Here is a 288,358-nt window from a genome sequence, read left to right as displayed (position 1 = left end):
GGGAACATGTTCTTCTGTGCATATGACAATAAAATTTCTTTGAATCCTTGAATCCTTTGAAGTCTGGAAGGGATAGACTCCCGTTCAGCTTAGATTTAGTTAAATGTTTTTTGGTGATTCTCTGGGTCTTGTAATTCCACAGGAAAGGTTGGATAATCGAGTCAGTTTTCTTAAAAAAGGATTTTGTTCGAAATATGGTAATATTTTGAAATATATAAAATATTTGTGGTAGAAAAATCAGTTTGATAGTATTTATCCTCCCTAGTAATGATATTGGAAGAGTTTTCCAAAACTGAATTTTGCTTCTAAGTTTATCCAGTAGTGATGTAAAGTTGGACTGTATGAGAGAGGAGAATTATTTTGTAACTTCAATGCCTAGATAAGTGAATTTGTCAAGTGGATACTTTAAAGGGGTATCTTGCTAGAGGTGTTTGGGAGATGGAGTGGACTGGCATTAATGTGCTTTTGGTCCAATTTATATGATAACCTGAAAATTTTCCAAACATTTCGATTTTTTCAAGAATAGATGGTATTGAACAATGGGGTTTAGTATATAATAAAATATTATCTGCATATAATGAAATTTTATTCATTGTAGTCTTAGTTTGATAAGTGTGTATTTGGGGATCTAAGCGGATACTTTGCAGAAGTGGTTCGATAGTGAAAGCAAAAATTAGTGCCAACAAAGGGCAGCCTTGGTGCATTCCTCTAAACAAATGAAAGGATGTAGACAGGCTTTGATTTGTGTGAATTTGTGCTTTAGGATTTGTATACAAGAGCCTTACCCAATTTATGAACCTATCGCCCAAGTTAAATTGCTTAAGTACTTCAAACAGATATTCACACTCTATCTGATCAAACACCTTTTCCGCACCGAGAGTCAAAATAGCTAGATCATTATGCCTTTTGCTGTGGGTATATAAAATATTAAACAGTTGCCGTAGATAAGATGTTGAGCTTCTGTTTGTTATAAAGCCAGTTCGGTTGCAGTTGATTGATATATTCATTAAAGGGTTTAATCTGTTTGCTAGGATTTTTGCATATATTTTATAATCTATATTTAATAGGGAAATTGGATGGTATAAGCCCACATTTAATTCATCTTGAACCTGCCATAATTTTGGCAAAACAGTCCCACTGACCTTGGCTGTGGTCTACTGGTGAATTACCTGAACCTGTTATAAATATGCGACGTAACATCATCCCCAGAGTGATTCATGCTGTCATTGTGTTTTATATACTGTAGGAATAACGGCGATGATCGAGCTGCCCAAGAACTGCATAGCAGCTGCTATGGATAAAGTCATAGGTAACAAAAGAAATAATAATAATAAAAAAAAACAATATTTAATATTTAATATAAAGCTACAAATATAATAGCATTTGTTCTTGTTTGCAGTTATTTACAGATTGTCTGTGTCTGGTTCTGAGATGTCATTAGCTGAGATCCGCTGCCTATCCGATCACCAGGATCACATTCGAGCTCTCATCAACGTCAACAGTCAGTCTGCATTTATGAACACCACAACATCCCTAAAAATTAAAGGCGTGATCCCTTTTGATTATGTATTTATTTATTTATATTAGCCATTTAAGACATATAAGGGTTTGCTGTGCTGTTAGCATCAAAGAGCCCAAGTAATGTGGTAGAGGTTCAGTTGTAGACTGAAAGTACCAAGAAAAAAGAAAAAAAAAACATGAACTTGAAGTAACGGACACAGCTGGTAAAACTGGACCTGTTGCTTTAGGCGACTACAGATCATGTTGGGAAGAACTCAAATAAGATTTGGACAGATTTCACATGAATGTTTAGCTGGATATCTGCTGGACTCGGACACAGGTCTACTGTAACATTAGTTACATGTAGAGTAGTGTTCAGAATAATAGTAGTGCTATGTGACTAAAAAGATTAATCCAGGTTTTGAGTATATTCTTATTGTTACATGGGAAACAAGGTACCAGTAGATTCAGTAGATTCTCACAAATCCAACATGACCAAGCATTCATGATATGCACACTCTTAAGGCTATGAAATTGGGCTATTAGTAAAAAAAAGTAGAAAAGGGGTGTTCACAATAATAGTACATCTGCTGTTGACGCTACAAACTCAAAACTATTATGTTCAAACTGCTTTTTTAGCAATCCTGTGAATCACTAAACTAGTATTTAGTTGTATAACCACAGTTTTTCATGATTTCTTCACATCTGCGATATATAGGCCCAACACCATAGTAGGAGAAACATGCCCATATCATGATGCTTGCACCACCATGCTTCACTGTCTTCACTGTGAACTGTGGCTTGAATTCAGAGTTTGGGGGTCGTCTCACAAACTGTCTGCGGCCCTTGAACCCAAAAAGAACAATTTTACTCTCATCAGTCCACAAAATATTCCTCCATTTCTCTTTAGGCCAGTTGATGTGTTCTTTGGCAAATTGTAACCTCTTCTGCACGTCTTTTATTTAACAGAGGGACTTTGCGGGGGATTCTTGCAAATAAATTAGCTTCACACAGGCGTCTTCTAACTGTCACAGCACTTACAGGTAACTCCAGACTGTCTTTGATCATCCTGGAGCTGATCAATGGGTGAGCCTTTCCATTCTGGTTATTATTCTATCCATTTTGACAGTTGTTTTCTGTTTTGTTTTTTTTTCCCCACACGTCTCTTTTTTTTGTCCATTTTAAAGCATTGGGGATCATTGTAGATGAACAGCCTATAATTTTTTGCACCCGTGTATAAGTTTTCCCCTCTCCAGTCAACTTTTTAATCAAACTACGCTGTTCTTCTGAACAATGTCTTGAACGTCCCATTTTCTCAGGCTTTCAAAGAGAAAAGCATGTTCAACAGGTGCTGGCTTCATCCTTAAATAGGGGACACCTGATTCACACCTGTTTGTTCCACAAAATTGACAAACTCACTGACTGAATGCCACACTACTATTATTGTGAACACCCCCTTTTCTACTTTTTTTTACTAATAGCCCAATTTCATAGCCTTAAGAGTGTGCATATCATGAATGCTTGGTCTTGTTGGATTTGTGAGAATCTACTGAATCTACTGGTACCTTGTTTCCCATGTAACAATAAGAAATATACTCAAAATCTGGATTAATCTTTTTAGTCACATAGCACTACTATTATTCTGAACACTACTGTACTTGGTTTGCCAAAATGAGTCAGTGGGGAGACTGACATTTTATCACCACTTTATGAAACTCTATAAAATTACTTTTCGGAGATGTAAGTCATGAATGCAAAGTTTGCAGTTCCCATAAAATGCAGCATGAGCTTTGCTCCTTTGTGCCTTTGCACATGTGAGATCTCTTGGAGCAACGTCACGATCCAGAAATATTTTACCAGCAATAAAACAAATGAAGGTACATTTAATAACTAGATTTCAAAACGAAGTCAATTTTGTGAAAAATTGAAAGGGAGTGTAACTGCACGACCTTTTGTTGAGTTGTGTCCTTGTTGTTGCTGTATTTTCTTCAGATTTAATGTTTGCTAGCGGTTCCCATGGGGGGAGTTGATCCTCTGGGACGCGATTAGTTGGAACATATTGGTCTACGAGCACATCCTGTGGGAAGAGTCGCAGACCTGCACTCCGGCTGAGATACGGATGGGCGCACCCAAACCCAGTGAAATGTCCATTCAGCACCTGTCCACCAATGGAAAGGTACAGACACCGTAGGACCAGGGAGATGGGTGTAGCTTTTTCTGACTCCTAACTAATGACTGTGATTCATGAGCTGCTTCGTGTGCTTTGTTTTGTAGTTCATCTTGGCTGCTGTGGGCAGTGGCCTTTATCTGTACAGTGTTCAGACTAAGTCCGTGTTGGCCTATAAGAAGATTGCCCACGACTCGAACATCTTACACAGCGTGCTGCTCTCTGATAGGTAATATATTTTTCTTTACACTATAGTATGGTGCTCTTGTAGTATAGTATTGTTCAACCTCTGCTCCACTCAAGACAAAAACAGTTTTAACTGGTGTAGTTTAAATTTAGAACGCAAACACCATGACGGGCTGAATGGCTACATAACAAAATTGTAACTGGTGAGCTTAAAACGCTCATAGCAAACCTGGGCTAGTAGCAATACCTATTAGCCACATACCCAAATGCTAAAAAAAATACAGTGTGGCTAAAATAATTTGGCTGCTTCTAGCCACATTAGCTAAGAACATTTTTCAAGTTCATACTTGAATTTCAGTGCTGCCAACTGTCCCCATATTTACCCCGTGTCCCGCGTCCCGTGTGTGTGTGTGTGTGTGTGTGTGTGCGGGACGCCCATTAGTGCTGCATTTATGTGGGTCTGGGCATGTCCCTAGACCCCCTTGTTATTCTTCGAGCCCTTGGCACTCGCAGCCACACGTGGATGTCCCACATTGGTAAATTCAAATGTTGGCAGGTATGGAATTTCACACTGGGTGCAGTTATTGGGGTAATGGTCGACGGTATAGGTCAATCAAAACTAGGACAAACAGACTCAGGAACAGCTTTCTCCCCAGAGCAAACACTGCACTGAATAACAAACCACATTAATCTGCACTTTTCAAAGTTCTTGTGCAATATCTGTACCCATGTGCAATAGTTTCCTGTGCAGTATCATTCCACAGTTGTACATAATTTCTCGTTTTACATTTTATATTTTGTCCGCAATTTATTTTAGTTGTACATATATTTAAATAATGTTTTGTTAAATTTATTATCTTTTATTTGGCTAATAATTACTCGCACCTCAGAAAACGCACCTTTTGGAGTTGCACTCAAATCTCGTTGCAATGTAATTTACAACGACAATAAAGGCGATTCTGATTCTGATAACTAAACACACTGTTTAGTCACATTAGCTAATAATTAAAATGTCATAGTGCTAATCCAAGTAAACCACTTCTTGTCACATCTGAAGAGGCAAAACTGTCATTAGAAGTCCCAGCTCCATACAGAGGTAACATTTGAGGCTTTCCCTTCATCTGCAATTGACTTGTAATGTCTCAGTGCTGCACTGGAAGCTAAGGTAAGCAGCTAACTACATAACCGCTTATTAAAAAAAACTTTCTTTACATTAAGTGTACTATGTGCTGCTTAGCCTGAATACATAGGTCACTACATGGAACGATTTGATACTGCACTCAAAAAATTTAAACATTAGCGTTAATTAAATAGATTTTTGGAATAAGTTCCACAAGAGCAAAAAAAATGAAGTTAATCGAATTTAATCAACTTGTATTATCCCCTCATTCACTTTTTTGAGTGTGAGTTGCGACAACTGGATCATTCTAAAAGTTACCTGAAGGAAAATTTCATGTTCAGTCACTAAAATATTAAAGCTACAGTGTGTAGGATTCAGGGGTGTTTTTACCAGAAAATGGAATATAGCATTTATACCATCTGTTAGAGAATACATACTTGCAAACAACAACTAATGTTTTCATGAGCTTCGAACAAGTGTTTCATATCAGCGTGCGAGTGGACACCCCATGGAGGCTGCCATGTTGATACAGTAGCCCAAAAAGGGCATACTTACAAGGCCTTTTGCTTTGTAACTTTTTTTAAACAGGCTGTTCTTTGGACTTCTCATTGATATTTTTTAATAACAGACCCCAAGTGCAAATGTAACTTTTGAAATCAGTTCTCGTTTTTATTTGTTCTTGTTACACACAAAAATACTTACGAAATATACAAGCTCACATTCAGTCACATGTTTGTCCATCTGCCCGCTTCATGTTTCTGTCTCCAGCTCATCTTGGACAATCAAGCGTTGCTCCCAGGAAAATTAGGTTATGTAATGCCTCCAGTATTACCTGGATTTACCTGAGAGTCTTCACTCGGTTGGAGATTTGTGGGAACCATCTCATGGAACCCTCCCGGAGGCATCTTAATCAGATACATGAACCACCTAGTGCCACTCTGTTCCACAAGAAGGGCTTGTGGTTCTGCTCTGTGTTCCTTCTGGATGTCAGAACATTTTATTCTTTCTCTAATGTACCTTTTTGTATTTGCACTGTGAACAGACTGTGTTCTCTTCCAGTAGTGTCTTCTGGCCTTCATTGTATGTCAATGCGTTCAATAGTGTTTGTCATTGCTATGTAACATAGTAACTATATGAAAAGGAGTATTGGTAATCAGTCGATGCTGTTCCATCTCTGACCAAATCATAACAAAACAAGCACATCCTGTATGTTTACTTCTTATTGAACCTATAGTCTTTATTAACAACCTGTGTTATTGTCTGTATTTGTTTTGCATAGAAATGCAGGTGACTCAGGCAGGAGGAGAATGACGAGCTGCCACCATGACACAAAGACGATCAGATTAATTTGTCCTGTTCTTACTTATCTTACATTTCTGTGCCATGTTTAATCATCATCAGAATCAGAATCAGAATTCTTTATTTGTCATTGTTCCTCAGGGGCTCAACGAAATTCAAAAACAGCTCTAAAAAGAAAAAGCAGTGCAAAAAAAAAAAAGAAAATCATGGGATTTGTTTCAGATTTGTTCTTGAGAGTTTCAGATCAGTTTTCTATTGGTATGAATTTCTGTTCTTCCCAATTTTGCTTTGTTTTACAGACTGTCAAATGATTGTACAGACTGTTTGCACATATGGTTGAGAGTGATTAAAATTAATTCTCAATTGAGGGCTTTGCTTTCTAACGCAGAAGCTTTACAACTGTCAACCTGTCAAACTTAAACTCCATTTTTTCCTTACTCGGAAAGAAGACTCCAAAGTACTTAAACTCCTTCACGTGATGTCACAGGCACCCAAAATCATTTTGGCCCCAACATGTTCACTACGATTGTCTTTGCTTTTGTTCTTCCCAAGTGAATCATTGTGGTATTATCACAACTCTCGGCAGAAAGTAGGCCTCGTTTTCAGAGTTCTATGGTACTCTGGCTACACTGTCGGTTGCTTTAGCTCTTACGGATCTGTGGAGTTAATGCTTTGACCTACTTTATGTGTGATTGAGAGCATACTGTGATAGGATGACAGGTGGGACAGGTAACTTATTCGCAGGGGACACACATTTTGAGTCAGATACGGGACGTCACGAGTAAAACAGGATGATTGGCAACCCTTGATGTAACGTTACCTCTGTACAATAATATTTTTGACCTGAGCTGCACTTTTATCTCCTCTCATGGTCCTTCTGTCTCTGGTTGATTCTGTTTTCTATTTCTGAGCTTCACAGTCTGTTTGTCTCAGCACTTTCTGTCTTATGTCTGCAGAAAAGCCCCGTGTTGTGCATTGGAGAGGAACAGCCCAAAAACTGGTTCACTGAGCTGCAGGTGCTGAAAGGACATTTTGACATTGTTCGATTTCTGGTGCAGATTGATGACTTCAGGTAACCCCCCCCCCCCACCTTTCTCCTCTTCTCCACTCTTGGCTGGCCTCTGTCCCTCTGTGATTGACAGGAGATCCTCTCGTACAACAAACTTACAGAGCATGACAAGAGCCCAATCATCACCACTGTGTGTGTGTGTGTGTGTGCACATTTCAGTATCAGCAAAGCTTTTTTTGATGATGTCCACTGTCTAATACATGCCCACATATGAACTGTTTGCATGCTCTCCTCTTTGCTTTGTGGAAGTGTGCTGCACACTGGCATGGTAGAGAGAGTCTACATAAGTGGCCAGATAGGAGTGTGGTGTGTGTGTTGTGTGTGTGTGTGTGTGTGTCAGGAGAAGGTGGTGTCTTCACGCATGGTCTCCTCCAGTAATAATCCCCTCCTATGGGTCTTGTCCTCTTCGTATACAGGTCTACTTTCGGGGGCAAAGGCCAAAATTCTCTCCAGATTGCTTTTGATGTTTGGAAATGTATCCGAAGCCGTTCCTTTTTCAACTCTTTTTTATCATCTTTTCATCCTGTTGTTTAGTTTTGGGGCAGGTTGTGTGGATGGCTGAGGGTCAGAGGGCAGGTGAACGTGTTAAATCCCAAAACAATTTATTATCTCCACCAACGAAGTTGGAAGAGGTTATGTTTTCAGCCCTGTTTGTTATTTATTTGTCTGTATGTTTGGAGCCCACAACTTAACATATATGTTATGATTTTTTTTTTTTTACTGAACATTCATACCCTGATAGGCAAGAAGTGATTCAATTTTCAAGGTCAAAGATCAAAGTCAGGAAAAATCTTGTAAAATTGGAAAAATCCATATCTTTAACATTGAACGATTTTTCACAAATTCATAACTGTCAAAAAAGATCAGATTTCTTTCATATTTGAGAGCGTTGTGTAGGATGGTATCCTTTATCCTTTACTGACTGACAAAGTTTGATCTGGATTTTCAGATGAGAGATTTTCTCTCATTCACTCATCTTCAACTACTTATCCGGGATCGGGTTGGGGGGGCAACAGCTCCAGCAGGTGACCCCAGACTTCTCTTTCCCGTGCCACATTGACCACCTCTGACTGGGGGATCCCGAGGCATTCCCAGGCCAGTGTGGAGATATAATCTCTTCACCTTAGGCTTAAAACTTTCCTTTTTGCTAAAGCTTATAGTTAGGGCTGGATCAGGTGACCCTGAACCATCCCTTAGTTATGCTGCTATAGACGTAGACTGCGGGGGTTCCCATGATGCACTGTTTCTTTCTTTTTGCTCTGTATGCACCACTCTGCATTTAATCATTAGTGATCGATCTCTGCTCCCCTCCACAGCATGTCTTTTTCCTGGTTCTCTCCCTCAGCCCCAACCAGTCCCAGCAGAAGACTGCCCCTCCCTGAGCCTGGTTCTGCTGGAGGTTTCTTCCTGTTAAAAGGGAGTTTTTCCTTCCCACTGTAGCCAAGTGCTTGCTCACAGGGGGTCGTTTTGACCGTTGGGGTTTTACATAATTATTGTATGGCCTTGCCTTACAATATAAAGCGCCTTGGGGCAACTGTTTGTTGTGATTTGGCGCTATATAAAAAAATTGATTGATTGATTGATTGATTGACCTAGTCCCTGGGGGCATCCTTACCAGATGCCCGAACCACCTCAGCTGGCTCCTTTTACGTGAAGGAGCAGTGGCTCTACTCCGAGCTCCCCACAGACGACTGAGCTTCTCACCCTATCTCTAAGGGAGACACCAGTCACCAGTGGCAGTCCTAGAGTGATTTACTCCCCGGGCGAAACCCCCTGCGTGCGCCTCCCCGCGCACACTAACATGGCCACCACCTCCGCCCCACCACCCATGAAAACACTAACTTCGTCCAGAACACCCACAATCCCACAAATTAACTCAAACAGCTATTTTCAAGACAAATTTCCGGTTTTAATGACTACTGCAATAACAAACACAAAGACATTGGCACAGTCTAATGTGTCATCATCCATGGACTTATCTGCAATGATCATCTCAAAAGTTTGCAGGAGGCATCATAATTGTTTGCCACAGTGCTCACTATCCGTGATGTGAAATTCCATCGAGTAGGAGCATTTCTGGGCAACCTTGAGCAGCCTGCAGACTCAAGAAAAGACATCCTCTTTGTGGATTTTGAGAAAAACGTGGCAAACCCAGAGAGTGATGCAAAAAATATTCTGCACGTCAATAAGCATTTAGACCCGCTGAGACGAACCGAGATTCTAGCTGTGTGCATAACATGCAACAAACATTGACGCTGGGGGAACTGTTGCCTATTATACTTGGCCTGCAAACCATTGAGAGCTGAAGCCATACAAGCAGCCAACGGCTTCTTCATAAGGAAGACGATCAAAAATGGCGTCCTGCCAAAGATCCGGTCACCAACAATTCAACTGTCTGCCATTATGTGCAGCTTGCTACTGGCGCGAGGGGCTCGTTGGAAGTGGTCCGCCTGTGAGGGCTGTGTGACGTTGAAGGAGCTCAGGCAGCAACCCGCATGCTCGGCTAGGGACAGAAACTGCGATAGAAGTCAGAAAATAGTGATAGAAGTCAGTCTCCAAACACAAGCACCTACAAAAAAAAAACAAAAAACACCAGAAATAGAAGCTTGATTTGTTGCTAGTCGTTTTTAACAAAGAAAATGCCGCTAAGAGCATTAGGAAAGTCTCCGGTTCAACTCAGAACAGAATGAAAATTAAAAAATGCTCCCACGGATGTTTACACCAAAAGATCGCTGATTCGCTCATTTTGCTGTCAATCAAAAAGGGATTCAGCCTCAGACAGATCATCCAATCATCATGCAGAAGCTGAGCGTCCGGGCCAGCCGAGGCCCGCCCACTGCCCCATAGACCCCCAGACCGCTGAGCGTTCCGATGGGCGGGACAAAGCCCAGCATTTATCCAATGACTCGTCTCGTTTCGCTGCAGTCTTTGTGTCACTATTGAACTCTGTGGGCGCTCAGCGTCCACACAGTTTAAAGCACTGTGAAGCTGTGGGTTTGAGTGAGAGGAAAGCCGCGTCATTACCAGTGATAAGAAGCTGATTCTGAACAAAAGTTGAGCGCGTTGTAACCACGAACCCCCCCACCCCCCCCCCCAGTTTTTTTTTTTTTTTTTTTTTTTTTGGACAGGGTTTTTTTTTTTTTTTTTTTTTTTTTTTTTTTTTTTGCCCGCACGGTCCGTGCCCCCCCCCCCCCGCGATGCCGCCCTGGGCGGCTGCCCGGTCGGCCCGCTTCCAGGACCGCCCCTGCCAGTCACCCTCCTGAGGAAGCCCATTTCGGCCACTTGTATCTGCGATCTAGTTCTTTCGGTCATGACCCAACCCTCATGACCATAGGTGAGAGTAGAGATGAAGATTGACTAGTAGATCGAAAGCTTTGCCTTTTGGCTCAGCAGCCTTTTTGTCACAACAGTATGGTAGAGTGAAAGCACACCCGCCCCTACTGCGCAGATTCTCCGGCCAATCTCATACTCCATCGTCCCCTCACTCGTGAACAAGACCCCGAAGTCCTTGAACTCCTTCACTTGGGACAAGACCTCATTCCCTACCCGGAGTAGGCAATTCATTGGTTTCCTCATTTTGATTCACGAGTTTTGTTGTTAAGTATATGTGTGTGTGTGTGTGCTGAATAAATTCATTCAGTTCATTCATTCATTCATTCCTGCTGAGAACCATGACCTAAGATTTAGAGGTGCTGATCCTCATCCCAGCCGCTTCACACTCGGCTGCGAAGTGATCCAGTGAGTGTTAGAGGTCACAGGCAGATGAAGCCAACAGGACCACATTATCTGCAAAAAGCAGCGAGGAGACTCTGAGCCCACCAAACTGAAGACCCTCCTCCCCCTGACTACGCCTCGATATCCTGTCCATGAATATCACAAACAGGATTGGTGACAAGGTGCAGCCCTGGCGGAGGCCAGTCCCCCTTTTGATCTGTATTTTGTAGTATTTATAATATTTTAGCTTATGAAAAGACACTTCTAACACGACTTTGACCTTGAAAATTTTTCCAAGGTAAAAATTTGTGTAATTGGAATGTAGTGTTGGCAGAGGTTTGTGCTCTACAAGCACGGTGCTCTTGTTTATTTATTTATTTATCATTCTTATTCTTATTATTATTTAGGTTGAGCTGGCCCTACAAGAAATGAATCCTAATATTGCATGTTTCAGTACTCATGCTGACTTACCAGTGATAAGATCTGTAATAGAGGAACAATCCTCGTGTTCTATTACACTTTCACAGGACCAAGACAGGCTTGAAAATGGTTTTGGGTTATTTGAACGATACTGAACAAATCTGGCTTGGTTTCCCAGTTCAACGGAAGAATTAAGTCCTGTTTCAGCCCTGAGGTCTGTTATTGTTGGTGCTTATGTCTGGATTCCGTAGTGTGAAGTGGATAAGTCTGTGACTCCCCCTGGACAGGACCCCGGGCCAATGCAGGCTATTTCCCCAGCCAAGGGAAGCCATGTTAGAGCTGGGAGAACTGAGATAATGCAGATGAATTGTCTTATCCAAGGACACAGACAGGTAGTGTGAACGGGAAAATAGCCCAGGTTTAACACAGAAGCTTTACAACAGTCTGAGGCAACACCACCTGTCAATCTCACACTTACTCAGAAACAAGACCCCAAAGTACTTGAACTCCTTCACTTGATGTCACAGGCCCCCAAAATTGTTTTGTCTACATATTCACTGGGGGTCAAAGTTCCAATCCCGTTGAAAAGTACTCATCATACACAACCCAAAAATATATCCTTTGCCACATCTCCGTTCTTCTGGTAAGTCACTTTGTCCAGAAATACAGAAAGTTCACCTTTTTCCTTTTTTTTTTTTTTGTTGTCAAAGCCCCATTTCCACTGCGGAGTCCTGCAGTAGAATTGGGCTGCTTGAAACCTCAAAATGTGCTCCAAAATGGGTTTTTTTAACTGCCATTTGACCTTATATTGAACCCTACCAAAAGTTCCTGCTTCTTTGAAGAGTGAAACCCAAGCAGGATTTGTTAGTGTCCTTCAGGAAACCCAAAGCCACTTTCATACGTTGGACCCTGTGAAAGTCTCCCAGAACTTTCAGGTTTTTCCTCTGTTACTGGTGAAAAACAAATCTGTACTTTTTAATTTTTTTTTTTTTTCTCACATAAGTCTACATGAAAGTTCTAGCTCATATCTGTCCTGGTGTGTTTCCAGGTGTGCCTCAGCGGGGGACGACGGTCTTGTTTTGGTTTGGAATGTTGAGGTGAATGTGGTATCAGCTGTAAAATGAACACGTCGTCAGAAAACATTTCCTGTGCATTGTGCAGTGATGAACAAGAAGACAATTGCTGGTTTCTTTTTTTTTCTAGACTGGTGAGAAGTTGCAGGAGCTGAGGGGCCATTCCCAACAAATAACAGCCATAACGACCTTCACCTGTGATAATGGACACACGTCGCTGCTCACTGCGTCGTCAGACCGAAGTCTCAGTGTATCCTCACACAGCGCCAAGGAAAAGCCACACGCTCTATTGGAGGCAGACAAACAAACACAGAAAAACTGCTGTTTGGCATTTAATTATACTTTCATCAACGGTATTTAAGCACCGCCAAATACAGGTGAATCCTGCTAACTAGTTGGGGTCCACAAAACCAGTCCGCGAGTTATCTGAAACCATGAGTTAATGAGGTTGACGAAAAACACTTAAACTCAGCTTACCTTGTCGTATTACATTAGTTTCGACCATTTCAGATGATTGTGGATGATTTGAAGTTTGTCAGGCACGTGTATAAATTCCAGTCTGATCTGAACCGGCAGGAAGGCTCTAAAGAGAAAGGTCACATCCAAAAACTTTGAATCATCCACAAATGTCCGCCCTGATGAAGTCCTCATTGCTGACGCGCAGTCGTCGCAGGAGGAAGAAAAAGATTCTGAACCCACTCCAGATGAAGAAATCGTTGTCCAGAATCATCTGCATTGACGATTCTTCCCAAAAACGGCCAAAACAAAATTGACTATTATAGAGTAGTCTAAATTTACGGGGTCCACAAATCAACCGTGAGTAAAACTGAAAAGCGACTTAATGAGGTTTACCTGTAATTATGGTGCATTCCACTGGCAGAACGCAGAATAATTGTTCACCTATCTGCTTAAGTACTGTGAATGGACCAAAAATTAAATTTCTCAAATCTGAGATTTTTTTTTTATTTTTATTGGCAATACATGAACAAGCTCAGTTATGTGGCAGAGTTCATGCATAAAGAAGCAGAAGGAGCATACCTACATTTGGCTGATTTAATTTAATTTTTCACTTAAGGCCATTAGCGCACAAAATCCTCATCTACATACTGCTGTCTATTTTGCGTTACCACCTATTATAAACTGCGCAATTAGTCTTACAAAGTCACCTGCAAAACTGTCTACACCCCAGCGTGCCAGTGTTTGTTTAGTGCACACGATTCGGCACTCGTTATCTGGGATGTTAGTAAAACAGGCCCACTGTGTTTGTACCTCGTGCTTGAGTTTCCTTAATCATATTTTTCAGCTGTGGGATCCTGATACCGGGAACAGGGTTCAGACCATTTCAGACCTTCAATCTTCTGTAAAGGTAATTTATTATACCTAATCAAACCTCCTGTGCTCAGAGGTATCAGTGCTGGAGCTGCTGCACACTTAAAGTGTCCCTGCCATGCCATGACGTTTTTACATATTCTTGAAGAATAAAAAAGCGTTTTCCACATGTTGTCTTTGTTTTTTACCATGAAATTACACTGAACAAGGATTTAGACGTTTCGTTACCAATCTGAGAATTTGAATTTTTCAGGTGTTCACATGAGCACCTGCAAAAAAAAAACAAAAAACAGAACATTGACATTTTTGTGTTTTCCAAATATATACATATGCATGTAAACTGAACAGCATTTTTTGTTCATACTTCTGTACATTCAAAGTAGATTAGATGTGATACAATTTATGATTACAGATGTTCTTCTATATGTGTATTTTAGACAGGAAAGTCTCCATTTAGCATAAACATTTTTCTGCAATATTATGCCTGATAAAATTTGACAACAGACATAGAAGTAAAATTTTCTTTTATTTAGAAATCTTTTTCCCCCCATCCCATGTGGGTCTGCAGCTTTTCAGATAAAGATTTGCAATCATTTGCTTTGAGTAAAAAGTGAAGAATTAGCAATCACAAGAAACGGACTTATAAATGATTAAAGTGACAAAGTGACAAAGTTTTTTTTATTCGGCACACAAAATATTCAGATAGAAAAAAATGAACAATTCCACAAACAAACACAGACAAAACTAGTGAGTCCGAAAGGGTGTGGGCTGAAGCAAAGCTTATTAGCGCCCACCCCTGCTAGTACAAGTCCAACAATTCTAATCAGTCATATTTACATAAATACAAATTCACTACTACATGTCGACACACAGACATACACATCAATGTTGTGTGGGCCGCTGAAGAGGAGGTACTGCTGGCCCACCACCACCAGAGGGCACCCTGCCTGGAGTGCGGGCTCCAGGCACCAGAGGGCGCTGCCACCTCACAGGAGCAGCCGGGGTGACAGCTGTCACCTACGACAGCTGTTACCAATCATCTGATCCGCAGCGGTATATCAGCAAGACGTCATCTCCACTTCTTTGCCGAGATATCGCTCTACCGAGGAGGTAACGTATCCAGCCAATCGTGTTGTCTTTTGACCATAAATACTTTTTTGCCTTCACGCAGATAGTGAGTAGAACAGCAGGAGACTGTATTGTGTTGTGTGGGCCGCTGAAGAGGAGGTACTGCTGGCCCACCACCACCAGAGGGCACCCTGCCTGGAGTGCGGGCTCCAGGCACCAGAGGGTGCTGCCGCCTCACAGGAGCAGCCGGGGTGACAGCTGTCACTTATCACCTACGACAGCTGTCACCACTCATCTGATCTTCAGTGGTATATCAGCAGGACGACATCTCCACCTCTTTGCCGAGATATCGCTCTACCAAGGAGGTAACGATCTCAGCTGACTGTGTTGACTTCCTGATAGTAATATCTGTTGCTTGTGTGTGTTGGACAGCAGATATTGTGTTTCTTTTTCGGACGAGAGGTGGAGGTGGTTTTCCCACCATACGTGTTGCTGGTGCACACGCACCCCTATCTGTTTTGTTCCTCGCCAGCAGTACCAGATCCGACAAGCGGAGGCAGTGGCCACCTGGGTGTTCGGGACTTGGCGGCTCCAGTATTCCCGGGGTTCGGTGGCGGAGGAAATCGTGTGGTTCCGGTTCTGCTTTGGACGGACGTCTCTTATCTTCGAGCCTGCCCACGTGACACATTTTTTGTAAATTGACTACTTGTCTACAATTGTAATTCGCTGTATTGGTTGTGCTTCTTCACAACAGTAAAGTGTTGTTATTTGACTTCCTCCATTGTCCGTTCATTTGCGCCCCCTGTTGTGGGTCCGTGTTCCTACACTTTCACAACAGTATTGGACCCTTTGGATAAGTACTCACATTCCTGCACTAACAGTGCTTTCCTGACGAGAGGTGGAGGTGGTTTTTCCACCATACGTGTTGCTGGGTGCAGGCACACCCACATCTGACTGTTTCTGTTCCTCACCAGCAGTACCAGATCCGACAAGCAGAGGCAGTGGCCACCTGGGAGTTCGGGACTTGGCGGCTCCAGTATTCCCGGGGTTCGGTGGCGGAGGAAATCGTGTGGTTCCGGTTCTGCTTTGGACAGACGTCTCCTATCTTCGAGCCTGCCCACATGACACCTTTGTGATTCGACTTTATTGTCTATTATTGTAATCGGTTGTGTTTGTTGTGCTTATTTCACAACAGTAAAAGTGCTATTTGACTTCCTCCATTGTCCTTTCATTTGCGCCCCCTGTTGTGGGTCCGTGTTCCTACACTTTCACAACACATCAATATACTATTCGCTTATAATTATATTTATATAGTACCAGATCACAAGAAAGTCGAATCAAGGCACTTTACGCCAGTAAGGACTAACCTTACCAACCCCCAGAGCAAGCACTAGGCAACTGTGGTGAGGAAAAACTCCCTATAAGGAAGAAACCTCAAGCAGACCAGGCTCTTGGGGGTGACCCTCTGCTTGGGCTGTGCCATATATACCTATATACATACGTATATACTTTACAAACATAAATATATACATATATATATATATATATACATACATATACACAGTCACTTGTATACATATACACCTACCCATATCTATATATCTACATACGCATATACATACCCACACATTCAAATATACAATAAGTCCCACTATAAATCAAATTATATTTGCTTCTTTATGATACTTAGACATGATGTTCTTTTTGAGTAGTTTCTTAAATCTTACTAAGGTACCACTCATTCTAACCTCTGTTGAACATTTGTTCCATTTCCTCACCCCAACCACAGACACAAAAACCATTTACATTTGTTCTTACTGGTGGTTTCATAAAAATTGCACAACCTCTTAAACTATATCTGGATTCCCTCAATCGGAACAGACTCTGGACATGTCTCGGTAAGGCTTGGTTTTTCGCTCGAAACAAAGTTTGAATTGTAATGTAATCGACCAAATCTATGAATTTTAATAAATTTAAAGACACAGAATGAGTTGGTTCACGATAATGTTTATTGCAGATGATTCGTATGGCTCGTTTTTGCAAAAGAAATATTGGATTGGTATTTGATTTGTGTTTCCCCATGACTCAACACAGTATGTCATATATGGTACCATCAGAGAATGATATAAAGTAAGTAACCCTTCTTGCGGCAGTAGGTCTTTGGCTTTATACAAAATGGCTATAGTTTTTGACAATTTTGATTTCACATAATTTATATGTGGTTTCCAGCTAAGTTTATTATCAATTATAACACCTAAAAATTTATTCTCTGTTACTAACTCAATTTCCTTATTGTTTATAGTTACATTTTTACATTTGGGTGCCTGTTTATTTCCAAATATAATACATTTAGTTTTTCCAAGGTTGAGTGACAACTTATTAGCGTCAAACCAAACCTTAAATTTTTCCAGTTCTTTCTCCACTATGTCCAGAAGCTGTTCAAGATTTTCACCGCTACAGAACACAGTTATATCATCCGCAAAAAGGACACATCTCAGTGAACTCAACACCCAACTTATATCATTTATATAGATTATAAACAACAAATGACCCAGCACTGAGCCCTGTGGCACCCCTGAGTTCAGAATTTGTATTATTGAATTGAACATACTGAAATCTGCCTTGTAAATAACTAGCTATCCATTCGTATGCCAGACCTCTGATTCCATATTTCTGCAGTTTAGTTAATAGTATTCTATGGTTAATTATGTCAAACGCTTTCTGTAAATAAAAAAAAAAAACACCTGTTGTGTATTGTTTATTGTCAATTGCAGTTGCTATACTTTCCACAAAGTCCATCAAAGCATGTGATGTAGTTCGAGACCTTCTGAATCCATATTGTTCTTCACAAATGATGTTATGCTTCAGTAAATAATCATTTAATCTTTTAGCAAATATTTTTTCCAAAATTTTGGAAAATTGTGGCAGGAGTGATATAGGTCTATAATTAGAAAATGTGTGTTTGTCACCAGTTTTAAACAGAGGAATTACTTTGGCTGTTTTCATTTGAGAAGGAAATTTACCAGTACTTAGTGACATATTGCAAATATAATTGAACGGTTTTACTATACAATCAATAACTTTTTTAATAAAGCCATATCCAAATTATTAAAATCAGTCGATTTCTTACTTTTTGAACCATGAACCAGATCAAGTATTTCCCTTTCATGAGTACCACCAATGAACATTGAAACAGATTTGTTAAATGTGAATTATTTACCCAGAAGTTATTAGTTGATTTAGTTGATTAGTCAATTTTACTGGCAAGATTTTTACCCACATTAACGAAGTATTAATTAAAGTGTTCAGCAATAGACTCGTCGTTATCAATCGTGATGTAGTTGTTACTCTGAAAAAATGAAGGATAATCTCTAGTTACTCTATTCTTTTTTACTATTTCATTTAATATGTTCCATGTGTTTTTGATGTTATTTCTATTTTTGACAAGTAACTCATTATAATATCTTTTTATACTGAGTCTCATGATATTGATGAACTTACTCTTATATGTTTTATACTTACTTTCAGCTTCCTTAGTTCGTAGTTTTATGAATTGTTTATATAGTACGTTTTTCTTTTTACATGCCCTCTGAAGCCCCTTAGTTATCCATGGTTTGTTGCTATATTGATTTCTATATATTTTGTCAACAAATGGACAGTGTTTATTATACAAACTGGAAAAAATGGAAATGAAAGCATCATATGACCTGTCAACATCATCAACAAAAACATCCGACCATTTCTGACTTGATAAATCCTCCCTTAAATTATCAGTTGTTTCAGGTGTTACTTTTTACTCATGAATTTGATATTGCTTCGATACATACAACAACCCTCCAATGCAAAGACTGAGAAAACTGGCAAGTGATCACTGATATCACTGACCAGTAGTCCCCCACTAAGATTACCGGATATAACGTTAGTTAAAATATTGTCAATGAGAGTTGTTGTATCCATAGTTATTCTGCTAGGATGAATGATGGTTGGAAACAGTCCTAAACAGTACAAGGTGTTTATAAATGAGGTAATTTGTGGATGATTGTGAGGGTTTAAAAAATCTATATGAAATCTCCACAGACAAATAAATGCTTATTTCTGTTGATTTTGTTGTACATTCCTAAGATAATGTCTTCAAAGGTGTCAATATTTGTCCCAGGAGCTCTGTAAATACAACTAACAACTATGTTTTTGGAGTTTATAGATGTAATTTCTATGGTAACACATTCCATGATGTTGTCCACTGTAAATGACGTGTTGTTAATGAGTTTACAGTTATAATCTGACCTTACATACAATGCATCGCCTCTGCCCCTTCTCGTCTGCCTATTAACCAGGAACAATTCATAACCATCAAGATATACCAGATCTTTATTATCCTCATTTAACCATGTTTCTGAAATTGCAATAACTGAAAAACATTTTTTGGATGTTTTCAAACAATCATTAATAGTGGACAGATTACGAGAAAGACTTTTGCTGTTGAAATGTATAATTGAAAAATCTTCATCATTGATTTTATAATTTTTGAATTGTTCTTCTGTAAAATATTTGCACTGTCTCACAATATTCTCACTGAAAAAGGTATCAGGATCATTTTCAGATTCGAAGGGGTGGTTAGCAGAGTTATTATAATTAAATGTATCTAGACAGAGCTCCTGGGCAGAAATAAATGGATCATTATCCTTAGTCATTATGTCATTCCGTTTGGTGAGATGTTCATTGATGAATACGTTTGTCCCTTTCAGTTTTCTTCCTTGTTTTAACAGTGCTGTTTTGTGTTTTCTGTTGATGAATCTCATGATGACGGTTCGTTTATCACCATCATTTCTCCGGGGCAGAGGGTGGCACGCTTCAATGTTATTTAAATCCATTTCTATACTTTAGATAGGAGGAAATCAACAACCTGTTTTTCCACAGAGCTGACCTCCTGTTCACTGTGCTCCCCTCCACTCTCATCTGTTACCGCCTGTGTGTAGGACCATGGTTTGATGTGAAGACCTGTGATGATGACGTCGTTGATTCTGGTGTACTGCTCCAATTCAGCCACTCTATTTTCCAGCTGCACCAGACGCCGGTCTTTCTCGGCGTTCTGGAGTCGTAATGCCTTCACTTCCTCCACCAGATCCATGATTGATTTCTGTTGCTGCTTCACAACAGAAATCTCCTCTGATAGAAAGTCCAGAGATTTTTTAATATCGTCACCTTCCTCCGCTGTCAGAACCTTCTTAGGCCCCATGGTCGGCTTGTGGGCTGCTTGACGATCGCCGATGTTAACAGCCTGCATTGTTTGTCACCGGGATGGATCTGCACTGTGCTGGTGCCGCGCGGCCTCGGTGTTTCCGCGCTGATGGATCCGCGGTGGCTGCACGAGGCCTCGGGGAAGCGGCACTCGTGATGCGCGGCTTTAATGATGCAGCGCGCGGCCTCAGTGAATTCACCACGTTGGGCGGGCCTCGGACGTTGTTGCTGTCCAGTCGCGGGGCTAAGTTGCCGGTTGAGGTGGTATTCCCACTGTCCGGGTTGGCAAACACTGGCGTGGCAGATGGCAACTACAAACACCACCTCTGAAAACTCAGGTACAAACTTTTTGCAGCTCGCTCTGACGACACGCAGCTCTGACTGGATATGACACGAATATGTACATATAAATATATACAAAATGTACAGAAACTTTATTTTCAATGATTTTAGAACAAACTCCTGAATTTAAGCACGCTGTGCTGCTGAAATAATTTTTTCATACACAAACACACCGTGCCAGGAATAAATAATCATTTATAAGAAAAGGTGGTGAGTGAACAAAGCGTCAAGCAACCCAGTCCAGTCGAAGATTCAAGCTTCTCTACTATGGAAACCACCTGGACAGCTGAGAGCCTACACAGAAACATTCTGTGTTTTGTAAGCAGCTTATATCCGACAGCGCTGTTGTTGTCATTCCCTGACAGCTGCGCTTCACATCCTCTTTCTGTCACGTTCGGCTGGAACATACATGTTTTGGAGCCGTCATTATTTTCACCATCAATCCCTTCATCAGAAACTTCCTCATCTTCTTCAAAAACAATCGATATGTCACTTAAATCTTCACTATAATCGCTCAATATGCCTTCACTGTCCGTGTCTGCTGTATTGGTAAACAGAGCCGTGCTGCGACACATTTACTTGAATGACGTCACATCCGTCGCAGCGAAAAAGTAGGTCAACTCGGAGGCGGTAAATTCAAATTCTCAGATGGGTAACGAAACGTCTAAATCCCTGTTCAGTGAAATTTTATGGTAAAAAACAAAGACAACATGTGGAAAAAGCTTTTTTTTATTCTTCAAGAATATGTAAAAACTTCATGGCGTGGCATGGACACTTTAAACTTTAAAAATTCACCAGATCACCAGGGATCTTTAAGACATAATTTCCAGTTTAAAATATATTTTAATAAAAAAAAGACTTTAAAGATTTAATATGAGATTATTTGTCATTCAGGGCAGCACGGTAGATTAGTGGTTAGCACTGTTGCCTCACAGCAAGAAGGCTGTGGGTTCGCTTCCCACCTGTGTGGAGTTTGCATGTTCTCCCTGTGTTTGTGGGGGTTCCTTCCGGGTGCTCCGGCTTTCTCCCACATCCAAAAACATGCAGGTTAGATGGATTGGAAACTTTCAATTGTCCGTATGTGTGTGTGTGCGGGTGTAGATGTGTTTGTTTGTCTACATGTGGCCTTGTGATAGACTGCCGTCCTGTCCAGGATGTACACTGCCTCATGTCCTGTGACTGTTGGGATGTTGGGATAGGCTCCAGCCCCCTGCGACCCTTGATGTGAGTGGGTATAGTTGAATGGATTGATTATTGTTATTCATTCATATTGTCAAACACGGAATCACCCAGGGATTAACATTCTCTGTCGCTATGGTTGACTTTCATCAATTGTACTCTACGCTGTAAAAAATTTGACCAATGGTTACTTAAAAAAATTGTGGCAACAAAGTGACACATCATTTAGTAGATTTTAAGTTCTACGTTTATGATTAAAAAGTATTGAATACATTAACGGAACTTAAAAAAATAATAAGCACATGTTAATAAAAGCAACAGTTGAAATGTGTTGGATTTAGTAATAACACGCCAAATGATGAGTTATACACGTATCACCAAAAAATATTTAAAGTAAATCCTACTCAATTTCACAAGAAAAGCATCCAACACAGGATTTATGCCAGACGCCCTTCCAGACGCAACTCCACATTACATGGAGAAATGTGGCAGGGGTGGGGTTTGAACTGGGAACCTTCTGCACTGAACCCAAGCACACTAATCACTTGGCCACCACCCCTGCCCAGCTCATATTCTGCTACATTGATGCTTAATTCAATGCATTTACACGACCCAATATCCTGACCAAACTTACGTAAAATCCAGTTTACTTACAGTTGAGGCCAAAAGTTTAAATACCCCGGCAGAATATTTGTTTCTTTTGGCCATTTTTCAGAGAATATGAATGACAACATAAGAACATTTTCTTACTCATGGTTAGTGGTTGTGTGAAGTCATTTATTGTCAGACAACTGTGTTTACTCTTTTTAAATCATAATGACAACAGAAATTACCCAAATGACCCGGATCAAAAGTTTACATACCCTTGTTCTTAAAACCATGTGTTGTCCCCTTTAACATCAGTGACAGCTTGGAGTTTTTTGTGGTAGTTGTGGATGAGGCTCTCTGATGGTAAAGCCGCCACTGAATATGTGTTGGACTTTATTTATAAGAATTACAAAGAAATACAAACAGTGTGGCACTCTATGGGACATCTGCATGGAGGAGACATTTATCAAAAACTGAGTAACTGTGCGAGAAGTAGAAGAGTGAGGAAAGCCACCAAGACACCCAGACAACCAAGAAGAAGTTACAGGCTTCTCTGCCTGTGATTGGAGAAATTGTGCACAGTGTATGTTTTGCATTTTGTATCACCAGTTATACAGCTTCATGATGAAATGGTACAGAGGAGGGTTTTCTTTCACCAAAAATCAAATATAGGCTTACATGTCAGATGTACCTTCTGGCAAATTGTAGCTGACATTTCAGGTCTTCTTTTTAATAAAATCCTCCTCTGTACCACTTCATCATGAGCATGCATACCTGGGGATACAAAATGCAAAACATACACTATGCACAATTTCTCCAATCACAGGCAGAGAAGCCTGTAACTTCTTCTTGGTTGTCTGGATGTCTTGGTGGCTTTCCTCACTCATCTCCGTCTTGCACAGTCACTCAGTTTTTGAGAACTGTCTCCTCCATGCAGATGTCCCATAGAGGGGAAAAAAAAACAAAAAACAAATATTCTGCCAGGGTATGTAAACCTTTGGCCTCAACTGTAAGTTTGATCAGGATGTTGTATGGCAACAAAGTGACTTTTCAATATTATTGAATAGATTTGAAGTCCTGTGATACAAATTAAAACTTAAAATCAAACAATTGTTTTAGTTAAAGTTAAATAAGAACAACAGTGTAAATGTGTTGAATTAATAGTAATAGATACAAAGCCCTAAAAAACAGCTGCCATCACAGCAGTAGCAGCTCCGCTTCAACTCTTTAACGAGAAGCAAAGTACCTTTTTTTAAATTCCAGTTATTGATGCACAGTCTCTGTGACGTGTGATACTTGCGTTCGTATGGGTATTTGTTTTGATAGCCTGTCTATAATTATTAGACCGATGATTAGCCTGCGTTCGCCGTTATCTGCTCGGCTGTGTTGCTGTTGCTGCTGGCAGTGGTGTGTCCTGGGTTGATGATGTGCTGTTCCGCGACAGTTGTCATGTGTGTCCTTTATGGTGTGTCTGTGGTTCATTGTTTATATGAATAGAAACTGTCCTTTTGCAAAAAGTACCAGTTTTAGTCAATAGATTTTTAAAGACAATTGAGCTCCTGTTCCCTTAAAACTCTGTTGGTCTTTAGTGTTCAAATAAATTGTAGAACAAAGCCTCTCTACAGTATGATAGGTGTAAAGACAACAGCAACACTGGTTTTCCGTGGGGGTTGGGGGGGGGTCCGCAGAAAGAGAGCACTCACAACACACCTTTTTCTCAGCTGTTTCCACCTACTTTTACACTGAAACCAATAGGAAACAAATGCATCGCAGTTTAAATGCTGTTATAAAAAGGTAGATGATGAACAGCTTACGACCTGGTCTGGGGGGGGGACAGAAGATTTTTCCCCCTTTAATCCCTGGTAACTGTATCTGTCCTGTTCAGATTTGTAAGATTAATTAAAGTTGCTCTGCCTGTTGTAATTTAGTGTTTAAATGGTTATTGGCTCTTTTTGATCATAGATTAAAGTTAATTGGAGCATTTGTGAGATAATTACGCAATGCTAATGTGTATTGCTGCTATATTATGTGTATGTGTGTGTGTGTGTGAGACAAAGGAGTGTTATTGATGTGTTTTTGTTCATGTGCTGATACAGTTGTGTGTGTCTCTCTCAGGGCTTGCTGGTCTTAGATCGACTATCTGTGTGGCTTTCTGGTGGAGAAGATCTGTGTGTGTGGAACAAAGATTTTCAGCTGCAGTGCCACAAACAGAACCACAGTGACACCGGTAAGGACAGACAGAGGAAGGACAGACAGGAAACTGTTGCTTTTTGATGACTGCTTCATTTTCAGCGAGTCCTTTTTTGAAACAAAACTCTTGAGGAAGTGAATCCATGAGTGACCGTGCTGGGAACTATCATCTGCTTTGTGTATTTTTATTTTCCACTCTGTTTCAGCCTTAAGAGATAGTTCCGGTTAGTTTTTTCATTGCAGTTGTGCCACACAGTAAATCCTACAAAAATGTAACAATATCACTGGCAGTACATGTTGTAAATCATTATAAAATGCAAGAATACATTAATAACTGCACAACGCCGTTTTAAGGTTCAGGAAAATGCAGGTTTGAGTTAATTTAGAGATATATTACACATATTCTGTTGATACTGTGTTTCCTTTACAACATTTTTTTGTTTGTTTTTGCTGCCAGTCTTTTAATATGACTAAAGTTGTAAAAACATCAGCTTGTCCTTCGGTACACGTGACAAACTTCAGGTTTAATAGAAGCCAAAAACCAAAAGCACTATTTAAGAAAGTATTCATGCATCTTTGATCCTTTCTCAGTTGTCTATAAATAAAATGCTCATCATGTATTATGTTACTTGTGTAATATTGTGTGAAAGGTTTCAAATCTGCCTGAAGTTATTTGGAATGCAGGGTAATTTTTAAAATTTATTTATTAAATATTTCTTTACAGGGAAACGCTGTTGCGTGATATGATTTAGATGTTAGATTCACAGATTATATTTTAAATGACTAAAATGGACATGCACCATTAATTCTATAAAGCTGTAAGGAAAGAAGCTCAGATTCCCCCAAATTAAACAATAAGCAAAATTAAAATATGGTGCATTTATTAAATACTACACTAGGTGTTTTGTGTAAAAGGTACAGGTTGGTGGGGCACATAGGTTTAATACACATTATACAGATCAGTCAGTAGTTGTGCTTGTATGATTTTTTTTTTAATCAATGAAAACATTCTGATAGCTGAATGTGAACGTATTGTTTTTGTGAGCACAAACAAACGTATCATATACCTGTATTTATATGTCCAAATCAGTTCAGTCAGAAGGTGAGCACCAGGTGCTTTAAGGGTCGTACCTCACTGGGCTGTGTCTGTCGGGGAGTAGTTGGAGACTTGTATGGGTGACAAAACACACAAATCAGTGACAGATTCTCAGTTGGTATCTCACTGAATTGGCACTAAAGACAATTTAGCGCATGTCCCTTGAATGTGGACCGAATATCACACACTTGTGGCCTAAATGTCCACATAAATATCGCATGAGTGCATCTTGAATGCCACGCGGCACTATCGCGAATGTCGAGAGTGGCTTTCGAAGGTGCAAGGATCTGACTGATTTGTTTGCTAGCGTGTTGTCCGTGGGGATCCACGGGCTCTAGATTGGTTAGTGTTTATAAAATAGGTATCTGACATTTTTCAAGGGTGGTAATAAATTATTCAAAGTTTCTTTAATGATTTGGAGTGGCATGTGAGTCCAGAATGTAATTATCAACGTCCATTGCTCACTGTTGGCATGTAATATCTGTAATTTCTCCAGAAATATTAGTTCTTTCAACGTTCTGTTTTGGCAGCGTTCATCCTTGACCCAAAATACTTAAACATATCAAATGGCAAATGTCAGCTTTCCCCAGTTTATCTGTGATCGAAGCCATACACATGCACATGCGCACACACACACACACACACACACACACACACACACACACACACACACACACACACACACACACACACACACACACACACACACACACAGGCCACTTGGCTTTTAATATATAGATTGATGCAGTTACACATGGGATTTGTGTCGACCTTGACCTCTGTAACCTTGGACTGTGACTGCCTCCCCCCCCCCCCCACACACACACACACACGTGCACACTATAGCTGGCAATGTGTGAAAACATGACCACCCTGACTTCAGTGGTTTTAGGAATTCAAATTATTAATGCTGCATTTATACGTAGCTTGTGAACGTTTGAATAGATGTTTTTAGATCATAGTATATGTTCCTGACTGCAGCAGCTGTTTATTTGAACCTGCCATAGTTTTAGTCATAACATTTTTATTCAGCACTTTATACACTTTTTAAATCAGAATATGGCTCAATATTTTTTTCAAGTAAGCATAATAATAATAATAATAATAATAATAATAATAAGTAAGAAAAACACAGAACAAAAGAAAAAAATTAACAAACTGCAAAAATATAAATGACGCAGAGGTTAAAAAAAAATAAAATAAATAAATATATATATATATATATATATATACGTATATATATATATTCCACAAATAAATTAGGTATTCATATAGACACCGATTGTAAGAAATCTATAAAGGGTTGCCATATATTCTGAAACAGTGATAGATTGTCCTTCAACAGATACCTTATTTATTCCAGATGTAAGGTGTTGGACATCTCTCGTAGCCACATTTTAGGTTTGGGTACTGCAGGTCCTTTCCATGATGTCAGAAGTAACTTTTTTGTGGTGATGAGAGAATAGAAAATGAGCTTCTGCTGTGCTGGAGTAAGTTTTCTGGATATCTGAGATGTGCCCAGAATGATTAATAAAGGTTCTGGTGACTGTAGTATTAAAAATTCTTGACAGTATATTGAACACATCTGACCAGTAGGTGGCAACATTGGTGCAGGAAAAAAGGCATGAAAGAGCGTTGCATCAAAGGTCTGACATTTATCACAAGTTGGTGAGGCATTTGGAAAAATATTATAAATCTTTACTTTAGAATAATGAAGTCTATGTATTAGTTTGAATTGAATTAGACAGTGTCTGGTGTTGTTGTAACAGCAGTGTATGTATTCAAGTGATTCTTCCCAAATATCATCAGGAATTTGGATACCCATAACCTTCTCCCAACTGTCTTTATATTTATTAGAAGAGGGGGAGGCAATCATTAGTAGTTTGTTGTATATATTAGAGATAAATTTATCTTTATGTGGGGGTGTGTTTAAACATTCATCAATCATAGTTTGTGGTTCTGTTTCAAACCTTGACGTATATTTTTTGTACATAGTCCCTAACTTTCAAGTATCTAAAAAAATTATTACTGTGTAGTTTAAACTTTGTATTTGTGCAAAAGTAGCAAATTTACTCTCAATATACAGGTCGTGAATGCAGTGTATTCCTAGTCTGCTCCAATCACAAAATGTTAAATCAAGATTAGAAGGGGGCAAAAGATGGACTTTTCACGATTGGTAAAGAGAGGGGTATTGTTTTGTAAGTGAAGTGTGATTTAATTTGCTTCCAAATGTGGATTAAGTTATATATTATTGGATTTTGCCTATATTCTGATTTGTCAGGAGAAGTTGGTCAAAGTAGAAGGGCGGCAGGTGAATATGGATCACAGTCTTCCAGTTCTATAGCTAGCCAGGTGTGGTTGGTGTTAGGAATAATAGTAAACAAAATTTTAACTTTTAAAGGCACATGCCCAGTAATACATTATGGGTCGGTGTTGGTTTGCTCAGCCCTGCTGTTGACCAAGGCAGGGATGTACATCTGGAGCTGGTCCTCGGGTGCCTAATGGCGACTTCTGCTCCTACTGGCAATTAGGATGGGTTAAATGCAGTAGACACATTTCATTGTGCAGGGAACATGTTCTTCTGTGCATATGACAATAAAATTTCTTTGAATCCTTGAATCCTTTGAAGTCTGGAAGGGATAGACTCCCGTTCAGCTTAGATTTAGTTAAATGTTTTTTGGTGATTCTCTGGGTCTTGTAATTCCACAGGAAAGGTTGGATAATCGAGTCAGTTTTCTTAAAAAAGGATTTTGTTCGAAATATGGTAATATTTTGAAATATATAAAATATTTGTGGTAGAAAAATCAGTTTGATAGTATTTATCCTCCCTAGTAATGATATTGGAAGAGTTTTCCAAAACTGAATTTTGCTTCTAAGTTTATCCAGTAGTGATGTAAAGTTGGACTGTATGAGAGAGGAGAATTATTTTGTAACTTCAATGCCTAGATAAGTGAATTTGTCAAGTGGATACTTTAAAGGGGTATCTTGCTAGAGGTGTTTGGGAGATGGAGTGGACTGGCATTAATGTGCTTTTGGTCCAATTTATATGATAACCTGAAAATTTTCCAAACATTTCGATTTTTTCAAGAATAGATGGTATTGAACAATGGGGTTTAGTCATATATAATAAAATATTATCTGCATATAATGAAATTTTATTCATTGTAGTCTTAGTTTGATAAGTGTGTATTTGGGGATCTAAGCGGATACTTTGCAGAAGTGGTTCGATAGTGAAAGCAAAAATTAGTGCCAACAAAGGGCAGCCTTGGTGCATTCCTCTAAACAAATGAAAGGATGTAGACAGGCTTTGATTTGTGTGAATTTGTGCTTTAGGATTTGTATACAAGAGCCTTACCCAATTTATGAACCTATCGCCCAAGTTAAATTGCTTAAGTACTTCAAACAGATATTCACACTCTATCTGATCAAACACCTTTTCCGCACCGAGAGTCAAAATAGCTAGATCATTATGCCTTTTGCTGTGGGTATATAAAATATTAAACAGTTGCCGTAGATAAGATGTTGAGCTTCTGTTTGTTATAAAGCCAGTTCGGTTGCAGTTGATTGATATATTCATTAAAGGGTTTAATCTGTTTGCTAGGATTTTTGCATATATTTTATAATCTATATTTAATAGGGAAATTGGATGGTATAAGCCCACATTTAATTCATCTTGAACCTGCCATAATTTTGGCAAAACAGTCCCACTGACCTTGGCTGTGGTCTACTGGTGAATTACCTGAACCTGTTATAAATATGCGACGTAACATCATCCCCAGAGTGATTCATGCTGTCATTGTGTTTTATAATACTGTAGGAATAACGGCGATGATCGAGCTGCCCAAGAACTGCATAGCAGCTGCTATGGATAAAGTCATAGGTAACAAAAGAAATAATAATAATAATGAAAAAAAAACAATATTTAATATTTAATATAAAGCTACAAATATAATAGCATTTGTTCTTGTTTGCAGTTATTTACAGATTGTCTGTGTCTGGTTCTGAGATGTCATTAGCTGAGATCCGCTGCCTATCCGATCACCAGGATCACATTCGAGCTCTCATCAACGTCAACAGTCAGTCTGCATTTATGAACACCACAACATCCCTAAAAATTAAAGGCGTGATCCCTTTTGATTATGTATTTATTTATTTATTTATTAGCCATTTAAGACATATAAGGGTTTGCTGTGCTGTTAGCATCAAAGAGCCCAAGTAATGTGGTAGAGGTTCAGTTGTAGACTGAAAGTACCAAGAAAAAAGAAAAAAAAAACATGAACTTGAAGTAACGGACACAGCTGGTAAAACTGGACCTGTTGCTTTAGGCGACTACAGATCATGTTGGGAAGAACTCAAATAAGATTTGGACAGATTTCACATGAATGTTTAGCTGGATATCTGCTGGACTCGGACACAGGTCTACTGTAACATTAGTTACATGTAGAGTAGTGTTCAGAATAATAGTAGTGCTATGTGACTAAAAAGATTAATCCAGGTTTTGAGTATATTTCTTATTGTTACATGGGAAACAAGGTACCAGTAGATTCAGTAGATTCTCACAAATCCAACATGACCAAGCATTCATGATATGCACACTCTTAAGGCTATGAAATTGGGCTATTAGTAAAAAAAAGTAGAAAAGGGGTGTTCACAATAATAGTAACATCTGCTGTTGACGCTACAAACTCAAAACTATTATGTTCAAACTGCTTTTTTAGCAATCCTGTGAATCACTAAACTAGTATTTAGTTGTATAACCACAGTTTTTCATGATTTCTTCACATCTGCGATATATAGGCCCAACACCATAGTAGGAGAAACATGCCCATATCATGATGCTTGCACCACCATGCTTCACTGTCTTCACTGTGAACTGTGGCTTGAATTCAGAGTTTGGGGGTCGTCTCACAAACTGTCTGCGGCCCTTGAACCCAAAAAGAACAATTTTACTCTCATCAGTCCACAAAATATTCCTCCATTTCTCTTTAGGCCAGTTGATGTGTTCTTTGGCAAATTGTAACCTCTTCTGCACGTCTTTTATTTAACAGAGGGACTTTGCGGGGGATTCTTGCAAATAAATTAGCTTCACACAGGCGTCTTCTAACTGTCACAGCACTTACAGGTAACTCCAGACTGTCTTTGATCATCCTGGAGCTGATCAATGGGTGAGCCTTTTCCATTCTGGTTATTCTTCTATCCATTTTGATGGTTGTTTTCTGTTTTCTTCCACGTGTCTCTGGTTTTTTTTGTCCATTTTAAAGCATTGGAGATCATTGTAGATGAACAGCCTATAATTTTTTGCACCTGCATATAGGTTTCCCCCTCTCCAATCAACTTTTTAACCAAACTACGCTGTTCTTCTGAACAATGTCTTGAACGTCCCATTTTTCTCAGGCTTTCAAAGAGAAAAGCATGTTCAACAGGTGCTGGCTTCATCCTTAAATAGGGGACACCTGATTCACACCTGTTTGTTCCACAAAATTGACAAACTCACTGACTGAATGCCACACTACTATTATTGTGAACACCCCCTTTTCTACTTTTTTTTTACTAATAGCCCAATTTCATAGCCTTAAGAGTGTGCATATCATGAATGCTTGGTCTTGTTGGATTTGTGAGAATCTACTGAATCTACTGGTACCTTGTTTCCCATGTAACAATAAGAAATATACTCAAAATCTGGATTAATCTTTTTAGTCACATAGCACTACTATTATTCTGAACACTACTGTACTTGGTTTGCCAAAATGAGTCAGTGGGGAGACTGACATTTTATCACCACTTTATGAAACTCTATAAAATTACTTTTCGGAGATGTAAGTCATGAATGCAAAGTTTGCAGTTCCCATAAAATGCAGCATGAGCTTTGCTCCTTTGTGCCTTTGCACATGTGAGATCTCTTGGAGCAACGTCACGATCCAGAAATATTTTACCAGCAATAAAACAAATGAAGGTACATTATAATAACTAGATTTCAAAACGAAGTCAATTTTGTGAAAAATTGAAAGGGAGTGTAACTGCACGACCTTTTGTTTGAGTTGTGTCCTTGTTGTTGCTGTATTTTCTTCAGATTTAATGTTTGCTAGCGGTTCCCATGTGGGGGAGTTGATCCTCTGGGACGCGATTAGTTGGAACATATTGGTCTACGAGCACATCCTGTGGGAAGAGTCGCAGACCTGCACTCCGGCTGAGATACGGATGGGCGCACCCAAACCCAGTGAAATGTCCATTCAGCACCTGTCCACCAATGGAAAGGTACAGACACCGTAGGACCAGGGAGATGGGTGTAGCTTTTTCTGACTCCTAACTAATGACTGTGATTCATGAGCTGCTTCGTGTGCTTTGTTTTGTAGTTCATCTTGGCTGCTGTGGGCAGTGGCCTTTATCTGTACAGTGTTCAGACTAAGTCCGTGTTGGCCTATAAGAAGATTGCCCACGACTCGAACATCTTACACAGCGTGCTGCTCTCTGATAGGTAATATATTTTTCTTTACACTATAGTATGGTGCTCTTGTAGTATAGTATTGTTCAACCTCTGCTCCACTCAAGACAAAAACAGTTTTAACTGGTGTAGTTTAAATTTAGAACGCAAACACCATGACGGGCTGAATGGCTACATAACAAAATTGTAACTGGTGAGCTTAAAACGCTCATAGCAAACCTGGGCTAGTAGCAATACCTATTAGCCACATACCCAAATGCTAAAAAAAATACAGTGTGGCTAAAATAATTTGGCTGCTTCTAGCCACATTAGCTAAGAACATTTTTCAAGTTCATACTTGAATTTCAGTGCTGCCAACTGTCCCCATATTTACCCCGTGTCCCGCGTCCCGTGTGTGTGTGTGTGTGTGTGTGTGCGGGACGCCCATTAGTGCTGCATTTATGTGGGTCTGGGCATGTCCCTAGACCCCCTTGTTATTCTTCGAGCCCTTGGCACTCGCAGCCACACGTGGATGTCCCACATTGGTAAATTCAAATGTTGGCAGGTATGGAATTTCACACTGGGTGCAGTTATTGGGGTAATGGTCGACGGTATAGGTCAATCAAAACTAGGACAAACAGACTCAGGAACAGCTTTCTCCCCAGAGCAAACACTGCACTGAATAACAAACCACATTAATCTGCACTTTTCAAAGTTCTTGTGCAATATCTGTACCCATGTGCAATAGTTTCCTGTGCAGTATCATTCCACAGTTGTACATAATTTCTCGTTTTACATTTTATATTTTGTCCGCAATTTATTTTTAGTTGTACATATATTTAAATAATGTATTTTGTTAAATTTATTATCTTTTATTTGGCTAATAATTACTCGCACCTCAGAAAACGCACCTTTTGGAGTTGCACTCAAATCTCGTTGCAATGTAATTTACAACGACAATAAAGGCGATTCTGATTCTGATAACTAAACACACTGTTTAGTCACATTAGCTAATAATTAAAATGTCATAGTGCTAATCCAAGTAAACCACTTCTTGTCACATCTGAAGAGGCAAAACTGTCATTAGAAGTCCCAGCTCCATACAGAGGTAACATTTGAGGCTTTCCCTTCATCTGCAATTGACTTGTAATGTCTCAGTGCTGCACTGGAAGCTAAGGTAAGCAGCTAACTACATAACCGCTTATTAAAAAAAACTTTCTTTACATTAAGTGTACTATGTGCTGCTTAGCCTGAATACATAGGTCACTACATGGAACGATTTGATACTGCACTCAAAAAATTTAAACATTAGCGTTAATTAAATAGATTTTTGGAATAAGTTCCACAAGAGCAAAAAAAAATGAAGTTAATCGAATTTAATCAACTTGTATTATCCCCTCATTCACTTTTTTGAGTGTGAGTTGCGACAACTGGATCATTCTAAAAGTTACCTGAAGGAAAATTTCATGTTCAGTCACTAAAATATTAAAGCTACAGTGTGTAGGATTCAGGGGTGTTTATTACCAGAAAATGGAATATAGCATTTATACCATCTGTTAGAGAATACATACTTGCAACAACAAACTAATGTTTTTCATGAGCTTCGAACAAGTGTTTCATATCAGCGTGCGAGTGGACACCCCCATGGAGGCTGCCATGTTGATACAGTAGCCCAAAAAGGGCATACTTACAAGGCCTTTTGCATTTTGTAACTTAGCTGCAAGACCGAGGAAAACAAGAAGAGGGACCAGGGGTTGGTCCCTGATACACGGTCTGCTGGCTGCTAGTGCAGGCTAACAAGTTTTAAGAACCCACATTTTTATGGAATGGAGGATCAGACGTATTGTTTATCACAACAGAAGGCAAGAGAGCACGAATCCCCATCACCAAACAAGCAAAAACATGAAGGCAAATCATGTACTAGTTTGAGGTGGCAGAAATGCAATCTGAATGAATGAGTGAATTAATTAATTTAATAATGTATTCGGCACACACAGAGTCAAAATTGCAAAGAAAACTCATAAAGAAAACAATTTGACTACATACCCATGTTCCCCATAAGGGTGTAAGCAGAAGCAAAAGCTTAGAAATGCCCACCCCTTTAACCAAAAATTAAAAATAAAAATGTATACATATGTATATAAAAATATGCATATACCCATGATAACAAATACAAACTATAAATTAATCTCTGAACTAAAATCCAGCTAAAACTAAAACCACTAGATGACACTAAATCCTACACACTGTAACTTTAAGGTAAACTGGACACTAGATTTTTAGGTTAAGACAAAAAGCTGTTTTATTTTTTATATTTAACAGAATATCTTTAATGTTTCTACTAAGAAAGTTATTTTTGCCTCAGTGTCGTTATTGGCAGGTTTACATGAAAACTGTTATTTTATGGACCTTGGAGGAAGTGTTTTTGGTGTAAGATGTTTTGGTGAGGATGAGGATGTAGATCCAGGATGTGATGATGATGATGATAATGATTGTTTCTCATGGTGAGATAGTGTTTTGACGTTCCTTTTATCACTGCTTTATGATGTTGTAGTTATGGTGTTGTAGTGAGTCTGCGAGTCTCCCGTAGTATCAAGCGTCTTGTGCTTCCTGTTGATGGGTGTCTCTGTTTCAGCGAGCTGATGTCCTGTTCTGAAGACGGCAGTGTGAGGATGTGGGAGATACAAGATCTGCCTTTACCCGCTGAACCGACTTCTGCAGGTGACAAACACCAACATACAGCTGGTGAACCCAAACACTACAGCGGTCACAGTCTGTTTGACTCACCTCTTCCAGCAGAGGGCGCTGTGTAAACAGTGATGCAGTTGTTGTGCGGCAAATCCTTTAACAGCAGCTGAAAGCATCTAAGTTGTTTTTGTTTTAAGCAGTGTGATACTTTGTGATGAAGTTGTGCTTTTTCAATGGACAAAATACTTCTCTGCCTAGGTGAGATTTGTTGGGGGGATTTTCCTCTCTCTGGTTTTGATGTCCCTCCCTGTGGTTATTCACAGGTTATCCCCACGTCTGCTCAGGAAAAAATAAAAAATAAACTAGAACACTGCGCTCGTACAGCACAAACCTCCACCAACTGTAGTTTCCAATTCCACAAAATTTTAACCTTAGAAAAACTTTTCAAGGTCAAAGTCTTGCATGTATGTTCATTGTATCATTTACATTTTCTGTAATCCAGCATTTTTTTTCTTTCTTTCTAACAATCCATGTGACCAGGTTTCTTTGGGATGTGGTCTTTTGGGCGCTCAAACAGACAGGCTGGTCCACCATCAAAGAAGCTCGTGGACGTGCCAAACATCAGGATGCTCGAGCTGACGGGAGATCTGATTGGACATTCGGGGGCGGTGCAGGTAAAACACCATGAGAAGGAGATCATTTGCTCCTCAGGAAAGTTTTTGTGCGAGCGCTCTAATTGTCCCTTTACTTCTGCGCTGTGTCAGATGTTTGTGAGCTACGGGGAGAAGGGTTTGGTGACGTGCTCAACAGACCACCTGCTGATCCTGTGGAAGAACGGAGAAAGACAGTCGCACCTCCGCAGCCTGGCGCTTTTCCACAAACTGGAGAAGAATGGCGGACTCTGACGTCTGATCCCGGCCTTGCGGCCCCACGTAAAGGTGCAGACTGACCGAGTTTGATTGTTGCCATTTTATTCAAAGAGCAGTATTTATTTAAAATCTTAGCACATGATAAATGGCTTGTCTCAGACACGGGTTGGTTTTGTTGTGGCATTCCAGCAAGGTCATTGCTTTTGTGCTGCTGCTGTGATCACGTTTAGGAGGCTGTCATGGCGCAGCATGCGTGTACTCAGCACTGCCTCTGTGCTCCTTGCTGCACCTCTCCACACTCGATGTATAAGCCTCTTTAAGAGCCATCTTTGGAGCGATTTAACCACATTTCCGGGAGGCAGTGATTGTTTTTCTTTTTTTTCTTTGCATCTGTGCAAACCAAAGCAGAAAAACCTCTTAGTGAGTTCTGAGGTGAACAGTGGAGTCACGACTACATTCTGCACACATGCTCTTTATTACAGTAGTGTTCAGAATAATAGTAGTGCTATGTGACTAAAAAGATTAATCCAGGTTTTGAGTATATTTCTTATTGTTACATGGGAAACAAGGTACCAGTAGGTTCAGTAGATTCTCACAAATCCAACAAGACCAAGCATTCATGATATGCACACTCTTAAGGCTATGAAATTGGGCTATTAGTAAAAAAAAAGGAATTAAAGGGGGTGTTCGCAATAATAGCATTATGTCATTCAGTCAGTGAGTTTGTCAGTTTTGTGGAACAAACAGGTGTGAATCAGGTGTCCCCTATGTAAGGATGAAGCCAGCACCTGTTGAACATGCTTTTCTCTTTGAAAGCCTGAGGAAAATGGGACGTTCAAGACATTGTTCAGAAGAACAGCGTAATTTGATTAAAAAGTTGATTGGAGAGGGGAAACCTATATGCAGGTGCAAAAAATTATAGGCTGTTCATCTACAATGATCTCCAATGCTTTAAAATGGCCAAAAAAACCAGACGTGTGGAAGAAAACGGAAAACAACCATCAAAATGGATAGAAGAATAACCAGAATGACAAAAGCTCACCCATTGATCAGCTCCAGGATGATCAAAGACAGTCTGGAGTTACCTGTAAGTGCTGTGACAGTTAGAAGACACCTGTGTGAAGCTAATTTATTTGCAAGAATCCCCCGCAAAGTCCCTCTGTTAAATAAAAGACATGTGCAGAAGAGGTTACAATTTGCCAAAGAACACATCAACTGGCCTAAAGAGAAATGGTGGGATATTTTGTGGACTGATGAGAGTAAAATTGTTCTTTTTGGGTCCAAGGGCCGCAGACAGTTTGTGAGACGACCCCAAACTCTGAATTCATGATATGCAGGGATGAGATTTTTCCGCGGATTTCTGCGGATTTGACAGTCCTGGGGGTTGATTTTGTGAAACTCCAAATCGGTTGAGAAAATTTTAGGGGGGGTGTAAGAATGCAAAAAAAAAAAAAAAAAATAATGCCAGGAGTACCTTTAGGGGCTTTCACAGTGGCGTATTCATAGAGCTGGTCATTGCAGTGTTGTGTTTCATTTAAATACGGCAGAAATACGCGCGTACTCAGCCTTTAACAGTGTTCGTTCATGCTTGCAGCTGCGTGTGTTGGCGTTTTAATGTGTGCACACAGTCGCGTGTGCCATGCTGCACCAGTTTCAGTGCTATTTTCTGCCTCTGTGGAAGTGCACTCTGTTCTCTACTGCATGGTGTGGTGCGTCTCAAAAACAGTGTCATTTACCATTATTATTATTATTATTATTATTATTATTATTATTTATTTTATTTTTTTTATGCAGCGAATGCGCCTTTATTTTAGAGTCACAGCTCTTCAGCTTTGATCAGACTGATCGATCAGGGCGTTTGATGAGCGCACCGACATGCAGCGAGTGTGCGTTTATTTTAAAGAGTCGCAGCTCTGATTAGACACAGAGAGAGAGAGAGAGAAGGGGGGAGAGCGTGCGTGCGCGAGAGCGGGTTTGTTTTATTTTATTTTAAGGAGTCTGATAGAGGAGAGAGCGGGTTTATTTTATTTTGTTTTAAGGAGTCTGATAGAGGAGAGAGCGGGTTTATTTTATTTTGTTTTAAGGAGTCTGATAGAGGAGAGAGCGGGTTTATTTAATTTTATTTTAAGGAGTCTGATAGAGGAGAGAGCGGGTTTATTTTATTTTGTTTTAAGGAGTCTGATAGAGGAGAGAGTGGGTTTATTTTATTTTGTTTTAAGGAGTCTGATAGAGGAGAGAGCGGGTTTATTTTATTTTATTTTAAGGAGTCTGATAGAGGAGAGAGTGGGTTTATTTTATGTTATTTTAAGGAGTCTGATAGAGGAGAGAGTGGGTTTATTTTATGTTATTTTAAGGAGTCTGATAGAGGAGAGAGCGGGTTTATTTTATTTTATTTTAAGGAGTCTGATAGAGGAGAGAGTGGGTTTATTTTATGTTATTTTAAGGAGTCTGATAGAGGAGAGAGTGGGTTTATTTTATGTTATTTTAAGGAGTCTGATAGAGGAGAGAGTGGGTTTATTTTATGTTATTTTAAGGAGTCTGATAGAGGAGAGAGCGGGTTTATTTTATTTTATTTTAAGGAGTCTGATAGAGGAGAGAGCGGGTTTATTTTATGTTATTTTAAGGAGTCTGATAGAGGAGAGAGCGGGTTTATTTTATTTTTGTTTTAAGGAGTCTGATAGAGGAGAGAGTGGGTTTATTTTATTTTGTTTTAAGGAGTCTGATAGAGGAGAGAGCGGGTTTATTTTATTTTATTTTAAGGAGTCTGATAGAGGAGAGAGTGGGTTTATTTTATGTTATTTTAAGGAGTCTGATAGAGGAGAGAGTGGGTTTATTTTATGTTATTTTAAGGAGTCTGATAGAGGAGAGAGCGGGTTTATTTTATTTTTGTTTTAAGGAGTCTGATAGAGGAGAGAGTGGGTTTATTTTATTTGTTTTAAGGAGTCTGATAGAGGAGAGAGCGGGTTTATTTTATTTTATTTTAAGGAGTCTGATAGAGGAGAGAGTGGGTTTATTTTATGTTATTTTAAGGAGTCTGATAGAGGAGAGAGCGGGTTTATTTTATTTTTGTTTTAAGGAGTCTGATAGAGGAGAGAGTGGGTTTATTTTATTTTGTTTTAAGGAGTCTGATAGAGGAGAGAGCGGGTTTATTTTATTTTATTTTAAGGAGTCTGATAGAGGAGAGAGTGGGGTTATTTATGTTATTTTAAGGAGTCTGATAGAGGAGAGAGTGGGTTTATTTTATGTTATTTTAAGGAGTCTGATAGAGGAGAGAGCGGGTTTATTTTATATTATTTTAAGGAGTCTGATAGAGGAGAGAGCGGGTTTATTTTATGTTATTTTAAGGAGTCTGATAGAGGAGAGAGCGGGTTTATTTTATGTTATTTTAAGGAGTCTGATAGAGGAGAGAGCGGGTTTATTTTATGTTATTTTAAGGAGTCTGATAGAGGAGAGAGCGGGTTTATTTTATTTTGTTTTAAGGACTCTGATAGAGGAGAGAGTGGGTTTATTTTATTTTATTTTAAGGAGTCTGATAGAAGAGAGAGCGGGTTTATTTTATTTTATATTAAGGACTCTGATAGAGGAGAGAGCGGGTTTATTTTAAGGAGACTCAGACTCCTCAAAATAAAAAATCTCTGACAGAGAGAGAGAGAGCGAGCGCGCAAGAAAGAGCGCTTTTATGAAACGATGCGACACAGTGAAACAGTCCTCATATATAATTAGTCCAGTATGATGAAGTGAAGCAATGATCTTGTGATACAGTGTTATAGGTGGAGATCACATCGACTAAATATAAACCTTATATGGTCTGACAGTTCAATGGACATAGAACATTGGATTATACATGTACATGTATTTGAGGATATACATGTACATGTATGTTTGTTGACAAGTGTGCCATGCTGAAAGTGGAGAATGCTGAAAATCAAGTAAGTCTAGCTATGAAAAAATATTTTGGTCACAAAAATACACATGTACAGTAGATGGTCTTAGTAAGGGTTTACAGTTTGAATTATAGATATGAACACCTGGCATTTATAGTAGTTTTTAATATCATTTTAGTGCAATTTACATGTTTTAAAACAGCAAAAATGCTTTGGCTCCACCCTGGACCCCCCGGTTATACAACTAAATACTAGTTTAGTGATTCACAGGATTGATAAAAAAGCAGTTTGAACATAATAGTTTTGAGTTTGTAGCATCAACACCCCCTTTTCTACTTTTTTTACTAATAGCCCAATTTCATAGCCTTAAGAGTGTGCATATCATGAATGCTTTGTCTTGTTGGATTTGCGAGAATCTACTGAATCTACTGGTACCGTGTTTCCCATGTAACAATAAGAAATATACTCAAAACCTGGATTCATCTTTTTAGTCACATAGCACTACTATTATTCTGAACACTACTGTACATCTTCTTAATTGAATGCAGTCACATTTAAATATTGTTTAGCACATGGTGGGGGTGGGGGGGCTAAACCTGGGCTTGTCTAAGTTTTCACATATGATGATTTTCTCTTTTGTATTTGGAATTATTGGTTTTGGACTGTTTTAAATGTTTTCAACATGTTTCCAACTGCTGTAAACCAGATGTCATATTTAGAACAGATTCTAAACTTGTTTACACCTGTGAAAAACTAGTTTAAACAGTTTTAATCTGGATAAATGAGAGATGGCGTTTATTATTTGGTTTTAAAAAGCTCTAAACCACTGGAATAAATGTCTGTTTGTCAAAAGTGAAATGATGATTTGTGGATTTTGGAAACGAACTGTGAATCTTTGAACAATTTATTGATTATATAGTTGATCAAAAACAATTGCTAATAGTTTATAATGTGTAATTGAAACTGTCCCGATTGAACATTGCATCATGCAGTGACTTTTCTAAACTCTTATTTTCATATTTACATTAACTTACTTTGGTGTGTTTTGGCAAATTTGTACATAAAGTTGTTGCCACCTTTGTGACAACTTCATATTTAAAGGAGCAATTTTAAAAACATTTAAATTTCTCTTTTAAAACCTCATGTAGCTACTTAAAGGTTTTATTATAATGATAAAAAGATTTGAAAAAAAATGTGTATCATGTTTGTCAGCTGATTTAAAAAAATAGTTAACAGATGTGACTGATGGAAATGTTCAGCAGCTGCTAAAAATACAAATAATTGTTTTAATAGGTTTAATAGGTAAAATATAGCCATCAGGTATTGTAAAAGTTTTGTGTCTGTCTGCCTGTTCTCAGCATAACTCCAGTCCTTTTACTCCCAAGATCTTCAGTTTCACAGGGAACATTCTTGGGGCACAGACCTTGGACAAGTTCAAAGATGGCTATTGACCTGTTTTAAGAGGTTAAAAAGTCACATTCTGTTCCCTATTTTTATGCCGTGACTCATGCAAATCAGAGTAGACTTACTTACAGGTCGTCGTTGTCCATGAATAAGTGTTGCCACCATGTCAAACAAAAACTTTGAATTATGCTTGTTTTTATTGATCAAATCAGAATAAATGGCCCACTTTGTAGCCAGGAGTGCATGCTTATAATCTAAGATAGCATCACACCACGCAAGGCGGAACACCTCTAATTTGGAACTATGGAAATCACAATGTATGATTTTTTAAATAATTTATTTGTATGTTACTGCTGCAAATAAGTATTTGAACACCTACCAACCAGCAAGAATTCTGTCTCACACAGACCTGTTAATGTTTCTTTAAGAAGCCCTCTTATTCTGCACTCTTTATCTGTATTAATTTCACCTGTTTGAACTTGTTACCTGTATAAAAGACACCTGTTCACACACTCAATCAATCACACTCCAACCTGTCCACCATAGCCAAGACCAAAGAGCTGTCTAAGGACACCAGGGACAAAACTGTAGACCTGCACAAGGCTGGGATGGACTACAGGACAACAGGCAAGCAGCTTGGTAGAAGACAACAACTGTTATGATTATTTATTAGAAAGAGGAAGAAACACAAGATGACTGTCAGTTTCCCTGGGTCTGGGATTCCATGCAAGATCTCACTTTGTGGGGTAAGGATGATTCTGAGAAAGCTCAGAACTACACAGGAGGACCTGGTCAATGACCTGAAGAGAGCTGGGACCACAGTCACAAAGATTACATTAGTAACACATGATGCTGTCATGGTTTAAAATCCTGCAGGGCAGCAAGGTTCCCCTGCTCAAGCCAGCACATGTCCAGGCCCGTTTGAAGTTCACCAGTGACCATCTGGATGATCCAGAGGAGGCATGGGAGAAGGTCATGTGGTCAGATGAGACCAGAATAGAGCTTTTTGGTATCAACTCCACTTACTATGTTTAGAGGATGAGAACAACCCCAAGAAAACCATCCCAACCGTGAAGCATGGGGGTGGAAACATCATACTCTGGGGGTGCTCTTCTACAAAGGGGACAGGACAACTGCACCGTATTGAAGGGAGGATGGATGGGGTCATGTATTGCGAGATTTTGGCAAACAACCTCCTTCCCTCAGTAAGAGCACTGAAGATGGGTCATGGCTGGGTCTTCCAGCATGACAATGACCCCAAACACACAGCCAGGGCAACTAAGGAGGGGCTCCATAAGAAGCATTTCAAGGTCCTGAAGTGGCCTGGCCAGTCTCCAGACCTGAACTCAATAGAAAATCTTTGGAGGGAGCTGAAACTCCAAACCTGAAAGATCTAGAGAAGATCTGTATGGAGGAGTGGACCAAAATCCCTGCTGCAGTGTGTGAAAACCTGGTGAAAAACTACAGGAAACGTTTGACCTCTGTAATTTGCAAACAAAGGCTACTGTACCAAATATTAACATTGATTTTCACAGGTGTTCAAATACTTATCTACAGCAGTAACATACAAATAAATTATTAAAAAATCATACATTGTGATTTCCGGATTTTTTTTTTTTTTTAGATTATGTCTCTCACAGTGGACATGCACCTAAGATGAAAATTTCAGACCCCTCCATGATTTCTAAGTGGGAGAACTTGCAAAATCGCAGGGTGTTCAAATACTTATTTTCCTCACTGTATATTAAAAAAACACTTAAAAATAAAAACGTAAAATCCAAAGGAGGTGTAAAAGTTTTGGAGTAGCTATAAGTAGCATGTTAAAGCTGTGCACAGACATCAGTGTTCGAGCAAAAAGGGATGAAATCTATATTTTAGGCCATGATGAAGGCCTGTTGCTGTGTAACAGGTTAGACAGAGGAATTACATGGCATCCAGAAAGTATTCACAGCACTTCACTTTTTCCACATTTTTTTATATTACAGTCTTATTCCAAAATGGATGAAATTAAATTTATCCACAAAATTCTACACACAATACCCCATAATGACAATGTGATTTTTGCAGATTTATTAAAAATAAAAAATTAAGAAATCTCACGTACATAAGTATTCACAGCCTTTGCCTTGAAGCTCAAAATTGAGCTCAGGTGCATCCTGATCATCTTGATCAGGATGCACAGCTGTTTCTACAGGATGCACAGCTGTTTCTACAGCTTTTTTGGAGTCCACCTGGGGTAAGTTCAGTTGATTGGACATGATTTGTAAAGACACACACCTGTCTAGATATAAGGTCCCACAGTTGACAGTCAGAGCACAAACCAAGCATGAAGTCAAAGGAATTGTCTGTAGACCTCTGAGACAGGATTGTCTGCAGGCAAAGATCTGCTGCTTTGAAGGTCCCAGAGAACATAGTGGCCTCCATCATCCATAAATGGAAGAAGTTCAGATCCACCAGGACTCTTCCTAGAGCTGGACACACATCTAAACTGAGCGATCAGGGGAGAAGGGCCTTTGTCAGAGAGGTGACCAAGAACCCCATGGTCACTCTGTCAGAGCTCCAGCATTCCTCTGTGGAGAGAGGAGAACCTTCCAGAAGGACAACCATCTCTGCAGCAATCCAGCAGTTAGGCCTGTATGGTAGCATGGCCAGACGGAAGCCACTCCTTAGTAAAAGGCACATGGCAGCCCACCTGGAGTTTGACAAAAGGCACCTGAAGGACTCTCAGACCAGGAGAAACAAAATTCTCTGTTCTGATGAGACAAAGATTGAACTCTTTGGCATCATGTTTGGAGGAAACCAGGCACCATCCCTACAGTGAAGCATGATGGTGGCAGCATCATGCTGTGGGGATGTTTTTCAGCAGCACCAATGGGGAAACTAGTCAGGATTGAGGGAAAGATGAATGCAGCAATGTACAGAGACATCCTGGATGAAAACCTGCTCCAGAGCGCTCTGACCTCAGACTGGGGCGACAGTTCATCTTTCAGCAGGACAATGACCCTAAACACACAGCCAAGATATCAAAGGAGTGTCTTCAGAACAACTCTGTGAATGTCCTTGAGTGGCCCAGCCAGAGCCCAGATCTGAATCCGATTGAACATCTCTGGAGAGATCTGAAAATGTCTGTGCACCAACGCTCCCCATCCAACCTGATGGAGCTTGAGAGGCGCTGCAGAGAGGAATGGACCAAACTGTCCAAAGATAGGTGCACCAAGCTTGTGGCATCATATTCAAGAAGACTTGAAGCTATAATTGCTGTCAAAGGTGCATCAGCAACGTGTTGAGCAAAGAGTGTGAATACTATGTATACTGAGTACTATAACATACATGTGATTTCTTAGCTTTTTTTATTTTTAATAAATTTGCAAAAAAAAAAAAAAGAAACCTTATGGGGTGTTGTGACTGGAATTTTGAGGGGAAAATGAATTTCATTCATTTTGGAATAAGGCTGTAACATAACAAAATGTGAAAAAAAGTGATGCGCTGTGAATACTTTCTGGATGCACCATACGTTCCAGCAACTGAAAAGCAAAGTGCAAAGGCATTGGCTGTCATTTGGTGTATTTAAAAAAAAAAGGTCCTATTCCATTCGTTACTGTTCACAGAAAAGGCGTGTCGTTTGATGGGTAAATCTGATATATTTAATTTGTCTTCGTGAATAGAAATCTTCATTATCAACTAGCAAAAATATGTTCTCATGAACATTAAGAGCAGACATGAAACAATCAGAGTTGGAGCCCCAGTTCAAGTTACTGTAAAAGTTACTGCAAATGCAACATATAAAATATGAAAACAAAAAACAATAAATAAGCAAATGATACACAATGTAAATTAATACAATGGCTGAGTTCAGCTTTTACAAGAAATTCAGGTACATTAGTAAGTTTACAGTGCGCTGCAGCAGACCGACGCAGTGACCACGTTAAGGCGTCCATTAAGACCTTGATGATGAACTAACTGTTAGTGGTGGAAGAAGTCACAGCAAACCTGACATCAGGATGCAACCCTGTTTTCTTTAACCTCTCAAGGCCCGAGCTTTGATTTGACATTTTTAAAAATTTTCCAGCTATTTGGGATGAGTGGGACCTGCTACATGTTAAAGCGAAGCATCGTCTTCAAACAGAAAGTAGTTTATGAAAAATACAAATAAGTGTTCACAAGATCTCAGGAGGATAAAACGACAACAAAAATGCTAAAACGTGACAGAACTGTTGACACGACTCATTAAATCAGAACTGTAGCACAGACAAAGCAACATCAGACTGTGGCACAAAATACAGTCACAAAATGTGACGGCACACTTCGTGATCCTGAAAGCGTCCTGTGATATCACGTCAGTGAGCACGATTAGAATATTTTGACCAGAAACGAAGAGAACAGCTCGAGAATCCAGCCGCCGGTCCCGCTAACAGAGGATAAAGAACACGACGACATCGTTGTTTGCTACAACAGGCATATCAAGGAGTCCGAAGAATACCTCCAGAATACTGTCGAATTGGGAGCCCTTTCCAAAACCATATTTTGTGTGAAGATGTTCATTAGAGAAGAAGGGGAGGAACCATTTGAACCCCCAGCCAAAAAAAAGGAATAAGGCACCTGTCAAAAACCATCTGTGCCTTTGGTTCATACTGAAATTTTACACATTATTAAAGTGGCTCAGTTATTGTATGAATGTCTGAAGCTTTAATTGCCCCTCGCCTTTCTGATTTCTGAGGCAATTCTCCAGATTTACAAACAGATTTAAACATGTTACAGTCAAGTCCAATAATGGTTCATGCTTATATATTAAATTTGATACAATAAAGTGCTCTGAAAGACAAGATTCAAGAAAGAAACAGCGTCATTTCAAAAAGGAAACATAAACCTGTGTAGTATCTGTGTTTAAATTGCTGACTTTTATCATTTAGGGCCCAGTTTTCCACCTAGTGCAGCGTAGTGCATCGCGCAAGTATCATTGTTAGTTTCCAACCAGTGCAGTTGCATTACTGACACGCATTAGTGCACCAGTAGGTGTGTTTGTCTGAAAATGAAGTGTGTTCAGCTGCAGTGGTGCGTTGCTACTGTGATGAAGCAGAAAATTCTATAGAAATCCTGGTATCAAATCGAGCGCTATTCATAGTGCAATATTTGGATGGACAGGTTCACAACACATGGTGCCCACAGTGAAACTGAATCTAAACCAGTCGTCAAACAAAATAAAAGTAAACGCTAATAGTGAAACACCTCACTGCTTCACTTCAGGGTGAAACAAGCTTCATATTCATATGTGTTAAACTGGAAACAACAAAGTGCTTTGAACACCATCAATTCAACAACAATTCGTTGCAACAAACACAAGTCTTGCAAAGTGATAAAATGTTTGACAGAACAGAGAAAATAAGTTCAACCCACAGGACATGTCAGAATTTGATTTGATAATAAATTAATAATCATAATGATCATAATAATAAACAGCACACCCCAAGTCACTGGCGCATTGCAAAGAGTCATCCCACAACATAAGTACTGTACACACAACAGAAAAAGAGATTTCTGCAGCTGGCGTAAGAGTAAAATCATCAATAAAGTAAATAAATACACAGTAAACAGTCCATCAGTTAAAGTTCTCAGAGCAGAAACCTCTTTTTGTGTTTTGGAGTTTTGCTACATGTTTGTGTTTGAGGGTGCATTGTGTAAATTTGCAGCAGGTACATTATTAAATAAACAAGATCTGAGATTTCTGACGTCCACCAATCCGGATCTGGATCACCTCCAAAATGTAATGGAGTCTTCCATGTCCTAATATCTATCTGTGGTGAAAATTTTGTCAAAATGCGTGCAGTAGTTTTGATGTAATCCTTAAAATCTGACAGAGTGAAGCGTACAAATTGATATCCTGAACCAGAATCCACATACGGATCACCTCCAAAATTCACAATTCAGTGGAGTCTTCCATGCCCTAATATCTATCTGCAGTGCATATTTGGTGCAAATCTGTTAAATAGTTTTGACGCTATCCTGCTAATAGACAGACAAATAAATAAACAAAACACTGATGATTTAATCGTGTACTCGAAGGATGTAATTAAATACTGTAGCTGCATACGATGACATTTTTTTAATGCAGCTACCTGTTGTTGAATTTAAGCAGGTGTGTTTTCTACATTTGCTCGTGTTGTGGCCTTCGTTGGCCGCAATCTAAAGGTGTCAGCAGGTGACAATATGATTGGCTCATGTAATGCTTCACCCAGAACACTCAAATGACGAATTCAGCGGCAGCCTCTTTGCAACCAGATTACACGCCGTGTAAAGCGCGAAGTGGAGTTGTACACTCCCTAAATGCACCTACGCTATGCGCCTTAGACTGTAGATCAGCAGGATAGGGAACCCTATGGGTTGGAAACTAGCAGTGACAGTTCCTTCCCCACCTGCAAGTGCAATACCTTCATTTAGCCACCAGAGGACTAACACGTCACATAAATCTGCTACTCCTGTGGATTTTTTTTTTCTTAAACCAAAATAATTTAAAAACCATGTGAAAATCCCCCCCAGACAGAACTGAGCGGCTGCAGACTTTGTGCACCGAGCTTCAGTAAAACTGCTCTAACACAAACCATGTGAGCGTGGCAAGCTGATTAGTGTTAGCCGTACACACACACACACACACACACACACACACACACACACACACACACACACACACACACACACACACACACACACACACACACACACACACACACACACGCTGGCCCTGCAGCTGAAGCACAGCTCCTCAGGTCCAACTCAGATGTTTCTTCACATTTTAAGAGTTCAACACTTCATGTTCTCTCCTCTCATGTAAAAGCTCTGGATTGTCTGATCACCTGTAAAAACTAAACGTGCATCTATTAAACTGGTTGATTTAATCTGGGTTTACTGGCTGTTTGAGGTATTTCACCTGCTGTTTTGTAGTTTTATTCTAACCAAGTACTTGTCACAAACACAGCTTTTGTTTAGGACACTCAGAAGAGGCAGTTACTCCTCCAAAATATGATCATTTTCCAGCAACATTTGTCGATTTGAGCCAGTTAGAACATCTGATTGCCAAAAATATGCTGTACTCCCCAAAAGTATAGTCATCACAACTCAGAACTTCAAAAGCAACTAGAGCACCACGCTCATAGAGCGCAAACCTCCACCAACACCAGTTTGCAATTCCACAGTTTTTTTTTAACCTTGGAAAAACTTTTCAAGGTCAAAGTCGTGTTAGAAGTGACTTTTTATAAGATAAATGTGATCAAATGTCAGGAGGACGTGTTTAGTTCATGCACTTGAATTGAGGTTTTCTGTGGTGTTGTCAGGTTTTTTGTTTTTCAACTTTTCAGTTTCTGAATTCTTTTTGAGACAGTTTTCACAGAACATTGGTTTTCTCTGCTGTGCACAATTTGTCGTTGCTTTTTGGCACTTGGTTTCAGACTGATAACTGCAAGACAAACAGGCATAAAATTGGAGCCTCCATCCAATTTTGGTGGTGTAGGTAAATCCATAACAGAAAAATGAGAGTGATTGAGGCACTTTTGATTGAGATATAATGCAAAATGTACACCAAATGGGCTTTTCAGTATTAAATTCAAATGTCCACAAAATCCACAATCTGTATCAGATCCAGATCAAACTTTGTCAGGTGATAGTGAGTGTCAGTCTGTACCTCACTTTCAAAGGTACAAATTGCTAGGACCAATCGATCGATCTCTGCCCCCCTTCACGGCATGTCTTTTTCCTGGTTTTTTCCCTCAGCCCCAACCAGTCCCAGCAGAAGACTGCCCCTCCTTGAGCCTGGTTCTGCTGGAGGTTTCTTCCTGTTAAAAGGGAGTTTTTCCTTCCCACTGTTGCCAAGTGCTTGCTCATAGGGGGTCGTTTTGACCGTTGGGGTTTTTCATAATTATTGTATGGCCTTGCCTTACAATATGGAGCGCCTTGGGGCAACTGTTTGTTGTGATTTGGCGCTATATAAGAAAAAAGTTGATTGATTGATTGAAATATGAGAGTGATTGGGGCACGTTTGATTAAGATATAATGTAAAATATACATTAAATGGGGATTTCAGTGTTAAATTTAAATGACCACAAAATCTGTAATCTGGATCAGATTCAGATCAAACGTTTTCAGTTGATAAAGGATACCATTCTACACAAGGCTTCCAAATATGAAAGACATTTGATCATTTTTGGCAGAGTTATGACTTTCTGAATTTTTGTTCAATGTTAAAGGATAGGGATTTTTTTTTTTCCAAGATTTTGACCTTTGACCTTGAAAATTGAGTCAGTTCTTGCCTATCAGGATATGAATCTTCTGTAAACATTTCATAATGGTATACGAAAATTATGGGCTCCAGGTGTTGTAAACAAACAAACAATGGGTGAAAACATAACATAAACATAAGCTCCGCCCCAACTTCATTTGCAGAGGTAATTATTATTATTATTATTATTTATTGATGTGATTATATGTGATATTCAGTTATTTAGAACTCCCAGCAGGATTGAATAAATTAATGAATGACATTACTATCAATCAATCAATTTTATTTATATAGCGCCAAATCACAACAAACAGTTGCCCCAAGGCGCTTTATATTGTAAGGCAAAGCCATACAATAATTACGTAAAAACCCCAACGGTCAAAACGACCCCCTGTGAGCAAGCACTTGGCGACAGTGGGAAGGAAAACTCCCTTTTAACAGGAAGAAACCTCCAGCAGAACCAGGCTCAGGGAGGGGCAGTCTTCTGCTGGGACTGGTTGGGGCTGAGGGAGAGAACCAGGAAAAAGGACATGCTGTGGAGGGGAGCAGAGATCAATCACTAATGATTAAATGCAGAGTGGTGCATACAGAGCAAAAAGAGAAAGAAACACTCAGTGCATCATGGGAACCCCCCAGCAGTCTAAGTCTATAGCAGCATAACTAAGGCATGGTTCAGGGTCACCTGATCCAGCCCTAACTATAAGCTTTAGCAAAAAGGAAAGTTTAAGCCTAATCTTAAAAGTAGAGAGGGTGTCTGTCTCCCTGATCTGAATTGGGAGCTGGTTCCACAGGAGAGGAGCCTGAAGCTGAAGGCTCTGCCTCCATTCTACTCTTACAACCCTAGGAACTACAAGTAAGCCTGCAGTCTGAGAGCGAAGCGCTCTATTGGGGTGATATGGTACTATGAGGTCCCTAAGATAAGATGGGACCTGATTATTCAAAACCTTATAAGTAAGAAGAGAATTTTAAATTCTATTCTAGAATTAACAGGAAGCCAATGAAGAGAGGCCAATATGGGTGAGATATGCTCTCTCCTTCTAGTCCCCGTTAGTACTCTAGCTGCAGCATTTTGAATTAACTGAAGGCTTTTTTCAGGGACGTTTAGGACAACCTGATAATAATGAATTACAATAGTCCAGCCTAGAGGAAATAAATGCATGAATTAGTTTTTCAGCATCACTCTGAGACAAGACCTTTCTAATTTTAGAGATATTGCGTAAATGCAAAAAAGCAGTCCTACATATTTGTTAATATGCGCTTTTGAAGGACATATCCTGATCAAAATGACTCCAAGATTTCTCACAGTATTACTAGAGGTCAGGGTAATGCCATCCAGAGTAAGGATCTGGTTAGACACCATGTTTCTAAGATTTGTGGGGCCAAGTACAATAACTTCAGTTTATCTGAGTTTAAAGCAGGAAATTAGAGGTCATCCATGTCTTTATGTCTGAAAAACATTCCTGCAGTTTAACTAATTGGTGTGTGTCCTCTGGCTTCATGGATAGATAAAACTGGGGTATCATCTGCATAACAATGAAAATTTAAGCAATGCTGTCTAATAATACTGCCTAAGGGAAGCATGTATAAAGTGAATAAATTGGTCCTAGCACAGAACCTTGTGGAACTCCATAATAACCTTAGTCTGTGAAGAGGATTCCCCATTACATGAACAAATTGTAATCTATTAGATAAATATGATTCAAACCACCGCAGCGCAGTGCCTTTAATACCTATGGCATGCTCTAATCTCTGTAATAAATTTATGGTCAACAGTATCAAAAGCAGCACTGAGGTCTAACAGAACAAGCACAGAGATGAGTCCACTGTCTGAGGCCATAAGAAGATCATTTTGTAACCTTCACTAATGCTGTTTCTGTACTATGATGAATTCTAAAACCTGACTGAAACTCTTCAAATAGACCATTCCTCTGCAGATGATCAGTTAGCTATTTTACAACTACCCTTTCAAGAATTTTTGAGAGAAAAGGAAGGTTGGAGATTGGCCTATAATTAGCTAAGATAGCTGGGTCAAGTGATGGCTTTTTAAGTAATGGTTTAATTACTGCCACCTTAAAAGCCTGTGGTACATAGCCAACTAATAAAGACAGATAATCTATTAAGATCGAAGCATTTAATAATGGTAGGGCTTCCTTGAGCAGCCTGGTAGGAATGGGGTCTAATAGACATGTGATGGTTGGATGAAGTAACTAATGAAATAACTCAGACAGAACAATCGGAGGAGAAAGAGTCTAACCAAATACCGGCATCACTGAAAGCAGCCAAAGATAACGATACGTCTTTGGGATGGTTATGAGTAATTTTTTCTCTAATAGTTAAAATTTTATTAGCAAAGAAAGTCATGAAGTCATTACTAGTTAAAGTTAAAGGAATGCCGGCTCAATAGAGCTCTGACTCTTTGTCAGCCTGGATACAGTGCTGAAAGAAACCTGGGGTTGTTCTTATTTCTTCGATTAGTGATGAGTAGTAAGATGTCCTAGCTTTACGGAGGGCTTTTTTTTTATAGAGCAACAGACTCTTTTTCCAGGCTAAGTGAAGATCTTCTAAATTAGTGAGACGCCATTTCCTCTCCAACTTACGGGTTATCTGCTTTAAGCTGCGAATTTGTGAGTTATACCACAGAGTCAGACACTTCTGATTTAAAGCTGTCTTTTTCAGAGGAGCTACAGCATCCAAGGTTGTCTTCAATGAGGATGTAAAACTATTGACGAGATACTCTATCTCACTCACAGACTTTAGGTAGCTACTCTGCACTGTGTTGGTATATGGCATTAGAGAACATAAAGAAGGAATCATATCCTTAACCTAGTTACAGCGCTTTCTGAAAGACTCTAGTGTAATGAAACTTATTCCCACTGCTGGGTAGTCCATCAGAGTAAATGTAATGTTATTAAGAAATGATCAGGACAGAAGGGAGTTTTCAGGGACTACTGTTAAGTCCATACCATAAGTCAGAACAAGATCTAAGATATGATTAAAATGGTGGGTGGACTCATTTACATTTTGAGCAAAGCCAATTGAGTCTAATAATAGATTAAATGCAGTGTTGTGGCTGTCATTCTCAGCATCTGTGTGGATGTTAAAATCGCCCACTATAATTATCTTATCTGAGCTAAGCACTAAGTCACAGAGAAACTCACAGTAACGACCAGGTGGACGATAGATAATAACAAATAAAACTGGTTTTTGGGACTTCCAATTTGGATGGACAAGACTAAGAGTCAAGCTTTCAAATGAATTAAAGCTCTGTCTGGGTTTTTGATTAATTAATAAGCTGGAATGGAAGATTGCTGCTAATCCTCCGCCTCGGCCCGTGCTATGAGCATTCTGGCAGTTAGTGTGACTCGGGGGTGTTGACTCATTTAAACTAACATATTCATCCTACTGTAACCAGGATTTTCTGTAAGGCAGAATAAATCGATATGTTGATCAATTATTATATCATTTACTAACAGGGACTTAGAAGAGAGAGACCTTTAGTCTGTGGTGCAGTTGAAGGTGCTATATTATTTTTTCTTTTTGAATTTTTATGCTTAAATAGATTTTTGCTGGTTATTGGTGGTCTGGGAGCAGGCACCGTCTCTACGGGGATGGGGTAATGAGGGGATGGCAGGGGGAGAGAAGCTGCAGAGAGGTGTGTAAGACTACAACTCTGCTTCCTGGTCCCAACCCTGGATAGTCATGGTTTGGAGGATTTAAGAAAATTGGCCAGATTTCTAGAAATGAGAGCTGCTCCATCCAAAGTGGGGATGGATGCCGTCTCTCCTAACAAAACCAGGTTTTCCCCAGAAGCTTTGCCAATTATCTATGAAGCCCACCTCATTTTTTGGACACCAGTCAGGCAGCCAGCAATTCAAGGAGAACATGCGGCTAAACATGTCACTCCCGGTCCGATTGGGGAGGGGCCCAGAGAAAACTACAGAGTCCGACATTGTTTTTGCAAAGTTACACACCGACTCAATGTTGATTTTAGTGACCTCCGATTGGCGTAACCAGGTGTCATTACTGCCGACGTGAATTACAATCTTACCAAATTTACGCTTAGCCTTAGCCAGCAGTTTCAAATTTCCTTCAATGTCGCCTGCTCTGGCCCCCGGAAGACAATTGACTATGGTTGCTGGTGTCGCTAACTTCACATTTCTCAAACAGAGTCGCCAATAACCAGCGTTTGATCCTCGGCGGGTTGTGTCGCCGAAGTGGGGAAAAACGGTTAGAATGTGAACGGGTTGGCGGTTGTACACGGGGCTTGTTTAGAACTACTCTCCTCCTCAAAGTCACCCAGTCGGCCTGCTTTCCCGGCTGCTCGGGATCTGCAGAGGGAAACTAACGGCGGCTAAGCTACCTTGGTCCGCCACCGACTACAGGGGCCTGGGCTAGCTGTAGAATTTTCCACGGTTGTGGAGCGAGTCTCCAATTCGCCCAGCCTGGCCTCCAAAGCTACGAATAAGCTTACACTTATTACAAGTACCATTACTGCTAAAGGAGGCCGAGGAATAACTAAACATTTCACACCCAGAGCAGAAAAGTGCAGGAGAGACAGGAGAAGCCGCCATGCTAAACCGGCTAAGAGCTAGTAGCTTGCGCTAAGCTAGCGGATTCCTAAAGACACACAAAGTGAATAATGTGTAAATAATTTAGAGGTGATTCAGCAGAGGGAGTGCTTTAGTTAAGGCACGTGAAGATTACACTGTGAAACAAATCGTTATCTAGATAACTAGATCAATCTAACTGCGCAGATTAAACAGCTAACAGATACAGAAAAACACCGCTATGCTCTGGAACAGGAAGTGATACAATACCGCAGTGAGAGCCAACCACCAGTAGAGGCAAGCAAGAGTCAAATAACCTCAGGGCAAATACTATCAGGACAGTACTTGTGGTGGTCACCATAGCTGACTCTTATTGGTCCAAAGGATTTGCTACAGTTTGTGTGGAGTGAGCCATGACAATAGTCTGTTTTGTGGGGAAACAAAACAAAATTGAGACATGTCAGTATTGACCAATGCTGGCATAAAACTGGCACATTTTTGGAATTTTTGAAATTGCAGTTTATCATGTTTTGGAAATAAACTTTTCATGTTTCTCCAGATCTGTCTGAAAGTGGAGTATACCTTCCAGAGCAGGGCCAAGATTTTCACCAAAGTTAGTCAAATTATTTTAATTCATGAAAGAGCTTTTACCATGTTAACATTTTTTTAAATGTTCTGCCAGTTATCTGGATCGTCCTCTAATTTAAGCTAATACTTCTTCGATATGCTCAGTCTTTGACTAAATTTCATGAAATTAGTTCTTGTACTTTTTATTGAGTTATTTATTTTTTGTTCTTCAGCCACACACAGCCTCCACCTCACCGGCCCTTTCCAGATCCAGTCCATAATGGATCTGCTTTATGTTCCAGGTCAGACCAAAGCTTTCGGTCCACATTTCAAAAACAAACACAGAGACACGGTGTGAAAACATGTGTCAAGCTTCGCCGGTTGACCATCTAAAATATTTGACGGTGTGAAGCAGCTACAGTCTTTTCATTCACGTTAGGTTTTCAGTGAATTAAATTATTATAATTTTTTTTTTTATTTGGTCAGACAAAAATGGCACAAACAAGCAACAATCTCCAAATTCAAATGGTTGATTCACTAAAGTGCAGGCTTCGGGTGCACCGCCCTGTACGGTTTCGATTCCGGTGAGCCGGGTCCTCCACAGGTCACACGTTTGCTGTTTGGAATCCGTACAACGGACGTCTCCGTTGGTAGAGCGCCACCTCTGGCTGAAACCACACAGGAAGAAGGAGCGTTGTGATTCTAAGCGTCCGTCTCCAGAGCCGCTCTCGCAGTCCGACTGACAGCTTCAAGCTGTCCACATGTCCGAACAGAGCGGCGTCAAACGACAGCCGGAGAGATGGACTGTGTCGCCGCCGCAGCGCCACATTCGCTGTCCCACCTACTGAGAGCGACGGACGAGAACGGTCAAGTGGGAATCGGTCAGGAAGGAGGAGGAGGACGCAGGCTCTTACACTTCATCTCATCCAAACTCTTCCAGTATTTGTAATTATCCGACAGATGTTCCACGAGTCCCGGCAGGCTGGCAAAGGCTGGAGGGGGAAAGAAACACACACACACAGTGAGCTTTTGGGGTGACGGTCAAAGGTCGTCTAGGAATAGACACAAACACTGGCAGTGGGATGTGACCACACACACGCACACACACAGTGGAGTTTACAGTGTGGCGTGTGCTCTAAACAGGCCTCCTCATGTTTACGTCCCCGTTTTCGGTTTGTTGATTACCCACGCTGCATCTCTGCCTGAACCTCTCAGTGACACCACAGTGACCTGACAGTGACCTTGGCGAATTAAAAGCTTTTCCGTGTGTGTTTATTTGTACCTTGTCCTCCACCGCCCGTCTCTCCCCCGTCCCGCTCCTTTTTTCCAAACTTTTCCTCCCCAGGCGCTCAAGCCATTTTGCTTTTCGTCCCCGCTGGCATTTGGAATTTTTCCGTGACATCAGAGCCGTGTTGAGTGTAAACGAGTTTCCTCTGGGGGAGTGAAACTAAATAGGAGACTCAGTGGGAATGAAGCGGTATAAGCGTGATTATCCATTCCCATTTATCTTGGCTCCTCCTCTCCACCCGTTTCCTGTCATTTCTGATTTTGTCCTTTGCCAAGAAAAATGAAGGAAAAAGTGAAAAAGAAGTCAGCAGGAGTGAAAGGCAACAGAGCAAAATTAGTTTCTAGCTCAGTGGGCAAAGGTTAAACTTTAGGATGCTGAGGAACGGCAGATCAATCAGTTAATTGATCATCATTAGTGATCTTTTTTTAGATGTTAATCATGGTGCATTTTGTGTCAGATTGAATCAGATCAGGTGAATTCTGACAAAGTGTGACATTCTGGAATGTGTCTCCATGTTGCTGAAAACAGTCACCTTCCACCAAATTTGTATTGAACTGAATATAATAATAACCTTAATTAATGGCCCCTTCACACATAGTGCGAAGTTTGGACGGCGTTTGGACGAAACGGTGAAACAGTTTGAAATTAGCACATGAAACATCAAGCCGACGGGCAGGCGTGCACTAACCCGGTGCAAGAGCATGCGCCGGTGTCCGTCAAGCAGGAACAGTGCCAGGTGCACCACATGGTGCCACTTATGTGGAAGTAATAAAAACCAGCCGGTATCTGTGGGACCACATCACACCGCTTATGTGGAATAATAAAAAAAAAAACAAAAAAAAAACCACACCACCTATCCTCTGGTGATGACCCATGGTCAGTGACATACAGTCATGAAATGACATTAATAAGAAGACATTGCGCCACAGCACAGACACTGCATCATGTGGAACAGAGCTCACATGGATGACGTGACGGTCAGATCACCTGCTGTGTGTTCTGATCTGACGACCCGTTTCAACCTGGCGGGCTTTCAATCAATCAATCAATCAGTTTTTTTTTATATAGCGCCAAATCACAACAAACAGTTGCCCCAAGGCGCTTTATATTGTAAGGCAAGGCCATACAATAATTATGTAAAACCCCAACGGTCAAAACAACCCCCTGTGAGCAAGCACTTGGCTACAGTGGGAAGGAAAAACTCCCTTTTAACAGGAAGAAACCTCCAGCAGAACCAGGCTCAGGGAGGGGCAGTCTTCTGCTGGGACTGGTTGGGACTGAGGGAGAGAACCAGGAAAAAGACATGCTGTGGAGGGGAGCAGAGATCGATCACTAATGATTAAATGCAGAGTGGTGCATACAGAGCAAAAAGAGAAAGAAACAGTGCATCGTGGGAACCCCCCAGCAGTCTACGTCTATAGCAGCATAACTAAGGGATGGTTCAGGGTCACCTGATCCAGCCCTAACTATAAGCTTTAGCAAAAAGGAAAGTTTTAAGCCTAATCTTAAAAGTAGAGAGGGTGTCTGTCTCCCTGATCCGAATTGGGAGCTGGTTCCACAGGAGAGGAGCCTGAAAGCTGAAGGCTCTGCCTCCCATTCTACTCTTACAAACCCTAGGAACTACAAGTAAGCCTGCAGTCTGAGAGCGAAGCGCTCTATTGGGGTGATATGGTACTATGAGGTCCCTAAGATAAGATGGGACCTGATTATTCAAAACCTTATAAGTAAGAAGAAGAATTTTAAATTCTATTCTAGAATTAACAGGAAGCCAATGAAGAGAGGCCAATATGGGTGAGATATGCTCTCTCCTTCTAGTCCCCGTTAGTACTCTAGCTGCAGCATTTTGAATTAACTGAAGGCTTTTCAGGGAACGTTTAGGACAACCTGATAATAATGAATTACAATAGTCCAGCCTAGAGGAAATAAATGCATGAATTAGTTTTTCAGCATCACTCTGAGACAAGACCTTTCTAATTTTAGAGATATTGCGTAAATGCAAAAAAGCAGTCCTACATATTTGTTTAATATGCGCTTTGAAGGACATATCCTGATCAAAAATGACTCCAAGATTTCTCACAGTATTACTAGAGGTCAGGGTAATGCCATCCAGAGTAAGGATCTGGTTAGACACCATGTTTCTAAGATTTGTGGGGCCAAGTACAATAACTTCAGTTTTATCTGAGTTTAAAAGCAGGAAATTAGAGGTCATCCATGTCTTTATGTCTGAAAAACATTCCTGCAGTTTAACTAATTGGTGTGTGTCCTCTGGCTTCATGGATAGATAAAACTGGGTATCATCTGCATAACAATGAAAATTTAAGCAATGCTGTCTAATAATACTGCCTAAGGGAAGCATGTATAAAGTGAATAAAATTGGTTCTAGCACAGAACCTTGTGGAACTCCATAATTAACCTTAGTCTGTGAAGAGGATTCCCCATTTACATGAACAAATTGTAATCTATTAGATAAATATGATTCAAACCACCGCAGCGCAGTGCCTTTAATACCTATGGCATGCTCTAATCTCTGTAATAAAATTTTATGGTCAACAGTATCAAAAGCAGCACTGAGGTCTAACAGAACAAGCACAGAGATGAGTCCACTGTCTGAGGCCATAAGAAGATCATTTGTAACCTTCACTAATGCTGTTTCTGTACTATGATGAATTCTAAAACCTGACTGAAACTCTTCAAATAGACCATTCCTCTGCAGATGATCAGTTAGCTATTTTACAACTACCCTTTCAAGAATTTTTGAGAGAAAAGGAAGGTTGGAGATTGGCCTATAATTAGCTAAGATAGCTGGGTCAAGTGATGGCTTTTTAAGTAATGGTTTAATTACTGCCACCTTAAAAGCCTGTGGTACATAGCCAACTAATAAAGACAGATTAATCATATTTAAGATCGAAGCATTTAATAATGGTAGGGCTTCCTTGAGCAGCCTGGTAGGAATGGGGTCTAATAGACATGTTGATGGTTTGGATGAAGTAACTAATGAAAATAACTCAGACAGAACAATCGGAGAGAAAGAGTCTAACCAAATACCGGCATCACTGAAAGCAGCCAAAGATAACGATACGTCTTTGGGATGGTTATGAGTAATTTTTTCTCTAATAGTTAAAATTTTATTAGCAAAGAAAGTCATGAAGTCATTACTAGTTAAAGTTAAAGGAATGCTCGGCTCAATAGAGCTCTGACTCTTTGTCAGCCTGGCTACAGTGCTGAAAAGAAACCTGGGGTTGTTCTTATTTTCTTCGATTAGTGATGAGTAGTAAGATGTCCTAGCTTTACGGAGGGCTTTTTTTTATAGAGCAACAGACTCTTTTTCCAGGCTAAGTGAAGATCTTCTAAATTAGTGAGACGCCATTTCCTCTCCAACTTACGGGTTATCTGCTTTAAGCTGCGAATTTGTGAGTTATACCACAGAGTCAGACACTTCTGATTTAAAGCTGTCTTTTTCAGAGGAGCTACAGCATCCAAGGTTGTCTTCAATGAGGATGTAAAACTATTGACGAGATACTCTATCTCACTCACAGACTTTAGGTAGCTACTCTGCACTGTGTTGGTATATGGCATTAGAGAACATAAAGAAGGAATCATATCCTTAAACCTAGTTACAGCGCTTTCTGAAAGACTTCTAGTGTAATGAAACTTATTCCCCACTGCTGGGTAGTCCATCAGAGTAAATGTAAATGTTATTAAGAAATGATCAGACAGAAGGGAGTTTTCAGGGAATACTGTTAAGTCCATACCATAAGTCAGAACAAGATCTAAGATATGATTAAAATGGTGGGTGGACTCATTTACATTTTGAGCAAAGCCAATTGAGTCTAATAATAGATTAAATGCAGTGTTGTGGCTGTCATTCTCAGCATCTGTGTGGATGTTAAAATCGCCCACTATAATTATCTTATCTGAGCTAAGCACTAAGTCACAGAGAAACTCACAGTAACGACCAGGTGGACGATAGATAATAACAAATAAAACTGGTTTTTGGGACTTCCAATTTGGATGGACAAGACTAAGAGTCAAGCTTTCAAATGAATTAAAGCTCTGTCTGGGTTTTTGATTAATTAATAAGCTGGAATGGAAGATTGCTGCTAATCCTCCGCCTCGGCCCGTGCTACGAGCATTCTGACAGTTAGTGTGACTCGGGGGTGTTGACTCATTTAAACTAACATATTCATCCTGCTGTAACCAGGTTTCTGTAAGGCAGAATAAATCAATATGTTGATCAATTATTATATCATTTACCAACAGGGACTTAGAAGAGAGAGACCTAATGTTTAATAGACCACATTTAACTGTTTTAGTCTGTGGTGCAGTTGAAGGTGCCATATTATTTTTTCTTTTTGAATTTTTATGCTTAAATAGATTTTTGCTGGTTATTGGTGGTCTGGGAGCAGATACCGTCTCTACGGGGATGGGGTAATGAGGGGATGGCAGGGGGAGAGAAGCTGCAGAGAGGTGTGTAAGACTACAACTCTGCTTCCTGGTCCCAACCCTGGATAGTCACGGTTTGGAGGATTTAAGAAAATTGGCCAGATTTCTAGAAATGAGAGCTGCTCCATCCAAAGTGGGATGGATGCCGTCTCTCCTAACAAGGCCAGGTTTTCCCCTTAAGCTTTGCCAATTATCTATGAAGCCCACCTCATTTTTTGGACACCACTCAGACAGCCAGCAATTCAAGGAGAACATGCGGCTAAACATGTCACTCCCGGTCCGATTGGGGAGGGGCCCAGAGAAAACTACAGAGTCCGACATTGTTTTTGCAAAGTTACACACCGATTCAATGTTAATTTTAGTGACCTCCGATTGGCGTAACCGGGTGTCATTACTGCCGACGTGAATTACAATCTTACCAAATTTACGCTTAGCCTTAGCCAGCAGTTTCAAATTTCCTTCAATGTCGCCTGCTCTGGCCCCCGGAAGACAATTGACTATGGTTGCTGGTGTCGCTAACTTCACATTTCTCAAAACAGAGTCGCCAATAACCAGAGTTTGATCCTCGGCGGGTGTGTCGTCGAGTGGGGAAAAATAGTTAGAAATGTGAACAGGTTGGCGGTGTACACGGGGCTTCTGTTTAGGGCTACGTTTCCTCCTCACAGTCACCCAGTCGGCCTGCTTTCCCGGCTGCTCGGGATCTGCCAGAGGGGAACTAACTGCGGCTAAGCTACGTTGGTCCGCACCGACTACAGGGGCCTGGCTAGCTGTAGAATTTTCCACGGTGCGGAGCCGAGTCTCCAATTCGCCCAGCCTGGCCTCCAAAGCTATGAATAAGCTACACTTATTACAAGTACCGTTACTGCTAAAGGAGGCCGAGGAATAACTAAACATTTCACACCCAGAGCAGAAAAGTGCGGGAGAGACAGGAGAAGCCGCCATGCTAAATCGGCTAAGAGCTAGTAGCTGCGCTAAGCTAGCGGATTCCTAAAAACACGCAAAGTGAATAATGTGTAAATAATTTAGAGGTGATTCAGCAGAAGGAGTGCTTTAGTTAAGGCACGTGAAGATTACACTGGGAAACAAATCGTTATCTAGATAACTAGATCAATCTAACTGCGCAGATTAAACAGCTAACAGATACAGAAAAACACCGCTGTGCTCCGGAACAGGAAGTGATACAATACCGCAGTGAGAGCCAACCACCAGTAGAGGCAAGTCTCAGTGTCCACTCTGTGCGCATGCTCACTTGCTGCAGCTTGTCGCCACCACAGCGATATGTTTTTAATTTATGTCCATGTAAACACAACAATCAGAGACACGCGCCTCACAGTGGACAGTTGTTTGTCCATAACTGTCCAAACACAGTAGGTGTTGTGTAGCTGGAATGTCCAGAATGACAGATCACCACAGCTGCTTCTGTTGGAAGCCACGCCTCCCGTGAGTGGAGCGCACACACCCACGTGTCAGTGTCACACTCGTGGGGAACTTAGACAAATTTCACAGCAGTACGACAGTGATTGTCTGCAGTCTGTTGTCGTGCTAACAGTGCGACTGGCCACACATTTTCTAAGTGCCAAGCGAGCGGTGTTAGATGTTCATGCGTGTCACCTGGAATTTGGCCAACACCTGCCACGAGAGGGTGCGATGGGTTCGCATAGTGCACACTCTGTCTTTCAGGCACTTGTGTGCACAAATAGTTGTAGCAACAGTTGTACGAGGCATTGGCGACAGGGATCACATTACACGGTTTGTACACAATTCCTGCGTCATGCGCACTAAGTGTGCACTTCGTCCAAACTTCACACTATGTGTGAAGGGGCCCTTAAGCAGGTAGAAATTCCATTGAGACCGAAACCTCTTTTACAAAGGTGACTTGGCTAAGAAAGGCAGCAGCACACGTCATAGTGGACAGGTTAACATCAACATGAGAACGTTGGTGATAAATAAAATGTAGTCATCTTGGTCATAACATTGCACATGATATAAAGTCTCAGGCAGATTTAGATTTCAATCAATCAATCAATCAATCAATCAGTTTTATTTATATAGCGCCAAATCACAACAAACAGTTGCCCCAAGGCGCTTTATATTGTAAGGCAAGGCCATACAATAATTACGTAAAAACCCCAACGGTCAAAACGACCCCCTGTGAGCAAGCACTTGGCAACAGTGGGAAGGAAAAGCTCCCTTTAACAGGAAGAAACCTCCAGCAGAACCAGGCTCAGGGAGGGGCAGTCTTCTGCTGGGACTGGTTGGGGCTGAGGGAGAGAACCAGGAAAAAGACATGCTATGGAAGGGAGCAGAGATCAATCACTAATGATTAAATGCAGAGTGGTGCATACAGAGCAAAAAGAGAAAGAAACAGTGCATCGTGGGAACCCCCCAGCAGTCTACGTCTATAGCAGCATAACTAATGGATGGTTCAATGAAACAATGGCTGAATTGTGCTTCAGCCAATGAATCAACACTATGGTTTGCTTTTGGCTCCTCCCATTTTCATTCTGGGTTGCCACTGAGGACCTGCACAGGTTTGAAGCCGGATGTCCTTCCTGACACAACTCCAGATGTACATGGAGGATGCGACACAGGTGTCCCTGAACCTGCTGTGAAAACAAGTTGTCAAAACCTGTTCAGTGAGACCCAAAAGTAACGGCAGTGACCCAAGTAGGAGAATGTCCTCCATGAAGCCCGTTAGTGCCGGTGATTATCTCCAGCTTCTGCATTCAGATTCTATGCTTTCCCCCCTGGATAGGATTGCTAGTCTCATATACCCAAATATGCTAGTCTCATATACCCTGTCCACAGACTATACCCGGGTTCAATCTGGGCAGGAGTTAATTTGGTCTGCTACACCGGGACCCATTTAAACCTGCACAAACTGAGACAATGCGGATAAAGAGTTTTGTCCAGGACAGGATACGGACAGGTAGTGTGAGCAGGAAGCAAACCCAGGTCTGTATATTGGTTGCATAACATCTATCCCACTGATACATTTTGGAACTGTGGTGGCCAAGTGGTTAGTGTGCGTGTTTTCAGAGCAGAAGGTTCCCAATTCAAGACCGCCCCTGTCAATTCTACACATAATGTGGATTTGCGTCAGAAAGGGCGTCCGGTGTAAAACTTGTGCTAAATCAACATACTGGTCCATATATCAGATCTGTTGTGACGTCCCTGAGGGACAAAGGGAGAGAACCTGAAAGAACTTACTTAAACATCACAATGGAAATTAAAACCAATCAAGACGTACTCAGTGTTTACGGTTAAAAAGATTAATTTAAGAATTCAGAAATGACTGGCATTTGTGTAGAAAGTGTTTCCAATTTCAAAGACCTTAAGTCTTTGAAATTGTTCTATAGCTTCATGATAAAGTGGCATAGAGGAGGATTTAATTTTTTAAAGAGAAGACTTGAAAGTTCAGCTACACTTTGCCAGAAGTCACATCAGAGATGCAAGCCTAGATTTGATTTGTTTTGTTGGAAGAAAATTCTTCTCTGCTTTACTCCACTATGAAGCTAAGAGTAGTGATGTAAAATTCAAAACTTGCACTATGTGTAATTTATCCAGTCATAGCCACAGAAGCCTATAACTTGCTCTGGGTTGTCTGGGTGTGTTGGTGGCTTTCCTCACTCGTCTCCTTCTTTGCACAGTCCCTTATGCCCTGTCACACATGGTAAGAATGTGCAGGAACCAGGCAAACACAGCAAAAATGGCCATAATCCGGACGCAGTCGGGAGGGAAGGAGGCGTGTAGACTGTGGGCGTCCAGATTACCTCCACACCTGCACGATCGCATCCAAAGTGTATTTAGACAACAGTCAGATGACACAGAATGCTGGCAGATGGACATAAAAGGTGCTGCAGGCTGCCTGATGTCCAAACGTCTGGATGGCAAACACGGGACCAGAGTGGGGCGGAGCGCTGTTTCTTCCTTTGCACAGTCCCTGCCGATACTGAACATCGGACTACAACCAATGTATGGACCGAACTCACGCCATATGTGTCCAAGCTGATGTCGGTGCTGTCACTCACTTAACTCTCATGCAGTCACATCTTCGCTCGTCCTCTCCTTCCCAGAGCTCACTGACCTCACGTGTGTGTCCGTACGTAGAACAGGCGCTGAAATGATGAAATGATCGCTCAGTGTCTGTGTGTGTGTTCATAAGGTCCAAATGAGCCTCTACTCGTGCGCGTGTGTGTAGTGTCCAGTGGCTGACCGCTGTCAGCCACTGGACACCTTTTGCTGTTATATTTTGCTGTGTACTAAACTTTGTTGCGTGTGCGCCACAGTCAATCAATCAATCAATCAATCAATTTTTTTTTTATATAGCGCCAAATCACAACAAACAGTTGCCCCAAGGCGCTTTATATTGTAAGGCAAGGCCATACAATAATGATGTAAAACCCCAACGGTCAAAACGACCCCCTGTGAGCAAGCACTTGGCTACAGTGGGAAGGAAAAAACTCCCTTTTAACAGGAAGAAACCTCCAGCAGAACCAGGCTCAGGGAGGGGCAGTCTTCTGCTGGGACTGGTTGGGGCTGAGGGAGAGAACCAGGAAAAAGACATGCTGTGGAGGGGAGCAGAGATCGATCACTAATGATTAAATGCAGAGTGGTGCATACAGAGCAAAAGAGAAAGAAACAGTGCATCATGGGAACCCCCCAGCAGTCTACGTCTATAGCAGCATAACTAAGGGATGGTTCAGGGTCACCTGATCCAGCCCTAACTATAAGCTTTAGCAAAAAGGAAAGTTTTAAGCCTAATCTTAAAAGTAGAGAGGGTGTCTGTCTCCCTGATCTGAATTGGGAGCTGGTTCCACAGGAGAGGAGCCTGAAAGCTGAAGGCTCTGCCTCCCATTCTACTCTTACAAACCCTAGGAACTACAAGTAAGCCTGCAGTCTGAGAGCGAAGCGCTCTATTGGGGTGATATGGTACTACGAGGTCCCTAAGATAAGATGGGACCTGATTATTCAAAACCTTATAAGTAAGAAGAAGAATTTTAAATTCTATTCTAGAATTAACAGGAAGCCAATGAAGAGAGGCCAATATGGGTGAGATATGCTCTCTCCTTCTAGTCCCCGTCAGCACTCTAGCTGCAGTCAGCCACTGGACACCTTTTGCTGCTGAACTGTGCTGGCAGTGGATCAAGCTTCCCCACGCATGCCCATTCCAATAAACTTCCAGTCTGTTTCAGCTCCATTGTGGTTGAGTGAAAAGGCAAAATTTTAAAAACTGTCACCATCCAAATACAACCCCAATTCCACTGAAGTTGGGATGTTGTGCAAAATGTAAATAAAAACAGAATCCAATGATTTTCAAATCCTCTTCAACCTATATTCAACTGAATACACCACAAAGACAAGATATTTAATGTTCAAACTGATAAACTTTATTGTTTTTGTGCAAATATTTGCTCATTTTGAAAATGGATGCCTGCAAAAGGTTTCTAAAAGCTGGGACAGTGGTATGTTTCCCACTGTGTTACATCACCTTTCCTTCTAACAACACTCAATAAGCGTTTGGGAACTGAGGACACTAATTGTTGAAGCTTTGTAGGTGGAAATTCTTTCCCATTCTTGCTTGATGTACGACTTCAGTTGTTCAAACAGTTTCGGGGTCTCCGTTGTCGTATTTTGTGCTTCATAATGCGCCACACATTTTCAATGGGCGACAGGTCTGGACTGCAGGCAGGCCAGTCTAGTACCCGCACTCTTTTACTACAAAGCCACGCTGTTGTAAACACATGCAGAATGTGTCTTGGCATTGTCTTTCTGAAATCAGCAGGGACGTCCCTGAAAAAGACATTGCTTGGATGCAGCATGTGTTGCTCCAAAACCTGGATGTACCTTCAGCATTGATGGTGTATCACAGATGTGTAAGTTGTCCATGCCATGGGCACTAACACACCCCATACCATCACAGATGCTGGCTTTTGAACTTTGCACTGGCAACAATCTGGATGGTCTTTTTCCTCTTTTTCCAGAGGCTTTTGGGGGATGCGCCTTTTATACCCAATCATGAGTGTCCTCAAGTTCCCAAACGCTTATTGAGTGTTGTTAGAAGGAAAGGTGATGTAACACAGTGGGAAACATACCACTGTCCCAGCTTTTTTGAAACCTGTTGCAGGCATCCATTTCAAAATGAGCAAATATTTGCACAAAAACAATAAAGTTTATCAGTTTGAACATTAAATATCTTGTCTTTGTGGCGTATTCAATTGAATATAGGTTGAAGAGGATTTGCAAATCACTGTATTCTCTTTATAATTTACATTCTACACAACGTCCCAACTTCATAGGAATTGGGGTTGTACATGCCAGTTTTTCTTTTTAGTGAAAGTGACTTGATAATCTGTGTGTGGGCTGATTGGCCGTCATCCTCAGTTCAAATTTACTGCTTCAGTCCTTAGAAGGACATATTGCTGGATGGTTTGTCTTTTGTTTGGACGCTTTAGGTCATCGGGGGACTTTTCACAATAGAGAAGGGTCAATCACAAGGTTTGAAGGCCAGTAGTCAAACATTTATGTCCACAGCAGAGACACATGAGACCGTGTGCATTTGGTTCTGTGTCCATGAGTTTAAACAGGCTCATATTATGCAAACATTTTTTTTTAAGTCTACCTCTACATCTGAATATGTTCAGATTTTCATGTAGACACTATTCCTATTTACAAAAAACAGCTGAAACCAAATTTTAGTTCTGAATCAACTTGTTCCGTGATGTATGTCACAGACGACCATGTCCGGTCTCCTACTTGTACCGTGAGACACACCTACTGAGTCCACACACCCTGCGGGAGGAGGACAGACCCCTTCGGACAGGGGGCGTGTCCACCAGGAGCTGGTTTCCATATAAAGTAACAGGAAACAGCCACAGGTCATTTCCTAATGACCTCTTTTTTTTCTTCCAAATTGAGGACACATTCCATCACCTCAGAGTCTTTGGGGTACATCTGGCTAAAAACTTTACTGTCTGTCAGACATCAGGGGCCTCATTTATAAATGATGTGCATGTACCAAAAGGATGTGCAGGCCTTTTTTCACACGCAAAGGAAGAAGTATTTCCATACAAGAAAATGATCAAACCTAGAATCCAGTGTGCCTTCTGGCAAACAGTAGCTTCTTTTTCAGAAAATCAGTCTCTGTTAAGCTCCACACTGGAGCTGTGTTGTTAGTGATGGAACAGTCAAAAGGTCCACTTTGTACAATTTCACTGGCTATACCTCCCTTCTTGGTTGTCGCGGTTGTCTTGGTGGCTTCCCTCACCAGTCTCTTTGCAGAGTCTCTCAGTTTTGAGAAGTGCCTCCTCCAGACAGATTTACCACACAGTACATACTCTATGTACGTCATAATAATTGATGCAAATGACGTTCAAGACATATTAGTGATTTGGAATGTTCATGGTATCCATCCCCTGAACATGACAAAAGAAAACTGAACAAAAATGTGATGATTTATTAATATAATCCTATATTTAATCTGTTCTATGCTTATGGGATCTGAAAAGGAAGGACTATGGCTGTGTTGCAATTCAGCGCCTGCACAATTCTAAGGCACCTAATCGGCGGCCACTAATAAGGGGCGCAACCAGGCCATACCATTATGAAGACTCCTTGGAATGCCGCTGATGTGTGCAGCCTTCTTTCCCTTGAAAATGAAGGACACAACAGGTGTATCCCACAGCCCAAGCAATCCCAGCTGACAGTCCTGTGGGAAGACGGATGTGAGGAAAGCTTTCAAGTATCAAGACCTTGCCAAGCAGTGTAGGGACAAAGGATGGCAGGCCTGGCTGTTCCCAGTTGAGGTCGGTTGTAGGGGTTTTCCGGCTCAGTCTGCGTGGCAAACCCTCACAGTTTTTGGGATAGCAGGAAAGGAAAGGAAGAGAGCTGTTCCTAGTTTGGGGGAGGCGGAGCAGAAAGAGCATCATGTTGGCTTTGGAATAGGAGGGAGGAGATGAGCTGGGGGCCCGAGAAGATGAGCAGTGATTGGTCACCACTGCCGGACCCGCCAGCTGAGGGCCGCTGTGGTTCAGGGTTGAAACCGCCCAGTGAAAGTCGGATGCCACCTGATGACATCTTCTCCTGGCTACAGTCATACAGGTGGGACTGGAATAAGTAGCATCAACGCAAAAGAGTTCGACAGCCATGATTTTTTTTTTCTTTTTCTTTTAATCCACAAGACAAAACTGTCTTGTATTATTGTAAATAAGTAATGTTCATATGTAAAGTACTGGAAAATTATTACTCAGAGATTATGCCAACTACACTCGCTGGTCACGTGCAGGTGTCAAGGTTGGCAGGTGACATGTTAGGGGCGGGACAAACTAACATAACATGATGGCATTATTTGAGAAGTCGTCATGGATGTATGAACACACGGGAACAAAAAAAAGATCTAAACCTCAAGTTTCATGCAGGGAAATGTGAGGACTAAATGGACATGAAGCAGCACGCAGCAGCAGAATACAGAAAAGAAGATTGATGCGCTCACCGTCCAGGCATCAAACATATCAGTGATGAAGTAGTCTATGAATAGAGAGCTGAGATTTGGGCACGCTGCAGGTGTTCCTGTCGAACACGGCATCACCACCGGCAGGCCCTGTCTCTTCTCCTCATCGGTCTGCAGCACAGCAACACAGAGACACGCAATAAACCAGCAGTGGTGGAAGAAAAATCATAGGCAAAACAAACAAAAAAAGTGTTCCGTTTAAAAAAAAAAAAAAAAAAAGCCTTCCTGTGCTTAAAGCTTAAAGCTGACGTGTGCCAAAAAAACACTCAAGAAAGTAAAAGCAGTTATTTTGCTGAAATGTACAGCAGTTTGGTCAATGTCGGTGAGTGATGTTTGGTTTTTTTTGCTCCCATATCCTCTGTAGCACCTTTACAAAGTGGTCGGTAACTATTTGTAAATAATGACTTAATAACGTGTGTCTAATTTTAAAAATGGACACGCGATTTAGTGTTGGAGCTGGGTGTTGTGTGTGTGTGGGGGGGGGGGGTGGGGCTAGGGGCACCACCAGGGATTTTGGGCCCCATGAAAGAAATCTTACTGGGCCACCCCGAATATTATTTTGTCCAGTATTATAATTGTATTAAGGGCCTCTCTGCGCCCCTGTCAATCATTGGCCCCTAGAATCCTTCTCCTTATTCTCCCCTTTTCGGCACCCCTGGGTGGGGGTGCCTTAACCCCCTAATTAAGGCTCCCTCCACAACAGCAACAACAAAAAAGAAAGTAAAATCAACACTTTTGGGAGGGATGTCGCACAAAAATTCATAGCTCCTTCTTACAATACCAAGAATACATACCCAGAAGAGTCTTGTAATATGATTTCAGACACGGACTGTAGATTTCTTAACCTTAGCTGGAACCCTCGTCTGCCTGCTTCACTCCCATCTTTGCTACGACTCGTTTAAATCTATTGTCCAGTTTGTGGTGCAAACCAGGTAAGTAACTATTTAGCTTGATTAATAAACTTTGTTTTTTTATAGATAAAATGATCTATAGGTCCAAACTCCTCCTGCAGTGTTTGCCACTTTAAAGTCAAAGGCAACATCAAAGTGAAATTTATTGTCAATCAGACCATGTAACAGTAATTAATTACACAGAAGATCAAAATTGCATTTCCCCAAACTCCAATGCGCAAGTATAAATTTAAGTTATAAAACATAGTAGTGCATAAACATCAACAAAAAACACAAGATAAACAGACAGCGGGCACACACTACCTTTTGCAGAATATTCATGTGCCACAAGAGTAGTCAATTATGAGGTGTGTGACTGAGGTGCAATAATAAAAGGTTGCAAAATGCAGAATAGCAGCATGGACATACATAACGTAAACATATATGTTCTTGCACCTATTCAAAGAGCATTGTACAGACATGCATGTTTTTGTGCATATACAGGGCAGCAGTGATGCCGGTAACCGCGTTAGGTAGTAAGTAATCAGATAAAGTTCTTTCTCCAAGTCACTGTGCATTACTATTATTTTTGCATTGTGGGTCGATAGCAGCATTAAACTTGGTCTGTAGGCAGGAGGTTGGGGTTCGAGTGAATTGCCCACTTTAAGCGAGCTGTGAGCTTTTCATCCAAGGTTTTCTGCAACAGCTACGACTCGTCCTCAACTCTTAAAGCACAGTGACACCAGCACACCAGCACTGAGCTTTACAAAGACATTTTTATGCTTTTTTTCTCCTTTATTTAGAATTCTGAGCTGAGCCGCTCCGTATCTGCTCCCTAAAAACAGCTGATCCTCCGCGACACGTCAACAACTAACACTATTTTCCACTCAAATGCACCTAAACTCTCTTTCTGAGGACCACATGATGTGAAAACACAATAAAACTTTTTACCTGTAAATCTGGTCATGTTTTCTGCATAAATAAATGTTATCCATTCTTTGTGCTCAAACACCAAAGCAGGGGCGAATACAGATGGAATGGGGGCGTGGGGCAGGGATGCCCCCCCCCCACAACACCCCTAGGTTAAAGGTCCAGTTTTGAAGCCTTTTTTTACTACAACTACTAATACTACTTATAATAATAATAATTTTGACAAAGTAAAATGTTTAGAGAGAATTTAAATGTTAGATAAATGTTAGAAAGAATTTAATAGTTACATTTATAAACAATGTAGGTTAGAAATTGCAAGTTTTACTGTTACAGTGCTGTCAACAGTTAAATATGAGGTCAGAAAGAGGTCTTTATTTACTTTTTATAAAACAAGTATTTATTTTCATTGAAGTCAAGAAAGGGTGACTATAAAGTGAGTTTTGGCAAAACAGGTATCATTGTCATGTTGAGGTGGCAGAGGGTTGTTGTCAACACCCGGGTAAAGTAACTAAAAAAGTAACCAGTAATCTAACTTAGTTACTTTTACAATTGAGTAATCAGTAAAGTAACTAAGTTACTTTTTCAAAGAGTAATCAGTAATTGATTCCTTTTTCAAAGTAACTGTGGCAACACTGCAGGGCAGTGCACAGACACTGAGTTTAACAGTCGGTTGGTCTCTGTGGATGTAGGGGGTTTCATGTTTATGGGATTTTTCGCCAGTGAGTTAAGTAGTCTGATGTTCTGTGAGGGAAAAGCTGTTCCTAAGTCTGGTATCGACAGTATCAATCTGGCAAAATGAGTTCAGTGTTGCTTTTTAACCACACCTGTGCAAAGTACTCCTCAGAGATCCGTCCCGCCCACTCAATGCAGAGCTCCAGTGGCCTGCAGGGGTTCGACACATCTGCACACTTGATCAGCATCCTCTTGATCAGTAGCCGGTTCTCTGGAGAGTTTCTGAAATTTGCCTGACCTTCACAGTCAGTGTTCATGGTCTGAATGAGGTGGGGTGGGGGGGGGGGACAAACAAAACATCAGTACCTCTGTATGTCATCAGTCTTATGTCATATGAACATTATATGCAGTGCTTCGCTGGGAGATGTTTTTATTTAAAATTGAACTGGAGAGGTGCTCTGTAGAGTGCATTCCTCCACCAAGGTGTGTTTGCCCCTTGAACTATCTTATCCCCAACCAACATTCCCTGTGGATAACAAGGGGGTTACATTTTCACCTGTTGTTGGTGTGTTTGTTTATTTATCAAAACAAACTGACCAGCTTTTATGAAACTTGGTGGATGTCCAGTGGCATAGACTATGAAGTATTCGTTAGATTTTGGGCGGTGGAAATCCTTCCAGGGGAAGAGCTGGGAGGTTACCATTTGTCAGAACTGCATGATAGGGTGCTTTCTGCACATTGTACGTTTGTCATTGACCTCAATGAAGAACAATGTACTGGGTGAAATTTTGCACTGGATGATTTCATTATAGAAAGAGGAAGGTTGTTTGGTAGAGAGTGGATTAGTTGTAGCTTTTGTCAGAATTTTGCCTGTCTATCCAGCCATCCATCCATTTTCTTAACCGACTTACTCCAGTTAAGGGTCATGAGAGGAGCCTATTCCAGTGGTCAATGGGCCAGAGGTGGGGTACACCACAGACAGGACGCAACTGTATGGCAGCATGCATATAGCGTAGCACACATATAAACAAACTCGAGTCACCTCACACCTATGACCAATTTAGAGTCACCATTTCACATAACCTGCATGTCTTTGGAGGGAGCCCACACAAACACAGGGAAAACATGTAAACCCCACACAGATAGCATCAGGTCCAAAGCAAACCTGGGACTTTCTCACTGTGAGGCAACAGTGCTAATTACTTAGCCACTGTGCTGCCAAAGTTTTAGCCTTTTTCAAGAGAAATACAATGCATCTGGAAAATATTCACAGTGCTACATTTTTTCCACACTTTGTTATGTTACACCCCATAAAAACATTAAAAAGTCTTTTTTTTTTTTTTTTTTTTTGCAAATTTATTAAAATAAAAAACTAAGAAATCATATGTACATAAGTATTCACAGCCTCTGCTCAGTACTTTGTTGATGCACCTTTGGCAGCAATTCCAGCCTCAAGTCTTCTTGAATATGATGTCACAAGCTTGGTCCACCTATCTTTGGACAGTTTGGTCCATTCCTCTTTGCAGCACCTCTCAAGCTCCATCAGGTTGGATGTGGAGCGTTGGTGCACAGACATTTTCAGATCTCTCCAGAGATGTTCAGTCAGATTCAGGTCTGGGCTCTGGCTGGACCACTCAAGGACATTCACAGAGTTGTCCTGAAGTCACTCCTTTGATATCTTTGCTGTGTGTTTAGGGTCATTGTCCTGCTGAAAGATGAACCGTCGCCCCAGTCTGAGGTCAAGAGCGCTCTGGAGCAGGTTTTCATCCAGGATGTATCTGTACATTGCTGCATTCATCTGTCACTCAATCCTGACTAGTCTCCCAGTTCCTGCTGCTGAAAAACATCCCCACAGCATGATGCTGCCACCACCATGCTTCACTGTAGGGATGGTGCCTGGTTTCCTCCAAACATGACGCCAAAGAGTTAGTCTTTGTCTCATCAGACCAGAGAATTTTGTTTCTCCTGGTCTGAGAGTCCTTCAGGTGCCTTTTGGCAAACTCCATGCGGGCTGCCATGTGCCTTTTACTAAGGAGTGGCTTCTGTCTTCTGGAAGGTTCTCCTCTCTCCACAGAGGAATGCTAGACAGAGTGACCATCGGGTTCTTGGCCACCTCCCTGACCTACCACAGTAACATCATCGTCAAGTTTGCGGACGACACCTCAGTGGTGGGTCTCATCTCCAGAGAGGATGAGTCTGCCTACAGGAACGAGATGCGGCAGCTAATAGGGTGGTGCAGGGAGAATAACCTGCTCCTCAACAGCTCAAAAACCCAAGAAGCCTGATAATAGACTCAAGAAGAAAAAAAAATGACATTACACCATTGATTATCAGCGGGGACTGTGTGAGGTGGCAGACTTTCGCTTCCTGGGAGTCCACATCCAGGAGAATGTGTCCTTGGAGCGTGAACACCCTCTGAGTTGCTGAAAAAGGCCCCAGCAGAGACTGCACTTCCTGAGGGTGCTCAGAAAAAACAACATCACACAGAAACTGCTGGTGTCATTTTACCAGTGCTCCACAGAGAGCATTCTGACATGTTGTTTATGTGTGTGGTGCACCAGCTGCACAGTGGCTCAGAGGAAAGCGCTCCGAGGGTCAAACAACCACGGCCCAGAAGATCATCAGCTGCCCTCTCCTCACTCTAGAAGATCTGCCACCGTTCCGCTGCCTCAAAAAAAAAAAAAAATAGCCAAGAATATTATAAAGGATATCTCACACCCTGGACACTCCCTGTTTGATATATATATATATATATATATATATATATAATATATATATATATTAATATATACTATATATATATATTATATATATATATATATATATATACAGTGAGCAAAAGCAACAGTGAACACCACAGGGTGTGCAATACTTAACACCCTGTGGTTTTGCAAGTTCTCCCACTTAGAAATCATGGAGGGTCTGAAATTTTCATCTTAGGTGCATGTCCACTGTGAGAGACATAATGTAAAAAAACAAATCTGGAAATCACAATGTATGATTTTTTAATAATTTATTTGTATGTTACTGCTGCAGATAAGTATTTGATCACCTACCAACCAGCAAGAATTCTGTCTCACACAGACCTGTTAATTTTTCTTTAAGAAGCCCTCTTATTCTGCACTCTTTACCTGTATTAATTGCACCTGTTGAACTTGTTACCTGTATAAAAGACACCTGTTCACACACTCAATCAATCACACTCCAACCGTCCACCAAGACCAAAGAGCTGTCTAAGGACACCAGGGACAAACTGTAGACCCTGCACAAGGCTGGGAGGACTACAGGACAACAGGCAAGCAGCTTGTAGAAGACAACAACTGTTATGATTATTTATTAGAAAGTGGAAGAACACAAGATGACTGTCAATCTCCCTCGGTCTGGGATTCCATGCAAGATCTCACTTTGTGGGGTAAGGATGATTCTGAGAAAGCTCAGAACTACACAGGAGGACCTGGTCAATGACCTGAAGAGAGCTGGGACCACAGTCACAAAGATTACATTAGTAACACATGATGCTGTCATGGTTTAAAATCCTGCAGGGCAGCAAGGTCCTCCTGCTCAAGCCAGCACATGTCCAGGCCCGTTTGAAGTTCACCAGTGACTATCTGTATGATCCAGAGGAGGCATGGGAGAAGGTCATGTGGTCAGATGAGACCAGAATAGAGCTTTTTGGAATCAACTCCACTTATCATGTTTAGAGGATGAGAACAACTCCAAGAAAACCATCCCAACCGTGAAGCATGGGGGTGGAAACATCATACTCTGGGGGTGCTCTTCTACAAAGAGGACAGGACGACTGCACCGTATTGAAGGGAGGATGGATGGGGTCATGTATTGCGAGATTTTGGCAAACAACCTCCTTCCCTCAGTAAGAGCATTGAAGATGGGTCATGGCTGCGCCTTCCAGCATGACAATGACCCCAAACACACAGACAGGGCAACTAAGGAGGGGCTCCGTAAGACAATTTGGGACATGCCTATCTCGGCTTTCAGTGCTTACCAGTCGAGTGAGTATAAGAGAAATTGTGGAGAGCTGGACATGTCCCAACTTGTCGTCTGGCACTCCGAAACAGAGGTATTCCTTTGTCTCGCTCCATCAGCGACTTGGTCGTGACACGCAAAGCCTCCACGCAGCTTTCCATGACAAAATCTCTTGTTAAAAGTGAAATCTGCCGGAAAATGGCTGATGTCCAGCTCTTGTGATAACCAGAGAAATTGCACACGACGGTCCCGGCTCCACACAGCCATCCGTTTAGAAATGATGTGGTGGTTTCTGCCTCGTCATCGCAGCTCGGAGTGCGGCGTGCCAAGCGCCATTGTGGGCTGTCCTTAAAGCTGTAGTAACACTCCTTATTCTCTGTGAAGCCCGTAAAATTTTCACCGAAAGCCAGATAACTTTTTTGAATGGTTTCCAGCTGCCTGTCTCTAACAGTTTCTGAAAAAAGTCTGATGGAAAAAAGCCCAAATCATTCCGCCATTTCATGACAATGAAAATCCGATGAGGGAGCTGGACCACTCCTCCCCCAAGGCGTGCTCACAGGCGAATGACGCAACCGACAGGCGTGGAAAAACTCACGCATGTGCACGAAGGTTCAAGCTTGGCTGATGTAAAAACATATGAATCAATCCATATAGTTTTTGAAAAAAATAAAAGGACCGTTACTTTATGGACAGACCTCGTACGTATGAGTTACGTGCGTTTTTTTAAATTTTTAACAAATTTGCAAAAATAAAAAAATCTTTTCATGTTGTCATTATGGGGCACTGTGAGGAGAATTTTGAGGAAAAAATGAATTTCATCCATTTTGAAATAAGGCTATAATCAAATGTAGAAAAAGTGAAGCGCTGTGAATACTTTCTGGGTGCAGGGTCGTCTCAGTGACCTAACATATGATTTTGCACTCAGTGACTCCATGATATAATTAATATGCACACCAGGTCACTGTTGTGGTACTACGCCTTTGCAATAGGTTTGCTGAGTTTGGGCTCAGGGGCGTTGGAGATATAGTGGCAAATGCAGATTGTATTGCCTGCCTATTGCAAATTGGCAAAGGTGTGCACTGCTCCAAGTGCACCTCTAACATGGTGATAAAGTGACGATAATTAGTGTGGTTGAAAGTAAGTAAATCCTCTGTAGGCACTGAGCCCCACTGGTGCTGTTGTATATCTCTGGATTCTGTACCATGAAGCAGATGAAAGTTTCCTCTAGACAGGACGCCAATCCAACACAGGTTACTTCTCCAGCCATTATGGTAACTATTTACAGATAGGTGGATTCGGACAGTGCAGATGCATGAGTAGGAATCAATCCCAGTTCTACATATTGGTGTCCTATCTCCTTATCCACTCATCCATCTGCTACCTGTTAACAAAAGTGGAGGAAAAATATCCTGGATCCAAATCTGCACCAAAATGAATCGGTCTCTTTTCTTGAGCCATATTCCCCTCCTGTACTAAGTGTGATAAAGACTGGTCCATACATTTTTGAGTAATCTTGGTGAGAAATCAACCGGCTGCCACAGGCGTAACCACGGCGTCCTTAGTTCAGTACTAAGCGGACACACTTACAATTGAGCTGCTGTCTTCTATGGCCCCCGTTGGCTTGTTGATGCTGTTGACAAACTTGCTGACGTGCTCAAAGTGCCTGGTCATTTCTGTGGCCAGAACCATGTCGATGATGGCCTGCCGCAGAGTTCGGAACTGATTCCTGTCAACAGTGATGTACAGAAAAGGATTCTAATGATGCTGCTAACCAACCACAAGACAGCATCAATCAATACCTAAATGGAAACAACGGGGACAGTTTCTACAGTAGAAAGGACAGCACGTTCAGTTCATGCGGTTCACAGGAAAACCGATCTGTGTGCACGACTACAGTAAATACTATTCATGATAAGGGAGAATTTGGTAGAAGAAGCCCTTTAACTATAGCAAGTGAAGGAAACACTGCACTGATCCACCACTGACCTTTCAATGGTCTTGAAGATGTTACTCTTGCTGTCTCGGCTGGTGAGCTGAAAGGTGAGGGCGGCGTGGTGGCTTTCGAGCACGGCTGTGTCATTGTAGAGGATCGCCAGTTCACTGCCAGCGTTGCACAGGAACGAGTTGGTCCTCCCTGGGTGGTCCACATCGTGTACCGTGGCTGCTATCAAGGCCGCCACCTCATCCAGCTGGTCCAGATTGCTCTGAACAGCACAGGGACAGACTTCTGTCAGTACTGACACACGTGAGGTCATCCACTGAACATTAAGCTTCATGAAGCTATTCATGCAGTCACCCAGGCCTGTCAAAGATTTATTTATTTATTTATTTTTCCCCAGTGTGGTTGGAGGTACGGTACAATAGATTTCATCATTACAGCAACTGTTTCAAATAGGGTACCAGACATTTTGAAAAGAGAATAGTTCTCTAAAATTTTTATGTCAGGTTTCACTACAGTGAATCACTTTCAAAAGCAACTGTTTCATTTAACATTTCAGGCGTTTCAAAACAATCATTTTCTGAAACATTTTTTATGAGTGTTTCGAAACAGTGACTCATTTCTTGAAGCAATTGGGTTTTTTCCCAGGTTTTGGGTGTTTCAATACAACCTTTTTTTGAGTGTTATAAAACATCAAATGATTTTATTAACAAAGAAGTCCAAACTGTCCACAATATGAATCATTCAATCATTTTGAAATGGTGACTAATTTTGTGAAATGCTTGTTTTATTTGCTGTTTTGAACATTTTAAAACATTGAAGCATTTCCTTCAGTTAATGTTTCATTTAGTGTTTTGTGCATTTTGAAACAACACATCATTGTGACAGGATTGTGTCATGTATTTTGAAACACAATCTGCAGAAGTAACTCTTCCATCTTTGACATTGTCCATACAGTTAGGTTCATAAATATTTGGACACTGACATATTTATTATCTTAATCGTCTGTCCTAACATTTCAAAACTGAAAGCAAATAATGCATCTGAAGTGTAAAGGTAACCTCAAGAACAACTTTTATTGTCATTGTATTTCGTTGTAGGAATATGTACATAGAAATTTGTCCTCTGTGTTTAACTCATCCTAATTGCAGCCCCTCTGTTTTGTGCAAACCTGATCCCATCAGAAGCTAATCGGAGTAGGTCCTGATCAGTACTTCGATGGGACACCTCTTAGGAAGAACCAGGGTTATGTGTATTTCTCTACATAACAGTGGAATTGTGTAAGGAAGGGCATCCGGCATAAAACATGTACCAAACCCCAAAGTGGAGCTGTATTATTTTTGCTGTAGCGACCCTGGATAAAACGGGTGCAGATGAGTGTTAAACAACATTTAACCATTCTTAACCACTAGGAGCAGGGCAGCCACCATGCAGTGCCGGAGAGTAACTCCAGATGTAGAGATCCAAATGAAAATGTTTTTGAAAGTGAGAGGAAACCTATGTAGGCACAGGGAGAACATGCAAACTTCACACAAAGGAACTGGGCACGAGTGGAACTGAACCCACGAGGCAAGAGTGCAAACAGACAGAAGGATAGACAAAAGGATGGACAAAAGGACAACTTCTCTTCACAATCACAACTTATAGTTGCGAATTATCATTATGCTATGTGATTATTATAATTACTTAGCCTTAACCGGGGAGGGGGTCTGAGACATGTTTTGTCCCCTCTTTACAATGGGGTACTCAGGTCAAAGCAGTTTCAGTCTTTTGTTCATGGTAATGAGTTATTGACATCATCAGGAGAGTCGTCAGGAGAGGCATCAGTCTCATCGTTATGAGGGACAGCTGCCCTGACATCAGGAGGGTGCTAACTAGAGCACAATAGGTGCTAATTAGAGCAGTGATTCTCAACCTCGATCGTCAGGGGTGCCGTGGGCAATTATCAAATATCACCATTATCGGGTGTATGTGCTGTAATAGTGTGGCAGATGGTGTAATGCTCTTTTATTCCAATAGATGGTAGCAAAGCGTGCAGTAGCGCTGAGCCGTGTGCCGACAAGGAGGCGTGATCGCCATTTTAATTCCGGGCAAGTTAGTGATTTGTGTGCATAGAAGTTCACTTAGTCTCGTCAAGAAACAGGTGGAATATGCCGGAAAGCTGCGCATGTTGGCAAAGTCACAAACGCAGGAACAAGGGAGACAATATGTCCTTCCATAAGTAGTTTTGGTTATTGTTGTCACTTTGTCCATGATATTTGGATGATAAACAGCTGTATGTTTCCTGCTGTACCTGTCTCACCCGATGACACGGATCATTAATTTCACTTATGTCTAGTTGATATTTTCCACTGCTCGACCAATGTCTAGTTAAAATTCTTGTCGTTACGACTAAAAATTGTTTGACAAGACTGGGGAGTGTTTTTTTTTTTTTTTGCACCTTAAAATAATGAGATTAACGACCTGCGCTGTGCTGCCACACACAGAGATGTGCACACACACACCGCTGACTTCATGAATGAAACTCGGTCAATAAAGGATAATTGTGTAAAAATATAATATATATAAATGTATTGTAATGGTTTTAGGAGCCGCGCTGCGTTGAACAGCAGCAGCTCAGTCGAGCAGCGTAGCTTAACAGCACAGATCCGTGTAACTTTCAACACTAATATTTGTGAATGTGTGTGTGTCAGAGTAAGTTTAATACTTTCCTGACATAATTTAATGTAATTTAATTTTACTGGCTCGATATCCAGGACAAAATGGCATTTTAACATGTATTTTGCGAGCATTTTTCTGAGTGTGTTCAGTTGCGAATCTCCATTGAAAATGTATTAACATCCGGGTACTTCATCAATATTTTGCCTGGTTAGGATACGTCATGTCGCTGTCCATGAAGGGACGTTTTCGTTTAGTGTGCAGCATTGGGACTGCGCTCTCTAGTTCTTATATACAGCTCCATGACTATAGTATACTATGTTACGTCATATCTGTACTGCACGTGTTGCTAACGTGCTAACGCACCGCGTAGAGACAGTCGAGTTAGTGGGGTGTGACACGTGACACATGACAGTGGTGTGCCGCAGGATTTTGTAAATATAAAAAGGGTGCCGCGGCTCAAAAAAGTTTGAAAATCACTGAATTAGAGCAATTGTTAGTCACTAGCCAATAGCAGTTTGCCTCTCGGTAGGAGGGGTTTGGTTAGGTTTAAAACTCCAGCTTTTGCTGGCTTCTGTTATTCTTCACAAGAGTCAAGACAGAAGTCAGACTACTAGAGCAAGAAATTTCACTGAGGAAACTTCTGTGATTAGAAGTGAAGCATCCTCACATCAAGCAACCCAGTCCAGTCGAAGATTCAAGCTTCTCTACTATGGAAACCACCTGGACAACTGAGAACCTTCACAGAAATTTTAATTACTAGTAAAAACCCACTCTAAGGACGGTGTGTGTGTGTGTGTGTGTGTGTGTGTGTGTGTGTGTGTGTGTGTGTGTGTGTGTGTGTGTGTGTGTGTGTGTGTGTGTGTGTGTGGTGTGTGTGTGTGTGTGTGTGTGTGTGGGACATTATCATTATCGTCTGCTATATACTGTCATACTATTATAGTATATATATATAATATATATATATATATATATATATATATATATATATATATAGTTAGATTGGCTCTCAGCTTTGTGTCAGCTTTGGACTGTATATATTTCATTTAATTATATTTTGAGGACAAGACATTCTCCCTGTTAGACAGATCTCCTCCAAATTTACCACTCAGCTTCAACTCAGCCTCAGAAAGCTCATACCACAAGTTTCTTGTGCGTTGTACACTCTTTCAAAATATGTGTGTATAACGAACTTTACAAATGTGTTAGGCACAGGTATTGGATCTACAACTTCACAAATAATGGAAAGTTGCTATGTAACATTAATAAATACATAAAACTAAAAAAAAGCCAGTGTGACTTATTACTGCCATTAAAATACATCAATTCTTTGAAGAGGTCTGTAATTTATGTGCTTGGAACTACATCTACAAATAAATCAAGTTCTTTTAAAATTTGAATCATTAGTTTATTTATTGATTGTTTTCATGTAATGAATCCAAAAAGCAATTTCACATTTGACTTTTGTGGAAAATTCCAATTACATTTTCAATTGTCCCACTGATTAAACACAACAACAAAAAACACTGCATTTCAAAACCAGTATAGGCATTCTACGGTGTGTATATTGGTCGGTAGCACAGTACTATGTGCAGTATATGTTGACAATTGCAAAAAATATTTAGTTCAAAAAAATCTGATTATGATATTGCTTGAATACTTTGTAAAGAGAAACCTGAGGATTGTAGTGTTCTGAACGCTTTAGGAAGACTCAACCCAATAATAAGCTCGACCACAGTAAAACATTTTTAGTTTTTCAGCTGATCATGAATGCAACGCTTTCTGAAACACAGCTTTTTGTGAAGGTCGAAGTGTAAGTGTGCCACCTTTCCATCGTGCATCTCTTTCTAACCTTGACTCTCTCTTTGCGTAGGAAGTAGGCCGTGGCATGCAGTACGTCTGCAGCATGTGTGGAATTATGGTAGGAGTTAGACGAGTGATAACTGGCCTCCATGAGCTGCAGCCATGAGCGCAGCGTGGCCTCTGAGCAGTTCAGGAACTCACACACTCCAAAACTTGTGAAGATCTTGAGCCCAAGGTAAGTGAGTGGTCTGCACAGGGTCACACAAAAGACTGAGTGAGCAGACAACAGGAATGTAAATGTAAAAGCGATTTTATTTTCCCCAACTGTAACCTTCGCTGTGCCACAAATACAGTATGGTTGAATCATTCATATTTTTGTATGAATTACTGTGGACTGGAAAAAATGGAAATGGTAAAAAAAAAAATTGCCCTTCACACTTTTGAGAAAACTGATGCTGTCAGTGTAATGCCCAACTATTTAACAGATTTTAATGCTTTTATTTATTTATAAATGTGACTAGATTTTGGTTGTGAACCCGAATAAAGATTGGAGAATGTCTTCAGTCATTCTCTTCCATTGAGCCACGTGATTTGTTTCAGTTTTCGCTGTGATCTGTCTGAATCTTGGTCTGAATCAGAATTTGTAAATGATTTTAAAATGTCTTTGCCTCTTTATGATATGCCAAATCTTAAAATATTAATGTGGGAGACATCTGCTTGTGAAAACACTGTGAAATAATTTAGAGTTTTCTTCTGGATCTGACAGGCAGAATTACATGTTTATAGATCAGGTCAGAGCCGCCTGATCGGTCAGGTTCTGAGGTCATGCTGTGCTGTATGTTGCCAGATCATCAGCCCATGGAACGTCCTTAGGTGATCCCTGATATCTGCTCAGGTACAGTAGTGTTCAGAATAATAGTATTGCTATGTGACTAAAAAGATTAATCCAGGTTTTGAGTATATTTCTTATTGTTACATGGGAAACAAGGTACCAGTAGATTCAGTAGATTCTCACAAATCCAACAAGACCAAGCATTCATGATATGCACACTCTTAAGGCTATGAAATTGGGCTATTAGTAAAAAAAAGTAGAAAATGGGGTGTTCACAATAATAGTAGCATCTGCTGTTGATGCTACAAACTCAAAACTGTTATGTTCAAACTGCTGTTTTAGCAATCCTATGAATCACTAAACTAGTATTGTATAACCACAGTTTTTCATGATTTCTTCACATCTGCGAGGCATTAATTTTGTTGGTTTGGAACCAAGATTTTGCTGGTTTACTAGTGTGCTTGGGGTCATTGTCTTGTTGAAACACCCATTTCAAGGGCATGTCCTCTTCAGCATAAGGCAACATGACCTCTTCAAGTATTTTGACATATCCAAACTGATCCATGATACCTGGTATGCGATATATAGGCCCAACACCATTGTAGGAGAAACATGCCCATATCATGATGCTTGCACCACCATGCTTCACTGTCCTCACTGTGAACTGTGGCTTGAATTCAGAGTTTGGGGGTTGTCTCACAAACTGTCTGCGGCCCTTGGACCCAAAAAGAACAATTTTACTCTCAGCAGTCCACAAAATATTCCTCCATTTTTCTTTGGGTCAGTTGATGTGTTCTTTGGCAAATTGTAACCTCTTCTGCACATGTCTTTTATTTAACAGAGGGACTTTGTGGGGGATTCTTGCAAATAAGTTAGCTTCACACAGGTGTCTTCTAACTGTCACAGCACTTACAGGTAACTCCAGACTGTCATTGATCATCCTGGAGCTGATCAATGGGTGAGCCTCTGCCATTCTGGTTATTTTTCTATCCATTTTGATGGTTGTTTTCCGTTTTCTTCCACGCGTCTCTGTTTTTTTTGTCCATTTTAAAGCATTGGAGATCATTGTAGATGAACAGCCTATAATTTTTTGCACCTGCGTATAAGTTTTCCCCTCTCCAATCAACTTTTTAATCAAACTACGCTGTTCTTCTGAACAATGTCTTGAACGTCCCATTTTCCTCAGGCTTTCAAAGAGAAAAGCATGTTCAACAGGTGCTGGCTTCATCCTTAAATAGAGGACACCTGATTCACACCTGTTTGTTCCACAAAATTGACGAACTCACTGACTGAATGCCACACTACTATTATTGTGAACACCCCCTTTTCTACTTTTTTTACTAATAGCCCAATTTCATAGCCTTAAGAGTGTGCATATCATGAATGCTTGGTCTTGTTGGATTTGTGAGAATCTACTGAATCTACTGGTACCTTTTTAGTCACATAGCACTACTATTATTCTGAACACTACTGTACATGTTATCGATCGTTATCTCTCTGTGCTAACTTGCTTTCGTCCTCACACTGATCTAATGTTTTCTGGTTGTTTTTCTACCCTCAGAGAACTATTTGTGTCTCTTTGCTGTTTCTTTCCCATTGCACTTTGTGCAGCCCTTTCTGGGTGTGGATTTCTGGTTGTGCATTTTCGCTCAGAGCAGCCTCGTGGTTTCTCTTTATGGTTTTGTTGTCCTTCCTTCACTCCTGCATCATTCTCCGTGTCAGGGTTTATTGTTCTGCATTTCCTATGCTCTCTCTCTTGCTCCCACCACAATCTCTAGTTATCATGTTCTTTATTCCACAGGGCACAATGTGCTGGTGTCTCTTCAGTTGTACATTTTGTTTCATACACTCTGCTGCTTTTGCGTTATTGTTTCACATTTGTGTCTTTCTTCTTTGTGTCCTTAGTATTTCTTTCCATGTCCCCTTGGTGATCTCAGTTTCATATTAGTTCCTTTTTTTTTTATTTTGGCCCTTTGTTATGATTTGCTGTTGTGGTTTTCATATGTGTCACTACACATATGTGAAGGTTTATTCCTTCATTCTGCTAGGTATCAGTGCTTGTGCCTTTAATTGCAGAGTGGCTGTTAAAAGTGGCTGTTAGTGAGAATTCCTCTGTGTAATCTCTAGTGTGTATATCTCCCAGTTTTCCTGTGTGTATCCCTACATAAACATCATATTGTTCCAGTTACTTCTGTGTTTGACCTTGGCTAAGTATTGTGACTTCTGAGTTTTTGTTTAACATCCACTGATACTGTTGCCAATATTTTTAGATCGCCTGTTGCTATTGAATTTTGCTTGATATTTTTTTGCATCTGAGTTTTGTTTTACATCTCAAGGACACATTAGTTAGTTTCCCAGTGTTTCAAGTGAGTATTATAAGTGTTACGGAGACTCTCGTGTTTTGACTTTTGCAGTGCTTCTTGAGTTTTTGAAGTTGCCTACCATCTCAAGGAAACTTAGTTATTTTTTTGGACTGCTATTTTGATACTGACCTTTGCACTGGATGTATTAAATCCCTCCAACATTACTATTTTTGGCTCCCCTTGTGTTTTTGACTTGAACATAATTTATCCATCTGCTGTGTTCCTGAGAGATTATCAAGTCATGTCTTTCGAATGTCTCTGGGGAAAGTTCCAGCGACTGCAGAGAATCATCTGCTGACCACAGGAAAAGTACTACTGACAGCTGGAAAAGACAATGTGTTACAGTGTACTGATACTTAGCCTGGAGTTTTGTAGAGAGAAGCACACTGATTGGACTCCTGTGTTTTTGACCCTCCTGAAAGTAATACCTCAGATATCTGCTGAAGCAGGTAACACATGTCTGTTCAGTTGTTGGAGTCCTCAACACTGAGGCACTGGCGTGGTGGATCATGCTCAGGAACGTGTGCCACACGGCCGTAGTGTCAGTGTTACTGTTCCTTCACAGTGCAAGTGTTCTGCTTCTGCTTGTGTCTGCTTTGACACAAAACACAATAACCGCTGGACCTCAATGATTCTCTGGCGTGACCTAACACCAAAGACGTCCAGTTGTCACTTTAAGTCCAGTGGTTAACGTCCACCTTTCAAAACCAAACACCAAGACCAGAAGCTCTATGAATCTAAAGACTTGGGCCTCTTCCGAAAAACCTCATAACTTCAATAATTCTTTCTACCTGTCTTTTGACATTATAGACAGAGCTGCTGGAGACATAAACATCACTGCTGAGATGAGTAAGTCTGTCAAAATGTTTGACACATAAGCTCTGTTTTAATGACTGAGTCCAGAAGGTCATTAAAAGCCTGGCTCTTCAACATTAAGGTCACCCAAATCATTGGACTGCACAACTGTACCCAAAACCCAGTCATTGCAAGCAAGAATACAACCCAGAGTGGCTTCAGAGTTCACTGTGAAGAAATCATAGACTCTGCTTCCACGCCCACACTGACAGCACCTGTGTAAGCTGCCTATGGGCACCTTGACACTTGCAAGAATTTGATCCCCGCGCTGCTGTGCAAGTCATCGTGCCAGTGTGTCCCGCATATTCCTTCCACGCTTTGTCCGGTTTGATGCGAGGGTATATCAAATAAACATTTCGTAGCCGATGACGCATTTTCTCTCAGAACTTGGCTGATGAAACCATCTTTCATCACTCCTAGAATCACAGAGAAATTATCTCCAGCTGCAGGTTGTCTCGTGCGCATCGTGTGGTGCATTTGGAATCTTGTCTCAAAGGTAATTGTAATGGATTGATAAAACAGTTGTGTTGTTATTCCTTCTTATGAGTTAGATAATGCATCTGTAAAGTTATGTTTATTATAGATGTAACATCTCATCATAATCTGATTTCAGGTTCAGATGCCCTGCGCACAGTGACACTCAGTGACAAGCAGTGTTTTGCGAATAGATTGCGCAATGTTCAGGACTAGTTCATGAAATTAATGCGTGCCAGAAATTTTGAACTTTTCAAAATTTTCTTTGCCCCCTGGCACACAGCCGCACACAACTCACATACAGTTTACAACAAGTTTACTCATTGGCACGTAAGAATGTGTGGCAGAGCGTGGATCAAATTCATGCAGTGTCAGTGTGGCTTATGACGTCCAGTCATAAGGGATATTGAATTCTCAGTATCCCACAAAACTGCCCAATCAACTCAGGCAAATGCAAACTAGAAACATTCATCATGAAATGCCCCGCACGCAATATTATTTTCCTTGCAAAGTGCAGTAATATGTACTTGTATAGGGTGGGTATTTGGTTTAAGCCTTATGTGTTTGATGTAAACTGGGATATACAATGAAAAAATTGGAGATTGGCATAATATTTATTTAGCGGATGTGACAAACAGTGACCATAAAAAGTCGGTCACGGTCGCCAGCCTTCAAAACAAATGCAACCACTGGTGACCTTGAAACGGCCTTCCAACCCATGTGAAGTACTCCTTAATATTGCAGCTTCTTTCATTCAAATGTACTCATCATTTGGAGATACTCTGCTGAAAATCTAATTAACCAACAAGTGAACTGCAATGAAAACAATCAGTCTTTGGTGGATGTACTTAATCAGTTATAAAGTAAAATATTAAATGGCATTAAAAAGCCTGGAACGTCTTAATATCGTGAAGAACTGTTGGTAGTTGAGCAAACAAAACAAATTAGTTGTGTATATTTCCAGGAGCTATTTGTTGTCATGTTTCTGGGCTCCACAATAGCACTGGTCCGATGGCCCGGCGGCCTTTTTTACATGTTCCGGGCCACCACGGGCCAGTGAAGTTCATATTTCACTGGCCCGTATGGGCCAGTAAGAATTAAAATTGCTTTGGGCAGATTTATTAGTCTAATGCCGCGTTCACACCGGGCGCGATCAGATGCTACAAATTCACGGGGGTCGCGTGGCAACGGACGCGCCTCCTTCACCCGGTGTGTCGTTCTGCTTTTGCTGCGAAAATTCGCCCCGGTGCGTCATCAAATAGGAGGAGCTTCCATTCAGCTCGCCGGCTCCGGTTGTCAGTCAAGTTAACATGACGGACCTTGATCACATGGAGCGAGTTGTTGTGGAAAGCTGACAAACGTCATGAGACGTTCCCAATTCAGGCAGTATCATTATTTGCTGCAGGAGCTGCGTCTGGATGATGGCTGTTTTCAGCGGTCCTTCTGCCTCTGCAGGACCCAACTTGAGGACCAACTGTCCCGTTCACGCGCGCACATGTAAACAATTAAAAAAAAAAGAAAAAGAAACTCCGCTCCCGCTGCTGTGGGGCTGCTGCTCCTCCAAAAACTCTTGTCATAGTTGTGAAATAAAGGACAAAAGAGACATACGTCCTGCTCACAGGCTGCTACCAGAGACAGGACATGTTGCACCACTTCGGCAATGAAGTGCAGACAAACTTCGTCTGCAGGCGCATCTTCTGATGTGGCGCAAATTTCGCTTCAACATCGACGCGTCATTTTCGCTTAAGCAAGATCGAGCGCAGTGAATATTACGAATTTCTTGAAACCTCCTGCCCCTGGGCAGAAACCAGGAAAGCAAAGGAAAGAACAGCTATCACCCTCAAAACAAGCACAGAAGAGGAAGGCTGCTGATGCTGAATATGAGAAGAAAAGGGTGAGGAAAACTTGGCAAACTTCCTGGAAGAAAAGACGGCCATGGCTGGAGCGTGATGAGGAGAGTGAGGTTGTCTTCTGTGGAACTTGTAGGGCCATGCCAGAATATGCTAACAAGTAAGTATAAATATCCCATGTCCTGGTAGACAATGTGGTATGATTTCATACGCCAGTTTAAAAGTCTAATCAGTATGCCCTTGTGGAAACCCCACGGTGACAACATTAGCAAGGGAACTTGGTTTATGAAATTTAACATATTAATTTTGTAAATGATCAAGAAATAAATTTATTTTTGTATTAATGTCTGAGTGTTGAAAAAATTCCTATCAGTTACCTACCGACATTTTTTTCAAGGTTTACTCACTTTAAGGTTTTTATCATGTAGTATAAGAATTTTGTGTTTGTTTTCAAGTGTTTTTACATTAAGGAAACCCAATTCTAATGTCTGAGTGTTGATTTAAAAAATTCTTATCAGTTACCCCCCGGTTCGGCACAGGCGTGAAAGTATGGGCCAGTGATATTTTCATCCGGGCCAGTAACTTTCAGATTCTACTGGCCCTGCGGGCCAGTGCATAAATTGCCTTATTGTCAAGCCCTGTGTTTGTAAATAAAGTGGTAGAATGTGGCAAATTGTAACTTGCAGACAGCAGATGGCGCCAAAACGTCATGGAGAAATAGGCATGATAGGCATGTAGGCATCCTCCAAGGCATGTACCCACCAAATATGAAGTTTCTACAAGCAAAAGGTGCCGACCTACGTTGTGACAAAGGATTTGACAGTTTGACACTGGTGACCTTGAAAAGTAGGTCAAGGTCACTAGCCTTTGAACCCATGCGAAGTACTCCTCCAAGGCATGTACCCATCAAATATGAAGTTTCTACGAGCAATAGGTGCCGACCTACGTTGCGGCAAATGAATTGCAGCCGAACAGATGGATGGACGGACGGACAGATGAACTGATTTAAGGACGGACAGACACAACTCGGATGCTTGCGGCGCAAGTGCTGCACAGGGCAGAAAAAAAAAAATCAACACAGCCTGAAAAGAAGCCCTGGACGAAATTCACACATTTAAGAAAAACTAATTCTGATGCTTTCATTCCTTTTTTGTTTCTTTCTATATATGTTGTGTTTTTCATGAAGACAACAAAACTAAAACTTTGCTCCCTTGGTTATTTACAAGAGAGACATCTCAATTGTTGACGGCAGGAAGACAATCACTTATTGTCAGGATGCAAAAGAAGACTAATGTCACAGTGCCAACAAACTGCTCCCCTGTCACTTGAAGAAGTAATCTTTTTAATTGATCACCTTGATGATTTATTTGCATTTTCTAAACAATAAGCCTAAACCATCAGTTTTACATTCTCTCTCTTTTCCTTCCCGTTCATACCTCTTGTGTGTCGCTGCCTCCAGATCCAGGATGTTGAAATCCCAGCATTCCTCATCATTCAGCATCTCCGCGATGGATGGCGGGACATCGCTCAGATTTACTGGGATGGCCAGCTGGCTCTGGCTCATATCTAGAACACAGACGGACACCATGTGGGTTCAAGGTCAGCTGACCTTAAAAGGGGCGGGATTTGACAGATTAATAATGAATGACTCGGCCGACCATGGTTCCTTATGTTCTGTGTACCGTGCCAACACCCAGTCGAAGGGTCACAGTTTGTCAAGCCTGGACTTTGACCCGTCACTGTCTGATACATTACGAAACTGATTAAAAAGCTGTTTAAACAAAGAACCGTTGGGATTCAGAAAGATTTGCAGATGGGAATCACCTTCTCATGTTCTCATTTATCCATAGGAGTCACAGAGAGGTCTCCTGTTTGATCAAAATGTTGACATTAAACATCTCTTTGACATAAACTGAAATGATATTCAAAGCTCCAGAAGGCTTATCTTTATCTTTTTAGAGTGTAAGCTTTGCCAGAGCTGTTTTTACTTTTTCCTTGTTGTGCATTCTTATTCTTAAAACTTGCTATTTCAACACAACAATTGTTATTACTCTTAACTATTGTATTTTGTTCGTCAGTTACATAACTGTATTGAGTCATTATTTGTGAGTTGTCTCTCTGATGATGGCTCTTTCTTTGTCTTGTTCCATATCTCCCTCTCTCAGTTTTGTAACTACAATCAGATTATTTTTAATTAACATGAATATTTTCACGTGTAAAAGCCCAAGGAGTCCCAAACTTTTGCAAGCTACCCCACATGTTCATCCCTCCAGGAGAATCTACGAGTCGTTGCACTCTGTATTGCTTTTTTCTTCAGTTTCTCCTCCGTTTATATTATAAATGATGATGTAAGCAGTGATGAGTGGTGCTTGACATACTTTTGGAGAAGACGTACTCATTCCCAGAGAGTCTGCGTAGCCCATCCTGGAGGAGAAGGAAAATAATAATTTTTTAAAAAGCATAAAAACAGGAGATTTGCTTCCTTTAAACATGAGCGACAAATAACTTGTCAATAACCCAACATCTTCACAACATGAGTAAGCAGCAAACTGAAACTGACCTTTGTCACCACTCTTAATGTCTTTACCCCATAACATTCAGTCACAGATTGTCCAAACTATACCCTTTTAGAATCTTTATCAGACAAATAATGTGGTATAGTTTTCAATATGATTGGAGCATCTTTTAGTTTTGACCCCTGTGTAATTCTTCAGTTGACCTCTACCTGGCCGCCTATTGAAAATTCAAGTGGCCAATCATTTTGTTCAAAAGAGTAATGTCTTTATTTGTGCTGAATTTGATGCTTATATCAGCATTTGCAGGATTCTGCTCTAAATATTCTGGGGTTGGGGGCTATTCATGTATCAATGTATCCATGTTGGTTTGAATGACTCATTCTAAACGTATGAAAACACACTGATTCATTGCTGCAGGTAATGGACAGATGGTATATTCCATTTCTGCAAATAAATACCCATAAATCCGACACACTAATTTAATTTAATTTAATTAGCTTATAATGCGCCAAATCACAGCAAAAGCTGTCTCAAGGCACCTTACATAAAACAAGGCAACATAAAATTTAATAAATAATTAAAAAATGAATAAAAAAATTCAAATACATCAATAAAAACAGAAGTAAAAGAATAAAACAGATAAAAATAAAAACTATTCATAAGAAATAGAATAAAAATAGGTTTTCAGTCTTGACTTAAAAATGTCCACGGACTCCGACTGCCTCACAGTCAACTGCCACACTGTAGCTTTAAGCTGCATTTAAAAAGTAATAAATGTAATTTACATTCAGTTGTTGTCACTGCTGAATGGTTCTGCAGCTGATGTATCTGCAAATGTGCAGTCAGCTTTGTCTTTATTCTGCAGTGATTCACCTCATACTTATAAATAAAATAACAAATAAAGATTCTGTGTGGAGCTCTAAGAACATGCACCTGATTTGGTTTGAGAAGCTGCATTTTTTTTCATGGTTCAACATGTAAACATGTTCAGATTTATATGCAAGAAGCAAGAACATTTTTCTAAAAAATAATGAAAACTGTCTGAAGCATCGGGTGTCTTACACTCATGAGCCCCCCGACCAGGTCGTTGGTATGGGGGTCGTCCTCTTTGGAGGCGAGTTGAGGGGAGTAGAGCTCGGTGGTTCTGAGGATCTCCAGCACCCGTTCCAGAGCCTCGGCCACCGACACCGGACTGCTCTCCTGGGCGGTATTGATGATATTGATCACCTGGGAAAGACAAAAAAGAGAAGTCTTCATTTTGGATGATGTTCAAACAAACACGCAAAGAGCCCTTTGCAACACAGCACGTCTGTCTGTGTGCATGTCACAGAACTGTGCATGTGACATGAGAGAGATTTTGTTTGTGGCGAAACAACGTATTAAATCTCCCTTTTCAATAGCAGGACATTTCGGGTGTGCATGCAGCAACAAAGTCAGTCAGTTTGACATTTATATTTGCTTCGATCCAGCTTCGCCTCAATCTGTTCTTGTGAAAAATGTCTGATATTTAACCTGATCATTCCAAACCTTCTGAAAAAAGAAACATTATATTTTGGAGCAGATTGGGATCAAGTTGTGAATGTTTTCTACCAATATTTGAAAGCATTTGATGTGCTGAAACAAGGTGACCACCTCCTTATTACTCTTCCTTCCTTCCTTCCTTCCTTCCTTATTACTCATCCTTATTACGTTATGTTTTCGCCCCTGTTTGTTTGTGAACGGTCTGGAGCCCACAATTTTTGCAAAATTTTCCAGAGGATTCTTATCCTGTTAGGCAAGAACTGATTCAATTTTCAGGGTCATAGGTCAAAGATCAAAGGCAGGAAAAATCTTGGAATATTGGAACAATCCCTATCTTTAACACTGAAAAATCATACCTCTGTCAAAAGGATCAGATTGCTTTCATATTTGAAGGCGTTATGTAGGATGGTATCCTTTATCAACTGACAAAGTTTGATCCAGGGCTGCTGACTGAATTGCCCCCCCCCAAAAAATTGGTCCACCCTGCCTTCACTGCACATGCATCATTTGGGACCACAGCAGCTCGTCTAAGTCTGACTTTCTACACCCAAAGCGATCAAAGGGAGTAATGTGATTATTAACCATCAGATGATAAAGTAAAACCTCTTAAATCATTCTAAAGTCAGTTTTAAACAGAAACGAGGCGATAATCGCCTCATTTCACTGCTGACGCACCAAAATGACATAGGCGCAGCAGCACATCAGACGTCTGCTGTGCTCTGATCTGTCCACCATCTTTCATTACAAAATAATGCTGAATTTATGTGGAAATGATTGTTGTACTAAAGCTTCACTCTCATATTTGACGTTGAGGTGCAGACTGACACTCAATGTCACTTGACAAAGTTTGATGTGGATCTAATCCGGATTGTGGATTTCGTGGACATTTGAATTTAATATTGAAAAAGCCCATTTGGTGTACATTTTGCATTATATCTCAAACAAAAGTGCCTCAATCACTCTCACTTTTCTGTTATGGATTCACCTGCTGCACCAAAATTGGATGGAGGTTTCAATTTTATGTCTGTTGGTCTTCCAGTTATCAGTCGGAAGCCAAGTGTCAAAAAGCAACGGCACATTATGCATAGCAGAGATATAATGATATAAACCTCTGCCAACACGAATTTCCAATTCCACAAAAATTTTACCTTGAAAAAATTTTCAAGGTGAAAGTTCTGTTAGAAGTGGCTTTTCATAAGCAAAATTACATGTGATCAAATGTCAGGAAGATGCATTTAGTTCATGCACTTAAAGTTTTTTGTGGTGTTGTCAGTTTGGTGCTCTACGTGCACGTTGCTCTAGTTGATGCTCTGTCTATCTGCTGTAGCCCTTATTGTCTTCATGCTCACAGGCATTATTTCTCAGTATCTTAAAAATATCATTTTACTTGCACTTAAAAGGCAACTCACTGAACAAGAAATGAGTGGAATGAATCACCATCCACACTTCAGTAATGAGACGGCATTGTTCATATGTTTATTAGTAGAACACAGGACTCAGTAAACAGCCTGCAGGCAGAAAGCCCTTTTTGTGTTCTTAGTACTTCTGGTTTGTTGTGGTTATTTGCAATATCTCTGTTTTTGTATCTGTATTGTGTGAAGTTGCAGCAGACATATCAAATAAAATAGTTGCATGTGCTGTAGCTTATATTTGTGTTCTAAGTTTCAAAGTGTTTTCTCGATTTGCAAGATGTTTTTTGATGCAGCAACCTTCAACTTCAACTTATTTTCATTTATATAGCACCAAATCATAACAAGGTCACCTCAAGGCGCGTCACACAAGTAAGGTCTAACCTTACTAACCCCCAGAGCAACAGTGGGAAGGAAAAACTCCCTTTGAGGAAGAAACCTCAAGGAGACCAGACTCAAAGGGGTGACCCTCTGCTTGCGCCATGCTACAGACACAAACTACAAAACAATTCACAAAATGAACATACAGGAAATGTTGCTGGTGCACAGGACCTGTTGCAGAACTCCTGAAGGTGTTTTTTGGGGGGATTTGCCTTTGTTTAGAAGTGCTGTAGCCTCTATTGGCCGCTGCTATTGAGAATAAATTTGTGGTTGGAGCTGAAGAGGCTGGTGATACAGCTATGAAAGTACAAGAATGGACAGAGACTTGAGCACATACCAATACACCCGTTTGTAGTACTGGACGTACTGTGGTACTTGAGAAGAAATGCAATCACCAACTTTTACTGTTTTGTCAGCATGTTATTCAAAAAACAGCTCATCAGCAAGGTACAAAATGAAGATCTTTTTCATGTTACTGTTGGAAAACTCGGTTTGTGATTTGATGACGTCAATCGATGGCAACGCAAAAGATCAGATTTTTCCGAAGTACAACACAAAAGTCCCCGGTGTTTGATATATTCTGGTATGTGAGACGTGAGAGATAATATGTTTCAGTTACAAGTGTGCCGAGTGCAGCATGTGGTACCTTGGTGATGGGAGCTTCAATTGTCATGGAGTGAATCCTGGCGACGGAAGAATATCTTCTGTTCTGCAAACTGGGAGCTGGAAATCAGAACATTGGATGCAATATGATGATTAGAAAATGAGTAATTGACTGAGAGATGATATTATTTATGATGGAAGCAACCAAGGTGCCCCATGGCAGGTCTGATGGAGTTACACGTTGTACTGGCTGTGATTGGAGAGACTTTGTATGTAAAATGTTTGCATGCTGCTTCACCAGCTACAGTTTCAGTCACAGCTTGAGTTGGTCTGAAGACACACGGCAAACTCAAGCTTAGATGCCATGAGCCTGTTTTTTAAGAAGGTATCCTCTGTTCTCAAACACAGCCACTGAAACTTGATGATCTTGGTGTCTCCCCTTTAAGCTGGCCTGCTCTACACAGATTCAAGTTCAAGTTCAATTTTATTTGCCATTTGCAGTATTAAAACCACATTGGAAAAATGGTGCAAGGAGCTCAAAAGTGCACTAGCAAGACATACACAAACAATAAAAAGACATAAAAGAACATAAAAAATGCCATAAAAACGACAAAGCCACAAAATAATTTAAGATACATTTAAAACTAATCAGAGTGTTGATTATACGGCTTGTGGGAAGAAACTTTTTCTATAACGTGATGTCCCACATTTAATAGACCGATAGCGCCTACCCGAAGGATGAAGCTCAAACAGGTCCCTGGCAGGATGCAGGAGATCTTTAGTAATAGCCAAAGACCGGAACTTAAGCCTTTTTTTGTAAATGTCCTCCAGGACAGACAGTTCCACACCAATAGTTCTACTGGCTGAACGAACCACTCCATTCAAAGCCTTCCTTTCTTTAGCAGTGGCATTTCCAAACCATGCAGTTATAGCATTTGTAAGAAGACTTTCAATGCAGCTGTGATAAAAATTTAAGAGAATATTCTTGTTCAGAGTAAATTCTTTCAGTTTACGCAGAAAAAAAAGCCGTTGTCGAGACTTTTTAACAATTCCGTTGGTGTTATAATTCCAGCTCAAGTCATCAGATAAAAACGATCCCAGAAATTTACAGTTTTCAACTGTTTTCACCTCAGCGCCATTTAATATGATGGGAGCATAAGATCTATTTTTACTGAAATCAACAACCAACTCAAAAGTTTTTGCAGTGTTTAACTTCAAATTGTTTTCCTCGCTCCAGGAAACCACGTTTTGCACTTCAGATCTATACAAAGAGTCATCATGAGAAGAGATCAAACCAATAATAGTTGTGTCATCTGCATATTCACCATTCAGTGTCATCCACATTCATGACTTAAAGGACATGTCGCACTAAAATCATAACAATTTAGATTTAGGCTGTTAGTGATCATGTGATGATCCACTTTGTGCACTTCCATGGCTGGTTTCAAAGAATACGGCATTTGCAACAAACAGCTACGGCAACGTCCAAAAACAAAATACTCAGGAGTACTTGAGTGTTTCCGACAAGTGATGTCACAATTAGAAGCGTCCCAGCGTGCACTACAATGGAATGTAGCTGATAACGTTAAGAACAGGGGCACAGATTAATTCCAAAGTTGACATAAGTGTGATGTTGTGTTATGATGACTCGTTTTTAAGTGAAAACTGTTAATTTTGATGCAGTTCACAGTAAAAGCTGCAGGTTTATGAAGGTTTCTGTGCACCTTCATAAACAGCCTGTCAATCACCATCTCTACTCCAGGACCAGCTTTGTGCACAATTATTTATGAGTGTTGATATCAATAAAATCTAAAACAATACATCTGCTGCTGGGGGAGAATGAGTGTCTCGTCAGCTGCACAGCGCACGCTCACACACACAGCAAGCTTCGCAGCACACATACACACATTTCAGCTCCAAATTTATACTCTTTCACAGTAAAAAAAAGAGAAAGAAATCTAGCCACAAAACACAAAAGGGGAACATGCCACACTCACCGTCGCATTGTGGATTAATTTCCAAATGAAAACTTCACACAATTAAAGAAACGTGTGTGAGTGTGAGATTGCCGGCTGCAGCTCTGCCTCTCTCTCGATAGTGGCACGTAAAATAATGTCCATGAGCTCCTAGAAATAATGTACTCTGACTTTTTCCAATGTGACAAATCCATCTCCATGTCCAGGCAGTCTGTTAAAAACAGTGTCAGATGTCCCACGTTCACATCAGCTTCAGTAAACTAGCATCCACACAAACAGCACGTCACCACACTTTAAGATCCAAAATCCAACACTCTGAAAAAGTTAATAGTTACAGGGTGAAGCGGGTCGTCTCCTCTCTGTAAATCCAAGCCATCACTTTCGAACGGCAGCTCAGAAGCTTCGTTTTCAGACAGAGCAGGTTTGTTTCCCTCTGTCTGTCAGTTACTGCAGAGAATTGCCGTATGAGACATTTTCCGGAAATGCACCTGCTAACGCTCAGAGTGAGAGGACTATAATAGATCAGAGATCAGTAATTATTAGCACATGTGCGCAGAGACACTTACATTCATGAGTACTTTTATGTTGTCTTACTAACTGGGACATTAAAAACGTGAGACATGTCCTTTAAAGCTTGGTTTAACTCAACTCCACCAGATGTTGAAATTAGCGTGACACCTTTTATGTGACTTGTCAATGACATAATGAGGAAATAACACACCTTGTTGTGAAACAGCTCAGTAGCCAACTGTACATTTACTTTTGATCCCATAGAGATCTATGAGCAAGCTCACAAAATCACACCACCTGCTACACCGTACTAGTCTTGTAATGAAATACCTGAATTAACAAATAGGTCAATGTCTGTTCTTGTGTGTAACTGGCATAAATTTAAAAAACAACAACAGTCTAACTAAGTCCCCTTAAGGACATCCTTCATGCTGATCTTCACCTGATGTGCTGCCAGTGTGTGAGGTCTCTTTCAAATTCATAAAGTGGTTTGGGAGGGGTTGCACTTACAAAGATCAAACATTATAACGTGTCATTTAATTATCTCTCACTGACAACATTGGACCGGAATTATTTTCCTGCGTGCACATCTTTATGTGGTGTAAAAAAAATTAGGGACCACACACAAAATGCTGCAAGTCCTACTCCCATTCATCACACATGAACATAATTACTGTGGAGTTAAAGCTGCCTGTCTGCACTCTGAGCTCGTATTATTATTGTCTTTCAGTTTTAATTTGATCTGGCAGCTAAAATAACAAACATATTGCCAAATTCCAAATATATACGTAGGCGCAGCTGTCTTCTCTAATGCCGTTACTCCGTTACAAAGAGATGAACGAAAAGACCAAAAGACGGGATGCATATATATATATATATATATCATTAATGCACAAAAGAGCAAAAACAAAAAAATAGGACTATGGGTAAAGGTAGAAGAGAGATGAATGAAAATATAATGAGCATGATGATGAGCTGCGTAGTTAGAAGAGATAAAGTGCTCCGATTGCAGAAAGGAGAAGAGCAGCACTCTTCTGAAGATACCTGAAAATAGCAGCAGCTGCGTCACAGTGAGCTGAAGAGGGCGGCACGGAATGTCATCAGCCCACATCACCTCTCCGAGGAGCTCTTCAGTTTAAGTAGCTAACATAACACAGCCTGACTCACTGGCTGCTGTGCCGTGTCCAGCATCACCCCGTTCTTTTGTTCGAGCTTGCTTATTCTATGATCTGGCTTTATTCTCATGCGCTGCACAGTGGTCTAAATGATCTCTTAGTCTGTGCTTATTTTCTGCCTCAGCTGCTTATCTTTGCTGTAAAACAACAGAAATAGGAGCGTCGTTCTTTGACATAGATGATAAAGCCTTTCAAACCATCTTACCATCACTGCTGTGAGAGCTGAGGGATCTGGCATCAAGTGAATCTTTCCTCCGGTCCCTGTGACGTAGTGAATTGCACTCTGTGGAGGACGGGGAGAGTGATGATCAGTAGACGTCCATCACATGCGTGGAATGATAAAGATGGGAAAAATCACAAGACAGCTACATGTGCCGTGAAAGTGTGGAGACGTTTGCTTATTGGGAGAGACATTCATGTCTGTTTGGTTCTTCAACCTTTGAGGTCAAGAGATCTTATGGAATCATGAGGTCACTGCACAAATGTCTTTGCTGATGCTGATATCTTTATATGAGAATAAAGGTCCAAGTCTTTAGGGTCCTGGTGCTTCCTGTCTTACTCTATAGGTGATGTCTTTGGTACTAGGTCTCTTCGGAAGGTCCTTGATATGAATGGAATGACTTTGTGTCAAATGAGCAGTTATTTCAGGAGACGATTGGCCATGCAGTGTGTTTCTCTGGGCATGATCCAGCACATAGGTGCCTGAGTGTTGGGTGGTGTGGCTGGAGAAGGACAAGGGGACACCCCTGCTTCCACTGGCTGTGGTAGATAGATGGCTATTTTAGAGATGTGGGAATTTGATATTTTTGTGCATTGTTGTAGTGCAGTTTTTATTTCATCCACATCCGGATCTGGATTCTGGCTCAGGATTTCACTTTATATAGGCTTTGAAGGATTACGTCAAAACTACCTCATGTATTCTCACCGCTGATAGATATTAGGGCAAAGAAGATGCCACTGAATTTTGGAGGTGATCCAGATCTGGATTGGTGGATGTCAGAAATCTCGGATTGCTCTTTTTATTAGCATTTATTCTTATATTACTGGACTTTTTTTGTTTAGTGATTTGATTAATTTGAAAGCCCAGTTGCTACAATAATTATTTTTAATCATTAACACATGATTTTTCTGGAGTATAAGTTGCAGGATCTCCCAAACTAGTAAAACAAACAAACAAACAAACCCCAGTGATGTACTCTGGAAAATACATTACGTACTGATGTGCATAAGACCGGTGTGCACATATCTGATAAATATGCATTTTTTTGTACTTATATTCTGAATTTTATTCAAAAAACAGAAATTAGGGGTGTAATGATACCATACATATCATGACACACCTATCACGATTCGATACATATCACGATACATAATTACATCACTTTTCCCACTAATTATGTAGAAAGTAATCTGGTGAATGTTTTAACTTAAATAAAAATTCTGTAGTATAAATTGTAATCATTGATGTTATGTTTGTATATTTTATAAATCATTGATGATTCTCCAGGAAGAATTCTTTTTTCAATATTTCCTCCGTGCAGTACTTGACTTTTTGAATCATAATACTATTTTTTTTTTTAAAAATACGATTCAATACAGGCTTCACGATACAATTATCACAATTTGCGACACATTGATACACCCCTACATTAAAGCTAATCTTCACAAAGTCCGTCTCCATAATCACTGGTATAGATAGTAAAATACAATTTAAAGTAATTTTCTGCCCACGTATGGTGCACTAAGTTACCTGAGTGAGAATGGTCTCCGCTGCATCGGTCTTCCTTGTTGAACTTGTGGACCTGACGGACAGAGAGTACAAGTCCTTCAAGCTCCAATCTGAACTGTGACCAGAAATCAATGTTGTTTGCTTTTGCTGTGAAGAATATCATCAGCAGAATTTTCAGCTCTTTCATACCAGTGTGCTGGTAGGATTACTTCACTTATTACAATATTACTTATAATGTTTTCAGGTCTGTTGTTTTTATTTCTGAAATTTATGAAGTGATTTTCATGAAATTTGCTGGATGGGCCAGCAAAGAACTTATCCAGTTTTTGTGCAGTTTCAGATAATCATTTCAGACATTTTAAAACTTTTGTCAATATTGCTAGATTCATCATTTGTCAGCATTTTCAAAAAAAACTTTCATTAAATAAAGCACAGTCCTATTAAAATAATATCATCAAACATACATGCAGGCTAAAGCATTACTGATATCTGGCACCTTTAGTGGCAAAAAATACAACTGAATACCTAATTGGGGCATGCCATAGTGTGTAATCTGTGGTAGTAGCAATTTTACCAATCTGGAAAATATTTGAAAATTAGTAAATAAATAAATAGGTAAAAAATGGATGTAGTGACACATCGTGATCTACAAAAGTGAATACCTGGATGCAATCTGTGCAGAAATGGGGGTAATATGCATCTTTTTCTTTGTTTTTTGTTTTGTTACTGGATTTTGAAATAAATCATTTCTGCTTGAATGTGGATGTGGCTACACAGTCACTTTGATGCCACGTTAAAATTCCTGGCTAAAATTAAAATACAATGCAGATTACTGTCTGTTTTAGAGCAGAGCACTTTTATTGACCAGAGCAGCCACTGGAGCTCAGCGGTCAGTCTGTCTAGTGCATATGTATGTGTGCGTGTGTTTGTGTTCGTGTGTTCAATGTTCATAGACTCACTGTTTGTTGACCTCCTTAAATCTCTGGAAATATAATTTACGTCCATAGTCCCATGAAAGGCATGTCACACTCCTCAGCAGAAGACTTTTTTTTATGTTAACAGATATATTTTAGCTTTGTAACGTCTTATTATAAGTACAAACAAACAGTGTGAACCCATACAGACACTGTCAGTGTTAATTTAACACTGTTGATTTTGCTGTGTACAGAGTAAATTTTGCAGAGTAAAATATACTCTGCTGGGGTGACTTTTGGTCCCATTCTAAATAGAGTAAAATACACTCTGTTATAGAGTGAAATCAGCTGTACCATCTTGTCAAATCAAGTTTTTCTACACCAGTAAGAGTCATTCACAGCATCATGGAGTTGATTTTACACTGTGATAGAATATATTTAACTCTATTTGGACTGGGACCAAATGTTATCCTGGCAGAGTATATTTTACTCTGCAAAATTTACTGTGTATGGACAGTTTAAGTTTCCAGTTCACCTAACCTGCATGTCTTTGGACACAAACATGGGGAAAACATGCAAACTCCACACAGAAAGGCCACAGGTGGGAATCGATCCCATGACCTTTTGCTGTGAGGCAACAGTGCCCTAACCACTAAGCCACCGTGCTGACCTGAATCATGATCATGACCAGTTTTGTTTTCCCTTCTAGTTATTCAGTGTTTAACAAAGTGTCATAAAATGGTTTACTTGGTGTCTATAATAATAATAATAATAATAATAATACAAATAATAATAATAATAACTTTATTTGTAAGGTGTTTTCCAGGTGTTTTTTGCTTTATAAACAACAACAATACTATAAAATACATAGAAAACACAAACATGATGAAACCAGTTTTGAAAGCTAAAGAGAGTGAAAATTAAATGAAAAGTATAACTACATGATTACCAGTAATGGAATCATAAAATTAAAATAAGACCATTGTGTAGCTTGTCACAAGTTTAAATAAGTTTGTTGGCAATGAAACCAGACCACTGGAGGCGAAAACTTGCTTACGAGGAAGAATCCATTACCATTTTACCATAACACGTTTGTGAACAACTTACTCCATATATTCCACAAGTAAAAGTAAATACTCTTTATTTGTTAGACACTCTGTAATCAACTTAGGCTTGTATTTTTTACAGTACAGTGGAAGAAGTCATCTTGAGATTGCACAGTAAACATACTCAGATATGTTGAGTCTCTAATCTTGTTACACCAGCTGACTCACAGCACCTTTCTATCTGCTGACAGTGCACAGGCATTAATGCAACAAAGTATTTCTACATCCACACAAATATATACTTCTAGTAGAAAAAAAAAAAATCTGAAAATAAATGTGAGTTCATTGTAAAGAACTAAGTTTTAAATACAGAGATGGGTGGGTGAAGTGCCTGTCAGTAGCTTCTTTTTTTATGTTTTGTTAAATCACTCAATCTCCGGCCTGCAGTGTGTCCCATTACTACATAAATAGGATTAAGACAGTATAAACTTGTCTAATGGCGTACTAAATTGCCAGATGCAGCTGGATGCATGATAATGGCTTTCTTGGGCTGCAAAGCACAAACATACATGTTAAAAAAATGGTGAATAAATGAGATTATGATTGACTTTAATTGTGAAAGACAAACAAAGCTGACCGTAAACCTGCTTAGACAAATACTAACTAAACAACACCATGATATGGAAACCGAGGTCTCCAGCCAAATGCCTGGATGGGAAATTACAAGGAATAATGTGCAAGAGAACATGTCCCGGGCAAGGATAGCAGAGCTGTGCTTTACAGATAGGACATCTGTGTCCTTCAGATGTCAGATGATAATTAAAAATGCAGTACATACTGTGCAAAATGAAGGTTTTAAAATGTCACCCCTTACTACACGTCTGTTCCTGCTTTGAAGCAGTTTCCTTCCACAATGTGCAAGGAAAATGGATTTGAAAAGGGAATACCCTTCAGATTGGCACTGCACTACTGGACCCCCATGATTTTGGGAATGTGATCACTTACTGCCATGTCGAAGAATTCTCAATCCCAACCAACAAGATTGGATGGTGTCTGGCTTTGGCGGGCAGATCGGGCTGACTCACATGTACATACAATGAAAGCACACAGTGAGCTGCAGCTCGTCCCTGCACAGCTTAGGGTATATATTTATATAGCACTGGCAACCGGCTGCTAACCTTTACAGGCTTTAACAGTGGAATCCTGGTGCTTAGCCGTAGCTTAGCATAGTATGACGTTACTGGCAAGAAACCCAGCTGAGAGCAGCACCTCACCTGCTTTAGAGTGATGAGACACACAGCAGAGGTGGAAGCTGGTGTACCTACAGTAGTGTTCAGAATAATAGTATTGCTATGTGACTAAAAAGATTAATCCAGGTTTTGAGTATATTTCTTATTGTTACATGGGAAACAAGGTACCAGTAGATTCAGTAGATTCTCACAAATCCAACAAGACCAAGCATTCATGATATGCACACTCTTAAGGCTATGAAATTGGGCTATTAGTAAAAAAAAGTAGAAAAGGGGGTGTTCACAAGTAATAGTAGCATCTGCTGTTGACGCTACAAACTCAAAACTATTATGTTCAAACTGGTTTTTTATCAATCCTGTGAATCACTAAACTAGTATTTAGTTGTATAACCACAGTTTTTCATGATTTCTTCACATCTGCGAGGCATTAATTTTGTTGGTTTGGAACCAAGATTTTGCGCTTGGTTTCAGTTCGGAAGGTTCTGGGTTCAAATCCCACCCCTGCCACATTTCTCCATGTAATGTGGAGTTGCGTCAGGAAGGGCATCCGGCGTAAAACCTGTGCCAAATCAACATGCAGATCCACCTTGGATTTGCTGTGGTGACCCCGAGTGCAAACAAGGGAGCAGCTGAAGGGACTTACTATTAGTGTGCTTGGGGTCATTGTCTTGTTGAAACACCCATTTCAAGGGCATGTCCTCTTCAGCATAAGGCAACATGACCTCTTCAAGTATTTTGACATATCCAAACTGATCCATGATACCTGGTATGCGATATATAGGCCCAATACCATAGTAGGAGAAACATGCCCATATCATGATGCTTGCACCACCATGCTTCACTGTCTTCACTGTGAACTGTGGCTTGAATTCAGAGTTTGGGGGTCGTCTCACAAACTGTCTGCGGCCCTTGGACCCAAAAAGAACAATTTTACTCTCATCAGTCCACAAAATATTCCTCCATTTCTCTTTAGGCCAGTTGATGTGTTCTTTGGCAAATTGTAACCTCTTCTGCACATGTCTTTTATTTAACTGAGGGACTTTGTGGGGGATTCTTGCACATAAATTAGCTTCACACAGGCGTCTTCTAACTGTCACAGCACTTACAGGTAACTCCAGACTGTCTTTGATCATCCTGGAGCTGATCAATGGGTGAGCCTTTGCCATTCTGGTTATTCTTCTATCCATTTTGATGGTTGTTTTCCATTTACTTCCACGCGTCTCTTTGTTTTTTGTTTTTTTTGTCCATTTTAAAGCATTGGAGATCATTGTAGATGAACAGCTTATAATTTTTTGCACCTGCGTATATGTTTTTCCCTCTCCAATCAACTTTTTAATCAAATTACGCTGTTCTTCTGAACAATGTCTTGAACGTTCCATTTTCCTCAGGCTTTCAAAGAGAAAAGCATGTTCAACAGGTGCTGGCTTCATCCTTAAATAGGGGACACCTGATTCACACCTGTTTGTTCCACAAAATTGACGAACTCACTGACTGAATGCCACACTACTATTATTGTGAACACCCCCAATAGCCCAATTTCATAGCCTTAACAGTGTGCATATCATGAATGCTTGGTCTTGTTGGATTTGTGAGAATCTACTGAATCTACTGGTACCTTGTTTCCCATGTAACAATAAGAAATATGCAGAAGGTTCCAGGTTCAAACCCACCCCTGTCCGTTCTCTATGTAATACGGAGTTGCATCAAGAAGGGGATCCAGTGTAAAACGTGCTAAATCAACATGCAGATCCACCTCAGATCTGCTGTGGTGACCCGGAGTGAAACAAAGGAGAAGCTGAAGGGACTTATTTCTTAGCAGCTTTTGTCATTTAAACACTTCACTCAAAAACTGATTCATTGGATGAAATCAATTCATTATGAGCAGGATTTCCAGCTAATAAACATATGTAGTCCCAACTCAAGTAAAGTGCATCTATGCAAGATAATTTAATTTAATTTAGTTTGGACAACATATATTTATGAGTTGGAAATCCTGCCCATAATTGAAGTGAATCAATAAATATATCACTCAAAAAAAAAAAACAACAACAACAAAAAACAAGCAAAAAAACCTGACTCATTGGATTGGATTCCATCTAACCCCAATTCCAGTGAAGTTGGGACGTTGTGTAAAATGTAAAGACAGAATACAATGATTTGCAAATCCTCTTCAATCTATATTCAGTTGAATACACCACAAAGACAATATATTTAATGTTCAAACTGATAAACTTTATTGTTTTTGTGCAAATATTTGCTCATTTTGAAATGGATGCATTGAAAACTAGAGACTTGTTTGGCTGAAGAGAAAAGATCGATGTCAGCTAACTTTTTTTTTTTTTTACTTTGGAAGTCTAAAAAGACTGAGATGATTATTTGTCCTGCCAGACAGAGACTTTATGATGTTAATTTTACACGGTCACTGGGGTGAAACCCTGTTTTTTTTTTTTTTATCCAATTTTGCCTTTTGACTTGCCGGCATTTAATTAGAACAAGGAATTATCCATGTTGGCCTCCATTCACTGGCTCCCTGTGGTTATGAGAGCAGATTTTAAGGTCCCAACAAATGCTCTAATCCAGATGGCTATTTAATTTGTTTGTTGATGCTCTCAAATAAGATTCACAAGAAAGATTCCCAAACATGATTAATTACAAAAAAGTGCACAAGGCTGGCTTCAAATGGGCTCAAACTCATTGCAAACCTGCATCCTGCTTCAACTCCTAGTATGCAATTGTGCTGTTAAACATAAGTTCCAAAACCCAATATGGTTTTGGTGACGTGCATGTACGAGGTCTGTGAGAAAAGTATCGGACCTTTAGCTGGGAAAAAAAAACTGGCTTACCTGGAGCGTTGGAAACCTAATCACCCTCGAAGTAGTCTCCTTGGGACTCCACACACTTCTCCCAGCGGTGTCACCACTGTTGGAAGCATTCCAAAAACGCCTCTTTCGGGATGGCGCCGTCGTTGCAGCCATGATGTCCTCTCTCGTCTCAAAACGCGTTCCTTTTAATGGTGTTTTGATTTTTGGGAACAGCCAGAAGTCGCAAGGGGCCATGTCAGGAGAGTATGGAGCCTGTGGAACCACAGGAGTTTGGTTTTGAGACAAAAAAGTCTGAATTAAATTGGAGGAATGAGCTGGAGCATTGTCGTGGTGGAGGCACCAATTTCCTGTGGCCCACAATTCCCGTCTCTTGCGCCTTACAGCATCACAGAGGCGACGGAGGACATCTCTGTAATACTCCTTCGTTACTGTTTGACCCTGTGGTGCGTACTCGTGGTGTACCACACCACGGGAGTAAAAAAAAATAGTCAGCATAACCTTCACGTTGCTGCGCACTTGGCGCGCCTTCTTCGGTCGTGGCGATGTGGAATGCTTCCACTGTGACGACTGGAACTTGGTTTCCGGGTCGTACCCGTACACCCAGGACTCATCACCGGTTATAATGGTGTCCATAAAACTGGGATCAGTGTGAATGGAGTCCAACATGTCCTGTGAGACTTCCACACAGAGGTGCTTTTGCTCCGCCGTCAGAAACCTCGGCACGAACTTTGCAGCCACTCGCTTCATGTCCAAATCTTCTCTAATAATGGAATGTGCCGAAAAAATACTTATGTCCACTTCCTCCGCATTTTCTCATATGGTCACTCGATGGTCCTGCATCACCACAGCATTCACTTTGGAAATGATCTCCTCATTTCGGGACGTCGATGGTTGGCCGGAGCGCGGCTCGCTCTCCACCGTTACGCGTCCGTCTTTAAACCGGATGTACCACTCCTTAATCCGTGTGGTGCTCATGGCTTCATCCCCGAAAGCCGTCTGTATTTTTCGAATCGTTTCCACTTGGCTGTCGCCAAGTTTCTGGCAGAATTTAATGCAATAGCATTGCTCCAATCGTTCCGCCATTTTCCGCACAAAAAGAACTCCGACGAAGGGGGTGGAGCACTCCTCCCGCAAGGCGAATGACGTCACCGACAGGCGTGGAAAAACTCACGCATGCGCACGAGGGTTCAAGCTTGCCTGACGCAATCACACGTGATTCAAATCCATATGTTTTTTAAAAAAAATAAAAAGGTACGATTCTTTAATCACAGACCTCGTATTTGTAAACGTAGCTTTGTTACCAGGGAACTGGCAACAAGTTCCACACTGACAACATAGTATATGACACAGCTTATGTCCCACAAGAAACTACCAGATCACTACATCAACCATTTCTAAATTTTCATTGCTAATCCCAAGTGTGACCACCCAGTGGATCAGAGTCTAGAGTTGTATTACATGTCTTGGAAACCTAATTGGTGTTTAATGGCAGTGTTTACAGTCACCAGCAATTTTGCTTTGGCACTGATGTCCTGTTTGTCCATTATGTCCCATACAGCACATACTCTGTCCCGGACTATATAACCGATAAAGCCTTTCTAACCCGACAATCAAAATAAGTCATTCAGTTGGCTCTATACCATGACAGGTTCATCTTTAGCTCGACTCACCTGATTGTTGTTGTCAATGTGCAGTCTCTTGATGGCTACAAAATGTCGAATCTTCCTGTTAGTCACAAAAGGAGAACCTGTCAGTGTGTCCTGGATCTTGTAGGCCTGATTTTTGTGAAAAACTCCAGTTATTTCGAAATGTCTTACCCCCCTTGACCTACGACAGGCATTATCTTCACATGCTGCTGTATACTGTCTCCTGATTTCTTTCTGGCATAGTAAACACCTTGCCATTCCTTCAATAAGAACACAACAATCAGGCTATAACTCATTGCTCTGTTCATACTGTACATGGACGGGTGACTGGATGGATGTGGGACTGACCTTTCCTTTTTTGATACAGGTGTTGATGGTGTCTAGCAGGTCGGCTCTGTTCCTCTCACTCTTTGGGAGTTCAGTCAGTTCCTTCCCTATCAGCTCCCCTTTGTGGTAGCCCATCATTTGCTCAAATGCTGGGTTCACATACTAAACAACACCACGAAGATGGTGACATAGGTTCAGTTTTTGCCTTTAAAGCGGCGGTCTCAAACTCTGATTACCCAAGAGCCACTTGACAAGTTTCATCCTCTCACAAAAGGTTACTTCAGCATTCAAAGGAAAATTATTCAACAAAACAATAAGTATACAACAGTAACTTATTCTGGCCAACTTTTGCTGAATAAAATCACAAACCCGGTGATGCTGCAAACCCTTCAATTTGATGTAATTGATGGATTTTACCATGACTGACATAAAATTTACAAATGATATGCATTTACAGCAGAGATGGATAATGCAGCAGGAACTCCTGCAGTAGAAGCAGCAGTGATATATTCTTTTACAACTTTTAAGTAAAAGCTGCAGAGAAGATAGCTCATTGAGACAGAAGTTGGAATACCAATATACGAGGTCTGTGATGAAAAAAGCGGTCCTTTTTATTTTTTCAAACAATAAATGAATTTGATTCATATGTTTTTACGTCAGACAAGCTTGAACCCTCGTGCGCATGCGTGAGTTTTTTCACGCGTGTCTGTGACGTCATTCGCCTGTGGGCAGGCCTTGAGTGAGGAGTGCTCCATCCCGCCCGTCGGAATCTCTTTGTCTGAATAGCCGCTGTGGACGGCGCGCGTTGCTTTATCAACATTTTTTCTGGACCTGTGAGGGATATCCGAGTGGACACTATTTGAGAAATTAAGATGGTTTTGGTGAAAAGTTTAACGGCTGATGAGAGATTATGGGGTGTTTCTGTCGCTGTAAGGACTTCCCACGGAGCAGGACGTCGCGCAGCGCTTCCAGGCACCGACGTCGGCCTGTTTCGACCTGAAAACATTCTAATTTAAGGCTTAATTCACCCAGGACGTCGTGAGAGAACAGAGAAGATTCAGAAGAGGCCGGCATGAGGACTTTATGAGGACATTCCACTGTTTAAGAACATTTTGTAATGAAAGACGTGTGCGCAAATTCGCCGAGTCGTTTCCGTGACGACTCGGCAAATCTGTGTGCACCGCGACAGGAAAAACACCTCCGTGTTGAAAACCATTTGTAAAATTCAGGCGGCTTTTGATGGCTTTCAACAAGTGAGTAACTGAGAAATTGTTTAACAGCTTGGGCATGTTCCAACTTGCCCGTTACGTTTTCCAACGGAGGTGTTTTTCCTGTCGCGACCCCCCGCGGTCGGGTCCGGCCTGACATGCGACTCTGCCTGCACATTCTTTCATTACAAAATGTCCGTTAACAATGGAATGTCCAAATAAACTCCTCATGCCGACTTCTTCTGAAAGTTCTCTGTTCTCTGACGACTTACTGGGTCAACAGAGCCTGAAATGGGGAAGTTTTCAACTTGAAACGGTGAGACGCTGCCGCCTCGAAGCGCAGATCGCTGTCAGGCGCCATGGGCCATCCTTAAAGTGACACTACCAGACCAAAATCTCTCATCAGCCATTAAATTTGTTACCAAAAACCAGCTGAATTTATCGAATGGTGTCCACTCATTTGTGCCTTACAGTTTTTGAAAAAATTTTTATCAAACAAAGCAGCAGTCTCTGAGCCATTCCTAAACAATGAAAAAACGACGAGAGGGTGGGCGACTCCTCACTCAAAGACTGCCCACAGGCGAATGACGTAACCGACAGGCGTGAAAAAACTCTCGCATGCCCACGAGGGTTCAAGCATGTCTGATGTAATCACATGTGATTCAAATCCATATGGTTTTTGAAAAAAATAATAAGGTCCGTTACTTTTATCACAGACCTTGTATATTATATACTGTCTGTATCCTTCATCTCCATTGACTTAGTCTACCCAAGTGTACATGGGTACTGGCCCAAGCTGGGAAATAGCATATGATGGGATGATGTCTTGACCAAGGGGAGCAATAAACTGTAATCCACTTCACATGACGAAATCCAGGGATAAACACTGGCACCAGTGGGCTTCAGGCCCTACACAGGACTTACTTTTTCATTTTAGTGAAAGCCCATTTTATGCCCGACCATCAAAGAGCCACTATCAGTGCTGACAAAAACTTTGACCCCCATTTCCTTTTGCACAAACATCCATCCATCCATTTTCTTCCACTTTATCCGGAGTTGGGTCGCGGGGGCAGCAGCTCAAGCAAAGCCGTCCAGACCTCCCGATCCACACACACCTCCCCCAGCTCCTCCGGGAGAACCCCGAGGCATTCCCAAGCCAGCCGAGAGACCTCCTCACCCTATCTCTAAGGGAGCGCCCAGCCACCCTGCGGAGGAAACTCATCTCGGCTGCTTGCACTCGCGATCTCGTTCTTTTGGTCATGAGCCAAATCTCATGGCCATAGGTGAGGGTCGGAACGTAGATTGATCGGTAAATCGAGAGCTTTGCCCCCTACTCAGCTCTCTGTTCACCATAACAGTTCAATACAACGACTGCATCACTGCAGATGCTGCACCAATCCGTCTGTCGATCTCATGCTCCATCCGTCCCTCGCTCGTGAACAAGACCCCGAGATACTTAAACTCCTCCACTTGAGGCAAGGACACTCCATCAACCTGAAGAGGGCAAGGCACCTTTTTCTGGTCGAGAACCATGGCCTTGGATTTGGATTTCATCCAGGACGCTTCACACTCAGATGCAAACCACCCCAGTGCATGCTTGAGGTCCTAATTTGATGAAGCCAACAGAACCACATCGTTCACAAACAGCAGAGATCAGATTCTGTGGTTCCCAAACCGGACCCCCTCTGCACCCTGGCTGCGCCTAGAAACTCTGTCCAAAAAGATAATGAACAGAACCGGTGACAAAGGGCATCCCTGGAGGAGGCCAACATGCACTGGAAACAGGTTTGACTTACTACCGGCAATGCAAACCAAGCTCCTGCTGCGGTCATACAGGGACCGGATAGCCCTTAGCAAAGGACCTCGGACCCCGTACTCCCGGAGCACCCCCCACAGGGTGCCCCAAGGGAAACGGTCAAACGCCTTCTCCAGATCCACAAAGCACATGTGGACTGGTTTGGCGAACTCCCATGAACCCTCGAGCACCCGATGGAGCGTGTAGAGCTGGTCCAGTGTGCTGCGACCAGGACAAAAACCACACTGCTCCTCCTGAATCCGAGGTTTGACTATCGGGTGAATTCTCCTCTCCAGTACTCTGGAATAGACCATACCAGGGAGGCTGAGGAGTGTGATCCCCCTGTAGTTGGAACATACCCTCTGGTCCCTCTTCTTAAACACAGGGACTACCACCTCAGTCTGCCAATCCAGAGGCACTGTCCCCGACCGCCACGCGATGTTGCAGAGGCGTGTCAACCAAGACAGTCCCACAACATCCAGAGACTTAAGGTACTCAGGACTTCACCCACCCCAGGAGCCTTGCCACCGAGGAGCTTTCTAACCACCTCGGTGACTTCGGCCTGGGTGATGGGTGAGTCTGCCTCTGAGTCCCCAGTCTCTGCTTCCTCTTCGGAAGACGTGACGATGGGATTGAGGAGATACTCGAAGTATTCCTTCCACCGCCCGACAAGTTCCCCAGTCAGGGTCAACACCTCCCCACTCGTACCATAGACAGTGTCGGTGGAGAGCTGCTTCCGCCTCCTGAGGCGTCGGACGGTTTGCCAGAATTTCTTCAAGGCCGACCGATAGTCCTCCTCCATGGCCTCCCCGATCTCCTGCCAGACCCAAGTTTTTGCCTCTGCGACTGCACGGGCTGCAGCACGCTTGGACTGCAGGTACCTGTCAGCTGCCTCCGGGGTCCCACCTACGAACAAAGACAAGTAGGACTCCTTCTTCAGCTTGATGACATCCCTTACTTCCGGCGTTGGGGATTGCTGTTGCGACAGGCACCAGAGACCTTGTGACCATAGCTACGAGCGGTCACATTGACAATGGAGGTGGAGAACATGGTCCACTTGGACTCCATGTCTCCAACCTCCCCCAGTATCTGGGAGAAGCTCTCCCGGAGGTGGGAGTTGAAGACCTCGCTGACACAGGGTTCCGCCAGTCGTTCCCAGCAGACCCTCACGATACGTTTGGGCCTGCTAGGTCTGACCGGCTTCCTCCCCTCCCAGCGGATCCAACTTACCACCAGGTGGTGATCGGTCGACAGCTCAGCCCCTCTCTTCACCCGAGTGTCCGAGACACGTGGCCGAAGGTCAAATGATATGACTACAAAGTCGATCATCGACCTCCGGCTCAGGGTGTCCTGGTGCCACATGCACTTATGGACACCCTTGTGCTCGAACATGGTGTTCGTGATGGACAAACTGTGACTAGCACAGAAGTCCAACAACTGAACACCACTTGGGTTCAGATCGGGGAGGCCGTGCTTCCCAATCACCCCCCTCCAGGTCTCACTGTCGCCGCCCACGTGGACATTGAAATCCCCCAGGAGAAAAATGGAGTCCCCAGTCGGAGCACTATCTAGTACTCCTCCCAGGGACTCCAAGAAGGTCGGCTACTCTGCACTGCCGCTCAGCCCGTAGGCCGAGACAACAGTGAGAGACCTGTCCCCGACCCAAAGGTGTAGGGATGCGACCCTCTCATTCACCGGAGTGAACTCCAACACATGGCGACTGAGCTGGGGAGCAATAAGCAATGCTACCTCAGCTCTCCACCTCTCCCCGTGGGCAACACCAGAAAAGTGGAGCGTCCAGCCCCTCTCCAGGAGTTGGGCACCAGAGCCCAAGCTGTGCATGGAGGTGAGCCCGATTATCTCTAGTCGGTATCCCTCAACCTCCCGCACAAGCTCAGGCTGCTTCCCCCCCAGCAAGGTGACATTCCATGTCCCAACAGCCAGGGGCTGTGAGCGTGGACCAGGCCGCCGGACCACCCGCCCTTGACTGCCACCCAATCCTCTCTGCACCCGACCCCCATGGCCCCCTCTGCAGGTGGTGAACCCACAGGAGGGCGGGCCCACATCGCTCTTTCGGGCTGAGCCCAGTCGGGCCCTGTGGGCTAAGGCCTGACCACCAGGCGCTCGTGCGCGAGCCCCAACCCCAGGCCCAGGCATTTATATAACACATAAATAGATTGTGCATTGTATCTCACATGGTATTGATTATTTGTCCCATTGTATAGAAATATAGCTCAGTGTATGATTTGTCATATTTCATGCAATTTGATTCAATTTACTATTCATTTTGCTTCTTTACATTTTGCTCCAACTGAACAACTCCACTACCATTTGGTAAAAATTTATCTGTGATACGAGGAAACTATCTACAACATGGCTTTGTCTTGCCTATGCTATTGCATCATTTGGCTGTATTTAGGTGTCATACAAAACAAATAATGAGTGTTTTCATTTGTGCAATGGAAAGAAAGTTTTCCAAGAAAATATTCTTACTATTGTACTCATAAACATTCATTATTTGTATACTGCATCCTGTGCACTGGCCCTGCGACACACTGGCCTCCTGTCCAGGGTGGACTGCATTTTTTTATATAGCGCTTTTCCATTTACATCAGACGCTCAAAGCGCTCAAAGGATGTACCCACGTCATGTCCTATGTGTGAGCCCCCCATGACCCATAATTGGAGTAAGCGGGTATAGAAAATGTATGTATGGTTGGATCCTGTGCACTGATTGTCTTTCAGGATCCCACATATTATACACTTTTTGTACAAGGTAATACAGTGTAGGTCATCTGCTGTTTTAAAAACAGATATTTAAATTTTTAGACAAAAAATGTCCTGTACACTGAGGTGAAGTATCCTCACAACATCCCATTTTGAGCCATCTAAAAAAGGCCTGTAGACCTGTTGCTTGCCACACTCCATTCTCCCTTCAGAGATGGTGTGTCTCAGCCTCTCGCCTACAGATCATGTCATCTTAAAACTGGGAGTCCACGTATTTCTGTGACATATGTCACAGAAGTCTAAAATGTGCTCTTTCAGGTCTTAATTTTGTTTACAGCTGGGGAGCTTCAACATTATTAGTTATAAAATTACACAATTTTAAACACGTGTAACCTGAAATAGCTGCATTTTAATGTAAAAGCTAGAAAAAAGTGAATTTTGAACAATAACCACTTTAATTAAACAACAGGGGTGGTGGCCAAGCGGTTAAGTCTGCTTGTTTCTAGTCCAGAAACAGTGGTCATTCTCCATGTAATGTGGAGTTGTGTCAAGGACATCCAGCATAAAACTTGTGCCAGTCAACATGTGGTTTCACCTCAGATCTGCTGTGGTGCCCCCTAGTGAAAGAAGGGAGAAGACCGCCTTAACTAAACAGATACCTTTATTAAACAACTGAGTTATTTTAGCTGAACCACTCCTGAGCCATTTCCAAATAAAGCCCAGCTACCCAAGGCATGTACTCTTTCACAAATTCCGTCTGCTCTGTAAAAAGAGCTCTTAAAACTCTGTCTGGACACAAGATAATAGCCTCATTCATATTTGTGAACCACACATCTTATGATACGGTGCCCTCCAGAAGTATTCAGCCACTTGGTATTTCACACATTTTAATTTGCTTATGCCCTTTCAAATACAAAAGGCAAATCAGACTTCTCAATATAAACATTTCTAAATTTGTCTTCCTTAAACTCAAACTCAAAGCAAATCTCTACAATTTGATATAAATTAATTAAAAATATAAAAGCCAAGATAATGGCTTGTATAAATAATGGGTCCGTTTGGTATAATACCTGTAAATAATCAGGTTAATTGCCAGTTTTCTTCAGACAAGTCAGGGGATGGATACATGAACATTTCCAAGTCACTGAATATGTCTTGGACTTTATTTACATCAATTATGTAGAAATACAAACAGTATGACACTCTGTGGTAAATCTGTGTGGAGTAGACAGTTCTTAAAAACTGAGTGACTGTGCAAGAAGGAGAAGAGTGAGGAAAGCCACCAAGACACCCAGACAATCCACACTCACAAAAATGAACCGCTGTCTCAACAAGGAAAAGTGATATAACAATTTCCATAGTTTTTAAAGTTATTTCAACTTTGTTATTTCACCTTACAACTTAGTCAATGCCACAAGACTTCTCTAGTTAAGTTGAAATAACTTTAGCAAGAGTGCAGAAGAAGTTCTAGGCTTCTGTGGTTGTGATTGGGAAAAATTGTGATTTTCTTTCACCAAAACATCAGATCTAGGCTTGTATCTCAGATGTACCTTTCGGCAAATTGCAGCTGAACTTTCAGTTCTTTTTCAGAAAATCATGCACTATGCACAATTTCTCCAGTCATAGCCAGAGAACCCTAAACCTGGCAATTAAACTGATTATTAAAAGGTATTATACCAAACACACATGACTTATTTCATTTGTTACCTTCAGGGAGAAGATACAGGTCCATACGTGCTAGAACCTCCAGAATAGCCCACAGTCTGTATTCCCAGGCCGTGAGGCTGTTAAACCTGCAGTCTCTCCCTCCCCTCCCTTCTCTGTCATCGCCCGCCATCACTGCACGTCATATCCCACCACTACAATAACTGTGAATTGGTCTTTGCATTGTTGTAGCAACCACTCAACACTTTTTAACATCCCTGCTTACTGTAACCCCCCTCACATATACGTATTTTATTTTATTTTACTTTGTTTTACTGTGCACTAAGATGCTATTGTTTTTCTGTGGCTTATTTAATAATGAAGGTTCACAACATATTTATTGCCCATGAATAAGCTACTATGCCGTTGTTTGAGGCTCTATCGAAATTTCATTGTTATTTATAACTGTTGTTACTATGACAATGACAATAAAGTATAAGTAAGTAAGTAAATGGGCTGATTACTTTTGCAACCCATCATCTTGGCTTTTATATTTTTAATTAATTTATATCAAGTTGTAGAGATTTGCTTTGAGTTTTAGTTTAAGGAAGATAATTTTACAAACTTTTATATTGAGAAGCCTGATTTACTTTCTGTATTTGAAATGGTATAAACAAATTAAACTGTGTGAAATATCAAGGGGTCCAATGCTTTTGGAGGGCACTGTATGTCAGCCCAATTTTACAAATGAAGAAAATATTTCCGCTAGCAGTCTCATCCAGTTCACTGGCTGTGTCTCATGATTGCTGGTGATCCGTCGGCATCTGAGGTTTCATTGTGTGGCACCAAAGAGTTTTCACGCGAGCCATACTTTGTTATAGATAAGACAGCAGGCCACGGGCTGTAAACTACTGGCTCAGGGCCCCTTAAATGTCAGATTATATGAGAACTCTGTTTTAAAGAGTTTAATTTTTTGTGGTGAAACAATCTGTATGTGTGTATATAATTCCCCTACCTGGATTATATGGTCTTCGCTAGTGATCTCTACAGCTTCTTGACAGTGATCCAAAGCAGTAAAGATAGAATTACAAGCCCTGCAGAAAAAGATAACGCAATTCATGACTCAAGGACAGAATATAACTATGATGCATATGATTTGTCTTACAGTGGTTTTATACCTGAGTTTAAACTGGCAGCGGACCTCTCCGTGTTCAATCTGTATGAGCTCATTATAGCAGGCAGACGCACTGCTGTTCTCCACAAATCTCTTGGAGGCCAAACGGAGTGAAGTCATATTACAGAGAGAGAGTGGGGGGGGATGGAAAACGAAATGAGTTAGGATTTACTCATTGTGTAGGATTTACTGTGTTTCAACACACAGAACTGGAAAGGTGAATAGCAACAGGAGGAGGCAGAGATCTTAAAAAGGAAAAAGCTCAGAGCACAGAGGGAGCATTGCATTATTCTCTCCATTAAAGCATTACATTTTTACAAAGAAAATTGTTGTTAACTGATGTATTAATGTGTAAAATCTGTTAGAGCACCTTTAACTTACTCTGCTAAATCCAGCGCAAAGGAGAGGAAGAACAGATGGCTCCTCCTGGTCAGGGGGTCTGTACAGTACACGACACATTTACAGAAGTGTCAGATCAGAAACAATCAGATCAGATCAGAAACATGCTGATCATTCTCCCGATATATCACCAACATTCATAAACATCCTTTACAACACAGAGACAAGTCACCTGTAAACCTGAATTTCTATTAGGGATGTAAATGGACTGCATTTATATAGCACTTTTCCATCTGTATCAGACGCTCAAAGCGCTTTACAATAATGCCTCACATTCACCCCGATGTCAGGGTGCTGCCATACAAGGCGCTCACTATACACCGGGAGCAATAGGGGATTAAAGGCCTTGCCCAAGGGCCCTTAGTGATTTTCCAGTCAGGCGGGGATTTGAACCCATGATCTTCTGGACTCAAGCCCAACACCTTAACCACTAGACCATCACCTCCCCCATGTAACAGCATTGACACTGAAAGTTGTGAATTGTACGTAAATGGTCATATTGTGCTGGTTGGTGTTATGAAGATGATGCTGCACAGATCGATTAATTACTGGGCAACAATCAGTGGTGTGTAACTTGGTGGTTGCCATCCAGGACTAATGGTGGTTCCATGGTATTGTGGACTTGACAAGATGTGGCACCAGCACATGCTCCTAGATCTGACCTGAGCTGAATGAGAGACTAGATTTTAGAATGTGATTTAATATTATTAGTACTGGATCTGGCTGGTCTCATGCATTTGGATTGAAACTGGGATAGATGTTTGTACTTATGTTATAGCTCTCCCGGGTTTCCTTCATATTTGATATGATGTGAGCACATATCACTGGTGTGATGTGTATCATAATTTAACTATAATGAAAGTGACCATACTACTTATTAATGTCCATAAAATGTTAAATCACATTACACAGTGCAATAAGGTTTGCAACACATACCAACAACTGAGATGCAACATCATGTACCACTGCTCTAGCAAAGGTGGTAGAAAAGTGGTTTGTGCGTATGGTTTCAGTGTGGAAGGTTCCTGGTTCAAACCCCACCCCTGCCACATTTCTCCAAGTAATCTGGAGTTGCTACTGCGCCCAGAGAAGCTCACGCCACTTCTAGACAAGGTTAACATCAGGCTTCTTTTTTGCACAGTAAAGTTTTCAGTTTTCGTATTTACGAGGTCTGTTAAGTATCCGACCTTTTTATTTTTTCAAAAACCTGATGGATTTGAATCACGTGTGCTTGCATTGAGCCAACCTTGAACCTTCGTGCGTATGCGTGAGTTTTTTCACGCCTGTCAGTTGCGTCATTTGCTTGTAAGCAGCCTATGTGTGAGGATGGGTGGAGTCTCTCGTCATTTTTTCTTTGCAAGGAAAATGGCGGAATGACTGGAGCAGCGCGACTGCATCAAATTTTGCCACAAACCATTCGGATTATTCAGATGGCTTTCGGTGACGATCCTCTGGGCATCACACAGATTAAGGAGCAGTACAACCGGTTTAAAGACGTCCGCACAACGATGGAGAGCGTGCTGCGTGCGCCCTGATCGGCATCAACATGCTGAAATGACCGCATCACTTGCCAAAGTGAACACTGTGGTGATGTGGGACCGTCGTGTGACTATCCGAGAAATTGTGGAAGAGGTGGACATCAGCACCTTTTCGGCACATTCCACTGTGAAAGAAGATTTTGCCATGAAAAGAGCGGCGGCAAATTCATCGGCACGAAGCTGATGGCACAGCAACAGCGCCTCTGTGATGAAGCCTCACAGGACATGCCCTGACATGCCCAGCTCTTGCACCATTCGGAAGATTCAGACAGCTTTCGGTGGCTTTTCAGTCGTGTGACTATCCGAGAAATTGTGGACGAGGTGAGCATGCCACAACATGTCCTGACCCATGACCTTTTTAAAAAGGTGTTGCCTAAATGTATATTAACAAATGTAATAAAGGTGACCACACCAAACATGAAATACCCTGGGTTTGTAGCCAAGGTCCTAGCCTCTTGAAAAAGCCTAGATATATACACATACATATATGAGTACATCCCCTCCAGTTGTTAACACAATAACTCAAACACAATAAATTCTCTAATCTTGTAATTGTCTGAATGAAAATGGCATGCAGTGAGAACAAACTGATTAAACTTTGGTTAACGTTGATGCATGAGATCAATCCAAAAAGCAAATGTGTTTTGCTTACGTAACATGCCATTTACCTGTCTGCCACCTGCTGGACATGGCTGGGTTTGTTGCAGGAAATAATGATATCAGATGCATGATGGAAATTAGGAGTATGTGTGGCTGAAGTTACATGCAGCTTGACATGAGCTTGTTTGTCATTGGGAACATTTAAAATGAAACCCCAAACATATTCACAGTAAATGTAAAAAGGTGCACTGCACAGTGAATGGATACTAAATGGAATTTTGATTGAACTAAGGTGTTACATCCATAGTTCCAACAGGTCAAAATCAAGCTTACGTTTGTGGCACGACGGCAAGGATAACTGTGTTTTCAGAAGGTTTTGTGGCGCGGATCAACCTGGAAAGAAAGAAATGCAAGGGTTTGAGAGACTTATTCATTTCATCTGCAGTTTTAGCTCACAAGAAGCAGCTTGGAATCAGGTAGGGGGATAATCATGTGGGTAGATTAAAGGTGATGTCATGGCCACAAATGGGGCCATTTTTCAGCTTTACACAGAGCCACCATACATGGCATCAGCTTCAGAGGCTGGCCACAAAGCCGCAGGACTGGCAGGACAGACGGGAAAAGTGGTCTGGAGGTGGAGGCGAAAGAGGAGCCAGTGAAGAGGGATGAAAGGAGAAGCAGGAGGAGTAGATGATGGGCAAGATCTTCAAAGGGAATAAGGACGGGGGACTAACAGACAGATAAGAAACCACAGCCAAAATATGGTAATCCATGACAGAATTCTAAATAAATAAATAGCTCTGTTGCTTTACACGAGGAAATAACTGAGCGCTTGTAATAAATCATTGTATAAAATGCATGGTGGTGGATTAGACAGTCCAAAAAATTTCAATGGGGCAGTACTGTATCCAACAATAGCTCAAGTGCACATCATGCCTTATATATATATATATATAAATTTACAGTGGTAAGGAAAAACTCCCTGATGATTTGAGGAAGAAACCTCAAGCAGACCAGACTCAAAGGTGTGACCCTCTGCTTGGGCCACGCTACCGACACAGTTGACAATACAAATATACACGAAATTTAGGGAGTCCATGCTGGTGTCCAGGACCGGGGGGTAGGTCATTTTGGTCACAGGTCAAAATGTTTTGTTTAATTCTCTGTTTGTTCCCCAAGTCCTCCCAGGTACTTTGGCCAGTTTGTACTAAATCGATATGTGGAAGATAGTCAATCCCAGAATGACCCTTAAAGGGTTTGTTTTGGCAAAGATCAGAGTCATTGGGCCCAAATGGCAAAATCATGATTTCTGATTCTGATTTCCACCAAAATTGTAACACATATGTACGTGGGTCCTAGAGTTTTCCAAGTGAAGTCTGATTTGACAAAGGTCAATCATTGGATGAAGGTCATTGGGTCAAAAGTCAAGTTTTTCACTTTGAAATGCATTGATCTTAAAACACATATGGGGGTGGATTCTGGAATTGCCCAGCAAGGTCAGCCAGAGGTCAGTCCTTTGAGTGAAGGCCAAGGCCATTGGGTCAAATGTAAGATTACCTGTTCTTTATTTTGTGTGAGAAGAATAACAGCTTGGAAGAAGCACATGTGTACGCAATGTTCCTTTTCATCTGGGCAACTGCTCAGTTTTAAGGTGAAGAAGTCATGACCAGTGTTGCCACAGTTACTTTGAAAAAGTAATTCAATTACTGATTACTGCTTACTCCTTGAAAAAGTACCGTATTTTCCGGACTATAAGTCGCACTTTTTTACATGTTTTGGCCGGGGTGCGACCTATACTCCGGTGCGACTTATAAATGAAAAATATACCGGTAGGATCTCAATTAATTTACTGTAACAAAACAATTTTACGTGACAGAGTCGATCTATGTTTTAAAATGGCCACCGGAAAAGGAAATGCAATGCATCATGGGCACTGTAGTATGGCAGCTGTCCTATAGGTCACGCTGGTCGCGATAACCAATCAGAGAACAGAACGTTGGACGCGTATTCCTCACCTCACCCACAGCGTGTGAAGCTGACGAACACGGTGCTTGCTGTTATTCCGGCATGGCAAAGAGAACAGCTTCAACCCTTGGATATCGGTGTGAGCAGAGTTGACGCTGAGAGCTGCATGGGAGCACTGAGCGACAGCGGAGGATTAGCGTCTGCACTTGGAAGGAGCTGGATCGACACCACTGGGTGGTCATGAGCTGCGCAGGTAGGTGCTGCATGGTTCGGCTTGCAATGTGGTCCGCAAAATACAAACATATCCGTAGGTAAAATGCAGCTCACAAGAGGGCGCTCGAGGCTTGTGTGACTGTTCCTGCGACTTCTGACTACCATAGAAAAATAAAAATTTCAACGTTACTGATAACTTAACAACACAACAGAGAAGGCCCGAAAAAATGCCACCAAAAAGAAAATCATACTCTGCAGATTACAAGTTACAACTGGTGAAATATGCATCCAAAAACGGTAGCCGTCACAATATTATCATCTGAACTTTTCATGTTAAGTTAACATACCTGTATGTCCATGGGACCTATAGTCCAGTGTAACTTATTTATGTTTTTTTTTTTTTATAATGGAGAAAGTGGCTGGTGCGACTTATAGTCCAGAAAATACGGTAACTTAGTTACTTAACTGATTACTCAATTGTAAAATGAACTAAGTTAGATTACTAGTTACTTTTTTAGTTACTTTCCCCGGGTGTTGACAACAACCCTCTGCCACCTCAACATGACAATGATACCTGTTTTGCCAAAACTCACTTTATAGTCACCCTTTCTTGACTTCAATGAAAATAAATACTTGTTTTATAAAAAGTAAAATAAAGACCTCTTTCTTGACCTCATATTTAACTGTTGACAGCACTGTGACAGTAAAACTTGCAATTTCTAACCTACATTGTCATTGTTATAAATGTAACTATTAAATTCTTTCTAACATTTTTCTAACATTTAAATTCTCTCTAAACATTTTACTTGTCAAAATTATTATTATTATAAGTAGTATTAATAGTTGTAGTAAAAAAAAGCCTTCAAAACTGGACCTTTAATCTAGGGGTGCTGTGGGGGCGTACATCCTTGCCCCCATTCCATCTGGATTCGCCCCTGCTTTGGCGTTTGAGCACAAAGAATGGATAACATTTATTTATGCAGAAAACATGACCAGATTTACAGGTAAGAAAGTTTTATTGCATTTTCACATCATGTGGTCCTCAGAAAGCGAGTTTAGGTGCATTTGAGTGGAAAATAGTGTTAGTTGACGCGTCGCGGAGGATCATCTGTTTTTAGGGAGCAGATACAGAGCGGCTCAGCTCAGAATTCTAAATAAAGGAGAAAAAAAGCACAAAAATGTCTTTGTAAAACTCAGTGCAGGTGTGCTGTTGTCACCGTGCTTTAAGAGATGAGGACGAGTCGTAGCTGCTGCAGAAAACCGCGGATGAAAAGCTCACAGCTCGCTTATAGTGGGCAATTCAGTTGAACCCTGACCCCCCTGCCCACAGACCAAGTTTAATGCTGCTATCGACCCACAATGCAAAAATAATAGTAACGCACAGTGACTTGGAGAAGTAACTTTAATCTGATTACTGATTTGGAAAGATTAACGCGTTAGATTACTCATTACTAAAAAAAGTGGTCAGATTAGAGTAACGCGTTACTAAGTAACGCGTTACCGGCATCACTGGTCATGACTATGTTACTTTATTTCAATATCCAGTATCCACAACAATTTATTTTTAAAAAAACCCACCAGAAACACTGTAAATTATTATTCTGTATGTAGTATGTAAACAGACTATATTAATCACGGGTGTAGTTTTAAATGACAGATACATGCACTGCTCCTACTAGGCTGCAGAGGGCACCAACCAGTACAATCCCAGCAACCACTGCAGTGACCCAAAGCTCGATCCCTTCAACAACCTTTAGAGTCTAGACATAATGACCTTTAGACAGCTTTGCACATCGCTTATTTTAGATGTACACCGTGACTTAAGGCCAACATGGCGGGTTGTAATTTAACAAAAACTCAGACTCCTTGGGTTTATAAAACTGTTAACCCCCTCCCCATTACAAAAAAACAAAAACAAAACCTTGCAACACCACATTTCTTCTTGCAGGATTCTGTTATGGTCCAACATATTTTGTATAATATGCATGAAGTTATTTGAGTTTGGGGGTAAGGGAACATAATACTAGAAAGTTAGAAGTCATAACCAACTCAGACCCAAAGCATGATACAGAGACAGAGAGAGAAAATGAAAACACAAAACTGAGATAGCAGTACGTAGCTCAGACGATCAAGCTTGGTTTCTTCATAACTGAGCAAATATTATTCTGTGGTCAAAAAAGAGTCACTCAAACAACAACAGATGTATGTCAGATAAGTTTATGTTTGGCAGTCACCCAATTTCAATACGTGGACAACTTTCAAAACCTGCAAGTGGGATTTTTGTACCAGTATACTGCAGTCAAAGGTTACAGAGTACTACAATGGCATTTTCTATGGCGTTACTCCAATGTGTGTCACAGACACTGCTTTCTACTGACACACAAAGCATGAATAGAATCTTACAATATTTTTCATAGTTAAAAAACAAAAACACAGGGTTCTATCCCTCTTTGTGGGTCGCCTCCCGAGGCTCCGCAAGGCTCGTGTGACTCGTAACAATGAAGCCGTAAGATGTGGGTCTGATTCGCAGAGTCACATGGGCGACAGTGTTGTCATGCCAACTTTACTGGTGTAGCAGACCGAACGGTCCGCCCCTAAAAATCGATCCGCCTTTTGCATCTGTGTGTGCGTCATTTGGGACCACAGCAGCACGTCTGAGACGAGTCAAAGAAATTAAATGGATTAATGGGATTATTAACCATCAGATGATAAAGGTAAAACCTCTTAAATCATTCTAAAGTCAGTTTTAAGCAGAAACAAGGCAAAATTCTGTGATGCTCTGAAATGTCCGATGCGCCGTGAATGTATCAGCTAGCAGCTTGTGTAGCCGCGGCGCTCTGACTGCTTCTGATGCCTTTTATTATAAAATAATGCTGAATTTATGTGGAAATTTTTTTTTAGTTCTTGTTTTTCAAGAGATACTTGTTTTATTGCATGCCTTTCTGTCTACTCCTACTGTTCTATGCTGCGATGTGACACTGAAATTTCCCCCATTGGATGAATAAAGGCTTTGCTTATCTTATCTTAAATGATTGTTGTACAAAAGCTTCAGATATCTGTCGCTGACATAGATAATGACTGGAAGCAGTTTGAGGCAGAAACAAGGTTTTTAGATTTTTAGGGGGACCGTTTGGTCGTCGACACCAGCACAAGGACTAACTTTAACTTTAACTTTTTCAGTGCATCCAACGAACCACAGTCGCTCCTCCCAACACATGCATGCTTATTTAGGGTCTGCTCCTTTCTCTGCCCCTGACCAAGGCAGCGTCTGTATATCTGGAGTTGGTCCCCGGGTGCCAGACTGTGGCTGCTCACTGCTCCTAGTACAACCCCTGGCAATAATTATGGAATCACCGGCCTCGGAGGATGTTCATTCAGTTGTTTAATTTTGTAGAAAAAAGCACATCACAGACATGACACAAAACTAAACTCATTTCAAATGGCAACTTTCTGGCTTTAAGAAACACTATAAGAAATCAAGAAAAAAAAATTGTGGCAGTCAGTAACGGTTACTTTTTTAGACCAAGCAGAGGGAAAAAAAAAATATGGACTCATTCAATTCTTAGGAATAAATTATGGAATCACCCTGTAAATTTTTATCCCCAAAACTAACACCTGCATAAAATCAGATCTGCTTGTTAGTCTGCATCTAAAAAGGAGTGATCACACCTTGGAGAGCTGTTGCACCAAGTGGACTGACATGAATCATGGCTCCAACACAAGAGATGTCAATTGAAACAAAGGAGAGGATTATCAAACTCTTAAAAGAGGGTAAATCATCATGCAATGTTGCAAAAGATGTTGGTTGTTCACAGTCAGCTGTGTCTAAACTCTGGACCAAATACAAACAACATGGGAAGGTTGTTAAAGGCAAACATACTGGTAGACCAAGGAAGACATCAAAGCGTCAAGACAGAAAACCTAAAGCAATATGTCTCAAAAATTGAAAATGCACAACAAAACAAATGAGGAATGAATGGGAGGAAACTGGAGTCAACGTCTGTGACCGAACTGTAAGAAACCGCCTAAAGGAAATGGGATTTACATACAGAAAAGCTAAACGAAAGCCATCATTAACACCTAAACTGAAAAAAACAAGGTTACAATGGGCTAAGGAAAAGCAATCGTGGACTGTGGATGACTGGATGAAAGTCATATTCCGTGATGAATCTCGAATCTCTATTGGGCAAGGTGATGATGCTGGAACTTTTGTTTGGTGCCGTTCCAATGAGATTTATAAAGATGACTGCCTGAAGAGAACATGTAAATTTCCACAGTCATTGATGATATGGGGCTGCATGTCAGGTAAAGGCACTGGGGAGATGGCTGTCATTACATCATCAATAAATGCACAGGTTTACGTTGCTATTTTGGACACTTTTCTTATCCCATCAATTGAAAGGATGTTTGGGGATGATGAAATCATTTTTCAAGATGATAATGCATCTTGCCATAGAGCAAAAACTGTGAAAACATTCCTTGCAAAAAGACACATAGGGTCAATGTCATGGCCTGCAAATAGTCCGGATCTTAATCCAATTGAAAATCTTTGGTGGAAGTTGAAGAAAATGGTCCATGACAAGGCTCCAACCTGCAAAGCTGATCTGGCAACAGCAATCAGAGAAAGTTGGAGCCAGATTGATGAAGAGTACTGTTTGTCACTCATTAAGTCCATGCTTCAGAGACTGCAAGCTGTTATAAAAGCCAGAGGTGGTACAACAAAATACTAGTGATGTGTTGGAGCGTTCGTTTTTCATGATTCCATATTTTTTCCCTCTGCTTGGTCTAAAAAAGTAACCGTTACTGACTGCCACAATTTTTTTTTCCTGATTTCTTATAGTGTTTCTTAAAGCCAGAAAGTTGCCATTTGAAATGACTTTAGTTTTGTGTCATGTCTGTGATCTGCTTTTTTTTCTACAAAATTAAACAACTGAATGAACATCCTCCAAGGCCGGTGATTCCATAATTTTTGCCAGGGGTTGTAGTTGGATTGTGTCTAAGTGTAATTAGGACGGGTTAACTGCAAAGGAGAAATTTCACTGTGTGTACATACAGTGAGGAAAATAAGTATTTGAACACCCTGCGGTTTTGCAAGTTCTCCCACTTAGAAATCATGGAGCATGTCCACTGTGAGACACATAATCTAAAAAAAAAAAAAAAAAAAAAACAAAATCCAGAAATCACAATGTATGATTTTTTTAATAATTTATTTGTATGTTACTGCTGCAAATAAGTATTTGTTCACCTGTGAAAATCAATGTTAATATTTGGTACAGTAGCCTTTGTTTGCATTTACAGAGGTCAAATGTTTCCTGTAGTTTTTCACCAGGTTTTCACACACTGCAGCAGGGATTTTGGTCCACTCCTCCATACAGATCTTCTCTAGATCTTTCAGGTTTGGAGTTTCAGCTACCTCCAAAGATTTTCTATTGAGTTCAGGTCTGGAGACTGGCCAGGCCACTCCAGGACCTTGAAATGCTTCTTATGGAGCCCCTCCTTAGTTGCCCTGGCTGTGTGTTTGGGGTCATTGTCATGCTGGAAGACCCAGCCATGACCCATCTTCAATGCTCTTACTGAGGGAAGGAGGTTGTTTGCCAAAATCTCGCAATACATGACCCCATCCATCCTCCCTTCAATACGGTGCAGTCGTCCTGTCCCCTTTGCAGAAGAGCACCCCCAGAGTATGATGTTTCCACCCCCCATGCTTCACGGTTGGGATGGTTTTCTTGGGGTTGTTCTCATCCTCTAAACATGGTAAGTGGAGTTGATTCCAAAAAGCTCTATTCTGGTCTCATCTGACCACATGACCTTCTCCCATGCCTCCTCTGGATCATCCAGATGGTCACTGGTGAACTTCAAACGGGCCTGGACATGTGCTGGCTTGAGCAGGGGGACCTTGCTGCCCTGCAAGATTTTAAACCATGACAGCATCATGTGTTACTAATGTAATCTTTGTGACTGTGGTCCCAGCTCTCTTCACGTCATTGACCAGGTCCTCCTGTGTAGTTCTGAGGTTTCTCAGAATCATCCTTACCCCACAAAGTGAGATCTTGCATGGAATCCCAGACCGAGGGAGATTGACAGTCATCTTGTGTTTCTTCCACTTTGTTCTTTGGTCTTGGTCATAACAGCTCTTTGGTCTTGGCTATGGTGGACAGGTTGGAGTGTGATTGATTGAGTGTGGGAACAGGTGTCTTTTATACAGGTAACAAGTTCAAACAGGTGCAATTAATACAGGTAAAGAGTGCAGAATAAGAGGGCTTCTTAAAGAAAAATTAACAGGTCTGTGTGAGACAGAACTCTTGCTGGTTGGTAGGTGTTCAAATACTTATTTTCCTCACTGTATGTACAACGACATCAATGGCTCTATTCTATTCTATTCTATTCCATTCTATTCTATTCTATTCTATTCTATTCTATTCTATTCTATTCTGTGTGTGCAGATAACTATTGTGTAACACAGTCTGTCAGTGTATATTTGTCAATATTCAAAATCTAATTTATCTTCATATCTGCTCAACCATGTGTTCTACCAAATAGCAACAACACTCATAGAAGAGGTCAGATGTGATTGGACAATGGATTGATTTGAATTTTTGTTGTTGTTTTTTGCCCCCCAAATGTCAGTTACAACATTGGTCACTTCAAGGTGTTTCATGTGAATAAGATTTTAATCTGATCCATTCTTTGAGCAGGCACAGTGTCAACAGTGGTCAGAAAATAACCTTCTTCAGGGATTTTGATGACAGTAAGAAACCTGAAGCTGACCAGGCTCAGGGGGTGACTGTCCCTGGATACATCCTGCACCTCCCTCATTTACTTCTCTGCCACACACATTCTCATACGATACCACAACTCTTCTCTTGTTTAAGTCCACAAACAAATGCAACTCCATCTGGCCTTCTCTACACGTCTCCATCATCACACTCAGAGCAAATTCTTCTTTGAACTTTGATGGTTACATTGCTAAATGGTATGAATTTTATGCTTTTATATGCACACATAATTTCAGATTATTACTTTCCCCTTTATGGCACCAACATGTGACTGACTGCTATTAAATTTGGCAGGCAGCTTTTTGATATTTTTTTTGTGTCATTGGACCATGTTTTGCATTTATTGGGCTTACTTTTTGAAGATATGCAAGCCTTCCTGTTGTGAATGCTACCTGCAGTAATTTTACTTCTATAACCTTCACACCCATTGAGTTATCAAGCTCATCTTAGTAACATAAGCCCTTGAGTGTTCATTAAATGTATGTCCAACTCTTGGTGCAGATGGCACTCATGATCAAGGCAGAGGTTGAAGATAAGATCAACTTTATGGATCCCAAAGGAAATTATAACTCTGTTCATTAATCCATCCTGCAGAAGTTGGGAGGAATTATATAGTCTGCCACAGTTAGGAAAGACCTTCCGTCGTATTCTGTGGTGCACCTCGGTGATCTCAGTCTTTGGCTGAAGGTGCTCTGACAGGACGTCAGTGTGGCATGTAGAGGGTATGAGGTGTTGTCCAGGATGCTGAGCGGTTTCCTCAACATCCTCCGCTCTGACACCTGCACCACAGACTCCAGCTCAACCCTCAGGACAGAGCCAGTTCTCCTGAAGGGCTTGTTGACTCTGTTCATGTCAGCTGCCTTCAGCCTGCTGTCCCAGCACAGTACAGCATAAAAATGTTGGAAACCACCGAGTGAAAAAACATCTGCAACATATTTCTGCAGACATTGAAAGATCTGAGCCGCATGAGGAAGTACAGTTGGCTTTGATCTTTCTTATACACAGCATCCGTGTTTACAGTACAGTCCAGTTTGTTGTCTGTGTGGACTTCCAGGGACTTGTAGTAGTCCACAATGTCCACTTCAGTTCCATTGATCATAACTTTAACTAGTAATGACTTCATGACTTTCTTTGCTAACAAAATTTTAACTATTAGAGAAAAAATTACTCATAACCATCCCAAAGACGTATCGTTATCTTTGGCTGCTTTCAGTGATGCCTGTATTTGGTTAGACTCTTTCTCTCCGATTGTTCTGTCTGAGTTATTTTCATTAGTTACTTCATCCAAACCATCAACATGTTTATTAGACCCCATTCCTGCCAGGCTGCTCAAGGAAGCCCTACCATTATTTAATGCTTCGAATCTTAAATATGATCAATCTATCTTTGTTAGTTGGCTATGTACCACAGGCTTTTAAGGTGGCAGTAATTAAACCATTACTTAAAAAGCCATCACTTGACCCAGCTATCTTAGCTAATTATAGGCCAATCTCCAACCTTCCTTTTCTCTCAAAAATTCTTGAAAGGGTAGTTGTAAAACAGCTAACTGATCATCTGCAGAGGAATGGTCTATTTGAAGAGTTTCAGTCAGGTTTTAGAATTCATCATAGTACAGAAACAGCATTAGTGAAGGTTACAAATGATCTTCTTATGGCCTCGGACAGTGGACTCATCTCTGTGCTTGTTCTGTTAGACCTCAGTGCTGCTTTTGATACTGTTGACCATAAAATTTTATTACAGAGATTAGAGCATGCCATAGGTATTAAAGGCACTGCGCTGCGGTGGTTTGAATCATATTTGTCTAATAGATTACAATTTGTTCATGTAAATGGGGAATCTTCTTCACAGACTAAAGTTAATTATGGAGTTCCACAAGGTTCTGTGCTAGGACCAATTTTATTCACTTTATACATGCTTCCCTTAGGCAGTATTATTAGACGGTATTGCTTAAATTTTCATTGTTACGCAGATGATACCCAGCTTTATCTATCCATGAAGCCAGAGGACACACACCAATTAGCTAAACTGCAGGATTGTCTTACAGACATAAAGACATGGATGACCTCTAATTTCCTGCTTTTAAACTCAGATAAAACTGAAGTTATTGTACTTGGCCCCACAAATCTTAGAAACATGGTGTCTAACCAGATCCTTACTCTGGATGGCATTACCCTGACCTCTAGTAATACTGTGAGAAATCTTGGAGTCATTTTTGATCAGGATATGTCATTCAAAGCGCATATTAAACAAATATGTAGGACTGCTTTTTTGCATTTACGCAATATCTCTAAAATCAGAAAGGTCTTGTCTCAGAGTGATGCTGAAAAACTAATTCATGCATTTATTTCCTCTAGGCTGGACTATTGTAATTCATTATTATCAGGTTGTCCTAAAAGTTCCCTAAAAAGCCTTCAGTTAATTCAAAATGCTGCAGCTAGAGTACTGACGGGGACTAGAAGGAGAGAGCATATCTCACCCATATTGGCCTCTCTTCATTGGCTTCCTGTTAATTCTAGAATAGAATTTAAAATTCTTCTTCTTACTTATAAGGTTTTGAATAATCAGGTCCCATCTTATCTTAGGGACCTCGTAGTACCATATCACCCCAATAGAGCGCTTTGCTCTCAGACTGCAGGCTTACTTGTAGTTCCTAGGGTTTGTAAGAGTAGAATGGGAGGCAGAGCCTTCAGCTTTCAGGCTCCTCTCCTGTGGAACCAGCTCCCAATTCAGATCAGGGAGACAGACACCCTCTCTACTTTTAAGATTAGGCTTAAAACTTTCCTTTTTGCTAAAGCTTATAGTTAGGGCTGGATCAGGTGACCCTGAACCATCCCTTAGTTATGCTGCTATAGACTTAGACTGCTGGGGGGTTCCCATGATGCACTGTTTCTTTCTCTTTTTGCTCTGTATGCACCACTCTGCATTTAATCATTAGTGATCGATCTCTGCTCCCCTCCACAGCATGTCTTTTTCCTGGTTCTCTCCCTCAGCCCCAACCAGTCCCAGCAGAAGACTGCCCCTCCCTGAGCCTGGTTCTGCTGGAGGTTTCTTCCTGTTAAAAGGGAGTTTTTCCTTCCCACTGTAGCCAAGTGCTTGCTCACAGGGGGTCGTTTTGACCGTTGGGGTTTTACATAATTATTGTATGGCCTTGCCTTACAATATAAAGCGCCTTGGGGCAACTGTTTGTTGTGATTTGGCGCTATATAAAAAAATTGATTGATTGATTGATAACCGGGTTTGGACTGGTCTTCATCTTCTGAAGTCCAACACCAGCTCCAGCTTGAATAGGTATGTTTAACAATTGCTGCAATTGTGCATAACAATTAAAAGGCAGAAATAGGGTGTTGCCCAAAGTAGAACATTCAGTACACATAAAAAAATATAGGAATGTATGAATTTTGATTGACTGTTTGAATGGTGACTGATTTTTGCAATGTGAGTTTCAACCTAAAATGCATTTCCCTTTATTATAGTGCTACCTACAAGTGAATAAATGTAATTCCATTGTTCAGTGTTAGCTAATGTCCGCAGTTTATTAAAAAAAAACTCTATAATTCTATTAATGTTCCATTTTGGTGTCGTGAAACATACCAAATGACAAATGTCAGCTCTCCCCAGTTTGTCTGTGATCGAGGTTACACACACATGCAAAGCTTTTTGTATTTTCTGCATTTTACTGCAAATTAGGTGCTTTTATTTTTACACATGCGCAAACAGAGACAGTTGCAGAAGACATCAAAAGCACTACATTTCTCACTCATGGTAATGGCAACATGACACAACTAAACTGACTAAGCCAGTTGAACTATAAAAACACAATGATCAATAACACCAACAACACTGTTAAACTAACATAAACCACAACAACAATATTTAAAGCTCTAAAACCCTGAACTCCCATGCTGCATTGCAGCACAACATCCATTGTTCACTGCTGTTAGCTAATGTTGCTAATTTCTCCAGAAATATTAGTCCTATCAGCTTTCTGTTTTCAGAGAATTCATCCTTGTGCCAAAATACATACGCATACCAACCAGCAAATGTCAGGTCTCCCCAGTTTCTCCATGATCAAAGTTGTACACACACACACACACACACACACACACACACACACACACACACACACACACACACACACACACACACACACACACACACACACACCCATATACATGCGCACAGAGGCCACTTGGCTATTATAATATAGCTAATTAAAAAAATGGAACAAAAGCAATAGGATTCCCAGGCTGCTGTGACTTTGAACAGCATTGCTTTGCAACCATTGTCCCCAGCCTCGCCGGGCTTGGACCTCTAATAATAATAATAATAATAATAATAATAATAATATCCATCCATCCATCCATCCATCCATCCATCCATCCATCCATCCATCCATCCATCCATCCATCCATCCATCCATCCATCCATCCATCCATCCATCCATCCATCCATCCATCCATTTTCTTCCACTTCATTCGAGGTTGGGTCGCGGGGCAGCAGCTCAAGCAAAGCCGCCCAGACCTCCCGATCCACACACACCTCCCCCAGCTCCTCCGGGGGAACCCCAAGGTGTTCCCAAGCCAGCTGCGAGACATAGTCCCTCCAGCATGTCCTGAGTCTTCCCCGGGGCCTCCTCCCGATGGGACGTGCCCGGAACACCTCTCCAGCGAGGCGTCCAGGGGGCATCCGAAAAAGATGCCTGAGCCACCTCAGCTGGCTCCTTTCGACATGGAGGAGCAGCGGCTCGACTCCGAGCTCCTCCTGAGTGACCGAGCTCCTCACTCTATCTCTAAGGGAGCGCCCAACCACCCTGCAGAGGAAACTCATCTCGGCCGCTTGTACTCATGATCTTGTTCTTTGGGTCATGAACCAAATCTCATGACCATAGGTGAGGGTTGGAACGTAGATCGATTGGTAAATCGAGAGCTTTGCCCCCCTACTCAGCTCTCTCTTCACCATGACGGTCCGATACATCACTGCAGACGCTGCACCAATCCGTCTGTCGATGTCATGTTCCACCCATCCCTCACTCGTGAACAAGACCCCGAGATACTTAAACTCCTCCACTTGAGGCAAAGACACTCCACCGACCTGAAGATGGCAAAGCACCTTTTTCCGGTCGAGAACCATGGCCTCGGATTTGGAGGTGCTGATTTTAATAATAAAACAGAACAAAAACAATAGAGTTCCCAGCCCTGCTGGGACTAGTAACAGCAGTTGCAAAGCAACATGGTTTCCAGTCTCACTAGGCTTGAACCCCTAAAAAAAAATCAGGTGATGTTGGAACCTTCATCCTTCTTCTCGCAATATATGAAACTCCTGTTTGTTGATGTTTTTGATACAATCACAGTGAAATCTGGTACTTAATAACAACAACAACAACAACAAATATTCTGCAAATGTCAGCCAGCCAAAGACAAAATTGGAAACAAAGAGAAACAGGAAAAGTAGAAACCTACCGGCAGACAGCTTCAGGCTCAAAGTAACATGAGTGACGTCCGTCAATGACTACAATCTCATGGTGCTTGTCGAGGAAACAGTCAACGGCAGACTCTGGTGTCCGTGCGATGTTACACCGGAACCCAGCACGGTCACAAGCCCACCAGAACGCATCGCTTTGACTATCCTCCTTGGCGAACACCAGCAGAACCTGAGGGGACAGAGAATGGATGTCTGGGTAAATCTGTTACTGTTCTAAAAACTGCACTATTTCTGCGATGCACTGACTCGTAACAAGACATAGTGGCAGGCATTCAAAGCACTGCCTCCAAGTGTCAAGAGTACAGCACCGTGGCCAAAGATACCATGATGACAGAAAGAACTTTGCTACAAATTTGACATTCTGTGAAACAAGTTGCTTCCTGTATTACTGTATGTTGTGAAATTTGGACATCAACCAGATAGATAGATAGACAGACAGGCAGATAGATAGATAGCCCTTATGTACCTACACTGGAAAGATGGATTAGACCACATATATAGGTTGGTTCTGGAGTTATCCTGTGTAACGAGGTGATGGTCTAATGGTTAAGCATTGGGCTTGAGACAGAGAATCCTTGGTTCAATTCCTGCCAGACCAGACAATTACCAAGGGTCCATGGACAAGGTCCTTAATCCCCACGTTGTGTAGTGAATGCCTTGCATGGCAGCACCCTGACATCGGTGTGTGAGTGGGTGAATGCGAGGTATCATTGTAAAGCACTTTGAGCTTCTCTTTCAGATGGAAAAGCGCTATATAAATGTGCTGTGTGACATCATGCAAAACAGCTGTACCCATGGCTCAATGAATGCTGTTCACCGATCTCAAAGTGCCTGAGAGAAAATGACACAAATCCCAAAAACATGTGATGTCACAAGCTACCTTATGCTACTGTCCAGCATCTCATCCAGCATCTCTGATGGAAAGACTGCTTTCAATAATGACAAAATCAGCAGTGTGACTGACCTTCAGAAATTAGTTTCCACCTTCAAACTGATCATCAAGCCAACACCACCTCATCCAGCTACAGTACCAGTCTAACAGCTGACATATTTGCCTCTATCTTCACTGAAAAAGTGGTGACCTTCAGTAGCCGATTGTCCGAGCCACTCAGTCTCAACTTGTCTCCCTTTAATAAGGGCTCAACTAAAAACTCAACAAGTAGCAGTACTACTGCATGACCTTTATCTCCTTTAGTCAAGGGTGCAACAAATAACCCAACAGTCAGTTGTCCTACTGCCTTCACTGGTCCTGCTGTCCCACTCTGTCTCCTGAAGTTTTGTCCAGAATTCACCACTCACTCTGAGACTGAAATATTTACGTTAAACTCCTGACATGTTCATTCCTGGTACTCTTCTTTAAGCCATATCTCACACCGTCATATCAGAAATCACCCGTGTGGTAAAAGCTTCTCTGGCTTCTGGTCTGGGTAACACCTCTGCTGATAAAGCCTTCTCTCAATTCTAGTCAGGTTGAGATCTATTAGTTGGTCTTGCTTCTCTCAGTTCTCTTGGTCTCAGGTTCAGGAAGGCAACCACCCAGACAGAAAACTGGTACGTCTTTACCTCCTGAAAGTAGCCATGTGTCTGCCACAGTTAGGCAATATGTGGGCATCTATGTGGTCTTTTGGAGTTGCTAGGGTTTTCAGCACTTAAGGCACCTACTTGCTGGAACATGCAAAGAGAAACACCCCACGTGGCCAAAAGGTTGAAGTGTTGATGTTCTGTCACAATGCAAGTAGACACTTTGCTGAATTTCCCGTTCCATAAAACGTGCAGAGTCGGGACGTATTATTGATCCCATATAGTGTTTGGGACAAGAACATACCAGCTAGACTTTGGCCAGAAGCAACAGCATTCAGCTCAGACTCAAAGCAGCATCACCTCTTGATTCTGTCTCAGCAGAACAAAATGTGACAGCATACAACAAATGAAGGGAAAAAAAAACAAAAAGTCGTCAGAGTGACTACCTGCAAATTAATAAAATAAGTGACAGGTTTTCATAGTGAAATATGAGCTGTCTGCACAATCCTTCAAACCTGAATGCAGAACAGACACACACACACACACACACACACACACACACACACACACACACACACACACACACACACACACACACACACACACACACACACACACACACACACACACACACACACACACACACACACACACACACACACACACAAAATCGCAGAACATGAGAGAAAAGAAGGAAGAGAGAAAATGAGGTAGTATTGGCGAGTGGCTGTGAAAGGTCTACAGTCTTTGATCTCATGCCGACTTGTGTATCCACGGTGCTATGATGTGAAATTCCACATGAACAGCACCCAGTTGACCCTCACAGGATGCTGACTGCACGGATCTCTGACATGCTGCCACGCAAATATGTGAGCAAGAAAACCTGGTGGGGGCACTGATGGTCTGAATATAGAATCAGAATCACCCACACGGCACAGGTTTCAGCTTTATTTGTTTTCAGGACTTTAAATGCTTTGATGCAACACAAAACCTGAGGTTACTGAGAGTATGTTCTTGTGCCAACGCAATGCCCATGGATAAATGTGCTCTAATCTAAACAAACAAACAAAAAAACCCTAAAATAAATATATTTTCATAATTTCTTCATGAAATGAATGAAGCATAATTTAAATCTCCCAAATCACAATAGCTAACTATTTTAGTAGGTTTCTTTAATGTTTATGAAATATGACTTGACAAATACCCCTAATTGGAGTAAGCGGTTGAAGATGAGTGAGCTGATAAATAAAACATACTTGACTATGATTAAAGCCAATAAATTTGGCTATAGTCCATTGAACCTTAGAGCATTTACTGGGAAAACTCAGTAGCTTTGCATTTCCATAAATACTCCACAATTTCCCCACAATGCACTATGATGTTTGGCCTGAAAATTTGTGTGCTTCAGTTTGTGGTAAAGACGGGAGTAGGAGAGAGGGATTCAGAGTAGAGCCGCTGCTTCTTCATGTCAAAAGGAGCCAGCTATGTAGGGAGATGAGCAGGAGGCATCCTCAGTAGGTATGTCCAACTGGGAGGAGGCTCCGGGGGAGACCTGGGACATGCTGGAGGGATATATTTCAATCAATCAATTAATCAATTTTATTTATATAGCACCAAATCACAACAAACAGTTGCCCCAAGGCGCTTTATATTGTAAGGCAAGGCCATACAATAATTACGTAAAAACCCCAACGGTCAAAACCACCCCCTGTGAGCAAGCACTTGGCGACAGTGGGAAGGAAAAACTCCCTTTTAACAGGAAGAAACCTCCAGCAGAACCAGGCTCAGGGAGGGGCAGTCTTCTGCTGGGACTGGTTTGGGGCTGAGGGAGAGAACCAGGAAAAAGACATGCTGTGGAGGGGAGCAGAGATCAATCACTAATGATTAAATGCAGAGTGGTGCATACAGAGCAAAAAGAGAAAGAAACAGTGCATCATGGGAACCCCCCAGCAGTCTACGTCTATAGCAGCATAACTAAGGCATGGTTCAGGGTCACCTGATCCAGCCCTAACTATAAGCTTTAGCAAAAAGGAAAGTTTTAAGCCTAATCTTAAAAGTAGAGAGGGTGTCTGTCTCCCTGATCTGAATTGGGAGCTGGTTCCACAGGAGAGGAGCCTGAAAGCTGAAGGCTCTGCCTCCCATTCTACTCTTACAAACCCTAGGAACTACAAGTAAGCCTGCAGTCTGAGAGCGAAGCGCTCTATTGGGGTGATATGGTACTATGAGGTCCCTAAGATAAGATGGGACCTGATTATTCAAAACCTTATAAGTAAGAAGAAGAATTTTAAATTCTATTCTAGAATTAACAGGAAGTTTTATCTGAGTTTAAAAGCAGGAAATTAGAGGTCATCCATGTCTTTATGTCTATAAGACAATCCTGCAGTTTAGCTAATTGGTGTGTGTCCTCTGGCTTCATGGATAGATAAAGCTGGGTATCATCTGCGTAACAATGAAAATTTAAGCAATGCCGTCTAATAATACTGCCTAAGGGAAGCATGTATAAAGTGAATAAAATTGGTCCTAGCACAGAACCTTGTGGAACTCCATAATTAACCTTAGTCTGTGAAGAAGATTCCCCGTTTACATGAACAAATTGTAATCTATTAGATAAATATGATTCAAACCACTGCAGCGCAGTGCCTTTAATACCTATGGCATATATATTTCCCAGCTGTCCTATGGGAACACCTCTGCATTCCTCAGGAAACATTTGAGGACTTGGTCAAGGATAAGAAAATGTGGGTTAAGCTAGAACCGGATAAGCAGAAAATGAAATGACTTATTACAAATCTTCAGGTAATTTTACATGTTACCTGAAAAAATGTCAATCTAACAATGCGTGATTTTCAAGTTTTTCACTAGACAGACAAACTAACATACAAGCGATCAGATCAGCAGCAAACCTGGTACATTCTGGCTGTGAGGCAACAATACTGTCCTCTAACCCACCATAGTGCCCTAAAACAAAGTATGAATATGTTCAATATAAAATTGGTAACAATAAATCAGACATTATAGTATTGCATACAGTTGTATGTGGTTTGCTAAAGAGCTTTAAAAAATGGATACACAAAATGTGGTATACAACACATCACCTGACATGGCTCATTGGTCCTCAGTCTGTTGTTATTGTGAGAACGTAATCCAAATCTGTGTGCGCTGTAAAACCAAAAATTGATAAATGATTGGTGTTTTGAAAGTCTTTGTGGAACTGTGACATGGTTATGTACATTTTTGGTTCCAGTGGTACTTTGGGTAATAACCAGATGGTATTAAGTGAGCAGTTTGATGCTTTGGCAGAATAGGTAGGCATGCAAAATAACCATTCATTCCTTCAACATTCACCATTTAAAATATTGTAGCTGGTAGTCACATAAAATGTGCTTTTAAAACTAGCTATAATTGCTCAGTCATAAAGTATATAAACCTCCATTTGGATTGGGCTCCCGTCACTTGGAAAAACTGACAATTAGGTCAAACTGACCCTTGGATTATCCACAATATTTAACTTTTGGACCTTTATTCATAATATCCAAGTGAGAGCAAGGACATTTTCTAATATTTATTCATAAATATGCATGTACAAATCTAAATAATTCTAATAGAACACTCAAAGAGTGCAAATTTTAGACTGTGCAGACATACGGTCAGGTCCATAGGTGTTTGGGCAATGACGCAATTTTGTAATTTTGCTTGTGGATGCCATACTGGAGTAAAAATGAAACAATCACAGTATGTGGTCGTAGTGTTTACCTTCAACTTTGTCTAAAAGGGTTTAAGAAAAATATTATTACATTAACCAATTACAGCAATTTTCAAACACCGTCATTCAATTTTCAGAGGCCATGAGTAATTGTGATTATTTTTAATAAACATCATCGATTTTACAACCAGTTTTCTTTCAACATATTAGTGGATGAATACATGAACATTTCCAAGCCATACTGAAACCACGTTAATGTAATAATAATAATAATAACAATACATTTGATTTATTTTGCACTTTTCATTCAATCATCTCAAAGTGCTACAGGTTAAAAACATTAAAACATTAAATGCTAGAATTAAAAACATAAAACAATAAAATAACAACCACACGAAACATGGCAAAAAGTTGAGGTAAAAATGATACGATCAGTTATAAAAGGCCTAAGAGAAAGCTCTAATGAATAAATGGGTTTTCAGTCTTTCTTTAAAGGAATGTTCAGATTGTGGCATTCTTAGATGCTCAGGGAGATCATTCCACAACCTGGGAGCAGCCGAGCAGAAAGCCCAGTCTCCTATGGTCCGAACTTTGGTCCTGGGGGGTTTTAGGATGTTAGCAGTTCCAGAGCAGAGGTTGCATGTGGCAGTTTGGGGGTTGAGGAGCTCCTTGAGGTATGGGGAGCATTACCATGGATGCAGTGATAAGTGAGGTGGGAAACCTTGTACTCAATCCTGAATATGACAGGAAGCCACATTCAGGATTTGAAATGTGAAACGTGTAATTTGTACATGTTTCTCTAATATATTGACTGCCACTAATCAATATTTCTGACAAGTTGCTACATGGGCACAATGGTAGCTCAGTGGTTAGCACTGTTGCCCCACAGCAAGAAGGTCTGAGAATCGCTTCCGACCCAGTCCATTCGTTGTGGAGTATGTATGTGTGTGTCAGTATGAATGTGTTTGTCAGTCCATATGTGGCCCTGTGATAGACAGACCGTGACCCTGTGCGGGGTGAAGCCCGCCTCTCACCCAATGGAATAGGATCTCTTATTCTTAATAAATAAGCAAAACAGGCAGTGTGGTGACCAACTGGCCAGTGCCAAGGTTCCCAGTTCAAGACCCCATTTCCCCATCTCCATGTAGTTCAGTGTTGGGTCAGGAAGGGGATCCGGTGTAAAACTTGTGCCTTATGGGCTCTGCTGTGGTGGTGTCAAGCAAAAAATGGAGCGGTCGAAAGAACTTACAATTAAATAGGCAAAAAAAAAACTTGCTTTTTTATTATTGATCTGGGGGTACATGCCTTTTCCCAGTGTTGAGGAAAAACCTAAATCTACTCACTGATGGAATTTAATTTTATGGTTTGAACCATCTGATGGATTCTTTTCAAACCAGTATTTTTTTAAACATCAGTTTGTTGAACCCACCGCACAGCCATGTGTAAGCATTTTGCAGAGGCGTGTCAAGATCCCCTGCACAGTATCCCCCTAACTGGAAACATATATACATAACTCATTTTTGATCAGGATATGTCATTCAAAGCGCATATTAAACAAATATGTAGGACTGCTTTTTTGCATTTACACAATATCTCTAAAATTAGAAAGGTCTTGTCTCAGAGTGATGCTGAAAAACTAATTCATGCATTTATTTCCTCTAGGCTGGACTATTGTAATTCATTATTATCAGGTTGTCCTAAAAGTTCCCTAAAAAGCCTTCAGTTAATTCAAAATGCTGCAGCTAGAATACTGACGGGGACTAGAAGGAGAGAGCATATCTCACCCATATTGGCCTCTCTTCATTGGCTTCCTGTTAATTCTAGAATAGAATTTAAAATTCTTCTTACTTATAAGGTTTTGAATAATCAGGTCCCATCTTATCTTAGGGACCTCGTAGTACCATATTACCCCAATAGAGCGCTTCGCTCTCAGACTGCAGGCTTACTTGTAGTTCCTAGGGTTTGTAAGAGTAGAATGGGAGGCAGAGCCTTCAGCTTTCAGGCTCCTCTCCTGTGGAACCAGCTCCCAATTCAGATCAGGGAGACAGACACCCTCTCTACTTTTAAGATTAGGCTTAAAACTTTCCTTTTTGCTAAAGCTTATAGTTAGGGCTGGATCAGGTGACCCTGAACCATCCCTTAGTTATGCTGCTATAGACGTAGACTGCTGGGGGGTTCCCATGATGCACTGTTTCTTTCTCTTTTTGCTCTGTATGCACCACTCTGCATTTAATCATTAGTGATCGATCTCTGCTCCCCTCCACAGCATGTCTTTTTCATGGTTCTCTCCCTCAGCCCCAACCAGTCAATCAACCAATCAATCAACTTTTTTCTTATATAGCGCCAAATCACAACAAACAGTTGCCCCAAGGCGCTCCATATTGTAAGGCAAGGCCATACAATAATTATGAAAAACCCCAACGGTCAAAACGACCCCCTATGAGCAAGCACTTGGCAACAGTGGGAACAGTCCCAGCAGAAGACTGCCCCTCCCTGAGCCTGGTTCTGCTGGAGGTTTCTTCCTGTTAAAAGGGAGTTTTTCCTTCCCACTGTAGCCAAGTGCTTGCTCACAGGGGGTCGTTTTGACCGTTGGGGTTTTACATAATTATTGTATGGCCTTGCCTTACAATATAAAGCGCCTTGGGGCAACTGTTTGTTGTGATTTGGCGCTATATAAAAAAAATTGATTGATTGATTGATTGATAACTTTATGCTGAGCTCTAACTGTAGCTCCTGCTCTGTTCAGTGCTTCCACATGCTGGGTCATAGGTCGGAAACCAGTGGCTTTGGTGTGTTTGTTGGCGAAGATATATTTACTGACCTTCATTCTGTGGATGATGCTTTGATTTTTGTGGAATCAATGGACACCCTGGTGCTTTCTGTATGGCTGTGAGACATGAATGGTAACGGGTGATCTGAGGGGACTGTCTTTGGTACTAGACCTGTTCAGAGTACCCTTGAAGCCCTCTAAAATAAATTGGAATCAGATGAATGGTTGTCACAAACTTGGTAATTAATAACCAGATCCATAACTCGCTAAGGTTCTGGTCTTCCTCTAATTCACAGCCATTTCTTTTCACTGCAGTTTATCTCACATGGAGTGGGCTTTATGCAGGGAAGAGCACCAACAACTAAAACAGCTGTGGACTTTCAGGTTCATTCACCAACGTACCAACTCTACGACACACCATCTTTGTGCATTTGTTGAAACTAGTCTGGTTGTTGCTCTGCAAACATCAGATGCTTTGTTGTTCTGATTGGTTGTATGTCTGTCTAATAATGTCTAGAGTCAGTTTTGTTTGCATCCGATGGTGCTCTCCCCTGGATATGAAACATGAATGAAGAGGTACCTGAGATCTAGTCTGGCTGTTCCAAGGCTAGGAAATTAAGGGAGACTAGTGTCATCCAGGATCCAAGATGGTTCCATAGTGTGGTGGGCACTGCAATGCGTGGCACCAGTGCGTGCTTCGAGACCTGACCTAAGATCTGATGCAGGACACCCAGAGACAGATGGACATGCGGTTCACCCCAAGGAGCTTGAATATCTCCCAGTGGGAGGTAATGATGTATGTTCCTGTTCTTTTACCTCTCGCTGTAGTGTATGAAACACATGATTTTTATAGATAGACTAAACACAGCCAGATCTGGAGAAATTGAAACTCTCCAGAGTCGTGAGGCAGCAATAAACAATCAGGAAAAACTCACAATAACTCAGTGTTTCTGAGTTTTATTCCTGCATTTTCATTCTTCTTCTCCTGTGAAGCACAAAACATACAAGCAGTTTATTGGGCAAGAGGTTGGAGCTTTTTAATAAAGCCCCAATTTCTCCACCTGTACACGCGCTGCCAGAGATTCCTGATGTGATGTTATTTGGCATTTTTAGAGGCGAAGAAGGGGTTCTGTACTGTAACTCAGCATGATGGTGATTGGCATGCCAGACCTCTCACATAGCGCTGGAGGGAGAACTGAGCTGAACCCCTGGAGATCAGTCAAACCAACACAACTCAATGTGAGCGAAATGAAATCAAAGCAGTAAACAGCCGTCTAATGAAGTAGCCGATTCCTGCAAGAGCTCCTGCCAGAACTGAGGAATGCTTTGTGGTGCTTTCACCCCAACCTGCCTGGTAACTTCCAAGAACTCTTTCTGTTACATAAGGCCAAAACTGACTAATGCATGACCTAATCCCTCCCTAGAGGATGAAGACGGACAAACCCTCACTCAACCTGGACTAAGTCTGCCACAGTCTTGACAGGGAAGCTGAGATCTGTTGATACGGAGCTTTTAAAAATCCTTACCAAATTCTTCATCTCAATAAACATTCCAGCAATTCTATCATACAGTTAAACTCATTTTAGGATGCGTTTCACTTTTTGGCTACATTTTGAAAAAAAAGTCCAAACCATATGCATCCATCTGGTCAGTAATTTGTGCTTGAATATTTCAATCAATCAATCAATTTTTTTATATAGCGCCAAATGACAACAAACAGTTGCCCCAAGGCGCTTTATATTGTAAGGCAAGGCCATACTATAATTATGTAAAACCCCAACGGTCAAAACGACCCCCTGTGAGCAAGCACTTGGCTACAGTGGGAAGGAAAAACTCCCTTTTAACAGGAAGAAACCTCCAGCAGAACCAGGCTCAGGGAGGGGCAGTCTTCTGCTGGACTGGTTGGGGCTGAGGGAGAGAACCAGGAAAAAGACATGCTGTGGAGGGGAGCAGAGATCGATCACTAATGATTAAATGCAGAGTGGTGCATACAGAGCAAAAAGAGAAAGAAACAGTGCATCATGGGAACCCCCCAGCAGTCTACGTCTATAGCAGCATAACTAAGGGATGGTTCAGGGTCACCTGATCCAGCCCTAATTATAAGCTTTAGCAAAAGGAAAGTTTTAAGCCTAATCTTAAAAGTAGAGAGGGTGTCTGTCTCCCTGATCTGAATTGGGAGCTGGTTCCACAGGAGAGGAGCCTGAAAGCTGAAGGCTCTGCCTCCCATTCTACTCTTACAAACCCTAGGAACTACAAGTAAGCCTGCAGTCTGAGAGCGAAGCTCTCTATTGGGGTGATATGGTACTACGAGGTCCCTAAGATAAGATGGGACCTGATTATTCAAAACCTTATAAGTAAGAAGAAGAATTTTAAATTCTATTCTAGAATTAACAGGAAGCCAATGAAGAGAGGCCAATATGGGTGAGATATGCTTTCTCCTTCTAGTCCCCGTCAGTACTCTAGCTGCAGCATTTTGAATTAACTGAAGGCTTTTTAGGGAACTTTTAGGACAACCTGATAATAATGAATTACAATAGTCCAGCCTAGAGGAAATAAATGCATGAATTAGTTTTTCAGCATCACTCTGAGACAAGACCTTTCTAATTTTAGAGATATTGCGTAAATGCAAAAAAGCAGTCCTACATATTTGTTTAATATGCGCTTTGAATGACATATCCTGATCAAAAATGACTCCAAGATTTCTCACAGTATTACTAGAGGTCAGGGTAATGCCATCCAGAGTAAGGATCTGGTTAGACACCATGTTTCTAAGATTTGTGGGGCCAAGTACAATAACTTCAGTTTTATCTGAGTTTAAAAGCAGGAAATTAGAGGTCATCCATGTCTTTATATCTGTAAGACAATCCTGCAGTTTAGCTAATTGGTGTGTGTCCTCTGGCTTCATGGATAGATAAAGCTGGGTATCATCTGCGTAACAATGAAATTTAAGCAATACCGTCTAATAATACTGCCTAAGGGAAGCATGTATAAAGTGAATAAAATTGGTCCTAGCACAGAACCTTGTGGAACTCCATAATTAACTTTAGTCTTTGAATATTTGGAATAAATACTGAATACACTATTGAAAACACTATTGAAAGCATTCTGTAATTGTATTATAATGTTCCGGCAATACAGGGGCACCAGGTGGAGGACATTTCAACAATTCCTACTTCAAACTCAATTTCCTGTTTAGAAGGTCATATTTGTAGAAAGTCTCAACATGACCTAAATGCAACTCAGAACAGCATCAAAACACATTTGGATACAGACAGATACAGACAAAGGCAGCGGACGACACAGTGCAGCTCGTCAGCTAACAGCTAACTAGCAAAGCTAACATTTTCTTTAACCCTTTACCTACTGAGGCTATAAATGGACGATTGGTTATAATTTTTTATTATAGCAATAAAATTAAGAAATAATGTTCCATGTTTGTGTGCTTTGGTACCCTTTTCCAAGAGTACCTGAATTTCAATTATATTACAACTGATTAACTATTTATACACATTATTTGTAAGTTTTAGCATTTAAAATGAGAAAAAAAACACGAAAACGAACTTGATTTTTTTTTCAGTTTTTTAGTGAAAAATGATTGTTATGTAAAGTAAGTTTGGATTTCACATTTTTAACAGGAAGCTGTAAGTGTTTACAATCAAAATAATTAATTTTATGTGTCTAGAACTCAGAAACATTGCAGAAACAGTGCAAAAGTAAACATTTTACAAGGTGAAAATATGCAAAAAGTAACCAATTTTAAAGTGCAGATCCAAACAATATGAATAACAAAGTGCAAAACTATATATAAATATATCAGTTATTATCTGTATTATTAAAATGTGCAATAAATCACTCATTTGATCACTCATTTTGTGCAATATTATACAATATGAATAAAACAATAAAGTGTCAAACTATATATAAATATATAACCAAGAATCAAAATTAGATCTAAACTCCATCAGTCAGTGTGGTGCTGTTTGTAACAGTTTCTGTCTGGCTGAAGACAGAGGCCAATTTACAAAGTTTGCACATCCAGCAGGTGACCTCTTGCAAACCTTGCAAGAACGCCGCCCCTTTGTGGATCGCTGGCAAGTTGGGTTTCCACTGCTTGTTGGCACCGGGCAGTGGCTTGTGGCTGATGGAGCCATCACACCCACACAAACACACACATAAACCTTCACAAGTGACACTAACACCCTGCCTTTTCCTCAAACATTACTACATTTATGTTTGCTGTCTGTCTCTGTACTTTTCTGTCACTTTTGCGCTCTTTTTCATACTTTTCCCTCATTTCAAAAGTCACCGAACGCACTTTACCATAATACATGCAACATATAGCATACTGTTGGAAAGCACGGGTTCTTGGTTTGCTGTCAGTGTTGAAATTTTTCAGATTGAGGGCTTACATGAGAACTTACGGTAATGAGAATCAGCGGCGCACTAGTGTGAAACTTCTGTGTTTTTCCTCTGCGTTATGACGTCACAGGCTTATGTTTACCGTAATACACCATATATCATTGGAAAGCCCTTGGTGTTAGCTTAACAATGCACTTTGAATCATTCGGATTGGACAAACTATGGCGGAGTTACGGTAAAAGAAATACGCATATGGAAAATATGGCGTGGGCGCCATCGCCGTAGATAAAGGGTTAATGGATTAGCTTTTCAGCTAACTTTGAAAACCATTAGCAGACCAATTAGCTGCTTTTTTTGAATATATCTTAATGGTCTAAAACTTTTATAAACCCTAAAATCATGTTTGTTCCTGTTGGAACTCATACGCTAATCTATTAAGTGAACTTGACTATTTGCAAGAACGCAAGAAGCATCACAGTGAGGAGATGGAGGAGCATGAGGACAAGCCAAAGTAGATTAATAAAATTATTTTCCATATGGATTTTTAAAATATTTGTTGTAGAGAAGCTTGAATCTTCGACTGGACTGGGTTGCTTGACGCGAGGACGTTTCGCTTCGCTTCAAGCGAAACGTCCTTGACAACTGGACAACTGAGAGCCTACACAGTAAAATATTTGTTGTTCATGAAATACTTAATGTACTGTGAATAAACTAAATGTTGACTGGAAGCTTCTGCTTAATTACATTTGTTTGTTTAATTACTGTATTTTCCAAGTGGCACTGGTATCTGTTAAAAAAAATGCTTCTTGAAGCGGAAAAACCTATATATAAGTCACACTGGAGTATAAATTGCATTTTTTCCTCAGTATTATCACCTATTCTTTGAGTAGAGTTTGTGTACATTGTTGTAGCGTGCTCTTTATTATTGCCATTTATTTATTTATTATTAGAGTTCATTCATTTTGTTTCTAGCTTTGATTCCTGGGAAAGTCTTATATAAATATTTGTTGTAATTATTGTTATGAATAACAAATGTGTAATTTTTTTTGGTATCTAAGTCACACTGGAGTATAAGTCGCAGGGCCTCCCAAACTAGTAAAAAAATAAAATAAAAAAATAACGGGACTTATAAAAATATGGTATTCTTGTACATCTTGATCATTTTTTTGTACCTAATAAAAATTTTAAAATTTGACAAAGCACAAGAGGTTCTTGTAAATTATTACGAAGAACTCTGAATGACTGTTCGTACCAGTTGCGTGTTGTTTGCTGTGATGTATTACAAAACCAAAGACAAGTTGTGGCAAGTCGATCTGAATGGTAAAATCAACTGAAGCCAGCAGCGTGCAGAAAAGTTATATAAAATTGCTTTTAATGGCTCCTTTTGAGTTTTACAATTTACAACACTGACATCAGTAATGTTCCACGTATGCTTCTACATCAAAACCACCATGTGCCTTTATTTCCACATTTCCACGGTAACTTTTGTGCGGATTTGGCAAAGCACTTACCTGAACTGGCTCTTGAGTGAGTCTCATTGGTCCTACACATTCTTCTGTAGCTGAAACCTGCTGAGAGAAAACAGCAAAAACACATGAGGGTGTGTAAATCACAAAATGACACAAAACAAAGAGCTGTGAAGAGCGCTTACCATTTTACCACCAATATCCACAATCATACTGACATACTGCTTTTCCTTGCGTGGCCTGTGTCACCTAATCTCACCTCCTGCTTTGACTATTAACTACTCCTAGTGCATTAAAATATCTATTTCTTTTCGTAACTCCCGTTAAACCGCTGTGTTTTCCTTCTCCTACACTGCAGACGTAGACATGTAGTCTTAGCAGCTCAGAATGGAGCTGCCCAGTGCAAACCTCTTTGGAAGGTATTAGCAAACAGAACTCACAGGTTTACCTGCATAATCCTGCTGCAGGAGCATCACATACTGCACCGTATAATTCAGCCTGTCTAGGCAGCTTCAGCGGGCTGCATGTGTCATCTCACTGTGAACAAGCAACTCAGCTACAAGCACATTTCCACACATCTCACACCACAAGACACAATCAGCGATACACCGCCGCATCATTGTGTAGCACAGCAGACACCACATTAGCACTCCGAGTGAGGTCCAGGCATCAACCATCAGGTGTTCAGGTTTGGGTGGTGTTTTTTTTGATAAATCCAGTGTTGGTGACTCATTTCTCTCTAGAGCGCTGCAACAAAGGTTGGTCTGGTTTTGGCCACTAATACGCTCATAAACACATACTCATAACCCGCAAATGCATTGTTCCAGTTTCAGGTCTCGGTATGGCTGAAGAGAAGGATAACAAGCCATAACAAATTCTTTAACAGGCTTCAATAATAACGCAGCGCACGGTCACATGGGACCAGCTGGTTGCTGGTTAGAGGTGGACACCTGCACGTCTCGTCTAAACTTGTAGCTGCTACTGAGAAAACATGTTTACAGCAAAGTTAATTCACTCATTCATTTTTGATACCTGCTTATTCCAATTCGGGGTCATGGAGGAGCTGGAACCTATCCCAGCTGGGCACTGGGTGAGAGGCCGGGTACACAGCGGACAGGCCACCAGGCTACTGCAGGGCCCGCCAAGTAAAATTTAACAAATTATGTTATTCTTAATAAATTCTCTCAGAATAAAAATAAACAAGATGTACAGTAACTGTTGCTTTTCGAACCATATAGCGGGTTTGAAACTATCAGCCCAGCAGCTGTAACGGGTGTCCACCAAGGACGTAATAAAATTATTGTCGTTTATTTATTTATTTGTCTGTCTGTTAGCAGGATTATGTCAAAACTACTGCATGGATTTTGACTGAACTTGCACCACAGATAGATATTAGGCCATGGAATTAAATTTTGGAGATGATTCGGATCAAGATTCTGGCTCAAGATTTCACTTTATATAGACTTTTAAGGATTATGAAAAAAAAAACCTACTTCACAGATTCTCACCCAATTTGCACCACAGATAGATATTAGACCATGAAAGACTCCACTGAATTTTGAATTTTGATCTGAATCCATATTCTGGTTCAGGATTTCAATTTCTACACTTCACTTTGTTGGATGTTAAGGATTATGTCAAAACTACTTAACGGATTTTCACCGAATTTTCACCACACATTGGTGTGAGGTCTTGGAAGACTCCACCAAATCTTTGGAGGTGCTCTGGAATAGAATACTTTTGGCTATATGTGTACCAAATCCGATGCCTTTATCACAAAATGCACAATTGTTATGCAAATTTTAGCAAAGCTGCACCACTATAGTTACAACCCCAATTCCAATGAAGTTGGGACATTGTGTAAAATGTAAATAAAAACAGAATACAATGATTTGCAAATCCTCTTCAACCTATATTCAATTGAATACACCACAAAGACAAGATATTTAATGTTCAAACTGATAAACTTTATTGTTTTTGTGCAAATATTTGCTCACTTTGAAATAGATCCCTGCAACACATTTCAAAAAAGCTGGGACAGGGGCAACAAAAGACTGGGAAAGTTGATGAATGCTCAAAGAATTCCACAGGTGAACAGGTTAATTGGAAACAGGTGAGTGTCATGAATGGGTATAAAAGGAGCATCTCCAAAAGGCTCAGCCATTCACCAGCAAAGATGGGGTGAGGATCATCAGTTTATGAACAACTGCGTGAAAAAATAGTCCAACAGTTTAAGAACAATGTTTCTGAATGTTCACTGTCCCATCTTATCTTAGGGACCTCTTATTACCATATCACCCCAATAGAGCGCTTTGCTCTCAGACTGTAGGCTTACGTGTAGTTCCTAGGGTTTTTAAGAGTAGAATGGGAGGCAGAGCCTTCAGCTTTCAGGCTCCTCTCCTGTGGAACCAGCTCCCAGTTCGGATTAGGGAGACAGACACCCTCTCTACTTTTAAGATTAGGCTTAAAACTTTCCTTTTTGAAAAAGCTTATAGTTAGGGCTGGATCAGGTGACCCTGAACCATCCCTTAGTTATGCTGCTATAGATTTAGACTGCTGGGGGGTTCCCATGATGCACTGAGTGTTTCTTTCTCTTTTTGCTCTGTATGCACCACTCTGCATTTAATCATTAGTGATTGATCTCTGCTCCCCTCCACAGCATGTCTTTTTCCTGATTCTCTCCCTCAGCCCCAACCAGTCCCAGCACAAGACTGCCCCTCCCTGAGCCTGGTTCTGCTGGAGGTTTCTTCCTGTTAAAAGGGAGTTTTTCCTTCCCACTGTCGCCAAGTGCTTGCTCATAGGGGGTCCTTTGACCGTTGGGGTTTTTCTGTAATTATTGTATGGCTTTTGCCTTACAATATAAAGCACCTTGGGGCAACTGTTTGTTGTGATTTGGCGCTATATAAATAAAATTGATTTGATTTGATTTGATTTGACTTGCAAGGAATTTAGGGATTCCATCATCTACAGTCCATAATATAATCAGAAGATTCAGAGAATCTGGAGAACTTTCTACACATAAGCCGCAAGGCTGAAAACCAACACTGAATGCCCGTGACCTTCAGTCCCTCAGGCGGCACTGCATTAAAAACCAACATCATTGTGTAAAGGATCTTAACACGTGGGCTCAGGAACACTTCACAAAACCATTGTCAGTTAACACAGTTCGTCGCTACATCTACAAGTGCAAGTTAAAACTCTACCATGCAAAGTGAAAGCCAAACATCAACAACATCCAGAAATGCTGCCACCTTCTCTGGGCCCGAGCTCATTTGAAATGGACAGACGCAAAGTGGAAAAGTGTGCTGTGATCTGATGAGTCCACATTTCAAATTGTTTTTGGAAATCATGGACGTCGTGTCCTCCAGACAAAAGAGGAAAAAGACCATCCAGATTGTTACCAGCACAAAGTTCAAAAGCCAGCATCTGTGATGGTATGGGGTGTGTTAGTGCCCATGGCATGGACAACTTACACATCTGTGATGGCACCATCAATGCTGAAAGGTACATCCAGGTTTTGGAGCAACACATGCTGCCATCCCTGCTTATTTCAGCAAGACAATGTCAAGCCACATTCTGCACTTGTTACAACAGCGTGGCTTCGTAGTAAAAGAGTGCGGGTACTAGACTGGCCTGCCTGCAGTCCAGACCTGTCGCCCATTGAAAATGTGTGGCACATTATGAAGCAAAAAATACAACAACGGAGACCCCGGACTGTTGAACAACTGAAGTCGTACATCAAGCAAGAATGGGAAAGAATTCCACCTACAAAGCTTCAACAATTAGTGTCCTCAGTTCCTAAACACTTATTGAGTGTTGTTAGAAGGAAAGGTGATGTAACACAGTGGTAAACATACCACTGTCCCAGCTTTTTAGAAACATGTTGCAGGCATCCATTTCAAAATGAGCAAATATTTGCACAAAAACAACAAAGTTTATCAGTTTGAACATTAAATATCTTGTCTTTGTGGTGTATTCAGTTGAATATAGGTTGAAAAGGATTTGAAAATCATTGGATTCTGTTTTTATTTACATTTTACACAACGTCCCAACTTCATTGGAATTGGGGTTGTAGGATCAGAACAAAAATCATCAATTACACACCGATTACTTCAATTGCTTATCCAAGATTGGGTCACAGGAATCAAAAATTAAGTAAATAAATAAATACACTCAGCTCTAATGAGCAAGTAGACAATTAAACAAAAAACAGAGCGCTCCATCATTTAAAGTAACATTTAAAAAAAAAAAAAAGCATTACTTACATTTGGTAGTGTTGTCTTAATTTGTGTTTTGACCCCTATTGGCCACCATACACATCTCTGTTACTGAACATTAGTTTGAGACACCTGCTCTACTTGTTGCTCCCATCAAAAGGATTACTAACAGGCATAAAAATGTGTTAAAAAATGTCACTTATGCATGCGTGTGTGTGTGTGTGTGTGTGTGTGTGTGTGTGTGTGTGTGCATGCCCAAAATGTAAAAGCTAGTGCACATGGCAAGTTATCTGTGCAGCATGCTGTCACTTGGTGTGACAGCATCTGATTTTATTTTGACTGCGAGGGGTTTGCAGAAATGTATGTGTAAATGGACTGCATTTATCAAGCATAAAGTGTGACAGTCTTTGATGTTTATGTTGCGCAAATGAGACGCTTCCTGGAGCTACTTCAATGAAAGTCTTCTTTGGGCTTTTCTCAGCGTCTTCAGCAGTGACACAGATGTGCTGCAAATACCAAGCACAAGGTTGCACACCGGTTGAGACCTTTGTTTGGACATTTTGCGTGTTGAAGTGTACAGTGAGAGTCTTGGCAGTCTGAGCAGGAATCACAAACGCGGTCAGCGATGGGTGCAAGGTATGACTGAGAAGTGAGCTCAGCTCAGGAGATTAGGCAGAGAGCTGTGGGAAAGCTGAGTCAAGACGCCAGGAAGGGACTGAATCGTTTCTGAGTGTTTCAGTGAGGTTTCATAAGAACGTCTGACATGATGCCGAACATCTGGTGAGAGAGTGGCAGGATGCGGCAGAGACATCAGACTTTGTCGTCAGAAGTGACATTGGGGGCAGAGTGTTCGGAGAAGGTGAGATTAAAACCTCTGACACATTACACGTGTAGAGGACAGCATTCACAGGAGGAAGGTCAAACAGAAAAGAGGAACTCATTGTTGCAGGACAATTTGAAAGTTAGAATTATTCAAGTGATGGCAAAAGTCATGCCTCTAGATCACTTCATGACATTCATTCGCTCATTCTTCATATTTCTGGATTGTTTATCGGCTTTCATCATCATTTTGTTGACCTTCCCAATTAGGGTTGGGTATCGAAAACCGGCTCTTTTCAGGTATCGTTAAGAAATAATTTGATCCACCGACATCTATAGTCTTTTTGCTTAACGATTCCCTTATCGGCCCTTCAGAGCGGCCATTGTTTTTGAGGGTGTTTGTAGGGAAAATGGTCATTTCTCTACACTGATTACAGACCCTGCAGCGGCTCTGTAATCAACCACTTCTGCAGCGAGACTCGATTTGAAGCTTGAATCAATGAAGCATTGCTTTGATCTGCTACTTCGTTTGTTCTTTGATTCACTGCTCTTCAGAAGTGGCAACTCCGCTTCTTAACCCCTCTCAAAGCCATTAAAATATGTCAATTGTGAGTCACTTTTGTGCAGATTAAAGTGACTAACTGGGACTCTTGTCTTGTTGCAGTCAAGAAATGAGAATCATCCTCCTTTCCATTGGCACAGCTCCAAATGCTGCTCCGCTCTCTTCCAAGACACGTTGGAGTCTGATGAGAATTAATAACTTCAAAGCGAACTGCCGCTTTAAATAAAATGACACCTCTTTCCAAATGTAAGAGCTGTAAGAGTTCCAGCTGTAAGAGTTCAGCTCAGAGTTATGGAGTGACATTCATGCCAGTAATGTCTGAAAGGAAATGCTTTTGACAAAAACTACAGATTTTGTTTATTTCTATTTTTGTCCAGAGATCAAGGATCCAGAAACCAATTTCATATTTATTTACTTTAAGACTCAATGAAATGTTGTTGACATAGAAAACCTGTAAAGCCTACTTCAAGTACACAGAAAATTCACAAGAGGTATCGATAAGGGAATCAATAAGGAATCAGATCGATAAGCGGAATCAATAATGGTATCGATATCATTACCCATCCCTACTCCCAACATCATACTCTAATCTGAGAAATGATTGTTTAATTGTTCCACTGCTCCAAGGTGCTTGAGCCAATAGTCCAAACACCTTCTGCTGTCACTTCTGTAAACAAGAGAGCCTCGTGTTGCATTGTGGGATTGATGGGGGAAGATCCACCATTATGCTGCCATTGTTGCAGCATGTGCCACAACAAGGAAAGAAAATACTTCAATTGTTGTGTACCTTTGGGTTGCACAGAAACCAGAGGTAATCCTGACCTGTATTTTTATTGATTAACTGGCGATGGGACACACAAGAGAGCAAAACGCATCAGATCTGAACCTTTCTGCTATAGTTTGCATCTGCTTTATCACTTAATAACGCACTTCATACATGCTTTTATATTTATGTATTTTTTAATGAAAGGACGAATGAAACGCGTCCCCACACCTTGCCTGCAGTTTTATGCGGGGGGTATATTGTGTCATTTCATGCTGAATTTCGAGATGTGGGCTGTAGAATTTCAAATGTGTGCATGTTTTTTTTCGAGGCTGTCTATGGCTACAAGAGTGCGACAACAACCGTCACACAGTGCGACATGAGACCGCCGGTTTCACAGCCACAGGCGAAGATAACGCCACGTTTCCTTCAGGACGCTACACAGTTAAACAAAAAAAAAAAGTCTGCAAAATTAACAGGGAAATCCTGTGAAATCACAATATAAAGAAACAGTGAAAAGAAAAACAATGGAGTCGTATTTAACTGACAGCAATAATTTGCAAAATGTGGAACAAAATGGAACTGTAAATCTAACAGTACAAATATGTTAAAATAATCACATACCATTGCAGAATTTACAAATGACTGCAGTTTAAACACAGAAAAACCGTAATATGAAAAAAAAAACTGTACAATACAGTTAAAATACATGACACTGTTGAGATAATGTTTTTTTTTCTGTTAATTTGAATTTTACAATTGTTTTAGACTTTACAGATAAGAATTTTCACAAATACAGTAAAATACTGTAAATTAAGGGTTTGAAAAAAGAAGTGATGTATTTGTTTAAACTACATTTTGAAGATATTTAAACATAAAGTGACCTTTTGTGGAGATTCTATCTTCTAAGTAGATAATTAATAGCTTATCTGTTCCATATATTTGCATTGTAATTATTAACATGCAAAAACAAAAAATCGATTTTGCCTTGTAATAATTATTAATCAATAAGATAAAGCTAGATACCAGGAGCGGTAGCCAAGTGCGAAGTACACTTGGTTTTAGTGCCAAAGGTTCCTGGTTTAAACCCCACCTCTGCCACATTTCTCCATGTTATGTGACGTTGCGTAAGGAAGGGCATCCGGTGTAAAACCTGTGCCAAATCAACATGCAGACCCACCTTGGATTATGTGTAAATATTACAGAAAAAAAAATGTTTTAATAACAGCATGGCCATGCTAATGCAACAGAAAGGGACCATTGAAATTACAGTTTTCAATTATTTTTTTATTTATTTATTTTTGTAAATTACACATTTAAACTGTAAAACTTACATATTTTATGTAAAATCATTTAGATTTTCACTGTAATTTTTACAGAATTCGCCTGACAACTACAGCTGCCAGAATTTTTTGTAAAAACAACAGAATTTTTTTGGAACTGATGTTGACGCACTTGTGACCATAGGACCATTGTGGCCCAGACGGCAGTGGGATTGAACCCCAGACTGCTCAAATTTAAGACCAGAACTCTACCAGGTCAGCCAAAGGGGAATTCCCCTTGAGTCAAGCTAGCTGGAACATCTTTTCAATCCAGACTCCCACCATTTTTGACTTCATCCCGAAATCACAGGTGCATTTAAGCATGTCCTGTGACTACCCACATACTGCTGACAACACCAATTGTGACCGTAAGACCTTTGTGGCTGGGACTGCGGTGGGATCAAACCTCGGACTGCTCAAACGAAAGACTAGAACTCTACCAGGTCAGCCAAAGGGGAATTTCCCTTTAGCCAAGCTTGCAGGAATGTCTTTTCAATCTGGACTTCATCTTGCTACACACTGAAACTGCTTCATTGTAGCCATCGAATCAGCACATCCTCATCATTAACTTCAAACAACCAGCATGGCTAAAATGCCTCCTTTCATATCACTTTCTCAATGTCTGATTACAATGTCCACCCTGTTTAGCGGGTTTCCCCCTATTGAACCCACAATGCAGTGTGGAACACACTGACTGACCTCATAGTACATGGAGAATATTTCCACCAAACCTGCTGTGTGCACTGAGGGGTTGACCCCAGAATTGCTCTTAATGGATTTGTTTTGGCAAAAGTCAAGGCCATTGCGAACAAAGGTCTAAATTTTGGTTTATTCATTTCTTCCCCTACTCCTCCAAAAGCCCTTTGACTGATTTCCACCAAACCTGATATGTGAATGACAGTGAACCCCAACAATACCTTAAAAGGGGTTGTTTCAGCAAAGGTCAAGGTCGTTCAAGTCAAAGGTCAATATCAGTGGGTTGTGGAATTGCTCAGACAACATCAGATTGACCAAAGATCCATTCCTTTCCTTTATACCCCTGTCACACAAATGCCGATTGAGGCCAAATGGCGTCAGAATGACACATCTGGCCACAACCGGGAAGTACTGAGGTGCGGTCTGAAGACCAACGGACGACAGTCTGTGAACATCTACATATTTGGTCCCATTTGCTCGGCTGTCCCGAGTGTTGCACAGTTCAAAACACTCTTGACGCCATCAAGATGGAATGCACATCTGTTGGCGGTCTATGTACAGTTTTTGTGTCATCTGATTGCAGTCTACATATTCTGATGGCATCAAAACAGTATCTGAAATGATCTGATCACGGTTCACTGAGTTCATAGATCGACCGGTCACAGCAAAGACTGCCAACATGTTGTTCCTGTTGTGTGGGCCGCTGAAGAGGAGGTACTGCTGGCCCACCACCACCAGAGGGCGCCCTGCCTGGAGTGCGGGCTCCAGGCACCAGAGGGCGCCGCCGCCCCACAGGAGCTGCCTCGGTAACAGCTGTCACCCATCACCTGAGACAGCTGACGGCAATTATCACTGGGGTATATCAGCAGGACGGCAACTCCACCTCATCGCCGAGATATCGTTCTACCTGGAAGGTAATAATCTCAGCTGACTGCTTGACAGTAACCTTTGTGATTTTTGTGAGTGATTGCAGACTTTTTTTTCTCCAACGAGAGGTGGAGGTAGCTTCCCTGCCGTGCAGGTTGCTGGGTGCAAACGCGCCCACGTTTAATTGTGTTCTTGTTCCTCACCAGCAGTACCAGGTCCGACACGCGGAGGCAGTTGCCACCTGGGAGTTCGGAACTTGGCGGCTCCAGTATTCCCGGGGTCCTGTGGCGGAGGAAACCGTGTGGTTCCGGTTCTACTTTGGAGAGGCGTCTCCTATCTTCGAGCCTGCCCACACGACACCTTTGTGAATTGAACTTTGTCCATTGTTGTAATTTGTTGTTTTTGTTGTGCACGTTCGCAACAGTAAAGTGTTGTTATTTGACCTATTCCATTGTCCGTTCATTTGCGCCCCCTGTTGTGGGTCCGTGTTCCTACACTTTCCCAACAGGATATCTCGGCCAGCGTCATGGATCCCGAGGGGCGTCAACCGGCTGTTGAACGGCCAATGGAAGAACAAGGCGCACAGGCATCCGCAGGAGGGGTAATCGGTGAGTTGCAGCGGATCCTCACCGCTTTCACGACTCGGTTAGACTTGATGGCCGAGCAGAACGCCCTCCTGAACCGCAGGGTGGAGGCTCTCGCCGCGCAGGTGGAAGCGCGCCCTCCGGGCGCCGCTGCGGCTCTCCCTCCCGTAGACCCTGTGCGTGACAGCGACGTTCCACTGGTTGTCCAACGACCCCCCCCACCGTCCCCTGAAGCATACATAAGCCCCCCAGAGCCGTACGGAGGCTGTGTGGAGATGTGCGCGGATTTCCTTATGCAGTGTTCGCTCGTCTTCGCACAGCGTCCCGTCATGTACGCGACCGACGCTAGCAAAGTAGCTTATGTGATAAATCTGCTTCGTGGTGAGGCACGCGCTTGGGCTACAGCGCTCTGGGAGCAAAGTTCACGGCTCCTTCTGACATATGATGGGTTTGTGAGGGAGCTCAGAACAGTGTTCGATCACCCTAATAGAGGAGAGACCGCTTCAGCCGTGCTGCTGTCAATGAGACAGGGGCGCCGGAGCGCAGCTGCCTATGCAGTCGACTTCCGCATCGCGGCTGCGAGGTCCGGCTGGAATAGCACTGCCCTCCGCGCCGCCTTCGTAAACGGACTGTCATTGGTCCTCAAGGAGCACCTGGTGGCTAAGGACGAACCGCGGGATTTGGATGGGCTTATCGATCTTGTCATACGATTAGACAATCGGTTAAATGAGCGCCGTCGGGAACGAGACGAAGGGCGTGACCAGGCACGCGTCGTCCCTCTCCCTTCCGGTTCCAACCGCGTTCCGCCCTCCCCACGCTCCACGGCCCCTGCGCTCCGTGCGATCACAGCTCCCCCTGCTGACGAAGCTATGGACACGAGTAGGGCAACATTTAGGGCACCGGTCACACAAAGGAGGCTGGCCCGCGGAGCGTGTTTTGTTTGTGGCTCGATTGAGCATCAGGTAAGAGACTGCCCCGAGCGGTTAAACACCAACGCCCGCCCCTAGACACTGGGCTAGGGGGGGGGCCGAGACGTTCACGTGGGACACACCCACATCGCCACACGACTCCCAGTTACAATCCTTTATGAGGATTTAACCCTGAAGGCCCCAGCACTGGTGGACACGGGCTCAGAAGGGAATTTGCTTGATAGCAAATGGGCCAGGGAGATAGGGTTCCCTCTGGTGGCGCTTACCTCGCCTGTGCAGGTACGGGCACTAGATGGCTCCCTACTCCCTCCAATCACCCACAAGACACCACCAGTAACTCTGGTGGTGTCGGGGAATCACCGGGAGGAGATCGAGTTTTTTGTAACTCCGGCCACCTCCCGTGTGATTTTAGGTTTTCCCTGGATGTTGAAACACAATCCCCGGATCGATTGGCTGTCCGGGGTAGTGGTCCAGTGGAGCGAGACCTGCCATCGGGTATGTTTAGGTTCCTCGGTTCCTCCCGGTTCCCAGGCCAGGGAGGAGGTCAGAGCCCCGCCCAATCTAGGGACGGTGCCGGTGCAGTACCATGACCTTGCGGAGGTGTTCAGCAAGGATCTAGCACTCACCCTTCCCCCGCACCGCCCGTATGATTGTGCCATTGATTTGGTTCCAGGCGTTGAGTTCCCGTCCAGCAGGCTGTACAACCTCTCACGACCTGAACGCGAATCAATGGAGACCTACATCCGGGACTCTTTGGCTGCCGGGTTGATCCGGAATTCCACCTCCCCGATGGGTGCGGGTTTCTTTTTTGTGGGGAAAAAGGATGGCGGATTACGTCCATGCATTGATTACAGGGGGCTGAACGAAATCACGGTTCGTAACCGATACCCCTTACCCTTGTTGGATTCGGTGTTCACGCCCCTGCATGGAGCCAAGATATTCACCAAGCTTGATCTTAGGAATGCGTATCACCTGGTTCGGATCTGGAAGGGAGACGAGTGGAAGACGGCATTTAACACCCCGTTAGGTCATTTTGAGTACCTGGTCATGCCGTTCGGTCTTACAAATGCTCCCGCGACGTTCCAAGCATTGGTTAATGATGTCTTGCGGGACTTCCTGCACCGATTCGTCTTCGTATATTTAGACGACATACTCATCTTTTCTCCGGATCCTGAGACCCATGTCCGACATGTACGTCAGGTCCTGCAGCGGTTATTGGAGAACCGGCTGTTTGTTAAGGGCGAGAAGTGTGAGTTTCACCGCACCTCTTTGTCCTTCCTGGGGTTCATCATCTCCCCCAACTCCGTCGCTCCTGATCCGGCCAAGGTTGCAGCGGTGAGAGACTGGCCCCAACCCACAAGCCGTAGGAAGCTGCAACAGTTCCTCGGCTTTGCGAATTTCTACAGGAGGTTCATTAAGGGCTACAGCCAGGTTGCTAGCCCCCTGACAGCCCTGACCTCACCAAAAGTCCCCTTCACCTGGTCGGATCGTTGCGATGCCGCGTTCAAGGAGTTGAAACGGCGCTTCTCGTCTGCACCCGTTCTGGTGCAGCCCGATCCTAGTCGCCAGTTAGTGGTTGAAGTGGATGCCTCGGACTCAGGGATAGGAGCTGTGCTGTCCCAGAGTGGGAAGACCGATAAGGTCCTTCATCCGTGTGCCTATTTTTCCCGCAGGTTGACCCCGGCTGAACGGAACTATGACGCCGGCAACCGAGAACTCCTTGCGGTGAAAGAGGCTCTTGAAGAGTGGAGACACCTGTTGGAGGGAACGTCCGTGCCATTCACGGTTTTCACTGACCACCGGAACCTGGAATATATCAGGACCGCCAAGCGGCTGAATCCCAGGCAAGCCCGCTGGTCACTGTTCTTCGGCCGTTTTGACTTCCGCATCACCTACCGGCCCGGGACCAAGAACCAGAAGTCGGATGCCTTGTCCCGGGTACACGAAGACGAGGTCAAAGCGGAGTTGTCGGATCCACCGGAACCCATCATCCCGGAGTCCACTATCGTGGCCACCCTCACCTGGGACGTAGAGAGAACCGTCCGGGAGGCCCTGGCACGAAGCCCGGACCCCGGGACTGGACCAAAGAACAGACTTTACGTCCCACCAGAGGCAAGGGCTGCAGTCCTGGACTTCTGTCACGGCTCTAAGCTCTCCTGTCACCCAGGGGTGCGAAGAACCGTGGCAGTTGTCCGGCAGCGCTTCTGGTGGGCGTCCCTGGAGGCCGACGTCCGGGACTATATCCAGGCCTGTACCACCTGTGCCAGGGGCAAGGCCGACCATCGCAAGGCTCCGGGACTGCTACAGCCGCTGCCCGTGCCTCATCGCCCCTGGTCCCACATCGGCCTGGATTTTGTCACGGGCCTCCCGCCGTCCCAGGGAAACACCGTGATCCTCACGATAGTGGACCGATTCTCCAAGGCGGCCCACTTCGTGGCCCTCCCGAAGCTCCCTACGGCCCAGGAGACAGCGGACCTCCTGGTCCACCACGTCGTCCGCCTGCATGGGATACCATCAGACATCGTCTCCGATCGCGGTCCCCAGTTCTCCTCGCATGTCTGGAGGAGCTTTTGCCGGGAACTGGGGGCCGCGGTCAGTCTCTCGTCCGGGTATCACCCCCAGACCAACGGGCAAGCAGAGCGGGCCAATCAAGAAATGGAGCAAACACTGCGTTGTGTGACAGCCGCGCACCCGGCGGCCTGGAGTACTCATCTGGCCTGGATCGAGTACGCCCACAACAGTCAAGTGTCATCAGCCACCGGCCTCTCCCCCTTTGAGGTGTGTTTGGGGTATCAGCCCCCGTTGTTCCCGGTGGTTGAGGGGGAGGTCGGTGTGCCCTCGGTCCAGGCCCACCTGCGGAAGTGCCGTCGGGTGTGGCGCGCCGCCCGTTCTGCTTTGTTGAAGGCCCGGATGAGGGCGAAGACCCATGCAGACCGGCGGCGGACCCCGGCCCCTACGTATCGCCCCGGGCAGGAAGTGTGGTTGTCCACAAAGGACATCCCACTACAAGTGGCCTCCCCTAAACTACAGGACAGGTACATAGGACCGTTTAAAATCCTCAAGGTCATCAATCCCGCCGCAGTGAGGCTTCAGCTTCCAGCCGCACTGCGGATCCATCCTGTGTTTCATGTGTCGAAGCTCAAGCCCCATCACACCTCGCCCCTCTGTACACCCGGTCCAGCACCACCTCCTGCCCGGATCATCGATGGCGAGCCGGCTTGGACAGTGCGCCGGTTGTTGGACGTCCGTCGGATGGGCCGGGGCTTTCAATATCTGGTGGACTGGGAGGGGTATGGTCCCGAAGAACGCTCCTGGGTGAAGAAGAGCTTCATCCTGGACCCGGCCCTCCTGGCCGACTTCTACCGTCGCCACCCGGACAAGCCCGGTCGGGCGCCAGGAGGCGCCCGTTGAGGGGGGGGTCCTGTTGTGTGGGCCGCTGAAGAGGAGGTACTGCTGGCCCACCACCACCAGAGGGCGCCCTGCCTGGAGTGCGGGCTCCAGGCACCAGAGGGCGCCGCCGCCCCACAGGAGCTGCCTCGGTAACAGCTGTCACCCATCACCTGAGACAGCTGACGGCAATTATCACTGGGGTATATCAGCAGGACGGCAACTCCACCTCATCGCCGAGATATCGTTCTACCTGGAAGGTAATAATCTCAGCTGACTGCTTGACAGTAACCTTTGTGATTTTTGTGAGTGATTGCAGACTTTTTTTTCTCCAACGAGAGGTGGAGGTAGCTTCCCTGCCGTGCAGGTTGCTGGGTGCAAACGCACCCACGTTTAATTGTGTTCTTGTTCCTCGCCAGCAGTACCAGGTCCGACACGCGGAGGCAGTTGCCACCTGGGAGTTCGGAACTTGGCGGCTCCAGTATTCCCGGGGTCCTGTGGCGGAGGAAACCGTGTGGTTCCGGTTCTACTTTGGAGAGGCGTCTCCTATCTTCGAGCCTGCCCACACGACACCTTTGTGAATTGAACTTTGTCCATTGTTGTAATTTGTTGTTTTTGTTGTGCACGTTCGCAACAGTAAAGTGTTGTTATTTGACCTATTCCATTGTCCGTTCATTTGCGCCCCCTGTTGTGGGTCCGTGTTCCTACACTCTCCCAACAGTTCCATGATGTCCACCTCCACTGGACCCCAGCCAGGGAGGGCAAAGGAAAATATTGATATGTAATAACATGAGTGGCACACATTCATCATATACAGTGGGTGTGACTATACAGTGGGTGTGAATAGCGCACAATCAAACCAAAAAGTACCGTGTGCCGCTGTGCCTCTCCATGGTCTCATGCACAGCAATGCGCCATAGCGCACATCAGGCACAGATCTCACCGTTGTAATATACATGTTATTACCTGATCACCATCTAGACTCTGTAGGAGGTGAGACGTGGAACTGTATCGCCAGGCCGTGACAATGTTATTAAACATGAGACTCACCTACATCACAGAACCACAATCCTTTCACAGTGCAGAGTGCACAGGAACCAAACCACAGCCTGTGGTGAAAAGCCTCTCACCAGGCTGCTGTGTGCTGCAAATAACCACACAAAAATTAAATCCCATGTGATAATCCATCTAGCATCACGGTGCACAGACTTGTGTTGTGCTCCTGAAGTGAGCAAATAAGAAAAAAGAAATTAAAGTTCGCTGGAAAGGTTGCATCTGACGCATGGTGTGACACTGCTGCAAACTTTCAGCAAAGGTTTCCAGTGGCATGCGTGCACGTGTACCCCGCACACACACTTAATAGCTCATGTAGCCATTATGGACACATACACGCACATGGCTGAGTGATCATTCCAGCCCCATGTGTGTGCCAGTGGACACAATTTTTTTGTTAGTTTTAATTCATTTAGGTACGACCGGGGGTAACTTGGTGCCTATTTTTTAAATTATGTACAGCACTTTGGTCGACTGCTGTTGTTTTAAACATGCTTTAGAAATAAAGTTTGAGTTGAGTTGAGCCAATGTGCCAATACCCCAACTCAGAGGCGTCACTTTTCAAACTATATAGTGACACAGCTCCTTTATATACAACCCCAATTCCAGTGAAGGTGGGACATTGTGTAAAATGTAAATTAAAAGCAGAATACAATGATTTTCAAATTCTCTTCAACCTATTTCAGTTGAATACACCACAAAGACAAGATATTTAATGTTCAAACTGATAAACTTTGTTTTTGTCCAAATATTTGCTCATTTTGCAATGGATGCCTGCAACACGTTTCAAAAAAGCTGGGACAGTGGTAAGTTTATCACTGTTTACCACTGGCGTTTCTAGATGTTGATGTTTGGCTTTCGCTTTGCATGGTAGAGTTTTATACTTGTAGATGTAGCAACGAACTGTGTTAACTGACAATGGTTTTCTGAAGTGTTCCTGAGCCCACGCAGTAAGATCCTTTACACAATGATGTTGGTTTTTAATGCAATGTCGCCTGAGGGATTGAAGGTCACGGGCATTCAATGTTGGCTTTCAGCCTTGCCGCTTACGTGTAGAAAGTTCTCCAAATTCTCTGAATCTTCTGATTATATTATGGACTGTAGATGATGGAATTCCATGCAACTGAATGTTGAGAAACATTTTTTTCATGCAGTTGTTCACAAAGTGGTGATCCTCGCCCAATCTTTGCTTGTGAACAGCTGAGCCTTTTGGGGATGCTCCTTTTATACCCAATCATGACACACATGAGCATTCATCAACTTTCACAGTCTTTTGTTGCCCCTTCCCAACTTTTTTGAAACATGTTGCAGGCATCCATTTCAAAATGAGCAAATATTTGCACAAAAACAATAAAGTTTATTAGTTTGAACATTAAATATCTTGTCTTTGTGGTGTATTCAATTGAATATAGGTTGAAGAGGATTTACAGATCATTGTATTCTGTTTTTAGTTACATTTGACACAACGTCCCAACTTCATTGGAATTGGGGTTGTATGTATATACACACCTAATGCTGTGTATATACATAAATACATATAAATACATATATATAATTACATATATTTTGATTTAGTGAGCATACAAAGGTCCTGCACACTTTTTTCCTACCCAGGAGTTAATTTTTCTTCTGTGGACACTCTTGCCTCTGAGGAGCTATTTCAGTCAACTGTGTTATCTTTGTTTTTGTGAAGCACTTTCAAACACGGGCTTTCAGTGATGTTGTATAAATAAAACTTTCCTGGCTCACTCATACCCAGACACCTCTTGTCATTGTGTGTACGGTGTACATGTCATAATGACAGAGTGCACGTCCTCCCCACTGGAGGCCTGTGCTGGCATTTTATTTGACCTTTTATTGAACACAGTATTCTTAAGCTTTACAAGTGGGAAATGGACGCCATTTCTGTACAACCTTTACATCCAATGCAGACGCTCAAAGCGCTTTACAAATAATGTTTCACCTTCACCCTGATGTGAAGGTGTTGCCACACAAGGCGCTCACTACACACCGGGAGCAATAGGGGATTAAAGACCTTGCCCAAGGGCCCTTAGTGATTTTCCAGTCAGGCTGGGAGTTGAACCGAGGATCTTCTGGTCTCAAGCCCAACGTCTTAACCACTGGACCATCAACTCCCCTAACAAACAGATTGAAGTTAAACTGTACATGAAATGTATTATAGAAGACATACCTTACTGAATTTTCACAAGGTAGATGAATGAGTGAGTTTTTTGGCAGGTTAAATTGTTTATCAGTGTGACGGCCTGTGGTAAGAAACTGTTCCTGTGTCTGGTTGTTCTGATGTACAGAGCTCTGTAACATCAACCAGAGGGGGGGGGGGGGTTTAAACAGTGTGTGTGTGTGTGTGTGTGTGTGTGTGTGTGTGTGTGTGTGTGTGTGTGTGTGTGTGTGTGTGTGTGTGTGTGTGTGTGTGTGTGTGTGTGTGTGTGTGTGTAGGGTGAAAGGGGTCTGCAGAGATGTTACCAGCTCACTAGGGGAGGTGATTATTGGTCCTGGTCCTGGACTGGTATAAGTCCCGGATAGAGGGCAGGCTTTACAATGATGACAAATAAAGAGTAATGTAACATTTTTTAAATTGTATTTTATTTTATTTTTTACAGAGGGACATCTTTAAAAATGCTATGTTTCTTCAGCCATGACAAGGAACTAAATTATTTTCAGATGTCATTTTCCAAAATCAGGACGCTTTATGTGAATACATTTTTGTCAGGCTGTGATGATGAATCCAACTGAAATGAACAGGTTAGAATATATTTACTTCGTGTGTGAATGGTTTTAATATTTGTAACCGTCTGAACTGTTCACATGAGAACTGCAGCTTTCAGTTGTTCACCCAATCAATAGAGAGCATCAATGTCATAAGTCAATTATTGTATTTTGACTTATGAGTAACTTACAAGAAACGTGTGTCAACAATCGTATAACTTACCTACAACTTATTACCCATGTATGCGGGACATATGAGCCATATGCTGCCATGCATCGAAAATATTGTGCATGCCCAAAATTCTTCGACACACTCACCATATTATGAAGCTCTTAACTTGTACTAAACTTACCAATAACTCATTAAATGTATGCTTATGCATGCCAGCATTTTCTATTACGGTCAGCATATGTTGGCTAAATCGTCAATGTGTGACAGGAGTGTTAAGTCAGCTAACATTTTTAAAATAAAATTTAATCCTCAATTTTTTGAAAGTGTTTTAGAGCCAAAAAACAAGCCAAAGCTAAATTCATATCATACAGGTTAGCAGATGGCAGTTGCTAAATTCCATACAAATTAGCAGTTTTTAGACGCTTCGGCTAAATGTTTTTGCGGTTTTTCAATTTTGATTTAATTAACTTTTGAGTTGGTGGATTAGCAGTTATTGGATTAAAGGTCTGTAGTTCTATGGTTCATTGGTCCTGCAGGTGGCAAGTTCTTCAAGTTCTTGCAAACACTGCAGGAAGGCAAAGCACAACACTGCTGGCTGCAACAACATAGCAGTGTCCAGATAATGCAAAACGACTCGCAGACCTTGCTGCAGCTGTGACCCAGGACTCCACCTGCAGGACAGGTAACAAGAGATCTCGGCCCCCGTGAGAACTTAATCCAAGGGAACTCGGCCCAAGTGTGAAGTCGGCCTGTATAAGTCCGCCCTGGGAAAAGTCGGCCCCAGGAGAACTGGGTCTTTTATTGTCACTTATTACACATACTGTATCCTGTCTGTATTTCACTTAAGGAAACAAAATATCAATTTCAGCAATCTGCAAAGATATTTCACAATATTTTCAGTGTTGCATGTCTGAAGAAAATGCAAAAAAAGTTGTATTTCACTTGAGGAAGGAAAAATATGAATTTCAACAATCTGCAAAGGTATTTCTCATCATGTTCAGCATTACATCTGAAAAAATGACTAAAAAATAAGAAAAATAAAAACCCCAAACACAATAAAATTGGCTGTATTTCACTCAAGTAAGCAAAGACGTCAGTAATGTTACAACATCAACATCATAAGACCAGCGATCCGAAGGACCTACCCCCCATAGGATTATTGAGCTGTTCCTTGAAGCTAACTTAAGTTATCTGTGCCTGCCCACCACTGGTTGGTTTGCAGTTGGAGACCACAAAGAGCTGCGTTCACTTATCCACATTTCAGTGTCTTATGTAAGTTACAAACACAGTTGTCATTCAGACTTGACTGTTGTGTGGGCTGCTGAAGAGGAGGTACTGCTGGCCCACCACCAGATGGCGACCTACCATGCGGGCACCTTTTTGCCCTGAAGAGGGCGCACTGGCCTGTTGGCCTCTTTTGGCACCACCAGGTGCGCACCATTAAGCTGTCATCAGCTGTTTGTCATCTTCATCATCATCACCATAAAAGCCTGGGAGAGACACCATAACTCTGCCGAGTTATCAGCTTACCATACAGGTAAACCTACTCAGCCTCTTTGTGCCGTACGCACATTCATTGTTACTGAAGTCTTTTGCAGTTGTGACCTTTTGTATACTTGCAGCTTGTAGCTGGGTTTGTGGAAGTTTGGAAGAGCTGGCGTCTCCACTCCTCACTTCTTATTTTCTAAGTATTACAATTGACACTGCACGTTCTCAAGTTTTCCTCTGCACTCTGGGAGTTATTGGATTTATTCCCTCAGGAGGATTACTGTGTTTTTGCTGACTGTTTGCTGAGTGTACACACACCCACCTATTCTGTTTTTGCTCCTGCCAGCAGTACCAGTCCGACAGCCTTGAGCGATGGCCACCTGGGGTACCAGGACTTGGCGGTTCTGGTGTGTTGCAGACCTCCGGCTGGCGGTGGAACTGCGTGGGTCCCGGCTCTTCTCTGGATAGGCGTCTCCTACCCTCGGGCCTGCCCACGTGTCACCATTTGTTACTTAATTGGACTTTGCATATTTGGAACCCTGTTTGCACTTTTTGCATAATAAATTGTAATTTATTGGAATTCCTATTGGCCGCTCATTTACACCCCCTAGCGTGGGTCCATGCATTCACTTTCTCAACAGGATAACTCTGCCACGTCATGGACTCCGAGGGGCATTTTCCACCAGATGACCGATCGATGGAAGTGCAATGTGCGCAGACTCTACCGGGAGGATTGCTGGGTGAGCTGCAGCACATTTTGTCTAACCTGGCTGCTCGTTTGGATTCATTAACCGAGCAGAATGCTTACCTCAGCTGTAGGTTGGAAGCTGTCACCACACAGGTAGACACGAGCGCATCAGGTGCGGCTGCAGCCACTCATCCTCCAGTAGATCTGCCGCAGAACAGAATAAATCCAGCGGTCGTTCAGAGGTCTCCCCCCCCATCGCCCGAAGCTTACATCAGTCCCCCGGTGGTTGTGTCGAAATGTGCACGGACTTCTTGATGCAGTGCATGCTCATTTTTTCACCACGGCCCATTATGTACGTGTCGGACCATAGCCGGGTGGCTTATGTGATTAATTTGCTTCGGGGCGAGGCACGTGCCTGGGCTACGGCGCTCTGGGAACAAGATTCACGGATCCTCTCAACTTACACTGGGTTCATACAGGAGTTTCGACAGGTGTTCGATCATCCCAATAGAGGCGAGTCCGCTTCAAATATGCTGCTGTCAATGAGACAGGGACGACGGAGTGCAGCTGATTACGCAATCGACTTCCGCGTTGCAGCAGCGAGGTCCGGTTGGGGATTCAGTCTCACTCCGCGCTGCCTTTGTAAACGGGCTGTCTCCGGCCCTAAAGGAGCATCTGGTGGCTAAGGATCAGCCACGGGATCTAGATGGGCTTATTGATCTGGTTATTCGCTTAGACAATCAGATTGAGGAATTCAAATGGGAGCGAGACGAAGGGCGTGGCCGGGTGTGCGCTGTCCCTCTCCCATCCAGATCCGAGTTAGCGCCGTCCTCTCCCCGCTCCAAAGCCAGGGCTCTCCACGCTGCACCAGCTCCCCCTGCTGACGATGCTATGGACATGAGCAGGGCTAAAATCAAAATGAAGGAAAGACAAAGGAGGCTGGCCCGTGGAGAGTGTTTTTATTGCGGCTCGAGTGAGCATGCGCAGAAGAATTGCCCCAAGCAGTTAAAACTCCAACGCTCACCCTTAGAGACTTGGTTAACAGTGAGCCATACAAACCACACGGGTGTTCCACGAAAATGCGCACGGCTCCCAGTCACAATCCTCTGTGGGGAGTTAACCCTTACCGCTCTAGCACTGATTGACACAGGATCGGAAGGGAACCTACTGTATAGTAGGTGGGCTAAGGCCGTAGGGCTCCCTCTGGTGGCCGTTCCTTCACCATTGAGGGTGCGGGCACTAGATGGCACCCTACTGCCAGAAATCACACATCAGACACGGCCTTTAACCTTGGTCATCTCTGGTAATCATAGGGAGGAGATTGTGTTTTATGTAACACCTTCTACCTCCAGGGTTATTTTGGGCTACCCATGGATGATGAAACACAATCCTTGGATCAATTGGCCGTCTGGGGTTGTGGCTCAATGGAGCGAAACCTGCCACCGGGAGTGTTTAAGATCCTCGGTGCCACCAGGCAATGAAGTTAAGGAGTAGGTCAGAGTTCCCCCAAATCTTACGGAGGTGCCGGTTGAGTATCATGACCTTGCTGACGTCTTCAGCAAGGATCTGGCTCTCACCCTGCCCCCACATCGACCGTATGATTGTGCCATTGATTTGATTCCAGGCGCTGAGTATCTGTCCAGCAGGCTGTACAACCTCTCATGTCCTGAGCACGAATCAATGGAGACCTACATCCAGGACTCTTTAGCTGCCGGGCTAATCCGAAATTCTTCATCCCCGTTAGGTGCAGGTTTCTTTTTTGTGGGCAAGAAGGACAGCGGTCTCCATCCATGCATTGATTATAGAGGGCTGAATGAGATTACGGTTCGCAACCGATACCCATTACCTCTCTTGGATTCAGTGTTCACGCCCCTGCATGGAGCCAAAATATTCACAAAGTTGGACCTTAGGAATGCTTACCATCTAGTTCGGATAAGTAAGGGAGACGAATGGAAGATGGCATTTAACACCCCCTTAGGGCACTTTGAGTACCTGGTCATGCCGTTCGGCCTCACCAACGCCTCCGCGATGTTCCAGGCTTTGGTTAATGACGTTCTGTGGGATTTCCTGCACCGATTCGTCTTCATAAACCTAGACGATATCCTCATCTTCTCCCAGGACTCTGAGACTCATGTTAAGCATGTCCGTCAGGTCCTTCAGCAGTTATTGAAGAACCGGCTGTTTGTGAAGGCCGAGAAGTGCAAGTTCCATTGCACCTCTCTTTCCTTCTTGGGGTTCATCATCTCCTCCAACTCCGTAGCACCCGATCCGGCTAAGGTAGCTGCGGTGAGAGATTGGCCCAAACTGGTAAATTGTAGGAAGCTGCAACAGTTCCTAGGGTTCACCAATTTTTACAGGAAGTTTATTAAGGGCTATAGTCAGGTAGTTAGCCCCCTTACAGCCCTGACCTCCACCAAAGTCCCCTTCACCTGGTCGGATCGGTGCGAAGCCGCGTTTAGGGAGTTGAAACACCGGTTTTCGATTGCACCAGTTCTGGTGCAGCCCGATCCTAGTCGCCAGTTTATCGTTGAAGTGGATGCCTCTGACTCAGGGATAGGAGCAGGGAGTCCGATAGTGTTCTCCACCCCTGTGCTTACTTCTCCCGCAGGTTAACCCCCACTGAACGGAACTATGACGTTGGCAATCGGGAACTCCTGGCTGTGAAAGAGGCCCTTGAGGAGTGGAGACATCTGTTGGAGGGAGCTGTGGTCCCGTTCTGACCGACCACCAGAACCTGGAATACATCCAGACCGCCAAGCGGCTGAATCCCAGGCAGGCCCGGTGGTCACTGTTTTTTGGTCGATTTAACTTTAAGATCACCTATCGCCCCGGGACTAAAAACATCCGGTCTGACGCACTGTCCCGGGTGCATGAAGAGGAAGTAAAGATCAGGCTGTTGGACCCACTGGACACCATCGTACCGGAGTCCACTCTCATCGGTACCCTCACGTGGGATGTGGAGGGAGTAGTCAGGGAGGCCCTGACCCGACACCCAGATCCGGGAGGCGGACCACCCAACCGGCTGTACGTGCCACCAGACGCTCGGACTGCCGTGTTGGACTTCTGTCACGGTTCCAAGCTCTCCTGCCATCCAGGGGTGCGAAGGACCATGGCAGTGGTCCAGCAGCGGTTCTGGTGGCCGTCAGTAGAAACGGACACTCGGGACTACATCCGGGCTTGCACCACCTGTGCCAGGGGCAAGGCTTCTCATCAGCCTGAGAAGGGGCTCCTCCAGCCGTTGCCTGTGCCTCGTCGCCCTTGGTCGCACATCGGACTCGACTTTGTCACGGGCCTCCCTGCATCCCAGAGAAAAACGGTCATCATGACGATAGTGGACCGGTTCTCAACACCTGCCCTGGATCGAGTACGCACACAACAGCCAGGTGTCATCCTCTACCGGCCTCTCCCCATTTGAGGTCTGCTTGGGGTATCAACCCCCATTGTTTCCTGCCATTGAGGGAGAGGTCGAGGTGCCCTCGGTCCAGGACCACCTCAGGAGATGCTGTTGGGTGTGGAAGAAAACCCGCTCTGCTCTCCTGAAGGCCCGGACGCAGGCTAAGGACCATGTGGACCGCCGACGAGTCCCAGCCCCAGCTTACCAGCCCGGGCAGAGGGTTTGGCTCTCCACAAGGAACATCCCTCTGCAGACAGACTCCCCAAAACTGACCGACCATTTCATCGGACCCTATAAAATCATCAAGGTGATCAGTCCAGCCGCAGTGAAGCTTCAACTCCCGGCTTCACTGCGGATTCACCCGGTTTTTCACGTTTCCCGTATCATACGATATCACACATCGGACCTCTACCCCCCTGGACCAGCACCACCTCCTGCCCGGATCATCGATGGCAAACCTGCCTGGACGGTGAAGAAACTCCTCGATGTTCGTCGGAGGGGCCGGGGGTATCAATATCTGGTAGACTGGGAGGGGTATGGCCCAGAAGAATGCTCCTGGGTGAAGAGGACCTTCATATTGGATCCCGCCCTCCTGACGGAGTTCTACCAGGAGCATCCGGACAAGCCGGGTCGGGCGCCAGGAGGCACCCATTGAGGGGGGGGTCCTGTTGTGTGGGCCGCTGAAGAGGAGGTACTGCTGGCCCACCACCAGATGGCACCCTACCATGTGGGCACCTTTTTGCCCTGAAGAGGATGCACTGGCCTCTTGGCCTCTTTTGGCACCACCAGGTGCGCACTGTTAAGCAGTCATCAGCTGTTTGGCATCTTCATCATCATCACCATAAAAGCCTGGGAAAGACACCATAACTCTGCCGAGTTATCAGCTTACCATACAGGTAAACCTACTCAGCCTCTTTGTGCCGTACACACATTCATTGTTACTGAAGTCTTTTGCAGTTGTGACCTTTTGTATACTTGCAGCTTGTAGCTGGGTTTGTGGAAGTTTGGAGGAGCTGGCGTCTCCACTCCTCACTTCTTATTTTATAAGTATTACAATTGACACTGCACGTTCTCAAGTTTTCCTCTGCACTCTGGGAGTTATTGGATTTATTCCCTCAGGAGGATTACTGTGTTTTTGCTGACTGTTTGCTGGGTGTACACACACCCACCTAATCTGTTTTTGCTCCTGCCAGCGGTACCAGTCCGACAGCCTTTAGCGGTGGCTACCTGGGGTACCAGGACTTGGCGGTTCTGGTGTGTTGCAGACCTCTGGCTGGCGGTGGAACTGCGTGGGTCCCGGCTCTTCTCCTACCCTCGGGCCTGCCCACGTGTCACCATTTGTTACTTAATTGGACTTTGCATATTTCAAACCCTGTTTGCAGTTTTTGCATAAGAAATTGTAATTTATTAGAATTCCTATTGACCACTCATTTACGCCCCCTAATGTGGGTCCGTGCATTCACTTTCTCAACATTGACCTCATACCCAGCTCTTATTTTGAAACCAACCTGATCTCTTTGAAACCAGAAATGATACATGTGATGGTATTGTACAGTGCAGAGTAGCTACCTAAACTCTGTAAGTGAGATAGAGTATCTCGTCAATAGTTGACTCCGTGGTATAACTCACAAACTCGCAGCTTAAAGCAGATAACCCGTAAGTTGGAGAGGAAATGGCGTCTCACTAATTTAGAAGATCTTCACTTAGCCTGGAAAAAGAGTCTGTTGCTCTATAAAAAAGCCCTCCGTAAAGCTAGGACATCTTAATACTCATCACTAATTGAAGAAAATAAGAACAACCCCAGGTTTCTTTTCAGCACTGTAGCCAGGCTGACAAAGAGTCAGAGCTCTATTGAGCCGAGTATTCCTTTAACTTTAACTAGTAATGACTTCATGACTTTCTTTGCTAATAAAATTTTAACTATTAGAGAAAAAATTACTCATAACCATCCCAAAGACGTATCGTTATCTTTGGCTGCTTTCAGTGATGCCGGTATTTGGTTAGACTCTTTCTCTCCGATTGTTCTGTCTGAGTTATTTTCATTAGTTACTTCCTCCAAACCATCAACATGTCTATTAGACCCCATTCCTACCAGGCTGCTCAAGGAAGCCCTAGCATTAATTAATGCTTCAGTCTTAAATATGATCAATCTATCTTTATTAGTTGGCTATGTACCACAGGCTTTTAAGGTGGCAGTAATTAAACCATTACTTAAAAAGCCATCACCTGACCCAGCTATCTTAGCTAATTATAGGCCAATCTCCAACCTTCCTTTTCTCTCAAAAATTCTTGAAAGGGTAGTTGTAAAATAGCTAACTGATCATCTGCAGAGGAATGGTCTATTTGAAGAGTTTCAGTCAGGTTTTAGAATTCATCATAGTACAGAAACAGCATTAGTGAAGGTTACAAATGATCTTCTTATAGCGTCAGACAGTGGACTCATCTCTGTGCTTGTTCTGTTAGACCTCAGCGCTGCTTTTGATACTGTTGACCATAAAATTTTATTACAGAGATTAGAGCATGCCATAGGTATTAAAGGCACTGCGCTGCGGTGGTTTGAATCATATTTATCTAATAGATTACAATTTGTTCATGTAAATGGGGAATCTTCTTCACAGACTAAGGTTAATTATGGAGTTCCACAAGGTTCTGTGCTAGGACCAATTTTATTCACTTTATACATGCTTCCCTTAGGCAATATTATTAGACGGCATTGCTTAAATTTTCATTGTTACACAGATGATACCCAGCTTTATCTATCCATGAAGCCAGAGGACACACACCAATTAGCTAAACTGCAGGATTGTCTTACAGACATAAAGACATGGATGACCTCTAATTTCCTGCTTTTAAACTCAGATAAAACTGAAGTTATTGTACTTGGCCCCACAAATCTTAGAAACATGGTGTCTAACCAGATCCTTACTCTGGATGGTATTACCCTGACCTCTAGTAATACTGTGCGAAATTTTGGAGTCATTTTTGATCAGGATATGTCATTCAATGCGCATATTAAACAAATATGTAGGACTGCTTTTTTGCATTTGCGCAATATCTCTAAAATTAGAAAGGTCTTGTCTCAGAGTGATGCTGAAAAACTAATTCATGCATTTATTTCCTCTAGGCTGGACTACTGTAATTCATTATTATCAGGTTGTCCTAAAAGTTCCCTAAAAAGCCTTCAGTTAATTCAAAATGCTGCAGCTAGAGTACTAACGGGGACTAGAAGGAGAGAGCATATCTCACCCATATTGGCCTCTCTTCATTGGCTTCCTGTTAATTCTAGAATAGAATTTAAAATTCTTCTTCTTACTTATAAGGTTTTGAATAATCAGGTCCCATCTTATCTTAGGGACCTCGTAGTACCATATCACCCCAATAGAGCGCTTCGCTCTCAGACTGCAGGCTTACTTGTAGTTCCTAGGGTTTGTAAGAGTAGAATGGGAGGCAGAGCCTTCAGCTTTCAGGCTCCTCTCCTCTGGAACCAGCTCCCAATTCAGATCAGGCAGACAGACACCCTCTCTACTTTTAAGATTAGGCTTAAAACTTTCCTTTTTGCTAAAGCTTATAGTTAGGGCTGGATCAGGTGACCCTGAACCATCCCTTAGTTATGCTGCTATAGACTTAGACTGCTGGGGGGTTCCCATGATGCACTGAGTGTCCCACTGTTGCCAAGTGCTTGCTCACAGGGGGTCGTTTTGACTGTTGGGGTTTTTACGTAATTATTGTATGGCCTTGCCTTACAATATAAAGCGCCTTGGGGCAACTGTTTGTTGTGATTTGGCGCTATATAAATAAAATTGATTTGATTTGATTTGATTTGATTATGGTCTTCATATGAGAGCTAAATCTTCTTCCTGTGCATTATTCCTGTAAAAGAATTGATGAGAAAACATGATTTGATTAATTTTGTATTTTATCAGATAAGACCAGGCATTGATGGTTGCACGGTCAAAGCGGGCCTTGGTGTAGTATGTGAATTGCAGTCCTTGTGACAAGGTCTCTGCAAATCTTATCTGCTGCGACCTTCTGTCGTGCTGACGGTGCATCCGGAAAGTATTCACAGTGCTTCACTTATTCCACATTTTGCTATGTTACAGCCTTTTTCCAAAATGGAGTTAATAAATTTTTTCCATAAACATTCTACTCATAACACCCTATAATGAAAATATGAAAAAGTTTTTTTTTTTTCCAAATTGATTAAAAAAAGGGCTCTGGCTAGGTCACTCAAGGACATTCACAGAGTTGTCCTGAAGACACTCATTTGATATCTTGGCTGTGTGTTTAGGGTCATTGTCCTGCTGAAAGATGAAACGTCGAACCAGTCTGAGGTCAAGAGCACTCTGGAGCAGGTTTTCATCCAGGATGTCTCTGTACATTGTTGCATTCATCTTTCCCTCAATCCTGACTAGTCTCCCAGTTCCTGCTGCTGAAAAACATCCCCACAGCATGATGTTGCCACCACGCTTCACTGTAGGGATGGTGCCTGGTTTCCTCCAAATATGACGCCAAAGAGTCCAATCTTTGTCTCATCAGACCAGAGAATTTTGTGTCTCATGGTCTTAGAATCCTTCAGGTGCTGAGAAAACTCCAGGTGGGCTGCCATGTGCCTTTTACTAAGGAATGGCTTCCATCTTGCCACTCTACCATACAGGCCTGATTGATGGATTGCTGCAGAGATGGTTGTACTTCTGGAAGGTTCTCCTCTTTCCACAGGGGAATGCTGGAGCTCTGACAGCGTGACCATTGGGGTCTTGGTCACCTCCCTGACTAAGGTCCTTCTCCCCCAGTCGCTAGGTTTAGATGGGCGGCCAGCTCTAGGAAGAGTCTTGGTGGATCTGAACATCTTCCACGGATGATGGAGGATGCACTACACATGGATGTGAGGTCAACATCATTCTTGTTTTTATTGTTCTGAATGCAGACTTTCACTTCCCTGGTACCTTACACTGTTTTGACACTATTGAATTGATCACCTGATTTGTGTCTTAATTTGTGATAGCAATGACAAGGACAGAGGATGTGTGATCTCCTGCCTTTATGATTGTTTACAAGATATTCCAAGACTTTGACAAAAGCTTAGCATGTAGCTTGTAGAATACAGTGAGTTATTGAAGTGCTATTATCTTGAAATTCTCCAAATTAAAATGTCCCACAATGTGAATAAAATGACTAAAATTTGTTTAAAATAGATGCACCAGCAAGTTTGTTCGCTTATTACAGTGAATGATCTTCTCATCACATATGATGGAAATTGGGAGCAAGTGCTTATATGTGTGGCTGAATTTACGATCAGTGCCTTCTAATTTTGTCCACTGTCTAGTACACAAAGATTCAAACAGATCAGATCTTGGCTCAAGTCTCCAGTTGTGCCTTTTGGCAAACTAGTTGAAATATCACATCTTTTTTTTTTAAGAAAATCCTTCTCTATTCCACTCCACCATAATGGGTGATGCCACAGAGAAAAGATGCACCGTGTGCAGTTTCTCCAATCACAGCCACATACGCTTATTTTGTTAAACCCCCTGAATTAAAGCTGAACATCTACAAAAGAAGCATATCGCTAATGCATCATTACAACTTTTAGTGATATACAAAAGCAAAGCTGCAAAAATGTGGTTATTGTCCAAATACGTACGAGCCCAATTATATGCATCACATATGTGATTCATAATTGTAATTTTGTCTGTCTTAAGAGGTGTCAGATTTGAGTCTGCTTTGGCACAGGTATTTATTAGTACTGTGTAACAGTGCAATTAATGTTATTAAACTTCAACAATATACCTTTGAACATTCTTGACATTCTTTGTCCTACATCAGTATCGGTGTAACGTTGACCCATGCTGCAGATACATCACGCACTGAATGCTATTCTTTTTTACACTTATTCCTCTTTGTCTCAGCCTTTAGTTTAAAATATCCAACCACAATTAAAGATTCTTGGAATTTCTACCAGGGCTTAGGTTTGAGGTCGTAGGTTAAAAAAAAACAAGGCCTTGGCTAAAAACTTTTGAACTACCATATTTACCCCATTAAATGCCCTGGGGGCCTGCAGTGTTCGCAAAGGAGGCGTTTATTGAGCATTGTATGCATGCACATGCTTGCATGCATACCATACACAGTATGGCCTTATGTATGTACGGACATGCGTACTGCATGCAAAAGAAGCAGAGCAGACTCAAAACAAATGTTTTTCTGTATGCAGTAGCAATACATACAATGGCTGTGTGCAAACATTGCTGCTCGGCAGTGTTCAAGCTAAAAGCTGTGAAAGAAGTGGAAGAGAAGTGGAAGAGAAGGGGAAGCACCATGCTGTTCGGATTTTCCTATTCGATAGGAAATGCATCTGGGAGTGGTGTAGGAACAAGGATAACCTACCAAAACAGCAAAACGGCTGCCTGGTAGGGGGGAGAAAAGTGCGTTATCGGGACACTGAAGAGGAGCTGATAAAATGGTCCCATGAAAGGAAAACAGCAGATGTTTGTGTGACAGGGAAGGGTCTGAAATATGATGTATTGTGGCTGTATAAGCAACATGGAAACCAGAACTTTAGAGCCTCAAATGGCTGGTATTTGAGGTTTTTGGAATGACATAAGCTATCAAGCTGATGATGCACTCATGTTGCTCAGCACCCGAAAGAACTGATGGATAACAAGGTGGACATATTTCTGAAGTATGTCTTGAGAAAGTGCAAGATACACAAATATGACACCAATATGAATGGGAATATGGACAAAACTCTAGTTTGGTTTGAACTGCCAGATCAGAGTACTCTGTCACAAGCCGGGAAGCGTGAAATACCCGTACCATCAACAGGGCATGAACAAAAGAGGATCACAGTCACATTGGCTGCCTATGCAGACAGTGCCAAGTTGGAACCCTTGGTGCTGTTGCCAGGGATCAGGCCTATGAACAAGGATGAAACCCCTAGCAGCATACAGGTGTACTACTGTGGATCTGTGAGGAAATCATGGATAGATGAAGACTGTATCAAGTATTAGCTACGAGCCATCTGGGGACGAAGTAGTCGAACACGAAGACGACTTGTGTGGGATTCATTTCTAGGCCATTTGACTGGCGATGTCAAGAAGATGGTGAGGGAACCCTACAATACTGACATTGCAGTGACACCAGGAGGCTGCACATCACACCTGCAACCCACTGATGTGAGTTGGAACCCTCCATTCAAAGCCCACATGCAAGTGTTGTATGATAAATGACTGTTCAGCGGACCGAATGAGAAAACCTCCTACGGGTACAGGAAGTGCCTATCGAAGAAGGATTTACTAAAATGGATCAAGGAATCATGGTGAGCAATAACCCTAGAGGTGATGCGTTAATCCTTCAAGAAGTGTGGCATCTCAAGTGCTATTGATGGATCAGAGGATGGCTTGTTTGGGGCTCAGTCTGATTCTGATGGTGACCAGTTTATGGGATTTGACTCAGATGACATCGCAATGGAAGAGGAAGTCATGTCAGACCTGCAAGAAGTATCGCACGGCGTGAGTCAGACATGATCTTCCCCGAGTCGGATGTGGAGGAAATTGAAGATGACACCAAGACTTCAGCAAAGGAGGACTATGACAGTCCTGGACACTAGCCACAAATTGTCAACTTCATGGATTGCTTATGTTTTGTCATGGCAGTGAGGTAGGACTGTTTCATTTTCATTTTACTCTGTCCTCTGAATTCACAATTTCACTACATGCAAACTGCCGGAAAAAAAATCGGGGTGGGGGGGCGGTTGGGGCTTAAATGGAGTAAATATGTTATTTTCTAAAACTCTACATGATTGTTACATCTACAGTTGGGTTCACCAGGACAAAAGCCATGTTTTATTAATGACAAATTTGGATAAATGGCATCCTCCTTTTTCAGCAGCTGTGTGTGTTTATGTGTATGGGGACAAATGAATCAAAAGCAGCTGGACAGATTTCCTTTAAACATAGTGGAAATATTACTCAAATAGATTTCTAGAGCTGATTAGATTTGGAGTAGTTTGGTCCAAGGTCAAGTTCAAGGAAAACATGGACCGGAAAAACACCCTTTGTACATCACAACAAGAAGGCTAGATGGATGATCTGAAGCATATATTCATCAGTAAAATATTTATGAGTGATTGATTGATTGGTATGAATGACTTCACGGTGAAGTCAAAAATACGAGGTCTATTAGATAATAAACCGACCCTTTTATTTTTTTTTTAACTATATGGATTTGAATGACGTGCGATTACACCAATCATGCTTGAACCCTCGTGCGCATGCGTGAGTTTTTTCACGCATGTCGGTGACGTCATTTCCCTGTGGGCAGGCCTTGAGTGAGATGTGGTCCCGCCCTCTCGGCTGAATTCCTTTGTTTCACACGCTGCTCGAGACGGCGCGCGTTGCTTTATCAAACTTTTTTCTGGACCTGTGAGGAATAGCCGAGTGGACACTATTCGAGAAATTAAGCTGGTTTTCGGTGAAAAGTTTAACGGCTGATGACAGATTATGGGGTGTTTCTGTCGGTGTAAGGACTTCCCACAGAGCAGGACGTCGTGCAGCGCTTCCAGGCGCCGTCGTCGGCCTGTTTCGACCTGAAAACATCCTAATTTAAGGCTTAATTCACCCAGGACGTCGTGAGAGAACAGAGAAGATTCAGAAGAGGCCAGCATGAGGACTTTATGCGGACATTCCACTGTTTAAGGACATTTTTTAATGAAAGACGTGCGTACAAATTCGCCGAGTCGTTTCCGTGACGACTCGACAAATCTGTGTGCGCTGCGACAGGAAAAACACCTCCGTGTTGAAAACCATTTGTAAAATTCAGGCGGCTTTTGATGGCTTTCAACAAGTGAGTAACTGAGAAATTGTTTAACAGCTTGGGCATGTTCCAACTTGCCCGTTAAGGTTTCCAACAGAGGTGTTTTTCCTGTCGTGACCCCCCGCGGTCGGGTCACACAGTTGACAGTCAGAGCAGAAACCAAGCATGAAGTCAAAGGAACTGTATGTAGACCTCCAAGATAGGATTATCTCGAGGCACAAATCTGGGGAAGGGTACAGAAAAATTGCTGCTGCTTTGAAGGTCACAGAGAACACAGTAGCCTCCATCATCCATAAATGGAAGAAGTTCAGATCCACCAGGACTCTTCCTAGAGCTGGACGCACGTCTAAACTGGGCGATCAGGGGAGAAGGGCCTTAGTCAGAGAGGTGAACAAGAAGCCGATGGTCACTCTGTCAGACCTCCAGCATTCCTCTGTGGAGAGAGGAGAACCTTCCAGAAGGAAAACCTTCTCTGCAGCAATCCACCAATCAGGCCTGTATGGTAGAGTGGCCAGACGGAAGCCACTCCTTAGTAAAAGGCACATGGCAGCCTGCCTGGAGTTTGACAAAAGGCACCTGAAGGACTCTCGGACCAGGAGAAACAAAATTCTCTGGCCTGATGAGACAAAGATTGAACTCTTTGGTGTCATGTTGGAGGAAACCAGGCACCATCCCTACAGTGAAGCATGGTTGTGGCAGCATCATGCTGTGGGGATGTTTTTCAGCAGCAGGAACTGGGAGACTAGTCAGATTGAGGGAAAGATGAATGCAGCAATGTACAGAGACATCCTGGATGAAAACCTGCTCCAGAGTGCTCTTGACCTCAGACTGGGGCGATGGGTCATCTTTCAGCAGGACAAGGACCCTAAGCACACAGCCAAGATATCAAAGGAGTGGCTTCAGGACAACTCTGTGAATGTCCTTGAGTGGCCCAGCCAGTGCCCAGATCTGAATCTGATTGAACATCTCTGGAGAGATCTGAAAATGTCTGTGCACCGACGCTCCCCATCCAACCTGATGGAGCTTGAGAGGTGCTGCAAAGACGAATGGACCAAACTGCCCAAAGATAGGTGCACCAAGCTTGTAGCATCATATTCAAGAAGACTTGAGGCTGTAATTGCATCAACAAAGTATTGAGCAAAGGGTGTGAATACTTATGTATGGGATTTATTAGTTTTTTTTATTTTTAATAGTAAGTCCCTTCGGCTGCTCCCTTGTTTGCACTCGGGGTCGCCACAGCAAATCCAAGGTGGATCTGCATGTTGAATTGGCACAGGTTTTACACTGGATGCCCTTCCGGACGCAACTCCACATTACATGGAGAAATGTGGCACGGTGGGATTTGAACCTGGAACCTTCTGCACTGAAACCAATGCAAAAATTTCAAAAACCTTTTTCATCTTGTCATTATGGGGTGTTGTGAGTAGAATTTTGAGGGGAAAAAATGAATTTACTCCATTTTGAAGTAAGGCTGTAACATAAAATATGGAAAACATGAGGTGCTGTGAATACTTTCCAGATGCACTGTATACATAAAAATATGGCCTCAGTTGTGAAATACAGTGAATTCAACAAGTCCAAAGTGAGTGCTAGATGCATGGATCCATATATTTTACTCTACCAACAATTAATGAAAAAAAACTTCAGTAAGATGATAAAATTCAAGCATCCCCCCTCCCCCCACTTGTAAACAGCGCTCCCACTCCATTCTATTTTAATTCCTTTTCACAAGTCTGTACTGGGTTCAAGTCCAACTTCCATTCCTACAGTCATCAGCACCTGTGGTACATGACAACAATCACATACCACTGAAATACTTGGCACAGGATATGAAAAAAATCTGAACACCAGGGCTCTAATCCTTTTGTTTCTAACACACTCTTGTAACATAATCCTTTATCTTCACATTATTCTGTTATTTTGTAGCATCCCTTTGTTTTCTCTATGCTCCCTCTGACTTGTCCATCTTTAGAAAGGAAAGGGGGTGATTACCTGTGTTGCAAAATCTACAGGGGAATCACAGTTCTACGTGGACGGACCAATCGCAATTGACTTTTCAGCAACTACATCTACCACATCTCTGCTCTGTGATCTCCCCTGAATGCAAGCGTGAATAACGATGGTGCTTCTTTGAAGCCTTTGTGGGTTTTCACATAATGATTGACTCAGTTGAAAGATGGGGCATCCTGAGAATTGACAGGATCCTGAATCAATTGCTGGACATCACATTCAGCCTGTACACATGCACTGTGAATGCAGTGCACAGTGGGCAGTCCCTGACGCCTTTATCAGTGAGGAAAGGTTCAATGGCATTGACTTTGTGGACAATGCTAAGATGTTTGTGGAATCAGTAGATGACCTGGAAAGCTGACTGAGAAATCTGGTTTTGTGATTGTTCTGGACAAAGTCAAACATCCAGGCTGTCTATGACATTCTGAGCTCATCCACCAAACATTTGTGGTGAAAATACTGAAACTGTTAATAGATTTGCTTAACTCAGCCCCGACATTCATATGTCTGGAGCTTTGGCTTTGAAGTTAAGAGACACCTTGGGAGAGTTTATTGAGTCATGAGATCCACAGACAGACGTGTTGGTGATGCCATTGGGGTCAATTATAACCCAGCACAACCTGTCCTTTCATTGTTATGCAGATGATCTGCAAATCTATCTGCCTGTGAGGACTAATGGGAGTGATGCTTTGTCATCATTATTTAATTGTATTCGTGATGTAAAGCAGTGGCTGTCCCAAAACTTCCTTTACCTGAATGATGGTAAAACTGAGATCATGGTGTTTGAGCGCACTGGCATACCAAATGTGGTAACACCAAATTTTGGTGCTTTGGCTAACTATGTAAAACCAGCTGTCAAGAATTTGGGAGTGATATTTGACAGCTGTTTGAGGTTCGATCAACAGATAAATTCTGTTGTCAAAGCTAGTTTTTTTTCCAACTTTGCCTTTTGGCTAAAATAAAGCACTTTCTCAGTAGACGTGATCTTGAGACGGCCATTCATGCTTTCATCAGCTCCAGACTTGATTATTGTAATGCACTTTATTCAGGCATTAATCAGTCGTCTCTTGCACGTCTCCAGTTGGTGCAGAATGCTGCTGCTCGTCTTTAGACAAACACTTTTAGATGTGAGCATATTACGCCCTTCCTGTACTCAATCAACTGGCTTCCAGTTCGTTTTAGAATTGATTTTAAAATTTTAATGTTTGTTTTTAAAGCTATTTATGGCCTTGCACCTCCCTACTTGTCTGAAATTTTAACTTTGCGCACCTACAGTAGGACATTAAGGGCGTCTGGCCAGCTTTACTTAGATGTTCCAAGGTCAAGATATAAATGCTGGGGTGATCATGCTTTTGCGGTAGCTGGCCCGAGACTGTGGAATGAGCTACCTCTTGAGTTACGTACTATTCAATCAATCAATCAACTTTTTTCTTATATAGCGCCAAATCACAACAAACAGTTGCCCCAAGGCGCTCCATATTGTAAGGCAAGGCCATACAATAATTATGAAAAACCCCAACGGTCAAAACGACCCCCTATGAGCAAGCACTTGGCCACAGTGGGAAGGAAAAACTCCCTTTCAACAGGAAGAAACCTCCAGCAGAACCAGGCTCAGGGAGGGGCAGTCCCCTGCTGAGACTGGTTGGGGCTGAGGGAAAAAACCAGGAAAAAGACATGCCGTGAAGGGGGGCAGAGATCGATCACTAATGATTAAATGCAGAGTGATGCATACGGAGCAAAAAGAGAAAGAAACAGTGCATCATGGGAACCCCCCCACAATCTACGTCTAAAGCAGCATAACCAAGGGATGGTCCAGGGTCACCCGATCCAGCCCTAACTATAAGCCTTAGCGAAAAGGAAAGTTTTAAGCCTAATCTTAAAAGTAGAGAGGGTATCTGTCTCCCTGATCTGAATTGGGAGCTGGTTCCACAGGAGAGGAGCCTGAAAGCTGAAGGCTCTGCCTCCCATTCTACTCTTACAAACCCTAGGAACTACAAGTAAGCCCGCAGTCTGAGAGCGAAGCGCTCTAATGGGGTAATATGGTACTACGAGGTCCCTAAGATAAGATGGGACCTGATTATTCAAAACCTTATAAGTAAGAAGAAGAATTTTAAATTCTATTCTAGAATTAACAGGAAGCCAATGAAGAGAGGCCAACACGGGTGAGATATGCTCTCTCCTGCTAGTCCCCGTCAGTACTCTAGCTGCAGCATTCTGAACCAACTGAAGGCTTTTTAGGGAACTTTTAGGACAACCTGATAATAATGAATTACAATAGTCCAGCCTAGAGGAAATAAATGCATGAATTAGTTTTTCAGCATCACTCTGAGACAAGACCTTTCTGATTTTAGAGATATTGCGTAAATGCAAAAAGGCAGTCTTACATATTTGTTTAATATGCGCTTTGAATGACATATCCTGATCAAAAATGACTCCAAGATTTCTCACAGTATTACTAGAGATCAGGGAAATGCCATCCAGAGTAACGATCTGGTTAGACACCATGCTTCTAAGATTTGTGGGGCCAAGTACAATAACTTCAGTTTTATCTGAGTTTAAAAGCAGGAAATTAGAGGTCATCCATGTCTTTATGTCTGTAAGACAATCCTGCAGTTTAGCTAATTGGTGTGTATCCTCTGGCTTCATGGATAGATAAAGCTGGGTATCATCTGCGTAACAATGAAAATTTAAGCAATACCGTCTAATAATACTGCCTAAGGGAAGCATGTATAAAGTGAATAAAATTGGTCCTAGCACAGAACCTTGTGGAACTCCATAATTAACTTTAGTCTGTGAAGAAGATTCCCCATTTACATGAACACACTGTAATCTATTAGACAAATATGATTCAAACCACCGCAGCGCAGTGCCTTTAATACCTATGACATGCTCTAATCTCTGTAATAAAATTTTATGGTCAACAGTATCAAAAGCAGCACTGAGGTCCAACAGAACAAGCACAGAGATAAGTCCACTGTCCGAAGCCATAAGAAGATCATTTGTAACCTTCACTAATGCTGTTTCTGTACTATGATGAATTCTAAAACCTGACTGAAACTCTTCAAATAGACCATTCCTCTGCAGGTGATCAGTTAGCTGTTTTACAACTACCCTCTCAAGAATCTTTGAGAGAAAAGGAAGGTTGGAGATTGGCCTATAATTAGCTAAGATAGCTGGGTCAAGTGATGGCTTTTTAAGTAATGGTTTAATTACTGCCACCTTAAAGGCCTGTGGTACATAACCAACTAACAAAGATAGATTGATCATATTTAAGATTGAAGCATTAAATAATGGTAGGACTTCCTTGAGCAGCCTGGCAGGAATGGGGTCTAATAAACATGTTGATGGTTTGGATGAAGTAACTAATGAAAATAACTCAGACAGAACAATCGGAGAGAAAGAGTCTAACCAAATACCGGCATCACTGAAAGCAGCCAAAGATAACGATACATCTTTGGGATGGTTATGAGTAATTTTTTCTCTAATAGTCTGTTGGGAAGGTGTCGTAGCACGGACCCACAACAGGGGGCGCAAATGAACGGACAATGAGTAAGCCAAAAGGTAACAATTTAATGTTGTGACAATACACAACTAGATATACAGAAATTGCAAAGTCAATTAACACCAGGTGACGTGTGGGCAGGCTCGAAGATAGAAGACCCCGACGAGAGAGAGGCCGCGTCCCACACGGCCTCCACCACCAACGGTCTGAAGAACACCGGAGCCGCCAAGTCCCGAGTCCCCAGGTGACCTCTGTCTTCGGTTGTCGAACCTGGTACTGCTGGCAAAAAGCAGAGACAAGATGAATGAGTGTAAGTCCTTACACTCAGTGGTCTACAGTCTGTACACAGTCAGGAGGAGGACCTCCACCTCCGAATCACACACTCGTGCAGCTCCTTGTGTAACCACTTATCTGTAGCGCAGTCGTCGTCGTCACACGCCAATTCCCCAGATAAGGGCGAACACCACAGGATACCGGCTGCAACAGAAGTTCAGAATTCACTCAACAATATGAGTCAGCAGAGAAGTTACCTCTCGGTAGTCGATTTCTCGGCGGGGAGGTGGAGTTGCAGTCCGGCTTAAGTACTGGTGTAGATGAGTGACAGCTGGTGTGATGAGTGACAGCTGTCACTTCCTCTGGGTCTGGCGCCCTCTCATGCTTGGAGCCCGCACTCCAAGAAGGGCGCCCTCTGGTGGTGGTGGGCCAGCAGTACCTCCTCTTCAGCGGCCCACACAACAGGACCCCCCCTCAACGGGCGCCTCCTGGCGCCCGACCGGGCTTGTCCGGGTGACGTCTGTAGAAATCGGCCAGGAGGGCCGGGTCCAGGATGAAGCTCCTCTTCACCCAGGAGCGTTCTTCAGGTCCATACCCCTCCCAGTCCACCAGATATTGGAACCCCCGGCCCTTACGACGGACGTCCAGGAGCCTGCGGACCGTCCAAGCAGGTTCCCCGTCGATGAGCCGGGCAGGAGGCGGCGTGGGTCCAGGTGTACAGAGGGGCGAGGTGTGGTGCGGTTTGAGACGGGACACGTGGAAGACAGGGTGGATCCGCAGCAAAGCCGGGAGACGGAGCTTCACTGCGGCCGGGTTGATGATCTTGAGGATAGGGAATGGTCCAATGTACCTGTCCTTCAACTTGGTTGAGTCCACACAGAGGGGGATATCCTTTGTTGACAGCCACACCTCCTGCCCGGGCTGGTACGTGGGGGCCGGGGACCGTCGGCGGTCCGCATGGGACTTGGCCCTCGTCCGGGCCTTCAACAGGGCAGAGCGAGCGGTCCGCCACACCCGGCGACATCTCCTGAGGTGGGCCTGGACCGAGGGCACACCGACCTCTCCCTCCACAAGCGGGAACAATGGGGGCTGGTACCCCAAACACACCTCAAAAGGGGAGAGGCCGGTAGCAGACGAAACTTGGCTGTTGTGGGCATACTCGATCCAGGCCAGATGGTGACTCCAGGCCACCGGATGTGTGGAGGTGACACACCGAAGGGCCTGCTCCAACTCCTGGTTGGCCCGCTCTGCCTGGCCGTTGGTCTGGGGGTGGTACCCGGACGAGAGACTCACGGTGGCCCCCAGCTCCTTGCAGAAACTCTTCCACACCTGTGAAGAGAACTGGGGACCACGATCTGAGACGATGTCCGAAGGTATCCCATGCAGCCGCAAGACGTGGTGAACCAGGAGGTCTGCTGTCTCCTGGGCCGTCGGGAGCTTTGGGAGGGCCACGAAGTGGGCCGCCTTGGAGAACCGGTCCACTATCGTGAGGATTACGGTGTTGCCCTGGGACGGCGGGAGGCCCGTGATGAAATCCAGGCCGATGTGAGACCAGGGGCGATGAGGCACTGGCAGGGGTTGGAGGAGGCCCGTCGTCCTCCGATGGTCTGCCTTGCCCCTGGCGCAGATGGTACAGGCCTGGATGTAGTCCCGGACGTCGGTTTCCAGGGACGCCCACCAGAAGCGCTGCTGGACTACTGCCACGGTCCTACGCACTCCGGGATGACAGGAGAGCTTGGACCCGTGACAGAAGTCCAATACGGCAGCTCTTGCCTCTGGTGGGACGTACAGTCTGTCCTTGGGGCCAGTCCCCGGGTCCGGGCTCCTGGTCAGGGCCTCCCGGACAGTCTTCTCCACGTCCCAGGTAAGGGCGGCCACGACAGTGGACTCGGGGATGATGGTCTTGGTGGGGTTCGACAGCCCCGCTTTGGCTTCTTCTTCGTGCACCCGGGACAATGCATCTGATTTTTGGTTCTTGGTCCCGGGGCGATATGTAATCCGGAAGTCAAAGCGCCCGAAGAACAGAGACCAGCGGGCTTGCCTGGGGTTCAGCCGCTTGGCGGTCCGGATGTACTCCAGGTTCCGATGGTCAGTGAAAACCGTGAAGGGCAACGACGCCCCCTCCAGCAGGTGTCTCCACTCTTCAAGAGCCTCCTTCACCGCAAGAAGTTCCCGATTGCCAACGTCATAGTTCCGTTCAGCTGGGGTCAACCTGCGGGAATAAAAGGCACAAGGATGGAGAACTTTATCAGCCTCCACGCTCTGGGACAGCACGGCTCCTATCCCTGAGTCAGAGGCGTCCACTTCTACTACGTACTGGCGATCAGGATCAGGCTGCACCAGAACTGGTGCAGTCGAGAACCGGCGTTTCAACTCCTGGAACGCGGCTTCGCACCGATCCAACCAGGTGAAGGGGACTTTTGTGGAGGTCAGGGCAGTCAGGGGGCTAACTACCTGACTGTAACCTTTGATGAACCTCCTGTAAAAATTTGCAAAGCCGAGGAACTGCTGTAGTTTCCTGCGGCTTGTTGGTTGGGGCCAATCTCTCACCGCCGCAACCTTAGCCGGATCAGGGGCGACGGAGTTGGAGGAGATGATGAACCCCAGGAAGGACAAAGAAGTGCGGTGGAACTCGCACTTCTCGCCCTTCACAAACAGCCGGTTCTCCAACAACCGCTGTAGGACCTGACGTACATGCTGGACATGGGTCTCAGGGTCCGGGGAAAAGATGAGTATATCGTCCAGATATACGAAGACGAACCGATGCAGGAAGTCCCGCAAGACGTCATTTACCAAAGCTTGGAACGTCGCGGGGGCGTTAGTGAGGCCGAACGGCATGACCAGGTACTCGAAATGACCTAACGGGGTGTTGAACGCCGTCTTCCATTCGTCTCCCTTCCGGATCCGAACCAGGTGGTACGCATTTCTAAGATCCAATTTCGTAAAGATTTGGGCTCCATGCAGGGGCGTGAACACTGAATCCAACAGAGGTAACGGGTATCGGTTGCGAACCGTGATCTCGTTCAGCCCTCTGTAATCAATGCATGGACGGAGTCCGCCGTCCTTCTTGCCCACAAAAAAGAAACCAGCACCCATCGGGGAGGTGGAGTTCCGGATCAGCCCGGCAGCTAAAGAGTCCCGGATGTAGGTCTCCATTGATTCGCGTTCCGGACGTGAGAGGTTGTACAACCTACTGGACGGGTACTCAACGCCCGGGACTAAATCGATGGCACAATCATACGGTCGGTGCGGAGGAAGAGTGAGCACCAGATCTTTGCTGAAAACGTCAGCAAGATCATGGTACTCCTCTGGCACCGCCGATAGATTGGGGGGGACTTTGACCTCCTCATTAGCTGTAGTGCCAGGGGGAACCGAGGATCCTAAACACTCCCGCTGGCAGGTTTCGCTCCACTGCGTCACAACCCCGGACGGCCAATCGACCCGGGGATTGTGCTTCACCATCCATGGAAAACCCAAGATCACTCGGGAGGTAGACGGTGTTACATGGAACACTATCTCCTCCCTGTGATTCCCAGATACAACCAAGGTCACTGGTTGTGTCTGATGTGTGATTAATGGAAGCAGGGTGCCATCTAGTGCTCGCACCTGCACTGGTGCCGGCAGAGCCACCAGAGGGAGCCCTACTTCCTTTGCCCATCTGCTGTCCAGCAGATTCCCTTCTGACCCCGTGTCTATCAGTGCTGGGGCGTGAAGGGTTAACTCCTCACAAAGGATTGTTACTGGGATTCGTGCCGATCTGCGGGGTCTTTCCGCGTGTGTGTTATGGCCCACCCTTAGCCCAGTTTCTAAGGACGGGCGTTGTAGTTTGACCGTTCAGGGCAGTCCCTCTGCATGTGCTCACAAGAGCCGCAGACAAAACACTCCCCGCGGGCCAGCCTCCTTTGTCTGATATTTGATCTTAATTTGGCCCTGCTTGTGTCCATAGCCTCCTCAGCAGGGGGAGCTGTAGCCACACCGGAGCTCTCTGGCAGTGGAGCGTGGGGACGACGTTACCTTGTCGGAACTGGAAGGGGGAGGGATGGCTCGTGCCCGGTCACGCCCCCCGGCCTGCTCCCGACGATGCTCATTCAAACGGTTGTCTAAGCGTATAACCAAATCGACAAGCCCGTCAAAATCCCGCGGTTCCTCCTTAGCCAGTAGGTGCTCCTTGAGGACCGGTGACAGTCCATTTACAAAGGCGGCGCGGAGCGCAACGTTATTCCAGCCGGACCACGCTGCCGCGATGCGGAAGTCGACTGCATACTCGGCTGCGCTACGGCGCCCCTGTCTCATCGACAGCAGCACGTTTGAAGCGGTCTCGCCTCTGTTGGGATGATCAAACACTTGTTTGAACTCCCGTACAAACCCAGTATAAGACGTTAGGAGCCGTGAGTTCTGCTCCCAAAGCGCCGTAGCCCATGCGCGTGCCTCTCCTCGAAGCAGATTAATAACATAAGCTACCCGGCTAGCGTCTGATGCGTACATGACAGGGCGCTGTGAAAAGACGAGCGAACACTGCATGAGGAAGTCCGCGCACGTCTCGACACAGCCCCCGTACGTTCCGGAGGGCTTATGTATGCTTCAGGGGATGGTGGGGGAGTTCGTTGAACGACCAGTGGTACGTCTGATTCAGGCCCAGGACCAGCCAGAGGAGGAGCTGCAGCAGCGCCCTGATCGTGCGCTTCCACCCTGGCGGCGAGAGCCTCCACTCTCCGATTAAGGAGGACATTCTGCTCGGTCACTAAATCCAACCGAGCCGTGAAGGCGGTTAAGATCTGCTGCAGCTCACTCAACACGCCTCCCGCTGACGCCTGCGCCCCCGGCTCTTCCATTGGCCGTTCACGCTCGAGCTGACGCCCCTCGGAATCCATGAAGATGGCCGAGAAATCCTGTTGGGAAGGTGTCGTAGCACGGACCCACAACAGGGGGCGCAAATGAACGGACAATGAGTAAGCCAAAAGGTAACAATTTAATGTTGTGACAATACACAACTAAATATACAGAAATTGCAAAGTCAATTAACACCAGGTGACGTGTGGGCAGGCTCGAAGATAGAAGACCCCGACGAGAGAGAGGCCGCGTCCCACACGGCCTCCACCACCAACGGTCTGAAGAACACCGGAGCCACCAAGTCCCGAGTCCCCAGGTGACCTCTGTCTTCGGCTGTCGAACCTGGTACTGCTGGCAAAAAGCAGAGACAAGATGAATGAGTGTAAGTCCTTACACTCAGTGGTCTACAGTCTGTACACAGTCAGGAGGAGGACCTCCACCTCCGAATCACACACTCGTGCAGCTCCTTGTGTAACCACTTATCTGTAGCGCAGTCGTCGTCGTCACACGCCAATTCCCCAGATAAGGGCGAACACCACAGGATACCGGCTGCAACAGAAGTTCAGAATTCACTCAACAATATGAGTCAGCAGAGAAGTTACCTCTCGGTAGTCTATTTCTCGGCGGGGAGGTGGAGTTGCAGTCCGGCTTAAGTACTGGTGTAGATGAGTGACAGCTGGTGTGATGAGTGACAGCTGTCACTTCCTCTGGGTCTGGCGCCCTCTCGTGCTTGGAGCCCGCACTCCAAGCAGGGCGCTCTGGTGGTGGTGGGCCAGCAGTACCTCCTCTTCAGCGGCCCACACAACATAGTCAAAATTTTGTTAGCAAAGAAAGTCATGAAGTCATTACTAGTTAAAGTTAATGGAATACTCAGCTCAATAGAGCTCTGACTCTTTGTCAGCCTGGCTACAGTGCTGAAAAGAAACCTGGGGTTATTCTTATTTTCTTCAATTAGTGATGAGTAGAAAGATGTCCTAGCTTTACGGAGGGCTTTTTTATAGAGCAACAAACTCTTTTTCCAGGCTAAGTGAAGATCTTCTAAATTAGTGAGACGCCATTTCCTCTCCAACTTACGGGTTATCTGCTTTAAGCTACGAGTTTGTGAGTTATACCACAGAGTCAGACACTTCTGATTTAAAGCTCTCTTTTTCAGAGGAGCTACAGCATCCAAAGTTGTCTTCAAAGAGGATGTAAAACTATTGACGAGATACTCTAACTCCCTTACAGAGTTTAGGTAGCTACTCTGCTCTGTGTTGGTATATGACATTAGAGAACATAAAGAAGGAATCATATCCTTAAACCTAGTTACAGCGCTTTCTGAAAGACTTCTAGTGTAATGAAACTTATTCCCCACTGCAGGGTAGTCCATCAGGGTAAATGTAAATGTTATTAAAAAATGATCAGACAGAAGGGAGTTTTCAGGGAATACTGTTAAGTCTTCTATTTCCATACCATAAGTCAGAACAAGATCTAAGATATGATTAAAGTGGTGGGTGGACTCATTTACTTTTTGAGCAAAGCCGATAGAGTCTAATAATAGATTAAATGCAGTGTTGAGGCTGTCATTCTCAGCATCTGTGTGGATGTTAAAATCGCCCACTATAATTATCTTATCTGAGCTAAGCACTAAGTCAGACAAAAGGTCTGAAAATTCACAGAGAAACTCACAGTAACGACCAGGTGGACGATAGATAATAACAAATAAAACTGGTTTTTGGGACTTCCAATTTGGATGGACAAGACTAAGAGACAAGCTTTCAAATGAATTAAAGCTCTGTCTAGGTTTTTGATTAATTAATAAGCTGGAATGGAAGATTGCTGCTAATCCTCCGCCACGGCCCGTGCTACGAGCATTCTGACAGTTAGTGTGACTCGGGGGTGTTGACTCATTTAAACTAACATATAATCCTGCTGTAACCAGGTTTCTGTTAGGCAGAATAAATCAATACGTTGATCAATTATTATATCATTTACCAACAGGGACTTAGAAGAGAGAGACCTAATGTTTAATAGACCACATTTAACTGTTTTAGTCTGTGGTGCAGTTGAAGGTGCTATATTATTTTTTCTTTTTGAATTTTTATGCTTAAATAGATTTTTGCTGGTTATTGGTGGTCTGGGAGCAGGCACCGTCTCTACGGGGATGGGGTAATGAGGGGATGGCAGGGAGAGAGAAGCTGCAGAGAGGTGTATAATTATATATGTATATTCCTGACCTAGCACTTTTTAAATCTAAGTTAAAGACTTATTTATTTAAACTGGCTTTTAACACTTAGTGGGGAGGTGACGTGTTCTGTTATTTTTATGTTTTTTTTTTTTTATGTGTTGTTTTAAAATTTTATTTTATATGTGTTTTATTTTTGTAAATTTGTGTTTTTAATGTTAAGCACTTTGGACACCAGTCGGTGCTGTAAAGCGCTTTATAAATAAATGTTGATTGATTGATTGATTGATGCCAATACTTTTACTGCAGAATGAAGGACTAACTGTTGTGTGGGCCGCTGAAGAGGAGGTACTGCTGGTCCACCACCACAAGATGGTGCCCTGCTTGAAGTGCGGGCTTCAAGCACGAGAGGGCGTCGGAGTGACCGGGAGTGACAGCTGGTACGGATGATGAGTGACAGCTGTCACTCATCATCCGTACCAGCTGTCACTCATCCACCACTCACCACCATCACCATAAAGGCCGGACTGCAACTCCACCTCCCCGCCGAGAAATCAGCTACCAAACAAGGTAATTTTCTCTGCTGTGGTTATTCGTTGTCTGAAAACAGTGGTCTGTGTGCAGCCGTGTTCCTGCTGGGTCTATTGAAGGCTGGATTGGCGGACAGTGAGAGGACGACGGTCTTCGTCTCTCACTCCATCCAGGAAGGAGACCAACAGGAGCTGCACGGGTGACATTGTATCTGGAGGTGGAGGTTCTCCCTCCCGGAGGAACTACTCAGGGAACAATTACTGGGTGTGTCTTCACACACCCACCATTAACTGTTTCTGTTTCTGCCAGCAGTACCTGGTCTGACAGCTGGAGACGGTGACCACCTGGGACCCAGGACTTGGCGGCTCCGGTGTTCTTCAGATCCGTTGGCGGTGGAAGCCGTGTGGGATCCGGCTCTTCTCTGGACAGACGTCTTCTATCCTCGAGCCTGCCCACACTTCACCTTGTGTATGATTGACTGTACTCCTCAACTGCAATTGTCTGTATTCCGTTGTGCAATTCACAACATTAAATTGTTACTTTTTGGCTCATCCATTGTCCGTTCATTACCGCCCCCTGTTGTGGATCCGTGTCACTACACCTTCCCAACACTAACCTTTATGGTCTTGGTGCTTTCTGAAATTGGACTCTACCCAAGTACCTAAGGTGATGATTGGATGTATTTGGTAGGTCTGTCTAGACCGTACTAGGGTACCAATAGCTTGTTTTTGTGTCAAATGAGTTGTTATGTATGGGGATTCAGATGAGATGCACTAATTTTATTGTTTGAGTACATCAGCTATGTCGCTGTGACCCACTAGGGTGCTTCTCTGGGCATGTGCCTTCGGGTTGAGGACACGAGTAAATAGAAAAGGCCAAGGGGGCACCCATGTATCCCCTGGTTTTGTCAGATAGGTCTGTTTTTGGGAAGAGGGGATGGAACAGTTTTCAACCTGGGTGGCTTCAAATCATGACCCAGAGCTCCATAGATTCTGGTGGGTGCAGCAACATATGGCAGCAATGCAGGCTCCCAGATTGGACCTGACCTCTACTAAAAGAGCCACATAATCAAGGCAATGAGTGCAACATGCAGCCAGAACTGCTCAGTTAGTGACAAAAGTATGAACCTTTGAAAAGTATTATCCAAAGTACACTGATCATTTTCAGGGATGGGGCCATTAAATTCACAAGGATCATTAGCAACGATTGGAACTTATTTCCCCGATCAATGAGTGAATACATTCCATCTACTCAATTAAAAAAAGGGTGATGCTATGTTACAGAACATCGAAAGTTTCTGTAGACACATTTTAAAGACAAACCTGTGTCAACAGACTTTGTCTGTAGCTGCTTCCCAGTTCGGTATAGGATACCCCAGATATACAGGGTTCAAACTTTCCCTCAATGCCCATCACATCTGACAGGGTGTCCAAGAAGAAGAGGAGGTTCATTATTTAATGTGGGTAGCCAAGAAAGCACTTTATTAGCAGCTTACGAGTATTTCCAGAAGGGCCCACGGCACGTGTCTTTCATTCCTCCCCAGCACATCTGTTCAAGTTGACAGTTGGGAGCTTGGCTGCAATCGGTAAGTGAACCCGGATCGCTGGCATCCCAGTCCAACATCAAAGATCCATCGAAGATTCTAACGACTGTTAAAAGTCATTGTGTTTCTGTTAAAGGTGTTAATATTTGGAATAAGTGCCCTGATAACATTAAATCACTCTGTAACTTGGTTGGCTTTAAAAGTCTCTATAAAAATGATGTATTTACTTGTTATATCATGATGAATTAGGTTTATTGATTTTGTTTGGTTTTTGGTGTGCTGCTGTTCACATGTTTGTGTTTTGACATTTTACTTCAGTGATTCATTTATATTTTGTATTAGTTATCATGGGTATATGTATATTTTTATATACATATGTATAATTTTTGTTTTTTGGTTAAAGGGGTGGGCGTTTATAAGCTTTTGCTTCTCCCTACATCCTTTCGGGCACGTGGGTATGTTGTTAAATTGTTTTCTTTATGAGTTTTTTTTATTTTGAGTCTGTGTGTGCCAAATAAATTCATTCATTCATTCAACATGCAAACCATTACGCCACCACCTTCCATAATGTCAGTGGTTAAATGTCAATGCTCACCACCCTTTGACCCGTAGGAAAAGAAGGAACTTCCCCCATGCTTAAGCTTTACTACAGAGAGCATTGGAAAACATTGGACAGGACTTGCACCCAGGTATGGTGCAGTACTTTGAAAATCTCAAGTTTCCGTTTACAGTAATCTTACACTGCAAAGAATTGTTTGGTTGTGTGCTACCAGGAGCTACCGGGCTACTGGCTGGTTACAACAGAAGCCTTATAGGCACGACCTGTGATACAAACCAAGGCGAGTCTCTATGAGGTTGTGCAATCATGAACACTGAAGTGATTTATCTGACATTTCATTGATGCAACAGAAATGTTCATATGCATTGTTTGTTGTCCAATTAGTGAGTGGAGCAAACGGGTGGCTACTGACACATACATACAGTCATTACAGACATTGTCAGTTTCCCCTGCAAGTGCAAAGCAGAATCCATCGGCTTCTGGCAAGGATTTTCAAAGGGGTCTTCACTGTTCTGGGCAACTCCATCCTCACCCACCAGCAGACAGCAATGAAGAATATGACATGGTAGTACATCCCCGGTAGTGTCCACCTTGCAACATTGCTCTCCATATACAAGTACGAGGTCTGTTAGAAAAGTATCCGACCTTTTTATTTTTTTCAAAAACTATATGGATTTGAATCATGTACGCTTGCATCAGACAAGCTTGAACCTTCGTGCACATGCGTGAGTTTTTTCACGCCTGTCGGTTGCGTCATTCGCCTGTGGGCAGGCTTTGAGTAAGCACTGGTCCACCCCCCTTGTCGGATTTTTATTGTCAGGGAAATGGCTGAGAGGCTGCCGCTTTGCTCCATGAATTTTTTTTTTCAGAAACTGTTAGAGACAGCCAGTTGGAAACCATTCGAAAGATTCAGATGGAATTCAGTGAAGATTCTGTCAGTATCACACGGATTAAGGACCATTAAAACTAGATTAAAAACGGCCCACGGCGGTGGAGGGCGCACCGCGCCCCGAGTGGCCATCAACAGGCTGGAACGAGCAGATCACTTCCAAATTTAAGGCTCTGTTGATGCAGGACGTCGTGTGACTAGCAGAGAAGTTTCAGAAGAGGTCGGGATCAGCACTTTATCGGCACATTCCACTGTTAAAGGAGATTTTGTAAGGAAAGACGTGCAGACGGATTCGCGCTTCAGGATGCAGCCGCTCACAGCCACTGGACAAACAACACCTCCATGTTGGAAGTCTCACAGGACAAGTTGGAACATGCCCAGCTGTTAAACAATTTCTCGGATACTCACTCGACTGAAAAGCCACCGAAAGCCGTCTGAATCTTCTGAATGGTTTCCAACACGGAGGTGTTTTTTTTTTTTTGCGCGTAATGAGCGGCTCTGTGCCGACGCGCGAAATCCTCTGCACGTCTTTCATTACAAAATCTCCTTTAACAGTGGAATGTGCCACAAAAGTGCTATGTCCAGCTCTCTTGCCATTTCTTTGGTAGTCACACGATGTCCCGGCTCAACACAGCGTTCAGTTTAGAAATGATCTGGTCGTTCCAGCCTGTAGATGGCCGCTCGGTGCGCCGCGCACCCTCCGCCGCTGTGGACCATCTTTAAAAAGGTTTTAACACTCCTTAATCCGTGTGACGCCGACAGAATCTTCACCGAAATCCATCTGAATCTTTCGAATGGTTTCCAACTGGCTGTCTCTAACAGTTTCTGAAAAAAATTTCATGGAGCAAAGCTGCAGTCTCTCAGCCATTTCACTGACAATAAAAATCCGACGAGGGGGGTGGACCAGTGCTCACTCAAAGCCTGCCCACAGGCGAATGACGCAACCGACAGGCGTGAAAAAACTTACGCATGCGCACAAAGGTTCAAGCTTGTCTGATGCAAGCGCACATGATTCAAATCCATATAGTTTTTGAAAAAATAAAAAGGTACAATAGTTTTCTCACAGACCTCGTATATTTGCTTAGGAAAATATGTCGCCAAGCGACTGTTGCTGTGCAATTAACAGTTTACACTGGCTTCACATTTGAAAGTGTTTAGAAGGATTTGGTGAATCTCATGTCCAAATTTCATGCTTTTATCCTTATTTGAGCAGTTTTTGCACCCAGCACCCTGGACGAGTAAATTTCTTAAATGAAGCTGTAAAGCAATTTCTCCAAATAGTGCAGCAGATAAGAGAATATTTAGAACAGAATCCTGCAAATGGTGATACAAGCATGAAATTTGGCACAAATGCTCCTGAGACATTCCTCTTTGGCCGCTTGAGTTTTCAATAGGCAGCCAGGTCAATAGGCACAGGGGTCAAAATTAAAAGATGCTCCAGTCATATAGAAAACTACACCACATTATTTGCCTGATCATATAGATTCCAAAAAGGTATAGTTTGGACTATCTCTGAACGTTACAGAGTTATGGGGTAAAAACCACAAGAATGGTGACAAAGGTCAATTTCAGTTTATACAGAGGTCAAAAGTTAAAGTTGCCCCGTTTTTGTCATAGATAGTCCGAACTATACCTTTTTGGAATCTTTATGATCAGACAAATAATGTGGTGTAATTTTCAATTTGATTGGAGAATCTTTAAATTTTGGCCCATGTGTAATTCTTCATTTGACCCCTACCTGGCTAGTAAGTAAGACCCTTCGGCTGCTCCCTTGTTTGCACTTGGGGTCACCACAGCAAATCCAAAAGATTTCCACGGGCTCAGATTTTCGTACCCCTAATCAATTTTTCCCCAAATCTTCCACAAGAACAACAGGACAATTTATTTGAATTAAATTACTGCATCCAAGATCATTGTGACCCCATTCCTCTCATCCATTTTGAGGATTTTCACACCACAGAGGACAATATACACTGGACCCCTGATACAGCACACTTTATCCTGCAACACTGGGCCAGGACGTTAAACTTATAAGACCCCTGAACACAAAAAAGAGGGGCCCAAGTGGCCAGTTGTTTTTTTTTTTTTTTTCAAAAGAGTAATGTCTAAGGAGTATTTGTGCCGAATTTGGTGCTTGTATCACCATTTGCAGGATTATTTCAGTTATCTGCTGCACTAAAAGACTGTCAAAAAGGCTTAAATTGCTAAAGCATTATTTAGGTTGATTGTTGCTGATATTTGAAATTATATAGGAGCTGCCCTACTGAGAAGCACTGAATGTCTGTGGAACTTTTGTGGTGATATAGAGACACTGACTTGAACATGATGTGCACAGGCCACCAGCATCAGCTCATGTGACTGTTTGCACCCGTACACTTCTGACCAGAGGGGTGGTTAAACAAATAACTTGTCTACATAAACACGGACAGACACATGCACACACTAGCAACACACATGGGAGCGTGATCAACACCACGGCAGATTATCAAGATCCTGCAGGGAAAGACAGATGGTTTTAATAATAAATAGCATCACTGATCTGTTCTCAGGCGTCCGAGATAAAGACAGAGCAAAGCAACAGCTGACAAACTCAAACATTCCACATCCCTGAGTGCTACATTATCCGTGCCACACCAAGTCGCAGTGTGAATCAATAAAAGGAATTAGATTATTGGATCCAGAGCTATTAAGATGCTGCATTATGCTCCTTGTTTTAGATGTGTTTTGTTGTGGCAACTAAATTATTTTCACTGACTCATTGTGCACCACTTTTGTTTCATATATTCAAGCAAATCAGCCTCCAAATGTACGTAAGTAGAAAAACCTGTCCGCACGAGTGGGACTGATAGATTTTATATGCAGGTCCAAAATGAAAACAAGTGCAGGATGTTTTAATGATATCTGCTTCCTAAATGCTAAATTACTGCAGTTCAGTTGAGTTACACTTAAAATGGCAATGAGTGGGATTCATGTGTGTAGCGTCTGCAAATTGAGTCCATTTTAATGAAACTTGCTGAAAATGTTTCGAAATACTAAGTGCGACAGTTTATGCGTGATCCAATAATTCCTGTGCATGTGCATTGCACAAAGTGCATTTTGCTTACGACTTTCAGAATTGTGCATTTGCGTTTTGGTTAGGGCCCCTTCACACATAGTGCGAATTTGGTCAAAGTGCACACAAAGTGCACATGAAGCAGGAATCATATGCAAAACATGTAAATTTGTAGCTGCCTCGAACACCTCGTACACCTGTTGCTACAACTATTTACGCACACCAGCGGCTGAAAGACAGAGTGTGCACTGTGTGAGCCCATCGAATCCTTTAGCGGCAGGTGTCAGCCAAATTCCAGCTGACACACACGAACATCTAACACCGCTCGTGTGGCACTTAGAAGATGTGTGGCCATTCACGCTGTCATCACGACGACACTCAGCAGACAATCACTGTCAAGCTGGATGTGAAATTTGTGCCCCGCTAGTGTGGCTTTGCAAAACAGCAACACATGTGAGGTGCCAGAGTGTCGGCTCCCCCGCACACACGTGGAGTGCGTGCGATTCGTGTGTGTGTTGAGCTAGCTCCCCATCGGTAACATGTGGTGCCCGGGGGGGGGACACTTACATGAGGTGCTGATATATGGATGTACAGATGGTGTGTTGGTGTGTGTGCTGAACTAACAGGGGGGGTGTCCACCCACAGCATGCACATTGACAGGCTGCCCGAGGTGACAACAGACCATCAGATCATAACACACAGTGGGCGATCTGACTGTCACGTCACCCATATGAGCTCTCTTCCACATGGACACGTGGGTCCAGCTGGACACACCGGACCAGTACATGTGGCCATGATAACAGTGCACTGCTTTATTAATGTCATTTCATGACTGTACGTCTGTGACCATGGGTCATCTACAGAGGAACAGATGGTTCATACTTGATAAGAGCACGTTTTTTTTTATGGTGTCTTGTTTTATTTTTTTTTAAATGTTTCCATCTCTTTGTTGATTTCAGGCATTTTCCTGCACTGTTTACAGGCCAGTGATGGTAGCTCAGTGGTAAGGCTTCGGGCTGGTAATCAGTGAAGTGCAGGTTCAAATCCTGTGATGTGGTTCCACAGGAACCAGCTGGTTTTTATTTTTTATTTATTCCACAGCAGTGGCGCGATGTGGCTCCACAGGTACCAGCTGGTTTTTTATTTTTTATTTATTCCACAGCAGTGGTGCGATGTGGCTCCACAGGTACCAGCTGTTTTTTATTTTTTATTTATTCCACAGCAATGGTGTGATGTGGTTACACATGCTCCAGTTGCTCGCAATGTCTTTGTGCACGAGCATGCCTGACACCTTCGCAGCAGGATCGTAAACGCCTGCCCATCGGTGCAATGTTTTCGTGATTCGCTAATTCAAACTGTTTTGCACTGTTTAGCCATAATTCAACTGGGCCCTTAGGCTTCCTCTGCATGAATGCCTTAGTAGATTTTGAGCAGTGTTTAGGGTCATTGTCTTGTTGAAAGATCCAGGCCCGGCGCAACTTCAACTTTGTCACTGATTCATGAACATTGTTCTCAAGAATCTGCTGATATTGAATGGAATCCATGTGACCCTCAACTTTAACAAGATTCCCAGTACCTGCACTGGCCACACAGCCCCACAACATGATGGAACCACCTCAAAATTTTACTGTAGGTAGCAAGTGTTCTTCTTGGAATGCTGTGTTCTTTTTCAGCCATGCATACCGCCCCTTTTTATGTCCAAATAATTCAATTTTAGTTTCAGTCCACAGCACCTTATTCCAAATGAAGCTGGCTTGTCCAAATGTGCTTTAGCATACCTCAAGCGACTCTGCTTGTGGCATGTATGCAGAAAAGGCTTCCTCTGCATTACAGCATCATACAGCATCTCTTTTTGCAAAGTGCGCTGTATAGTTGAACAATGCACAGAGACACTATCTGCAGCAAGATCATGTTGTAGGTCTTTGGAGCAGGTCTGTGGGCTGACTATGACTGTTCTCACCATCCTTCACTTCAGCTTATCTGAGATTTTTCTTGGCCTGCCACTTCGGGCCTTAACTAGTACTGTGCCTGCGGTCTTCCATTTCCTCACTATGTTCCTCAGAGTGGAAACTGACAGCTGAAATCTCTGAGATAGCTTCCCCTAAACCATGATGTTGACCAATCTTTGTTTTCAGGTCATTTGAGAGTCATTTGTTGAGGCTCCCATGATGCCACTCATTAGAAGAGATGCAAAGAGGGGAAACATTTGCAAATGGCCACCTTAAATACCCTTTCTCATGATTGGATTCACCTGTGTAAGGAGGTCAAGGGTCAATGAGCTTACCAAACCAAATGTGTTTTCCAGTAATTAGTGCTAAATGTATTCAAATCAATAAAATGACAAGGGTGCCCAAATTTATGCACCTGCCACCTGTTTAAATAATTATTGCACACTTTATGTAAATACTCATTTCACTTCTCAAATATCAATGTGTTTGTCTGCTATATGATATATTTAACAGAAATTTCTGATCCAGACAACCAATGATTTATAAAGGAAAATCATGAAAATTATCAGGGGTGCCCAAACTTGTGTGTGTGTGTGTGTGTGTATATATATATATATATATCATGGTTAGAACTGTTGCCTCACAGCAAGAAGGTCGTGAGTTCAATTCCCACCTGTGGCCTTTCTGTGTGGAGTTTGCATGTTCTCCATGTGTTTGTGTGGGTTCCCTCCAGGTATTCCAGCTTCCTCCCACATCCAAAAACATGCATTGGAAGCTTTAACTTGACTGTAGGTGTGCATGTGTTTGTTTGTCTATATGTGGCCCTGCGACAGACTGGCATCCTGTCCATGCTGTCCCACACCTCACGCCCTGTGACTGCTGGGATAGGCTCCAGATTTTGAAAATAAATGGATGAATAAATAAAATCTTTGGAACTCTTGAAAATCATGTCCTTAAATCTCAAAATGAAAATATTATTATTATTATTTTTTTATTTTTTATTATTATTTTTATTTATTTGAGCAAGTTAAAAACATTTATCTATTGTGCACATTCATCTTTTAGAGTCCGTACATTACTCAAAGGGAGTAGGATGAAGTAAAACGTATATTTTCTACCCCCTTTCACATGTATTATTTTCGGCTGTGCAGACAAGAATAAATAAAAAGATTTGAGATCATACATACCTATATAAACACACACCTTGCATTATACATATCAACATATATTTACATAAATACATTACTTCTATACACAAATACCCTTGCATACACAATACACACACTAAATTCAATGAGATTTGATAATAAAACAATTTTAACCCACATACATGCACCCATGGGCACCCAAGCCCATGCCTGCATGCACATTTCCCTATATTCGATTAGACTTGATGATATAATTTTTTATCCACATACATGCACCCGTGGGCAACCCGTGCCCACGCATGCATGCACGTTTCCCTGTATTCAATATGACATAATAATATAACAGTTTTTTTTATCCACACACATGCACCCATGGGCAACCTGTGTCCACGTGTGCATGCATGTTTCCCATACATTCGATATGACCCGATAATATAACAGTGTAAATCACACAACATGCACACCTGTATATATACTGAAAATTAGTTATTCAGTTTCATATTTTTTTAATATTTTAAGTTTTAAATTTCTTTTGAATTGATGTAATGTAGTACACACTTTGATATCCTCAGTTAGGTTATTCCATAAATCCACCCCATGTCTCGTAAGGCACATTTGTTTCTTGCTGTACGAGCACACTGTTTTTTTTAATTATATTTCCTTCTTAAATTGTAACCTCCCTCTCTTTCACTAAACAATTTTTGGAGGTTATCTGGTAGTAGGTTTTGTTTCACTTTGAAAATTATTTGTAGAGTTTTAAATTCTGCAAGATCTCTAAATTTTAGGATTTTGGATTGTAAAAACAGTGTACTCGTATTATCTCTGAAGCCTGCATTATGGATGATTCTTATTGCCCTTTTCTGTAGCTTAAAAAGTGTGTCTACATTACTTTTATATGTATTACCCCATACCTCAATGTCATAGCCAATATATGGTAGTATTAATGTGCAATAAATAATATATAAGGAATCCTGATCTAAGAAATGTTTGGCTTTCCCCATTATGGAAATACTTCTGGCCATTTTGGATTGTATGCTAGCAATGTGGGGTTTCCAGCACATCCTGTGATCGATTATTATTCCTAAAAATCTGTATTGATTAACCCTTTCAATAGGAACCATGTCAATTTTAAGATTTACTTTTGTTTTCATTTCTCGGTTTCCAAAGAGCATTAGTTTTGTCTTTGAAATATTAAGTGACAATTTATTACCATCACACCAATTTTTTAATTTAATAATTTCTAGTTGCATTTCGATCACAGGTTGTTCCAGGTTTTCCCCAGAACATACTATCGTTGTGTCATCAGCAAAGAGGATAAATTTCAGTTTTTCGGAGAGGGGTTGCAAGTCATTAATGTAAATTAAAAAAAGTTTAGGTCCTAAAACGGACCCTTGTGGAACTCCACAATGTATCTGTTTGAACAAAGATGTTTATTCTCCTATTTGTATATATTGTTGCCTGTTGTTTAAATAAGATTGGAGCCAATTTAGTGCAGTACCTCTTATGCCAATTTTTTCCAATTTACGTAATAATATGTTGTGATTAATAGTATCAAACGCCTTTTTAAGTCAATGAAGATCGCCATTGTATGTTTCTTTTTATCAATATTATTTGTTATTTCTTCCACTAAATCAATTAACGCTAAAGTTGTAGATCTATTTTTTCTAAAGCCATACTGGTTATCATTTAATATCTTGAACTTTTCAATGTATTGGTCTAACCGTACTGTATGTAGTTTTTCTAAAATTTTTGAGAACTGAGATAACACAGATATAGGTCATAATTTGAGAATAGATACTTATCTCCACTTTTATATATGGGTGTAATTTTGGCAATCTTCATTTGACTTGAAAACTCTCCATTAATAAATGATAAGTTATAGATATGACTTAGAGGTTTTGCAGTTTCATTAATGACTTACTTAATTATTGTAGTGTCCAACTTATTGCAATCTAATGATTTTTTTTGCCTTCAATTCATTAACAGTGTTTATTATTTCCATTTCATCTGTTGGTGATAGAAAGAATGAATTTAAGTTTGCTTGTTCAGCACCTGTTTCTGAGGCTGAATATGGCATTTTTATTTCAGCTGCCAATTCTGGCCCTATGTTGACAAAATAATGATTAAATGCATTTACTAGCTCTTCGTTGTTATAGATTTTTTTTTATCACTGTCAATGAAATAGTCCGGCAAAATACTACGGTTCTCCTTTTTCCTGATGACACTATTTATTACATTCCAGAGGCCTTTAATATTTCCCTTGTTTTGTTCTAGTTGTGTTTTATGATACATTTTTTTTTTACAATTCTGTAATACACATGTCAACTTATTTTTATATATTTTATATTTATTTTCTGTTTCGGTTTGTTCTTTCTTAATAAATACCCTGTATGCCGTTTTTTTCTTTTTACAGGCATTTATTAGACTACCTGTCTTCCATGGGTTGGTTTTAGCTTGTTGTTTGATTTGGATTGATTTCACAGGGCAACATTGATCATAGAGAGTCAAAAATTTATTCAAAAAAGTGTTATAAAATACATTCCCAGAGTTTGTTCAAAAGCAATTAAAAATACTGTGCCATACTAGATCAATCTGTATTGATTGATTTCTTTGAACTCAAAGAGATATCCAGTGACTAAGAAATGTATGTTCATCACCTGACATTCTAAATGCAGATAGCTGTAATGGTGATAATTAGTTGTTGTTATTTTATAGTGTGTAGGGGTGGGGGCCAAGTGGTTAATGCACTTGGTTTCAGTGCGGAAGGTTCCCGGTTCGAATCCCACCCTTACCACATTTCTCCATGTAATGTGGAGTTATTTGTGCAATTCAACATGCAGATCCAGCTTGGATTTGCTGTGGCGACCCCGAGTGCAAAAACAAGGGAGCAGCCGAAGGGACTTACTACTTACTTACATTTTATAGTGTGTGCACTTGGTGTAATCCATTTTTTTTTTGTTTATTATGTTTCTATTTAAATTACATTTTCATCTTTTCTTGTATTTGTAAACTGACAGCAGCCATCAGTTAACATATTTGCCCCCATTGTTTTCTCAAGATAATGGGAATTATTTTCTCAGAATTTCAAGAAAACCATCCTTTGTGTTCCTGACATATCAGAGCGTAATTATTTGGACACAGCCACAGCTTCATGGTGGAGAGGAACAAAGAAGGATTTTCATCCAAGAAAACAGTTCAACTTTAGGCTCAAGTCTCTTGTGTGTCTTCTGGCAAACACCATCTGAAAATTCACACATTGTGCAAAAGAAAAACCTTCTCTGTTCCACTGAAGCTGTGCAACAGACAAAAGCGGCACTGTGTACAGTTTCTCCAATCACAGCCACAGAAGCCGACAACTTGTTGAGAGTTGTCTTGGCTTGGTGGCGATCACTGTCACTCCATTTTTGAGAATAACCCACTCCAGACAGATTTACCATATGCTCCATAAAAAGGAACTGCTGTCTCAATGAGAAAAAATAATTTAACAATTTGCATAGATTTTTTTAAGTTATTTCAACTTTCAACTAAGTTAATACCACAACACTTCGCTAGTTAAGTTGAAATAATAAAATAATCTATGCAAACTGTTACATCAACACACTGTTTGTATTTGTTATTGATATATTATATATAACCATCCATGACATACTCAATCACATTGAAATGTTCATGGATCCATCCTCTGATTGGATTTGTCTGAGTAAAACTGGCTGTAAAAGTGATGATTTAGTTTTGTTATGCTTAAAGCTGCCCTGACATGCACACTGTTGTTTTGGCTTCAGTGTTTTTTAATGACAATTTATGCCATATTGTGGAGATTAGTTTTCACTGTGAGTTTAAAGGGCACTGTTTTAGAAAGTCACTCGGGAGGAGCTCGGAGTCGAGTCGCTGCTCCTCCACATCGAAAGGAGTCAGTTGAGGTGGCTCGGGCATCTTTTCCAGATGCCCCCTGGACGCTTCGCTGGAGAGGTGTTCCGGGCACATCCCATTGGGAGGAGGCCCCGGGGAAGACCCAGCCGGGACCGTCGTGTGCAATTTCTCTGGTTATCAAAAGAGCTGGACATCAGCCATTTCCGGCAGATTTCACTTTTAACAAGAAATTTTGTCATGGAAAGCCGCACGGAGGCTTCACGCATGACGATCGATTCGCTGATGAAGCGAGACAAAGGAACACCTCCGTTTCGGAGTGTTAGAGGACAAGTTGGGGACATGTCTATCTCGGCTTTCAGTGCTTACCAGCCCAGTGAGTATAAGAGAAATTGTGGAGAACTGGGCATGTCCCAACTTGTCCTCTGGCACTCTGAAACGGAGGTGTTCCTTTGTCTCGCTTCATCAGCAAATCGGTCGTGACGCGCGAAGCCTCCGCACGGCTTTCCATGACAAAATTTCTTGTTAAAAGTGAAATCTGCCGGAAAATGGTTGATGTCCAGCTCTTTTGATGGCGGCTCGGAGCGCGGCGCACCGTGCGCCATTGTGGGGCGTCCTTAAAGCTGTAGTAACACTCCTTATTCTCTGTGAAGCCCGTAAAATTTTCACCGAAAGCCAGATAAATTTTTCGAATGGTTTCCAGCTGCCTGTCTCTAACAGTTTCTGAAAAAATTCTGATGGAAAAAAAGCCCAAATCATTCCGCCTTTTCCTCGCAATGAAACAACGACTAGAGGGGTGGACCAGTGCTCACTCAAAGCTTGCCCACAGGCGAATGACGCAAACCGACAGGCGTGGAAAAAACTCACGCATGCGCACGAGGTTCAAGCTTGTCTGACGTAAAAACATATGAATCAAATCCATATAGTTTTTGAAAAAAATAAAAAGGTACGATACTTTTCTCACAGACCTCGTATTTTAGAAATTTTAATATACATAAGCCTGATTTCCTTTTAAAAAAAATAATAAACTCTAAGTGCAAAAGCTTAAGGGTGCAACAAACTTTTAACATCGGAGTGTATTTGGACTGAAGGCAACTGAAGTTTAAATTTTGGCCACGGCAGGTTATAAGCCCAATGATGTACGGTGGAGACATGAGCAGTGAAAGGAGTGCAGGAGAAACAAAATGAAAATGTAAGATGAGGCTGAGTGGGGAGGAGGTGGGAGAAAGTCCCCCCCCAAGAATGACACTCATCAAGAGTTTAAAAATGTAGCATATTGCAATACATGTCACATTTAGGTTTTAATAGTCAAGCATTTCTTTCTTTACGTCAGAGCTTCAGCGAATGTGTTGGTTGCAGTGAGTGCTGCTGAATGACTTCCTGCATTCTGAGGATATGAGGATCTGACCACAGTCTGCACATAAAAAAAACAAAACAAAACCCACAGTGATGTCCTCTAGGGTTCACTCACAGCCAGGAAGAAGCATCTGTTCACATCAAGCACACAGAGTTTGTCATCTGATCCTCAAATACACAAGCAGATCAGCAGGTTGAGTGAATGTGCAAGAAACTAGTGAGGGAAACCACCAAGACACCCATGGCGCTTTGAAGGAGTTCCAGGCTTCTGTGATTGTAACTTGAGAAACTCAGCCTGGTGGAACCTGCTGCCTGTTGCCATAGCTTCACGGTGGAGAGCACGGGGGAGGACCTTCTTATCAAGAATTTAAATTTCAAGGGAGATGAAGCTGAGATGTGATCTCTGTCTTTGTCATTCCATCACAAAACCTGTAACTGGTGGTGCAAAAGATGAGTTTTGTGTTTGGCACAGCCACAAAAGCCTCTAAACTCAAGAGTTCTTACTGGTGCCTTGGTGCTTCCCTCACTTGTCTCCTTCTTGCTGGTCACTCACTTTCTTGAGAACTGCCTAGCTCCAGATTCACCATGAGTATCATTCTCTTTGTATTTCTCAATGATTTGATGTCAATGGAGTCCAAGACATACCTCCTGACTCACAAATTTAACATATTTGTATAAATAATCTCCTGACGTTCTCAAGAAACTGGCTGTAAAAGTGAATTATTTGTATTCATCAGAATTCCTACGCTTAGTTTGTCTAGTTACTTATGGAGAGACAAAAACAGCTTTTATTGCAAAATCTTTAATGCAATGTTTTTGTGAAGCGCTTGAATTAATTTTTTTGTTCAATTTATTTTCATTTATATAGCGCAAAAATCACAACAAAGTTGCCTCAAGGCACATCACACAGGTAAGGTCTAACCTTACTAACCCCCAGAGCAACAGTGGGTAAGGAAAAAACTCCCTCTGAGGAAGAAACCTCAAGCAGACCAGACTCAAAGGGGTGACCCTCTGCTTGGGCCATGATACAGACATAAATTACAGAACATTCACAAACGAATATACAGGAGGGTCAGGAGGGTCTCCAGCACAATTACCACAACCATCTCTGGATTGAGCTGCACCTTAAACAGAGAGGAGAAAAAAAAAAAAAAAACAGAATCAGGCATCAGAAGACAAGAAATACAGTATAATTTATCAGCATTAAACACAATAAAAACAGGAAATCCTAAGGTGATCGTCCAAATGCTTATGAACCTGTTTCCTTACAGTAAACACACACACGTGGGCCATGTCACGTGCTCTCTAAGCACCTGGACGCACAGTTACGCAGCTGTTTATTTGCTGCAGATTAAATAAGAATAATCAAACTTTGCACCCTGCGGAGGCTCTAAAAATGACAGTTTTCAGGATCCATTAGTGTGCGTGTGTGTGTGTGTTGTGTGAGAGAGAGCTGCAGGTCTGGCCCCTGATCGATGACAGCCGCCCGTCACACGCGCGCCACCGGCCGCGCGCCCCGGCCTGTAGGTCACGTGCGATCCGATGCCGTTCCAGCTTTCTTGTTTAAACCGTGATGACCGTCGTTACCTTGACGCTGTGTGGGCTGGTCTGTGTCTCGGCCTCGATGCGGACGTGCGCCCCGCTGTTCTCCCTGCGAATCCCGGTACGAGTTGTTGCGGGAGTGCCGGCTCTGGTAGGCGATGACGGACGGGATGGTTTCGGCCGCATCGGTCTTGATGAAGAGCCCGTGCAGGCGTGGTGGCGGTGCCCTGAGAGATGGTGGTGGTCTGGTGCGGGGAATTGGACTCGTCTGAGTCTCGGCAGTAGATCACCCCGCTCTGAGAGACGTGGATACTGGGAGCGCAGCCCATGCCTCAGCCGGCACGCGCCTCCGGATGATCCCAGATAAGAAACGGCGGCGCTTTGGGTACCACCGTCCTCCTCCTCCCTCTCTTCCACAGCTGCCTGCGCGCAGGCTGCTCTCCGCCGCGCACCTCCGGTCGAGCACATGAAGGGAAAACGTGAGGTGGAGATGATCGAACGCACGCGCGTCCTCAGCCTCAGATCGCAGCAAAGGTGTGAGGACAAACCTTGGCCTGTACCACGCGCACATAGGACGGAGCAATACACATGGATGCTCGATCTTCACCACCACCACCTCTGCTCGTGTCCTCCGCGCTCACATCTTGGGCGGGAGGAATATCTGGATTCACAGAATTCCCATTTGGAGTGTCTTAATTTATTCTCCTTCCACATGATTGGCTACAGTCCATAACTCTCTCTCTCTCTCTCCTCTCTCTCTCTCTCTCTCTCTCTCTCTCTCTCTCTCTCTCATCTCTCTCTCTCGCTCTCTCTCTCGTATATCCTGGGGGTCCATTGCCTGCATCACTCCAGGGTTCTCCAATTTAGTATAAAATTCCCAGCTGGCATGGAATTTCTTAATTCACTTTTCAGATCTTTAAAGTTATGGTGTGTATGGTTGAGTACCATCTAGTGGTGAGATTGCAGATTGAATTTGCCAATGCAAGTCATGTTTTTGTTGTCCTTTGGTGTTTTCGCTTCCCTTGGCTTCTCGTGTGAAAAGCATTCAAATTATTTAAAAACAGTGCTTGTACTTACTTAAATATTTCACTTTGTGTAACATGATCTTGCTTTTTGAGTAAATTAAACTCAGAATTTTTGATCGACTTGAACTAATTGCAAATTAAGTAAGCAAAACTTCAAAGGCATAACTTAAGCACAACTTAAAAGAATTAAGTAATTATTCATTCATTCATTCATTTTTTACCGCTTAGTCCATTTAAGGGTCGCGGGGGGCTGGAGCCTATCCCAGCAGCCACAGAGCGCGAGGCGGGGTACACCCAGGACAGGACGCCAGTCTGTAACAAGTCTGTCACACACCCACACGCACACCTACAGACAATTTAAAGATTCCAATCCACCTAACCCGCATGTCTTTGGATGTGGGAGAAAACCGGAGCACCCGGAGAAACCCACGCAAACATGGGGAGAACATGCAAACTCCATGACCTTCTCGCTCCACCACCTTCTCGCTGTGAGGCAACAGTGCTAACCACTAAGCCACCGTGCTGCCAATTAAATAATTAGATATGAAAATATTTGAGTTGACTTAATGAACCCTTTAACAAGAGGTGGCCAAGAGGTTAGTGTGTTTCAGAAGGTTCCTGGTTCACACCCCACCCCGCCACATTTCTCCATGCAATGTGGAGTTGTGTCATGAAGAGCATCCGGTGTAAAACTTGTGCCAAATCAACCTCCAGACCCACCTCAGATCTGCTGTGGCGACCCCAAGTAAAAACAAGGGAGCAGCCGAAGAGACTTAATGAACACTTTATTGCAGGTCATGAGGTACAAGTAGCATATAATCAAAACTATTAAGTTCTGGGAAAATTTGACTTTTAAGTTCATGAACTCAAAAACTTTGCAGCAATTGATTGACTCAATATTTTTAAGTTCTGCTAACTTGTTTGGGTTTGATTCTTCCACTTCACAAAAATGAGGGTTCTCAAAACTTGCTAGCTGCACTAGACATGGGATGTGAGGGTGCTGGAGGTACTGCAGCACCCCCTGTTGGGAAAGCAGATATCACAACACCCTAATGATATCAATAATTATAATAATAATAATAATAATGTAAATTAATAAATGTATTGACACATTTTAAAATGGTTTCCTGTTATTTACCATAATGTAAGAGATAAGTATTCTATAAAGCTATAGTTTATAATATTATTTGGTAACATTACATACCGATTTGTTGATGTGTGTGTGTGTGTGTGTGTGTATGATCGATGTCTGTGCCCTGTTACAGAGTTGGGGATTTAAATTAAATACAATAAATTTTGTGACATTTAATATTTTCTGTAGTCTTTTTGAATGTGTTCTTGTCGGCTTAGCGGGACACCCCACTCCTGCATCCCAGTCCAAATCCTCTTCCCACGGCTGTTTACTGCACAAGCAACCAGCACACAGTATATAGGGGAGCAACAACTTATTCCTTTGTTTTTTTCCCCTCTTCACTCTTCCCAATGTGTTGGATCTCTTTTGGGTCAGTGGTTTTAACATGGTGTCCATGAGGGGGCGCACTCCCATGTAGATATGAAGGAGTCATTCTATGCTGATAAAACACATTGATTCATTACTGCAGATGATTATGAATATTCTTTTTCTGCTCCACTGTTTAAAAATAATGTCGTTTTTGTGGTTAAAAAATGTTTGCCAGAATAATTCTGTAAAATACAGTGTAAAAATATGCAAATACCTTTACAGAACAACCTGTAAATTTTACAATATTAATCCAGCTTCTTTGTAAATGACAAATCATTACATTTTAAAAGAAGAAATACAACAGCTTTTTGTGCTAACTTAACACCATCTTTATATTTTAAAACTAAATATTTCTGTAGAATTGAATTGAATAGTCACAAAATTTTATTGTGCTGCTCACATTTTGCTCAGGGCCACCACAGAGGGTTTGGCATAGGATTGACATGTTGGCCTGTTTTTTTAAAACTCAGCTCCAGCTCTGTAAGGTGAATGAGCCTTGAGACTGTGATATTTCACTGCAGACTTGCTGTTCACACCAATGAGCTGTCTGAAATTATAAATCACATATACTGCAGGATGAACATATATTTTTTTAATTGTATTTGTGCATTAATATGAGGAATTCTGGGGAGAAGTGATAAAGTTTTGTAAAAGTGTATATAAGGTGATAAACTTCTCCCTGAAAGCAGCTGGCAGTAGCCAGAAAACATTTGAGCAACAAGAACCAGCACGACCAAGTGGTAACCTCTGGTACTGCAAAATGAAGCCAACACAGAAGTGGCAAAACCTGCAGTTGCTTGAATGGCCACTTGAGGCTGGCTCCAAAAACAAGTCAATCCCCATAGAAGAACTAAGTCCCTTTGGTGCAGACCCGGCGCCACGAGGGGGCGTTTGGGGGTGACGCCCCCTCACATCATCAACCCCGCCCCCTCGGATGTGAGAGTTATCAAAAAATAAAAATAAAAAAGAAAGAAAAAGAAATACTGGAAAATATAGCAAAATATTAGTTATTCAATAATATCACCTATTTAACAAATAAACCAAATTAATTAACCAACGTAATTAATTTTAAAACAAACAATATGGCGTGTGTCTGTGTTCAAGCGATTTGATAGGTTGAGGGTTGCACTTGTCAGTGCGGCAGAGGGCAAGGATCCTGAGTCCAGCGATTATGGCAAGCCTTGCCATAACGAATGCAGCATGCTGCATCTGTGACAGGCGCAGCATGCGTCATGAACGAAAGGCAAACTTAATAAGGCTGGCATTTGAGAATGACCTAACCAGGAAATTCAACGGAGAGTGGCGAGATGTCCTTCTCTGAAGATTCAACGCAGCATCCAACCGAAGGCTTCAACTCTTCTGAGGTAGGCTAGCATCCAGTTTCCACACAGAATTTTATGTTAAGATATGGACTTTTATGGTAAGATAATAGTTATGTATTGTTGTAATATATCTACACGAAAGGTTATCTTTGACCCGTTGTGTGACTGTCATGCCCAGGTTGCGCTGTGTTTGCGCTTGTGATGGAGGGCTGTATGGTGGGGTTAATCTACTGTCTCGTGTCGTTTCCCAGATCGTTGTTGGTTTGGTTTTGTGGTATGCAGGAGATCACTTGACCGAGTGTCTATATGTTCAAATAATAATTAAAAAAATACTGTCATCACTCTTTAATCTCACTCAGTCAGTCTCTTACAACGGTGTAGCCTAAATACACGAGCTTTCCAGGAGCGCACCCAATTCATTACGCACGCTCAGAGGCACGTCCCCTCAGGTGCACACTTTTTTTTTGTGTGGGGGGGGGGGGGGGGTGCACAACCCCGCCCCCTGTGATAAACTCATCACCCCTTTAATATTTTTTTTCTGGCGCCGGGCCTGCTTTGGCGTTGGAGCTTATCTCCAGATTCCATCATGTCAAGTGGATGAGAGTCTGCGACACGACTGGACGGGACGTCACTCGAATAATGAGGCGTGTGTTTTATTTGAGAGCTAATGTGCCAGGTCGAGAGCCTTGCTAAGAGAAGCTTTTTTACCTGTTAGCCTCCACTAGCTTGGTAACTTTGAGATAGGTGGGCACGTGTCAGCACCTGATCCGTACCGACTGCCTGATCTATTCTGTGCATGCACAGATCTGTTCTAGGCACTCTTGTGGTGTGTTGGTACATCAAACTGATGTCACTGTCATCTGATTACTGACAAAATAAACACATTGGATGCATGAAATGATTAAAGGTGTACTGCCACAGGGCTTTTTTTTTTCAGATTTAAGTCATAAAAATAACTTTCTTTGGCACCACTATAACTTTATTCCTTCGTCTTCAAATACAGGATTCATAATATAACATCACCACTATGGTCAAATTCACGCTGCCTGGAAAAAAAACAATAATTAATTCCCCTGAAGGGAAAAATCAAACGAGACAACCATGAACTACACTTGACAGCAACCACAGTGACATCATAGATCATGTGGGAGCTTCCCCTGACTTATGCAAGGGATGCTGGGATGCACATGGTGACAGCCAATCAGAGTAGAGAAAGGCAGGACGACGTCACCTGGCTGGTTGCTTGAACAAAATAAACCAGGATGGTGGAAAACAGCCCTAAACACCTTATTTCTGGATAAATCTAATATGTTTCTCATATATTTTGTAAAAGTTAGTGAGAAATAAACACTCCTAAATAAAAAAAAAAAAAAAATTTTGTAACCAGATAACACCTCTAAAATAATTTACAAGACATTTAGCTTGCATGCCCCTGGAACGTGTATTACTCAAGGCCAAAGGTAATTTTAAAAACTCATGCATGCTCACACATGCCTCTTCCTGTAGATGGCGCTAGAAGGAAAATAAAATTTTGCAATAGAATCCCCCTCCCGAGATAAATATGTTCTACGTAAAAATGAACTGCAGTTTTGCAACAATACCTACATGTAAACCTACATTATAATGCTTGGATTTCAGCAGAAACTAAATTTTGTCAGTTTTGTGAAATTTGAAAGGCCGCACAGCTTCAAGTAACTTCCCATTCAAAATAAAAGCTTTGAAAATATATTATTTCCACTTTTCCTGTCACCTGACACACACCAGATGTTTTGGTCCATTTCATACATGCAGGTATGACAGTGTGCTTGAGTTTCATTCATCCTGACAGGGTCAAGCTAGTTTTACTGACGCTCCACCTCCTTACCCATCTATGAGTTGGCTTTGCGTTTTTAGTCCAAAACTGCCTAGATGGGCGCTTGGAGCGGCTCTATTTGAACTTCAAAACCACGCTTCAGATAACCTGTAGGTCATATAGGTGATGTGATGTCACAGAGGACTTGTCCGTCTGTGAGCAGGACGAATAGGTGCAGGCAAAAATTTACATACACTTATTTAAAACTTTAAATTATAAAAATAAAGTTATTTTTTAAAATGTCAAGAAGATAAATTGATTACGTCTGCCATGGACGGAATAAAATCATCAGCATTTATTTATTTGTCTGACTGTTAGCAGGATCACATCAAAACTCCTGCACAGATTTTAATGAAATTTTCACCACAGATAGATATTAGGCCATCAAAGACTCCATTAAATTTTGGAGGTGATCTGGATCTGGATTCTGGATCAAGATTTCATTTTATAAGCTTTGAAGGATTACTTACAAAAAACATACTTCACGGATTCTCCCCAAATTTTCACTACACATAGATATTAGACCACAGAAGACTCCACTGAATTTTGGAGGTGATTCGGATCTGGATTCTGGATCAGGATTTCAATTTGTATGCTTCACTTTGAGGATTATGTCAAAAATACTTAACGGATTTTCATCAAATTTTCACCACACATTGATGTTAGGCCTTGAAAGACTCCATTAAATTTTAAAAGTTAAGTCAAATTAAGTCATGGAAGTGTAAAATGAACCATTTCTGGAGAACATTTAGTTGACAGCAAGGGTGTTTTTATTTTTATAAAAAATAGAATTGTGTGGCTTTGAGTACATTAAATATGAAACCTAAAAATATTGAACTGTAAAATATTCATAAAAACATCAGCAAATTCAATTAAATTCAATTTGTTCATCTTATATAGCGCCAAATCACAGAGTCGCCTCAAGGCGCATCACACAAAACAATTCAGAAAACAAAATAAAATGAATTAAAAGCTTAAAAAAGCATAGTAAAAGAGTAAAAAACATTTAATAAAAAAGAAGTAAAAGTATAGTAACATAACTAACAAGTGGAATAAGGTAGCAGGTGCTCAGAGAAATGTGATGCCTCTATGGACAAATACAAGACAGAATGTAGAAAAGAACAGAAACTGGAATTTTAAAAACAATGTGTGACTGAAGATTATGCCAAAACTTTTAGTCAATATTGCAAATAATTAATGGCTAAATAATAATACTACTTTATTTTACTTTACTTTACTTTACACACAAGTTAAAGAGTTGGAAGTAATGATTGATAATCTGGTATATCAATTTTTAAAATATAACACTGATTGGAGTGAGATATGACCTTTAAGTGCTTAAGTTTGTCATTTTTATTGCATTTTGATATAAAATGCGTCACAGAACAGTAAAAGAAATAGAAGTATAATTTTCAACTTTTACACACACACACACACACACACACACACACACACACACACACACACACACACACACACACACACACACACACACACACACACACACACACACACACGCCCTTAGAAAATTAAAAACTTCAGAAAACACTGAAAATGCCATAATGATGACATCTAGTGGACATTGTATGAAGTGAATGCTGCTTCTCATAAAGTGAACTTCAGTCTTCAGCATTCACGTTTCACATCTAAGATATATATATATATATATATCCGTGTGTCCGTGTGGCACATTATCGCCACCATCGCTTCCACCAAACTCCAGACCACTCCGTGCCCCCATAGAACCTGGCATCAAGAACTCATACCTAATCCTCAGGGGTGTATTGGAGGCACCAGAGAACCACAGCCACAGACCCCAAGCATAGGGTGTCTGCCGAGGCCTCAGGTGGCCCATGTGGCTCCTAGCGGCCACTGACCATGTTGGATTGCATGATTGTGGATACGTTTGCCCAAACCAGTGCATAGAGACAGAACACTTGTTTAAGTATCATAATTAATCAAATCAAAATCAAATCAATTTTATTTATATAGCACCAAATCACAACAAACAGTTGCCCCAACGCGCTTTATATTGTAAGGCAAAAGCCATACAAGCTAACAAGCTAACCTTGGGTTGGGTGTTTATTAAATCATATTTTTGGGGACTGCGCTGTGGTTGTCATAACACTGCTTGGTGTGAACATTAAAAGTATGAGCCACCTTTTTCCCTCAATAATCGTGCATTAACAGGACTTAATGGATAAAGCTACTGACAGCTGCTAAAAGTGCTAATGCCATTAGCTTACAATATGAAATAAGATTAGTAATTCACTCACAGTGAATATTGCAGCAGCGATTTTTTTTTAGATGATATGTTAGGTCATTTCACCACACAACAAGCCAGATGATTCCAGATATTTGTCATAAAATACTCAAAACACACAACCACCGCAACTAGTGGCTGCATTGAATGGCCGCTGAGCTACGGATGCTATGAGAGTCGGAGGCGCTCGACTTAGTGGGTGTTAGCCAAAGCAACCAAACCATTAATCATGCATAACTTTACGAGGTCTGTTAGAAAAGTATTGGACCTTTTTATTTTTTTCAAAAACCTGATGGATTTGAATCACGTGTGCTTGCATGAGCAAACCTTGAACCTTCATGCGCATGCGTGAACTTTTTCACGCCTGTCGATTGTGTCATTTCCTGGTAAGCAGCCTTTGTGTGGGATGTGTGCAGTGCGCTCGGCGGATTTTCATTTCAAGGAAAAAGACAGAACGATTGGAGCAGCGCCGCATCAAATTTTGCCAGAAACTGGGCGACAGCCAGGTGGAAACCATTCGGATGATTCAGATGGCTTTCAGTGACTTTTTAGTCGTGTGACTATCCGAGAAATTGTGGAAGAGGTGGGCATGTCACAGCATGTCCTGTGAGACTTCAACACAAAGGTGCTTTTGCTCCGCCGTCGGCAGCTTCGTGCCGAAACCATCGGCATGATTTTCACCGCCAAAGCTTCTGTCACAGTGGAATGTGTCAAAAAAGTGCTGATGTCCACCTCCATCCATCCATCCATTTTCTTCCGCTTTATCCGGAGTCAGGTCGCGGGGGTAGCAGCTCAAGCAAAGCCGCACAGATCTCCCGATCCACACACACCTACCCCAGCTCCTCCGGGGGAACCCCAAGGCGTTCCCAAGCCAGCCGAGAGATGTAATCCTTCCAGCGTGTCCTGGGTCTTTCCCGGGGTCTCCTCCCAATGGGACGTGCCCGGAACACCTCTCCAGCGAGGCGTCCAGGGGGCATCCAGAAAAGATGCCCAAGCCACCTCAACTGACTCCTTTCGACGTGGAGGAGCAGCGGCTCGACTCCGAGCTCCTCCCGAGTGACCGAGCTCCTCACCTTATCTCTAAGGGAGCGCCCAGCCACCCTGCAGAGGAAACTCATCTCGGCCGCTTGTACCCGCAAACTCGTTCCTTCGGTCATGAGCCAAATCTCATGACCATAGGTGAGGATCGGAACGTAGATCGATTGGTAAATCGAGAGCTTTGCCCCCCTACTCAGCTCTCTCTTCACCACGACGGTCCGATACAGCGACCGCATCACTGCAGACGGTGCACCGATCCATCTATCGATCTCACGCTCCATCCGTCCCTCACTAGTGAACAAGACCCTGAGATACTTAAACTCCTCCACTTGAGGCAAGGACACTCCACCGACCTGAAGAGGGCAAAGCACCTTTTTCCGGTCGAGAACCATGGCCTCGGATTTGGAGGTGCTGATCTTCATCCTGGATGCCTCACACTCGGCTGCAAACCGCTCCAGTGCACGCTGAAGGTCCTGATTTGACCAAGCCAACAGAACCACATCGTCCGCAAACAGCAGAGACGAGATTCTGTGGTTCCCAAACCAGACCCCCTCTACACACTGGCTGCGCCTAGAAATTTTGTCCATAAAAATAATGAACAGAACCGGTGACAAAGGGCAGCCCTGGCGGAGGCCAACCTGCACTGGAAACAGGTTTGACTTACTACCAGCAATGCGAACAAAGCTCCTGTTGTGGTCGTACAGGGACCGGATAGCCCTTAGCAAAGGACCCCGGACCCCATACTCCAGGAGCACTCCCCACAGGGTGCCCCAAGGGACATGGTCCAGTGTGGTCCAGGACGAAAACCACACTGCTCCTCCTGAATCCGAGGTTCGACCATCGGTCGAATTCTCCTCTCCAGTACTCTGGAATAGACCTTACCGGGGAGGCTGAGGAGTGTGATCCCCCTATAGTTGGAACACACCCTCCAGTCCCCCTTCTTAAACAGAGGGACCACCACCCCAGTCTGCTAATCCTGAGGCACTGTCCCCGATTGCCACGAGATGTTGCAGAGGCGTGTCAGCCAAGACAGTCCCACAACATCCAGAGACTTAAGGTACTCAGGACGGATTTCATCCATCCCAGGAGCCTTGACACTGAGGAGCTTTCTAACCACCTCGGTGACTTCTGCCTGGGTAATGGATGAGTCCGCCTCTGGGTCCCCAGTCTCTGCTTCCTCTTCAGAAGACGTGACGATGGGACTGAGGAGATCCTCGAAGTACTCCTTCCACCGCCCAACAACATCCCCAGTCAGGGTCAACAGCTCCCCACCCTCACCATAAACAGTGCCGGTGGAGAGCTGCTTCCGCCTCCTGAGGCGTCGGACGGTTTGCCAGAATCTCTTCAAGGCCGACCGATAGTCTTCCTCCATAGCCTCCCCAAACTCCTCTCAGACCCGAGTTTTTGCCTCTGCGACCGCACGGGCTGCGGCACGCTTGGCCTGCCGGTAGCTGTCAGCTGTCTCTGGGGTCCCACCTACCAACAAAGATAAGTAGGACTCCTTCAACTTGACGGCATCCCTTACTTCCGGTGTCCACCGGAGAGAACCGGCTGTTTGTAAAGGGCGAGAAGTGCGAGTTCCACCACGCTTCTTTGTCCTTCCTGGGGTTCATAATCTCCTCCAAGCCGTAGGAAGCTGCAACAGTTCCTCGGCTTTGCAAACTTCTACAGGAGGTTCATTAAGGATTACAGTCAGGTGGTTAGTCCCTTGACAGCCCTGACCTCCTCCAAAGTCCCCTTCACCTGGTCGGATCGGTGCAAATCCGCGTTTAGGGAGTTGAAACGCAGGTTCTCGACTGCGCCAGTCCTGGTGCAGCCCGATCCTAACCGCCAGTTTATAGTTGAAGTGATGCCTCTGACTCAGGGATAGGAGCCGTGATGTCCCAGAGCAGGGAGTCCGATAAGGTCCTCCACCCCTGTGCCTATTTTTCCCGCAGGTTGACCCCGGCTGAGCGAAACTATGACGTGGGCAATCGAGAACTCCTTGCGGTGAAAGAGGCTCTTGAGGAGTGGAGACACCTGTTGGAGGGAGCTGCGGTTCCATTCACGGTTTTCACGGACCATCGGAACCTGGAGTATATCCGGACCGCCAAGCGTCTGAACCCCAGGCAAGCCCGCTGGTCATTGTTCTTCGGGCGTTTTGACTTCCAAATCACCTACCGCCCCGGGACCAAGAACAAAAGATCTGACGTTTTGTCCTGGGTTCACGAAGAGGAAGTCAAAACCGAGCTGTCAGATCCCATGGAAACCATCATCCCCGAGTCCACTGTCATGGCCACCCTCACCTGGGACGTGGAGAAGACCGTCCGGGAGGCCCTGGCACGGAACCCGGACCCGGGAACTGGCCCAAAGGACAAGTTATACGTCCCACCAGAGGCCAGAGCTGCGGTCTTGGAATTCTGTCATGGTTCCAAGCTCTTCTGTCACCCCGGGGTGCGAAGAACCGTGGCAGTAGTCCGGCAGCGCTTCTGGTGGGTGTCTATGGAAGCCGACATCCTGGAGTATGTCCAGGCCTGCACCACCCGCGCCAGGGGAAAAGATGACCACCAACGGGCACAGGGACTCCTCCAGCCGTTACCTGTGCCTCACCGCCCCTGGTCCCACATTGGCCTGGACTTTGTTACGGGCCTCCCGCCGTCCCAGGGAATGACCACCATCTTCACGATAGTGGATCGGTTCTCCAAGGCGGCCCACTTCGTGGCCCTCCCGAAGCTCCCGACGGCCCAGGAGACAGCAGACCTCCTGGTCCACTATGTCGTACGTCTGCATGGGATTCCATCTGACGTTGTCACCGACCGTGGTCCCCAGTTCTCCTCGCAAGTCTGGAGGAGTTTCTGTAGGGAAAGCCTCTCGTCCGGGTACCATCCCCAGACGAACGGACAGGCAGAGCGGACCAACCAGGATTTGGAGTAGGCTCTCCACTGCGTGACCTCCGCACACCCGACGGCCTGGAGCAACCATCTGGCCTGGATCAAGTACGCTCACAATAGCCAAATTTCATCTGCCACCGGCCTCTCCCCATTTGAGGTATGTTTGGGGTACCAGCCCCCATTGTTTCCGCTCGTGGAGGGAGAAGTCAGGGTACCCTCAGTCCAGGCCCACCTCAGGAGGTTCCGTCGGGTGTGGCGTACTGCCCGCTCTGCCCTGCTGAAAGCCCGGATGAGGGCCAAGGCCCATGCGGACCGCCGGGGTTCCCTGGTCCCTGTATACCAGCCCGGGCAGGAGGTTTGGCTATCCACCAAAGACATCCCACTGCAAGTGGAATCCCAAAAACTTAAGGACAGATTTATTGGACCGTTCCCCATCCTCAAAGTCCTCAGTCCGGCCGCAGTGAAGCTGAAGCTACCAGCTTCACTGCGGATCCATCCTGTCTTTCATGTGTCACAGATTAAGCCCTACCACACTTCACCACTCTGCACCCCCGGACCGGCGCCGCCTCCTACCCGGATCATCGACGGCATGGACAGTACGCCGGCTCCTGGACGTCCGTCGGAAGGGCCGGGGGTTCCAGTACTTGGTGGACTGGGAGGGGTATGGACCTGAGGAACACTCCTGGGTGAAGAGGAGCTTCATCCTGGACCCGGCCCTCCGGGCCGACTTCTACGCCCGACACCCCAACAAGCCTGGTCGGGCGCCAGGAGGCGCCCGTTGAGGGGGGGGGTCCTGTTGTGTGGGCCGCTGAAGAGGAGGTACTGCTGGCCCACCACCAGAGGGCGCCCTGCCTGAAGTGCGGGCTTCAGGCATGAGAGGGCGCCGGAGCAACCGGGAGTGACAACTGTCACTCATCAACAGCACCAGCTGTCACTCATCATCACCACATCACCATAAAAGCCGGGCAGCAACTCCACCTCGCTGCCGAGATATCATCTACCGCTTAGGTAATATTCTCTGCTGTGTCTGAACTGTGACTTATGTGTAATCTGTTTGCAGCCGTTTTCCTGTGGTGCACTTTCAGCTGGGTTGGCGATCAGTGAGAGAATCGATGTCCTCGCCTCTCATTCCAACCAGATAAGTGGTTAACAGGAGCTGCTATTGTGTTCCTACTTCGGAGGTGGAGGTGCTCCCTCCCGGAGGAACTGGATCTGTGTGTGAGGATTTACTGGGTGTGTATCCACACACCCACCATTAACTGGCTCTGCTTCCTGCCAGCAGTACCAGGTCTGACAGCTGGAGACGGTAGCCACCTGGGGACTCAGGACTTGGCTGCTCCGGTGTTCTTCAGATCCGTTGGCGGTGGAAGCCGTGTGGGACCCGGCTCTTCTCTGGATGGACGTCTTCTATCCTCGAGCCTTCTCACACGTCACTTTTCGTATAACTGACTATCATTCTCAAACTGCATTTGTCTGTATTCCGCTGTGCACAATTTGCAACATTAAATTGTTATATTTTTTTGGCTTATCCATTGTCCGTTCATTTACGCCCCCCTGTTGTGGGTCCGTGTCACTACACTTTCCCAACAGTTTCTATATCAAATCAACCACCTGGTGGCTTCACATATTTGAAATACCATCACTATTTAATATTTAATTAATATATTTAATTTGTCACCCCAATACTTTCCCTAAATTGCCCCCATTTCCAACTTTTTTGGAATGTGTTGCAGGTATGATATGCATAGGTGTCTGTTAGTACTTGATTGGCTGCACTCCTGAATGAGCTAATCAGCTTGTGGCAGAGCAGGGACAGATGGAAACTGTGTAGGTTTGGTGGTACTTGAGGACGGAGTTGAGAACTTCTGCACTAGACTATCACCTCCCCAAACATGACATGAATTGTCTCAGTTTCTGATGGACCTGACCAGACTGTGGTTGCAGTTCATATAATTCGCCTCTTTGTATCTGCTAAATGAAAGCATGTGTGCTGCACAGTGCATGTGGTTTGTGAGAATATAAGAACATTGCTTGTTACAATTTTATCTGATCAAACTCATGCACAGTTTGAAAACTTTTGAACTTAACTGATGATCTGGAAGTTGTTTATTTCCAGAAGAAACCAACTTTTTGTCTTGGATGACGTCTGACTTACCAGTGTCATATTAGAATGGGAAGTAATGAGTGTGAAGTAGCAGTGGTGGGCACAGTTCCACTAATCCGCTAACCGATAATTATTGAACCTAATGTTTTCATTATCGGATTAGCAATTTCAGAAAGCGTTGAAAACCACTAGCAGACTAATTATCTTCTGATAAATTTTAGACTGCTAACCTATTTTTGCAGTTGTGAATAAAGCTTAACAGTTACAAACATTTATGAAATCTGAAATCAAAAACTTGATACCTACCTGTTTAATGTTTTGTAGTAGATGCACAGCTCTATCCTCTGTATAAAGAGGAGAGCTGGTTCCAGGTGAAACTGCGCTGTTGTCTGCAAGCAAAGGAGATGTGGTGGCAGAAAAGAAAAGCTCATTTCTTTTGACCCCATATGGATGTGCTGGAAATATCACCCAAGTTATCCAGAGGCATACAGTTTTAACTTATGGTTAAAATTTTAACCAAACTAATTTCAGACAAGTTATTTAAATTAACGTCACGTCTGAAGTTTTATAAAGTGAAAATATCAGATATATGTTTTAGTTTTAAAAGTAATGCACTAATTTTGAAGGTTTTAGTGTGGACATTGTGTCTCCATTAAGTGCATTATGGGTAATCTCAGTACATTCACGGTAGCTGAAATGCATTTGCGACGCTCTGATCAGGCTCCACATGGACAACAGCATTAAACCCTTTGTATATTGTGCCTAAAACTCTTGTGAATATATTCTCTGGGTTTATAGACGTTGTTATTGTGTTTGTTTTATGTAAAAATGCCAGAAGAAGCTCAGGTTGCTTCTCCATTATTTTCAGTTGGAATCATTGTGAGCTGCAGCGCTTCATGTTCTTTAACGTCTTGCGTTAGTCAAACACTGACTGTCCTCTTTGTTCTCTAGTAATATCTAAGATGTCTGAAATTCAGTTTGTGTTTATTAAATTCCACACATCTTAAAGGTAGCAGACATGGACGGATTATTTAAAGATCCATATGATCCGTATGAAAACTGCAAGTTTTCAGGGTCTCTACTGCCATCTACTGGCCAGTAGTGTTCCTGGCAGTATTCGCCTTAAGTACTAAGTGTCTGGGCTCCAGTAGATGGCAGTGTTCTATTTATTTTGACCCTGGTAATATCAGACAGTTGTCAAATCAACTTTTTGGTTTTTTGCAAATGGCTTTTTTTTTTACAAATAAAAAAATGGCATATTTTACAAAAGCACATTTATATGTAAATACCAACACACACACACCTCACATTAATGTGTTGGGTTTTACATAGAATGAATGAGTCAACCAATCAGTGTTAGTGCAGGCTCATTTACCCATAATCCCTTTGACATCTGTCTGTGTTTGTTAAAAAAACTCAGAATTATTATTTAAAATTAAAAGATATATGTTATATTTTAACTTTGTACAAATGACAGAATTGACATTAATGGAGTTATTCTGTCTGTATTAATTTTATTTACACTTCAAAACCATAAGTCAGCACTGCTTTATTTTCCAAGACCTCCACCTCACAGCGACACTGTTAGTGAGTAGAGAGTTGAGATTTGCAGCTTCTCTCAACTGCTTCACTGCTACAAGCTATGTAATAAACAGGAGCTTCCAGCATTGGGCAGGGTGCACAAAGACAGAATTGTTGACCCATTGTTTGGGTCTGTCGTCATCTTTGATGCTACCAGAAGCCATTCAGTTTGTTAGTTGCAAGTGTACCGGTGACAGTACTAACAGTTATCGGTTAGCTGTGGCTTCCGATAATTTTTGGGTGGTTTATCGGTTTAGCCTCATAAAAGATAACTTTTCAGTTAGCTGATTATCTGTTATTGAAGCTAGCTTTTTGGTTGGCTGTGCACGCCACTGTGAAGTAGTAACACTTTACAGTACATAAATGCATTTTTGTACTTCACTTGAGCTTTTCTATGTGTAATGTGGAGTTGTGTCAGGAAAGGCATAAGATGTGAAACGTGTTTCAAATCAACATGCAGGTCAACTTTGAATCTGCTGGAAACCTCAAGTCAAATAATGGAGAAGCCAAATGGACTTGAGATTTTACGTCGCTCAACATGCACTTTTATTCCACTACATTTCATGAGTAAAAAGGTGCCGTTACACTCAGTATTTCATTTTAATGATTGATGTTTAAATAGAACCCACAAATGCAGGCACAAAAATCCCCAAAACATATTTGTAATTTAAATGGTTTATCACCGGAGAAAATCACTGAGGGCGGCACGGTGGATTAGTGGTTAAGACTGTACCTTCACAGCAAGAAGGATGTGGGGTCACTTTCCATCTGGTCTTTTCTGTGTGGAGTTTGCATGTTCTCCGTGTGTTTGCGTGGGTACCTCCAGGTGCTCCAGCTTCCTCCCACTTCCAAAGATGCAGAATAGGTGAACTGGTGACTCTAACATATATAGAAAGTTGTGCATGTGAATGTTTATCTATATGTCCGTCCTGCAATGGATTGGTGGCCTGTCCACGGTGTACCCCACTTCTTTTCCAGTGACCGCTGTGGTAGGCTCCAGCACTCCCATCATCCTCAACTGGTAGAGTGGGTAAAATAAGTATTGAACACATCACCATTTTTCTCAGTAAATATATTTCTAAAGGTGCTATGACTTGACATTTTCACCAGATGTAGGTAGCAACTCAAGTAATCCACACATACAAAGAAATCAAACCATAGATGTCCATTAATTAAGTTATGTGTAAAGGGTCTTTCACACTGAGCATGCAAATGCGGCACGCATTGCTCTAAAACCCATTATTTCATTGAGAAGCAGTGTGCCAATGCTGCGTCATGCAAATGCTGCTCATGCAAATGCTGCGTCATTCAAATGCTGCGTCATGCAAATACTGTTTCATGCAAATGCTGCATTTTACAAATGCTGCGTCATGCAAATGCTGCATCATGCAAATGCTGCATCATGCAAACGCGGTGTTGTGCAAACATCGCATTGTGCAAACGCTGCATTGTGCAAACGCCACATTGTGCAAAGGCAGTGTCATCCAAACAGTGCACCACAGCGCAACGAGCAATAACTGAGCCTGTGTGACGCACCCCCTCTTCACATCAAACTCACACAGTCAAAGTTATGGACTGTAGATGATGGAATCCCTAAATTCCTTGCAACTGAATGTTGAAACATTGTTCTTAAACTGTTGGGCTATTTTTTCACACAGTTGTTCACAAAGTAGTGATCCTCACCCCATCTTTGCTTGTGAATGGCTGAGACTTTTGGGGATGCTCCTTTTATACACAGTCATGACACTCACAATTCACAAACGCTTATTGAGTGTTGTTAGAAGGAAAGGTGATGTAACACAGCGGTAAACATACCACTGTCCCAGCTTTTTTGAAACGTGTTGCAGGCATCCATTTCAAAATGAGCAAATATTTGCACAAAAACAATAAAATTTATCAGTTTGAACATTAAATATCTTGTCTTTGTAGTGTATTCAATTCAATATAGTTTGAAGAGGATTTGCAAATCATTGTATTCTGTTTTTATTTACATTTTACACAACGTCTCAATGTCATTTTCAGAGAAATGATGCCAAAAAGAAATACAGATGAAAAAGTTTGCACTATAATCTGGATCAGCGTATGAGTCTGGCAATTTGGTAGCACGACCATACATAAGTGGCACTTAGGCCACATGGAGACAGTTTCATCCGAAGGGCTGTGACTCGTGCAGCTGTGAACGTTACCTCCTCCAGCAGCAAAATCATATTTGAGGAATTTCATTTCCAAAAGCGGACATTAATTATGTCTCCGTCTGTTCCATTAAACGATAATGCATGGTGCTTAAGTTCCACAATGGACAAAAAGAGACCATCTGATTTAATGGAGCCAAAAGAGGCTTCCTCACACTCGTTAATGGCTTATGCTACTGAGTCAGCCCTCACTGAACTAATTGAAAAGCTACAAAATCCCTGAAGAGGCCAGCAGCTTCTCCAGCCCAATAAACCCACGTCATATGACGTATGTTACAGCATACAGGCAGAAACCTGCATGAATGAATGCTTCAGGGGAAAGGTCAACGTGATCATTTAGAGTCTGCTCACAGTAAAGCACTAATGCTATATTTACAATGAAAATGACACCACTGGAGTATGTTTTTGCAATATATTCAGTTCTGTGTAAATTTGCTTCCCATTTCATGTCTCTCAGACTAAGGGCCCTGTCCCACTGGCGTTTAGGAGGATTTGCATATGGACTGCACACAAAATTGGCCCATATTCGCCAAACATCCGCATTATCCATGTAACATGTCTGTATGAGTCGACCGTCATCTGAACACGCCCGTGATCATCCGCAGAGGCACACATGTCCACAGCCAGGATTTTTGAGTAGCTCAAAAATCTGGATGCGGATAACATCCGCCTTACATACTCAATTCATACACAATACATACTTACTCTATGCGCTGTATATCTGCCGTTAACCGCTGATATCCGCAACTGACGGGGATTTTCGGCTTGGCAGCGGTCCGGGAAAGTGTGTAAAACAGATATATATCATGCCCATCATGTCCACATTACAAACTAAAATATGTTGTAGCGAATGCATACAGATTGGCCACAAATAAAGCGTTTTTATTACATCTGTTTTGCAGCTGATTTGCGGACAATCTGTGAATACATAGCAAACACGTCATGTAAACGCAAAGTACTATATGTGGCAGAAAGCGACATACCTGCCAGTCAGTGCCGGTCCGGCTGTGTAAATCCACAAAGACGTAGCTGCTGCAATCCAGGACTTTTATTTAACACCAACAAAAGGAAGAGTTGCTGTTTAGCCACAACTCATGCAAGTCTGTTTTCTGTGACACTCTCAAAAAAACAAAACAAAACACCATCTCACACCCCCAGCGGCTTCCCCCCTCCCACTTCCCAAACTCATGAACAGTTAATCCTCGCATGACAACATGAACATTAACTCTGTGATCAACTTGTCTAAGTCCAGCAAATGCTCCAGCGGCTGTATTGTTGGTGTGAATAGTGATGCCGAAAGGAGCGAGTGCGCTTATTTTATGACTGCAATGCAGATGCCATGCACGCGCAACATGTGCGAGATGCATTCATAATACACCCGTAATATTGCCGTGATAATCTCAATGTGTCAGATGTTTCCTCACTACATGCGTTATATAACCGTGATTGTTCATCATATATTCGCTATACATTATTAATATATCCGTAATTCATACTGGGACATTTGTCATTTTTGGCCATTTTTGTTGCGGACGACAACGAATGACTGAACTTTGTATACTCAGTTCATGCACAATAAATCCTCTCCCCAGTGGGACAGGGCCCTAAGATCCAGGCTTTTAATGACTTCCTGCAGTCGGCTATCAGAAAAAAAAAAAAAAAGAAAATTCCCACTGCTTCACCTTTGACATTGCATCATTCTTAGGGCCCGGTGCCACTGGGGAGAGGCCTAATTGCGCATGAATTGAGTATACAAATTATGGGTGTTCGTTGTCGTCCGCAACAAAATTGGGCAAAAATGACAAATGTCTCAGTATGAATTCTGGATATATTAATAATGTAGAGCAAATATATGGCAAACAATCAGAGGGCATTGCGCACATGTGGCGGCAACAGCGGTTGTATTGCGCGTGCGCGGCATCTGCATTGTGGTCATAACAGAAGTGCACTCGGACCTGTTGGCATCACTATTCACACCAACACCACAGCCTCTGGAGCAACTGCTGGACTTGGACACGTTGATTAGTATGTTGTTGGATGGCAGCAACTATCACACTATGTCTTTGGGGATCCATAACTACATCTGTACGTTTCCACAGCTGGACTGGCACTGACTGGCAGGTATGTCGATTTCTATTTGTTGTGCATTTGCAAATTGTTCGCAAATCAGATGCAAAGCAGACGTAATACAAACGCTTTATTCGTGGCCACTCTGTATGCAGCATCTTATTTTAGCTTGTGATGTGGACGTGATAGACACGCTATATATCCGTTTTACACACTGTCCCAGTCTGCTGCCAAGCCGCAATAGTATAGCAGTAGTAGCAAGAACATTTTTGGTGCCAATAAAGAACCACATGCTGCAAAGAACATTTATAAAAGGGCTCATGTGTCATATGAAGTGCAGAAAGTCTGCAGAAAGTGCCTTCTTTGTGGAAGTTATCACATATATCACCAATTCCCAAAAGGCCTGGCGCTACAGCTATCAATGATCTGTGCCCAGTGGCTTTGACCTCAAATGTAATGAAATGTTTTGAGAGGTTTGTTGTGTCACTATTGGAGAGAGAAGTGGACTCAATGCTGGACACTAACCAGTTTGCTTACAAGAAAAACAGGACCACTGAAGACGCTGTCCTAAGCATTGTCCATCTTGTGTCTCAACATCTGGAAGATACCAACACCTACGCACGCATTCTGTTTGTTGATTTTAGTTCTGCTTTTAATACAGTACAAACACATCTGCTTTTAGAGAAACTGTCTGCAATGGGAGTTAGTGCTTTTTTTAATAAAATGGTTTTATGCTTTTTTAAACAATGGAACTCAACGTGTCAAGGTCAATGGGACACTATCAGACATTAGACACATCAATACCGGGATTCCACAAGGCAGTGTGTCATCACCAGTGCTTTTCACCATCTACACAAATGACTGTAAAAGCACACACCAAAATAACAGCATTTTGAAATATGCAGATGACACTGCTATTGTGAGTCTTTTTTTTAAGGATACAGACACATCCTTATATCACAATGAAACTGACAGCTTCACAAAATGGTGTGAAAGGAACTTTCTTGTGATTAATCCAACAAAAACACGGCATGTAGAGTGAGGAAAATAAGTATTTGAACACCCTGCGATTTTGCAACTTCTCCCAGAAATCATGGAGGGGTCTGAAATTTTCATCTTAGGTGCATGTCCACTGTGAGAGATGATTCTGAGAAAGCTCAGAACTACACAGGAGGACCTGGTCAATGACCTGAAGAGAGACCATGTTTAGAGGATGAGAACAACCCCAAGAAAACCATCCCAACCGTGAAGCATGGGGGTGGAAACATCATACTCTGGGGGTGCTCTTCTGCAAAGGGGACAGGACGACTGCACCGTATTGAAGGGAGGATGGATGGGGTCATGTATTGCGAGATTTTGGCAAACAACCTCCTTCCCTCAGTAAGAGCACTGAAGATGGGTCATGGCTGGGTCTTCAGCATGACAATGACCCCAAACACACAGCCAGGGCAACTAAGGAGGGGCTCCATAAGAAGCATTTCAAGGTCCTGGAGTGGCCTGGCCAGTTTCCAGACCTGAACTCAATAGAAAATCTTTGAAGGGAGCTGAAACTCCAAACCTGAAAGATCTGGAGAAGATCTGTGTGGAGGAGTGGACCAAAATCTCTGCTGCAGTGTGTGAAAACCTGGACAAGAGCTACAGGAAATGTTTGACCTGTGTAATTGCAAACAAAGGCTACTGTACCAAATATTAACATTGATTTTCACAGGTATTGAAATACTTATTTGCAGCAGTAACATACAAATAAATTATTAAAAAATCATACATTGTGATTTCCGGATTTGTTTTTTTTTTTTAGATTATGTGTCTCACAGTGGACATGCACCTAAGATGAAAATTTCAGACCTCTCCATGATTTCTAAGTGGGAGAACTTGCAAAATCGCATGGTGTTCAAATACTTATTTTCCTCACTGTATGTGAGCATGAACCTGTCCATATAGATAATGTGATCATCCAGCAAGTGGACTCCTACAAATACCTTGGGGTCCACATGGACAGTGCTCTCTCCTGGAAAGTTCACAGTGACTCTCTCTGCTCACGGCTGCAGCAGAGGCTGTACTTTTTAAGGAGTCTGAGGCTGTATGGAGTGGGAAACAACATCCTGCTTGTTTTTTACAGAGCAACACTTGAGAGCCTCATCCATGATGGGATCACAGCGTGGTTTGGTACCTTGTCTGTCCAGCTGAAAAACAAGCTCACTCACATCCATTAAACAGCCATGAAAGTAGTAGGGCTAAAAGATTACCTGCCTATTCAAGCCTTATATGAAAAGGCAGTGGTAAGAAGAGGGAAATTATTTCAAAGGACCCAGAGCATCCCCTTCACAGTAAATATGTCCCGCTGCCTTCGGGACGGAGACTGAGGGTGCCACAGTGTAGGACTAAAAGATTTAAGTTGTCCTTTGTCCCGTCTTCTGTTAAACTGCTGAACTCTAGATCTTCATGTACATCAGATTCTCTGCACAGCACTGAACCTGCACTTTACTAACTCGGTGGCTGAATGTGTGTTGTTTGCATTTGTTTTATTGTCTTTTGTACTGTTTTTAAGCATGTGCCTAGGACAAATGTCCCCTCGGGGACAATAACGTTTTTTTCTATTCTATATAAACAACGTGGCTCTGACGAAAAAAATGAAAGGCCCATTGTTAAAGCCATTTTCATGTTTTTGAAATGGTCTGAAAGGCAAAAACTTGAAGACTGTTTCAGTTGTTTCCCAATAAATTCAGCTGGTTGGTTTTTTTGTTGCTTACATGCCTATGTTATAATATTATATTTTCATATCCAAAGAACACAGTCATTTTAGCATTTTTACTGAGTAGTTTGAAGTACCTTTTCTAAGTAGCTTTTGCTATCTGAACCAGGTTTCTCCAGAGGGTAACACTGTTGCTGTTGTTCAGCTTCTTCCAGGGTAAAATAACTGGTAGTTTGCAATGCTGTATGTTGACACCCATGACACGCCGAAACGGAGGTGTTCCTTTGTCTCGCTCCATCAGCAAATTGGTCGTGACGCGCAAAGCCTCCGTGCAGCTTTCCATGACAAAATCTCTTGTTAAAAGTGAAATCTGCCAGAAAATGGCTGATGTCCAGCTCTTGTGATAACCAGAGAAAGAGCACACGACGGTCTCGTATCCACAGAGCCATCCGTTTAGAAATGGTCCGGTGGCTTGTGCCATGTTGTTGCAGCTCGGAGCGCGGCGTGCCAAGCGTCCTTAAAGCAGTCCTTAAAGCTGTAGTAACAGACCTTATTCTCTGTGAAGCCCGTAAAATTTTCACCGAAAGCCAGATAAATTTTTTGCATGGTTTCCAGGTGCCAGTCTCTAACAGCTTCTGAAAAAATTCTGATGGAAAAAAGTCCTTTTCATTCCGCCATTTCCAGACAATGAAAATCCGACGAGTGGGCGGGACCACTCCTTCCCAAGGCGTGCTCACAGGCGAATGACGTCACAGACAGGCGTGGAAAAACTCATGCATGCGCACGAGGGTTCAAGCATGTCTGACGTAAAAACATATGAATGAAATCCATATAGTTTTTGAAAAAAATAAAAAGGACCGTTACTTTATTGACAGACCTCGTAGTCTAGGACCTACCTGTATATACTCGTACATTATTTAGGAGAGGATAGCTCAACTTCATCCAACCTGATGGAGCTTGAGAGGTGCTGCAAAGAGGAATGGGCCAAACTGCCCAAAGATAGGTGCACCAAGCTTGTGACATCATATTCAAGAAGACTTGAGGCTGTAATTGCTGCCAAAGGTGCATCAGCAAAGTATTGATCAAGGGGTGTGAATACTTATGTACACGTGATTTCTTAGCTTTGTTATTTTTAATAAATTTGTAAAAAACTTCAGACAGGTTTTTTATGTTGTCATTATGGGGTGTTGTGAGTAGAACTTTGAGGGGGAAAATGAATTTACTCAGTTTTGGAATAAGCCTGCAACATAAATAAAATGTGGAAAAAGTGAAGCGCTGTGAATACTTTCTGGATATACTATATTTTAAAAGCACTGCACTTTTGCTTCCATGTACTGAGCATATCTTATCTTGAAGGTTTCCCAAATCTGTCCACGTATACTGTCGAGTGCTGCAAGGCCCAGTTTCAGTCATTTGAATGGACTGACCTTTTCAATAGCCTGAGGCATGTGAGGACCTCAGGGATGGAGCTCAGACAGGTGGAAGGCAAGTACTGTTTGTCCTTGTCTGCTCGTAAAATCTGACTGCTTGGTGTATTTACCAGTATAGAATTATAATCATACATGTATTTGTTGGTGCAGATGTACTCTATAGTTTGCAGCCAATGACTGACCATGTAAACAGTTTTGCATGCAGCACAGTACCATGGCACAATGTGAGTCCTGCAAGGTGAAATTCTATATTGAATATTGACAGCTCTATCTTGACATCAGGCACATTACACATAGCACATATGTTTTTAACCATTTATGTTCACACATTCCACCTTATACAGTCCAAAATCACAATACGAATCAGAATGTTGTGTCCAAACTGCAACCCCAGTTCCAATGAAGTTGGGATGTTGTGTAAAATGTAAATAAAAACAGAATACAATGATTTTCAAATCCTCTTCAACCTATATTCAACTGAATACACCACAAAGACAAGATATTTAATGTTCAAACTGATAGACTTGATTGTTTTTGTCCAAATATTTGCTCATTTTGAAATGGATTACTGCAACACGTTTCTAAAAAGCTGGGACAGTGGTATGTTTCCCACTGTGTTACATCACCTTTCCTTCTAACAACACTCAATAAGCATTTGGGAACTGAGGACACTAATTGTTGAAGCTTTGTAGGTGGAATTCTTTCCCATTCTTGCTTGATGTACGACTTCAGTTGTTCAACAGTCCGCGGTCTCTGTTGACGTATTTTGTGCTTCATAATGTGCCACACATTTTCAATGGGCGACAGGTCTGGACTGCAGGCAGGCCAGTCTAGTACCCGCACTCTTTTACTACGAAGCCACGCTGTTGTAACACATGCAGAATGTGGCTTGGCATTGTCTTGCTGAAATAAGTAGGGACATCCCTGAAAAAGACGTTGCTTGGATGGCAGCATGTGTTGCTCCAAAACCTGGATGTACCTTTCAGCATTGATGGTGCCATCACAGATGTGTAAGTTGTCCATGCCATGGGCACTAACACACCCCCATACCATCACAGATGCTGACTTTTGAACTTTGCACTGGTAACAATCTGGATGGTCTTTTTCCTCTTTTGTCCAGAGGACACGACGTCCATGATTTCCAAAAACAATTTGAAATGTGGACTTATCAGACCACAGCACACTTTTCCACTTTGCGTCTGTCCATTTCAAATGAGCTCGGGCCCAGAGAAGGCAGCGGTGTTTCTGGATGTTGTTGATGTTTGGCTTTCGCTTTGCATGATAGAGTTTTAACTTGCACTTGTAGATGTAGCGATGAACTGTGTTAACTGACTATGGTTTTCTGAAGTGTTCCTGAGCCCACACAGTAAGATCCTTTACACTTTATTATTACTTTGAGAAGAAAATAGAAGACATTAGGTTAAACATATCCCAGCATGCCTTAACCCAGTCACTACACCCTGCTATTGAGGTGGGTGCCATTACTGAGGTATTACCTAGATTTACAGAATTTGAGAATATCTTTCCAGGCATGCTGATGAAACTTGTAACATTAATAAAAAGCACAACCTGTTTATTTGATCCTATACCAACAAAACTGTTTAAGGACCTGTGGTCCACTCTTGGGTTGACTGTGCAGGGAATTATTAATCTTTCTTTAACTTCTGGATCTGTTCCTAAATGTTTCAGATCTGCAGTGATTAAACCATTACTTAAGAAATCTAATTTGACCGTAGTGTATTGAAAAACTATTGGCCGATATCAAATCAGGTCTTCGAATTAGCTATTAGCTATATGACCTATGAACATGGCATCGGTTATTGTAACAATGCTTTTTGTTCTGTCCCTATCAAATAAACATATACATAAATCTATCATTTTGCTCTAAAATTCTGGAAAAAGTGGTGTCACTGCAGTTCATGGACTATCTTATTGAGAATAATCTCTTTGAGCCACTGCAGTCTGCTTTTAGAAAATATCATTCCACAGAGACGGCTCTCACTAAAGTGGTAAATGATCTTCTGCTTGCAATGGACTCAGACACCACTACAGTTCTGGTGCTGTTAGATCTCAGTGCTGCATTTGATACCATGGATCATCATATTCTACTTGATAGGCTGGAAAATCATTTTGGGATTACTGGGAGTGCCCTTGCATGGTTGACGTCATACTTGACCAGTCGTTCTCACTGTGTTTTGTACAATAACACTACCTCTAACCTTAGTGACATGAAATTTGGGGTTCCACAGGGGTCTGTCTTAGGCCCACTGCTTTTCTCCCTTCATATAGCACCCCTTGGGCACATATTGTTTTGGGATTACCTTTCACTGCTATGCTGATGATACTCAGTTATACATGTCAATAACTGCTGGTAATCTCATTCACATAAAATCCTTAGAAGATTGCCTTGCATCAGTGAGAAGTTGGATGTCTCAAAACTTCCTACTTTTAAAATCTGATAAGACTGAAATGATGGTTCTTGGTCCAGTGAGACATCGGCATCAATTTGACCAGTTAACGCTCAGCCTTGGCTCGTCTGTTATACATCACACTGACAAAGTGAGGAACCTTGGGGTAATTTTTGATCCTTCATTGTCTCCACATTAGAAATATTACTAGGACTGCTTTCTTCCACCTGCGAAATATAGCGAAGATTCGTCCCATCCTGTCTATGGCTGATGCTGAGACCCTGATCTATACATTTATCTCTTCTAGACTGGACTACTGCAATGTTCTATTTTCTGGTTTACCGCAGTCCAGCATTAGGGCTCTCCAATTGGTTCAAAATGCTGCAGCCAGAATTTTGACACGAAACAGAAAGTTTGACCACATTACACCCATTTTGGCTTCTCTTCACTGGCTTCCTGTCCCAGTGAGATCACATTTTAAGGTTCTGTTACTAGTCTATAAAATTGTTCATGTTCATGTTCAAAATTTTTCAAAATTGTTCATTGCTATAGACTTAGACTGCTGGGGGGTTCCCATGATGCACTGAGTGTTTCTTTCTCTTTTTGCTCTGTATGCACCACTCTGCATTTAATCATTAGTGATTGATCTCTGCTCCCCTCCACAGGATGTCTTTTTCCTGGTTCTCTCCCTCAGCCCCAACCAGTCCCAGCAGAAGACTGCCCCTCCCTGAGCCTGGTTCTGCTGGAGGTTTCTTCCTGTTAAAAGGGAGTTTTTCCTCTCCACTGTCACCAAGTGCTTGCTCACAGGGGGTCGTTTTGACTGTTGGGGTTTTTCTGTAATTATTGTATGGCTTTTGCCTTACAATATAAAGCACCTTGGGGCAACTGTTTGTTGTGATTTGGCGCTATATAAATAAAATTGATTTGATTTGATTTGATTGTTATGGGCCCTGTTACACAGATGCAGCTTTATGACAATTTAACATTATCACTGGGTGACTGTGTTATAATACTGAAAGTGATAAAAATAGCATAGTATAGTATAGTATAGTATAGTTCTGCACTTTTTACTCTTTTAATTCATTTTATTAGTAAACGGAGCGTGCCGCGGCCTCAACTTTACCTAAATTTGGGGTTTTTTAGTGAAGCTTAGGGATAGTGGCCGGCAATCACCATAGTATCTTGTCTTTGTGGTGTTTTCAATTGAATACGAGGTCTGTCAATAAAGTATAGGTCCTTTTTATTTTTTTCAAAAACTATATGGATTTCATTCATATGTTTTTATGTCAGACATGCTTGAACCCTCGTGCGCATGCATGAGTTTTTCCACGCCTGTCGGTGACGTCATCCGCCTGTGAGCACTCCTTGTGGGAGGAGATTTTTTTAATGAAAGACGTGCGGACGGGTCCGCACGTCGGGACGCAGCCGGCGCGGTGCGGCGGCACAGGAAAAACACCTCCGTGTTGATAACCATTTGTAAAATCCAGGCGGCTTTTGATGGCTTTCAGTGGAGTGAGTATATGAGAAGTTGTTTAACAGCTGGACATGTTCCAACTTGTCCTTAAGGCTTCCAACGGAGGTGTTTTTCCTGTGGCGGAGCGTCACAGCGGCTGCGAGCCGACGCTGCAATCCGTCCGCACGTCTTTCATTTAAAAAATCTCCTTTAACAGTGGAATATCCGGATAAAATGCTGAAATCGACTTCTTCTGAAACTTCTCTGTTCTCTCACGACGTCCGTGCGTGGGTGTGTGTGTGTGTGTTTGTGTGTGTGTGGACAAGATAATTCTAAAACTGCTGCATGGATTTCCTTCAAACTTGTTGGGAATATTACTTTTGGTGATTTGATTTTGGAGGAGCTTAGTGAAAGGTCAAAATGAAGGAATACGTTTCAAGGAATCAACACTCCAACGGGAAAAATAATCAAAGTTTCTGTCATCCTCGCTGCCGACACAGTCAGTCATGATGCCTCGAGAATGCAGTTTACACCCCTTGGTCTTTGACCTTGCATGTCACACCTGGAAGCGTACAAGAGTGTGAAAAGACTAGACCCATCCAATATGGCGGTGATGCTGGATTACATTGCAGCAAGTTATGAGGCATCTATGTATATAATGTCTATGGTGGCAGCATCATGCTATGTGGATGTTTTTCAGCAGCAGGAACTGGGAGACTAGTCAGGATTGAGGGAAAGATGAATGCAGCAATGTACAGAGACGTCCTGGATGAAAACCTGCTCCAGAGCGCTCTTGTCCTCAGACTGGGGCGACGGTTCATCTTTCATCAGGACAATGACCACAAGCACACAGCTAAGATATGAATGGAGTGGCTTCAGGACAACTCTGTGAATGTCCTTGAGTGGCCCAGCCAGAGCCCAGATCTGAATCTGATTGAACATCTCTGGAGAGATCTGAAAATGGCTGTGCACCGACGCTCCACATCCAACTTGATGGAGCTTGAGAGGTGCTGCAAAGAGGAATGGACAAAACTGCTCAAAGACAGGTGCACCAAGCTTGTGGCATCATATTCAAGAAAACCTGAGGCTGGAATTGCTGTCAAAGGAGCATCAACAAAGTATTGAACAAAGTGTGAATACTTATGTACATGTGATTTCTTAGTTTTTATTTTTAATAAATTTGCAAAATAAGTAAATATAAATAATGAAAAATAAAATAAAAATGTTGTGAGTAGAATTCTGAGGGAAAAAATGAATTCCATCCATTCTGGAATAAGCTTGTAACATAAAAATATGTGGAAAAAGTGGAGTGCTGTGAATAGTTTCTGGATGCACTGTATACTCAGAAACTAATTGTACATGCAGAAGCTCATTATGTATGGAATTTGCAATGCATCAAGTTGTTCTTTTTTAATTTTTTTTTTTTTTTTTAGTATATTGTACATTGAATACCACAGTATTTAAGGCATTGCTATTACTTTTCTTGGTGATTGTCGTGCAACTAGCATGAAAACTGATGTGTTCGGGTGTGTGTTTTTAAGTACAGTGTGTTCAGAATTCATGTTAAAACAATAAACAATTTAAATTTTTTAAATTTAATTTAATTTTTAACAATTTTTAAACAATCATGTTCAAGTGTGAACATGATTGTTTAAAAATCCCAAAAACTATGTTGTGTGTTGGGGGGGGGGGGGGGGGGGGGGGTGGCTGGACAGTTTGGTGTTCTTTTCTTTTCTTTGCTCTCCAGGTGGTATGCAAACTGATTTATTGTCTGTGGAGAAGGTGCTGGCAGAAGAGTCCTTCACCCTCATCAACATGATCACGTGCAACCTTAAAGACTTTCAGCTGAAGCAGATAATGAGATGGCGTTCTGCATTTAAGTCATGTGTGATTCAAGCAGAATTGCCGGGAACTCGACCTTGTGATGTTCGTTTGTGAGACGCTGAGGACCGCGCCTGGGTTTGACACATCGTGCCTGTGAAGGGGGAAGGGTGAGGGACACATGCTGTCAGCACACATCAGAGGTGATTGATTATCTGAATAATTGTTAACAGTAACTTGGTATTTTGTTACGCAGTATATTTGAACTTTGATGAGAGTTGTGCAGCTCGCTTCTCACTGCCGTGGCATGCGGACTGATGATCCTCCACCTGTTGTGAGAAGCTGCTCATTTACATGAAGCTTGAATTCGGACCTGAATGTGTTGCTGATAGTGTGTGCCTTTTGAAGGATATTAGTTGTAGCTGCTGACTTACCTCACCTTTTCTATCCTTCGCAGAGTCGGTTTGTCGAGTCCACCTGGGGGGTGTTTGGCGGTGAACGTGGGTCCAGAAGCGCCGGGCTTCGATCCTTTTGGGCACTGGAGAGCGTGCCGTCCTTCACTCCGCCAGACCGACGCAGTTTTTGTTTGTACACTTTGTTATGCACCAAAGGGGGAAAATAAATTGTTTTGTTATTGGAACCGCTTTCTGGTTGATTTAGTGCTGGGTTCCGTCAGACGCAGGTCCGCTCCTCAACCCGCGTCGACACATAACAAACTAAAAGCAATGTTAGTTTTAGTTTTTCCATTGCTTCTCTACTTTCTTACTTCGTTCTTCCAAAAGTGGAGAGATAACAAACTGGAAGTGTTTCTAAAGTCTCTGGATATGTTTCCATTTTCTGTGTTCTCATCTATACACCAGGATGTGAAAAATCATCAAAGTTAATCGCCTGTGTCCCAAACAGTGTGACATGTGAGCAGATTTCCAGAATTGGCAAGGATACTGTGAAAAAAACCTCATGTTGCATAAGACTGGATGTGTGTGTATATATATATATATATATATATATATATATATATATATATATATATATATATATATATATATATATATATATATATATATATATATATATATATATATATATATATAAAACCTGCTCGTGTGTTACAAAAACAATGGTGCTCTGTAAATAAAAATGAAAGAGCTGTTGTTTAAGCAGTTTTCAAGATTTTTTATAGTCTGTAAGGTAACAAGTTGAACACTGTTTCAGTTGTGAAGCTGATTTCATAGTAAATTCATCTGAGTTTCATTTTGGCATGCAACCTTTTGTGCATTTTACTTTGTAATATGTTTATATCAAATGTTCACTGTCAAGCAGCGCGATGGCTAAGTGGTTCACGCTGTTGCCTCATAGCGATAACGCCCCGGGTTTGCTTCCAACCTGGTCCTTTCTGTGTAGACTTTGTATGTTGATCCGGATGACATGAGAATTAGTTTGTCTATATGTCTTCCCTGCGACAGACTGGCGGCCTGTCCAGAGTCGACCCTGCCTCTGCCCCAGTGGCCGCTGAGATAGGCTTCAGCCACCGTGTGACACTTAATTGGAATAAGCAGGTATAGAAAATAGATTGAATTATTATGATCTCTATTGTGGTAGTAATTTGTTTGATTTATTTATTTATTTTTTTAGGTACTCTTTGGCTGTTAATAGGATTACTCAAAAACTATGAAACCAATTTTCTTCAAACATAGTGAAATGGTAGAATATAGGCCAAGGAAGAAACCGTTACATTTTTTAGCACATCCATTTAAGGGGATTGGATCCAAAAGATGGGCTACTACTTGTCTCAAATGAGGTTTAGGAAGAGGGCCGGGGGGGGGCACCCCACCCAATTCCTCCCAGTAATTCGAACCACAGCCAGTAAATATTTATTTTTGTTCAGTTTACCAATCCAGGTATAGGAGGTGGATATCATTTGGTTAAATTTATTTTGACAGTGGTTCCTAATAAAGTCATTCTCTGTTCAGTTCTACCTTTAAGATTCAGGAGACTAGAAACTGATAAACGTTTATTCCATAGAGACATCTTACAAATAAACACACAGTCCTTGGGGCCATGATCCTGACTGCATTGGGATATGTTGAATTTCAGTCCTTCTGGTGTCAGACAGGGACCAGCTGGCGGTGGTGTATCGGAAGAGGCAGAGTCTCAGTCAGCAACTGTAAGCAGCAAAGAAGTGAGTCAGAATTGACATCTTTAAATGACTTTAACATTTTCCTGTTGGCTGACTAAATTGTGGAGCAGCTGCATGTTATTAGAGATACAGCTGTTACTGATTACGCAAAGCTGAATGAAAGCCTGAAATCTGTCTTCCTGGTACAACTTGAGCTACACCACATTACTCTAATTTACTTTTTTCTTAGTTCAGGTTGCCCTCAAGAAAAATTTATAGCAAATTGTTTGAAAACTAATGCAGAGAAATTTGTACATATGTATTCATCAGCCAGAAGGCTGTAATGACATCACCAAAAAACAAGGTGCCAGATCTTCTGGTTTGCCCATTACTCTTTTAGCTTGGAACCCAAGGAAAATGCATTTGTTTCCACACACCACTGCAAGGTGGAAAATAAGCTAGAGGCTTCTAAGATTTTTGGAATATTTGGAAATCTCAATTTGGGGCATAAAATAGAACATCTGGTCATCGTAATTGGAATTCTAACTTCAGAGAGTGTTCATGGGGAGCTGACTGGGAATTTATGACCTCTGAATACAACTGGAATGCACTACTGCTATTATTATTATTATTCAACTGAATGCTACCGGTGTGCTGCATGCAAATGGAAATTCAAGGCAATATGCATGAAATATGTGTCATGCTGAAAGTGCATACCACTGGAACTTGGTAACTCTGCCTGTAATATCCTTGGAAACACATCTTGAGAATGTGTTTGCTGGCAATCACAGTAAGATCTACAACTTCAGGTTTTCGATTTTATCATAAGCATAAATCTTATTGATATTTGTTCCATAGTCTTTGACATTAGGATTTATGACATTATACGATTTATGCTCATCCAAAATGATTGAAGTGTATGGAATTAAAAATACGTGCATATTAAACAGTGTTGCCTTTTTTTAATTGCTGATGACGATTTTAGCTGCCCAACTCCCCCCCCCCCACACACACACACACACGCACGCACGCACGCGCGTAATCCCCTGCGCTCTCGTCGCAATCACGCACTTGGCTGGTGGGAGGTGTGCGCGCGTGTGTGTTTGGGGGGGGGGGGGGTGCGCGTGGGTGGGTGTCGGTGGGTGACATCGACCGTTGGTCCAACCAGCGAATTCGGGGTCGTGCTGGTATAAAAGGCGCGCGGGCAGTGCGCACAGCTCATATTTGGCTCCTCTCAGGTGCGCCTTTGCAGGCAGATCCACGCGCGTCATGGAGCGCACCTTCAGACAGCAGCTCTTCTTCCTCGCTCTGTGTCTGTGCGTCCTCACAGGACACTCCAGACACGTCGAGGTAAGTCCGCTGGAGACACCGCGCGCACTTAATGTCCAAGACTTTAATTCAGTTCTTCAGGAGGGAAAATTTCATCCAACATTTTTTTTTTCTTCCCCAGAACAACGACATCATTAAAGACGAATTATCTTCTTTTATCAACTCTGAACTGAAGAGAGAAATGAATGAAGAACTGATCTATCGCAGACCTTTACGTAAGTCTATCTATCTATAATAATTATTAGCAATAATTACAGTTTAATGGGGGAAAATGGCCAACAGAAGACACCACGTGTGACTGATGTGCACAGTTTTTCTGATGTGCATATTCAATGTGCCGGAAATTTCAGTAAATATGAAAAGCTGCTCATAATTACAAGGAAACATAAATGCATAAGATTTGTGGTCTGTATTTTTTTCAGAAAATCAGCTTATTGTGTTTTTAGTGATATTTAAGATTATTTTGATTTTGATTTGCATCAGTACATTTTTATGCTGTGGTGTACTGGATGCAAAAACAAAAAGAGGAAATGGAGGTTTGTAATTTGATAATCAATTTTCTTTTATACTGAAGTGAGAAAAATAATTACTTATTTTTAATATGAACGTTGTGCCATTTCAAATTGCTGTTGATTGACTGAAAGTGAATGAGGGAGAGACAGACGCTACTATCGTGTCTGAACCTCTTACTGTCCGTCTGCAGGATGGTTCACGGCTCTCTGTGTTTCTCTGTCAGGTTGCCTGGACATGGTGGCAGTGGAAGGTCAGTTCACCTTCACAGCTGAGCGACCTCAGCTGAACTGTGCCGCTTTCTTCATGGCTGATCCCACTGAACTGATCAGTATTGATTATGACAATGTGGACATCGACTGCAGGGGAGGGGACTTCATCAAGGTAATCAACAGCTGTTTTTGCTTTTAATTACAAGTTTTTTATGATAACCATTTTTTTTGGCGAGATGCTTCTTTTGGTTAATCACATAAACCTATAACCCTACAAATTGAACTCTCACTGCCAACATCTTCTGGTCTGTCGCACTTTATTTTTCATGACAGCGATGATTGAGGTTGACAAAGTTTAGAAACATGTCCTGATTAGTCAAAATTTCCATTCACACATGGCCATTGTTGTCTGCAACAGTCTTCTGTGCAAAATCCAGAGGTCTCAAACTGATTTCAAAAAGGGCCAAGAGGGTGGATGCAAAGAAAAACTGCACCTCTTGACCCTTTCTGGAATCAGTTTGAGACCTCTGATGCAAACAGTGTTGGTCAGAAGCCATATTTTCCATAGAGCAATTATATTTATTAAAATGACCAAATTTACTGAACAACAACAACAACAACAACATCAAAAAGCTCCATGTAGTAAAACAAGAAGTTGCAGACCAGTCATTTCTGCACTAGATGACCTCATAACGTGCACAGTAAGGTCACCTGGTTCCGAGCTGGTACGTCAGAGTGAGTCCTAGGTTTTGGCAAAAATTTGTGTGAGCTGAGCTCAAGTGCACACAAAATCTGATTTTGTGTGCCAAGTTTGTTTATTTGGATTTTGGTAATATAGTGGCAAATGTGAATGAATGAATGATTTATTCGGCACACAAAACTCCTTATCAAAAAAAAAAAAAAAAAAAAAAGATTTTACAGTAGCACATGTCGCCAAAAGGGTGTAGACAGAAGCAAAAGCTCATATACACCCACCCCTTTTACCATACACACTCTTATATATATATATATATATATATATATAGTGTAATAAACTATTTAGTTACTTGTGGTATCATGACTCTTTTCACAACATTCCAACTCAATGAATATTTTGTAGAGCTCATTTGCATGTTTTAATTCAAATTTAAATATAACAATAATAAATTCAAAGAACATGATACTCTTGGTCCCCATTTTTCTCTGGAGCTCCCCCATTCACATCTAGGAGAGGGCACACACTTACGCACGCAGAGAAGAATAAACTGATTCATTCCATCCCCTCCCTGTTTGTCTTTGTCTTTTGTCTTCCACCAAAGAGAAATGATGCTGGTAAGTCCCTTGGCTGCTGCCTTGTTTTCACTCGGGGTCGCCACAGCAAATCCAAGTTGGATCCGCATGTTGAATTGGCACAAGTTTTACGCCGGATGCCCTTCCTGACACAACTCCACATTACATGGAGGGGGTGAGGTATGAACCAGGAACCTTCTGCACTAACACCAAGAGCACTAACCACTTATCCACCACGCTTTTTATTTAATATTGATTGTCCCCTAAATGAGTTATGATGACTCGACATAACATGTGCACTTCTAATTTTGACAAACTCTGGGTTTTGGGATCTGGGTTTTGAACTCAGCTTGGGAACCTCTATGGTTAATTTCTCTTCAGTAGGCCATCTTAGAAAGCTGATGTGAATGTGCACAAAGACTAATGAGGGACACCACCCATGATAACTCTGAAGGAGTTACAGTCTTCTGTAGCTGGGCATAGTGATGTTTGTGTCCTGCATCATCAGCTTCAGCATTTCATGAAGAACAGAGAAGGACTTCAGTGCACAAAAGGAGATCAGGTCTAGGTTTGAGTCTACTGTGTGCAAACTCCCCGCTCCCCTTATTTTTTAAGAAAAAACAGTGCTCATCCTTTGTCCTGGTGGTAAAACACAAACATTTGTCCTGTGTTTTTATTTCAGCTGTAGAATAATGACTTTCTCTGTGGATGACAGTGTGACAGAATAATCTCTTTAAGGTGGACAGTGTCACATTTCTATCTGTCGTTTCAGTTAGCTGTGATTCTCAGGTTCCTGGGAACCTTTATGGCAAAACTGTAACTCTTGGGTGTTAATTTCCTTAAAGATGTAAAGTTTGCAAGGTGACACCTCTCTTATATTTTTGTGTAAATGTAAATACTTGTGGAATCATTACTCTTTTTGAAATAGCTTGTAAGGAGGAACCTGACTTATACAGAGACCCAAAATGTATTTATTTTTATTTATTTTTAAGAAAACACTCCTTCTGCAGATAAATGCAGCCAAAGGCCCCTCAGTTAACCCAAATATTACCAGTTACTTTTTAAATAGTAATTCCATCAATTTCTGAAATCTTCTGCAAGGCATTCATCTGGGTGTATGTAAACCACTGACCAACTTATAAATTAAAAAATAAAATAAATAAATCCTAGTTATTTTTAAGCCATTTTATATGAAAATATAGTAAAACACACACACACACACACACACACACACACACACACACACACACACACACACACACACACACACACACACACACACACACACACACACACACACACACACACACACACACACACACACACACACACACACACACACATATATATAGTCTGATAGAATGGAATGTGTTCAGCTCTCTGAGACTCAGGTTAAAGTAGTAGTAGTAGTAGTAGTAGTAGTAGTAGTAGTAGTAGTAGTAGTAGTTTACTTTATTTCAAACTCGAAGTCCATAAAAAAAAAAACCATAGAAACTAATAAAAACACAAAAAGTTACTGCGTGTAGATTTTTGAACACAGCGGCAAACACATTCATCCAATACCAATTTGTATTTAACATTCTTTATGACTAATCTATAACAAATAATATGAAATGTAACAAAATAATGAAATATGAAGTGTGCATCATATTTAAATGAAAGTGGCTCAAGTTGTTGCTTTTGCAATAGATAAAAACATTACAAATCTTGAGTTATTCAGTTTGTTTTCCTTCTGCTTTGCTTAAACATATATCCAGCAATTTTGAACATACAAATAGAATAACTAGATCCAATAAATGTTTCATTTGAAAGGACCTGAGGCCCTACAGCACTGTGGATTTACAAGACGACCAGACGTCCAATTGTATCTGATGGGAAGCTGTGTGGATTTCAAATAAGGGGGAAAAACACAACAAGCCTTCAATCATTCAACAAGTGTATTTTGTCAGATAATGATCACATTCAATATTTGAGATGTGTGAATAATCAGAAATAATCTGTTTAAAAAAAACCTCTAAAATGTCTCAACTGAAATGAGACTAAATCACATTGTTAATTTTAGTGTAGCTGTCGTCAAAAGAGAACTCACTTTTAGGCGACTAAAGCATGAATAAATAAAAATGGTATGTGAATGACTAAAACTAAAAGCAACATTTGACAAAAGACTAAGACTAAATTTCAAAACAGGTGACAATTTAACACTAACTGATACTGATCAAATCAAACACTGTCAAAAAAAAGCAGCTTTGGTTGTCAGAATAATTCTGTAAAAAAAAAAAAAGGAAAAGAAATACTTTTACAGAACAACCTGTAAATTTTACAGTATAAAGTTGTTGTAATTTACAAAAATGTTATGTTTTGAACCATTAAATCAAACTGCATTTTTTCCCCTAAGTTAACATGATCCTGCTGTTTTTAAACAAATCATTTTCCATTAGATTTTGTTGTGCTGCTTCCGTTTTGCTGAGGGTCACCACAGGAGGTTTGACTTGGGATCCACACGTCGAGCTGGTTTTCTAACACAGCTCCAATTCTTCTGACTGCATATAGGGAATAATCAACCCAGAATGTATTGAATCGCCAACATCCACGTTTTATTTTTGGGCAATAAAAACACTTCCTGTAGCAATAGAACGATGATGATTTTCACTTAGTCGCACCTGGCTAATGTGCTTTTCTTAAAATTATGTTTAGCGTTTGTTGCTTTTGCATGTGTTTGCTAAAAATCTGTCATCATGGGAGTAGAGTGACAATTTCAGGAATGTGACAGTCCCACAGCTGAAAAAAAATTCTTGCAATAAGTTGTATCATTTAACAAATAAAATTCACTGATATTTTAAAATCACTCAAAATGATCGAATTTGTTTCCCACATACAAACACAAATGAGCGAGCAAAGTCAACAATTGTGGTAGTAAAATGAGAACAATAACTGACTCCTTCGGTGTGTCAGGGACCAATTCAAGAAGACTTGAGGCTGTAATTGCTACCAAAGGTGCATCAACAAGGTATTGATCAAAGAGTGTCAATACTTATGTACATTTTCATATTTAATAGACATAAATCTTCATCTGCTTATCTGGGATTGAGTCGCGGGGCAGCAGCTCCCCCAGTTGTCACCATTAGCTTCATGATGACGTGGTATGGAGGAGTACCTGAAAGTTTAGTTACAAATTTCCAGAAGGTACATCTGAGATCCAAGCCTAGATTTGATCTGTTGTGGTGAAAGAATCTCCTTCTCCACTCCACTCCACTAGGAAGCTCAGAGTGGTGATACAAAATGTAAAACATGTGCACTGTGCACGATTTCTCCAATCAGAGCCACAGAAGTCTGTAACTTCTTCTGGGTTGTCTGGGTGTAACTGATGTAAATAAAATTCAAGACATATTCAGTGGCAGCTTCACCATCAGAGAGTCTCGTCCACAAACGACCACAAAAGACTCCAAGCTGTCACTGAGGTTAAGAACAGGGGGATGGAAACTTTTGATCAGGGTCATTTGGGTCGTTTCTGTTGTCATTATGATTTAAAAAGAGGAAACATAGTTGTTTGACAATAAATGGCTTCACACAACCACTAACCAAGAGTGACAAAATGAAAAATGGCCAAAAAACCCAAAAGTTCTGCCAGTGTATGTAAAGTTTTGAGGACAACTGCATGCCTGTCAGAGTAAGAACAATAGAAAAAAAAAAAAAAATCCATCCAAGTTTGAGGAAGTATGATGTGTGTGGGTGAGAATATGAGAGTCTAATCATTTTTTATGTTGGATATGGCTACATTTTGGGCTAGCAATAAACTGCACACGTTCATCTTTGGTCTCCTTTGTGTGTTCCTTGAAGGTTTTTGATGGCTGGGTGATGAAAGGAGAAAGATTTCCCAGTGTTTTTGATCACCCGCTGCTTCTGCACGAGCGCTACATTGACTACTGTGGCTCAGGATCAATAAGGAGAAACGTGCGCTCGTCCCAGAATGTGGCCATGGTTTTCTTCCGCATCCACAGTGCCGGAAGCAGCTTCACCATCACAGTCAGAAAACTCATCAACCCTTTCCGTGAGTAAATGGCTACATGACTGGGTGTGTGTGTGTGTGTTTTCTTCATTAAGGATTTGTGTCTCTCAACCGCTGAGCTGTCCTGTAGTAACATGGAGAAAAGACAAATGTACTATGCCCCGGACATGACATGGTAAAAATAAATTAATCAAGGCCACGATATACCAACTTGTGTGCACGAAATAGTACAAATTATTATTTTGTGACCATGATTTATTTGATTTGTTTTTTTTAACCATGTCATGTCTGGGGCTCTGTGCAAATAAACCAAAATGCACCAAACATTATTCCACTTATTGCTATACCACACTATAAAAACAGATAACTAAAAAAAATGTACTGAAACTGACTACGTAAACTTTTTTAAGTGGCATCAACTATTATCATGATTTTTTTTTTCCTAAGGAAGCTTTCTTCAAGAACTTTAAAAAATGAGTTGGTGCTACTTTAAAGGTTTTATATAATCAGCTTCAACAAATTTTGGAGTTAAATTAAGTTTACCAGCTGTATGATTTAACATCACTTATGCCGTCACAAATCAGACATGAACTGTAATTTTAAAAGCATCATTGTTCAATTTAATTATATGAAGCCAGCACTCATAAATTCTAATTATAACTACATATCATCAGAAATAAACTAGTGCTTTAAACTTTTGTTCCAAGTTTCCTCAAAACACAGATCTTCATGATTAATTAACAACTAACAAATCGAATGTTCATGATCAACTACTAAAAAAATTAACAAAGTACTGCTCTCATTTACTTTACTGTAGTGTCATTTTTAAAATCCTGTTATTAACAGTTAAAATGGTCAGTACGTCATGTCAAATTTCGCCAAAAGTACCACAATTCTAAATCTGTGCAAGTTAGAGCTTCTCAGCTTTGGGCAAAATTTAGTCCTGAAATGATTCATTTTCAGGCTTCCATGTCGTGCACTGTGTGTGTGTGTGTGTGGGGGGGGGGGGCAGTTAAGTAATTTTACAGATGTTTCCCTGTTTGTGTGACAGATTTCCTTACATGTTAAAAATACACAAAATGTCAGTGTGATTTCTTTTGGCTTGTCCTGTTTGGCTCCGAGTTATCACAGTGGATCCGTTGTGGATCAGCATGTTGTTTTGGCACAGGTTTTAATTAACACATTTTGAATGGAAAATTAATTTGGTTTGTTGCAAAAAAATGGTTTGTTGCTGTAGGATTTTTGGCTGCATTGCTTTTTATGATGCACAACGCAACCATAACAGTTAAAATCTAAAATTATATTTACATAAAATATTATATATGTAATATTTATATCTTGAAGAAGTCATATTTACATAGTTATGTAATTCTGTGTAAGGTTTAGGCAAATTGTGAACAGCTTTTTGCTGGAAACCATCAGCTGTGTCTGTGAAACTTTTAATAATTCCATTGTAAATGTGATTAATTACCTTATTCATTTTGTTTTGTTCAATAAGCGTTGTAGTTTTGCATAAATTACATTTAAAAAAATCCAGTGGAGTTTTGAAGCAAAAGATATGTACATGTGTGGAGTGTGTGTGTGCGTGTGTGTTTCAAAATATTCTTATTGACAAAAGGGGGGGGGGGGGGGCTACAGAAAACGTTTAGGGACCACTGTTCTCCAAAACCTGGCAATAAACTCTCTGTTTTCTCCATCTAGCCTGTAATGTCATCTCCCAGACTTCAGAGGGTAGTTACACCATGGTGATTCCACAGCAACACAAAAACTGCAGCTTCTCCATCATATACCCAGTGGAGGTCCAGATCTCAGAGTTCAACCTGGGGCGCTACGACAACTTTCCAAAGGTGAATCCAGAAGACAGAGACTGACTTTTGTATCATTGATTTCCATATGATTAGTGCACACACGCACACACGCACACACGCACACACACACACACACACATGCACGCACGCACGCATATGTGTGCCCACACACCAAGTCCTAGCAGAAAACAAAATCAGCATCTCCATAAAACGTCTCAGCAGGCAGAAGTATGAAGTCCCCTAAAATCCTGTGGTAGGCAGCTACACTGACTTTGGACGTGAAAAACACAGTGGACCAGCACCAGCAGGTAACCATAGGAATGGGACACTTGTAGACCAACCTGGTCATGACAGGAGGATAAAAAATAAAAAATGTGAGACTGGGCTGTGCTGTCCACTTCTTGGACACATCTGTGTGTAGTGGCTCATGGTGCACTGACTCCAGCCTCAGTCCACTCCTTGTGAAGTTCTTGAATAGACGTTACTTGACATTCTTCTCACAGCTGCCGTCATCTTTTTTCCATTTCATTTATTTATTTAGCACAAATGAGAATCACAATAGAAAGAGAATAAAAAATGTACATACGTATATATACATATATACATACATACACGCACATATATAAACATGAGATTATAATGATAAAAAGAAAAAGAAACACAATATAAATATACTGTGCAGGGGAGAGGTAGAAGCCAAAGAGGCTTATCAGAAAGCCAGTCCCCCCCCCCCCCCCCCAAAAAAAAGAAAAACAAAAATATCACAACAATAAACAAAAGAATTAAATCAATTCATGAAGTAAAAGATGTTTGAATCAGTTAAAACCAGGTAATATATTGACATTATAAATACTCATACAGGAGCTCTGCTTTTAATCCACTTTTATATCTGTATAAGGTGATGGATGGATTTAAAAGATGTACTCTATTATTCCAAGCTTTAACACCATGATATCTAATGTGACGCTGATAACAAGTTGTTCTATGCAAAAATAAATGCAAATATGAAGTCTGCCTTGTCGGATAATTATGAATTTGATGGTTATGCACAAAATAATATTTAATTAAAAAAGGCCAATTAATATCATGAAGCGCTCTGAAGACAAATATACAGGTCAGGAAAATATTTATATGATAGATATTTAAGAGCTGCAATTTAAAAAGCAATGGGGCATTAGGAGCACTAGGTTTCAAAAAGGTAGCTATTTGAACAAATTTTTTCTGTAAGAGAAAAATTTTGTTTATATAAGTTACAAAGGTGCTTCCCCATACAATACTGCAATAAGTTAAATATGGATAAACTAAACTGTAATATAATGTTAAAAGACATTTGTAATGTACAAAATATATTATTTTGCTTATGATTCCTATTGACTTAGTTATTTTTTACAAACATGTTCAATATGTTCTTTCCAACACAATTTGTCATCCATCCATACACCCAAAAAAACATGTAGAAGAGACCCTTGATATTTCTTCGTTGTCTATGTAAATTTTAATTTGATCATGATTACATTTTTTATTGCCAGCAAATAACATAAAATTAGACTTTTTTATATTTAACGATAATTTATTAACTTTGAACCACATTGAATAATTCAAGAGATCATTATTTAAACTTTTAACCAAACCATCTATATCTTTGGAGGAACTCCACAATCTATAGAATTAATTTCAGATTCCAAATTCAGAAAAGCATACTGTTTTCTTTCTAATAAATAATTACTGAGTTATTTACGGACAGTTGCTTTAAATCCATATTTATGTAACTTAGAAAGCAAAATTTCATGATTTACGGTATCAAACACTTTCGAAAGGTCTAAAAACACACTAATTCCAAATTCACTGTTGTCTAAAGCTGCATGAATTCTATCCATCAGTTCAATCAGGGCCATATATGTTGAATGATTTTTTTTTCCGAAATCCATATTGATAGTTATGTAAAATTGAATTATTAAGTTAATGATCATTTAATCTGTTAATAAACAAGATTCTCCAGAATCTTTGAAAAACATGGCAAAACTGAAATAGGCCGATAATTTGAAAAAGATGCTGGGTCACTTTTTAAAACAATGGTATGATTTTAGCAATCTTTAAATCAGAAGGTACAATGCCCGTTTGCAAGGACAATGAAAAGATATGTGTAAGTGGTTCAGAAATTTCACGTATGACGTATTTTATAATAGATGTACTTATTCCATCATGGCCAGCTGCAGATGGACGTAGTCCAGCGATGATCTCACAAACCTCATTGGAATTTATAGGTTCAAATTCACTCACAGAAGGGAATGAACCTTTGATGTAATCTATCGGATTTATATTTGTGGAATCAATTTTCTTTGCAAGAGAAGCACCGACATTTGAAAAGAAATTATTAAACTTGCAAGCAATGTCAAAGGGGTCAGAGAAACATCTAGATCCATCTGAGAACGTTATATATTTTGATATATTTTGATATTTTGATGAACATGTTTTCTTTTAAAGTAGTTCATTGATTATTTTCCAGGTCCCTTTAATATTATTTATTGATTTATGGAAATTATCACTGAAATATTTCCTCTTTGCAGCCCTAAGAAGAGTAGTGTATTTATTTTTATAGACTTTGTAAGTATATAAATTTAAAGGTGAAGGAGATGATAAATATTTTTTTATACAGCTTGTTTTTTTCTGAATAGGGATTTTTGTAGTCCCCTAAAAAACCATGGGTTTTGCTTTTTGGGTGTATCACCAGATAATTTAATGATTGGAAATGATTTTTCATAAACTTCATTGAACATTTGCATAAACGCCTGATACGCTAAATTGGGATCTGTTTCCCTATATATATTTTCAAAGGAAATATTTTCCATTAGTCTCTTGAATTTCATTTTATTAGTAATATTAAAATTTCTATAGTAGGTAGTTGATTTCTTATTCGGGATATAACAGTTTTCCAATTCCACAATGTGAAATATTGGGAAATGATCTGAAATATACGTAAACAATATTCCAGATGTCATTACATAATTTAAATTATCTATTAATGTAGCAGAATGTTTTGTAACTCTTGTCGGTTTAGTAACTGAAGGAAAGAAGTAATTTGCATGAAGATTATTTAAAAAATCATCTGCAAATCTCTGTTGCTTGTGTCTTTATCTGCCCACACTTTTCCCTTTCCGCAGTGACGTTCTGTGGCTTACCCGACTTGTGCAGGGTGTCGATGGGTGTCTTTGGACAACGCTCAAGTTGAGCATCTTCCCCATGAGTATGGTTGTCTGTCATGAACCAGACTCAGATATTTCTGCTATTTATTCTCCATAAATAGTGAGTTACTCAAACGTCAAATGAAATATTCTAATATTTTAAGATAGACCTTTTGGAGATGTCAACCTAAATGATCAAAGTTTTAAAAAAAATGTTGAATATGTTTTAGTTCGATGTAATGATTCGAGAATATATAAAATTTTCATGATACTGTAATTTCTTGAGGTGTGTTTGTGTGCGTTTTGTTTCACTTAGGAGTGCTCTATGCATAAATAAGTAGAGCTAAATGCATATGTGAAGTAACAAGTGGAAGTGATATTGTTATCATGGTATAGTAGGTCACTGCAAACCTTTTGTACACAAATTGAAATGTATCAAAAGTAGTGCTATCATAACCATTGTATTCATGGAAAATTTCAATTTCAATTGATTATTTCTGATATTAAAAAAAGCAGAACATACAAAAAGGGTTAGGGTTAGAAATCAGTGAACAGGTATTGGCAGGCCAGAAGGACTGCAGCCTTCGTGGTGGCTGAGGCAAAAACTCAGGCATGGGAGGAGTTTGGAGAGGAAAATGACTTTTGGTCAGCCGTAAAGCAGTTCTGGCAAACCTGTCAGGTGTCTCAGGAAAGGGAAGCAGTTCTTTGACCAGGCTGTGTTCAGCAGGGCAGGAAAGCTGCTAAAGTGGACTGAGGATACTGTCAGATGGTGGAAAGAAGACTTTTAGGACCCTACTGTCATGTTCTCCATCAAGGACAGAGGGATGGAAGACTCAGATGGATCTGGTGCCATCACTCTGGTGGAGGTCATAGAGGTAGTCAAAAACTCCTCGGTGGCAAGTTGCCGGGACAGACAAGATTCGTCTCGAGTTGCTGAAGTCTCTGGATGTTGTTGGGCTGTCATGGCTGACACGCTTATACAACGTTGCATGGAAGTCTGGAACAGTACCTCTGGATTGGCAAACTGGGGGTGGTAGTCGCCATCTTTGAAAAAGGGGGCTGGAGAATGTGTTCAAATTACAGAGGAAGCACACTTCTCAGCCTCCCTGGGAAAGTCTATGCCAGGGTACTAGAGAGGAGACTTAGGCGCACATCAGATTCAGGAGGAGCAATGCGGGATCCATACTGGTCGTAGAATCGTGGACCAACTCTTTACCCTCGGAAGGATATTGGAGGGGTCATGGTCTTCACCCTGTGCTCGATATTTTTTGTAATCTGTCATGCCATGATAAGTTTGGGTCTTTGGTTTTCATTTTGTTTAATTCAGGTTTTGGTTTGGTTTTGTGTTGTTTGGGTTTAGAATTTATTTTGCCTATTTTGGATTTGGTTTGTTTTGTTTGTGTATATTCTCTTGCTGGGTGTTTCCTGCTTGGGCTTTATCTGTCCCTATCTCTCTTGTCTGTTGCTGTTGGTGCTTGGTGGAGGGTGTTACACTCTGTCTGAGCCACACCCTTTTCTGGATCCTTCCACACACGTGTTTCTAATCTGCAGCTCATCAGCTAGGTGTATTTAAGCTCCACTTTTTGCACTAGTTTTTCGCCTGATCGTTGTGCCTTGTGCCCTCGCTTCTAGCTCTGTATTTTTCTGCTACCATGTTGTGTTTTTGACCACCTGCCTGTTTATACTGACCACACCTTTGCCTGGTGTTTGTGATCTGTTTGCTCATCTTGGACTGTCTTTCTGTGTACCGGACCCCGCTGAGTCATTCAGTAAACACTTTTACAAACCAGAGCTACTGTGTCGAGTCCTGCACTTGTGTCCAGATGTTTCTGTCTGACAAACCGGAAAGAACGATGGATACAGCGGACTCGAACGCATTTCAGCTGGCAAATCGTCACCATAGCCACCAGGTAGCACAACAGGAGGATTGTCTCACTGCACTGAGTTCCGGTATCAGCGACCTCGCCAAACGACAAGACGCCTTCATGACCTCTGTGAGCTCACAGATCAATCAGCTAGTAGCTGCTGTGTCACATCAGGTCTCGTCCGACTCGACCACCGGCATTACCAACCAACTACTTCCGGGACCGAGTGCTGCCCCGCTGGCATCAACAGCTGCTCCAATTTTTTGCAACCAGCTGTCTCAACCTGAGCATTTCTCAGAGGAGTCTGGAGGTCAAGAAGGGTACTACAGGTGAGTCAGAATTCCAGTTCTTCAGTAACTCCTCAAAATGTGATCACTGTCACATTTATCTCAGACTATTTGTTGTGTGGGTCGCCAGAAGAGGAGGTACTGCTGGCCCACCACCAGAGGGCGCCCTGCCTGAAGTGCGGGCTTCAGGCACGAGAGGGCGCTGCCGCCACGGACACAGCCGGGGGTGACAGCTGTCACTCATTATCTCATGACAGCTGTCACCCATCTACGCTTCATCATACTACTCCATAAAACCCGGACGTCATCTCCACCTCATTGCCGAGATATCATCTACCTGTGAAGGTAATTCTCTGCTAAACTGAAAACACTGACTAATAGTCTGAACTTCTTTGCAGCTGTTTTCCTGTAAGTGTTTCCTTATCTGTGGGATTGGCGTTTGGTGTGATCAGCGACGGCTTTGCTTCACACTCTAACCAGATAAGTGGTTAACAGGAGCTGCACGAGTGTGTGATTAGAGGTGGAGGTGACTCTCCACCTTCTGACTGTTTTTGTTACTGGGTGTGCACATACCCACATCTCACTGTTTGTGCCCCTCACCAGCAGTACCAGATCCGACAGTCGGGGACGGTGATCACCTGGGAATTCGGGACTTGGCGGCTCCAGTATTCACCAGGTTCGGTGGCGGCGGAAATCGTGTGGTTCCGGGTCTTCTCAGGACAGACGTCTTCTATCCTCGAGCCTGCCCACACGTCACCTTTGTGTATTGACTGCTATCATATTCTGAGATTGTCTGTATAGTCGTTGTGCACATTCACAACATTAAATTGTTACCTGTTGGCTCATCTATTGACCGTTCATTTGCGCCCCCTGTTGTGGGTCCGTGTCACTACACTTTCCCCAACACTATTCATTCTGCTCCGTGCCAGTGTTTATTGATTCTGGCTCAGATGCTAATTTGTTGCAATCCTCTCTCGCCCGGACCCTGCACCTTAAATTAGACCGCCTCTCACATCCTCTGGTGATGCATGCCATGGATGGACATGAGCTTGGTCATATCACTCACCGCACTCAGTTGGTCCGGCTGATTATTGCAGGAACTCATTGAGAAACGGTAAGTTTTCATGTAGGAGGTCTGTTAGAAAAGTATCCAACCTTTTTATTTTTTGCAAAAACCTGATGGATTTGAATCACGTGTGCTTGCATGAGCCAAGCTTGAACCTTCGTGCGCATGCATGAATTTTTTCACGCCTGTCGATTGCATCATTTGCTTGTAAGAAGCCTTTGTGTGAGGACGGGTGTAGTCTCTCGTCGGATTGTTATTGCAAGGAAAAAGACGGAACGACTGGAGCAGCGCGACTGCATCAAATTTTGCCAGAAACTGGGCAACAGCCAGGTGGAAACCATTCGGAAGATTCAGATGGCTTTCGGTGACGATCCTATGGGCATCACACAGATTAAAGAGTGGTACAACCAGTTTAAAGACGTCTGCACAACGGTGGAGAGCGCGCCATGCTCCGGTCGGCCATCAACATGCTGAAATGATCAGATAATTCCAAAGTGAATGCTGTGGTGATGCGGGACCGTCATGTGACTATCTGAGAAATTGCGGATGAGGTGGACATCAGCACTTTTTCGGCACAATGCACTGTGACAGAAGATTTGGCCATGAAAAGAGTGACAGTGAAATTCAGCCGAAGGCTTCGGCATAAAAATAAGCATAAAAATTCAAAAAGAAAAAATAATATAGCACCTTCAACTGCACCACAGACTAAAACAGTTAAATGTGGTCTATTAAACATTAGGTCTCTCTCTTCTAAGTCCCTGTTGGTAAATGATATAATAATTGATCAACATATTGATTTATTCTGCCTTACAGAAACCTGGTTACAGCAGGATGAATATGTTAGTTTAAATGAGTCAACACCCCCGAGTCACACTAACTGTCAGAATGCTCGTAGCACGGGCCGGGGCGGAGGATTAGCAGCAATCTTCCATTCCAGCTTATTAATTCATCAAAAACCCAGACAGAGCTTTAATTCATTTGAAAGCTTGACTCTTAGTCTTGTCCATCCAAATTGGAAGTCCCAAAAACCAGTTTTATTTGTTATTATCTATCGTCCACCTGGTCATTACTGTGAGTTTCTCTGTGAATTTTCAGACCTTTTGTGTGACTTAGTGCTTAGGTCAGATAAGATAATTATAGTGGGCGATTTTAACATCCACACAGATGCTGAGAATGACAGCCTCAACACTGCATTTAATCTATTATTAGACTCTATTGGCTTTGCTCAAAAAGTAAATGAGTCCACCCACCACTTTAATCATATCTTAGATCTTGTTCTGACTTATGGTATGGAAATAGAAGACTTAACAGTATTCCCTGAAAACTCCCTTCTGTCTGATCATTTCTTAATAACATTTACATTTACTCTGATGGACTACCCAGCAGTGGGGAATAAGTTTCATTACACTAGAAGTCTTTCAGAAAGCGCTGTAACTAGGTTTAAGGATATGATTCCTTCTTTATGTTCTCTAATGCCATATACCAACACAGTGCAGAGTAGCTACCTAAACTCTGTAAGTGAGATAGAGTATCTCGTCAATAGTTTTACATCCTCATTGAAGACAACTTTGGATGCTGTAGCTCCTCTAAAAAAGAGAGCTTTAAATCAGAAGTGCCTGACTCCGTGGTATAACTCACAAACTCGTAGCTTAAAGCAGATAACCCGTAAGTTGGAGAGGAAATGGCGTCTCACTAATTTAGAAGATCTTCACTTAGCCTGGAAAAAGAGTCTGTTGCTCTATAAAAAAGCCCTCCGTAAAGCTAGGACATCTTTCTACTCATCATTAATTGAAGAAAATAAGAACAACCCCAGGTTTCTTTTCAGCACTGTAGCCAGGCTGACAAAGAGTCAGAGCTCTATTGAGCTGAGTATTCCATTAACTTTAACTAGTAATGACTTCATGACTTTCTTTGCTAACAAAATTTTAACTATTAGAGAAAAAATTACTCATAACCATCCCAAAGACGTATCGTTATCTTTGGCTGCTTTCAGTAATGCCTGTATTTGGTTAGACTCTTTCTCTCCGATTGTTCTGTCTGAGTTATTTTCATTAGTTACTTCATCCAAACCATCAACATGTTTATTAGACCCCATTCCTACCAGGCTGCTCAAGGAAGCCCTACCATTATTTAATGCTTCGATCTTAAATATGATCAATCTATCTTTGTTAGTTGGCTATGTACCACAGGCTTTTAAGGTGGCAGTAATTAAACCATTACTTAAAAAGCCATCACTTGACCCAGCTATCTTAGCTAATTATAGGCCAATCTCCAACCTTCCTTTTCTCTCAAAAATTCTTGAAAGGGTAGTTGTAAAACAGCTAACTGATCATCTGCAGAGGAATGGTCTATTTGAAGAGTTTCAGTCAGGTTTTAGAATTCATCATAGTACAGAAACAGCATTAGTGAAGGTTACAAATGATCTTCTTATGGCCTCGGACAGTGGACTCATCTCTGTGCTTGTTCTGTTAGACCTCAGTGCTGCTTTTGATACTGTTGACCATAAAATTTTATTACAGAGATTAGAGCATGCCATAGGTATTAAAGGCACTGCGCTGCGGTGGTTTGAATCATATTTGTCTAATAGATTACAATTTGTTCATGTAAATGGGGAATCTTCTTCACAGACTAAAGTTAATTATGGAGTTCCACAAGGTTCTGTGCTAGGACCAATTTTATTCACTTTATACATGCTTCCCTTAGGCAGTATTATTAGACGGTATTGCTTAAATTTTCATTGTTACGCAGATGATACCCAGCTTTATCTATCCATGAAGCCAGAGGACACACACCAATTAGCTAAACTGCAGGATTGTCTTACAGACATAAAGACATGGATGGCCTCTAATTTCCTGCTTTTAAACTCAGATAAAACTGAAGTTATTGTACTTGGCCCCACAAATCTTAGAAACATGGTGTCTAACCAGATCCTTACTGTGGATGGCATTACCCTGACCTCTAGTAATACTGTGAGAAATCTTGGAGTCATTTTTGATCAGGATATGTCATTCAAAGCGCATATTAAACAAATATGTAGGACTGCTTTTTTGCATTTACGCAATAGCTCTAAAATCAGAAAGGTCTTGTCTCAGAGTGATGCTGAAAAACTAATTCATGCATTTATTTCCTCTAGGCTGGACTATTGTAATTCATTATTATCAGGTTGTCCTAAAAGTTCCCTAAAAAGCCTTCAGTTAATTCAAAATGCTGCAGCTAGAGTACTGACGGGGACTAGAAGGAGAGAGCATATCTCACCCATACTGGCCTCTCTTCATTGGCTTCCTGTTAATTCTAGAATAGAATTTAAAATTCTTCTTCTTACTTATAAGGTTTTGAATAATCAGGTCCCATCTTATCTTAGGGACCTCGTAGTACCATATCACCCCAATAGAGCGCTTCGCTCTCAGACTGCAGGCTTACTTGTAGTTCCTAGGGTTTGTAAGAGTAGAATGGGAGGCAGAGCCTTCAGCTTTCAGGCTCCTCTCCTGTGGAACCAGCTCCCAATTCAGATCAGGGAGACAGACACCCTCTCTACTTTTAAGATTAGGCTTAAAACTTTCCTTTTTGCTAAAGCTTATAGTTAGGGCTGGATCAGGTGACCCTGAACCATCCCTTAGTTATGCTGCTATAGACGTAGACTGCTGGGGGGTTCCCATGATGCACTGTTTCTTTCTCTTTTTGCTCTGTATGCACCACTCTGCATTTAATCATTAGTGATCGATCTCTGCTCCCCTCCACAGCATGTCTTTATCCTGGTTCTCTCCCTCAGCCCCAACCAGTCCCAGCAGAAGACTGCCCCTCCCTGAGCCTGGTTCTGCTGGAGGTTTCTTCCTGTTAAAAGGGAGTTTTTCCTTCCCACTGTAGCCAAGTGCTTGCTCACAGGGGGTCGTTTTGACCGTTGGGGTTTTACATAATTATTGTATGGCCTTGCCTTACAATATAAAGCGCCTTGGGGCAACTGTTTGTTGTGATTTGGCGCTATATAAAAAAATTGATTGATTGATTGATCTTATCTTAGGGACCTCTTAGTACCATATCACCCCAATAGAGCGCTTCGCTCTCAGACTGCAGGCTTACTTGTAGTTCCTAGGGTTTGTAAGAGTAGAATGGGAGGCAGAGCCTTCAGCTTTCAGGCTCCTCTCCTGTGGAACCAGCTCCCAATTCAGATCAGGGAGACAGACACCCTCTCTACTTTTAAGATTAGGCTTAAAACTTTCCTTTTTGCTAAAGCTTATAGTTAGGGCTGGATCAGGTGACCCTGAACCATCCCTTAGTTATGCTGCTATAGACTTAGACTGCTGGGGGGTTCCCATGATGCACCCAGTGTTTCTTTTTATTCACCTCTTTTTGCTCTGTATGCACCACTCTGAATTTAATCATTGGTGATTGATCTCTGCTCTCTTCCACTGCATGTCTTTTTCCTGGTTCTCTCCCTCAGCCCCAACCAGTCCCAGCAGAAGATTGCCCCTCCCTGAGCCTGGTTCTGCTGGAGGTTTCTTCCTGTTAAAAGGGAGTTTTTCCTTCCCACTGTCGCCAAGTGCTTGCTCATAGGGGGTCGTTTGGCTTTTGCCTTACAATATAAAGCGCCTTGGGGCAACTGTTTGTTGTGATTTGCCGCTATATAAATAAAATTGATTTGATTTGATTTAATCTGTGTGATGCCCATATGATCGTCACCGAAAGCCGTCTGAATCTTCTGAATGGTTTCCATCTCGCTGTTGCCCAGTTTCTGGCAAAATTTGATGTGGTGCTGCTCCAGTCATTCCACCATTTTCTTTGTAAAGAAAAAATGACGAGAGACTCCACCCATCCTCACACAAAGGCTGCTTACAAGCAAATGACACAATCGACAGGCATGAAAAAATTCACGCATGCGCATCAAGGTTCATGGTTGGCTCATGCAAGCACACATGATTCAGATCCATCAGGTTTTTACAAAAAATAAAAAGGTCGGATACTTTTCTAACAGACCTCATATTTGACAAAATGACTCATTCAGCTATTTTTGGGCATCTCTGGTTAAAGAAGCACTGTCCACAGTTAAATTGGTCCAAAGAACAAATTAGTTTGTGGGGACCCGCCTGTGTTTGACACTGTGTATTCACGTCCGCTGAAGTTATCAGTTCACCTAATCCCGATCTTACTGGGATTCCTCCATGTTACCGCGATCTCACAGACGTTTTCAGTAAAACCAAGGCTAAATCGTTACCCCCACATCGAGGGTATGATTGTGTCATAGAGTTACTTCCAGGTGCCAGTCCTCCTCGTGGTAAACTGTTTTCTCTGACTGCTCCAGAATGCATCGCAATGAAGGATTACATCCAGGAATCTTTGAATGCTGGTTTGATTCAGCCCTCGTCTTCACCCGTAGGGGCGGAGTTTTTCTTTGTGGGAAAAAAGGACAAGTCGCTCCATCCCTGTATTGATTATCGAGGACTTATTGACATCACAGTAAAAAACCTTTATCCCCTGCCACTCATTGCCACCGCTTTTGAACTACTAGAGGGCGCCACTATCTTTACTAAGTTTGACCTCCGCAATGCATACCATTTAGTGTGGATCAGACAAGGAGATTAAATGGAAGACAGCATTCAAAACTCCCACCGGCTACTATGAGTACCTAGTCATGCCTTTCGACTTAACTAATGCACCTGCCATATTTCAAAACTTGGTCAATGACGTCCTACATGAATTTCTGAATACGTTTGTGTTTGTGTACTTAGATGACATTTTGATCTTTTCCCCCGGATGAAGAAACTCACACACGGCATGTGTGTTTAGTACTCGAGACTTTGTTAAATAACCATTTATTTGTAAAAGTGGAGAAATGCGAATTTTATAAATCCACTGTTTCGTTTCTGGGGTTCGTAATTGCACCATGGAAGATCCAAATGTATCTGGAGAAAATAGCTGCAGTGCGTGATTGGGTGAACCTAAAAACCCGCAAGGAGGTACAAAGATTTCTAGGCTTTGCAAACTTTTACTGTAGATTCATCCAAAACTTCAATTCCGTGGCAGCTCCTCTGTATAATGTCACCTCATCCCTCCGGACCTTTCACTGGATGCCAGAGTGTGATGAGGCACTTCGGGTCCTAAAGAATCGCTTCACAGCAGCCCCAGTTCTACTCCTTCCTGACCCCACCCGACAGTTTGTGGCCAAGGTGGACGCTTCCGACGTTGGTCTCTGAGCCATTTTGCCTCTAATTGACCCCGTTGATAAGAAATTACATCCTTGTGCTTTTTTGTCCAAGAAATGATCTCCTGCTGAATGAAATTATAACATTGGCGACTGGGAACTGTTGGCAGTAAAAGTTGCCTTGCAGGAGTGGCGCCATTGGCTAGAAGGGGCTCAAGTACCATTCTTAGTGTGGACCGATCATAAAAATCTTGAATACCTCTGCTTGGTCAAATGGCTCAATTCCAGATAAGCTTGGTGGGCCATTTTCTTTAGTCGCTTTAACTTTGTATTTTCATACCGGCCAGGCTCTAAAAATGGCAAACCTGATGCCCTCTCCTGTTAAGAAGACCCGTCAGAAGAACCGCCTGTACCTAGTACCTTCTTGCCCACATCCTGCTTTGTGTCCGCTGTCACCTGGGACATTGAGACTAAGGTCTGGTCTGCCGCGCTTAACGTTCCTGCTCCTCCGAGTGGTCCACGCGGTAAGTTGTTCGTGCTGGATTCACTATGGGGGGAGGTCATTCTTTGGGCTCATGAAAGTCGGTTCGCCTCTCATTTGGGCATTAAGAATACCACACAAATCCTCCGGAAAAGGTTCTGGTGGCCTTAGTTGCTCCCCAGCATGGCAGAATATATCGGGCATGTCAGACATGTGCAATGTGTAAATCCTCCACCCGACAGCCTTCCGGCAAGCTCCAACCGGTACCTGTCCCGACGAGACCTTGGTCTCACATCTCCATACATTCTGTAAAAGGCTTACTACCCTCCCAGGGTAATACTGCAATACTCACCGTTGTTGACCGGCTTTCCAAGATGGTACATTTTGTGCCACTCCCTAAACTTCCTACCGCTAAAGAAACTGCAGAAGCTTTGATATTTTGGCCACGTGATGCAGTTCTCTGTGTGTAGTCCAGCAGACAGGTGCCTCCTTCATGATGAGTACAGCAAGCAGAAAAACCCAAAGATGTGCACGTTTCACCTGGCTGCAAGAGATAGATGGTTACTTTCAAGTGGAGGGATGGATGGTTGTCTGCCTGGGTGGTTGCCATCTAAGGCCCAAGGTGGTTTTGTAGTGTGGTGGATGCCGTGACGTGTGGCACCAGCTCATACTCCCTGACCTGACCTGAAAGAGATGGACTCTTATTGACTTACATAGAGGTACTGCTGGAGGTTTCTTCCTGTTAAAAGGGAGTTTTTCCTTCCCACTGTAGCCAAGTGCTTGCTCACAGGGGGTCGTTTTGACCGTTGGGGTTTTACATAATTATTGTATGGCCTTACCTTACAATATAAAGCGCCTTGGGGCAACTGTTTGTTGTGATTTGGCGCTATATAAAAAATTGATTGATTGATTGATTGATTATTCATATACTGTTTTAAGATGACTTAACAGTAACCAACAGTGGCCTTTCAAATGGAGTCTAAAGTTGGACTGTAATGCAGTTGCATCATGGACATACATTCAAACAATGTTTCCCAACCCTTTGTCAATTTGCTCACTGTGTTATTCAAACGCTCGGAGGCATGAAGGGGCAACACAATCCCACAGTTCACAACAAACAACACAAACATCAGAGTGACATTCAACAAAAGAAAAACTATTTTATGTAGCACGAAAGTTTTTCCTACCCTCGTACCCTTCAGCTTTATCTCGTGACCTCCATCAGATTGAATGTAGAGGATGATTTAAAGGGGGAGGCAGGAGGCTGAGGTGACCTCCTTCTGACAAATGCCACTGGATTCAGACAGACAAATGTATTAATAGCTGTATGCTGTACGTATTTCTGGAAAAGATGCTCTGTGCAACATCAATGCAATAACTGATATAATATTTATATAATACCTTGATATCAGAGGATTTATATCATTTTAGTGGTGGGAAAGAAATTGATACCATATCACAATATTTAATTGTGCAACATGAGAACTGATTTTCAAAGTCCAGAAATGATATAAATCAAATTTATTTGCTGGTGGAAATGTACTACCATTTTCATTCAACAGAGGGCACAGTGCATTCTCGACCTAAGCTGAGTATTATGTGACTTCACCTCCATTTCCAACAGCCACAAGAAAAACAATAATGGTGGGCTGTGGGAAATTTCCCTGCAGATCAAACTGAGCTCTAATGAATATTTACTTAGAGGAGCAGCAGCCAGAGAGACCAAAACTTAATAATGGGGGGAAGCTTCAGTTGTATGTTTAAAAGTTGAAATGCACTGACCTTCTACGGGCCAAACGTGTGGCCATCAAAGTATAAGTGTATTATCTCGGCCCTATACAATTTCTTATGTATATTTTATTTAATCCAGTAAATTAGTGGTGGCACGGTGGCTTAGTGGTTAGCACTGGTGCCTCACAGCAAGAAGGTCGTGGGATCTGGGTGCTCCGGCTTCCTCCCACATCCAAAGACACGCAGGTTAGGTTAAGAAATTGTCCGTAAGTGTGTGTGCGGGTGTGAATGTGTTTGTTTGTCTATATGTGGCCCTGTGACAGACTGGTGTCCTGTCCAGGGTGAACTTTGCCTCACAGCCTATGACTGCTGGGATGGGCTACAGCCCCCCATGACCCTTAAATGGAGTAAGCAGTTGAAGATGAGTGAGTGAGTAAATGAATGAGTGAGTAAACTGGTTCTTGGCAGTGTTTGTTTGCATGACCAATCAAAAATGGGCAAATTTCACAAAACCTTCTGAAATGCTTTGATATGAAATGTCTGGAGTTGGCCTACTCCAGACAGCATAAATGTTTGTGGATGATCTGGGTAGAAAAGGTGGAACAAGGACACATATGCAACCTTTTTACACCATCTTTCTACAAATACTAACCAGACTTTACCGAATGGCATCACTTCCATATTTTGTCCTTATATATGGTCCTGACAGATGTAGCTTGAAAACAATGGTCACATGTAATGTGTGTGATTAGCATCTGTATGTCCTGGCAGTGCAAAGGATTATGGGAGAAGTGTAACAATCGTTTAATTAATGTTTTATTTAAGAATGCTTCATGCTGGTTCTTGCAGTGAGGTTGTTAAAGTTATGTAGCTAAATAATTATATTGTTGTTTTTGTAATTGTATCTTACATTCTGGTTTTATTTCTTGTTTGGTTGTGAATAAAATGCTATTTAAGGAATTATTGTTGCCACTGAGTGATGTGAGAGAATGGAACATGCAAATGTTTAGTCTGTGATTTTGTATTTATGTAAAAAAAACAAAAAAAAACCTGTATACTTTAAAGGTGTTTTTGTAATATTTATACAAGGATGTCAGCTAAAAAGGCCCCTGTCTCCTAGCATTTGTCTATACTGTCTATGTGATGGACTGAGTCTGGTGTTGGGCTACAACTGAGCCAAATCACTGTATCACTTTGTGAACTGGTATTATTGTGTAACACACAACATCAATAAGTCATTGAGTAAATTGACATGAAACCTGCTGATGTGTTGGTAAATCATTATAATGCTCTTTGCAGAGGACCATGAGTGGATGTGCAGAATCTGGAGATTACGTCCAGTTACTGGGAGGTAACGTCATTGACACATCCAAGCTGCTGCCTGTCACAGACTTCTGCATGTCCTTCACTGGACGCAGTAAGTACATCTCACAAAGAATATGTTCCACAGGAGAAAAACCTGCTGGCTGACAACGCAATTTCATTTCCCCCCAACAGCCAACATGAAAATCGGCTGTGATAACACGGTTGTAAGAATGGTTTCCAGTGGGAAATTTGTCAGCCGAGTCTCGTTTAGCTACAGGCTACTGGACAACCAAGAACTCCAAACCATCAAACTCAACAATGTGGAGGATTTCTGTTTCAATGACTGACCCCATGAGGCTCAGAATGTGATAAATGTATGATTTGTTTTTTGAAAAACAGGCCTTGGTCCGTATTGAGAAGTCCCACTTCAAAGACCTAATCTGGCTGATCTATTAAAGAATTAAACAAACTTCTATTGTTATTCGTTTTTGCTTTATGTTCAATAAAAATGTGCATTTATGACTGAGAGTTAAGGTGACTTTATGTTATCTACTGTACAGGTTTATGGTTAGTATTCTTAAAAAGGGATGATGCTAAAATGCTGTTATTTTTCCTTTAGGATAAATGACATTCTGAGCTATTACTCGACACATATAATGATGGAGGCAATAGGCCAAGTAAATAAATAAAAGTATTTATTGTCATTTGTATAAAAAACATAAGTTTTGTAATAAAAGTATACTGCATGGCAAAGCAATCCATTGTAAGATTTTTTTTTTCCTGTTTTAAATGATAAATCTGGAATGTATTTTCAAGTGTAATTTTCATATTGCATTTGAAATAGAAACAAAAGGTGCAAACACTTTATACGCATTCATGCCAACAGCATATAGAGTAAACAGTGTGCTGTCCATGTACAACAGTAGTTGTATACGGGTAAAAGGTGAGCTTCTTTCTGTGTCTGTTGGGATTTCAGCAGGATTATAGAAAAACAAATACAAGATACTACTCTGTTAATGCCACATGCACTGAACATAAATTAACCATACAATGACATTTTTGGTTTTCTGCTATTAAATACAAATATGAAGGAGTATAAAGTATGATCAAATCACACACATTATGACAATGGATCTATATCTTCTCACTAATAATTATCACTTCCCAGTTTGGTACCATCCCCAGGAACACAGGGTTCAAACTTTCTCTCAATACCCATCATGTCTGCAGCTGGATAGTACCTGGTATGATGCAGTACATGGTTAAATCTCAAGTTTCTATCTACAACACACTCACTCACTCATCTTCAACCACTTATCTGGAACTGGGTCATAAGGGCAACAGTTCCAGCAGGGGACCCCAAGCTTCCGTTTCCCAGGCCACATTATCCACCTCCGGGGGGAGAGGTACCAAAGTGTCCCCAGGACAGTGTGGAGATATAATCTCTCCACCTAGTCCTGGGTCTTCTCCAGGGTCTCCTCCCAGATGGACGTGCCTAGAACACCTCCCTACGGAGGCCCCCAGGGGGCATCCCTACCAGATGCCCGAACCACCTCAGCTAACTCCCCTTAACGCGAAAGAGCAGCGGCTCTACTCTGAGCTCCACACAGATGACTGAGCTTCTCACCTTAGCTCTAAGGGAGACAACAGCCACCCTCCTAAGGAAGCCCATTATGGCCACTTGTACCCACAATCTAGGTCTTTCGGTCATGAACCAGCCCTCATGACCACAGGTGTGAGTAGAAACGAAGAATGACAAGTAGATTGAGAGCTTCACGTTTTGGCGCAGCTCCCTTTTCATCCCAACAGAACAGTGAAGCAAATGCAATACATATGGAAGTACATAATATAATTGTAAATACATTAATAAAAGTACATGGATGGCACAAGAAAGTGAAAACACTTATTTCCATTGTGGTCCATTTAAAAATCAAATGACAAAATAGAAGTAATAATAAAATAAAATAATACTGATAATAATAATAATAATAATAATAATAATAATAATAATAATAACAATAATAATAATAATAATAATAATAGTGTGTATGTGAAAACAAGAACCCAAACAATTTAGAAATACATTAATAAAAGTACACGGATGGCACAAGAAAGTGAAAACACTTATTTCCATTGTGGTCCATTTAAAAATCAAATGACAAAATAGAAGTAATAATAAAATAAAATAATACTGATAATAATACTGTTAATAATAATAACAATAATAATAGTGTGTATGTGAAAACAAGAACTTAATTTATAAATACATTAAGACAGTGAGTTAGAAAATTACCCAATTAAGATGAAATAAAAGGGTTGAGTTCTTCCACTCAAAGCTGTTGATGGACTCACACATCATTCCAACTCATTACAGAAACTTTGCATAATTTATTACCACCCTTGAAAAATGTCAGCTACCTATTTTACAAACACTACCCAATCTAGAGCTCGTGGATCTGCACAGACAACACGCTAGTATGTAATTTATTTTCAAGGATTAAATGAAACAGCTTCTTTTTGGTGGTCTGAAACTTATAAGAAAATTAGGTTGTATTTATTCTGGTTATTATGATCTTTTGTTGTCATTAGAAATTTTCCAAGTTATGTAAATTGTAAAATAAAACAAACTTATGGAGAAAACATATTCGTTTCAATTTTAAAGTGATGTTCATAACAAGCTTTTTCATAAAATAGAAAAATGTCACATTTTGTTTATTGTTAGAATGGGAATATGTGAATAGTCTATTTCAAATTTCCTTTTTCTGTTGAGATACTGATGATGAAAAAAATTACGTAACATTTTTATCAAAATTCTCGTGTCTAAATTATTGCACAGTAGCAGTTTGTTGCATGGAATATGAGTAGCTGTATATGTGGGACTAAGAATGATATTAAAATTGCTTCAAAGGCTTGATGGAGTAGTGCATGATATATCTAAAATGCTATGTGGTGTTGAGTATTGAATGATGCCTTAACATGCAGAGAAAAATGGAAGAACAATGATGTCTGAGTGAAAAAGGAGAACGTGTGGTGATATAGACTGAGTGGTACCATGAAAGCGGTTATGAACTTCAACAAGGTGCTTCCTCTGTCGCGCTACATCATCTGAGCCCTTATCAAGTCTGAGTTCTGCAATAAAATTGGCGAGGAGGCAGCAGAAGCGGATACCTCCACGGGGTAAAATTATTGTGTTGGAAGCTGAAAAATGAATTTGCAATAACCACAGTGGTGGCTGAAATGGAATCTTAAATCTCAAGGTGAATGAGCTTGCAGAATCTGTTAGCTGGGATAATACGGTGGCACCCAAAAAGAAGATAAGACTGCTTTCTACTTAGGAGGAGCATCACTCTGACAAGTGCCTGAAGTTAGCCAGTCAGTCAAAAGTGAGGATGGCTGAGAGAAAAATCAATAAAATCAATAAACCTTGTAGCATAGTGTGTGAAAGAAGAGTTAAATCTGGAGGAAGAACTGTTGATTCACTGCTCTGACGACGCATCCTGGAGACCACAGGCGACCACAACATCTGATTATGACTTGAAATTTAAAAAATAAATACGAATACACCAACTCACAGTCAGTGGATCCAAATATTCAGATCTCCTCCATCAGCTTGGGTTAAATGTCAGTTCACCTTGGACAAGAACTTGCTTTTGAACAATGTTTGAGTGACGTTTGGATGTTTGTTGCTGTCAAGTTACACTTAGGAGTACCATTCATCATCTTTCATTTTTATGTATGCAACAAAATGAAATCTACATTTTTTACATGTTGGCTTGGATACTGTGTGTTGGCTTGTTGACAAAATAAAGAGGGAATAATGGTTCAGCACAGACTATAAGTTACACTTTTGTGACATATTATGCAGGTCCTGTGACTTATATTTTAAAACAACTTATATGTTAAAACTGCATTATCACCTACAGTCATAACAGGACACTGTACACGCGTGACAAGCTGCTCCTCTATACTGATCTGAAAGAGGTGCTGTCTGACATGCAGTCTGGATCAGAAGGTGGCAGCAACGCACCATTAGGCTGGATGCCAACCTCTGTAAAGCAAGAAGAAGAACAAGAACAAGAACAAGATCTGAATGAAGAGACATACTGTGTCTTATGCCGCGTTCACACCAGGCACGACGCGAGCGACTGCAGCCACAGGTTGCCATGTAATCCCTATGGAAGTCACGCAGCGCGACACGATGGATGCAACACGATGGACACGAATGAAGCGACGCGAGTGAAGCGATTTTGAGCGATTGGAGCGTTTGTGGCGCGATATTGCATCGCATCACGTCGCGTTGCCCTCCTCCCCAAGTTGAAAAATCTGAACTTTTTCATCTCGTCGCGCCGCGATGACCAATCAGGGACTGAATATGTAGTGACATGGAGATGTCTGGAGTTTGACTGAAGATGTGAACATGTCCTGTATCTGGTAGCAGCCTGTGAGCAGGACTTATGTCTCTTTTGTCCTTTATTTCACAATTATGACAGAGTTTTTGGAGCGAGCAGCAGCCCCACAGCAGCGGGGAGTGGAGTTTCTTTCTCTTTTTACTTTACATGCGCGCGCGCGAATCGTCCGTGGAGATTATTTTACTTATTAACTACACAGATGTACAATAAAACAAATGGTGACTGGTTTCTAAACACAATTATGACAGAGTTTTTGGAGCGAGCAGCAGCCCTGCAGCAGGGGGAGCGAAGTTTTTTCCTTTTTTTTTTACGTGCGCGCAAGCGAATCGTCTGTGGAGAATATTTTATTAATTAACTACACAGATGTATAATAAAACAAATGGTGACTGGTTTCTAAACACAATTATGACAGAGTTTTTTTTGGGGGGGGGGGGGGGAAGAGCAAGCTGCACCAAGCAGCAGAGTTTTTTTTTTTTAATTGTTTATATGTGCGCGCATGAACGGAACAGACTGGGTCCCGCAGAGGTGGAAAGACCGCTGAAAGGGGCCGTCATTCAGACGCAGCTCCTGCAGCAAAAAATGATGCTCCCTGAATTGGGAGCTATCCACAACAACTCGCTCCGTGTGATCAAGGTCCGTCATGTTAACTTGACTGACAACAGGAGCCGGCTAGCGGAATGGAAGCTCCTCCTATTTGATGACGCACTGGGGCGAATTTTCGCAGGAAAAAGCAGAGCGACACACCGGGCGAAGGAGGCGCGTCTGTTGCCACGCAACCCCCGCAAATTTGTAGCGTCAGATCGTGCCCGTTGTGAACGCGGCTTTAGAGAATGAGCAAAATTAATAAAGCCTGCTCTCAATGTGAAAAAGACCACACTCTTGAATAAAGAGAGGGAATAACCACTGGTGGGCACAGTTCCGCTGATCTGCTAACCTCTAATTATGGAAGCGAATTAGCTTTTCAGATAACTTTGAAAACCATCAGCGGCCCAATTATCTTCCAATAAATTTAGGTCCATATTTTTGTGGGCATAGTAAATAAAGCTTAACAGTTAAAAACATTTGTGAAATGTGAAATCAAGGATTTTAGTGCCTGCCTGTTACATGCTTTGTAGCAGACAGACAGCTATGAGAGGTAAAGCTCCATCCTCTGCAGACAGAGGAGAGCTGACTACCCAAGAGAAAGAAAGAGGGAGAAAAAAAAAAGATTATTTCTCTTCACACCATACAGACACACCAGAATATCACTCAAGTCATCCACACAGTTTGGACTTATGGTTAACATTTTAAACAAACTAATTCCGGACAAGTTATTTAAATTAACGTCGCATCTGTCATTTTATTTATTTAGAGGATGACTCAGCTAAGGTAAGGCTAACTATAATGTTCTAAACATATACAGTCATTTAAATTTAGTGAGGTAAACATGCACATGTTGGAGCCTGTCCGCTTACAATAAGAAGCATTTTACTGTGATTTTGTTTTAAGCGTACCTCACACATTGACATACACTTACATTGTATAGCTGATTATCCCATGATGTGCTTAGTGATCAAACTAAATACTGGTGAGATTAAAATTGTCTACTCAAAAACAGCTAAATGTAGGCCTCAATTCAAAGATATAGTGTGTTAAACATATTTGTAATTGTTTAATTAATCTCTCAGGTCCTGACTACAAATCCTATTCTTATTTCTAAGAAAATCACTGACCGATGAAAATTGTTGCCTCTCGCAATTTTATATTATATATAATTACAATGAACAAAAATATAAATGCAGCACTTTTGTTTTTGCTCCCATTTTTCATGAGCTGAACTAAAAGATCTAAAACATTTTCTATATACACAAAAGACCTATTACTCTCAAATATTGTTCACAAATCTATCTAAATCTGTGTTAGTGAGCACTTCTCCTTTACTGCCAAAATCCATCCCACCTCACAGGTGTGGCAGATCAAGATGCTGATTAGACACCATGATTAGTGCACAAGTGCTCCTTAGGCTTAGTGTTGCATTTATATTTTTGTTCAAGATAGATAGATAGATAGATCAATAATTGGTCTCTTTGGTGATTTTATTTTAAAGTACTGAAACACTTTAGACTTGCTACTTATGAAAGATACAATCATTACAGCTCCAGATTTTGATCCACACTAGACCCACAAACACTGAAAACACAGATCCAGATTGTGTGTTTCTGTAACTGTGTCTGCTTTGTACATGTGGACTGGACTGCATAATTTGTAAAATTCTCCATTAAGCAAAGACCAAATCAAATTTATCTTTACTGTTCTCTGCATTAGCCGAAATCGTACTAGACAACGTAAACTCACGTCACCCCTAATCAGGAGCAATGACACAGTGACGCACAACGTGACGGCAGGGACAGTGGAGACAGTATGTGGGAGATAAGAGCCTGAGGCACATTTTAAACACATTCATCACAGGTAGCAGCTACGTCTGGATGAGTGACAGTGGAAGTTAAGAGAAACCGCCCGGTGACCGTTTAAACTGACCTTGTTGCTTCTCGTCTCTATACGGGCTTTATGCATGTGGATTATGAACATTTGACATTAATGATACAAGGCGATAATAAAGCCTTTCTTCCTTTTTTTTTTTTTTTCAGAATAGAATCTTGTGAGCAAATTCTGGGTCTTTCTTTTACCTTTGCTGCTGTTTTTGCTGAGTACACATAGATGCATTTTAAAAGCTACAGTGTGTAGGGATTAATGTCATCTAATGGTGAGGTTGTAGATTGCAATATGATGTCACCAGTCATGATTTTGTTTCCCTTCAGGTTTTCATTTCTTTGGCGATGGGATTCCTGTACCCTGACCTTCTCTTATCATAAGTAATGTGTAGAACCCTCCACAAAAATGGAGTGTAGCTCACGTTCTACCAGGAAGACTCAGGTTTTAGTTTTCCTCACAGTCACTAATTAATAACACCCATTATCTAATCGGAAGCAGCTGATCTTAATTTTGGCATCAACAATGACCAATAAGATACACCAAAGCCGGTTAAAGATAGCAATCCTGATTCACCTTTCAGCTGCTTGCAGACGCTGTCTGGGGCTTTGCCTCCTCCTCCACCATGCCACCTCCTGGTTGGTTCCTGTCCTGCCTCTGTGCTTTGCTGCCTCCCATTGGTCCCTGTCTGTTGCTAGCTTCACCTTTGCCTCCTCCTCTTGTCGACGTCCTGCTGCACCCTCCTCAACCCTCCACTGCTACCAGTTGGACCCTGTCCATCAGAAATATGGACCAGCCCCAAAACAAAGAATATTTCATTTGTAGAATTTAAATATATGGAATAAATATTCAGGTCTCCTATCTCCTGAGTCTTAATGGTAGAAACGAAGGTTCGGATGACCAGTTCAGCACTGGTCATCTGAACTCAAGAGGGGCAGAATAAGAGTTGAAGACTGAGCAAGATCAGGAAGACCCAGAACTGCCAACTCGACTGATATGATCCAGAAGATCCAAGACATGGTCCTAGCTGTCAGAGGAGTAAGTGAGCATCACATAGCTAGTACTGTAGGCATTTACCTGGAGAGAGTTCATTCAGTTCTGACAGAAGAACTGAGAATGACGAAACTTTCAATTTAAATGGTCCCAAGACTTCTTACGGCCAATCAGAAAGGCATGAGGTTACAGATGGCCAGGGAAAAATCTTCTGTTTTGTTGTGACAAATCCAGATAACTTCATGCGATGATTCCTGACTATGGACGAGACCTGGGTCCATCACTTTCAACCAGAGTCCAAACAGCAGTCAATGGAAACATGTGGGTTGTCCCCTGCTGAAGAAAGCCAAAGCTGTCCCATCTGCTGGAAAGGTCGTGGTCTCCGTCTTCTGGGATACTGAGGGCATCATAATGCTGGACTATCTCCAGAAGAGACAGACCATCAATGGGGCCTATTATGCTTACCTTTTGCAACAGCTGCAGGAGCAAAATAAAGCAGAAACAGAGTAGAATGCACCAATGAGGTGTTCTGTTTCACCAGGACAATGAGCCGGGTCACATGTGGGTCATTGCAATGGCTACCATTCATCAATGTGGCTGCAGACTTGTTGCCCACTGACCTTATTCCCCTGATTTGGCTCCTTGGGACTTCCATCTGTTTCCAGACATAAAAAATACATCTTGCTAGAACTCCTTATCATTCACGCAGCAGAGACGGTAATAGACTACAATCTGCCATCCCAACAGGACCTGTACACCTCCAGGGCCGTGAGGCGAGCAAGGAAGATAGTGGCCGATCCCTCTGACTGAGGACACAAACTTTTTGCCCCCCCCCAGCAGATGGCTGAGGTCCATCAGAACTAAAACCTCAAGACACAAAAACAGCTTCTTTCCGTCCGCAGCTAGACTAATAAATATGCCAGAGACTCTCATTTATCCTGCCCCCCACTCCCACAAACTACAGATTGAAAGGTCCTGTACATTTGCATGGCTGCACAGCCCCATTCCACTATGTTTATTTGACAGTGAACATATTAATCATAGTCCATTTGTCTATTTGACTCCTTTACTTCTTACAGAAGTATTTTTTCATTTTCTTTTAATGTTGTTTATGCACCAATTACTTCGTACAGAAGTTTTTTTTGTTGTTGTTGTTGTTTTTTTGCTTTTATTGTTGTTTATGCACCAATGACCTTCTGTGAGAACGGTATTCCAGCACTGCCGCGATGCTGGGAAAAATGTGTGGACTGACATGGGGGTTATGTTGAAAAATAAAGCATTACATTAATTCAGGTGTGGCTTCTTCTTGGTTGGGCTCAAAACTTTTCAGTCACCCTTCATAAATTACTATTAATTTGACAATACACATTTTACAGGGCAGTAAATAGAAAATCCACAGTTTTGACCTGAATGTCAGGGTGTTTTTGAATGAATCTGCTGACATGTTAACAGCTGCTTTTTGAGTTGGAATGACGTTCAATTGACTTTCAGAAAAGCTAAATGTTACATAAATATATTTATAAATGATCAAATGACATTCTTGATTGATTGCAACCTTTAAAATCTTGGAAAAAAAACATAATTAGTCCTGATGTCTATCCACAGGAGGGAGGATAATTATCTCAATCAATAGAAGCCAATCCCAGACAGACTGCAGTGTAACACAGAGAGTTTGTGCAAACACCATCTGTGTGAACACATGCAGCGTCACACTGTGTTTTAATTATCCTCTGCATGAACGCTCAGAATGTCAGTGGAAATTGTCTGCCACTGTATTTGTGGGAAAGAGACGTGTTTCACTGTTTCGTTGTCCCACACTGAAAAAAAAACTACTTTGGATCAACTTTAAAAAATTGATGTAATGTGTTACAGCTAATTTTTTTAGTTTCTCACAATGTATATTTATGATTTTGTAAAGTGATTCCAGCAGATTTAAACTGGAAAACACAATTTTCCATTAGACCAATGTAAATAAGTACTTTGAATGAAGCACACTGTGTTTCACTTTTTTTCAGTGCAGAGTGAGAATATCATCTTTTGTGCTTGAGGCGAAAATGTGTCCATTTGCTGGCGTCGCAGGTCCCAGGTGCTCCGTTTGCACCAATATCGCCGTTCGTCATGGAGTCATGAAATACTGTCATTTCCCCAAAAATGCAGCTGCTCTGTCCTCAGGATGTGTCCAGTAAGTTAAAGGTGAAGGACAGAACACTCACAGTCACGCATGCTCCAGGCCTCTCACATGTTCATGCATTATTGTTCGCTCCAAAACATTTGTCCTTGTACCCAAGAAAAGTGAGTTCTACTTTAATTTTGTCATGTATTGTTGTGGGAACAGTCTTTTTTGTAATTGTCTTTCCCACCCAAAAGTGTTTGTTGTTATTCAGTTTTAACAAACTTTGGGCATGTTCTGGAATAGTTCGGTTGCACATGACATCATACAAGTTTTGACTGAAAAGTTATGCCTCCTATGTGATTGAGTGTCAAACTTATTTTGGCAGAGACATTTTGGATCTCTTGAGTTTTGGACAGAGGTGCTTGGCAATGCCAGTGTCTTTACACGAGAACGAAGGTCAAGATCTTTAGGGTCCTGCTACTTCCTCTCTTTTAATATGGTTGTGAAACTTGTACACTAACTAGTGATCTAAAATGATAGATGTCTGGTACTTTGGATTATTCTTGGTAACTGCTGGAATGGCTTTGTGTCAAATAAATACCTGGCCTGGGCCTATAGACAAATGACGGAAATAATAAAGTAAATTTTCACTATTCTTATACTAAAAATAGTTTATACTTTTTCATATAAAATAAATATAAGCCCATATTAATTTAACTGCATAGCAAAGCCTATTAAATAATTATTATGATGATAATAGTGCCCCCCAAGGGGTGTCTAATGAGCAGAACCCTTCTAAAAAAAAACCAAAAAAAAAACCTGCCCAAACTGTGATGTCGGGTCGCGATTAATTACGTGAATAACAAGTCAACAATGTCATAACAGACCAAACTGTCTGGTTTCCAGTGGAGGAAAAAAGGACATTAGAGGAGGAAAACCAGGAACAATTGAGGTCCAGTAAAAATAATATGAATGACAATTTTTTTTTTTCCATTGCATTGCATCAGTGTTAACGTGCCTTCATCCATGCCTTGCTAACTCCTAAGGCATTTTGGGCTGAGGTTCACCTAAACTGACCTAACCCAAAATAAACTGTGTTTGGTTGGGGTGGGAATAGTTGGTAGAGGGTTTGAGTGGAGTTTTTCCTTGTCATTTTGACAACTGCGGTAAAGTTAGAAAGATATTCACATATTTGAAGTTCAGGACTCAATAATCTTAAGAGAAACATTATAGAAAAACAAGCAACACTAGTTTCTAACCTCAGGAAGGTAGACAACGAGCTACAACCTTATTTTTATCCATATGAACTGGAAAAATAACAGTGATCTCAATGAGAAGACGGCAGAGAAACGGAAGCGTAGGGACCATCTACAAAGTGCAAAAATGAAAAGAGACACCAGAAATATTCCATAAGTTCCTTGGTATAAGGTAGTAGATACCTTTTTAAATATTTTGTCCAGTGGAAAAAAAAAAAAAAAATCATGTAATCTAGACATACAGATATGTCTGTTGTTGACTAAACATGTTGCTACTGTCCTGTCTCCACTTGTGCAGAATTCACACCCCAAACCAGATCTTTGGCCAATCAGAAGCACAGGCTGCAGCACTGTACAGCCACAGGATATATAAACACAAGAGTATCATAAAAGTAAAAAAAAAATAAAAAAATGTTGAAGACAAAATGGTATACAAACACGCAGGCACTGCTCTCCACCCAATGTCCACTCAAAGCTTTGGGCATGCCCAAAACTTTACGTGGACATCTGCTGACAAGGAATGCAATTAGCGAATGAGAAAATGACTTTTGCACGACAAAAATCAACATCCAACATTTGTATCAGTTCCTCATTATGTTTCCTTGATTGTTTATGGTGTGACAGGTGCTTAATGGACACACAACATTATGTCAGTAAGGAAGAGGAGGGGTACTGGTACGGGCTGCTATTATTAAAGACAAGCTAGCCACAAGTATCAATTTTTTTTATTTTTTTTCCATGTGTGAGCTCTTTTCAGTCATAGAAAGTCCAGTAAAAAGTGTTGATTATTGCCATATGATGACAAAATGATGTCTACAGATCATTTCTCTATCGATTTTGTGCTACATGTGAGCTCGGACTGATCCACAGCCACACATATTTGGCTGCACAGGTCACATGATGTAGCTACAATTGAAGCTAAAATTAAAATACAATGTATTGTTGTTTTTTTTTTTTAATATACAGTATGCCAGAGTGATGGGAATAAACAGCAGCCTGTCTGTGGCTGTGGGTGGGGCAGCAGGCTCTCTGTCAAACCATACATGGCTGAGAATGATAAATTGCTCTTACTTTGGTCCTGGGTTGGTAAAAAAAAAAAAAAAAAAAAGTTAAAAAAAAAAAGTCATGATTTTTTTCAATTTAAATCTACTTTTATTGATTTAAATGGACTTTTTCTATTTTTATTTATTTCTCTTTTCTAAATGACTATACAAATAATATTATTAGTTATAATTTTTATTGATATGTTAAAACATAAAGGTGCACATACAGCATGTACAAGTACCATTAGATAATGGTACAGATTTCATATTTCAGTGATGTTTTAAGTCCTGATTTGTAAAGTAAAAAAAAAATATTGTTGAAGATTATTTAAACATGTTTTTTGCAGCAATTTAAAAATCACACCAGCCCTGCTTTGGTTCATTGTCCCACCCCTGCTGATAAAGTGTGTCTTTACCCCATAACAGAGTAACTGGATTAAATGGAAAAATATAAATTTTGTGCCATTTAAATATTGTGTGTCACCTTTTTCGATGTGTTTTTTTCAGCTTAGCAAGACCCCCAACCCATGTCCCCTTCAACTGTCATGTTACAGAAATAGGAAGCAGTCAGTTGATTTATTGAGTGAACCATAACTCAAGCTTTGCAAGAAGAAGAAATATTTTTTCCTTGGACAGAACATTTTGCACACAACACAACCTCAGGCTATGAAAATGTGTGAGCATAAAATACTTTATTGTTGACATTTAAAATGGACCATGAAGGGACATTTTCAGCTGACATTTGCAGTGACAGAAAAATGAAAAAAAAAAAAATTTTTTTAGATGACAAGAGCATCTTTTTAAAGTGTGCTGCCACTGACGTCTGAGTCAAAGCATAAATGTTTTATTATTATTGTTCATAATTTTATTGCAACTGTGGCAAAGATGTTCTAGGTTCACCAATTATTAAAAGCACAATGCTACACAATAAACACACAGCCACACATGCTGAAACACTAACACACTATCAAGGTGTCATTTTCTTGAGTGGTGGGGCTGTGGGGGGCATCAAAGTAAACATGAATGAAGTTGAGATGGTTGTTTGAGGTCATCTGCAGATGATTACTTGTTCTTTTCTTTCTGCTGCCCTTGGAAGAAGTCATTGCAGGCCACCGTCAGAGCAGCGACCAACACAACAAACTCATTGAAGTCCACCTCGTTGTCTTTGTTCGAATCCAGATCCTTCATAATTTTCTCCACTAGCAGCGGGTCCTTCTGGGACTGCAGAAAAGACAAAACAGCATTTGCAATGAAAACAAGCACTCTGTTTGACAAAACACAGTTTGTCTCTTTTATCATAGAGAAGATCACAATGGAAACAAGTTAACAAGTTAACAAAGGAAACAAGTTTTCCTACAATTAGATTGTGATGGAAGAAAAACCCATCCAGCTGGTAAGTGATGCTGCAGACCTCCTTTAAATATACTCTGTGGCAGTAAAATAGGACAGGACATGATTATCACTAATGAATAACTGTGTGCAAAATAACATGGAGCAGATTTTCACCAAACTTGGGTTGTATGTGTTTTGAGTGAGTGTCTCCAGATGTTTGACATTTAAAGCAGATCAGACAAACGTCAATGCCAGGCTCATCACAAAATATAGTTTTCCAACTTTCTCTATAGCAAACAGGCTTAGACAGCTGTTATCAATCAGTCAATCATTTGTCATCAAATGGTATGAATGATGTCATGATGAAGTGCCCCAAACCATTACACAGCGCAATATGACGCATGTGCTGGGAACCCAACATCTCTCTGACACCTTTCATTGTTACTGGAACCAACGATTAACTCCCAAAATACGCTTATGTTTTATGCCTTCGTGTTGTTGCGCTGATCATATTGGAAAAGGTTTTAATGACATACACCAGCATCAAATAATAATAATAATAATGTTTTCTCTCTTGGTAATTTAATGATTTGGGGTCAAAAGAATCAAAGGTATGATAACACAGGTTAAAAGTAAACTACAGCAGGGCGGCACGGTGGAATAGTGGTTAGCACTGTTGCTTCCCAGCAAGAAGGTCACAGGATCAATTCCCACCTGTGGCCTTCCATGTGCAGTTTGTATGTTCTCCTGGAGTTTGTGTGGGTTCTGTCTGGGTGCTCTGTTCCCTCCCACATCCAAAGACATGCAGGTTAAGCACACTGGAAACTTTAAATCAGTGGTGTCCAAAGTATTCCAGAAAGAGCCAAGAAGGTTTTTTTTTTTTTGCATCCACTGACTCCAGCAGGTGATTTCACTGATAAACTCATCCCAGCTGCTCAAAGTGACACTAACTAAATGACCTGCTTGAGTCCTATTTCCACTGATCATCCTTGAGATGTTTCTACAGCTTAACTGGAGTCCACCTGGGGTAAATTCAGTTGATTGGACATGATTTGGAAAGACACACACCTGTCTACATATAAGGTCCCACAGTTGACAGTCAGAGCACAAACCAAGCATGAAGTCAAAGGAATTGTCTGCAGACGTCTGAGACAGGATTGTCTGGAGGCACAAATCTGAGGAAGGGAACAGAAACATTTCTGCTGCTTTGAAGGTCCCAATGAGCACAGTGGCCTCAATCATCTGTAAATGGAAGAAGTTCAGATCCACCAGGACTCTTTCTAGAGCTGGAGGCCCGTCTAAACTGAGCGATCGGGGGAGAAGGACCTTAATCAGGGAGGTGACCAAGAACCTGATGGTCAGAGGTATATATATATATATATATATATATATATATATATATATATATATATATATATATATATAAACAAATTAAAACAAATATTAAAAAAAACTTTTTTTCATGTCATGGTGTGTTTGGTAGAATTTTGGGAGGGAAAAAAACCCCAAATTTTTACCATTTTGGAATAAGGCTGTAACATAACAAAATGTAGAAGCGCTGTGAATACTTGCTGGATGCACTACAAAAATGAAAGGTCATGAAAATTCAGGCCAATGATTCCAGAGCTCCTTGTTGCTCAGTTCCTCAGCTGTCTGGAGATTCACTCTGCGGATGCTGTGACGTCTATTCTTAGAGGTGAGTGTAGACCAGGAGGTTGTGATGATGTCACTGCGGTGTCTATATTTGGAGCCGATATGGGCCAGTGATGATGATGTGTGTGAGTACCAGAGGCTCCAGTCCACAGGAGGAAGGACAAGTACAACGAAAAATGATACATGAAGCCATCATAGTGAAGCAGATAACTGAAACAATCATGCAAATGGTGATAAAAGCATCAAATTCAGCAGAAATACTCCTTAGACACTCCTCTTTTGAAAAAAAATGATTGGCCACTTGACTTTTCAATCGGTGGTCAGGTCGGGGTCAATTGAAGAATTACACAGAGGTCAAAATTAAAAGATGCTCCAATCATATTGAAAAATATTCCACATTATTTGCCTGATCATAAAGATTCCAAAAAGGTATAGTTTGGACTATCTGTGACTGAATTCTATGGAGTTACGGGATTAAAAACAGCAAGAATGATGACAAAGGTCAGTTTCATTTTGTACAGGGGTCAAAAGTTAAAGTTGCTCCAATTTTGGTAAAAAGTGATGCAAATTATTGGTTGAGCTAATAGGATTAATAAATGGAATAGTTATGATTCTGTTGAATATTTGGTCTCCAAAGTAAAGGTCAAACAATGTCTATGTCTATTGGATTCTATGACATGTGACATATGTTACCCCGTAACGTGATAAGTAAGGATGATACATGGTCCAAACTATTCCTTTTTAAAACCGTGTTAACTCAACTAGTAATTTGCATCACGTTTTACTGAAATTGGAGCAACTTTAACTTTTGACCCCTGTACAAACCGACACTGACCTTTGTCACCATTCTTGCTGTTTTTATCCCATAACTCCATAGAATTCAGTCACAGATAGTCCAAACTATAACTTTTTGGAATCTTTATGATCAGGCAAATAACGTGGCATAGGTTTCAATATGATTGGAGTATCTTTTAATTTTGACTCCTGTGTAATTCTTCAATTGACCCCTACCTGAATGCTAACTGAAAATTCAAGTGGCCAATCATTTTTTTTCAAAAGACGAATGTCTGAGGAGTATTTCTGCTGAATTTGATGCTTTTATCACCATTCCGCTCTAAATATTCTCTTATCTGCTGCACTATCAGAGGTTCACTTCTTAGTCCTTCTTTGTCTTCTGTAAAATTCTGGGGTCTTGAGGACAGGGGGTCACCCTGTCCGTCTGTCCACGGGTCTTGTAAGCACAACACCATTAACTCCTCCTACACTGTATTGTGGTTTTCAACCGAAACTTAACACAATGGTTGCACACCATGTGACGATCTTTACCCATATTGTATTTCACATTTTAAATTGTGTTATTCATGCAATATTTGGCAACTACATGTACAGAAGTCTAGACTAACTTCTTAATTCAGGTATTTCAACACTGATGATTTACTACCACTGATATACTTTACATTCAAACAACTCCACTGGTAGTTTGAGAGGTATGTTTTTACAAGTTTGATCATAAATCTCCTTTTAAATCCTTTAACCCAACTTTTAAATGAGGCAGCAGATAAGAGACGCCTAACGATCCTGAAGATGATGTGATGTGAAGATCTCTCCCACTGCTTAAAGCCTTTACAGCAGGAAGGAGTTGATTTCAATTTAACATTCAAGTTCATATTTTCAGTGAAGTTTTAAGAGGGAGCAGTTATTCAATACTGCTGTTCCAATTTGATTGCAAATTCAGTTAACAATGTGGTAAATGAAAAGCATTTGTTACCGTGAGGAAGTCAGTCAGCTCACTGTTCAACAGCTGCTTCAACTCGCCCTTGTTGAGTTTGTATTTGTCTCCATCATTTCCGGAGTAGTTGTAGAAAACCGAGATCAGTGCGTCCATCGCGCCCTCCAGCTGGCTTGGCATGTTGGTGAAACAACCTCCATTTGCCCAGGTAAAGAAAAAAACAATCATTTAGTTACATCAACAGCATTTTGGGGGAATAATGCGGTTTAACGGTGCTGAAGAGGTGTGCTTACCACGTAAGAGTCCGGTCAAATGTGGTGAGAGAAATGCTCTGGCTCAGCTGTTTATTAGGAAATGAGAAGACGCCAAGACTGCCATCCTCTAAGTTTGTAGCGCTAATTAATTCCACAGGTGAGACGTCCGTGGCAACGTGTGTCTTTTTCCACTATTTAATCAATGGTGTTAAGTGAAAAACAACACATGCACCCATGTAACCCAAGAGCCGCTTGGGAATTTATCAATCAGGGAGGAAGTAATAATAATAATAATAATATATTTTATTCAGGATGGCCCACATGAATACAGAGGAGTAGTATAACGTCCACAGACCCTATATTTCTTTTCAGTAAAGTCATCACGTGACCATTCATACAATTCAGACTTACCATGTTTAAACTATCAAAACTATTTACGCACTGAGTAAATATAAAGTTTTAATCTTACCTGTTGCATCATTTCAACCAGATTCATCATAGCCTGATGAAAACTGTTATCCACATAAGGCACCACTGTTTTAGAAGACAACATCTGAAAATACTTTAATTCTTTATTGTGGAAATTACTTATTATGTATTAAATGCAGCATTTTTAAAGAAGTCCCTCTGTGTTTGTCTGCTTCAAATGCATTTCTCAGCTTGAACCAGAGGATGCCAGCACTTTGTCCAGCCAACAAGAAGAAAAATAACATTTTAAAAGCTGAAAGTCCTTCCTGCAATTATATAAGTGTCACCGTGCTCCATTCATTCACAATCAGCTTTCACCACAGCATCCATCATCTCTGCAGCATCCTGCTTACAATGAAAATAAATCTCATTAAGGACCCACCATGGCAAAAAAATGAATGACAAAAATGCTAAATTACAACATTAACAACAACAACAACATATTATTCATTATGAGCAGCTCAGATTAGAGAGACGGGGCTATGACATCATTTCAGAAAAGCTTGGTATTGCTTGACCACATGAAGACACGAAGGCAGCGGTTTCAGATTTATTCACTCTGGGACGTTTTCAAAAAGTATTGTTTTCAGCCACCTAAAATGTTGTTTCCTTGTGGATGAATATGATACTAAACTTATGTGGCTATGCCCATTTCTGTGTGGATGGGGCATACAGAGGCAAAATCAAATTATTAACCTTCGACCTAAATTCTATCTACCCAAATCCCAATCCAGGAGTGTGGCAAGGTCAGCAACCCAGCTGGTTATTTTTATTTCCAAGTACAGTCCTGGAAAAGAAATGACATACTTGAGTGAATATTTGTTAGTACCAAAGTGATTAAGGCAACACGAAGCCAATTGAGCGCCACGGTGCTGATTACTAGCAGAGAATGTTCAACGCACAAGTGTGTGTGCATTCTTGTTTTTTTCTGGCTATGTCATGATTTTCTGTATCAGAACATCTATTCCTTTGCTCAGCAGTGAATAAATTAAAAGTTCCACTGGCTAAAAAACAACAACACATCCGGTTTTGACACCCTGGATGTGGATTTTGTTCCATTTCAAACCTCTCTAAGGGACTGACGGTGTTCTTAACAGGTCACCTTCATTCACCATGTCTGCCGTGAGCAGCATTGAGGAAAATATGTTGTCACCTTAATAAATGGAAACATATCTTCTCCGTGGCTGCGGGTGGAAGACAAGTTGCAGACACAGTGACAGTTAATGTTGGACACTGTGGGCTGTGGTATCTGTTATTTTCCACTGATAGAAGAGCACTTGTGTTTGAGGCACAAAATGACAAAGGATGAAACCTGCTGATGCTGAAAATAAACACAGTGTATGTGAGACTTTTTAAGGACAAAATGAGGAAATGAACATAAAATGACTGATGGAGAAAAATATTTGAAAATTAGCAGATTACTGAAAGGTTAAATGTTGTCTTGAACTAACTTGGATTACAGTTATGTTTTGACACATACTGCACACATTTAAAAACATCACATCTTGTCCAGAAACGTCCATATAGCAAAACAATATGAGCCTGGTTTACTAACGTTTGTGTGCTAAAATGTGTGCAAACGGAATAGCACTCAGAAAAAAAAAAAGGAAAGAAAAAGAAAATGAGTATGCTGATTCACTAAGAGTGTATAGAGGATTGCGTTTTTCAAATGTGCAAAATAGCATGTATTGTCCATGTAGCCCAGGGGTGGGCAACTTGTTCCAGAAAGGGCCAAGAGGGTCCAGGTTTTCTTTGCAGCCACCGACTCCACCAGGTGATTTCACTAATGAACTGATTCCATCTGCTCAAAGTGATATTAATCAGTGAAATCACCTGGTGGAGTCAGTGGCTGCAAAGAAAACCTGCACCGTCTTAGCCCTTTCTGGAACAAGTTGCCCACCCCTGATGTAGCCCATTTGCCTTGTGGGAGGTAATATGCAAATAGTGGAGGTTTGCAGATTCAGAGTGATTCATGAATGTCAAAAAGAAATTTAGCGGGTGCTGACAGCATCTGCATTTTGCATGTTTGAAACCTTGACATCAACTTTACTGTACTTGGCAGACTGATGTTCCAACAGCAGAGAAACCGGCTGCCACCTTCTCACACAAAGAATTTAAAAAATAATAATTCATTGCAAACGTTGGGCATATTTAAAGAGTTATCAGCTTCTTCATGTTTGTTTCTTTAAGAAGAAATGTCTCCATAACCTGTGCACCACAGGTGCTATTCTGCACTGAGTAGATTTTAGTGACACCTGATTTTTACTGTACCTGATGTGTCGCACTTTATCAGTGAAGCACATATCTGAGTCTGTATGTGACATCACGGCTATGCACACAGGACGCCCAGAACACGCTCAGGCACTGGCTACTTAAACAATCTCCTATTTCAGACATCTATTTATGATTCAAGCTGATTAATAATTATGCTGCATTCTGCCAATGGAATGCAGAGAAATGTGCGCACAGTTGTCTGTGTGCATTCCACTGCCTGAACGCAGCATAACTGTGAACTGGTTTACTTAAACACCATAGATGCCTTAATAACTATTGTTTTTTTAATTGCTAGGCACTTAAACATGCTGTATCAGTCAGCCAGCTGCAAGTGGCTGACTGACACACGATTCATTTTGTGCTTATGGCCATTAACATGCAAAATCCTCAATTACAAACCGCTGTCTGCATCATGTTATTGCTTGCAAAAAAATTGTACAATTACTCAGCAAGTAACCCACAAAAATGTCAGCACCCTAACACACAAAGGTTCGGATTGCCCACACAACCTAGCACTTATGATCTTATTATTTATGAATATTAGTTATAAGATAGAGTTATAGCAGATTTTATTCACTATATCAAATTTTCAGTAGGTCACCAGTGTACATACACCAAGTTGAACACCTCTTTAAAAATGATGGAAAAGTCCAAAATAAATTAATGGAATCGTTTTTAAAAGCTTCTAAATGTACCTGGAATAATGTGAGGTTTATATTGGATGTGTTTAAAGGCCTGCCTGTAGAACCAGTGCCTCCTTTGGTTTAAGAGCAGAAAAACACATATAAGGAAAACAAGATTATAAAGAGCACAATTTTGGATCTCCAATTTAGTCTCTAGTCCACTTCCTTCTTCTGAGCCATCTCTGATTTATGATATTACGAGCAACTGTAAAACAAAAATGTAAGAAGCTTGTTGTCATGGTCACATCGGTCTGTCCGTGTCCTCTGTCTCCCTCTAGTGTCCTGTTGTGTGTTCTCACTTTTGATTTATTTTTAGACAGGTTATGTTTAATTAGTATTTCTGTTGAGGGTTTTAGTCCCGTGTTTATTTCATTCCAGTTAAATTTCGTAGTATTACTGAAATTTAGGTTTATATTTCTCTCCTGATGCAAGTGCAAAGTGCGTCCAGAAAGTATTCACAGCGCTTCACTTTTTTTTTAATTTTGTTATGTTACAGTCTTATTTCAGAATAGAGTAAATTAATTTATTTCTCTCAAACTTCTACTCAGAACACCCCATAATGACAACATGAAAAAGGATTTTTGAAATGTTTGCAAATTTATTAAAAACAAACAAACAAAAAAACTAAGAAATCACATGTACATAAGTATTCACTCCCATTTTGCTGATGCACCTTTGGCAGCAATTACAGCCTCAAGTCTTCTTGAATACGGTGGCTTGCAAAAGTATTCAGCCTCTTGGTATTTCATGCATTTTAATTTATTTATGCCATTTCAAATACAAAAAGTAAATCAGGCTTCTCAATATAAAAATTTCTAAAATTATCTTCCTTAAACTCAAACTCAAAGCAAATCTCTACAGCTTAATATAAATTAATTAAAAATATAAAAGCCAAGATGATGGGCTGCATAAGATGATGGGCCTGTTTGCTATAATACCTGTAAATAATCAGTTTTATTGCCAGCTTTCTTCAGACAAGTCAGGGGATGGATACATGAACATTTACACATCACTGAATATGTCTTGGACTTTATTTACATCAGTTATGATGAAATACAATAGTATGACACTCTGTGGTAAATCTGTGTGGAGTAGACAGTTCTCAAAAACTGACTGACTGTGCAAGAAGGAGACAAGTGAGGAAAGCCACCAAGACACCCAGACAACCCAGAAGATGTTGCAGGCTTCTGTGGCTGTGACTGGAGAAATTGTGCACAGTGCAAGTTTTGCATTTTGTATCTCCAGTTATACAGCTTCATGATGAAGTGGAGCACAGACATTTCATCAAAACATCAAATATAGGTTTGTATCCCATATCTACCTTCTGGCAAATTGTAGCTGAACTTTCAAGTCTTTTAAATAAAACTCTGCACTATACCACTTCATCATACGAGGTCTGTCCGTAAAGTATAGGTCCTTTTTATTTTTTTCAAAAACTATATGGATTTCATTCATATGTTTTTACGTCAGACATGCTTGAACCCTCGTGCGCATGCGTGAGTTTTTCCGCGCCTGTCGGTGACGTCATTCGCCTGTGAGCACTCCTTGTGGGAGGAGTCGTCCAGCCCCTCGTCGGAATTCCTTTGTCTGAGAAGTTGCTGAGAGACTGGCGCTTTGTTTGATCAAAATTTTTTCTAAACCTGTGAGACACATCGAAGTGGACACGGTTCGAAAAATTAAGCTTTTTTTCGGTGAAAATTTTCATGGCTGATGAGAGATTTTGAGGTGATACTGTCGCTTTAAGGACTTCCCACAGAGCGGGACGTCGCGCAGCGCTCTCAGGCGCCGTCGTCAGCCTGTCTCAAGCTGAAAACCTCCACTTTTCAGGCTCTATTGATCCAGGACGTCGTGAGAGAACAGAAGTTTCAGAAGAAGTCGGTTTCAGCATTTTATCCAGATATTCCACTGTTAAAGGAGATTTTTTTAATGAAAGACGTGCGGACAGATTGCAGCGTCGGCTCGCAGCCGCTGCGACGCTCCGCCACAGGAAAAACACCTCTGTTGAAAGCCTTAAGGACAAGTTGGAACATGTCCAGCTGTTAAACAATTTCTCATATACTCACTCCACTGAAAGCCATCAAAAGCCACCTGGATTTTACAAATGGTTATCAACACGGAGGTGTTTTTCCTGTGCCGCCGCACCGCGCCGGCTGCGTCCCGACGCGCGGACCCATCCGCACGTCTTTCATTAAAAA

The 288,358-nt window shown here is 41.9% G+C and overlaps 5 protein-coding genes across 6 annotated transcripts in view; 3 read left to right on the top strand and 2 right to left on the bottom strand.

Annotated features, from left to right (window-relative positions):
- LOC117529961 (WD repeat-containing protein 41-like) overlaps nt 1–3,945 on the top strand; it is a 27,918-nt gene extending 23,973 nt beyond the window's left edge. Inside the window, 5 exon segments of the mRNA XM_034192868.1 lie at nt 1,247–1,309; nt 1,400–1,501; nt 3,493–3,516; nt 3,519–3,676; nt 3,775–3,945. Of these exon segments, the coding sequence (XP_034048759.1) occupies nt 1,247–1,309; nt 1,400–1,501; nt 3,493–3,516; nt 3,519–3,676; nt 3,775–3,900 (473 nt within the window). The 3' untranslated portion in view covers nt 3,901–3,945.
- A 374-nt stretch (nt 3,946–4,319) lies between these two features.
- Nucleotides 4,320–36,054, top strand: LOC117530038 (WD repeat-containing protein 41-like). The gene is made up of 13 exons (XM_034192975.1): nt 4,320–4,409; nt 7,121–7,344; nt 12,524–12,572; nt 12,679–12,798; nt 13,852–13,914; nt 24,408–24,519; nt 29,396–29,458; nt 29,553–29,654; nt 31,649–31,833; nt 31,932–32,053; nt 34,635–34,720; nt 35,228–35,361; nt 35,452–36,054. Exons 1-13 carry the CDS (start codon nt 4,320–4,322, stop codon nt 35,590–35,592), a joined length of 1,491 nt encoding a protein of 496 aa, XP_034048866.1. The 3' UTR covers nt 35,593–36,054.
- A 17,885-nt stretch (nt 36,055–53,939) lies between these two features.
- pde8b (phosphodiesterase 8B) lies at nt 53,940–209,016 on the bottom strand. Its single transcript, XM_034192259.1, is given in 24 exon segments — nt 53,940–55,216; nt 68,447–68,575; nt 71,109–71,276; nt 76,528–76,666; nt 76,927–77,144; nt 81,390–81,588; nt 89,151–89,280; nt 90,093–90,138; nt 91,293–91,457; nt 94,188–94,264; nt 98,011–98,088; nt 99,556–99,607; nt 107,237–107,291; nt 107,384–107,472; nt 107,561–107,701; nt 115,928–116,006; nt 116,091–116,179; nt 116,468–116,525; nt 118,957–119,016; nt 133,037–133,227; nt 146,923–146,979; nt 208,611–208,679; nt 208,681–208,776; nt 208,778–209,016. Coding segments are annotated over 24 exon segments (2,577 nt in total). The 5' UTR covers nt 208,895–209,016; the 3' UTR covers nt 53,940–55,141.
- A 32,535-nt stretch (nt 209,017–241,551) lies between these two features.
- crhbp (corticotropin releasing hormone binding protein) lies at nt 241,552–265,882 on the top strand. 2 transcript variants are annotated; one of them, XM_034192214.1, is made up of 7 exons: nt 241,552–241,650; nt 241,754–241,844; nt 242,366–242,523; nt 247,458–247,668; nt 249,328–249,473; nt 265,482–265,599; nt 265,680–265,882. In XM_034192214.1, the coding sequence occupies exons 1-7, from the start codon at nt 241,570–241,572 to the stop codon at nt 265,832–265,834; spliced, it is 960 nt and encodes a 319-aa protein (XP_034048105.1). In that variant the 5' UTR covers nt 241,552–241,569; the 3' UTR covers nt 265,835–265,882. The 2 variants fall into 2 exon arrangements, with proteins under 2 accessions (XP_034048105.1, XP_034048104.1); XM_034192213.1 differs by having other exon boundaries at nt 241,554–241,650; nt 241,751–241,844.
- Nucleotides 265,883–278,827: 12,945 nt separating this feature from the next.
- s100z (S100 calcium binding protein Z) lies at nt 278,828–282,688 on the bottom strand. Its single transcript, XM_034192284.1, has 2 exons — nt 282,524–282,688; nt 278,828–278,991 (listed from the first exon to the last, which is right to left on the bottom strand). Exons 1-2 carry the CDS (start codon nt 282,662–282,664, stop codon nt 278,833–278,835), a joined length of 300 nt encoding a protein of 99 aa, XP_034048175.1. The 5' UTR covers nt 282,665–282,688; the 3' UTR covers nt 278,828–278,832.
- Nucleotides 282,689–288,358: the final 5,670 nt, after the last annotated feature.

Source organism: Thalassophryne amazonica, chromosome 17 (assembly GCF_902500255.1).
Source record: "Thalassophryne amazonica chromosome 17, fThaAma1.1, whole genome shotgun sequence".
NCBI lineage: Eukaryota > Metazoa > Chordata > Actinopteri > Batrachoidiformes > Batrachoididae > Thalassophryne > Thalassophryne amazonica.
This window is presented reverse-complemented; position numbering and strand designations above follow the sequence as displayed.

Coding starts and splice junctions, on each gene's coding strand:
- LOC117530038 (XM_034192975.1), top strand. CDS start 4,320: ATGTCCCTAGACCCCCTTGTTATTCTTCGAGCCCTTGGCACTCGCAGC. Junction 4,410..7,120: donor GTAAATTCAAATGTTGGCAG/GTATGGAATTTC, acceptor TTTTGACCTGAG/CTGCACTTTTATCTCCTCTC. Junction 31,834..31,931: donor ACCTGTCCACCAATGGAAAG/GTACAGACACCG, acceptor TTTGTTTTGTAG/TTCATCTTGGCTGCTGTGGG.
- crhbp (XM_034192213.1), top strand. CDS start 241,570: ATGGAGCGCACCTTCAGACAGCAGCTCTTCTTCCTCGCTCTGTGTCTG. Junction 242,524..247,457: donor GGGGAGGGGACTTCATCAAG/GTAATCAACAGC, acceptor TGTTCCTTGAAG/GTTTTTGATGGCTGGGTGAT. Junction 249,474..265,481: donor GCTACGACAACTTTCCAAAG/GTGAATCCAGAA, acceptor TGCTCTTTGCAG/AGGACCATGAGTGGATGTGC.
- s100z (XM_034192284.1), bottom strand. CDS start 282,664: ATGCCAAGCCAGCTGGAGGGCGCGATGGACGCACTGATCTCGGTTTTC. Junction 278,992..282,523: donor AGCTGACTGACTTCCTCACG/GTAACAAATGCT, acceptor TCTTTTCTGCAG/TCCCAGAAGGACCCGCTGCT.